The following is a 216,508-nucleotide window of genomic DNA, read 5'->3' on the forward strand; positions in this document are numbered from 1 at the left end:
CTCCACTCGATCTTAACAGCATTACAACAGAGGAACGCACTTGAATGACAAGCCGATATAAGCACTCAGAACCAGCACATCAGTGATATTCTTGCTGAATTTACAGCGCGTGTGCATTGACTGTCCTTGGTATTCCTGGCGTTTCAAACCTTTCACTGGCTCTGGATTCCTTCCAACACCATAATTCCCTGTTCCAAAGCTGTTGTTTTCCACTGCTGTATCCCCTCCTTCTATTTGTGCACAACCTTTTGAATCAGCCTGTACATAGGTACAAGGACATAAACAGTATTTAGAAGACAATACACAGAGATTCTTTACGTCATTCTCTGTGTGTTGTTCTATTTCTGTTCCCAAAAGAACGTCAGAAACTGTAGTTTCTCCTTCAAAAGAGCTGAATTCTGCGCTATAAAAATTATTTTTAATAAAAATCGTTTGACCTATTCATTATTTATGTACATTGTAGCCTTTTCCTTTATCCAGGTATTTTAAAGTGTAAATAATTTTTCTCTTTCACATATTTGGTCACTTTTATGTGAGGACACTCATAAGAAAAATATCCAAGACCTCATGCAACTTCCATAACATGTTAAGAAAATAAATTTTACGTATTAACCAGTTTATTGGACGTCAAGGGCCTAGGAGTTTCCATGCAGAAATCTTCACTGCAGCCGCAGAAGGATACTATCGACAAGCTCAACCATTTTATTAGGAGGTCTCTTCTTTCCGCTGGTGATTTAAGAGAAATTTTTAGGTATTGTATTTGACATGTGCTTCTGATCGCATACCTCATGTAATCGAGATACAAAGCAGCATTAACGCAATGAGACCTGCAGGTAGCAATCCGTGGGAAGCAGATGCATACAGTCTCTTAATCATGTACAAGGGCCTCGTTTGCTCATTGATTATGGACGTTTCTTTCACAACATCGTTAAATGCTCACTTCTAAAACTAGACATGCTAAAGTTCTGCTGCCTGCGAATTTGCCTTGGAGCTATGCGATCGACTCCTACTAACGTCTTACTTAGAGAAGTTGCTGAATCTCCACTATATGCTCGACGTCATACTTGCCGAGAAATTTATTTGCTACGAGACTCAGCAGCCTAACAAGAAACTGCGCAACCTTCTACGAGAAATGAGAGACAATTTTTCTCTCAGAAGCGCTACATTGGAAAAGAGAAACTTTTGCACTTACATAGTGGCAGTGTTAGACTCAGTGCGTAACCTTTGGATTCGAACAGAAAAACTTTGAAATTCATTATTGCAGTTTTATGGAAAATTGTTTTTGCACAATCAATTCGAGTTCCAGTGCTTACAAGAATTTTTCTTGTCTGCAGTTTGTTCATGCGTATACTGATGTCTCTCGATATCAAGAGACTTCAGCAGCAGGATGTGCGTTTCTTGCCGCAAAGCTGAGCTAGTACAGGCAGTTCCGTCTATCTCCATGCAGTTCAGTTTTCACCGCGGAGGAGACAACGATTTGAGAGGCTCCCAAACTTGGTCGTCATGGGTGCTGCAGAACCTACTAATGGCGTTAGACTGAAAAAGCGTTTTGCAGTTTATTGAAAACCTAGAATAGGACAGTAATATGAATGTTCAAATAGCGCAAATCGCACGAGAATCATTGCTAAATAGACGAAGAGGAATGAAAGTCTATCTGCTGACGTATGTTTGGTCTACAATGGCGAGGTCAACCAACTGGCAAAGGACACCAGTCTTTCTCTCCCTGTACTGCGCGCCGTTCTGTCAGCCTCCGATGTAACATATGGATGCAGAACTATCCCAGAAAGAACTGGGAGAGTATTGGCACCTTTCAGTCTACCGTATAGATCAATACTACGCTATTAGAAGGACGTCGTAGTTTCGAAGACCTAGAGTGAACAGGAAGCTGATACCTATCTTGGTATGAATGTGTACTTCTAATCCCAGAAATCCTTGTTGCAGAGTAGATGTATTTCGACTCCTCTATCAGCTCCTTAAAATCATGCGCGACCTTCTAAATCATCCTGTATATATTTTCTTGATCAAGCTCGAGCTGACGGTTTGAAGTGTTTGTACGACACTTTTTTCTCTTTCCGTTTCCAGCCGAAGGGAAAATTTAATGTACGACGTTCATCATGGATATTCGTTTTGCTTTGGCCACTAATTAACTCTGGTTCAACTCCTTTCCACTTACATCACAAAGCCTTCAAGGATAATTCTCCCTGCAACTATCAGGAGAAAGAAGAAGAAGATGTCAGCTACTCACCGTCTTCCTGTACTCTCTTTGAAGCACAGCAAAACTGGTTGATGCAAAATCTTTTGGAACTGAAGATGTCCCTTCCAACATGAGCTCCTATTTTATGACTTGACGATCCTTAAAGCCATTTTTTTATTTTCTACGAGACTGTAACGCGTATATATGGAATTTTTTTCTTCCTGTGGTTGCATAGACACTCCATGTGTACGATTCCCCGTCTTTGTTGAGTTCTTTTTGGTTCCTGTCGCATTTAATTAACTAGTCAAGTTTCCTGAGCTGTATGTATTGTACCTATGAGAACATTGTGCAATAATTTTAATTCATTGTGCCACATTGTACCAACTTTTTACGTTGTCTAACAGGTTGTCGGCTGTGTGGTTCAATAAGCCAAAAAAAACCGAATGAGAACGGTAAAGAATATGAAGACATAGAGTGAAATGCTGTGACATAAGTGAACGCAGAGAGATTAACCACACTTCCTATGTTAGCAGACGACACCAATGTCACCCTCCCAATGTCAGCGACAAGGTTTCCTTCCCGAGAATTCTTGGCGGTAGTGTTCTGTTCGATTGACGACCTGTGCGAATGCCGCCATCTGAAATTGATTGTGTAACGTTCCGACGTTCAGTTCTGTTCCGTAACGCTCGATGTTAATCGACGTCATTAAGAGGACAGTTTTATCGGTCTTGCCCATGCGAGTGATCTGCTATACCCGTCCGCCTTTGTGTGTGTGTGTGTGTGTGTGTGTGTGTGTGTGTGTGTGTGTGTGTGTGGGTGGGTGGGTGGGTGGGTGGATTAGTCTGCAGCAGGTTTCGTCTCTAATGTAATATCCATGACATATAGGCCTAATACCTCAATCGATATTGAGAACGGTATAAAAAATACGGGGGCATTACTTTTCAGCAAGGCTTCATAGTAATCTTGTGGAAGCAGGACAGAGATCCGAGCGAACAAAAGTCATACATACCAATTTGTTTATTGGATACGTCAGATACCGTTTTTGAAAAATTGCTCTGTGTCAAGCTGCGAAACCATCAGGAGTTGGCTGATATGTACGAGGGGCAGTTTGGGTTGCGACAGTGCAAGTCCGGAGAGGACCCTATTAACCTGACGGCCGAATCTGTTCACTCGTCTACTTGGACCTATACATTTTAGGAGTAATTCTGGACCTTCCTGGTCCCTTAGACGACCTGTAGCGACCTGTGCTGTTCTCTTGCTCTCGGGAGACACAGTCTCTTGAGCTGCTACACGGGTGTAAAAAAAGAGATTCTTGTATATGTTGGCACAGATGACGTCACACGACATAGTTCTTTACATACGTATCACCAAATGATGTTTGTGGCTCGCTTTTGTGACATGAGTACGGTGATACTGCTCCAGTCCCTGGAGGAGGAGGCGTCTGTGTCGGGAGACATCGCTTATGCCGATGACCTCTAGATCCTTACGCAAGGTAAGGGCCGTCTCCAATTCGAGAACAGATGTAGTACAGCATTAGAGACACTGCCGACCTGATTTAAAAGATCTAAATTGACAATAATCCCTAGTAATCAATATACGTTACATCACTACCGGCTGCCATTAAAATATTAATAAGCCGATAATGTTATCCCTTGAAAGGATTTTTAACTTTGTGTGTAATGGTGAGGTACTGAGCTAATTTTGTTGCCCTGAAGATTTCTATTGAAAGGAAGCAGTAGCAACACAAACAAGAATCGAACCAAGGTTCTATTACTAATTAAGTAAGCTGTAATTACCGAAAAAGAAACGGTTCAGAGCCTAATTAGGCAGAGTTCTACCCAGTACTAGCATGGTTCGTAAAGAAAGTTAACTATGTTATCGCACAATAGTGGTGAGAGTGTCACTGATATGATACGCGAGTTTGGGTGTCAGTCACTGAAACAAAGGCGGTTTTCTTTGCGGAGAGATCTATTTACGAAATTTCAATCACCATCTTTCTCTTTCGAATGCGAAAATATTTTGTTGACACCCACCTACGTAGGGAGAAATGATCATCATAATAAAATAAGAGAAATCAGAGCTCGAACGGAAAGATTTAGGTGTTCCTTTTTTCCATGCGCCATTCGAGAATGGAATGGTAGAGAAGTAGTACGAAAATGGTTCGATGAATTCTCTGCCGGGCACTTAAGTGTGAATTGCAGAGTAACCATGTAGACGTGAATGTAGATGTAGATGTGGGTTGACTTTACTTGATACTGAACTTCTGTTTTGCTGGAAATATACAATACAGTAGCACAATTTAGCAAGTAATTTGATTTTAACTACAGTGGAGGAGTATTAATGCGTTAGACAACAGCTGGCTCTCAATAACACTTACTGTCTGTACTTTACAGTAGGAGGATAATGATAATTATAGGGAAAATGCTTACAAATGCTTACTACTAACTTGGAGAAGGGGTTCTTTTGTTAGTTTAACTATAGGAAATTACTATTATTGAAATAGTGACGAAGTAATTGAATTATTTGTGCTGATTATTACTTGTATTCTGAAGAAACATTCACTTCCATATATTATTTAGCTCAAGTGGAACATGTGATACCTGGATATAGTATAGTTTGAATATTTGTAGCAAGCTGCTTATTCTTGATTGCTGTATTGTAAAATGACATTTAAATCCGTCTCTACTATTAACATGGGGACCCAGAAACAAATTTATCGGTAGATTCAGATCGTGACTGAACACTTTAGTCACAACATAATACGGGAAACACTGTTAACTACATAATAAATGAAATTGAAACACTATAGATTTCAATAAGAAAATTCTTTGAACTGAATATTTTAACCGTCCATTTATGAAAACAACGTTCAGTATTTCAAAACTTATGCTCACTAAATAATTATGTATTTTACAACTCCACAGATTTTATTAACTTTTGTTAAGGAAGATATCTGCTTTTCAGTTCAATAAAATAGGATGCTCTGCTTCATCGCAGCATTTGGTATAGGAAGCTATGTAGGTAAACGACTAAGAATAAAATACGGTGACTCAACACAAAATTTACAGAGCACAAACTTATTGTAAACGAAACCACATACCTGGTCCATGCACCTATACAGTACTCAACTGATAATTTGAGTTGAAGGCGACCGACGACACTGTCAGTCTCCTGTGCTATTCGTAAAAGGCGGAAAAACCATCCATGGCTCTTCCTGTATAACAAGCTCTGAAAATTCTCTTCTTAGCGTCGGATTTTCATAGTACAGAGCAAACAAAAGTATGCCATGAATGATAAGCCGAATTACTTGCGCATCCGAGGCTATGTTATATAATCTTGCAGTTCTTATCGCTTCCTTCAGTTCACTAGATCCTTTGCCTGCTAGCCACCAATTTACTCATGACACACAGGATTCTTACACTTCGACCGCCAGGTCCACCTTTTCTATTCCCGCCTAGCTAGTTCCGTTGCGGAGGGACTTCCCTCCAAGTTTTACGTGGTTACAAACCTACTTTCCCCATGCATGAGTCATTATTACAATTAAAGTCTTGATTTTCACATTCTTTCACAGCACATTACTTTTGAAATTACATGCATAGATTAATTAGAGTTACATAAATTATCATAAATTAATGAATAAAACATTTACATCTATGTTACATCAAAGATCATAGTTGTACAGTAATCACAGTAAGTAAGAACAGACAAAGAAGTTAGATAAGACCCTTAAAGGTAATATCGACAATACTGCCACAGAGTGCTACTGAAGAGGAAGTTAATGGGTGACTCATCAGTCAGAAATATGATGTAGTTATACACAGACAATTTGTAAATATCTGGGGGTGCATCTGGATCAGAATTGGAACTTCGGGTCCCTTATTGAGAAAGGTGGTACAAAGGTACATGCTGTGTTGCACAAGATGGTAAGCGTTGGGCAGTGCAGGTTTCATCCACCTCGCAGTACAAGAGTGCATCATGGAAGTTCATCCTCTCGATGGAGGGATACAGGTCGAGCGCGTGGGCCGAAGATTGTGTCTTGTGAGGCCTTCAGTGGTCTTGGGAAGGGTACAAAGAAATGTTCTAGCAAGGTCTACAATGGGCCTCTGTCCATTTACACAAGTCAACAAGGCGGAAAGCAGCGACTGAGGAAAGGCAACATGGATAAAATTAGGGACATAATGGGCAAATACCTAGCCAATAAGAAAGAAATATGAGATGAAGTACTGCACACATGGCAGCACCAGTGGGATCCCTCTGATACCGCAAGAAGACCCTGTGCAGTCTTCTATAATATCAGAGAAATGCTAAGATTGAAGCACCTGGAGCCTAGCAAAGGATTGGTGCATTTCGTCACTGAGCGTGGGTCACATACGATTTACCTGAACCGGAGTGGTAAAAAGGAATCAGAAGCGTGTGACTGTGACACTCGTCTGGGCACCCCAGAACATGTCCTATTCGAATCTGTCACTCTTACCGCAGTTGAGCCTGACGAAAGAGAAGCGCTGACAACTTATCGTATAAAGCAAATATAAGAAGACAGGGATCTTGCCAACAAAATATCCAATGTAATGCAACAACAGTTTGTTCAACAAGAAGAGCTCGAATGAATGTCTAGCACCATTAAGTTCACACCCAAGGTGACTAGAGGATGGAGTATGGAGGCGAAGACCTCGGTGCTTCCTCTCCTGTCTTGGCTGGAGAGTGGAGAGCAGGAACGGATTTCGGCGGGGTCGCCGTCCCGGATCGAGCTGGCTGCTGATCAGTTCGGACGCTATAGGCTGCCTTGCTCTGGCGAGCTGGACTGCATCATCGAGTAGATGGTGCTTCCCCACATCTGGCGAAAGGTCATATAGTTATAGTACTTTATTTTATTTATTTAGCATATGGCAATGCACATCATTTTACGCTTCTTGTCAATGTTTGAACAAAGACATACATAAAAACACAATAAAGTATACTATATATGAAGTATAAAGTAATACAATACAAACATCAAAATTATGTATAAAGACTTTTTCGGCGTCTGTTGCCATCAGAAAATCACTGAACTTGCCACTGTATACTCTTTTGTTGCACTCTTGGCCGATGTGGCCGATGATCTGCCTGTTGGCTCCGCAGTCGCAGTTGGGAGTTGGTGTTTTTCCTCACTTGTAATGAGTATCTGCACATCTTCCGTGATTTGTGTGTATTCTGTTAAGGGATGACCATATTTTACGCGGTAGTTCATATCCGGGCGGTCCCTCAATGATGCAGGGGAAGGCTTGACAATGCTCAGGGCACACCCTTCGCCATTGTCCACTCCAGGTCTTATTGCTTTAAAATTTATACTTTGCAATTCTTTGGCGGTTATCATTGTTGGATGTCTAGATCGAAATACGATTCTTTCCAGGTCAGGCATGTCTCAGTGTATAGGGAGCTGGGGGTTGTCGATTATCTTCTTATGTTCCCGGAGAAGAGCATTCTTCCGACGTAGGTCCACAGAAGGCATGTGGCTCAGAATTGAAGGCCAATGTGTTGCGGTTGATCTCATGGTTTCGCTGACAATTTGCATCGTGCTATTCAGCTGCAGGCCGATTTTTTTTTTTTTAACAATGTTCATCCAGACCGGAGCACAGTACTCCGGAGCCGAGTAGACGGCCGGCACGGTAGCTCAGCGTGTTCGGTCAGAGAGCTGGTTGGCGTCTGGAACAAAACAACTGAGTCGAAAGATCAAGAGACGAACTTGAACGGATGTCATGTGACGTCCGCAATGATCAAACACAACGATCAACAACGAACAAAATTGCAAGAAAAAGAAGAAAAGGTAGACCAGTCCAGGTGCCGACGTCTGTAGCGTGTCAACCGAGCAGCCCCAAGTAGTGCCGCACAGATTCTGGAGAATATTATTCCTCGTCTTTAGTTTGGCTGCAGTATCTTCAAGATGTCATTTATAAGTGAGCACTCTGTCCAAAGTGACTCCAAGGTACTTTGGATGCTCATTAGATCGGAGCCGTCAAGTTGTTTGCTTGCTAATTTATTTCTGAAACGGAAACATGTAGTTTCGGTTTTTGTAGGATTTGGCTGTAATCTCCATTTAAGAAATTATGTACCTAATGTCTCTAAGTCAGATGTCAAGGTTGTTTCCACGACCTCAAAGTTCTTGTATTGTGTTGCCAAGACCCAACATCTGCATACCAAAACTGCCTGGGAGATGTGGATGGCGTATCGGCAATATACAAGCTGAACGGTAGTGGAGCCGACACGGAGCCCTGTGGTAGGCCGTTGTTCAGGGTTCTTTGGACGATTATCTGTTCTCCTTTACTACTTGGAATGTTCTGGCAGCAAGCATGGCATCTGTAAGTCCGGTAGTTCTGAGGCAAGGGACTGTTTGCATGAATTTGTACGACTGACCATGTCTACAGACAGTGTCCAAGGCACCAGACAGATCTATGAAAACAGCTGGTGTTTTTAATTTCTTTTGGTACCCAGCCTCTATATACATAGTTAGTGACATAACCTGGTCTGTACAGCTGCATGCAGGGCGAAACTCGGCTTGCTCCACTGGAACTGAATACAGAATTTTGTTGGCACTGCTGTTATAGACAAGTCATTCCAGGAGTTTACAGACAGAGCTCAATAATGTGGTTGGACGGTAGCTCTTTGGGTTGTTACTCGGCTTCCTTGGCTTTAAGAGATCAACTATTTTTGATCGTTTCATTTACTGAGGGACTATGCCGTGTGTTATAATATCTGTACACAATTTGGCATCTCTTCGCATATTTTCCACAGTTCGGAAGAAACTCGGAATGGCCTCCATCAAATCCAGGTGCTTTTCCCGATTTTACGTCTTTGAGAGCGCTCGTTATGTCTTCTGCCGAGAATAGACGGGAAAATTCCGTTTGGTCGTAGCAGAGAGATTTTAATGTTGTGAGCCCATGCTTAACCCGGGTGGGGTGAGCTCTATCTCTCGGAGTTGTAGAGGTTGATACTATATGGGAGGCATTCTTGCTTGGATGTATCAGTGTTTCTTTGATGACGCTCTTATTGCCGGCATTTAGTTTTCTTAAAAAGGGGACCACGCTTTTCTACTAGACGTTTTTAAGTCTAGTTCTTGAACGGTTTCCATCCATCGTTCTCGTCGAGCCACATCACGATTGTGTCGTAGGTCGTCAGCAATTTCCTGGTCGTTGCTGTTGAGGAATGCCTGGTATTGAGGTTCACATTCTTTGTTCCATCCTGGGATATATTGTTTACGGTACATTCTAGGTATTGCCTTCTTTGCGGAGTTTATGACCGCTCCAACAAACCTCTTGTAGTTCTTTAGTTTGAAGGTATCCATCCCAACCACTAATCCAGGTTGTTAGAAAAAGTTTCTCAGTTTTCTTTCTGGAAATTCCACCGCGAGCGAGGGAAGAAAGTAACTAGGGGAATAGTTATTCCAATCTCTATCAGAGCAGGTCGATGTGACTGTGTGGGAAGTCCGGTAGGATATTACATCATATTCTCAGCGGTATATTTTCCTTGTCTGTGGTCAGGAAGCATAGATACAGGTTATATCCTCGTTTCCATGCTGCAGTATAGAAGGAATCTCTATCCTTCGCGTCAAATACGAGGTACATATTGTTTTCATCCGCCCAGTTTGCAAGTGCCTGACCATTGTCATGGTTCTCTTTGTATTTCCATTGGGTGTGATGACTGTTGTAGTCGCCTGCGTAGACAGATGGGTGTTGTAGTAGTGGTAGGACTTGTGGTGGCCATGAGACCGCAGGAGGTTTGTATGTGTTATTTATGGTGTACCCCCCCCCCCCCCCCCGATTATGTTGTTGTTGGTAGATGTTGAATGCAACTGAACATTTTCAATATTGGATCTCACATAAGTTGCCACATCATACGCCTGGTGGTATGTGGTACCAAGTAAGTCGTAGACGTATATTTTAGCTCTTTTTCTTAGTTGTTCCACGTTCTCCATGTGTGTTTCCTGAATGGAAACGACGTCAATGTCGTTATCGTTTAGAACCTTTTGCTGGGCATCACTCTTTGCCCTACTTATTCCTTCTATATTTAGCTGGTAAATCCTGAGGCAAGGTCCAAGTTTTCTTGTCAGCTGCACATGAAAACGACCAATGGATTTCGTCTGTGATATTTCGATTACAGTGTGCTATTAAATAGCCAGGAGATCAGAGTGACTGTCTGGCTGCCAGTTAGCGCTAGTTCATTTAGTTCACGTCTAGAATTAGACGCTATCCAGGGTGCACCTGTAACATTCTACTACGGACGCGAACTAGCCACTTATAGTAAAGCAGCACTCAATAGAATTGTAGAAGTAGTTAGTGTTGTTTAAGCGCTGCAACCGTAGAGTGCTTTTGTGACGAATAATATAGTTTCACGATAATAGCGGCCCAGGTCCACATCCCTACGGATGAAAACATGTCGAGCACAGCCCAGCAGGGCTAAGTAGGCCGAAGTACATGCATAAGGGGCAGTCAAATGAAAACAAAACACATGCAAAAAAATAAGTAAACTGTTTATTATTTCAAACGTAATCGCCATATCTGTTATTTCATCTATCCCACTATGGGACAAGATGGTCAACGCCGTCATGAAAAAATGTTTGCGGTTGCCTACGAAACGACAATGGAACCCAGGCGTGCATCTCCTCGTGGGAAGTAAATTGACGGCCACGAATATCTTCTTTCAGGGCACCAAAAATATGGAAATCAAATGGGGAGAGATCGGGACTGTATGGAGGTTATGTAAGAGTTTCCCAGGGAAACTTTTTCAGCGTAGTTGAAAAAACCTTGACAACATATAGACCTGCCCATTCATGTGCGTTTTGAGTAAGATGACTACCATACAGCATAAGGTTTTCAGCGTTCTGAGTTTGAAAGCCACGTTTCATCTTAGTGTAAAGGTGAACAGACACAACGACCGCATATGAAGTCTGCAAGATCAGCGTGAAAAATTGCATTACAAGAGAGACAAATCAAATCCAAGCGTGTTTAAGGCCTTATTGCCAGTGCCATTTAAGGGCCATTCTTCTTTGTGGTGTGAACTGTTACTGGAATAACATACCGGGATATGTTGGAAGAATGCCGGCCGTTATCGCTGAGCTGTTCTAGGCGCTTCAGTCTGGAACCGCGCGACTGCTACGGTCGCAGGTTCGAATCCTGCCTCGGGCATGGATGGGTGTGATGTCCTTAGGTTAGTTAGGTTTAAGTAGTTCTAAGTTCTATGGGACTGATGATCTCAGATGTTAAGTCCCATAGTGCTCAGAGCCATTTTAACCATTTGTTGGAAGAATGACTTTTTCCTCAACTTACCGTAGATTTACAAGGCTTCAATTTTCAAAAGATGACTTGATATCCGAGCGTATATGAATCAACCGCTGCCCCACTGATGGATAAGTCGCATGGGAAAAGTAGATCTTGCTATTAATTTCTCGCCTTCGAAACTTCCTGATCTCAATCAATGTGAATTTTTCTTCTGAGGCTTTGTAAGGGGTGCGGTCAACGTTAAACTTCCACCAACTGGAAGACCTACGAAAATATATCAGAGGTGCAGTGAACTCATTAAATGGCTGGTTCAAATGGCTCTGAGCACTATGAGACTTAACATCTGAGATCATCAGTCCCCTAGAACTTAGAACTACTTAAACCTAACTAACCTAAGGACATCACACACATCCATGCCAGAGGCAGGATTCGAACCTGCGACCGTAGCACTCGCGCGGTTCCGGACTGAAGCGCCTAGAACCGTGTGGCCACCGCGGCCGGCAGTGAACTCATTAAATCAAGAGATTGGTCTTCACGTGTGGGACGAGCTCGGCTGCCGTCCAGCTGTTTGCCGTGTACCGGGAGGCCGACACATTGATTATTTATAGCCCCTGTTTGTAATCTTTGAAATTTCTTGTTGCATCAGCGTATATAGATTATTCATATCCAATTCATACATCATGGAATAAAAGATTAAAGAAATTATATCCATCTTTCTGAATAATTCTGTCTTGTGTATATGCTCTGTAGAAGATTTTATGCGAATTGGGGAAAACCATCCCATCAGCTTCTGGTTGATAGGCGAAGCCAAACTGCAGACCCACAGAGATCGCGAACTCTGTTGACAACGGTTCTTGTGTCACTAACAGTCATGGTCATTTTTTCTATCAGGACAGACTCGAAAGACAATAAAAGTCATCCACATTAGTGGTAAAAGGAATCCGTTAAATTCCGGCTACAAGGCAAATCAATCAAATCCAAAGGCTGTAAATTCACTACATACCTAGTAATTACAATTACGAACAACTGAAATTGGCGGGAACAAATAGAAAATGTTGTGGGAAAGGCGAATCAAAGATTGCGTTTTATCAGCAGGACACTTAGAAGATGCAACATATCTACTAAAGAGACTGCCTACACTAAGCTTGTCCGTCCTCTTTTGGAGTACTGCTGGGCAGGGTGGGATCCTTACCATTCAGGATTATCGGAGCACATCGAGAGAGTTCAAAGAAAGGCAGCACTTTTTTGCTATAGAGACATAGAGGAGAGAGTGTCTCGGACATGATACTGGGTTTGAGGCGCACATCTTTAAAGCAAAGGCGTTTCTCGTTACGGCGGAATCTTCTCGCGAAATTTAGAACACCAACTTTCTCCTCCGAATGCGAAAATATTTTGTTTTCGCCGGAAAAGAGAGAAACGATCATTACAATAAAATAAGGGCAATCAGAACTCGCCCGGAAAGATACAGGTGTTCGTTCTTTTCCCCCCGTTTTTTCAGAAAGGAATAACAGACACCTATTGTGAAGGTAGTTCGATGAACCCTCTGCCAGGCACTTAAGTGTGATTTGCAGGGTAGACATGTAGGTGTAGATGCAGATGTAAAATTCCTTATGTTAATAAACCGAATTGGATAATTATTCCTCTGCGGCTTCCTCTCAAACAACTCGATAATTATATGTTACTACTTGATACAAGACGTTTCTAGGGGAACACAGGAACATGTGTGGACGACAGCATAGTCCTGAGCGGTCGTTTTTACTGGTGATAATCCATGTGACTTCAGGTCGTCTTTGAAGCACAGAACCGGTTGCACCAGCGTTACACAACAGTTGTTTTATTCAGATACACTCGGCCACGCGTGTGAACAGGCTGGATCGCGTGATCACAACGTAAACGCCATAGAGTGAGCATCCATATGCGCAGAAGAGAATTTCTGCAGCCAACATACATTCCCTCCAAAACCGCCGCTGTGGAAAGGTGTAAGGAATAACCATAAGCGCTCTGCAGATTTTGAATGTCGTTATATTGCTACTTTAATACAGATAGAGAGTGTTCAAAAGTAGCGTGGATTTTGTAAATGGGCATGTGAACAGTTTGCATTCGATATCTAGAATGAACCTGGACTAAAGCTTTGAAGAGATAAATGCCAGGACATTGCTTTTGTGCAGCTTGCATACGCAGTTTAGTAGGTATAGCGAATTTTTATTGCTACTTTTAAATTTTTTCTCGGTCAAATTTTCGTCTGGATATTGAAGTACAACTCGTTGTGGCCTGCCCCTCGCGCAGGGTCGCCGTATCAGTAGAAATTGTTCGTTCCCGAAAAATTCACTGAGCAACAAGCCCCTGCGAATGCTTTTGAACAGGCAGTGAGGAGCGTAGGAGAGAAATTACGTGTTGGCTACAGGTGCGGATGCAGGTGGGGTGTCTGTCTAAAACTGAACGCTCTCTCTGGTTCTGATTTTCATCTAGCTATGTCGTGAATCATCTCCTATCTTCGCTTATTTTTGCGTACTCTGTTCCCACACCAAAACCACAACTGTCCGTGACCGCATTGACTCGGTAATGGTCTCGCAATCCGACTGGAGCGCACCCAGTTGTATTCCACACGCAAGAGTATACAAAATGGTATTTAAATAATTACTTTTGTTAATTTAAATTTCCTTCAGATGGACGTCGTGCCCAGCACCCACTGTGCCTGTACCCTTTTTAGTTACAAGAAAAGCGTGATGTTGTACTGCAGTTGATCGCATTGACGAGCATTAAGCTAGTACCTCGTGGTCTCCGGGTTAGTGTTGCTGACTCTCGATTACGGACCCCAGAATGGTATCCCCCGGCCGGGTCTGGGATTTTCTCCGCTCGAAACTGAGTATGTATGTTGCCCCCACCGCCACCGACGCGCAAGTAACCAAAAAGACGTCAAATAACAATGTTTACACTAGGTAAGGGAACTGCCTACAAGGGGACTACTTGGTCAAATATGCCACACACACGGTTACTCTTTTGTTGTAATAAATTGTGTTCCAACGATATTCCAACATGGCTTCCTAGTGGCCCGAAGCAAAAGTCTCCCAAAATAACATCGAACTTGGAGCCGCAACATGCAGCTAATTAGCAATTTATCGCATACTAAAATAGTTTTTAGAACGACCTTCCACCGTTTTTGTATTCTGATGCTATATCTTTAACATTCGTTAATTTTTGGGGGACTAAATAATTATTCGTAAGTACTCATTCTCCATGACACAGGTGTTATTACCTACAGTTTTCTGTTGTGACTACTTTACAACTTTTGTGTGATCTGTCCGTATAACACTGTCATATATAGATCTTATTTACAGGTGAAAATTGCTCGAAATGCGTTTTCATTCAACGGAGTGACTTACAGCAGAGCCCACACTACCGAATTCCTACAAATATGTGGCCATATAGCCTCATAAATTAGTCGTTTAATGTGCTTATCATATTTTCATAACATAAAGCGCCTCTTTCTGGAATTATGACTGGAATTAGATCTTTTCGGTGCTTACCTATGAAAAACACGACGTTCCCTCCTTTCGATTTGCATTTGTATCAATAACGTTTATTCACCACTGCTCTTATTAATAAATAAATATCTAGAAACAGGCAAAATAAGAGTCATCTTAAAGTTTAGCTCTTAGCTTAAAATGTAAATAAACAGCGTTATACACAAAACATTTGGCAGTTCGTAGGGCAGCACGAATAGTCACAGGTTTGTTTGACCCATGGGAGAGTGTCACGAAGATGCTCAAAGAAATGAAGTTACGGTCCCTTGAAGATAGACGCACTCTATCTCTTGAAAGCCTACTAACGATGTTTCTAGAACAAACTTTAAGTGTTGAAGCTGCACATATACTATAAACCCTTAAGTTTAGCTTCCAAGAGATCGCGAAGACAAATTTACACCAGTTACAATGCTCACAGAGGAGTTGAAGCAATCATTCTTCGAGAGCTAGAATGGAATGAGAAAGCGCCCTAGTAACTGGTACAGCGGTAACTGCCCTCTGCCGCGCGCTTCACAGTGGTTTGCCGAGTACAGAGGTAGCTGTGGACGCAGATACAGATACTCGTTCGATACGAGTACGCCGATTACCGCAATAAGGTCAAATGAGCCGATGGTTTATGTGTGTTTAAGGCTTACATTGTATAAAGTAAGCCCCTGACACGTTTACCATCATCTCCCTGTCTAATCAACAGAAACATGCTGTCTCGTAACAAGCATCTGATATTTTTATCTACAGCAGTACGTAGGCGACCCACACTTTCAGCAACACACCACCACATTTCACAGCTCAAATGAGTAGGACTAGTTTCAGAACACTATGCGTTTGAGGGCACTTGTTGGTCCTGTCCGATCGCCTGACCTACATCTTGTTGAATGCATCTGGAACAGCATCAAGTTATGACGTCCATGTCTTCGACCAACGCCGACCAACTTCCGTGGCTATTGCCGGACATTGAGCGGTTATGAATCAAAGTGTCTCCTGGAACCCATTCCACGACGCATCTCCATCGTCATCAGGGCGTATTGAAGTACTATTGCTAGCAGATAGGAGGATGTAATTAAACTGCTCGTGGGTGTATATTCTTTTGTGGGTAGGTTTCGGTGTCTGCCCTCCTTTATTAATTGCGTAAAAAGTTTCAACAGTTACAACGTACCTTTCACTCTGCATTCGAGCGTGCACTGTTTTTAAAATTTCCTGGAAGATTAAAACTGAGTGTCAGACGGGTCTCTAGCCCGGATCCTTCACTTTGGCGAACAATGTTCTTACCGGCTGAGCTTCCGTCAGTACCTCTCTTCTACCTGCCAATCTCACAGAAATTGTCGTGCATAACATGCGGGACTAGTACTCCTGGAAGGAAGGAATCGACTCACGTGTTGATAATGGTTAAGCTTTGGCATCAAATTTTGTGCAGCGTTGTAGTTCTTACCGTTGCGACACAATAAAAGACTTCCAGTCGAAAAAAAAGATAGGTCACTAGATAGGAACGTTTCCGCTGAAAGGCAATTTTCCGGGATTCGAATCTCGTCGCGGAGTAGTTTCAACAACGCTAACATTTTCGTAGAAACAATTACTTGCTCGAGCATCCTCATTTATGGAATTTGATTAGTCAGTCCCTTCTTCACAGCTAATCAAATTTATAACGCAGGAAGGAACAGAAGTTGGACAAAGATGTTAATTACTCGATAGGTATTAGTAAAACAAGTTGGTTCATAATATTTTATTGCTTGAGCCTGCGTCATGCATAAGTTTTTTAACTTCTGTTTCCAGATACCCTCCTTCAACGCCGTACTTTTCCAGTACTACGTTTTGCGAAGCGAATCTTTGATTGCGTTTCTGAATATCTCTTTGTTCTAATTTTTACTTCTTTATTTTTCCCTTCGTCCTGTAATGAGAAGCTCCTGAAGTTGAATGCAGCTTTGTATACTCTGTTTATATCATGCAGATTGCCAGTTACGTGCTTATAATGCATTTCCGTGTTAATCTTGTGTGAATTGCGTTTTTATCGGCTAGGAAGCCTCAGATTAGCATATTGCACCGTGTGCATTTTTTTCCTTATTCGCCTTCTGGTATATGCTCCATCTTTTCTTTTTAGCCGTTTCTTCACACTTACTCTACTTTTAGTTGAGAAACGACAGAAAAAAAAATGGTTCAAATGGCTCTGAGCACTATGGGACTCAACTGCTGAGGTCATTAGTCCTCTAGAACATAGAACTAGTTAAACCTAACTAACCTAAGGACATCACAAACATCCATGCCCGAGGCAGGATTCGAACCTGCGACCGTAGCGGTCTTGCGGTTCCAGACTGCAGCGCCTGTAACCGCACGGCCACTTCGGCCGGCAACGGCAGAAAAATTACCCTCTAATTGGCTTTGTTTTTGTATACCAATCAGTTCAAAGTATGTCTCCATTTGCTTCGCTAAAGATGTTTTAAAAACTGAAGGTCGATAGAAATACCTGTTAATTACCAAACACCAAGTATTACAAGTTTTCTTTTGCTGTGCTTCTATACAGCCACTTATGAATGCTGTGTGAAATGTGAAGCACTGTTTTATTAGCCAGAGTCGGTTTCTGTAACAAAGAAGTGGGCGAATGATGGTATACATAAATACAGTAATTATATCTCTCCACATCATAACACCTGAATCACCAAAACGATCATGTTCGACAGTGTTCTTGGGTCCATTAGGTATTCTCATATGGCGAGAAGTGGGAACACCTAATGCACTCGAGATCATCGCCGAACATGATGGATTTGATGGTCTAGCTGTCATGACATGTGGGGGGCACAATGTTGCATGGACATACCGAGATCCGAAACATTAAACGCGGTTCACTCACCGATCATTAATGTTGTGACACCGTACTCTTTCCCAATAGGCATTTTTCAGTGGTGAATTCTGCCCTGTTTCCATTTTTATGGATGAGAATGCGTGACCGCATCAAACAGCACAGGTGGAGCAGTTCTTGGGACGAAAGAATATTTGGTGAATGGACTGACCTGCCCGTTGCCCCGTCTTAAACCCCATCGGGCAGGTGTGAGATGAGTTGTGGAGACGTACTGCTGCTCGTCCAAATGCACAAGAGACAATGCAGCAGTTGTCAACAGCGCTGCTTGGGATATGGAACGTTCTGCCTCAACAACTCTTACCTACCTTGTGGCCAGCATGGGATCACACACCATATTAAGAAACCTCTCCTGCCTTTTGTAATGTCCGGGCAACCATCATCAATGGCAATGACTTCAGTGTAATCATTGTCTTTGGATAAAGGTGTACTTATTTCAGTTATCTTTATACTACATCGGATGTTTCAAAATGATTATCGGGGTTTTAAGGCATTGTAGCATTTATTACATTTAGCTTATAACAATAAATAATACAACAAACGAAACAGCAAATAAAGCTTTTTTGTTTGCTTACTATGCACGGCTCTCTGTGCAAAGCGATGAGTGCGGGACGACTATGACTGAAGAACGTGTTGAATGAGAGTCTTCCTCTCGTAGGCCCGGGAAATCAGTTCGGAAGGTTGGTCGTGAATTGTCAATTTCTGTGATGTCTATGTGAAGACTTAAGGAGACGATTGCAATTACTTCCTTATCGTCTGCAGTTGTCACAAGCTCTAAAGCCTACAGAAAACGGTTTAATTGCCAACTTTTCTAACGAAATGTAGCTGCCTGAAATGAAGGTTTTCTGAATCTTGAGGTCTTCAGTGATGAATCGACATTTCACCTACATGGAAATGTGAAGACACATAATGTGCGCATCTGGCGGTTAGCGAATTCCCACGAGGTGGCACAGTTCTACATATACCGGGTGATCAAAAAGTCAGTATAAATTTGAAAACTGAATAAATCACGGAATAATGTAGATACAGAGGTACAAATTGACACACATGCTTGGAATGACATGGGGTTTTATTATAACCAAAAAAATAAAAGTTCAAAAAATGTCCGACAGATGGCGCTTCATGTGATCAGAATAGCAATAATTAGCATAACAAAGTAAGACAAAGCAAAGATGATGTTCTTTACAGGAAATTCTCAATATGTCCACCATCATTCCTCAACAATATCTGTAGTCGAGGAATAATGTTGTGAACAGCACTGTAAAGCATGTCCGGAGTTATGGTGAGGCATTGGCGTCGGATGTTGTCTTTCAGCATCCCTAGAGATGTCGGTCGATCACGATACACTTGCTACTTCAGGTAACCCCAAAGCCAATAATTGCACGGACTGAGGTGTGGGGACCTGGAAGGCCAAGCATGACGAAAGTGGCGGCTGCGCACACGATCATCACCAAATGACGCGCGCAAGAGATCTTTCACGCGTCTAGCAATATGGGGTGGAGCGCCATCCTTCTTAAACATCCTACGTTCCAGCAGGAGTTTATCAGCCAGGCTGAAGATGATGCGATTCTGTAACATCGGCGTACCTCTCACCCGTCACGGTAGCTGTCCAGCGCCATCTGTCGGACATTTTGTGAACGTTGTTTTTTTTTTTTTTTAATAAAACCCCATGTCATTCCAAGCATGTGTGTCAATTTTTACCTCTCTATCCACATTATTCCGTGGTTTATTAAGTTTACAAATTTATACTGACGTTTTGATCACCCTGTATACTCTACATCTACATACATACTCCGCTAGCAACCAAGTGGTGTGTGGCGGAGGGGCTTCCCTAAATAGAATGTCTTTTGTGCAACATCCCGGCGGAAAGTTTGTGGGCGTTTCCTTTCCGGTGAAGCAAATGAAACTGGTATTTATTATGTTGATGCGCTAGAAGTGTGGCTCTTTCCTGAAATGTGAGAAAGCTTAACAGCAGAACATTATTTGGCAATAAGATGGTGCGCTGTCTCACTTGCATAAATCAGTGCGCGATTGATTAAACGACGTTGTCAGACCGCTGAACTGGCCGGAAGGGGCCGGACGGCAGAGTTTGTTTGGCACGGACTTCACGTTCACCCGATCTGACGCCAAGCGGCTGTTTCCTTAGGACGTTCACGAGGGGTCTTGTAAACGAGCCTCCGTCACCAGCTGAGCTACGCGACTAAAGAAAAAGGATTGAAGCAGTTTTTGCAATAGTTGCTCCAGACACACCGACCAAGGTTTGGGAAGAGCTCGCCTATCGACTCGATGCGTGCCGTGACGAATGGTGCTCACCTTGAACACTTGTAAGCAAAACTGCCTGAGTTGCTCTTTCATCTAATATATTATCTGTGTCAAGTTGATGAACCTGGCATTGCGTGCGTATTCATTTTGCCAATTTTCTATTAGAAATAAAAACCGGAAAATTAACGTTGTTTATAGCATAATATCGACAAAGTTTCATTTCCATGCATTCGTGACAACACCTTTGAAATTATGAAACAGTTGTGCAAAGAAATAAACATAATTTACAAATATATTAGTACAGTAACCAAATTAAGAAACACAGAACGTAAAATACAAATTCTCTGTAATTTTTATTTAACTCAGAACTTGATTATGAACAACATTTCTAGTTATATGACCAGGAGCTACGATGGATAAATTCTTGAGTGAGCCACCCTTACGGGAGCAACATAAATTTATGCATGAGAAAAACATGGAAATGTCACATCCACTCTACAGTATATAATGGACTGCCCCTGTGACTTGTCAACTGTGATAAATGCAAATTTACAACGCGATTTTTGAACGTCTGTACCGCAACGCCCCTTCATATCTCCATACACGGCAATTGTTTCGGCCTACAGTCATTTGCACTTCGCACTTGAAAGCTGTCAAAAGCGCTGCCAGGTGTCAGGGATTTCCTTAAGGTGACTCATCTGTAGGAGTGTCTCAGTAGTAAATAACAAACGTATGAAAACTTCATCCATGATGCAGCATTTTTGGCGCATCTCATTGCTTATGACGTCGTATATTTTAACTATGTGTCGTACAATGATATAATTTTGTAGATACATTAAGCAGCACATTTGTATACTGTCTGCAAAATGAGTTACGAATAGATTCAGTAGCAAAGAGGTAATACATTTAAACGTCATGTGCAATGCGGTAATTTTTCACGCATCTCAGTGTTTATAACATCATATCTCTTGAACTGTGTGTGTGGTACCACGATATAATTTTGTTGATGGATGTAGAGGGATATGTTGATAGTGTCTGCGAAATTTATTGCGAATATAGTTAGTAGCTGGGAAGTAACAAATTTAAACATCATGCATAGTGCTGCAGTTTTTCACGCACCTCATTGTTTATGACGGCTTATCTTTTGAGCTATGATAGTCGGGTGGTTCTTAACACCACAGCGACTATTGCATGATAGTAAGGGATATGTATACGGAGCTTAGTTGAAATCAGGCCATTCGTTTAGGAGGAGATGTGGAACACACACACATACACAAATACATACATTCGTTTTTCTAACACGTATGGATTTGGATTGTAAGTTGATTGTAATAAATGCCACAAAACCTTAAGCCTCGATATTCATTTTGAAACATCCAGTATAGTAGCAATTCTTTATATGTACTGTACAAGTTTCATCAAACCATATTACTTGACAGTTACACATCATGCAGACGTTACTTTCATCCTTAACTCCAGCAGGTTAAAATCAGCCTTCGAATGTGTGCAACTATCATTTCATGTAGGGAATCCACTCCCATGAGCGGGCACAGCAATGCGATGACTATTTAGCTAGATGTTTTAATATCTAACGAGTGTTAACTATTAATGTACTAGCTGTTAACCTCCGGCTGCGCTCGCATATCAGTTACATCAGTTATTTCATTATGATGAGTGATCGTAAGTAAGTAAGCTATTACACGTGCAATAATATTAGCTGCTCTTACCTGACCTTTCCTGCCTGTTTGGATTACCGTGGCATACGTAAGCGATGCTTCTGAGGGGGCTTGAACATCATTAAATGACACAATTTGCACGTTATGTAGCAAATTTATTAATGTTTTACCTTGGTTTACTTTAAATGATATTGAAAAGATGTTCCATGCCGTACTTCACCCTGTTAAGGATCAATTCCTTTTTTTAAAAAAATAGCCTATTGTTTCCTCAGGATCCAAGCTATCTCTGTACCACATTAACATTACATTGAAATCGGTACAGCGATTTAATTTGGTTGTGAAACCGTAGCAGACAGAGTTAATTAGTTACTTTCGCATTTAATAACATTGATATGGAAGTATGGATTAAGCATTGTATTCTAGCTGTTGCCCGCGGCTGAAATGAAATGTGCTTATGGCTTTATTGGCTGGGAGACCTTGCTCGAATGTTCGGCCGCTTGGTGCACATCTCTTTATATGACGCCACTTCAGCTATTTGCGCGTTGATGATCATGAAATGATTATGATGTCAGCACACACCAGATCCCGAATGGAGGAAACCTGACCCGGCTGGGACTCGAACCCTGCACCCGTGGTCGAATGTCAGGAATGCTAACCACTTCTTTTTTTAATTACACTATATTCTTCAATGTGCTTGTTTCCTTTTCTCTGCTTCTTTTACGTTGTTTAATCTTAATTTTGGAAATTAAATCTCTTCATGAAACTTCCTGACAGATTAAAACTGTGTGCCGGACCGAGACTCAAACTCGAGACCTTTGCCTTTCGCGGGCAAGTGCTCTACCAAATGCTCAGTTGGTAGATCACTTGCCCGTGAAAGGCAAACGCCCCGAATCCGAGTCTCGGTCGGGCACACAGTTTTAATCTGCCAGGAAGTTTCATATCAGCGCACACTCCGCTGCAGAGTGAAAATTTCATTCTAAATCTCTTCATATTGAAAGAGGAAAACAAGTCCCTTCTTCTAGATTCTGGTAGTTGTTCTGTTCCGGTAAAATCCATGGAATTCCAAGAGCGTCGTCGGTCCTCATTGAACTCCGACTTGTATACTTCGTTCCTGCAAACAAAGATAGATGATTAAAAACTTTTAGGACCGCTCAACATATTTTCTGCTATACCTTGGTGGCATGATGCAATGTTGCTGTTGCGGATAAGATTGGTATTCTAGTGTGTCCGGAGTAACTATGGTAGTCGAATAATGAGTGAAATGAGCCAAATGCCCAGCTACGATCGGTGGGTTGACCTTGGCACATGCCCCAGTCCTGCTGTAAAGTGGCATTCAAGTTGACGGTGGTAGGGCTCGTTCTAGTAATTAAAGCCAATTACTTCCTTGTCCAAGACCAAAGTGCATGTTGACGTGAACAAATGAATCTGTGTGCGAAGATATTCTGTAGCTCATACTTTCCTCAGAGTGGATTTGGTGTTATACTGATGTTGAGCAACTTCGTTCTAGTTGAAACATCCCCATGTATTACATCCAACCTAGTGGATTTGACATCTGATGGTAGGATTTTTGATGAACATTTCGCCAAACTCTGCTCCAGTCTGTTGATGCGTAACTCCTCTACAGTGAGTCTACTGGTGGATGCTGAAACGCTTTTTGGTATAAAATGGCTATGAGTTCTTCCCCCATGTAACTTGCAAGAATGAAATATGACATAATGCGACATAATGAAATGGAGTCTCACTAAACGCTCCCCGCGTTCTACATCTACATCTACATCTACATTGATACTCCGCAAGCCACCCAACGGTGTGTGGCGGAGGGCACTTTACGTGCCACTGTCATTACCTCCCTTTCCTGTTCCAGTCGCGTATGGTTCGCGGGAAGAACGACTGTCTGAAAGCCTCCGTGCGCGCTCTAATCTCTCTAATTTTATATTCGTGATCTCCTCGGGAGGTATAAGTAGGGGGAAGCAATATATTCGATACCTCATCCAGAAACGCACCCTCTCGAAACCTGGCGAGCAAGCTACACCGCGATGCAGAGCGCCTCTCTTGCAGAGTCTGCCACTTGAGTTTATTAAACATCTCCGTAACGCTATCACGGTTACCAAATAACCCTGTGACGAAACGCGCCGCTCTTCTTTGGATCTTCTCTATCTCCTCCGTCAGGCCGATCTGGCACGGATCCCACACTGATGAGCAATAATCAAGTATAGGTCGAACGAGTGTTTTGTAAGCCACCTCCTTTGTTGATGGACTACATTTTCTAAGCACTCTCCCAATGAATCTCAACCTGGTACCCGCCTTACCAACAATTAATTTTATATGATCATTCCACTTCAAATCGTTCCGCACGCATACTCCTAGATATTTTACAGAAGTAACTGCTACCAGTGTTTGTTCCGCTATCATATAATCATACAATAAAGGATCCTTCTTTCTATGTATTCGCAATACATTACATTTGTCTATGTTAAGGGTCAATTGCCACTCCCTGCACCAAGTGCCTATCCGCTGCAGATCTTCCTGCATTTCGCTACAATTTTCTAATGCTGCAACTTCTCTGTATACTACAGCATCATCCGCGAAAAGCCGCATGGAACTTCCGACACTATCTACTAAGTCATTTATATATATTGTGAAAAGCAATGGTCCCATAACACTCCCCTGTGGCACGCCAGAGGTTACTTTAACGTCTGTAGACGTCTCTCCATTGATAACAACATGCTGTGTTCTGTTTGCTAAAAACTCTTCAATCCAGCCACACAGCTGGTCTGATATTCCGTAGGCTCTTACTTTGTTTATCAGGCGACAGTGCGGAACTGTATCGAACGCCTTCCGGAAGTCAAGAAAAATAGCATCTACCTGGGAGCCTGTATCTAATATTTTCTGGGTCTCATGAACAAATAAGGCGAGTTGGGTCTCACACGATCGCTGTTTCCGGAATCCATGTTGATTCCTACATAGTAGATTCTGGGTTTCCAGAAATGACATGATACGCGAGCAAAAAACATGTTCTAAAATTCTACAAGAGATCGACGTAAGAGATATAGGTCTATAGTTTTGCGCATCTGCTCGACGACCCTTCTTGAAGACTGGGACTATCTGTGCTCTTTTCCAATCACTTGGAACCCTCCGTTCCTCTAGAGACTTGCGGTACACGGCTGTTAGAAGGGGGGCAAGTTCTTTCGCGTACTCTGTGTAGAATCGAATTGGTATCCCGTCAGGTCCAGTGGACTTTCCTCTATTGAGTGATTCCAGTTGCTTTTCTATTCCTTGGACACTTATTTCGATGCCAGCCATTTTTTCGTTTGTGCGAGGATTTAGAGAAGGAACTGCAGTGCGGTCTTCCTCTGTGAAACAGCTTTGGAAAAAGGTGTTTAGTATTTCAGCTTTACGCGTGTCATCCTTTGTTTCAATGCCATCATCATCCCGTAGTGTCTGGATATGCTGTTTCGAGCCACTTACTGATTTAACGTAAGACCAGAACTTCCTAGGATTTTCTGTCAAGTCGGTACATAGAATTTTACTTTCGAATTCAATGAACGCTTCACGCATAGCCCTCCTTACGCTAACTTTGACATCGTTTAGCTTCTGTTTGTCTGAGAGGTTTTGGTTGCGTTTAAACTTGGAGTGGAGCTCTCTTTGCTTTCGCAGTAGTTTCCTAACTTTGTTGTTGTACCACGGTGGGTTTTTCCCGTCCCTCACAGTTTTACTCGGCACGTACCTGTCTAAAATGCATTTTACGATTGCCTTGAACTTTTTCCATAAACACTCAACATTGTCAGTGTCGGAACAGAAATTTTCGTTTTGATCTGTTAGGTAGTCTGAAATCTGCCTTCTATTACTCTTGCTAAACAGATAAACCTTCCTCCCTTTTTTTATATTCCTATTAACTTCCATATTCAGGGATGCTGCAACGGCCTTATGATCACTGATTCCCTGTTCTGTACATACAGAGACGAAAAGTTCGGGTCTGTTTGTTATCAGTAGGTCCAAGATGTTATCTCCACGAGTCGGTTCTCTGTTTAATTGCTCGAGGTAATTTTCGGATAGTGCACTCAGTATAATGTCACTCGATGCTCTGTCCCTACCACCCGTCCTAAACATCTGAGTGTCCCAGTCTATATCTGGTAAATTGAAATCTCCACCTAAGACTATAACATGCTGAGAAAATTTATGTGAAATGTATTCCAAATTTTCTCTCAGTTGTTCTGCCACTAATGCTGCTGAGTCGGGAGGTCGGTAAAAGGAGCCAATTATTAACCTAGTTCGGTTGTTTAGTGTAACCTCCACCCATAATAATTCACAGGAACTATCCACTTCTACTTCACTACAGGATAAACTACTACTAACAGCGACGAACACTCCACCACCGGTTGCATGCAATCTATCCTTTCTAAACACCGTCTGTACGTTTGTAAAAATTTCGGCAGAATTTATCTCTGGTTTAAGCCAGCTTTCTGTACCTATAACGATTTCAGCTTCGGTGCTTTCTATCAGCGCTTGAAGTTCCGGTACTTTACCAACGCAGCTTCGACAGTTGACAATTACAATACCGATTGCTGCTTGGTCCCCGCATGTCCTGACTTTGCCCCGCACCCGTTGAGGCTGTTGCCCTTTCTGTACTTGCTCAAGGCCATCTAACCTAAAAAACCGCCCAGCCCACGCCACACAACCCCTGCTACCCGTGTAGCCGCTTGTTGCGTGTAGTGGACTCCTGACCTATCCAGCGGAACCCGAAACCCCACCACCCTATGGCGCAAGTCGAGGAATCTGCAGCCCACACGGTCGCAGAACCGTCTCAGCCTCTGATTCAGACCCTCCACTCGGCTCTGTACCAAAGGTCCGCAGTCAGTCCTGTCGACGATGCTGCAGATGGTGAGCTCTGCTTTCATCCCGCTAGCGAGACTGGCAGTCTTCACCAAATCAGATAGCCGCCGGAAGCCAGAGAGGATTTCCTCCGATCCATAGCGACACACATCATTGGTGCCGACATGAGCGACCACCTGCAGATGGGTGCACCCTGTACCCTTCATGGCATCCGGAAGGACCCTTTCCACATCTGGAATGACTCCCCCCGGTATGCACACGGAGTGCACATTGGTTTTCTTCCCCTCTCTTGCTGCCACTTCCCTAAGGGGCCCCATTACGCGCCTGACGTTGGAGTTCCCAACTACCAGTAAGCCCACCCTCTGCAACTGCCCGGATCTTGCAGACTGAGGGGCAACCTCTGGAACAGGACAAGCAGCCATGTCAGGCCGAAGATCAGTATCAGCCTGAGACAGAGCCTGAAACCGGTTCGTCAGACAAACTGGAGAGGCTTTCCGTTCTGCCCTCCGGAATGTCTTTCGCCCCCTGCCACACCTTGAAACGACCTCCCACTCTACCACAGGTGAGGGATCAGCCTCAATGCGGGCAGTATCCCGGGCAACCACAGTCGTAGTCCGATCAGGGGATGCGTGGGACGAGCTGGCCGTCCCCGACATGTAAAGACACAACTCTCTGTTTATAGTATAGCGTTTAAATGACGCCGTCATTGTGAGTGTACAAGTCTTTCAGAAGCTATAAGAGACGTGTGACGGTCAGCGTCTAAAATGTGATGTGTTTGTAACTGATATTAGTAGGGAAGAGTGGATTAAACACGTTGGGGATTCTATTAGCATTGTACTCGTAAAGTCGAATCGTATTGTGTAGAATATTTTCACTAATGTACTTAACACTTCGTGAGGCATGCCCAAAAGGTAGAAGACGTTAAGCACGTGGACTACGGGAGTAGTCCAGTTTAAAAAATAAAATTTAAATTTTTGTCTTAGTTGTTTCTCATTTAATTTTTAAATAATATTAAATACATTCATTAGATCAAAATAAAGGTAACAAAAGAAAAGAAAATCTCATTTTAAAGGACAAGTGAATAAATAGCAAGTGATTTAAGAAATGACGTTTTTGAAAAAATAAATTCAAATAATCAAATAACACAGAATTTTGCATTTATTATTTCTAATTAGCTAGTGAAACTGAAGGTAGTAGCTGTTTCTCAAAAAATACATCAAAGAAATATTAATTAAGCATGCATAAATGGTGGCTGTGGTTGGGGACAGGGTGAGAGGTGGGAAATTATGTAGAACTTCGCGGGAATTTTTGTAATATTATGGGCACAGGTTCTCAAATTAGCAGTACAGGAATCTCTTCTCCATTTTGTTTCGTTTTCACCAAAATAATATTTATCTGAGTTACTACTATCTTCCTCAACACTAGCATTATCATTTGAATTTAACTGAGTTTCATCTGTATTCATTTCCTGTTCTGATTCTGTATTGTATTCACTTTCCTCATAAACGCCCTGTTGTCACTCATGTTCATCAGCGGTATAATCACACTCCGCAGGACTGTCGTCATCATCGGTGACACATTCTTTGAGCCATTACAGAACGATATTTGTGTCACTAGTATGTTCAACCCGCTGTTTTTTGGATTCTGATGTATCTCACTGACAATAAGAAATGCTTTAAATTTAGAAACCAAAAGCCTGATTTTTATAGCGACAAAAAGAAAATGAATGTACCTTTAAAAAGTGATGATACTGTAGATGCTTAGCTTGCAGACGAAGAACTCATTAATACATACTACAGCTCAATAATGAGAAATGTGACACAAAGTATTGAAAACTCATTAATCCAGCTAGAAGATGAAAAAATGTGCTCACCGAAGATGGTTACACCGTAAGGCGCGTGGACTTCAGTTACAGCGATTTTATTGCCAAATGGCACAAATTAATTTATCGAAGATCAGACTTACACTGGTCTAAACCTCGCCCCCCTACAGGAAGCTACTACGTCCGAGGCATGTTTGTGCCTGTCTACAGAGGGAAGGTAGTGATTAGTGTTTGTACTGGTAACACTCATAATCCGCGCGACTAACGGAGGATTCAAACGGTTCAAATGGCTCTAAGCACTATGGGACTTACCACCTGAGGTCATCAGTCGCCTAGACTTAGAACTACTTAAACCTAACTAACCTAAGGACCTCACACTCATTCATGCCCGAGGCAGGATTCGAACCTGCGACCGTAGCAGCAGCGCGGTTCCGGACTGAAGCGCCTGGAACCGCTCGGCCACAGCGGCCGGCTAACGGAGAGTTAAGTTGATAAATCAAAGAGTAAATGGTTTTTTCTAAGAGTAATTACGTCTCCAAATTTCACGTTAGACGCTTCAAATGAGTAAATACCTTGTACTAAGCAGCGTTCAAGCTATCTCCATACCGAAGTTCATCAAAACCGGTTCAGCGGTTTATCTGTGAAATCATAACAGTTACTTTCGCAATTGTGACATTAGTATGGATGAAGGTTCTTGTTTAATTTCATCCAATAAAAATATCTGTTACCCTCTTAAAAGGGCGCACTTAGTCGCTTCGGAGCACCGTGGAACTGGTACCAAGAGATCAAGTGACTCTTCAAAAGATAGTTCAAATGGCTCTGACCACTATGGGACTTAACTTCTGAGGTAATCAGTCCTCTAGAACTTAGAACTACTTAAACCTAACTAACCTGAGGACATCACACACATCCATGCCCGAGGCAGGATTCGAACCTGCGACCGTAGTGGTCACGCGGTTCCAGACTGTAGCGCTCGGCCACCCTGTCCGGCCAAGTGACTCTTCACCACAAACGTAAGTCACAGCAGTGAAGGGGAGCGTACGTGACGGTCTGCTGTGTGGAATAAGCACAGCGGGGCGGGAGGACGAGGAGACGCGACAGAAGAGCGGTCGTAAAGTTATCCTGACCGACAGCGACCGGAGACGAGAGTCACGCTTTGTCAGCGACGGTGGATTGCAAACCAGAGAGGAACCGCTGCTGCCAGCAGTGAAAGCAAGTCCATCTCAGCCAGCTTCCGAGGGAAAACTGCGAACGGAACTGTATGCAATGAACTTACAATGTCGCGTATCTCGAAAACGACCATTTCTCATACCGGTACACACACCTGCGCGCCTTTAGTAGGGTAGACAACATAGAGACAGGACATTAACTGACTGGAAGCGGTTTTTGTGGTCCGGCAGGCCGCAGTTTTGTCTCTAATCGAATGATGCAGGGCGTCGATGTATCGATGGCAAAGTAACAGGTTCAGCCCTGGTGTGTGGAGGATGTAGCTCGGGTCAAAGGCCACTCTGTGATGTTTCGGCGATGTTTTTCGTACCACGACCTGAGTGCCGTGAACATGAGTCATGACATTTGTTTCTGTGTTCTCTGCAACCAAGTGTTTCCCTAGACGGTGCTTAATTCCTATACTTTTACATGCGAGGACACACCTCTTCAACCACACAACCCCACTTCTCCACCATCACCCATTCCTAGCCATAAAATTCCCAAGTTTCGAGTTTTGGAAACTTGTGATAAAACTTACGTTGAGAAATCAGTTTCTTACTAAATACTGTCCTGAAAATTAAGTTTTTAAAACATAATTTCTTATAATCAAAACAATAAAAACCACAAGATTTAATGCAAACAACAGGTATTGACGTACCTGTGACACATTGCTCTCTAGTTCTGTTCAATACATATCGACACAAATCTGTACTCTTTTTAACTATGACGTCCTGTTCTCACCTGCTGCCAGCCAACAACAGTTGCAGAGTACCTTCTCGGTGAATGTGTGTCCAGTATTAATTACTAAAGCATTTAGCGATGAATGACGATGAACATATTCCTGGTCAGCCGGGACCATGTACAATTTCGACTTCCCGTTTTGCTGAAGAAAAATAATAAAAAAAATGGTTCAAATGGCTCTAAGCACTATGGGACTTAACTTCTGTGGTCATCAGTCCCCTAGAACTTAGAACTACTTAAACCTAACTAACCTAAGGACATCACGCACATCCATGCCCGAGGCAGGATTCGAACCTGCGACCGTAGCAGTCGCGCGGTTCCGGACTGAGCGCCTTAAGCGCGAGACCACCGCGGCCGGCAGAAAAATAATAGATATGACTTGAGACAAGGAGTTCCATGTTTACTAAAGACTTGAAACATTAATTATCCTCTACTGTTTGACTTGATTTAAGTTCCCGTCTAATACTGTATATAGGTAATCCAAGTTAAGTTGAGCGTCGACCTATGTTCTAACAAAGGTGTGAGTCCGGGAAAGAGGGAAAGATCTTGAGCGCCGGGGGCAGAAGGACGTAAGAGGAACGATGTTTACGTATCGGCTCGAAAGGCTGCCGACTTCTAGACACACGTGGGCCGTGTGCGCCGTTGCTTAGCAGCTAGGGCACACATTACGACAAGGAAGAAACAATATTTCGTGAAAGTTCATTACACAGACGCTCATGTTCAGACACTTCTTACATTATTTATTTCTCATTCACACACATAACGCAGGATGTCGCCATGCTACTAAATCGCTGAGGTTCATGTCCATCGTAGCCAAAAGGCTATATTACACTACTGCCCATTAAAATTGCTACACCAAGAAGAAATGCAGATAATAAATGGGTATTCATTGGACACTAGAACTGACATGTGATTACATTTTCACGCAATTAGGATGCAAAGATCCTGAGAAATCAGTACCCAGAACAATCACCTCTGGCCGTAATAACGGCCTTGATACGCCTGGGAACTGAGTCAAACAGAGCTTTGGATGGCGTGTACAGGTACAGCTGCCCATGCAGCTTCAACACGATACCACAGTTCATCATGAGTAGTGACTGGCGTATTGTGACGAGCCAGTTGCTCGGCCACCATTCACCAGACGTTTTCAATTGGTGACAGATCTGGAGAATGTGCTGGCCAGTGAGGCAGTCGACCATTTTCTGTATCCAGAAAGGCCCGTACAGGACCTGCAGCATGCGATCGTGTATTATCCTGCTGAAATGTAGGGTTTCGGAGGGATCGAATGAAGGGTAGAAGAACCACGGGTCGTAACACATCTGAAATGTAACGTCCAATGTTCAAAGTGCCGTCAATGAGAACAAGAGGTGACGGTGACGTGTAACGAATGGCACCCCATACCATCACGCCGGGTGATACGCCAGTATGGCGATGACGAATACACGCTTCCAATGTGCGTTCACCGCGATGTCGCCAAACGGGGATGCGACCATCATGATGCTGTAAAGAGAACCTGGATTCATCCGAAAAAATGACGTTTTGCCATTCGTGCATCCATATTCGTCGTTGAGTACACCATCGCAGGCACTCCTGTCTGTGATGCAGCGTCAACGGTAACCGCAGCCACGGTCTCCGAACTGATAATCCATGCTGCTGCAAACGTCGTCGAACTGTTCGTGCAGATGGTTGTTGTCTTGCAAACGTCCCCATCTGTTGACTCAGGGATCGAGACGTGGCTGCACGATCCGTTACAGCCATGCGGATCTCGACTGCTAATGATACAAGGTCGTTGGGATCCAGCACGGCGTTTCGTATAACCCTCCTGAACCCACCGATTCCATATTCTGCTAACAGTCATTGGATCTCGACCAACGCGAGCAGCAATTCGCGATACGATAAACCGGGATCGCGATAGGCTACAATCCGACCTTTATCAACGTCGGAAACGTGATAGTACGAATTTCTCCTCCTTACAGGAGGCATCACAACAACGTTTCATCAGGCAAAGCCGACCAACTGCTGTTTGTGTATGAGAAATCGGTTGGAAACTTTCCTCATGTCAGTACGTTGTAGGTGTCGCCACCGGCGCCAACCTTTTGTGAATGCTCTGATAAGCTAATCATTTGCATAGCACAGCATCTTCTTCCTGTCGGTTAAATTTCGCGTCTGTAGCACGTCATCTTCGTGGTGTAGCAATTTTAATGGCCAGTAGTGTATGTAAATGCGCGGTGACTATTCTCTCGGACGTTTCCGAAAGATCAGACATCAGCCATTCACATAACTGATTCGCCTCGATGGACAATGAATTTGTAACATTCAGTGCGGATGCGCATTTGCTTTTGACCCCCAGTGGGAATCTAAACTTAGCGAGCACGGAGGATGTGGACTGGTATTACCAATAAGTGGCGCTACATGGGAATGTGAGTCGGCTGGAGAGCGTGTTGTTTGGTTGGTTTAAAAGAGGGGGGAAGAGAGCACACTGCTATGTCATCTGTCCCTTGTTCCGAATAAAACAATGCCACAACACTGAAAATGAAACAAACGGGTCTTAAAACACAAAACAGAAAGAAAGAAAAAACCGGTAGAACCTAGAGCAACAAATACTTAAATGGACAAAAGGGGGCATGAAAACCACAGAGATGCAAGAAAGAGGTAGAAGAGATTAAAACGAGAAAGCAGATGATGATGGCTGGCCGACCACGTGAATAAAAAGGAGAAGTCAGCCACTCTGCAACACATTAAAACCTTCACCCTAAAAGTACTAAGGTGAAGGACACTGAAGGACAAAGGGCATGCGATAAAACAAATAATAAAACCCACCCTCACAAATAAAACGTAAAACTAAATAAGCCGATGAGGCGTTGTCAGATAAAATTAGCGGTAACGATCCGGTAACCGGAGATTTCGTCGCAGGACAGTCAAAGTGGGACAGTGCACCAGAACATAGGCCACTGTCAACCGGGCGCCGCACCGACACTGAGGCGGGTCTTCACGGCGCAGGAGGTAGCCGTGGGTCGCTCAAGTGTAGCCAATGCGGAGCCGACAGAGAACCACAGAGTCCCTGCGAGGGAGTCTCATCGAGGACTTCCACACATTTGTACTCTCTTTAATGGCTTGCAGTTTATTGTCCGTACTCAGATTATGCGCCGGCTGCTGTGGCCGAGCGGTTCTAGGCGCTTCAGTCTGGAACCGCGCGACTGCTACGGTCGCAGGTTCGAATCCTGCCTCGGGCATAGATGTGTGTGTTATCCTTAGGTTAGTTTGGTTTAAGTAGTTCTAAATTCTAGGGGACTGATGACCTCAGATGTTAAGTCCCATAGTGCTCAGAGCCATTTGAACCATTTTGAGATTATGCCATTTAGTCTCCCAAAGCTGCAAAACCTTGCGGCGTAATAACGAACACAGGTCAGGTACGGGGATGCCGATCTCAAGAAGCGGTTTCCACGTACCTGTTAGGTCAGCCTGTCAGCAAGTTCATTGCCTGGGATGCCGACGTGTCCTGGGCTCCACACAAACACCACGGAACGACTGGACCGTTCCAGGGCACAGCTGGACTCCTGGATGGTCGCTACCAAAGAATGGAGAGCGTGCCGAAATATTCCGCGCATTTGCGATAAACACTGTGTCCGGAAGGTTCAGAAATGGTAATGGCTCTGAGCACTATGGGACTTAGCATCTGAGGTCGCCAGTCCCCTAGAAATTAGAACTACTTAAACCTAACTAACCTAAGGGCATCACACACATCCATGCCCCAGGCAGGATTCGAACCTGCGACCAGGACGACGGTTCAATCCCGTCTCCAGCCATCCTGATTTAGGTTTTCCGTGATTTCCCTAAATCGCTTCAGGCAAATGCCGGGATGGTTCCTTTGAAAGGGCACGGCCGATTTCCTTCCCCATCCTTCCCTCACCCGAGCTTGCGCTCCGTCTCTAATGACCTCGTTGTCGACGGGACGTTAAACACTAATATCCTCCTCCTCGAACCTGCGGCCGTAGCAGTCGCGCGGTAACGGACTGAAGCGCCTAGAAGAGCTCGGCCACCGCGGCCGGCTGTCCGGAAGGTGCAGTGGTCAATGCAACTGCTAATTAGCACGAGATCTCGGGTTATAGTCCCCGTCCGGCACACGTTTTCACTCGTCGTCGCTGATTCCGCACGAAGTTCCGGTGCAGCCGATGTCATTAGCTCCTCCCCTTTCCTTTCTTCCCCCCCCCCCCTTTACATAATACGTAAAAACCCTATACAGAGTGAAGAAACATTCGCGCACTCTTACATCGCAGCTCGATTCCTCACAAACTAGCAATACATAAATATCTCTCACAAAATTTTGTTCTGCGCATATTTCCGGCAGTAAATGGACATTAAAGATTGGCAATCTGGCATGGCTGTAATCACATGTGCGGTACCTACACCTGTCAGGCGTTGGGAGTAGTGCTGTGCAGTTGGTGCAGTGCACAGTGTTGAATCCTGCCTAGTCGTCAAATGTGGGGTGTCTAGGAAACCTGCTTTCTCGGATCGCTAGACAATAATTCAAACAAATCGTATTATTGAGTTTTATTTCGAAAAGCACATGACAATACTTAACTTTGAGAATTACACAGATGTGTCGCAAGCAAAGCGTGACTCCGAACAAGCTTCTTCAGTACAACCATTGTAATGCGAGTGAAGACATACAGCTGACGCTTCTATCCTAGCCGGTAGTCTTGAAGGTGCTGTAGATCTGGCCGTGGCCAATCGGGCGCCGCGCTTATGTTCATATAGAGGCCGCTGCTGCCGTGTTGTCGTCCTGGAGAGCGGTCGGTCAGGGTGCGATAGGCTGACGTCTTCTTCATAGGCCTCTACGCTCTCGTTCCCTACTGGCGTGACGGCGCTGACCTTACGCCGCAACAGATAGCGTTTTGTGTTTAGCATGCAAGAGAACATGGGTTCGATTGTGGGTCGAGGTGTATTTGTTTTTGTTTGCTAAATGTTGTCCGCGTGGTATGGTATTTGGCGTCTTAATCGTCATACAATGATTACAGTGAGTCTTCTACAAAAACATTTTCCGTTACGAACACAGAAATGAAGGTACAATCATTTTCAATGGTCAGCATTTAAAGAAGCCTTTTGCACATCGTGAACGCGAGCTGTTTCGCACCACTGCATCTACTAGATTCCAAACCTGTTTTCTGTATTCCTTACCCCAATGGTTCAAATGGTTCAAATGGCTCTGAGCACTATGGGACTCAACTGCTGAGGTCATTAGTCCCCTAGAACTTAGAACTAGTTAAACCTAACTAACCTAAGGACATTGCAAACATCCATGCCCGAGGCAGGATTCGAACCTGCGACCGTAGCGGTCTTGCGGTTCCAGACTGCAGCGCCTTTAACCGCACGGCCACTTCGGCCGGCCCTTACCCCAATGGTCCCATCGATTATTGCCAACTATTATTCTGGTGACATTCAGGTCCACTATATTTTGTTAGCGCCTTATGCATTTTCTTCTTGTGTTATTCTAAAACAGTGTGGCAGATGTAATGGCATACACAAACGATGAATATGTGGATCTGTTCCTGGTAGTTGGTGCATCTGATAAACGGGCTGGTGTTGCCGCTCGTGAATGTGCGGCTAGATATCCTGGTCGATGTCATCTAGATAAAAATGTGTTTCATCGCCTGGAACTTCGCCGTCGGGAGACAGGTTCTCTCCTTCCAACATCGTGTGACAGAAGTCGTCTACGGTCTGCCGTACTCCAGCTACTAAGGAAGCCATTCTAGAGGTCATATGTCAACAACCCCAGAGAAGTAAGCGTAGCGCAACAAGGCAGCTGCCTGTCTCGCAACATACGGTCGCTGACGTGCTGCACGAGCATGGCATTCACTCCTATCATTGTTCTTTAACGCAACCCCTGCGTCCTGCAGTCTGCCGCCTGTGGATGCAATTCTGTGAGTGATTCCAACAACATCAGGAAGCCAACGAAGACTTCATAAACACTGTAACATGGCCGGATGAAGTAGCGTTCACTCTTGAGGGTGTCTTCAGTGTGCACAATGCCCACCATTGGTGTGAAGCTAACCGGCACGTCACCAGCGACTGTCGATATCAATTTCGCTTTGGCGTCAACGTCCGGGCCGGAATATTGGCAGATAGGAGTTTGAATCCCGACAGGTTGGCCGTATGAAGGTATCATGAACTCGTCTCAAACAATTTGCATGACATACTGGAAGATGTTCTGCCTCATGTTCGATAGACGTTATGGTTCCAACATGATGATGTACCTCCACACTTTGAAAATAATGTGCGACGATATTTAGACAGAACATATCCAGGGAAATAGTACTGACAGAGAGCTCCAGTAGCACGGCCTCCGCGTTCACCTGTTGTAAATGATTTGGTTTTTTTTCTATGGGGACATGTGAAGGAGCACGTGTATTCTATTCCGCCGACACATGTGGAAGAACTGATAGCGCGTGCTCATGCCGCTGTTGTATCTGTGGATGCAGCCACGTTGCGCAGAGTCCAGAGCTGTATGATCCAGCAGGTGGCGTACTGGCGGATGGCTTTGACCATCTGCTCTGAGGACAACGTGTTCGTCTGTATATGTCATGTGGTCATTAATATGTAAATTATTATGGTTGCTAATGTGTTACATCTGAACGAACGTATTGTGTGTAGTGTAAATAAGTAGTAGATGTTGAGTTACAGTCATCTTTAGCAGCTCGAAAATTATATTGTTTCTGATGTTATTCTGTCCTATGACAGGTCATATGTTACAACTGTCTATTTCTGAGTTGTCTGACTACGGCTATGTTCATCGTAACAAAATGCCATACTACGTAAACAACGGATATGTGAGGAATCGCTCTGCGAAGTCCGAGTGCTCGAATTTTTCTCCAGGGAGAGGTGGACTTCCAAAACCACGCATCAGTGATCCAAATGCCCATAACAGGAAGACATTTTGCCGAAGCCATAAAACCTGGGCTATAAGCAATAGAAGAACGTCACTTTGGCAGATGCCTCTTGCTGGACACAGTTTCCAACTCCTGACCGAGTTTACGTCTCAAGAGTGAAATATGGCGGAGTTTTGTGTTGATCTGGGCAACATTATCGCAGTGTTCCGTACACATGATCGTTACTCTACAAAGTCTCATTACCACCTCGGATTATATGACCGTTTTGGCTGATAAACGCCGTCCCACGGTACAGTGTTTTTCCTCTAATGGTGGTGCTGACTTCCAAGACAACAGGGCCCTTGCTCACACTGTTTGCATCTGTCCAGGACTATCTTTGCGAGCAGGAGAATGAATTGTCTCATCTACCCTGGGCACCATAGTCACCAGATCTCAGTAGTATAGGACCTTTGTGTTCTGCTTTGGCGAGAGGGGTGCATGATCGCTGTCCACCTCCATCATCATTACCTGAACTTCTTATTATTTTGCAGGATGGATGGTTCAAATGGTTCAAATGGCTCTGAGCACTATGGGACTCAACTGCTGTGGTCATCAGTCCCCTAGAACTTAGAACTACTTAAACCTAACTAACCTAAGGACATCACACACATCCATGCCCGAGGCAGGATTCGAACCTGCGACCGTAGCGGTCGTGCGGTTCCAGACTGTAGCGCCTTTAACCGCTCGGCCACTCCGACCGGCCAGGATGGATGAAAAACATGCAGGACTGGAAGTGTTTTGAATGCCAACGGTTTTCCTACACCATATTAGCCATGCCAATGTGTTGCGTTTTTCATGTTTCCTTATTTCTTCCACTACCTGAGTGTCTAGGAAATTTGGAAATTTGTGGTAAGGTCTTCTGGGACCAAACTACTTAGGTCATCACCCCCTAAGCCTACACACTACTTAATCTAACTTAAACTAACTTACGCTAAGGACAACACGCACACACACACCCACGCCAGAGGGAGGACTCGAACCTCCGACGGAGGGAACCGCGCGCCTGTGTGCCTATGCACGGCACATAATTCATGAGGCATAACACGACATAACAAACATTGAGATGCGTATGGAACTAATTTACACTACTCGCCATTAAAATTGCCATTAAAATTGCCAAGAAGAAATGCATATGATAAACGGGTATTCATTGGACAAATATACTATACTAGAACTGACATGTGATTTTCACGCAATTTGGGTGCATAGCTCCTGAGAAAGCAGTAGCCATAACAACACGTCTGGCCGTAATAACGGCCTCGATACGCCTGGGCATTGAGTCAAACAGAGCTTGGATGGCGTGTACAGGTACAGCTGCCCATGCAGCTTCAACACGATACCACAGTTCATCAAGAGTAGTGACTGGCGTATTGTGACGAGCCAGTTGCTCGGCCGCCATTAACCAGACGTTTTCAGTTGGTGAGAGATCTGGAGAATGTGCTAGCCAGGACAGCAGTCGAACATTTTCTGTATCCAGAAAGGACCGTACAGGACCTGTAACATGCGGCCGTGCATTATCCTGCTGAAATGTAGAGTTCGGTGGGATCGAATGAAGGGTAGAGCCAAGGGTCGTAACACATCTGAAATGTAACGTCCACTGTTCAAAGTGCCGTCAATGCGAACAAGAGGTGACCGAGACGTGTAACCAATGGCACTCCATTCCATCACGCCGGGTGATACGCCAGAATGGCGATGACGAATACACGCTTCCATTGTGCGTTCACCGCGATGTCACCTAACACGGATGCGACCGTCATGATGCTGTAAAGAGAACCTGGATTCATCCGAAAAAATGAAGTTTTGCCATTCGTGCACCCAGGTTCGTCGTTGAGTACAGCTTCGCAGGCACTCCTGTCTGTGATGCAGCTTCAAGGGTAACCGCAGCCATGGTCTCCGAGCTGATAGTCCATGTTGCTGCAAACGTCATCGAACTGTTCGTGCAGATGGTTGTTGTCTTTTAAACATCCCCATCTGTTAACTCAGGGATCGAGACGTGGCTGCACGATCCGTTACAACCATGCGGATAAGATGCCTGTCATCTCGACTGCTAGGGATACGAGGCCGTTGGGATCCAGCACGGCGTTCCGTATTACCCTCCTAAACCCACCGATTCCGTATTCTGCTAACAGTCATTGGATCTCGACCAACACGAGCAGCAGTGTCGTGATACGATAAACCGCAATCGCGATAGGCTACAGTCCGACCTTTATCAAAGTCGGAAACGAGATGGTTCGCATTCTCCTCGTTACACGAGGCATCACAACAACGTTTCACCAGGCAACGCCGGTCAACTGCTGTTTATTTACGAGAAATCGTTTCGAAACTTTCCTCATGTCAGTACGTTGTAGGTGTCGCCACCGGCGTCAACCTTGTGTGAATGTTCTGAAAAGCTAATCATTTGCATATCACAGCATCTTCTTCCTGTCAGTTAAATTTCGCGTCTGTAGCATGTCACCTTCGTGGTGTAGCAATTTTAATGGCGAGTAGTGTAACACATCTGTAATCAGACTTTTATATAACCGTCGTTTTGATATTTGTCGAGTAACACATTGTTCTCACATTGAATGCATAAAAATTTCAACTTTTCTATTTCCAGGAACGTTGGAAATGTTTTTCTATCTTTTGTAGTTTGGCAGCAATAAATGTTTGAAATCTTTTCTTTGTTTTTGAATAGCCCTGTAGAATTATAAGTAAACGAGACATATTCATGTTATCACTTACACTGCTTCCTAATTTAATAATAAGCGATATGGATAGATGAAAATATGAGCCCTACAGATTTTTCCCTATACCTTTAAGAAAATTGGCAATCACTTTATACAGAATCCAAAAGAGATGACGCTGATTAAGGGAAGAGCTAAAACATACTCATCAAAGCCTTCAGAAACTCTGATCGCCCATTGCCAAACCTGGAACACAAAAACAAGATACCGTCTACACCAGCTTCTGAAGTGGAATCACTCTCACATGCATGGGAATCGTAAATGTTGATTCTATAGAGATGTACAGGAAAGGAGGCATGGTCAAAGATGAGTCGAATGATTGTCGTAGATCAGTACAAATGCGTCCTCGTAAACCATGGCATTGTCGTAATTTGATGTTGTAATGCTGCATAATATCCACTTTTCGTTAGTTGGCACACATTACCCATCTCTTTCCATTGCCGTTTTCCGTGACTCTTGACTTCACGTAAGTGGTCTGTATACGGTAATCTCCAGTCGAGAGTAGTTCCTGTAAATACAGCCTACATCGTGTAGGGGTCAGGCGAGTATTCCGAAGTGCCGCAACAAGATGTGGCATGGACTCGACTGTCTGAAGTAGTGCTGGAGGGAAGTGACATTATGAATCCTGCAGTACTGTCCATAAATCCGTAAGAGTGCGAGGGGGTGCAGATCTCTTCTGAACAGCACGTTGCAAGGCATCCCAGATATGCTCAGTAATGTTCGTGTCTGAGGAGTTTGGTCGCCAGCAGAAGTGTTTAAACGCAGAAGAGTGTTGCTGGAGCCACTCCGCAGCAATCCTAGAGATATTACGTGTCGCATTGTCCTGTTGGAATTGCCGAAGTCCGTCGGAATGCACAATGGATATAAACGGATGCAACTGATCAGACAGGATGATTACGTACGCGTCACCTGTCGGAGTCGAATCGACACGTATCACGGGTCCCATATCACTCCTAACTTCACACGCCCCACACCATTACAGAGCCTCCACCAGCTTGAACAGTCCCCTGTTGACATGGTCCATGGGCTTATGAGGTTGTCTCCATACCCGTATACGTCCATCCGCTAGATACAGTTTGAAACGAGACTCGTTCGTCCAGGGAACATGTTTCCAGTCATCAATAGTCCAATGTCGGTGTTGACGGGCCCAGGCGAGGGGCAAAGTTTTGTGTCATGCAGTCATTAAGTGTACACGAGTGGGCCTTCGGCTGCGAAAGCCCATATCGATGATGTTTCTTTGAATAGTTCGCACTCTGACACTTATTGATGGCCCAGCATTGAAATCTGCAGCAATTCGCGGTAGGGTTGCACTTCTGTCACGTTGAACGATTCTCTTCAGTCGTCGTTGGTCCCGTTTCTGCAGGATGTTTCTCCGACCGCAGCAATGTCGGAGATTTGATGTTTTACCTGATTCCTGATATTCACAGTACACCCGTGAAATGGTCGTAAGGTAAAATCCCCACTTCATCGCTACCTCGGAGATGCTGTGTCCCACCTCTCGTGCGCCGACTATAGCACCACGTTCAAACTCAAATCGCTCGGAGCACTATGGGACTCAACTTCTGAGGTCATCAGTCCCCTAGAACTTAGAACTACATAAACCTACCTAACCTAAGGACATCACACACATCCATGCCCGAGGCAGGATTCGAACCTGCGACCGTAGCGGTCGCGAGGTTCCAGACTGTAGCGCCCAGAACCGCTCGGCCACCCCGGCCGGCCGTTCAAACTCACTTAAATCTTGATAACCTACCATTGTACCAGCAGTAGCCGATGTAAGAGCTGCGCCATACACTTGTGTTATATAGTCGTTGCCGACGGCAGTGCCAATTCTGCCTGTTTACACATTTCTATATTCCAATATGCATGCCTATACCAGTTTCCTTGGCGATTAAGTGTATTCCAATACCACATCCAAAACGTAACGGTTGGTGGTTTTAGCCGGGTCTAGTGAAGCAAGGGATACAACCCGTCGACTTTGACTAATGACGTCATACATTACTCATAGATAGTAATGTCTTCAATTCGAGCCATAGATAATAAAACAGCTCTGTGTTCAGGATAAGCGCTATAATTGAACATTAAAATAATTGAATGTGATTTTAAAAGAGATCTCTACATATTGCTGAAAATATTCTTTGTGTGCATTTATTAAATTAATTGGTTGTTTCTAATTTATTCGGCACTTAATAAGATTCTTAATGATATTGAGGCAATCTGGACTATTAGTTTCTTATTTTAGAACAATTTTAGTATCTCATTTTCGTTTTTAGGTATGGATTTATCTGTTCCGATTAACCTTCATGACCTTCATGGCTATGGGCGAAGACATATTGGCCACGATTTGTTTTTTGCAAATGTGTGGTCTCATTGCTGAGGATGTTCGATGTCGTGAGTGCGGCGAAGATATGCGCCTCACAAGTGTATATCGTCGCCGTATGTGATTTTTGTTGCTGTCTTTCTAGGCGAGCTTCTGTGCTTTTAGGAAGTTCTCGTCTGGTAAGTTCACTTTTCCATTTTCTTCTTTTACTGCATTTGACTATTTTGACGTATTTCGTTGTCGTATTATACCAATACGTATGTTTTCGTGTAGTCCAGTACGTAATAGAAATTTCGCAGCTGTCGTTCTTCTTTCGTTTCCCAGTATTAGTATCAGTGCGATTTTTTCGGATCTGTACTATCAATATTCACGGCGAAAAGGCCGACACAACTGACATTTGTATCCCGTCCTTCAGTTGACCTTTACACTGACACTACGTATTCGGAAAGAACGACATATGTAACATTGATGAGATTTACCAACATATGTCAAGTGGAGACCAGGGTACAAATGTTGTGTATAGCTATACAACTCAAGTACAGAATGGGATACTATTAGCATCGAAAGCGTAGTTCAACTGAGGTACAGGTTGCAAATGCAACGTACGTCCATTTCCACGTTTGCGTTAGCAGTGTACAAATGTATAGAGATCAACGGAAGTATGGGATACAAATATTGTGTACGTAGCTCGTTCTGCCATCGGTAGTACTAATATCTACGTAAGAACAGACTGTTAGTGACAGCGGAGGCGAAATAAACAACATATGCAAAATTTGTATCCCGTGCTTCATTTAGAGTTTAGTGATGCAGGGGATACATAGTTCATTTGAACAACAGGACACTAATGCTAGTGAAAACGAAGAAATCGACGTACGCCAGATTTGTATCCGGTACTGCACTTAAGCAATACAGTTCGAATGAGGTTCGAGATACAACTTAAATATATGTGACGTGATGTATTCTATGCTACCAATACTTTCCATCCATTTTTTCCCTTTCATTTTCCAGAGAAATAATACGACACAAACACGCGATATCCTTAACGTGAAAATACTACTGGCCTTTATATATGTCAACTATATTTTTCATTTCTCATATTCTTTTGTTTCTGAATATTCTTGTCAGCTCTTTCATCTGTGTAATAAACGCTCTCTGGCCATTTCTGACGTCACTGGACAAAGCCGACGGGTTGTACCCCCTGCTTCACTAGACCCTTTTAGTCTATCTTCGGTGCTAAATACTTTTAAGAACACCCTGGAAGTCGGAAACGATTAATGTACTGGGTGATCAAAAGTTGGCCTCCCGGGTCCCCAGACTTCAGTCCGTGCGATTATTGGCTTTGGGGTTACCTGAAGTCGCAAGTGTATCATGATCGACCGATATCTCCAGGGGAGCTGAAAGACAACATCCGATGCCAATGCCTCACCATAACTCCGGACATGCTTTACAGTGCTGTTCACAACATTATTCCTCGACTACAGCTATTGTTGAGGAATGATGGTGGACACATTGAGCGTTTGCTGTAAAGAACATCATCTTTGCTCTGTCTTACTTTGTTATGCTAATTATTGCTATTCTGATCAGATAAAGCGCCATCTGTCGGACATTTTTTGAACGTTTGTATTTTTTTGGTTCTAATAAAACCCCATGTCATTCGAAGCATGTGTGTCAATTTGTACCTCTCTATCTACATTATTCCGTGATTTATTCAGTTTTCAAACTTATACTGACTTTTGATCACCCGGTATATCGTATATACATTCTTTACATCAAATAGTTTTTTTTATTTGCGCTTCTGATACGAGAAAAGAATGAAGACGGGTACTGGTAGTTCATATATACAGACATTTATTTATAGGTCTAATTTGACAAGGATAGGTTCAATTATTATGTTCTATCTGCTGGAAGGTCCTGAATCACGTCACAAAACTGTTTTGATATTACATAAACTCGTATTTTATTCGCGAGGCAACAGTGCAGATCAATATGGATTTCACTGAATGCATCTCGGATTTCCCTTCTTACATTTACAGAAAAAAGCATGTCAAATTTACTGAAGCTCAAATAAAGGAGCCATTTTCAATGCGAGATGCTGTTAACAGCTTCCACAATGAAACTCTGTCTCAAAATTTGACAGAAAGTCGAAAGAGATTCTGGTGGCGTGTAAAGTACAGCAGCGGCAAGACACAATCAATACCTTCATTTCGCGATACCAATGGTAATATTACAGACTATAGCGTCACTAAAACGCAGTTGTTCTACTGAGATTTCCGAAATTCTTTTACCAAAGTAGAGCAAGCAAACATTCCAGAATTCTAATCGAGAACAGCATGAGTTACTTAGAGCTAGATTTTCGTTTTAGCGTAGCAGCTTCAATCACTCAATAAAGGCAAGCCTTTTGGTCCAGGTAGTTGAAGATACAAAATTGCTTCCAGAATTGCCACAATCTCATTGTAAAAACCGAAGCACTTTCAGGTAGTGTGTAGGCTTTACTGACTTGTATCTGAGGGCATAGATCACCCTGCATGGCGCCTGGCTGTGATAACAATGTGCCTCGAACGGCTTGCGGCCGTTGCCTAGCAACTGTCAGGCAGCGTGCAGGACGGCTTTTGCTGAGAGCTGCGGTGAGGGGCGCCGCTGAGAGATTGCCAGCGGCGGCGGCAGAGTTGCTGCGCGTGGCGCCTGCACTGCGCACGTCTTCCGCGTGGCGAGGGCAGCAGCGTCGAGCCGAAGGACGCCCGGAAAGCGGCGATGGCCCGAGGCCGCCTCTCCTCGCCTCGCCTCGACAGTCCCCCGGCTGCAGCTGCCACCGCCGCACCTGCACAGAGCCACCGCGACGCGGTAAGTCAACCAACTCGCTCTCCAGACAATTATTATACACTGCTACATCTGCTTAGCGTGCTGTCCAGTGTCGGATTTTCGGTAATTTCCAAGAATGATTGCCTATCGAAGTTGGAGGGCTCCAAACGATACATATCGAACGTGCGATGTTGTTGTTGTGGTCTTCAGTCCTGAGATTGGTTTGATGCAGCTCTCCATACTACTCTATCCTGTACAAGCTTCTTCATCTCCCAGTACTTACTGCAACCGACATCCCTCTGAATCTGCTTAGTGTATTCATCTCTTGGTCTCCCTCTACGATTTTTACCCTCCACACTGCCCTCCAATACTAAACTGGTGATCCCTTGATGCCTCAGAATATGTCCTACCAACCGATCCCTTCTTCTGGTCAAGTTGTGCCACAAACTCCTCTTCTCCCCTATTCTATTCAATACCTCCTCATTAGTTACGTGATCTACCCACCTAATCTTCAGCATTCTTCTGTAGCACCACATTTCGAAAGCTTCTATTCTCTTCTTGTCCGAACTATTTATCGTCCATGTTTCACTTCCATACATGGCTACACTCCATACAAATACTTTCAGAAACTACTTCCTTTCACTTAAATCTATACTCGATGTTAACAAATTTCTCTTCTTCCGAAACGCTTTCCTTGCCATTGCCAGTCTACCTTTTATATCCCCTCCACTTCGACCACCATCAGGTACTTTGCTCCCCAAATAGCAACACTCCTTTACTACTTTAAGTGTCTCATTTCCTAATCTAATTCCCTCAGCATCACCCGACTTAATTCGACTACATTCCATTATCCTCGTTTTGCTCTTGTTGATGTTCATCTTATATCCTCCTTTCAAGACACTGTCCATTCCGTTCAACTGATGTTCCAAGTCCTTTGCTGTCTCTGACATACTTACAATGTCATCGGCAAACCTCAAAGTTTTTATTTTTTCTCCATGGATTTTAATACCTACTCCGAATTTTTCTTTTGTTTCCTTCACTGCTTGCTCAATATACAGGTTGAATAACTTCGGGGAAAGGCTACAACCCTGTCTCACTCCCTTCCCAGCCACTGCTTCCCTTTCATGTCCCTCGACACTTATAACTGCCATCTGGTTTCTGTACAAATTGTAAATACCGTTTCGCTCCCTGTATTTTACTCCTACCTCCTTCATAATTTGGAAGAGAGTATTCCAATCAACATTGTCAAAAGCTTTCTCTAAGTCTACAAATGCTAGAAACGTAGGTTTGCCTTTCCTTAATCTAGCTTCTACGATAAGTCGTAGGGTCAGTATTGCCTCATGTGTTTCAATATCTCTACGGAATCCAAACTGACCTTCCCTGAGGTCGGCTTCTACTAGTTTTTCCATTCGCCTGTAAAGAATTCTTGTTAGTATTTTGCAGCCGTGACTTATTAAACTGATAGTTCGGTAATTTTCACATCTGTGTACACCTGCTTTCTTTGGGATTGGAATTATTATATTCTTCTTGAAGTCTGAGGTAATTTCGCCTGTCTCATACATCTTGCTCATCAGATGGTAGAGTTTTGTCAGAGCTGGCTCTCCCTAACGTGCGATAGTAAATCGATTATGGAAGTCTCGTGGCTCGCGTTACGAGTATGTTTCAAGTCGTCGTCGGTGTATCGTCTTGTGACAGTCCGCGTGATGTATAAGCTGCAGGGGCAATTCCTTTTTTCCCGTACCCAGGGTAAACTTTGCCAATATCGCGCAGGAATATCGCCAGAGTGTCGCATGCGTCGACTTTCCCCTGCAAACGCAAGTTGCGAAAGTATAGGTACTGGAAGAAATACAGTTCGTCCCTCTGTCCTGGACGCCCTTTTCTTTTTATGGTAGACTTGGCAGACTTCCACAGCCGTTCTATATTCTTGGTATGGACATTGGCGTCATCTGAAGAGACAAACTCCACGGAGTGGTTCACGAATTCGTCATCGAAACCTTCAGCTTTGAGAGTCTGGTACGACTGAAACCCGTCTGTGATGGTTCAAATGGCTCTGAGCACTATGGGACTAAACTGTTGTGGTCATCAGTCCCCTAGATCTTAGAACTACTTAAACCTACGAACCTAAGGACATCACACACATCCATGCCCGAGGCAGGATTCGAACCTGCGACCGTACTGGTCGCGCTGTTCCAGACTGTAGCGCCTAGAACCGCTCGGCTACTGCGGCCGACCGTCTGTGACGACTTTTGTTCCAGGGAGTATGAAATGTTTTATGGGACCCACTAAAGTCATCTTGTCTCGGGACAATACCCTCACAACGAAACACTTACGTGACTCCCTTTCTATCCCACCAAAAACCCAAATATGATCTACTTCAATTTTAGAAGGTCGTCCTCTCTGATTCTTTCGTCTAGCAATATGAGTTTCGTCTACTTCTACTATTTTATTCGGTCCACCAATTGGCACACTGTCATTTTTCACTATCTCGTAGCACACTTCTCGGCAAAACCCGAAGTAGTCACACACGGTATTTGCCAATAACTCAGTTTCGGATGCTGTGGCTTGCAACGTGTAATCTCGAATCCAGCACGATACCAGAATTACGCTCGTCTGCATCGATAATTTGGAGGACTCGAACCACGTATTTTTCCTGATGCTGGTTCGCTTTCCGCGAAGTCCACAATGAAATTGCAACGGAATCTCAGTGTCCACACTCCTTTTACAGAGTTTCACAGACTTCGCAGCACCACAGTCAAGACAGTCCCTCCTTTCCTCGTCCGGCAGAAGTCCATATTTCCGGAAAATTTCAAACATTTGTCTATGCTGGATATGCATGGAATTAGAGTTTTCCTTGTGAGGCAATCCGCAGAAGAAACTTGAGAAGCAGCACACATTACACTCGCTATCAAGAGAAACCGTGTAGAATTCCCAATGGAATCACAAACAATTACGGCGAGAATGTAATGTACACGAACTGAAGGAACAACGCAAAACTGATAAAAATGCCGATCACAAATAATTTATCATAACGCACGCCACGAGACTTCCATAATCGATATACTATCTCACGTTCGATATGTATCGTTTGGAGCCCTCCAATTTCGATAGGCAATCATTCTTGGAAATTACCGGATTTTCTGACAGGAGCGAGGTGTCAAGATGAGTTACTGGCAAATGAAAGCGTCGCATCTACGCCTACATTCCGTAAACAACCTTTCCATGTGTGGCGGAGGGCATTTCGAGTGCTACTGTTACTTCGCCCCTTTCCTTTTCCAGAGGCGAACGGTTCGCCGGAAAACGATAGTTGGTAAAACGTAAACGTGAATCCTTAGAGAGAGGACGACATGGTTCTCATGACATCCTGTTGGGCGAAATTAAGGAAATTGTATTCGAAAGGAGACTGTGCGATCATTTTGCTGCCACTAGTGCACATCTCGCGTATGGATCACAAAAAAAAGATAAGAGGTTAGAGCACGTACTGACGCGTATAGAAAGTAATTCTGCCTCGATCAATAGGCAAGTGGAATAGGTGACAACATCTATAATATTGCTGAGATTCTCCCTTCACTATGCACTGTACAACGTCTTATGGAAAGTAGATGTAGATGTTAACGTTGGTAAGCGTGAGTACGAGCTCCACTGTAATTTTACATTCACGCTCTTTTCGCGAACTGTAGATAGTCAGTTGCTATATTAATGTTGTGCTGCCTAGTGATAAGCCGACTTGTTGTTTCCAATATATGCACCAAATGGAAACAACAGTTTGTCTGAACATCATTACTACAAGGCGGGTTTTGGAAAATGGGGACCAACTGCAGGGAACGATTCCTGAGAGGAAATAGAGTAAAAAAGTTCGTACGGAAACGCGTTCCAAAGGAAGTACACACCCACTTGAAGGTGGAGTTAAGAAATCTTTCACAGTGACCCCTGTGTCTGGAGTAGGCAGGTAGCCCCCCAGAATGGGGTACGAGACAAACGGGTGGTTGATTATCCACGACAACTGACACTATCCGTATCACTCAAAACGCGTGCAGGGCTTATTACCTACGGCTTTGTCTCCGCGGGGACGCTTTTGTCACCGATTCATCGCAAACCACCACTGTGCTGGGATTTCTGTCATCTATCCTATTCACAGTTAAGGCTACCTTTACGTGGGGATTATTATCAGCCTTCACAGCACCCACATCTGGGCTACGGAGAATCCCCATGGCATGGTGCCAGTGAACCATCAGCACTGTACAGCCTCAGTGTGTCAGCAGGATCACCCGCGAGCGCCTCGTGACATCAGGCACCTTTCACAACGCCTGCAGGAGAGACATATCTGCACGTCTCGCGGGTCACCTTACCACCCCTGCTGGATCAAGTGTCTGTGGTGGTAAGAAGGGTAACGTGGCAAGTACATCATGGGGCTATAGCTCGCTGCCTTCCTGAAAATGGAGCTAAAACACTAGTACGGACTGAATATTCCCACTTACCTCTTGCGTTTTCATGTGTGCTTTCAAACACTGTGAAACATTTTTTACCTCTACCTTCAAGTGGATATATCTGACTTGGGACGCATTTCCATATATATGTCCATATGACCTTTTTTGCTTCTCATCCTCTCAGGGCATCATTTACTTCAATTTGCCCTCATTTTTAAAAAAAATGGTCCTCCTAGTACACGTGTCTCACGAAAAGAACTCGGGTGTAAAATAAGAGAGATTAGATTTCATACAGAGGTTTACCAACATCTACATCTACATATGTATTCCCGAACTCATTGTTCAGCCCGTGGCGACGAATGTATCACACCAGTGTTATCGATTTTGTCTCTTCCTCCAGACATGTTTCAGATCCTTGCTTCGTACCTTAAGTATTTCCAAGCTAGATATATAAACAATGTAACAGACGAATCTAAAGATTAATACACGTCCCAAATCGGGATGAAGTACCGGTGTTGTGTTATAGTAATGTAGACGTATAATAAGCCAATGGTAGAATCGGGTAAGGCAACGTAATGATTGGACTGAAATGTTATGATCCGTTCTTCAGTCTACTTGTAAATCCTTGATGTTAACTGTCGTGCCTCATAATAAACATTATATTTCGCGTCTTGATTATTGTTAACTATCGTACGTATTACGTAATACCTTTCACTTCGGGTTTGCTTGAAATGTGTCTGCTACCATCGGAATTCATTATCTAAGTCCGGGTAAGAACGCCGCGTGATTTGGATACTAGACTATATTCGTATTCGACACGCAACATCTCACTTGTGCACTGGGTGATATAGTATCACTTGCTTAGTTAAGCAGTTATCATTCACTCTTTTCCAATGTTTTTTTTTTATCTACATCTACAAACATATTACGCAAGCCACAGTATGGTGCATAGCGGAGGGTATCATTTACCACTACTACAAATTTCATTTCCTTTTTCTGTCGCAAGTAGAGCGACGAAAATACGACTGTTTATAAGTTTTCGTACGAGCCCTAATTTATGTTTGTGGTCATTACACAAATTGTACGTTGGAGGCAGTAAAATTGTTCCGCAGTCAACCTCAAATGTTAGTTCTCTAAATTACCGAAATAGTGACCCCTGGAAAAAAGAGTCGCCTGCCCTCCGTGGATTTCCACTTCAGTTCACGAATCGTCTACGTAATACTTGCGTTCTGATCGAATCTACCGGTAACAAACATAGGAGCACGCCTTTGAACAGTATCGATATCTTCCTATAATCCTATACTCCGACCTGGTAAGGATCCCAAACACTAGAGAAGTACTCAAAAATGGGTCGCGCCAGCGTTCTATAGCCCGTCTCCTTTATAGATGAGCTATACTTTCATAAAATTCTCCCAATAAAAAGAAGTCGACCATTCGCCTTCCGTACTACCAACCTGACGTGCTCAATTAATTTCATGTCGCTTTGCAACGTTACGCCTAGATATTTAATCGCTGTGACTGTGTCAAACATTACGCTAGTAGTGCTGCTTTCGAAGTTGCAGGTTTATTTTTCCTACTCATCTGCATTAACTTACATCTTTCTATATGTAGAGTAAGCCACCATTCATCACACCAATTAGAAATTCTGTCTAAGTCGTCCTGTATCTTCCTACAGCCATTCAATTTCTGTCCACATTGTAACATTTTATCACACAGGAAGTGAATGTTTCCGTCTTCTCACTGTTTATTCTTTTCTACGTTTAACAGATTGTAAGTTATCACTTCCTGCAAGATCTTCATTTCAGCTATCTGCGTACGAATGTTTTTGAGAAGTGACTCGGTTTTGACACCCATGCGTGTGTATATGCTTTGTCATAGCGTTACAGAATTTCAGCACTGTGTCGTTCCTGGTCTTATTTCCATCGTTCGGTACGCTATAAGATAGCACAATACAAGCTCTACGATTCATTTTTCATGTCGAAGTTCGGTGCTAATTCATGTGGTTACACAGTTGGTTAAAGCTTAGCGCCGTTCATTCTGATTCATATTCACTGTAAATCACTTCAGACGAGTGCCGAGATACTCCCTGGAAAAAACGCTTCGCTCTTTTTCTCCCCCAGCTCCCAACCACTCACCCTTGCCAGTTCTAACGTCTTCTATATCTACGGAACGTTAACCCACAATTTTTCTTCCATTTTACACAGAGTACCATATAAAAACACTCATTCTGTCTGGAATCAGTTATGTGTTCCTCTGTCCTGCCTGCCAGTCCGTATTGGTCGTCAGTTTGTTGGTAATAAAGGAAGGAAGATTCGAGGCTCAAAAGTAAACCCTAAAAGACGTCTTTAAGGCCGATGCAATTGCTCTTTCGTGGAAGAACGGGAGGAGGAAGTAGCCTTGTCGTGTTTCGGGAACAGTGTAGGTACTTGTATTAAATTATTTAGGTGAAGCGAAAAAATCCTAAATCAGAACAGCCAAATTGGATTTGATCTCCGCTACTATTGAATACCAAGCCACTGACTTAGCCATTCCGCCACCCTGGTTGGTCGCTTGGCGGCAACAAGGTTCTTACAGTCCGTCCTGTTCAATTATCCTGAATGTTCACGTAACCCTTTCTCACGGACTGGACTCTTCGTACTTCTTCCATTACACCGTCTTGATGAGATGTGACAGTATAGCAATGCTGAATAGAAGGAGGAGAACAACCAAGCTAGTAGTCTCGTTACTGACAAACTTAATCTCTCTCTCTTTCTCTCTCTCTCTCTCTCTCTCTCTCTCTGTGTGTGTATGCGCGTGTGTGTTTGTGTGTGTGTGTGTGTGTGTGTGTGTGTGTGTGTGTTTGTGTATGTGTGTCAAATAGATGATAGGCTACATTTCTTTCTAATTTGTGCAGTACCCGAATTCGGATGTTTTGAAACTTTCAAGTCCGTACAGACACTCTTACGCAACTGCGTTGTAATGCCTCACTTTTGTCTGTTCTGTCCAAGGATTTCTTGTTACACAAGATTACTATCTATCAACTAAAAAGATGTTACTAGTTCACTAAAGATTTACTAACACTCAGTTTATGATAAGTTAATTTGAATAGCTTCTCCTGCGTATTTAAATTTCTTTGCTGTGGTCTCATATGGCAGTCAACCCTCAAATGTATGAGAACGTTTTCGATAGGCATTCCGTATTTGTAACCTAGTTTCTGCTTGTCTTTCAATTTTCTTGAGGAACTATCTTATTATCCTTTGTTGTCTTTTCAAGCGATTTTCATAGCACAAGAAAGACTTCGCGTACCTGGGAACCTCTGAAATTGTATATTTTTCGGGTTTCTTCCTTTCTGATAATGTTGTTGACACATTTAATGACTATCAATAATCTTCTTGAATAACTGACAGTGGTAAATTTCTGCTTCGGCCAGAAGTTGCTTGTTAGCGTCAGTTAATAGCTAATTTACACCGCTAGCTTAATGAGTCGCCAACTACGGTAGGATTCATATTCTGTGATATTTTGTGACGCCGTTTGTGCTGCAAAACTCTAGTTCTTATAAAAAAAAGTACCATTACACAGACGTCTGTTTTTCTGTAGATGCACTGACTGCGACACATCGCTCCTATTGCATTTTATGCCTTTAGCCGTTTCGCTGCCTGTTTTCTCCCGCGCCTTCTAGATATTTTTACGCTGTTCATTTACATAACCCGGACTTTGTTACTCTAGGCATACATGGAGCCCAAGTCATATTTTGTCTCTTCGGACGTATGAGGCGTGCATATACGCACGAATTTACTATGGCTCAAATGGCTCTGAGCACTTTGGGACTTAACATCTGTGGTCATCAGTCCCCTAGAACTTAGAACTACTTAAACCTAACTAACCTAAGGACATCACACATCCATGCCCGAGGCAGGATTCGAACTTGCGACCGTAGCAGTTGCGCGGTTCCGGACTGAGCGCCTAGAACCGCTAGACCACCGCGGCCGGCGCACGAATTTACTGTTTTATTATTTCGCTTCCTGGATAGTGAAGTCGTTGACGTTGGTGCCGAAGTGCTGACCCGGTTCTGAATATGTCGGTGAAAGAAATATTCATCACTGTTTTTTCGCTGGCAAACGGAGTAAAATGACGGTAAATTGCTCATCAACAAAAAAATGGCTCTGAGCACTATGGGACTCAACTGCTGTGGTCATAAGTCCCCTAGAACTTAGAACTACTTAAACCTAACTAACCTAAGGACATCACACACATCCATGCCTGAGGCAGGATTCGAACCTGCGACCGTAGCGGTCGTGCGATTCCAGACTGTAGCGCCTTTAACCGCTCGGCCACTCCGGCCGGCGCTCATCAACAGATGTTATTCCCAAGTACAGGGTTGAAACGCTAGTTTCTCCACTACACCTTAACGTGTATGCAGATGTTGATGCTGAAAAGTCAGTCGGATTGCGAAGCTGTCTTGGAGATCCTGATCGTGCTGTTATAGAGGAGCAGAGTCTTTGACATTCTGAGTTCTCTCACTTCTGCTTTAATTACACAAAACACGACATTAAATTTTACATGTGCGCTCAATTCTCACTCATTTCAAACAGCAACGCTCTATGTACATGTATCGTTCTTATTTGGTACTGAATCAAAATTCTTTGACAGCCGTGACGCAGCATGTTGTGTAAGATTGAGTCATCTGCAAACACTAAAACAATATCTGATGATATACATTAATTACTGAGCGGGTAGCATTACACTGACGGAAAGAAATCGCAACACCAAAAGATAATTAATGTAGATTAATTAAACTTGGAGAATACATTTGTGATCAGGTTAATGTGAGCCCTTGATGAGACATTGCGAATGTGACTCCCTGGTACATTAAAAGCTGCTGTAACCGCCAGAATCTTGAATCCAAGCGTGCAAATATGCTTTCACTGTGTTGTGCAGGTGCATAACGTCAGTTTGTGGGATGGAGTTCCACTACTACAGCACTTGGTCGGTCAATACAGGGACGGATAATGCTAGTTCTCGATGACGCTGGAGTTGTCGTCCGATGACGTACCATATGTGCTCGATTGTAGACAGGTCTGGTGATCGAGGAGGCCAAGGTAACACGTCTACACTCTGTAGATCATGTTGGATTACAACAGCGGTATGTGGACGAGCGTTATCCTGTTAGAAACATGCCATGGAATACTGTTCATGAATGGCACCACAATAGGTCGAATTTCAGATTGTCGAATAAATTTGCAGTCACGGTGTGGGGGATAACCGCGAGACTGCTCCTGCTGTCATACAAAATAGCACCCAAGACCATAGTCATAGTGTGTCTACCACGAAGACAGATTAGTTGCAGGCCCTTACTGGCCTGCTTCTAGCCGCCACACGGTGATCACTGGCACCGATGCAGAACAATCTTTTATCAGAAAACTCAACAGACCTCCACCCTGCCCTCCAATGAAAACTCACTTGATCACTGAAGTCGCAAATGGCGGTGGTTTGGTGTCATCGGAATGCACGCTACAGGGAGTCTGGCTCGGAGCTGTCATTGAAGTAACCGATTTGTAACAGTTTGTTGTGTCACTGTGGTGCCAACTGCTGGTCATATTGCTGTTGCAGATCCAAAACGATGGGCTAGAGCCATACGCCGAACACTTTCCTCTCCCCTCTCGGTAGTCCATGTATCCGTCCGCGGTTGAAATGGTTCAAATGGCTCTGAACACTACGGGACTTAACTTCTGAGGTCATCAGTCTCCTGGAACTTAGAACTACTTAAACCTAACTAACCTAAGGACATCACACACATCCATGCCCGAGGCAGGATTCGAATCTGCGACCGTAGGGGTCGCGCGGCTCCAGAATGTAGCGCCTAGAATCACGCGGGCACAACGGCCGGCTCTGTGTAACAATAGCTCTCAAGACTGTTAACTAGGGGACTTCCGAAGAGACACCGTGCTTCTCACGACAACTTACTTACTAAGACTTATCCCGTAGATATGGTGCAGATAAAGTCTTACTACCCTCTCCATTTTCATGTTGCCTGTCGTTCTGAAGATGATGATGTTTGGTTTTTGGGGCGCTCAACTAAACGGTCATCAGCGCCTGTACGAAGTCCCAATGTTTTCAAGTCCATTTTCTTTTCACAATCCAATCTAGTTACTCTCACAAATGACGATGATGATGAAATGATGAGGACAACACAAACACCCAGTCCCTACTCAGAGAAAATCCCCAACCCAACCGAGAATCGAATACGGGACCCCGTGATCCAGAGGCAGCAACGCTAGCGCCAAGACCAACGCCACCTGCGAATCCCTGTCGTTCTTTAGAACAGAATGCAAAGTGCACTCCAGGTACTAACTAATATGAAAATGGACACTGTACTAGGATTAGGCTTATGTATAAATACAGTTTATCCTTTTGACGACAGTAACTCACGACGAATTCTTGTAATTGTATTTTTATTATTGACGCCACAATAGTGTTGATACCGTATAGAGTGACAGGACAACTTTTAAGTAAACTGATGGCGCTCAGGCAGATTGAAAATAGCTGCAAATAAAGATTTGCTTATTGGTAGTTCGTTGTGTAACATGATAATGATTCTCTTTAAATATGTAAGAACTGTGGGACACCTCTTGCACAAAATACAATTATAATTCTTTTCACTGTTTGAGAATCGTCCCGGTTAAGAATTATTTGTCTCCAGTTTTGGTAGATGCTACATTTGTCACTGATGACATAAATATGTTTAGGTGTCAGCGGATGTAATCGTTCCTACTTATGTTGCACATCCTTTAGCAATACTTTCAAATCTGACTTCATTGCGCATAATTGGTAAAGAACCAGTAAACCTCTTCGTATGTCGTATGGAAGTTATTGCACTAACAAAAAATGGCTCTGAGCACTATGGGACTTAACATCTGAGGTCATCAGTCCCCTAGAACTTAGAACTACTTAAACCTAACTAACCTAAGGACATCACACACACCCATGCCCGAGGCAGGATTCGAACCTGCGACCGTTGCGGTCGCGCGGTTCCAGACTGAAGCGCCTAGAACCGCTCGGCCACACGGACCGGCTATTGCACTAACATCGTACAAATCATTCCAGTAGCTGTACTAACGAAGGAAAGAGCTTCGTGTAGGTGCAGTGAAGGTGTTTGCATTAGAATAGTGACACAGGAAGTCGCCTGTTTGCAGCCTTCAGTACGCAGCCGTGACGTGAAGTGACGCAGCAGGTACTGCAAATTGTTTAAGGCAGGGAAGTCTACCGTTTGTTAATGCTGCTCATTCACCTCTGCGGAAAACGTTTGCAATACATCCTCCTGCAGTCTTATAATTAGAAAACAGTTTATCATTTCACGACCCCTGTGAACACTACTTAGTAACATATCAAAAGAAAGGCCACAGCGGACAGAGAACAGAAGTATAGTCATGGACGGAACAGGATAGACTACACAACCTGTGAGTTCCGCTCGTTTTTTACAAGACGAAGTTGTTGACCGCTCCTGATGCAAATCTGTCACAAACGAAAGGTGAGGAGTGCGGCTATCGTTTCACGCGGCCTTGGAATCTCATTTCCTCTCCGACGGGAATACGTTTGTAGGCACGGCAGCCTGACGTTCGCCTGTCTAATGAAGCACAAAGTGACCGACAAGCCGAAGCAAGCAAGGAGAATACAAATCAACATTTATGTCTCCATTCCTCAACATACCTTCTGGTACGTGGCGGAGAGTGCTTTGTGCACCACTGTTACTTCCCTCTCACATTTCCCGTTCCCAATCGCGAATGGCGCGCCGGAAAAAAAGAGTGTTGGTAACCCTCTTTGTGAGCTCGCGAGATATACGTAGGGGAAACCAATATTTTGGTTGACTTTCCCAGGAAGGTACGCTCTCGTAATTGTAACAGTAAACCACACTGCGATGTACAATGGCTCTCATACAACGTCTGCCAATGGAGTTTGGCGAACATCTGCGCGACGCTTGCAGTGTTAATAAAAGAACATGTGACGAAACGTGCAGCTCTTCTCTGGATCCCCTCTGCTTCATCTATCAGTCCTGTCTGGTACCTCATTTCATGCAGACTCTTTCAGTGCATACGATTTTCATACGATTTGCTTTGTGTGGTCGTTCCGCTTTAAATCGGTCCGTGCTAATAGTTGGGAGGGGGGGGGGGGGGGGTTGATTTGGGCGGAGGAGACCAAACTGCGAGGTCATCGGTCACATCGAATTAGGGAATTATGGGGAAGAAAGTTGGCCGTGTCCTTTCAAAGGAACCATCCCGGCATTTCCCTGAAACGATTTAGGGAAATCACGGAAATCCTAAATGAGGATGGCCGGGCGCGGGATTGAACCGTCGTCCTCCCGAATGCGAGTCCAGTGGGCTAACCACTGCGCCACCTCGCTCGGCACGTGCGCATAGTCCCAGACTTTCAAGTATGTGACTGCCTCCAGTGATTGTTTGTCACTCGTGTACCCACAATAACGGGTCTTGCCGGTTAGTTACTTGCAATACGTTATTTTCGTTAATTCGAATATCAGCTGCAAATCCCTGCACCAAGCGTTGATCTTCAGCAGATCTTCCTGCAATCCCCTACAACTTACTGACGTTGCGACTTCTTTGGATACGATTGCATCATTTTCGGGCAGCCTCATATGACTTCATCGTTATCAAACTGGTCATTTACATATATTGTGACAAGTAACTGTACTATAACACTTCGGTGTGGTACGCATGAAGTTACTTTTACGTCTGAAGATTTTCTCCGTTAAAAATGGCGTGACGTTTTCGAATCACTTCACGGAGATGTATGTGTGTAATTGCACCTCTGCTGCAGTTAGACAGACAACAGGCGTACGGGTATTAGGTGTCAGTAGGTCAGCTCGGACAACAGCTTTCTAAATAGCCACGGAGGCATCACCCGCCCTTAATAATTCACGATTCAGTCTTCCGGAACATGCGCATACAAGAACAGCTCCGACACTTTTCTCTACCTTTTCATGCGCCGTTTTCCACGAGAGCCTGTGGTTACGACTGGTGTGTAACTTTTCTGTTCTTTTTACAAATAGTGATTAACTACTGAAGCCATTACTCTCGCTTTGTTCAAAATGGCTCTGAGCACTATGGGACTTAACATCTGAGGTCATCAGTCCCCTAGAACTTAGAACTACTTAAACCTAACTAACCTAAGGACATCGCACACATCCATGCTCGAGGCAGGATTCAAACCTGCGACCGTATCGGTCGCGCGGTTCCAGACTGAAGGGCCTAGAACCGCTTGGCCATCCCGGCCGGCTGTCGCTTTGTGCTTCGGAAAATATTGTTCTACAAATGTTGATGAAAAGGCAAGGTAGCTTGGCTTCAGTGTCAAGGAGAACGACACAAAGGAAAGCCTCACCTAGCTGTACCGGATTACACGGAAAAATAAACAAAGGTTTTTCAAATGCCTTTTGAGTGGAGTAGAGGCTAACTGTCTCCTCGATAATGTGATTTCAGATGTTGATACGCGTTGTCAAAGGCTTTAATTTCTCTCATGACGTGTCTTTTGTGTTTTGTCAACACGAAAGAGTGGAAAATGTGATCAAGCAATAAGCGCTGCAAGGGTCTTTGGAATGAAAGTATGCTTTAATGCACAAATGGATTAGAAACGCCCCTCTGGTGGGACGCAGCATCATGTCCTGCAATTCGCCGTTACTTGCATTCCTCAAGAGACTGGCAGCCTTAGGGAGACATCAGTCACAGCCAGAAGTTAAAAAGGGAGGATACAATTTCTGAATTTCTTTCTTCCACAGGTAAATACATAAGATAATTTCGTCTATTGCAAAAATTACGCTTGCTGTGACTTGACTAAATGCTCCCGCAATCTTTTTTATGTTTTTAATGATGATGTGATGTTGTGATGCAATTACGTAATTAATACCTTGTACAACGTTAATGTTTTGTAGTATGACTTGAAAATGGCCGCTTGAAGGCTGTGGAACCCAGAAGAAAGAAATTAGGAGAGAAACGTGTTGAGGTGATGCAGCAGCCGGCAGTCGGGATTTGTCGCACAGCAGAATAACGTCTGGCGACAGAATGCCTTCTCATCAATGTCCCACAATACGCATTTATTGCGTCCGGGTAATGCAGTTGTGCTGCTCCGTCAAATAAGGAATCACAGTGCACCATAACGCCAATCAAGCGACGCTCTTTGTTTCAAAGGAAATAGGAAAGAAAATAGCGCTCCGTTTTTCGACATCTGTTTCCATCACCAGAGTTGGTATGTTGAAAAATAGGCAACATGTGTGTATACTCTAGTATTTGTACATAAACAGTATTGGTATTTGTACTTTACCGGATGTCGAAAAGGAAATATCTCTCGTAGCTATTAGTAAACAGCATCACAAATCTGACTGTCGGTACCCATACATATCCCATTTCCCAATGGAACCATCACATAAAGAGGTGCATTGCGCACCGGGACAGCCTTAAAACTGTCGATGTGCATGTTGAGAGCTGTAAGCTGATCAATGTGGCCCAGTAATTAACAGATTAAGACCACTTTCAGGGCCGCGCGGGTTTAGCCGAGCGGTCTCGGGCGCTGCAATCATGGACTGTGCGGTTGATCCCGGCGGAGGTCCGAGTCCTCTCTCGGGCATGGGTGTGTGTGTTTGTCCTTCGGATAATTTAGGTTAAGTAGTGTGTAAGCTTAGGGACTGATGACCTTAGCAGTTAAGTCCTATAAGATTTCACACATATTTGAACATTTTTGAACTACTTTCAGCCTTTTTCCAATTTTACTGAAATCTACTATACATTTTCTAAATGTAATGCTGATAGCGTGTACGCCAGTCTCTTAGATACACATGCCGAAAAGTTTCGAATTTTTTTTTTTTTTGAAGTCTAAGAGGTATAACACAATAGATAGAAAGGTACAAAGTCGTACAACTTATAAACAGGTTTTCTAAATTGTACAACTGGTATTATAAATTGTACGACAAAAAATTCTCAGCTTCAGCAAGAAATCGTAAATCTGAGAATGTGACCAATATTTATTTTAATTTTTATGACATTAGTAAACAAAATTGAACTCTTAATACATATTCATTAGCTAAAATATTAGGCTACTTCTGAAGTTACAATGAATAATTTCAACATTAGCTACTCGTTCATGTTTGCAGCTATCTCAATAAAATACTTATTTGTTAGCACATATTTTCTCACGGTGGGTATGGAGCCATACATAACATTTCAGGAGCTAAATCGTTTCTTCCTTCTCGTCAACTTCACAGATATTGCACAAACAGCTTGATGACGTATTATGAGACTCGGTTTCGTCAGTTCCAGTCTTTTCGGGCCTACTTTTGTTTTTCTCACATTCTTTGTTAAGTATGAGTGTCTTCTAAGGACTCCCAGTGACTTCGAAAGCAAATGGGGTTGCTCTGCTTCTTAGCCTTTTTCGTAGAGTTAAGATAGGGAATATATCTTGAGGGCCTACGCTCTCCTACTATAGTTTTCTTTTGTGGGAGTTGCAGGATGCAGAAGTACATAATTTCCATTCCGTTGTCTTGATTTTCCTGGGAGGTCTTGACTTGTCTGTTCACTCATTTTTTGTTCCTCATTTCTAGCTTCCGATTATGGATTGGTTTTAGTCGTCACGAAGTCCGATTCACGAAAAATGTGTGGATCCAATGGCCAGATTCTAGTTTGGATAAGTCACTGATAGCATCTTGTACGGTCGCAGCCTTGGTATATGAGTCTCCTAAAGGCTGAGCGATCGTAGCCTGGCTAATATTGCTGTCAGGGTTTGTACGAAGCCGCTTGTCAGCTGTTTGATTGTAATAAGATGCAAGTTGCTTAAAAACGCATCATACAGTGGCTTTAGCCTACGAGTGGTATGTGGAGACAGGTAAAGCTAGATTACGCCACTATCCCTAACTAATGTTACATCAGACAACGCAATTAGCAGTACATCTATAGATCAGTTTCTAGATCAAATCAGTTGCTGAAACGGATGGATATACCGAACAGTATCCTAAAATGTACCGGTAGAATATGCAAAAAATGTGGTGGTATAATTCCTAAGACGGCGCCATACTTCTTAAGCTTACTTTTTACTGCACTGAGGCAAAGGTGATATTAAATGTATCTACCCTACATTATCACTGAATAAGTAGACTTGCATGATACATAAATTTAAACAGGGTTTACATGTCTGGAAGAGTACAGATGCTTAGTTTCAGAAACAAATATTTACTTCCTCAGAACATAAAATAAACTTGAGCCACTGCAAACTAAAATTATCAACGGTGTGTCGAACCGGTCAAGTGCAACAGCTCGATACAAGCTGATACATATTCTGTCCAACATGTGGCATCATCGTTTGCTAGATATGTTAATGGTACAATATAAAAGGCAGTACAATTACGTCGTCTGCGTACAAAGTGACTTCAATCTCCCTCGATGGAAAATGAGGTTCCACATGTACTAACAATGAGCCAGGCTGCCAATGAGAATGTCGCAAGCTTTCCAATTGCTCTCTTCCAAAATCTTACGACACTGGTGTAACCTCCGAGTGGTAATCACTACAGCTCAGTCATAAAGTACCTTTAGTTGGGAGACTTTCACATCAGTTCATTGATTACTCATCCCTGCTTGTCAGTCTTGATGGTGAAGTCTCTATATCGTTACAGTTGTGACATTCAGGAAGGTGAGAAACATTGCCCCTTCGCAGCAGCTTCCGAACCAAACCTGACTCTAATTTGCTGTTTCGTAATACCGCAAGACCTTGGCACAGCTGCAACTCGACTAGGCTATAAACAGCACACAAGCGTTACGTCTATTTATTAGTAGCCTCCATGGACCAAAAGCAACTGGTAATTTTCCGAAGCTGCTGAGTGGGCGAAACGCCTCAGAGACTAAACAGATATCAAGGCAAAACGTGACAATCTGCTTACATCTCAACTTCATAAACGGATTTTAGCTGGCGATTTCGCAATAAAACTGTCTGTTGTCTCCAAGAATTCTATAAGGAAAAATTCTGATGGCTAGTTACTGAACTACGGTTTTTTAGGATCGAGACTACTCTTATAGGAATCACAAACTCTAAAGTTTTCTCATTTATGTAAATATGTACTTATTTTGTGTCACACGCAAGTGGTTACCTGTTTTCTAGCTCTGTGGATAATCGGGGCAACATATATGCGTCATCTGTGGCCAGAATATCAGTAATTCGGGTCTTCGACTCAGTGATGTGGTTCACAGGCATTGGATAGCTTGATCTTTGATAAAGCGAAATATAACAGTGCATAATGGTTGGAGGCCTAAGAATGTGAGGGACGAGAAATGGTTTCCGCGGTTGAAAAGTCGTGTTATAAAAAAATTGTGAAGTCTCGAGAGATTTGTAAGGTGTTTAAGAAATCAGTCTTCTTGTCGAAAAAAAGCTGAATTAACCTGTAGGTCACAATTTACAACTATATCTATACGATTACTCTGCAGTTCACACTTATGTCCCCCGCAGTGTGTTCTTCGAAGCGCCTTCAGATTATTTTCTCTACCGTTCCACTATCTAACAGCGCTTGGGAAAAATGAACACATAAATGTTTCTGTACGAGCTCTGATTTCTCTTATTTTATTACGACAGTCATTGCTCCCTCTGTAGCTTGGCGACCGTAGAATATTTTCACATTCAGAGGAGAAAGCTGATGATTGAAAGTTCTCGCCGCAACGAAAAATGGCTTTGTTTTAATGATTGCCACCTCAACTACCTAATCAAGTCCGACTCCCTCTGCCCTATGCCGTGGTTTTACACAACGAACTACCTTTATCTTTCTTTTTTACTTTTTCGGTGTGCCCCGTCAATGCTATCTGATAACCCTCCCATATCGCACCTATTTAATTTGTTCGCAAACGTAATTTCTATATATTTAGTTCAATTTTGTACATTTAGTACTCACATGGATGACCCCACACTTTTCATTACATAGGGTCAATTGCTACTTTTTGCACCAATTCACATACCTTGCGTAGGTGAGTTTGACATTAGTTTTGATCTTCTGATGACTTTACTGGCCCATAAATGACGGCATGAAAACCATCATCAAACAATCTAAGAAGGCCGCTTAGATTGTCTCCTAAATCTTTTATGTAGATTAGGAACAGCAGTGGACCTAATAACACCTTCTTGTGTAACACCATACATCGCTTCTGGTTTACTCGATGATTTTCCTTCCATTACTACGAACTATGACTGCCTGACAGGAAATCACAAATCCAACCGCAGAATTGAAGCGGTACTCCATACGCACGCAGTTTGATTAGAAGTTTCTCCTGAAGAAGGACGTATAAAGTCTTCGAGAAATCTAGAAATATGGAATAAATTTGGGACCTTTGTCGATAGTATTGCTTCGTGCGAATAAAGAATTAATTATGTTTCTCAAGAACAATATCTTCTAATCTGTACTACGTGTCAATAAACCGTTGTCTTCGTGGTAATTCATAATGTATAGACACAATTTATGTTTCACGATCCTACAACAAGTCGACGTCGGTAATACAGGTCTGTAATTCATCGGATTACTCATACTTCATTTCTTGAGTATTGGTATGAGCAGTCCAATAGTTCAGCCCTTTGGTACGGATCTTATGCCGAGCGAGCAATTGTATATGATTGCTGCGTATGGGGCTATTGTATCAGCATAATCTGAAAGTAACCTGATTGGTATACTATCTGGACTAAAAGGCCTGCCTTTATTGAGTGATTTAAGCTGCTACGCTAGAACGAAGATCTACTTGTAAGTAATTCATGCTATTCTCGATTAGAATTCTGGAATGTTTGCTTTCTCTACTTTGGTAAAAGAGTTTCGGAAATCTCAATAGAACAACTCCGCTTTAGTGACGCTATAGTCTGTAATATTGCCATTGGTATCGCGAAATGAAGGTACTGATTGTGTCTTGCCGCTGCAGTACTTTACACGCCACCAGAATCTCTTTGGATTTTCTGTCAAATTTCGAGACAAAATTTCATTGTGGAAGCTGTTAACAGCATCTCGCACTGAAAATGGCTCAAATATTTGAGCTTCAATAAAACATCGCCAATCTTGGAGATTTTGTGTTCTTTTAAATTTGGCACGCTTTTTTTTTTTTTTTTTTGTAAATGTAAGAAGGGAAATGCGAGATGCATTCAGTGAACTCCAAACTGATCTGCACTGCTGCCTCGCGAATAAAATAGGAGCTTAAGTAATATCAAATCAGTTTTGTGACATGATTCAGGACCTTCTAGCAGATAGAACGTAATACGTGAACTTATCCTTGTCAAATTAGACCTTTGAGTAAATTTCCGTATATGTGAATTACCAGTACCTGTCTTCGTTCTTTACTCGTGTCAGAAGTACCAATAAAAAGCTATTTAAAATAAGGAATGTATATAAAATATTTGGGGAGCAAAATAACTGATGATGGTCGAAGTAGAGAGGATATAAAATGTAGGCTGGCAATGACAAGGAAAGCGTTTCTGAAGAAGAAAAATTTGTTAACATCCAGTATTGATTTAAGTGTCAGGAAGTCATTTCTGAAAGTATTCGTATGGAGTGTAGCCATGTATGGAAGTGAAACATGGACGATAAATAGTTTAGACAAGAAGAGAATAGAAGCTTTCGAAATGTGGTGCTACAGAAGAATGCTGAAGATTAGATGGGTAGATCACATAACTAATGAGGAAGTATTGAATAGGATTGGGGAGAAGAGAAGTTTGTGGCACAACTTGACCAGAAGAAGGGATCGGTTGGTAGGACATGTTCTGAGGCATCAAGGGATCACAAATTTAGTATTGGAGGGCAGCGTGGAGGGTAAAAATCGTAGAGGGAGACCAAGAGATGAATACACTAAGCAGATTCAGAAGGATGTAGGTTGCAGTAGGTACTGGGAGATGAAAAAGCTTGCACAGGATAGAGTAGCATGGAGAGCTGCATCAAACCAGTCTCAGGACTGAAGACCACAACAACAACAACATATAAAATATACATGGACATATTAATCAACTGACAATTTACAAAAAAAATTAAAACAGAAGGATTTATAAGTACTACACAAAACAATAATGAACATAATCAAATATTTACACTTTATGCAATATACACTGAGGTGAAAAAACCATGAGATGCGTCCTAAAATCGTGTCGGACCTCATTTAGCCTGGCGTAGGGCAGGAACTCGACTTGACATGGACGCAACAAGGAATTGGGAGTCCCCTGCAGAAATACTGAGTCATGTTGCCCCTGTATATGTCCATAATTGCGGAAGTATTGCCGGTACAGGATTTTGTTCACGAATGAAATCTTTCAATTATGTCCCATAAATGTTCGATGGGATTCATGTTGGGCGACCTGGGTGGTCAAACCATTCGCTCGAATTGTCCAGAATGTTCTTTAAACCAATCGCGAACAGTTGTGACCCGATGACATGGCACATTGCCATCTAATAAAACATCCACCATTGTTTGGGAACATGAAGTCCATGAATGTCTGCAAATTATCTCCAAATATCCGAACAGAAAGCATTTACAGTCAACTATCGGTTCGGTTGGAAGAGAGGAGCAGGTTCATTCCAGATTAACACAGCCTACATCATTATGGAGCCACCATCAGCCTGCAAAGTGCCTTGTTGACAACTTGGGTCCATGACTTCGTGGGGTCTGCGCCACCCTCGAACCGTACTATCAGGTCTTACCAAGTGAAATCGGGACTCATCTCACCAGAGCACGGATTTTCTGTCGTCTAGGATCCAACCAATATCGCCACGAGCCCAGGAAAGGCGCTGCAGGCGATTTCGTGCTGTTAGCAAAGACACTCGCGTCGGTCGTCCGCTGCCATAATCCGTTTATCGCCGGATTTCGATGCACTATCCTAACGGATACGTACGGTGTACGTCCCACATTGATTTTTGCGGTTACTTCATGCGGTGTTGTTTTTCTGTTAGCACAGGCGACCTTACGCATACGTCGTTAAGTAAAGGCCGTCGCCTTCTGAGTTGTCCATGGTGAGAGGTAATGTCTGAAATTTGGTATTCTCGGCACACTCTTGGCACTGTGGATATTGCAATACTGCCGGCCGGAGTGGCCGTGCGGTTCTAGGTGCTACAGTCTGGAGCCGAGCGGCCGGTAAGGTCGCAAGTTCGAATCTTACCTCGGGCATGGATGTGTGTGCTGTCCTTAGGTTAGTTAGGTTTAATTAGTTCTAAGTTCTAGGCGACTGATGACCTCAGAAGTTAAGTCGCATAGTGCTCAGAGCCATTTTTTTTTTGTGCAATACTAAACTCCCTAGCGACTTTTGAAATGGAATGTCTCATGAGCCTTCCTCCTATTACCACACCGCGTTCAAAGTCTGTTACTTCCCGTCGAGCGAGCATAATCATGTCGCAAACAGTACAAATGACAGCTACACGAATGCACTGCTCTTTTATGGCTAGTATACGCGGTACTACTGCCATCTGTTTATGTGCATATCGCTATCTCATGGATTTCGTCACCTCAGTGGACTCGTATAGTATTTGGGTACACTGATAGCTTTGCGTTTAGCCAGTGCCAGTTCAAGACCTGTACACGAATCGGAACAGAGCTGCCGTTCCATGAGAATATTAGTAGTTCGTTCCTCATTAAACCGCACTATGAGTCTCCATCTTGCACTAGGCCTCTTTTCTTGAGGTAATCTTCAAGCGCCTATGCGCAATATGTTTAAGAACTTCCACTTATACCATCCTCTTCATGACCAGGTGGTGGCTCTTGAAATGTGTTTTTGATAAGTTTCGCATGACCAAGATACCTCATTTCAGATTGTTCAACCGTGGCTGTTCTTGGGTCTGGTTGAGGTGGAACAGAAAGACTGCGTCAAATACGAGACATGAATTACGTTTTTATCCTTTCAATTGTAACACCCCTACATGTCGAACAACGTTGTGAAAGTGATCCACAGCTGAATACTACTAGAACTACTGCTACTACTATTACTATTCTTAAACCGGAAAAAATCTACAGACGCGAACGTAAATCCGTACATAACACAAGAGAGTGTATAGGTTCATTACTCTTCACGATATACAGTTAAGTAAGGGCACTGCAGTAATAAGTAGCTGTCATTAATCTGCGCATAATCGTGCTAAATTTTTTCGTACTAAGATTAATATGAAATCTGGCACTTTGAAACACGCTACTACATCATTAAGCGGCTTCCCTTTGTCTCCCATTGTTAGCTTCATGTCTACATGACAACCCTGATATTTATCACTGAAAAAAATGTTATCTGCATGCTGTATGAACAGATTATTGCCGCCTCTTGCCATGCAAGCCGGCCGTTGTGGCCGAGCGGTTCTAGGCGCTTCAGTCCAGAACCGCGCTTCTGCTACGGTCGCAGGTTAGAATCCTGCCTCGGGCATGGATGTGTGTGATGTCCTCAGGTTAGTTAGGTTTAAGTAGTTCTAAGCCTAAGGGACTGATGACCTCAGATGTTAAGTCCCATAGTGCTCAGTGCCACTTGCACCATTTTCTTGTCATACAGCAAACAAGAACCTTCTCTCCTCGAATGTGTAAATTTTCTAGAATGATGATATTAAGAAATGTTTTAAATTTTCTTCCTTTATACCAGATGGAAACTTGTTGATGATCTTCGCAACCGAATATAGAACCCGTTCTAAATTCCATACAAAACAGAATGGTTCACTTTGAAGTATTTTTCTGTCCTGTGTTTTGTAAATTACAACTTAAAAGTTGCTAAGGGAAATGTCAACTCTGGATGTGAGCGTCGGAATTTCAGGATGCTTGAAGAAACTTCTTGAAGCCGTTCTGCACCTGGTTTACATAGTATCAAAGTATTCCCATTCTGCGCTATTGCTGAACGAATACTCGATTTACTTAGTCTGTATTGCCACATAAGATAATCTCACAAGACAACAGGGAGTGAAACTATTCAAAATAAGCCAGTATCATTGTTTTCAAGTCAAAACAGTGGCAGATGCCTCTGAGTTAAGAGCAATAGATGCCGAACTGAGCTTCTTGGTGAATTTGTGTGTTGACTCAATTTTGTCATAATGTGCAGCTGTATCCCAAAGAATTTAACTCACAAGGCTATACTGACTGTGGGACCATTCATGTCTATATGTCCCTTCCTCTTATTACACATTATACGTTCAAGTTGCCACGGAAATAGAAAACGCGAAAGGACATCTCCAAGAACGATTAATAAGTGGAAAAAAACATTGGTAGAAACACCTACCAGTCTTCATTCATTCTCTTCCGTGCCTTTTTTTTTTCACAAGCTAGCTTTTTATCTACTGCAAGCACATTGTGAGATGTTGTCATTTACAGAGAAGCTCAAACCACACTGCGGTTGAACACGTGCATTTGAGTGGATATTTACATGCGTTGGTGCATAATGGATATTTGCGGCGTCCCTCGTGGTTTTTAGTTATGATAAGTAATTCAGACTGTATATAATCAATTGCAACGGACTTCCTAAGAAAGTGAGGAAGCACCACAAATCTGAATATCTTTCTTTTTCGTATTAAAATGTAAGATAAATCGTACTAATAACTGTTATTCTTTTTTGTTTCTAGTTATTTGCCAACGTTCTGAAGGTTCTTTAAACCATTCAGTGTAGAAAACAGAAGACTATTGTAAGATTAATTACTCTCACTTCGTAAAAGTTCATAATTACAGCGTCATGGATTACTATCGTCAGTGATTATAATGTGAATTACAAGGAGGAAAAAGGGAAAGGAGATCGCGCAATAGACTTAAACCGTACGTTGTTTTGAAGCCGGAATGGGCGGAGACTGACGTCATTTTAAATAGCGCAAAACATACCAGGCTACTGTTTACGATTACTTGTTTTTCATTACTTCTATCGCGTACATGCAACACTAAACATTACAGTGCTTACATGAATAATATAGTATCACGACGGCAATTTCGAACGTTTTTCCGTTCTTGAACGCGTGTTTGCTATCGTAATTAGCACATTTTGCCTCGTTAATGTAACTTGCTTTTTCTTGATATATTTCAAATAACCAAAACGGGAAGGTTGTGATATGAAAAGGATGCTTTCCTAACCCAAGTAATTCCACTTTTACTGTAATTGTAACAATAGCTAATGAAGCTGAAATTCTAAAACTAATGCTGTTTGCTTACTGGTACTGCTTCTTGTTTGCACATTGCCATCTTCCAACTTGTATGCACAACATTTTTAATATCCACGATTTTTTTAGAAAAACGAACCCCCTAAACATGACGCGCAAGATGGTTGTCTCATCGGAGGACAGAGTGGCCGAGCGGTTCTAGGCGCTTCAGTCTGGAACCGCGCGACCGCTACGGTCGCAGGTTCGAATCCTACCTCGGGCATGGATGTTTGTGATGACCTTAGGTTAGTTAGGTTTAACTAGTTCTAAGTTCTAGGGGACTAATGACCTCAGCAGTTGAGTCCCATAGTGCTCAGAGCCTTTGAACCTTTGAACCTACCTCGGGCATGGATGTGTGTGATGTCCTTAGGTTAGTTAGGTTTAAGTAGTTCAAAGTTCTAGGGGACTCATGGCCTCAGATGTTAAGTCCCACAGTGATCAGAGCCATTTGTCTCATCCATTCCTGTTGTTGTTCAGTAGTAAGACTGTAGCGCGTGCAGTGAGGAAAGAAGCAATGTACGCTATCGTATCTTGCGCATCTCAACAAAGTGAACGATTACTGAAATGTCAAAGAAACAGAACCGCATGCAGAACACAGATTTTTATGAAAGAGCTACGTCTCCACACAGTCAAATCACCATATGTTGCTTGGTATGCAACCACGAAAGTTGACAGTTACTCCATGTTACGCCATGAACACGTGACAGTGACGTCACGAAGGAATATGACTGCTATTAACCATGGCGGTATGAATGCGGTGAACGTAATGTTTTTGGGCTACATAATATGGCGGAAGACGGCTTCAAACAGCTAACGTAATGACAGCTCCGTTCTTTTTTTACCTCCATGGTTCTCAGAATAATTGCAATGTTTTTCACTTTGATTAATTTCCAATAATTTCAAGCTCAGCAGTGTAAAAAAATAATTTCATTTCAAATGAAAATACTGATTTCTAAAATGTTTTGTTCTGTAATCTCTTTTGTACCACAGTTTATTGATTACATATAGAAATTACAATATATGGAGACCGTTCTCTGACTATGTACCAATATTGACAATTTCACACAGAGTTAACGGACTATATCCATCGTCAAACTGCCACCAATCATAACTGAACATTTATATTACGATAATTACAGAAGTCAATTAAACAACTTTTTTATTTCATTTATTTTATTATTGTAATAAAGTGTGACGACCTTCTCGACCGTGTATATCCCATATTCTCGTAGTCACTGTCCTCGTAGTGCATCGCTGTGTGATGTCCTTAGGTTAGTTAGGTTTAAGTAGTTCTAAGTTCTAGGGGACTTATGACCACAGCAGTTGAGACCCATAGTGCTCAGAGCCATTTGAACCATTTTTTGCATCGCTGTGAACGGCATCGCAGCGCTCCGCGTCAACAGGGAAGCATGATGCAGCGTTACCACAATACCGTGAACATGAAACAGAATAAGAGACAAATTTGTATGAATATAGTTAAATAAAGCTGTTGAAAGTACACTGTTTAATAAAATTACACTACTGGCCATTATAATTGCTACACCAAGAAGAAATGCAGATGATAAACGGGTATTCATTGGACAAATATATTATACTAGAACTGACATGTGATTACATTTTCACGCCGGCCGAAGTGGCCGTGCGGTTCAAGGCGCTGCAGTCTGGAACCGCAAGACCGCTACGGTCGCAGGTTCGAATCCTGCCTCGGGCATGGATGTTTGTGATGTCCTTAGGTTAGTTAGGTTTAAGTAGTTCTAAGTTCTAGGGGACTGATGACCTTAGCAGTTGAGTCCCATAGTACTCAGAGCCATTTTTACATTTTCACGCAATTTGGGTGCACAGATCATGAGAAATCAGTACCCAGAACAACAACCTCTGGCCGTAATAACGGCCTTGATACGCCTGGGCATTGAGCCAAACAGAGCTTGGATGGCGTGTACAAGTACCGCTGCCCATGCAGCTTCAACACGATACCACAGTTCATCAACAGTAGTGACTGGCGTATTGTGACGAGCCAGTTGCTCGGCCACCATTGACCAGACGTTTTCAGTTGGTGAGAGATCTGGAGAATGTGCTGGCCAGGGCAGCAGTCGAACATTTTCTGTATCCAGAAAGGCCCGTACAGCCCCTACAACATGCGGTCGTGCATTATCCTGCTGAAATGTACTGTTTCGCAGGGATCGAATGAAGGGTAGAGCCACGGGTCGTAACACATCTGAAATGTAACGTCGTCTGTTCAAAGTGCCGTCAATGCGAACAAGAGGTCACCGAGAGGTGTAACCAATGGCACCCCATACCATCACGCCGGGTGACACGCCAGTATGGCGATGGTACGCATTTCTCCTCCTTACACGAGGCATCACGACAACGTTTCAGCAGGCAACGCCGGTCAACTGCTGTTTGTGTATGAGAAATCGGTTGGAAACTTTCCTCATGTCGACATGTTGTAGGTGTCACCACTAGCGTCAACCTTGTGTGAATGCTCTGAAAAGCTAATCATTAGCATATCACAGCATCGTCTTCCTGTCGGTTAAATTTCGCGTCTGTAGCACGTCATCTTCGTGGTGTAGCAATTTTAATGGCCAGTAGTGTATATACGTTTACGTGAAATTGCGCGCCGGCCGCGGTGGTCATGCGGTTCTAGGCGCTCAGTCCGGAACCGCGCGACTGCTACGGTCGCAGGTTCGAATCCTGCCTCGGGCATGGATGTGTGTGATGTCCTTAGGTTAGTTAGGTTTAAGTAGTTCTAAGTTCTAGGGGACTGATGACCACAGATGTTAAGTCCCATAGTGCTCAGAGCCATTTGAACCATTTGAAATTGCGCAGGCAGGAAGACATCAGTGCTACAGTTATTATTTGTAATACTACATGTTATCAGAATGACTCATCGTTAGAGACCATGACGATACTTCACACAGTTTCTTATACGAGAGTGGAACTTAAATAGTGGCAACTATTGATTCACAACCGATACAAAAGATTTACATGTTTGCACCTGTCACAGTCCTTTAAAGTAGTCACCATCGTTGTGCGGAACCCGTTGCCAGCGATGTGGAAGGCGTAGTATACTGTTAGCAGAGTCTGTTACGTTGGTGGTGCGACTGGAGCGGTCTACTGCCTGTCGAATCTCTGGAACAGTTCTGAAGCGAATGCCGCGAAGTGGCTCCTTCATCTTCGGAATCATATCAAACTCACAAGGACTTAAGTCCGGGGAGTATGGTGGATGGTACAGTACTTCCCAGTCCCATCGACCGAACAGAGCAGCCACAGCTTGCGCTGTATGCGTCCGCACATCGTCGTGCAGAATGATGGGTGGGCTGCGCAGAAAGTGACGCCACTTCTTTCGCAAATTTGGTCGCAGGTGATACTCCAAAAACGAGCAGTAATACTGTTCATTGACGGTCTGCCGTGGAGGAACATAACACCCTCACTGTCGTACACGAGACTCACGGTAACTTTCACGATACTGGGGCTCTGACTCTTTTTCGACTTTCGCGGCGACCCGTAATGACGCCATTCGTTGGATTTGCGTTTCAATTTTGGTCGTACGATGTGGCCCATGTGTCATCCAGTGTTACGATACGGCCATTTCTGCATTTCCGTCAAGTCATGCGGAACCCACCGTGACGCAATTTTTCGCATGCCCAGGCGTTCCTTCAGGATGCGAAGCACAGTTGTATGCGCTAATCCGGTTTCGTGAGCGAGCTCACGAGTCGTATGGCGTCGATCACCGTTCACTAACGCGGCAACAGCATGCACTTCTTCTTCAGAGACGCTAGGACGACCTGCCCGATGCATGTCTGTCACAGTTTGCCGACCTTCGTTGAAGGCTTTTACCCAACGTGCCACTGTTCTGTACGGCAATGCCGATTCCACGCACGCCTCTTGAAGACCTTGATGACACTGTCGTACTGTATGACCTCTGGCACATTCAGTCTTGATCCAACTCCATTGTTCGTGTTTCGAAAACATAGTGACGCCCTTACGTTAGACGGCTCACTCACAAGTTAGTGCGTTTCCGTCGATTGTGCGCACGCCGGTGACGTGGAACAGGCGAGTCCATTTGCTCGACAGTAAGGTAGGTATGTCAACAACGTGTGCTATCAGCGACAATAGTAGATTCCATTGCACAGTATCTCCACAGCAGCGGTGCCACTATTTAAGTTCCAACCCTCGATTTACAACACCGGTTTAAACTGGGTGGCGAGCTTCGAGAAATAATGTTTATCTAAGTGTCACGACCTGATGGTGTGCCTTCTGCAAATTCAAAGCGAGCATTCCTGAAAACGAGTATTTTGATAGAAGAAATCGCAGTAGACTACTTTCCCTGTTGAGATTATCCGCAGTGTACGCTACAGTCTTACTACCGAACAATAACAGGAATGAATGAGACATAACCATCTTTCGCATCATGTTTCGTGAGACAACTACTAATCAGTGGTACTAAAACACTTTCTTTCCACATTTTTTGCAAGAAAAGACTCGTGTAGCACCATCAAGCACCAACAATTATTTTCTTATGGGGAACTGTTTTCACAATTCTATCAGTTTGCAATTATGCTTCCTACCGACAACAACGTCCGCCCTGGTAGCTGAGTGGTCAGCGTGACAGACTGTCAATCCTAAGGGCCCGGGTTCGATTCCCGGCTGGGTCGGAAATTTTCTCCGCTCAGGGACTGGGTGTTGTGTTGTCCTAATCATCATCATTTCATCCCCATCGACGCGCAGGTCGCCGAAGTGGCGTCAAATCGAAAGACCTGCACCAGGCGAACGGTCTACCCGACGGGAGGCCCTAGCCACACGACATTTCCATTTACCGACAACAACGACGATGTGCTTCACATCAATCTATTTACGGTGCGTCTGAACTTGTAATTGTTAAAGTTATCTACAAATTTCTTCTCATATACTACTGCGCTTTGTACAGTTCCATGACCATGTCCCATTGCCGCTTCCCCTGTATCTTTCAATTTACACTTATGCTTCTGTAGAGTATGTAACGAGATTCGTTGTACCGATTTTTTTAAAATATATAGTAAAGTGTATGAAGATGAAGTTAACGATATCTGCCAAACTACATACCGTCAATCACTTGTTTTTGTGTCTGGTGTTTCCCCGTTGTGCGCTGCATTTTCTGTGTGGTAGGAGCTTTTGTGGTTGTGGAGATATGAGTGTTTAAATTAGTGGTCACCGGGTCATCTTTCACATCATTGTATTTTTAAGAAAAAAAATTTGGAAATTGTTCTATAACGTTCCGGAGCTTTAACGAATGTTAACAAAGTATACAGTTCTAGCAATACTGGCCATGAACGTCTTCTTCTGTGCTGATGCACACATATTACCCGAACTCTTACGGAACTTGTTAAGAATGTCTTCCACGAGTAATGAGTGTGTTGGGTAGGCACACTACGAATGTAGTGTGTGGACATGGACATACACGGTGGCGCACAAAATGTTTTACCAATTGTTTCTTTCACAATTTACGACGCACATTAGGTATCCCGCTGGGATCTCTACAGCAGTACCAGCAGAGCTTGGAAAAACAAATGAGTTACGAAATGACGTGTAATTCACGATACTGCCGCTAGGAGACTAATAAGCAGCAATGGCTGACAATGGAAGACTGACGACACAGCAACGATCGGCAATTGTGTTACTTTTTCATGAAACTAAAAGCCTTGTTGTGACTCAGAGGCGTTTTCGACAACAGTTAATCACACGATGGGTCCCTTGCAAGAAGACCATCCACAAGTTGTACGAAAATTTGTACAGGAAGGAACAGTATTGGAAGCGAAGCGACCTCGGCTTAAGCCTGTTTGTTCGCCGGCGAATATTGAAGCGGTACGAGTTGCTGTACAGAGAAGTCCCGGGAAATTGTGTACAAAGGCAGCAAGTGCAACTGAGAATAACCGGACGCTCCGTTCAACGCATTCTTTAAAGTGACCTCCATATGTACCCATACAAGACGACCTGTGCACAGAAGCTCACTGAAGAACACAAGCAGCAGAGACTACTGTTTGCTCAGTGGGCGGAGGATAGGGAAGAAACTCTCAACAACGTTTGGTTTTCAGACGAGGCGGATTTTCATTTAGACGGTGTGGTTAACAAACAAAATGTACGCTTTTGGGCCACTGAAAACCCACAAGTGCTTCATGAACGACAACATTATGCTCCGAGGATTACAGCGTGGGCAGCAATTTCCAGCCACGGACTTATTGGACCCTTTTTCTTTGAAGAAACTGTGAACAGCGAGCGTTAGTTGAGCATGCTTCGCAATAGCTTCATTCCACAGCTTCTTGCTACTGCCTTGCCCTTCAACACGCAGTGGTTCATGCAAGATGGAGCAAGGCCACATACTGCAAACACTGTGTTGGAGTTTTTACACGAGCATTTCGACATGCGGATCATTTCACTCAGGTTTCCAGGTCGCTTCTATGACGGACAAAATTGGCCCCCCAATAGTCCAGACCTCAATCCATGTGACTTTTTTCTTTGGGAATACCTAAAGGAAAGAATTTCCCCGAAACGTCCACGTGATTTAATGGAGCTCAGAAGACTTATTCTTCAAGCTTGCAGTGAAATTACGGAAAAAATGTGCCGTAGGGTAATCACTAACTTTAGTGTTCGTTTGAAGGAAGTTAGGAAACGAAATGGTGAACATATTGAGCATGTGCTGTGTTAGAACAAATCTCCATGGACGGCTCTTCATTGTAGTATATGTTCCTTTCAGATTGTATTGACAATACAGTTTATATTCAAAAACAAAATGGTAACACATTTCGTGCGCCACCCAGTATAAGGTGAGAATGTGTGTCTCGCGGGAGGCGTGCGCGATATATCCCCTGCAGTCGCACTATCCTCTGTGCCCTAAGTGGCTCAGATGGATAGAGCGTCTTCCATGTAAGCAGCAGATCCCAGGGTCGAGTCCCGGTCGGGGCACACATTTTCACCTGTCCCCGTTGATATATATCAACGCCCGTCAGGTGAAGGTATTAATATATACTTCTAATAATGTCTTCGAACGTTCTAGAATATTTTCAAATGTTGCAGAATATAATATGCAGACAGCATATGTCGCGTTGATCTGCAGTACCGGCAGAGGGTCTTAAACGATGAATTGTGCAGAGTAGTAAAGACAGAGCTACAATTCACCGAAAATGTGTCTCCCGTTATAGAGAAAAACTACGTGAACAAAGAACGATTGCATCAGAGAAAAATTTTAGCAACAAAAAATGACGTGCCGTGGAGTATTAGCCGAGCGGTCTAGGGGCGCTGCAGTCATGGACTGTTCGGCTGGTCCTGGCGGAGGTTCGAGTCCTCCCTCGGGCATGGGTGTGTGTGTTTGTTCTTAGGATAATTTAGGTTAAGTAGTCTGTAAGCTTACGGACTGATGTCCTTAGCAGTTAAGTCCCATAAGATTTCACACACATTTGAACATTTTTTTTTGAAAAAATGACGCAGTTCAACAAATAAATCACCGATTAAAGAGCATGAGCGCTTGTGAAGAAAATGTGTTTAAATAGTCTGACACAATCGGATGACAATACGAAAGTGTTACTCTTCAACAGAATTCTCTCAATGTTCACGGAATGCCCTCGCAAAAACGCTTCTAAATAAGATAATAGAAACGGAAACAGTAACTGGAAAAGCAAAAGGCCAGTCTGTATTCATGCCATGCGTTGTGGTCATTACATCTAATCTACCATTCAGTTTTAAAAGGCTCAGATTTCCGGTAAGATTAGCGTATAATATGAATATGAATAAACCACAAGGGCAAATATACCAACGTCGCGGATTCAGTTTGGGAGAATCGTGTTTCTCGTATGGGAAACTACTTGTATAAGTAGCTACGTTGGCGTGTTGGACAACCACGAAACTTGTTCGCCTTTCTACCCGAAAGCAAAACACCAAATGTAGTTCACATCAACAGAATACTTCGAATAAGTTAGATACTGTACAAATGAGATGATCAATTACACAATTATTACCAGTTCGGGAAACAAATGAAAGGAATTGTAATCGAAACGTTCTTTGCATCTAGTAAACTTAGGGTAATGCTCGTTTCACAACGCTTTCCGCAAACGTGACGCCATTTTGACGTCGCGCGCAGTATAGACGACGGCATGATCGGCTATCGACTTTTTGGCAACGAAGGATATGAATATTATTGATCTACGATTCACTCGCAGCACCTTAAGCTGTCCTCTTAGGGTCTTGCCTAATCAAACATTCGGAAGTCGCTACATATTCGGAAATAAAGAGATAAATATTTGTCATAAGCAAGAATAAGCTGTCCTCTTAGCTTCCTGCCTAACCATATACTCGGAAGTCGCTAAATGTTTCTTTCATCCTCCTTTATCAGATCAGACTGAATATAAATAACATCCAGTATTGCAGAACATACTATTACACTCATAAGAAAGTAACAGAACGTGATAACAACGCTAACATGAAGAAAAGTATGTAACGGGATGCGAACCAACATTTTTCGACTCCAGAAACCCCGATGTTATTCACTACGTTAGCACTCAATCATGTGATGTTTAACTATGGTCTTGTTTGTCATGTCAGTTTATATACATAACTGTTACATGTAATGATAATGGTGATTTATTTGTCATAAATTTTTAGTCCTCTGTTATACTGAAACAACATAATGCAAATTATATAATAAGTTTGTTTCGTTTTTAATTTGTAAATTATTAACGATAATAACTCACTGCTAAGGGAGAAATCTTATATTAAAGCATTAAACGTCGCTAAATCATTACGTGGCATTTTATTACAACAATAATTATGATAAATCATTTCAAAAAGGACGTGTTTTTGTAAATCTCCGATACGCGCGAATGAAATCTTGTGAGGTGCCCGTATCGAATATTGACGGAAGTCAATAACCGATCATGCGATCGTCAATATTGTGTGTGCCGTTAAAGTGACGTTACGTTTGCCGGAATTGATGTGATTCGAGCGTTACCCGTAAATTTATGTACATAATTGTTTTGCTGATACTTTTTCCTTCTTTGTACAGCCCTTCTAAAGAAGGCCAGTGGCCGAAACGCGTAAGATCATTAACAAAATTTTGTGCTCCAAACAAAAATGCAAGTAAATTGTACAACATTTTCTTATAATAATACGTTTTGGCCTTTAATGACTCTGGAGAATCTGAGATGTCAACGAGCCTGCCTGGTTGTGATTGCTCCCGTGTGCTGGCCTCTTCATACGTCTCCTCGCCGCCTTCCTGAGACTCGTTCACCAGTGCGGCCACAGCGCATTCCTCGTGTAACGCTGTGCTTTGTTCTGTGGTGACCGCTGACATGGCGTCAGCTGTAGTCAGTGTCAGCGAGATCGCTGGTCAAACTATAGCACAGTGCAAACCGTTCCACCGAGGCCACGCAAATGTACAGACGCTGAATGATCACACGCGACATTTCCGTCGTGAATTTCGGACCTACGAAGTTACCACAATGTTTCTATCGAAGATCAGGCCAAGCCCTAGCTTTACTCTGAACCTTAAAAACTATACTTCTGTAGGACGCTAGGCGTAGATGGAACATGCGACAGGAATATAACAAGTCAACCAAAAATGGTAAAAGACCGCAAACACTGCAAAGGAAGAACTTCTACTGGTGTTCTAGAGCATTACTGTTTTTCGATCTTGAACTGCACCCTTCAGCTCAGACAAGTATCACTATTATCGACAACTCAGCGACAGTTAGCAAGCGGTTTATGCAGGGGTCGGACAAAGATTGGAAATACCGCAAGAAATGCATGCCACAACATAAATTTAAATTCTAACCAAGCCTGCTAGTTGTGTTGTTGTATTTGACCAGAAACGGCACCTTTACAATGCCCACAACACTGCTGCAAGTGTCAGTCGTGTTCAGAATACTGTTCTGTGTAGTTGTCACTGCACTGTTTCTGAAATAAATGCCTTCGAAAATGGGCAAATTTTTGCTGCTCGTATGTTAGGTGCTTCCATAACCTAGGTAGCCGAAGGATTCCCGTTTCGAGAGACAACATATGGAAAATTTATACACAGTGAAAGGGGAAAACGTCAACCGTTATGTCACAATCCGGACCAAAGTGTATCTTGAGTGATGGGCCGGCCCTGTGGCCGAGCGGTTCAAGGCGTTTCATTCCGGAACAGCGCTGCTGCTACGGTCGCAGGTTCGAATCCTGCCTCGGGCATGGATGTGTGTGATATCCTTAGGTTAGTTAGGTTTAACTAGTTCTAAGTTCTAGGAGACTGATTACCTCAGAAGTTAAGTCTCATAGTGCTCAGAGCCATTTTATTAACCGATTACAGAGCATGAGCGCATGTTAAGAAATTGTGTTTAAATAGTCTGACACAATCAGGTGACAATACGAAAGCGTTAACTTCTCAACAGAATTCTTAAATTCGCTCAATATTCACGGAATGCTCTCACAAAATGGTTCAAATGGCTCTAAGCACTATGGGACTTAACATCTGAGGTCATCAGTCCCCTAGACTTAAAACTACTGTTTGTGAATCATGTAACTGGGACGGGAGGTCGGTACCAGCCTGGCATTCGCCTAGTCGGATTTGGGAAATCGCCGTCAGGTGTGACCGAGCGGTTCTAGGCGCTTCAGTCGGGAACCTTACGCCTGCTACGGTCGCAGGTTCGAATCCTGCCTCGGGCGTGGATGTGTGTGATGCCCTTAGGTTAGTTAGGTTTAAGTAGTTCTAAGTTCTAGGGGACTGATGACCTCGGAAGTTAAGCCCCATAGTGCTCAGAGCCATTTTAGCCTAACCAAGTAACTGCTTCTTGCGTAAAGTTCATGACATTAAAATAAGAGAGACTGTGTCGAGTGTGGGGGCATACAGCCAGTCATTTTTCTCTCGCTCCACCATTGAAATACTAGTATAAAGAACGCTCCGGCTGGCACTGAGACGCAGACTCGCAGATATGGAAACAGTGGTCAGTAGTAGCAGTTTGACGAGGATACTGGAAATGTCAAGACGATACAGTTTAAGAACAAAAAACTTAATTCATTCAGACAGGCATTTAAATACTTGCAGGTCTGATTAAAGGCGGATGGCACATTGCAGACAATTGAGCCTAGATGACAGATACGGGTGTGTCATTCCATGTCGCTTCAAGTCTTTACCACGGTTCATCACTCACAGTAGCTGCCAACTAATGGCACGCCAGTGTCTCAGAAACCTGTCAAAAAAGATTAATTGCACTGCTGTAATCTAGAGCACACAAAATGTGTGAAAAAGATATATTTCGTGTTTCTCTATTAAATAGTCACTAACAAAACTATTATTTACAACTCTGTAGGAAACCTTAATTAATAAATTACAAATGCAGAGTATGTTCTAAGAAAGTCCACAGCAATCAGGCTTAACACGTCATAAATGGTTACACTTGTTCACTTCTGGCTATGAAAACCATAGTGCCCAATGGCGCTCCATACCATCAAGCCAGATCCTCGGCTCGTATAACCATAACGAATGCAACGCCGCTCGTCCGAGTCTATGCATCCGGATACGTCCATGCAGTACATAGATGCAGTACACAGAACCGGAACTTTTTTAAAGAGACGACATGGTGACAGTAATTTATCCAGAGTTGTCACTGGACGCATCACAACAATCGCGCCATATCAAGGGAGACAGAGAAATGTATCGCAGGACTGACGGTGCGCGGTGCTCCAGACGTTTTTACACTGTCTTTGTGAATAGTTTTCTTGCAGCAAAGAAGTCCATTTCTTGACTCAATGTGCATGACGTTGCTGTACGAGCCTGCGCAGCCAAGCGAACAATATGACTGTCCTCTCCGGCGCTATTCACGTGGGGCTAAAGTTGCGCTCTACCAGAACTACAGTTCGGTAGTTTTGGTACACTATGTAAATGACTTAGTAAATAATATGCAGGAGAGAAACCGGAAGCCAATGACATCTTGTTTTTCTGTTCGTTTAGTTCTTTGTTTTGCACAGAATTAGAATCGCACGTCATTCAGTGTTAGTCCATTGTGGAAAACTAGGAAATTTGTGGTAAGTTCCTTTGGAACCAAAGTGCTAAGGTCATCGGTCCCTAGGCTTACACACTACTTAATCTAACTTAAACTAACTTACGCTAAGGACAACACACACACCCATGTCCGAGGGAGGACTCGAATCACCGACTGGGGGAGCCGCGCGAATCGTGTCAAGGCGCCCCAGACCGCATGGCTACCCCGCGTGCTTCCATTGCGTATTTTATATCCTTACAGAATATGAATTGCGTTTTATAAGTAATACAAATTAGTTGATCGCTTAAGTAGTGCGCTTTTATGTAACCAAATTAGTTTTGATGCAAAAACAGTTTACACGAACTTTTTTTTTTTTCTTTATTGAGTTTCGATTCCCCCCAAAGGGGGCGGGCTGGCAGCAGCTTAGTACGCCGCTCTTCAGCCTACAGAATGTTTTAAAAAGATGAAAATAATAAATAATAAAAACAGGCGATAAAATCGGAGACTTAAATGGCAACATGGCGGAAAATCGTGGAAATTAAAACATAGAACAAAGGGATGATGATGCTAATAAAATACATATGAAGCAGACAGGTAAAATAATAGACAGACAATTAAAAAACACGGCGACAGTCTGGTTTCTGTTCGCAACACTTTGGAAAGACGAACAACACTGAATATTCACTTGAACACTGCACTAAAAAGTTGGCAAATATGACATACCACAGCCGAGGGCAGACGGGGGGAACCTGGACTGCTGATGGGAAAGAAAAAGGGGGGGGGAAGGAGAGGAAAAGCGAAGGGGGGAGGGGGGAAAGGAGCCGATAAAGGGATGAGGACCCATAAAAGGGGAGGGGGGGCTGGGCAGACGAGACGGCAACTGGGCAAAGGCAGAGGAGGGGAATACAAAAGGACAAAAGGACTTGGGGGAGGGGGGGGAGAAGGGAGGCAGGGAGTGGTTAGGTGGGGAGAAAACAGGATGCAAGGGGGGGGAGAGGAAGTCCAGGGAAAAGACAGAGGAAAGGAGGGAGGATGAGGATCAGAGTTGATACGAGAGTAAATGGAGGGAGAGAGGGAATCACCCAGGAGGGGGAGCTTTTACATGTACATGCCTAAAGAGTGTACATAATTATTGTTATTATTTTGTACTCACTAGAACGTTCTTCTTCATGATCAAAGGTAAGACTTTCCTGCTGTTATTGATAGATGTGAAAGTTGTTTATGAATAACGGAAACATGTTTTATAGAGGGTCAACACTAATAAAACCGACAAAACTATGGGGTTGGATTCCTGACTGGAAATGAAGGAAAAACGATCCCATGAACTTGTGTCCGGAAATGCATCGTTGCCACGGTAGATGGTGCTGACGAATGATGGTTCCTCTGACAATGTGCCGTGTGTTCCTTGTGTGTTTCAGGCTGTGTGATCGATGTAGCGTACCGAAAGCACAATGAACCGGTACTCATGTCTTTTTCCGGGTTGCAAACAAAAATTAGAAAAATTGAGCCACAAGTTCTGCATGTTTGCTGTTTGGCCTCTTCTTTGAACCTTGTGTCCCAATAGGCAACAAAATGAGACCATGTTGACAGGCTACGTTTTAAACGTGAAGTAAAGCACCAATTTTTCTTGCGGGTTCCCCAAGAGACTAGCAATATTTGAGTCTCTGCAAGCCGCCTAAATTGCTAGCTTTATTCATCCTGTAAGTCTTCGACCTTTTTGCCCTGTCAGGTGGTGCCGTAGAATAAGTTCACTGCAAAGTATTTTGTAGAATTACGAATAGTTAATTTCGTTCTTCGCGAAACTCGAGGTCGAAAAATCCGTTGCCTGCGATAAGCCTATTGGTTTCTTAAATTTTCTGCGTTCCTTTCAATTTATCTTTCTCAGTAGACTTCTTACTAAAATCTTAAAGTCAGTTGAAATTTTGAATGCTTTTCTGCAAAACAGCTCCAAAAACCCATTACTCGAGCTGGTGAAAATTTCTAACTGTATGGAGCTCTTGCTTGGAATTGCTAAAACATTTGATTTCTACGATCCGAAAGTTCCGAAAAATTCGAAAGATTTGTCGAAAACATGACTACGGCGCTCTACCCTATGCTTTTTCCAGGGCTATTAATAACGGAGAATTAATTTTGATCTTTTAGATATTGTGCTCACTGTTCCGAGAATCAGGTTTCTAAAGCTGCTATGACTGACTTCAGAAAAATAGAAACATTGCTTCTTTCGAAAACTACAGACGCAGTTACGTAAATGACTTTTATGACGATGACTTTGACCCTGGAAGTATAACTTTGCACAGAAATATGATGTTACACATATAAAAAAGTTTTTCATCACCGTGGTTCCGAGAGTTCCAGAACCTGTACAGAAAATTGCAATAGAGATCATCATAAAAATGATTTCCGCCCTTTAAATTGCTCATGAAAATCACACATTGCATGCTGTGCGACCATAAAGCGAGACCTTCAGAGGAGGTGGTCCAGATTGCTGTACACATCGGTACCTCTAATACCCAGTAGCATTGATCCACGCCTGTATTCGTCGTGGCACACCATCCACAGGTTCATCAAGGCACTGTTGGTCAAGATTGCCCCACTCCTCAACAGTGATTCGAAGTATATCCCTCAGAGTGGTTGGTAGGTCACGTCGTCCATAAACAGCCCTTTTCAATCTATCCCAGGCATGTTCGATATGGTTCATGTCTGGAGAACATGCTGGCCACTCTAGTCGAGCGATGTCGTTATCCTGAAGGAAGTCATTCACAAGATGTGCATGATGGTGGTGCGAATTGTCGTCCATGAAAACGAATGTCTCTCCAATATGCTGCGATATGGCTGCACTATCGGTCGGAGGATGGCATTCACGTATCGTACCGCGACACTCATCGGTGAAGAGAACTTGATGCCATTCCTGAGCCGTCCATTTGGCACGTTGTTGGGCCCATCTGTACCGCGCTGCATGGTGTCGTGGTTGAAAAGGTGGACCTCGCCATGGACGTCGAGAGTGAAGTTGAACTTCATGCAGCCTATTTCGCACAGTTTGAGTCGTCACACGTCGTCCTGTGGCTGCACCAAAAGCATTAGTCAACACGGTGGCGTTGCTGACAGGGTTCCTCCGAGCCATAATCCGTAGGTAGCGGTCATTCACTGCAGTAGTAGCCATTGGGCGGCCTGAGCGAGGCATGTCACCGACAGTTCCTGCCTGTCTCTCTGTATCTCCTCTATGCCCGAACAACATCGCTTTGCTTCAATCTGAGACGCCTGGACACTTCCCTTGTCGAGAGCCCACAAAGTAAAAATGCGGACGCGATAGAATCGTGGTATTGACCGTCTAGGCATGGTTGAACTACTGACAACACGAGCCGTGTACCTCCTTCCTGGTGGAATGACTGGAACTGATCGGCTGTCGGACCCCCTCCGGCTAATAGGCGCTGTTCATGCATGGTTGTTTACATCTGTGGGCCGGTTTGGTGACATCTCTGAACAGTGAAAGGGGCTGCGTCTGTGATACAATGTCCACAGTCTTCAGGAGTTTTGGGAACAGGGATGATGCAAAACTTTTTATGATGTGTGTATTTTTCTCAAAGTAGTGAAGACTTAGTGCGCTTCTGTTCCTCAAACATACACGTCGGCGAATTGATTCCTGAGGTTATAAAATCGATAAAGATCGCTTTAACTACATTAGTTTCTAAATCTACAGCAGAACATTCTTTCTCTGCACTTAGAAGATTAAAATCTTATCTGCACAAGCCCATATTCCGAGAGAAATTGAATTCGGATGCTATTGCGCATGTCCATAAAAAACTCGAACCTTGATATTGTGGTGAACATTTTCATCAAACGATTCACTATTCGTTCTAAAACGTTCATTGTGAGTGAAAATCAGACATTACACAAAGATTTCAAAAAAATGAAACAATTATATCTGGACTGTGAATTACTTTTGTATAAATTAATTAGTGAGGAAAAGTGACCTAATAAACGAGACTTCGTATAACTTTATCAAGTGCTGTTCTTTCAAAAGTACCTGCTACTGGATTTTAAGGAGTGTTAGTTTTCAACATTTGTGAACTGTGACTTACAGCACACACACGGGTTTTCAAAAGGCGACGCCGCTGAATGAGCTAATATGAATCAGGCGCGCCGTGTACCAGTTTTTGCTACAGCAGCTATGTTTCCCATCAGCTGTCCCTTACCATTGTTTACAGCCGAGGTCTTTTAAATCTACATCGATACTCTGCAAGCCACTGTACGTTGTGTGGCGGGGGGGTACCCTGTACCGCTACTAGTCATTTCCTTTCCTGTTCCACTCGCAAACAGAACCAGGGAAAAAGGACTGTCTATATGCCTCTGTATGAGCCTTAATTTTTCGAATCTTATCTTTGTGGTCCTTACGCGCAATGTATTTTGGCGGCGGTAGAATCGTGTGGCAGTCAGCTTCAAATGCCGGTTTTCTAAATTTTGTCAATAGTGTTTCTCGAAAAGAACATCGCCTTCTCTCCAGAGATTCCTATTTGAGTACCCGAAGCATCTCCGTAACACTTACGTGTTGCTCGAACCTACCGGTAACAAATCTAGCAGCCTGCCTCTGAATTGCTTCGCTGTCTTCCATCAGCCGACCTGACATGATTTATGGAAACCATTAAACACGTACATCAGGATCTCCGGGTGGGGCTTAGAGCCTCCATCCTGCCAAACAAGACATCTGTTAAAGCAGCGGAATATCGTCCACTGTTTCCGTAGCGGACAATACAATTTTTTGTTTCAGACATTCTTGCAAATCTGCACATAATACACAACCATGATCAGCTGAAGCGCAGTGCAGCTGTTTCACTTCTTAAAGCCGTGTTCAGCTCAAGTGCACTCGTGCCTGCGTGAAGTGGCCATAAAGTTTTATTTATTACGTCACAAACAGCAGTCTGCTTTTCGTGAGAAAAGGAGATTGCTTGGCACACAAACTTCCTTCAAACTACACGTCCTGATGCATCAGAATTGGTCAGTGGAGTTTGGCACCATACTATTATACAAGAACATAATCCAAAAATAATGAGAGGTTGTTACGTATTGAATGAAAACTATAGAGAATGCATTTTCTTTCCTGTATTTTAGTGAACTTTGTACACTTACAATTCTGTCGATTGATAGCCGGAGTCGACAATGAAGTTCACTTCCTTTTGCAAATAGAAGATGTTTCTATTCTTCACCTCCAATAAATTTGTATACATAAATGTTTGGCAACTCTTACACATACTTTACTCGGTTTTATCAATAAAATAGCAATTTTTGTTGAATGTAACAATACGTTCTGAGCGACGGTCTAGCAACACTTCCTCTTTCCGCAAGATACAGAGTAACAGTCCCCTTTTTTTTAATAAATCAAATATTTTTTGAGTCCATACTCAAAGATTCACAACTACTATCGTTGCGGGGATGGCGCGCTAAAGACATTCTTGCTGTCCAGCTACGCTTCAGTTCACTTCAAGTACTTTTTGAATCAAAGTTACATTTACGGTATTTACACACATTACTGAGCTTCTCAGAATAAAATCAAGCACAAATTAAGTTAAAAAAAGGGCAGTGAGACTCACGAAATATTATATCTCTTTACCGAGAGATGGTCTGCCTCTTCGTTCTTCATCATTAATATTTCTTTGACCACCCTGGAAGTGTCTACCGCGCATAATGACTCTGTCATACGATAGTGCATTGTTGCTATACATTTACATCAACTTAGCATGAATTGTCGCTCCTTTTCTCCGCTCTAAATGCAGGAAACAAATTACCGCTGCAGACTCCATCAACGGACTGTTCAATTTTGTTTTGGATCCTCTAGCGGCGTGCTATCGTACTGTGGCGCGGTGATTTCGATGTGTAGAGGTACCAAGGACATGCACCTGCGAACGAACAAGAGGTGATACTCAAAACATTACAATTACTCGTCGTATTTACCCCTTCGGCCGCTCGCCGCTGCAGCGGCTAGGTCAGGTGCCTCCCCTGGATGCGTGTCACGTGCACCTCTGTAGATCCCGCCGAACCGGTCCGGTATAAGTGGCCTCGCACCTGAGCATCCGAGCGCCGCCAGCTGATCCCACCAGCTGTCGTCTGGCTCTAATCGCGCGCTGTCTCATACCAGCGTAGGGAAGCATCTGAAAGAGCTAAAAATATAAAAGTCGCTAGGTCCGCGTGGAATCCCAGATCCGTTTTACAAAGAGTAATCTACCGCACTGGCTCCTTACTTAGCTTGCATCTATCACAAAGCGGGGAGTCCCAAACGACTGGAAAAAAACAGCAGGTGACTCCTGTATATAAGAATGGTAAAAGATGAACCTGCAAAATCACAGACAGCAGAGTTTGCAGCAGAGTTCTGGACATCTTCCACATTCCTAGATCTCCTAAAAGAGTTTGATACGTTGGCCCATTGTAGGATGTTAACGAAGGTACGATCACGGAGTAGGTTCCCACATAGGTGAGCGGCTCGAAGACTTTTTAAGCAACAGAACCTAGCATGTTGTCCTCGACGCGCGAGTGTGCATCTCAGACATGGGTATCGTCAAGAGTGCCCCAAGGAAATGTCGTAGGATCACTGCTGTCATCTATATACATAAATGATCTGACGGACAGATTGAGCAGTAACTTACGGCTGTTTGATGATGACGTTCTGTTATGCGGGAAGATGCCGTCGTCGAATTACTGTAGGAGGATACAACATGACTTATACAAAGTCTCTAGACCGTGTGATGAATGGCAGCTAGCTCTAAATGTAGAAAAATGTAAGTTAATCCAGATGAGTAGGAAAAACAAATGCTAGCCGCTGTGGCCGAGCGAGCGGTTCTAGGCGCTTCAGCCTGAAACCGCGCTGCTGCTACAATCGCAGGTTCGAATCCTGCCTTAGGCATGGATGTGTGTGATGTCCTTAGGTTAGTTAGGTTTAAGTAGTTCTAAGTCTAGGGAACTTATAACCTCAGATGTTAAGTCCCATAGTGCTTAGAACCATTTGAATCATTCTTTTTTTAAAAAAAAAAAAAAATACAATCCCGTAATGTTCGAATACAGCATTGGTAGTGTGCTGCGTGGCACAGTCTCGCCGATTAAATATCTAGGCCTAACGTTTCAAAGCGTTATGAAATGGAAAGAGTTCGTAAGGACAGTACTTACGTAAGTGAATGGTAAACTTCGGTGTATTGGGAGAATTCAGGGAAGTGTACCTCATCTGTAAAGGAGACCGCATAAAGAACACTAGAACAACCCATTCATGAGAACTGCTCGAGTGTTTGGGATCCCCACCAGGTCTAACTAAAGGAAGACATTGAAGCAAATCGGAGGCGGGCTGCTACATTTGTTACCGGTAGGTTCGATCAACACGCGAGGATTAGAGGGATGCTTCATGAACTCCAATGGCAATGCCTCGAGGCAAGACGAGGAACACTGTTCAGAAAATTTAAAGAATCGGCATTTGAAACTGACAGCAGAACGATCTACAGCCACGAATGTAACTTTCGCGTAAGGACCACCAAGAAAAGAAAAATTAGGGCTCATACGGATGCTTAGAGACAGTCGTTTTTCCTTTGGTTTAACTGTAGGTGGAACACGAGAGGAAATGACTAATAGTCTCCCTCATGCCCCATAACATGGCTTACCGATAAGCATGTGGATATAGATGTAGATCATTCGTATCATCATTTGTCACGTTTTCCGTAGCATTCTTCATGGACTTAACGGACTTCCGCATACATAATAGAGAATACTCCGTACGATCCTCATTCTAAATTACACTATACTACAACAAAAAAATTTATAAATCTGTTCCTAGTAATTTTTGAGAACATTTCCCGTGGAGAAACAGCGGTCTAGCTAGAAGTACTTGAAAAACTGACACAAACAATCTCGACTGCAAAAGCATTTATTTATATGGTAACCGGTTTAGATCAGTTTTTGACTGGTATGAGGGTCAGAGGATGGTCAAAAACTGACCGAAACCAGTTACGATCAATATAAACGTTTTTGTGGGGGAGACTGTGTCCATTCTAAAATCTGTTCCTACATTTCGTCATGCATATTTTAAACTACACTATAACCATAATGTGTGGGACTGGTCCGTTGTTGTGGACGTCTGACATTTATGCGGAGTTACAACATCATAACCGGCCACTGTTAGGATAGACTTAATTGTCCTGTCAGTGCATTTCAAAGCAGAATTTCAGTCGTGTTGTCTTGGATTATGATTATATCATTGTGTTGCTCTCTGTCGCGTTAAGCTCTTTATAAATCCTGATCTTTGGTTACCAAGTTCTCTCTTGCAGTGGAGAGACAACTGCTGAAACGAACACTGGGGCTTTTCACTTTACTGTTCCCACATTCCAGTACAATTTATTTCATACGTAACTAAGTATATGTTTGAATTGAAGATACAGAAGCTGTGATCCCGGTATCCCACTGAACTTTATTTCATAACTATCTAGAAATATGGTTGAATTGAGGATATAGAAGCTGTGACTTTGTTAAGAACCTCTCGCTTCCTTCATATGTTATTTAAGCTTATGCTGCACGGTAGATGTGGCCGAGCGGTTCTAGGCGCTTCGGTCTGGAACCGCGCGACCGCTACGATCGCAGGTTCGCATCATGCATTGGGCATAGATGTGTGTGATGTCCTTAGGTTAGTTAGGTTTAAGTAGTTCTTAGTTCTAGAGGACTGATGATCTCAGATGTTAAGTCCCACAGTGCTCAGAGCCATTTGAACCAAGCTGCGCGGTACAACACATCCAGAGATGTTATAACAATGATTTAAGAAAGTTAGCACGGCGTTTTCTGGACAGTGAATGAGGGGGCTGGCTCCCTGAACTAAATGGGAGAACATTCTGGGGGGAATTCTAGTTGAGCTTGAGTAGGAGACTCATTATGAACCAATGTATTAAAGAAATCGATATTAATTCTGCTTCGTGTTGCAGATATCCATTGTACAACAAATTGTAACGTAATGTCATACATTCTTTGTGGCCGACTGTCCTATAACGATTATCAATGACATTATTTGTGATTCTGAACTAATAATAATTGACAGAAAAATATATATATTCGCAACATGTGAAGTACGTTTAACTAATGTGTAGTACCTTTCCTTGACACCATATTTCGTACGTAACGACTTTTGTCAGCGTCAGTTACAGTGATGTGTGAAACATGCCGGGTTAGTCAAATCCTGCTCCATTATACTTGCAATTCTACGTGAGTCTATAACTGACGTAAATGCATATCATGGTAGAATTTACGCTGTGTGATCAAAAGTATCGGGACACCTGGCTAAAAATGACTTACAAGTTCGTGGCGCCCTCCAACCGTAATATTGGAATTTAGTATGGATTTAGCCCACCCTTAGCCTTGATGACAGCTTCCACTCTCGCAAGCACACGTTTATTCAGGTGCTGGAAGGTTTCTTGGGGGATGGCAGCCCATTCTTCACGGAGTGCTGCACTGAGCAGAGGTATAGATGTCGGTCGGTGAGGCCTGGCACGAAGTCGTCCTTCCAAAACATCCCAAAGGTGTTCTGTAGGATTCAGGTCAGGACTCTGTGCAGGCCAGTTCATTACAAGAATGTTATTGTCGTGTAACCACTCCATCACAGACCGTGCATTATGAACAGGTGCTCGATCGTGTTGAAAGATGCAATCGCCATCGCCGAGTTGCTTTTCGACAGCGAGAAGCAAGAAGGTGCTTAAAACATCAATGTAGCCCTGTGCTGTGATAGTGCCACGCAAAACAACAATGGGTATAAGCCCCCTCCATGAAAAACACGACCACACCATAACACAACCACCTCCGAATTTTACTGTTCGCACTCCGCACGCTGGCAGATGACGTTCACCGGGTATTGTGTATACCCACACCCTGACATCGGGTCGCCACATTGTGTACCGTGATTCGTCAAGTCACACAACGCTTTTCCACTGTTCAATCGTGCAATGTTTACGCTCCTTACCCCAAGCGAGGCATCGTTTGGCATTCACCGGCGTGATGTGTGGCTTATAAGCAGCCGCTCGACCATGAAATCCAAGTTTTTTCACCTCCCGCCTAACTGTCATATTACTTGCAGTGGATCATGGTGCAGTTTGGAATTCCTGTGTGATGGTCTGAATAGATGTCTGCCTATTGCACATTACGACCCTCTTCAATTGTCGGCGGTCTCTGTCAGCCAACAGATGAGGTCGGCCTGTGCGCTTTTATGGTGTGCGTGTCCCTTCACGTTTCCACTTCACTATCACGTCGGAAACAGTGGGCCTAGGGATGTTTAGGAGTGTTGAGATCTCGCGTACTGACGAATGACACAAGTGACACCCAGTCACCCGACCACGTTCGAAGTCCGTGAGCTCCACGGAGGGCCCCATTCTGCTCTCTCACGATGTCTGATGACAACTGAGGTCGGTGATATGGAGTACGTGGCAGGAGGTGGTAGTACAATGCAGCTAATATGAAAAACGTATGGTTTTGGGGTGTCCGGATACTTTTGTTCACATAGTGTATTTAAAAGTAACTCAACCTCCACATGTTCTCATTACTGGCATAGATATACGGACTCCTATTTCTTTATTAAGGCGCAGCAAACAAAATCCGAAATAATCGCTTCACTAACAAGTAATTTCATCCTTTACGCAGTGCAGACATGCAGTACTGGTGAACGCAGATGTCTCGAGGTACCTATATTCGATAAATATGGAATTTACAGAAAGAGGTTTAGTGGATATTCTTGATAGACAAATGACAGACTAAATTATTCACATTTACAATGCATTCTTACACGTTTGTTATTTTAATTCCTGTGTTTCATGTAGAGATATAGTATCACACGCATTAACGTATCTGGTTTGAAAAGTCATACTATTTTTGTCTTTTAAGGTTCCAAGATACGGAACATTATAAAACAGTATATAAAGTGAGACGTTAGGATGCGTCACACAGTGGCGTGTGGGACTCGATTATATTTCTGAAGGAGTAAAAAACGAATGGAAAACAATTAAAGTGTTTTATGGTCGTGCTTCACAAATAGACTGTGATCAAAGTATTTCTCAGGTACTACGAACAGTATATGGTAGTCGCAACTGTGGAACTTAACAGCGATAGAATTAAGGAATGCGAAAGAAAATACCAAAAGTTATCTTGTCAACTAGGTTCCAGAATAGACGAGTAGCTAAATTTGAACGGCAAGACATGCAAGACTGACTGTACTTTTACGACAGAATGAAACAGGAGTACAAAAGACCGATTTTTTATGTGGTACATGCATTCACAGATTATAGCTGAAGCAGAGCTGACAAAACGACAGTATAATGTTGCTGCCAAAGATCAGCGATAACCAACTTAAAATTGTTGTATTTTTCCCCGGGTGTCAAATACATAAGATTTTGCCTACACAATGTTATATCAGTGGCACATATTCAGAACATAGTCACGTTACCATTCACAGCTGATCCAGCAACAGGCATCATTTGGCCGTAGAAAACAGTAATATGGATAGTACAATGAAACGCTACACGGAGCAGCTAGAAGCTCCCTTGCATTCTTGTTTCGACTTTGCAAACATGTAAGTGTTTATTATTTGAAATAAAGATCAACTTTTAACAATGCCGGAGGATACTTTGTTTATACACCCATAGATGGCCATTGAGTGACCGTGGAAAATATTGGAAGACCAACACCGTCAGCAAGAGGCAGAAGCCGTAACAGGAAATATGTGGTAGTGAAAGAAGTAAGTGATTGAAAGCAACACGCACCCTCCATGAGAGTGTAAAACTAATGTAGTTTCAACCTTAGTACGAGGAAGCGTTTATAAATACAGTAGATCAATACGGTGGACGCACGCCCAAGCCACAGGCGACAGCTCCCAGCCTGTCACGTCACTGACAGTGGAGACGCGTGAGGCGTAAGTGACAACCCAGCAGGCCGAGAAGGATACGGCAAATATCTGTGAGTGTGATAGCTGCTGAACTTATACTAAACTGATATCTATCGTCGGTAAAGTGCTACTGAAACGCTTAAGGTGAAAAAGTAATTGTACCAGCATTTCCACAGTCAAGCCTTATGAGTTTTATAGTGCCGAGCAGTGATCGGACTCGTACTTTTCTTTCTTTTTTTCTGTTTTGAATAGATTTAGAGAGACTGTGGACGGACTGGGGGCAGCATGCATAGATAAGCCGAGCGAAGTGGGTACCTCGCGGTGAGAGCAACATTGTTTTTCGTGATATACTTTTCAGAAGAAGACTGTACAAGCTGCTACGAGGGTCAGTCAAATGAAGACCTTAAATATTTTTTTAACTATTATTTATTGTGCAGAAGTGGTACGAAGCTGTATCACTTAACAACATAATCTCCCCCACGCTCAATGCAAATCCTCCAGCGCTTACAAAGTGCATAAATTCCTTTAGCAAAAAATTCTTTTGGTAGTCCGCGCGACCACTCATGCACCGCGTGGCGTACCTCTTCATCAGAACGGAACTTCTTTTCTCCCATCGCGTCTTTGAGTGGTCGAAACATATGGAAATCACTTGGGGCAAGGTCTGGTGAGTATGGTGGATGAGGAAGACACTCAAAATGCAGGTCTGTGATAGTTGCAACTGTTGTACGGGCAGTGTGGGGCCTTGCATTGTCATGTTGCAAAAGGACACCTGCTGACAGCAATCCACGTCGCTTTGATTTGATTGCAGGCCGCAGATGATTTTTTTAGGAGATCTGTGTATGATGCACTGGTAACAGTGGTCCCTCTAGGCATGTAATGCTCCAAAATGACGCCTTTTTCGTCCCAAAAGAGTGTCAGCATAACCTTCCCTGCTGATGGTTCTGTTCGAAACTTCTTTGGTTTTGGTGATGAGGAATGGCGCCATTCCTTGCTCGCTCTCTTCGTTTCCGGTTGGTGGAAGTGAACCCAGGTTTCGTCCCTAGTAACGATTTTTGCAAGGAAGCCATCACCTTCTCGTTCAAAGCGCCGACGAAGTTCTTCACAAGCATCAACACGTCGTTCTTTCATTTCAGGAGTCAGCTGCTGTGGCACCCATCTTAAAGACACTTTGTGAAACTGGAGCACATCATGCACAATGTGGTGCGCTGACGCATGACTAATCTGTAAACATGCTGCGATGTCATTCAGTGTCACTCGGCAGTTTTCCTTCACTATGGCTTCAACTGCTGCAATGTTCTGTGGAGTCACAACTGGTTGTGCATGACCTGGACGAGGAGCATCTTCCACTGAAGTCACAAATGGTTCAAATGGCTCTGAGTACTATGGGACTTAACATCTGAGGGCATCAGTCCCCTAGAACTTAGAACTACTTAAACCTAACTAACCTAAGGACTTCACACACATCCATGTCCGAGGCAGAATTCGAACCTGCGACCATAGCGGTCGCGCGGTGCCAGACTGAAGCGCCTAGACCCGCTCGGCCACTTCGGCCGGCGCTGAAATCACACCTTTTGCGAACTTCCTACTCCATTCGTAGACTTGCTGCTGTGACAAACATGCATCGCCGTACTGAACCTTCATTCGTTGATGAATTTCAATAGGTTTCACACCTTCACTACGCAAAAACCGAGTAACAGAACGCTGTTCTTCCCTGGTGCAAGTCGCAAGTGAGGCGGCCATCTTTACACTGATACTGCGACGGTATGTGTGCAGCCGGACTATGCTGCCACCTACAAGCTATTCTGCACGCTGTTTGTAGAACGCTTACCAACTTACAGGATAACGGCGCGAAATTTCGATTTGTTATTACAAATTTAAGGTTTTCATTTGACTCACCCTTGTAATTAGTGTAAAAAATAGATAGATTTAATGATAACGTCGTATAACTCGTAATATTGTCGATTGCGGAGAGCCCTGTGTATACTGCACCTCAAACTGACCCATAATACACCACAATGCATCCATGCACAAATTTTGCTAGACAGTACAGTTTACTTCAACCATTGTTTATGCTGGCTGAAATGTCAGCTTTACCATCGGACAAAGGAAACTCTGGTAGCGGTTGGAGTTGCATTTAGCCTGAGAAAGAGATAAACAGGTTTGTAAGCCAGGTGTGCTCCGGTATTTGTTACAAAAAATGGTTCAAATGGCTCTGAGCACTATGGGACTCAACTGCTGAGGTCATTAGTCCCCTAGAACTTAGAACTAGTTAAACCTAACTAACCTAAGGACATCACAAACATCCATGTCCGAGGCAGGATTCGAACCTGCGACCGTAGCGGTCTTGCGGTTCCAGACTGCAGCGCCTTTAACCGCACGGCCACTTCGGCCGGCGTATTTGTTACAAATGGAGCGGTGTTAGTTGCCACTCAGGTAAAATGTCACACAAGTTGCTATTACAAGTAAAAAAAAAAATAGAACGTTCTTCATCCTGTCTACTACTCCTGACATAATGCTGGCTGTATCGACGCAACTACCTGCTGTGGCTATATTAACATGCCCTCAGCTGTGACCGTGGAAATGCCTTCTTCTCAATTCGGCCGCGAGTGATAATGGAGAATTCTCATTTAGGTGCAAGACTTCTGATTTAACGGTAGCTTAAATTTCATTGCTCGCATCCAGTAATCACCTACAATGATTTCTTACTTTTCACCTACAGTTGTCACAGCAGTACGATTTACCTCCTTTTTAACGAAATCTTGTAAGGGAAAGTCGTGGTATTACCGAAATTTAAATTTAGCGCTACAGGATTTCAATTGTTGAGATGCACTGGCTGTCGGAGAGCGTTATTAAAATTTTCTTGCTAAAATTTGTGTATTGAACGCAGAGCTGAAGGAAAAACAGTTAAACGCTGGGTAGCACAATTGTTTGACAGTAATATTGTCACGTAGAATAAGGCGTAACTAGATGAATGATGAACACTAACTTCACTTAACGAAGGTTTATTCAGCACTTGCACATACAAGAGCGCGGAGCGAACTGTCTGCGGCCGGAATACATACAGTATATATATAGTTACAGACAATTCCAGTACAATGATTCCTGACGTTTGTGGATACTTCTAGAATGTACTCGAACCGAATATAGAAATTAAAATTTTACAGTTCAGGTGAGTTTTGAACTCACGACCCTCCATTCAACAGTCTAGTATCATTACCACTACATCACATTTTTTTTTAAATTTCGTTTTGTTCGCTTTTGTTCGTTGCATCTGCTCGGGCCGGACGTCGTAAGACATCCGTTTAAGTTCGTTGTTGATCAGTTAACGCAGTTTTCTTAATACAGAGGGCAGATAACCCTCTGACCGAACACGTTTTTTATTTTTTTTTTTATTTTTCAGAAAGCTCATTTTGTTCCTTGCATCCGCTCGGGGCGGACGACGTCAGACACCAGTTTAAGTTCATTGTTGATCGATCAACTCAGTTTTTTCATTACAGAGGGCAGCTCTGACCGAGCTCGCCGAGCTACCGTGCCGGCAAACCGCGGCCTCCGTGATAGTAAGCTTCTTCTGTGACAATATTACATACCGTCGTAATGTTGGGTTGGGTTGTTTGTGGGAAGAGACCAAACTGCGAGGTCGTCGGTCTCGTCGGATCAGGGAAGGACGGGGAAGGAAGTCAGCCGTGCCCTTTCAGAGGAGCCATCCCGGCATTTGCCTGGAGTGTTTTAGGGAAATCACGGAAAACCTAAATCAGGATGGCCGGACGCGGGATTGAACCGTCGTCCTCCCGAATGCAAGTCCAGTGTGCTAATCACTGCGCCACCTCGCTCGGTTCCGTCGTAATGATTACAATTGCTTTATAACTACGCCTGTCGCATTCTATGGATATCCCAGAGAACTGTCTCTCTCTCGTATGGAAATAAGTCAAAGATGTACATTTAATTTAATGTAAGAGCAATATAATGAAACGAATTAACGTTATGTAAGAGTATGGTATTATAGTGATAACAACAAAATACCCTAAAACATTAATTCTAAGAATACTTGTTGAGATACCAGTTGCCCATTGAAAGTTCTCAGTTCTTAGCCCATAAGATATTTTTTTATGCTGGCACATTCTTTAACACATGCATATTCATGATTCATCGTGTCATGCGTGAAAACACGTTTTATACTGGTAGACCAATGCCAAACCCTTATGCTTCTGTTTGCTTTGAAAGTCCAGACTGGCCACTCCGTCCTCCCAGTGAACATGAGCACTCCTCTAATTCCGCACCTCTTAAAATGGCATTACAGTGGCGACATATGTCCGCCTGCTTAGCTGGGTGGTAACGTGCTCGCCTCCCATGCAAGCGGGGCCCGCGTTCGATTCCCTGCAGGGTTGGAGATTTTCTCCGCTCAGGGACTGGGTGTTGTGTTGTCCACATCATCATTTCATCCTCATCACCGGATCGCAAGTCGCCCAATGTAGCGTCGAATGAAATAAGACTTGCACTTGGTGGCCGAACTTCCCCGAATCGGGGCTTCCCGGCCAACGATGCCATACGATCATTTCATTTCAATGGCGAAATAAAATGTTTACATAGTACCATTACTTTTCTTAGAGTGTACGGCAAACATTGCATTATTCTTGTAATGCTGGCTGTTTTGAGAGGGCAGCAGCGTAGCGCATTTATACTGATCGTTTGTAGAATACAGTTATGTCTAGTTGAAAATACTCCACGTACTACGGATATTATTTATTAAAAAAACTAATAAACAGGTTAGAGAGCTATAACCTCTAGGGTGTTCATACTAATGAAAACTTAAATTGCAAAAACTGTATAAACGGCCTGCTTAGGTTCAGATATTTTTCGCATAAGAATAATTGTCGACTTTTCGGGACATAGAAATCAGTAAGTTAACATGCTTTGCACATATTTGTTCACTGATGTCCTGTAGGATAATATTCTGGGTCACACCTCTCTTATGCAAAAATAATTGTATGCACCAAAGAAAGTACGAGGCGCGCAACTGTTTAAACAATTGGAAATGTTAACCATAGCCCCACAGTACACTTACTCACTCGTAAGTCGTAACAATCTGTTGGAATTTGAGAGTAATAGAGGTATTCACCGACACAATATTAGAAAGAAAGATGATGTGCATTTCCCTCTAGTGAATTTAACTTTCGCACAGAAAGTCAGCTATAAACCGTTTGATTGCTTGCCCACTGACATAAAATATCAGACAGCAGAAGTTTTCTAAATGCAGATCTAAATTATTTCCCCTTAACAAATCCTTCTGTAACACGGAGTAATTCTTGAATAGACTAAATTAGTTAATTACAAATCTTTGAAAGGTCAATATATTTAATTGATGTTATTGTGGTCTTCAGTCCTGAGACTGGTTTGATGCAGCTCTCCATGCTACTCTATCCTGTGCAAGCTTCTTCATCTCCCAGTATTTACTGCAACCTACATCCTTCTGGATCTGCTTAGTGTTTTCATCTCTTGGTCTCCCTCTACGATTTTTACCCTCCAATGATAAATGTGTGATCCGTTGATGCCTCAGAACATGTCCTACCAACCGATCCCTTCTTCTAGTCAAGTTGTGCCACAAACTTCTCTTCTCCCCAATCCTATTCAATACATCCTCATTAGTTATGTGATCTACCCATCTAATCTTCAGCATTCTTCTGTAGCACCACATTTCGAAAGCTTCTATTCTCTTCTTGTCCAAACTATTTATCGTCCATGTTTCACTTCCATACATGGCTACATTCCATACAAATACTTTCAGAAACGACTTCCTGACACTTCAATCTATACTCGATGTTAACAAATTTCTCTTCTTCAGAAACGCTTTCCTTGCCATTGCCAGTCTGCATTTTATATCCTCTCTTCTTCGACCATCATCATTTAATAGTTTATTAAAATTAAAGTGCAGCTACTCAAGGAGGTACAGTGTAGGCTGTAGTTATTGTATGATGGTTCAAATGGCTCTGAGCACTATGGGATTTAACATCTATGGTCATCAGTCCCCTAGAACTTATAACTACTTAAACCTAACTAACCTAAGGACATCACACCACACCCAGTCATCACGAGGCAGAGAAAATCCCTGACCCCGCCGGGAATCGAACCCGGGAACCCGGGCGTGGGAAGCGAGAACGCTACCGCACGACCACGAGCTGCGGACAGTTATCGTATGACAGCGAAACTTAGTAGATATGCAAATGCGTTAATGCCGAACCGATTTACACTGGAAAAAATTTAGTTCGAATTTTGGCCGCCATGTGCAGATCCGACGCTGTACAGTATCACGTCGACGTCGCTGGTGCTCATATTAAACTTTGTAAGCGGCGGTTACCAATAAAGTCAACATTAAACCTTTCTCACTTGTTTGTCCTTTTCTGCTCACATACCTTTCCTAATCCACTACACAGTTTTAAACATGGCTGTTTCTCAGCAACTGTATACAATTTTTAAACACAAAAATTATACAGTCAATCGGTGGCAGATAACCGTTTGGTACAATTTACCTAGCTAGGCATACGTGACAACGCTGAAACGTATTTTATTTTATTTCTGACTTGACCGTAGCTGCTCTAAATACTAACCATTGCTTTCTCGCACCGTAATTTTACGGTAAATCAAAATTTCATTCTGATGAAGACACCCTTAGTAGGGTGGAAACCTAGGTCAATTGTACCAAACAGTTATCTGCAACCGGTTGGCTATATAAATCCTACGTTTGAATAATCCATTACTTATGGAAAAATCTCTATACGTCTTTCTTGCATTCACAGCGCTAGATTTGCGCCTAGTGGCCGAAATTGAAATTAAATTTTTCCATCGATTTCGCATTAATTCATTAATCTACCAAGTTTCGCTGTCATATTATACTTACAGCCCACACTGGAACTGTTTGAGTAGCTGCACTTCAATTATATCCACACTTTTAAGAGAATAAGAAAAAGGAATTGTACTGCTGAACCATTCATCACCATGAGGTTTACCGTTAACATGGAACTAACTAATGCCAGGTTGTTTCCTTCGTCTGGACAAGAAAATGACATGTCGCTCTGCACCTATACTTATTTTACAAAAGTTTTCTTGCAGAAATTTTGCTCAGTGTGTATTATACCACAGTTCCAAAAGTTCAATGTTCAGTCCTCGAACCACCTCAGGAATTCGTTTTATGCCCTTTATCGCTACTTTAACGTCTCACAATGTTTTTTATGTAAAAAAAAGGCAAATATACACGTCGGTTCTGAGCCCCCGTTAATCTGTAGGTCCACCCGTAACTGGCTGTGTAATCAGTTCAAAGTTCAAAGGAAGCCAAGACCACACCACCTTCAATAGAACCATGCCTTCAACTGCGATGTTTACATCAGTATCCGGTCTGATGACAGCTTTACCTCATAACCGTGTAGTATCATGTATGCACAGCCGATCACATTTTCAACATGACTCTTTCCTCTCTTCTTTTGGTCACCAAATAATTTCACCGCAATAAAGACAACCTGTCGCCATTATTATTCAAACGCATTCTCTGTCATCGCTTGCTGCGAAGAAACAGCAAGCACTGCTTCACGCTAGAGAACGTTGTCACGTCTCTGAGATTATTTAATGGTATAATCGATACTGCCCTTAGCTTTCTCGTATTATATATAGCGAAGAACTATAAGAAACACAGGAGGAAAAGGGCTGTCCTTATATAACTGTTCTATACTGGAAATGCCAATACACGAAAACAAAAGTGCCAACAGAGGATATTAAAGAACTAACCTCTCCGATACTGGCTCACACCAGTATTCGTCATCTCTTCAGCTTGTTAATTGTGTAGCTCAATATTTATACAGATAACATCCTTTCACAGTGGCTGTACCATCCCACTGCGATAAATAAGCGCCAACACAAATAGTTAATAAATAATTAGGAACAGCTTTTTCCATCTTCATATGGCTACACTTGTGTTTCTAAGATGATACACGGCGTTATCGGTACGTATTCTGGTGGTGTGCTGCATGGCGACATTCGGTGCGATCAAAGCAAGAGATTAAAATGATATAAAAGTGAATGAATATGTCGTACATGTGTCAATCATTTGAACACAGAAAACGAATAGAAAATGTTGTTCTGTGTGTGCTCTCGTATCCTTTCTTAATGCCCTTAATTCTGTTGTTTACAAAAACCTATCACAACAATTTTTTGTGAAGCAGCTCTCTGTCACTTAAGAAACGTTTACGTGAAAAAGAGTTCAAAAAATGTTAAAATGTGTGTGAAATCTTATGGGACTTAACTGCTAAAGTCATCAGTCCCTAAGCTTACACACTACTTAACCTAAATTATCCTAAGGACAAACACATACACCCGTGCCCGAGGGAGGACTCGAACCTCCGCCGGGACCAGCCGCACAGTCCATGACTGCAGCGCCCAAGACCGCTCGGCTAATCCCGCGCGGCGAAAAAGAGTTAATGTGTGAAAAAGTAGCAAATACTCGTTGCTTTTAGGACTGGCATGTGATCTGTTCGAAATTCGTATTACTGTATGAAAAGCAAAGATTCGAAATTATAATTAGATTACAGTTGAAAGTACTGCCGTAGTGGGATGCTAATGACCGCAGACAGTGTTCTCTTGCATCACAGAATAACGCCTGTCGTCGAGACGTGACTCAGTGACCTTCTAGCAGTCTATTAGCAGCAGTCTCTACTTAGCTAGACCGAACCAAAAGCCACACACGTGGCTGCTCTTGGTTAACTAGTACAACTTGTGAGCCCCCTTATGTTTATTGTTTAATATCAAGTTTTCCGAGCACCCATGAATGTAAATAGGGCTAGACAAATCGACAAAGCATATTCACGTTATCTCTTCTCGAACCAGGTCCACAACTTCTGGTCTGGTTTTGGGATTGTTGTCATTAGTTTGGACAATAGTAAAATAAATCTGTAACCTAGTGTAATACATTTGTTTCTTTGTCACATCTATAAAAAAAAACGCGTTAACGAAAGCACTGGGTGAAAATTAACACGTGATGGCTTGGTGTTGTGTGCTGTCCTTAGGTTAGTTAGGTTTAAGTAGTTCTAAGTTCTAGGGGACTGATGACCATAGATGTTAAGTCCCATAGTGCTCAGAGCCATTTGAACCATTTTGAAAATTAACACGGATTATATCAGTGTTGCCAACATAAAGTCAGACAGACACGCTAATAGCTAGACAAATAACAAGTGTGGCACATGTCGTGTCTTCATCAGCAACTGTCCCATACTTCACCCCATCAGCTGATAGGGAAAGGTCGCAGAATTTGGTGCATCTAAGGGAATTTTATTATTAACCAGAACGTTGTGTTCTTAAAATCTTGAAATTTGTTCCTAAACCTTCATCCATGTGTCCACAATTCAATGCTAATACGGTATACTACACCATACCTATCTTAATTTTTAAATGCCTAATTTTACCCGAACGTGGTGCGAAAAATGACCCAGTAAGTGAGGTTAAATAACGCATTGTAAGATGTTTAATTTATGCTTTGTGTAGTTCCTTTTACAAATTAATTTGATTTTAGCGTGCTAACTGATTCAGATTAAACTTATTTAAAAATAAAACATATCAATATAAACTGCAGAAATAAAGCATTACGTCGATTCCTGAATAAAATCAGGCAAAACTTGAAAAATTCGCTGTTTGCGTCAACGTAGATCTATTCAAATAAATCATTGTGTGTTCTGTCCCATCTCAGTATTCTAAACGGCTCCAATATGAGGGGAATATGCATCTGTACCAATCTTCTCCGTCTTTTTCAAATTCATCATACACTAAACAAACTTCTTGTTTCGAATCAGCATCCACATCATTTAGCTCATCGTTGTTACGCAAGTTGTTGAAGTCTACTCCTGATTCGATTCAGATGGTCAAGATTCATTTCCTCTTACAATTTGTACGTTTTGTCTTACCAGGACCTGCTTTCTTCTTCGTAATTTTTACTTGCCTTCCGACCCGTCACACTTTCTTTGGTCTTCTGTCTAGTTGTCAACGCCTCTTCGTGTGGCGCAACCGTCGAAATTGTGGAGAGTTGCTTTTCTCTGTTTGCGTTTCTTCGTTTGTTAGCATATTTCCAACCGTATAACTGCAGTAACAAATAAACATATAATGGGGTGTGGTTGTGTGATATGTCTAGTCACTGTGTGTGACATTACCCCTTCGGGCATTGGCTGACTAAATGCGCTACAAATAAGTATCAGTTAAACACTCTATCTCTGGATGTACAAACATATGATGATTATTCCTATTATACACGCATTTAAGAAAGCGTTACATAGTTGGTCTTATCTCTAAAATTTCACTGTAGGAAAATTACAATAAACGATAGCAAAACGTATCATGTCACTGCACTAACTCAACGACAACTGATGGCTTCATCGTCCTGCCGAAACGTAAATAAAACGTTAATGTATGTACACGATTGTTTTTATGTATAAGGGGTTTTTACTTTGTATAATACAATGACGGGAAAAATACAGTAACGCCAAAAAATAATACATATAGAGTAATGAAATTTTGAGAATACATTTATCTAGGTAACAGAAGAGCTTCTGTGAAATTTCGAAGGTAGGAGGCGAGGTACTGGCGGAAGTAAAGCTGTGAGGACGGCACGTGAGTCGTGCTTGGGTAGCTCAGTTGGTAGAGCACTTGCCCGCGAAAGGCAATGGTCCTGAGTTCGAGTCTTGGTCCGGCACACAGTTTTAATCTGCAAGGAAGTTTCAACATATTTAAGTGATTAACACTGGAAAACCACACAGTAATGTAAGTGCCAATAAGCCATTACAAATAGGAAATACTGGTACATTAATAACTAATGTAACAGACAGAATGTTGAACGAAAGCATGCAGATCTGCATACATTGTGTTGTACAGGTGCCGGATGTCAGGCTGTGGAATGGAGTTCCATGCCTGTTGTAATGTTCGGTCAATACAGGGACGGCTAATACTGTTTTTGGATGATGCTGGAATTGTCGTCCGATGATGTCCCATATGTTGCTTGATTGGAGACAGTTCTAGTGAACCAGAAGGCCAAGGCAACATGTCAACATTAAGTAGAGCACGTTGGATTACAGCAGCGGTATGTGGACGAGCGTTATCCTGTTGGAAAATACCCTCTGGAATGCTGCTCGTGAATGGAGGCACAACAGGTCGAATTACCAGACTGACGTACAAATTTGCGGTCGGGGTGCGTGAGATAACCACGAAAGATGGTCCTGCTGTCACACGAAATCGCACCCCAGATCAAAACTCCAGGCGTAGGTCCAGTGTGTAGAGCAAGCAGACAGTTGATTGCAGGCCCCCAGTTGGCCTCCTAACCAACACACGGCAATCACTGGCACTAAGGCAGAACACGCTTTCATCAGAAAACAGAACAGACCTCAGTTCCGTCCTTCAATGAGCTCTTATTTGACACCACTGATGCAAATGGCCGTGGTTTTGGTCGGTGGAATGGACGGTACAGGGCGTCTGGCTCGGAGCTGTACTTGAAGTAACCTTTTGTAACAGTTCGTTTTGTCACTGTCGCCCCAACTGCTGCTAAAGTTGTTGCTGCAGACGCAGTACGATGCGCCAGAGCCACTCGCCGAACACGATGGTCTTTCCTCTCGGTAGTACTACGTGGCTGTCGGAAGCACGATCTTCTTGCGACCGTACGTTCTCTAGACCATAGCTGCCATGTACAGTGGCTACATTCCTGTCAAGGCTTTCTGCAGTATCGCAGAAGGAACATCCAGCTTCTCGTACCCCTATTACACTACCATGTTCAAACTAAGTGATATGTTGATAAAGGCGCCGGCCGAAGTGGCCGTGCGGTTAAAGGCACTGCAGTCTGGAACCGCGCGACCGCTACGGTCGCAGGTTCGAATCCTGCCTCAGGCATGGATGTGTGTGATGTCCTTAGGTTAGTTAGGTTTAAGTAGTTCTAAGTTCTAGGGGAGTGATGACCTTAGATGTTGAGTCCCATAGTGCTCAGAGCCATTTGAACCATTTTTGAAACCTGATTTGCATCATCATAGGGGCGCTGCTAGCGCCACTTTTATCGACTGGCGCAAAATTTGAATAAACGTCATCTTTCAGAATTAGAAACACACATACCAACTTTCGTTTACGTAGCACAACTTCTTTTTACTGTTGCTATTTTTTCCCGTCAGCGCGCATTTAAGAATTGTTGCTCTGAAGAGCTTAGAACTACTTAAACCTAACTAACCTAAGGACATCACACCCATCCATGCCCGAGACAGGATTCGAACCTGCGACCGTAGCAGTCGCACGGTTACGGACTGCGCGCCTAGAACCGCGAGACCACCGCGGCCGGCACTTGTGGAAAAGAAAGCAAAAGCTCCGTTATTGTGAAGCGACGGTTTTCACGAATTGTTTCATCAACTTTAGCGACAAGATCGTCAGTCACAATGCTCGAGCATCTACTCTTCTCTTCATCATGAACGTTGGATCGCCCATTTTTAAATCGAATGCACCATTTCTGGAAGGAACATTCACTCATAACGTTGTTTTTGGCAACAAAACTCGTATCACAGACCGCACCTCACAACTGCGGGATTTTCAATTGCAGTGTAAATTTCAAATTCGAACATCGAAAAAACCAGACGCGCAGAGACGTCCCCACTGTCACAGATGGATGCCGACTGAGCTGCAGAGCACGCACATACCAAAATATACGCGAACGGCATGCCCCTAGCGGCGTCAGACGGAAACGTTCCCTACTTTCTGAATAGCCCTCGTACTTCCAAGACAACGATGGGTCATAAGCAACAGTTATCAGGTAACGTGGCATCTATTAGCGGCACTGGTGTGCCACTTATTAGCTCTGTAAACGCGAATGGAGAGTTTCACGGAGTGTTTCGCACTGTAAACGTTAATTACATTTACAATACCCCAAGACAGTCACGAATAAAACTAAAATGACTCGCAGTAATTTTACGCTTGCTTGGCACCCTTCACAGTTCCTGCCTTATTCCTAGCACGTTTATCCACATCTGTTAGCGACTATTGTAGTGTTCAACTAGCGGAAGTTGCAACAAGCAGGCAGTTGAGTGAATCACGTATTACGTTTCACAAATAGTATCATAGCAGAGAACCTCAAAGGACTGTCAACGCACACGCCTATATTAACAAATATTATAAAGGTCAGAGACTACTAATGATTTAAATAATCAAAAATTGCACCAATTACTTCATGCTTAGCACAATGTGTTTTAAGAATTTGTTCCCATTTTCACGTGCGTTTTTTACATAAATATATTTGTGACGTTTGCATGTGTGGCTTTCTGCCTCTCTTGCTTTTTAATTGTCTTTTTGTAGTTCCAATCGGAAAATGAGACAATGAATCTTGGAATTTTTTATATGCTGTTGTTAGAGATGGTATCTTTGTATGTCAACTTACAGGTACTGTGCTCATCGATTACACAGGCAAATTGTAGCTTACACTCTTTGTTTTTGCAATCAAAATATGAGACAGAGATATTACGACATATGGTTTCACAAAGAGTTTGTACAGTCAGAGACGTTACATTTTCCGTGTAATGCAGGAGGCGTAATACTTGTAAGTAGACAAACAAAAATACCATTTCTAACATTAGCATATAAAAACATTCCAAGATTCTTTTTGTCTGATTTTCTAATTGTCGTGTAGCCCCAAAAAGACAACTACAGTGCAAGAGAGGCAGAAAACCGCACATGCAAACGTCACAAAAATATTTATGTATACAAACGCACTTGAAAATGAGAATAAATTCACGAAACGTGTTGCGTAGGTATGAAAATATAAGTAACTAGTGCAGATTTTTATTATTTAAATTAAATAATGAATGACACAGTCGAAGGCTTTCCAAAAACATAGAGTATGATGAACGAATTTAAGCTATTTATTAGGCTGCACCAACAATTAATTGCCATTAATTTCCCATACTCTATGTTCTCTTATAATATAATCGAGCCTATGCAGATATCAATGAGCAGAAAATAAAAACTCTTCTCCTTTCTCAGTGTCACGCATAACGGCTGTTCATGTATCACAGCTCATTTATTAATCTACATTGGTGCCGTGATTATTATCAGAAAATAATGTTTATCTGCATGCTGTAGGAATGAAGTCAATGTATAATGAGTGATACTACGGTTTTTCTGCCGTTTATCGCTTCTTTCACGTCTGTAAATGAGTGATATATGTACTAAAGCCGGTTGGAGTGGCCGAGCGGTTCTAGGCGCTACAGTCCGGAACCGCGCCACCGCTACGGTTGCAGGTTCGAATCCTGCCTCGGTAATGGCTGTGTGTGTTGTCCTTAGGTTAGTTAGGTTTAAGTAGTTCTAAGTTCTAGGGGATTGATGACCTCAGCAGTTAAGTCCCATAGTGTTCAGAGCCATTTGAACCATTTTATGTATAAAATACCAAGTTGCATCATGGTTCCTAGCTCATGTTAAACTGCAATTGGCTGGGTAAGTCACTTCAAAGGAGGAAGGACGGCAAGGGCATACCGTCCCCAACAGGATCACGCCTAGTAGAGAATTATTGTGCTCCAACTTCAGTGTTGACAACAAAGTCTTACATAGCTACCTATCATGCTACTAACGGGTTTCACCATACGTAACCAGATTTTTTATAGCCAACGGTCTAGCCTCGTTGAGAATACCGTTTCCATTCGGATCAGCAGGTCTAATCAATTGAAGACTTAGTCTGAATATGAGTCCGTGATCATATTTTGGCACTTTCTTTGACAGGTCCCTCTTGATCACACCAATTTTTACACTACACTACACTACAAACATGTAAATACATAGTAAGTACTTACTGTGTCACTTACGCCGGGCGTGGTCAGTACTTGAATGGGTAATCACCAAGGTACGCCACGCATTATTGGCAACTTTATCTTTGCCTTTACAGCAAAGAGAAAGGGGAGAGGTGACGTAGAGTTTCTGTTTATCAGACTTTGCGTCAACGTACTGGGTTAAACTTCAAACCTCTTCGCAGTGTCTCATGAAGTGAGGACGTAGTAGTCCGGCCGTCGGACAGGGGCGCTAAGCTCGAGACTCACACTTCACGAAGCGAAGGTGTCAGTGTGCGCGATGCAAATGTAAAATCTTTCCAATTAGGCGGCTGAACATGCCCTTCGGGGTCTTCCAGCCAGCAATGCCATACGACTTCAGATGATTATTTTGTAGAAGTAGTTAATAAGATACATTTTTAATTCACCTTTGAATGTTCAGGAATTCCAGTGTTCCTGTTTCATATTTATAGCTAGCTTGTTGCAGAGCTTTTCGGGCACCAGCGTACGGAACGCAGCCAGATCTTGAGAAGATATCATCCCGGTTTAATTACTGGCAGCCGACGCTAAATAGAGGTTACAGACTGCGCTAAAATTACAATAGGCCGTGACTAGTATCATTCAAGTCATAGAAATACCTACAAAAGATAATTTACATCGGTGTGAACTGGAATGATGAATGGTGTCTTTCGAATCGCAGATGTTAGAAGTAGGAATCTGGAAAACTAGAGTCTGTACAGGGAAAATATCTCACAGCTATATGTTGCGAACGTCAGGCACGTACAAAAGACAGCGCAAGTGATAGCCAGTTCATTCAATAAGCGAAAGAATGTCACAAATATTTTAAAAAGTCAAAATTAGCTTAAGTACGAAGGAAGACACCTGTAATTGTAATTCGTTATTTTGTAGATCACGGGCTAGTTTACTCACCATCTACCTTACAAAGATATGCCATCGGTACTATTGACAGATGAAAAGGGCACCAAAGCTGGACGCCTAGCTCGGAAAGGGCTTAAATTCACAAACTTTGGGAAAAAAATTAGCATTGGGAATATCTCTATAGTGCCAATTTAAAACCTTATTTTTACCCTAGAATATGTTACAGCCGCTTATAAACATCTTCCGTTACAAAGCAAAGTATGTAAAATAATTTCTTTTTGTAACCTAATTTTTAGAAGTGCTTGATAAAAACACTACGCCCTAAATGCAATTTTTTGTACACTAAACAGTTTGTCTGATTCGTGTCTAGTTTAAACTAGTCTGATGACCATGTTTCTAAAAGGTAGTAACCAATATTTTAGGAGCCCGTCTTCCTGAAAGAATGGTTCACTGCTAAAAATTGCTTGCACGATTTTTTTACGTCGCTCTGAGTGTTATAAGCGTAATTGGTTAACTCACAAAATGAATGTTACAAAAACTGCGCAGTGACATATGGTGTGCGTAATTCCCCTGGGAAGAAAGGACAATTTAGATGAACTGGAATAAACCTGCGAGTAAAAGTTTTTGCTTCTATGCGCTCATTGCATGCTATAAGAATAATTTACAGTATGTAGTCCTTCTTTGTTGGTATTTAAAGACGCAGTGTGTCGCCCTACGTTTTCTGAATTGATCCCAAATCTGACTCTAAGGAGATGGAAGCAAGAACAAAAACGTTTTCCTGTGAGACTAAAAGACTTACGTTCCAAAGCCAGCATCGCGATTCTCTTAGACTCTTAACCCAAATCTACGAGTACATCAGCTATGAGACTAGAAGCTACATTTGGACAGTGCGTGTCTCTATCATCGCATAGCACGAAGAAAGAAGATAATAAATAATCAGAAGAGAGCAATATCTCGTTACAAGCTGTCACAGAAAGGCGAAAAACACGTTTTCCATTGTTGAACAGTATTGTAACTGCAGAAATACAGGTAACACTCCAACAAGTCAAGTGTGCAGACGTGACGACAAAGAAATGAAGAGCTTACTATGTAAATAAGCGAAGTTGTTGACTGCATTAGCCGTAAGAACAATGACACGGCGTGTTACGGAAGTGACTGTTGTCTTTTAAAAGTAGACGACGCAAGGCGAAGCGATTTTCTTTAGCAATTGCGCAGTTGCACAAGACAGAAGCATTGTGCAAGGGAAAATCTTGTAGCTCAATGGTCGGGAAGCAGAGGAAAAGCACTGGTGCAGTTGGTCAAGAATGGGAAGGAGATTGGTTGTGTCCTTATCGAAAGAAATAATTTTAATAAATGCATCAGTTTCGATTTTCAAAGATTGACAGCAGGTATACGATCGAAAACTGTTGATTGCTTCAGTTTGATTTTTTTTTGGTTCTCTAACTTAAATTTACATTTATTGAATGTTGGTTCCGATGTAAAAGCGTTTGATTGAAGTTTCAAGTTTTGGTTTCATGTTCAGAAACTATGCTTCATGCTGTTAACATTTATCTACTGTCACTGTCACCTTTCACTCAAAATGAGATAAAAGGCGCTGTGGCGGACAGCGTCCATGAAATAATACAACTAAACCCATCATACAAGATTCTGGCAATGCTTGATTTTAGAAACTTCTGGAAACAGTTTTTTAAGTAACTGACTTATCCATGTGGAGGTAGAACTTCAAAAGACGTACCGTGATCCGACTCTTTCCGACAAAAAACTACGTTTTAGTTAATATCGGTTAATTAAACAGTGTCCATAGACATATTCACACAAGTTTTGTACAGTGACATTAATTTTCTTTTTTATTTTGGTAATATTATTGTCTATTTTGTTTTTCGACGTATCACCCTTACGTCAAATCTGTTCAACTCCTGTCTCATATAAATGATTTACATGCATACTCCGTTGGGGGAACCGGCTGCCATATTTTTCCGTGTTTCTCGCTGTTGTGGTGTGAGATTTTTGGGGGACCATTTCTGCACAAATCTTTCTCCTACCAAGATCTTCAATTATTATTAGACGAACCGTTTCTCGATTGATGTTCAGTTCTTCTGCAATCATTTTCATGGATAGTCTTCGATCAGATCGTACGAGTTCACACACCCTGGCCAAGTTGACATCCGTCCGTGAGGTTGATCGTCATCCACTGCGGCCTTCAACATTCGTTTTGCCTTCACTAAACATTTTATGCCAAGAAAAACTTGAGCTCTTGACATAACCTCATCTCCAAAAGCCTTCTGAGCTTACCGTAAATTGTCATCGTGTTTTCACCCAATTTAACGCAAAAAGAAATGGCATACCGTCGCGCAATATTATACGGTTCCATTTCCGTGACGAGAGACACAAACACATGTTAACTTACTACAGCACAACACACGATTGAGCATTTGCATCGATGTGCTGCGTGGACTAGTAGCAGCTTATAGACCAAGGTCAAAGATATTGTGCCCACGCAAACCTGCAGGGTTACCACATCTTGCAAAGAAAATCAGTCTCATTACTTTATTGTCGCACCTCCTAAATTTATGAAGTCGTGTTTGAAGCTCGTTGGTAGCACACTCTTTTCCTTTTATTGAATTTCCACATTTATTAACAAATGCAAATGTTAACAAACGAATATTGAACGAAAAGTTTATCATCAAAAGTACCATATACCATATTTCTATTTTTAATTACTAATAATAAATAATAATAAATAATTTCGTGTGACTCAATGACGTTGTGCAAGTCATGTAAAAATTTGCCTGGTATCAGCTGAAGGAATCATACGCGAGTTCCAAAGTGCTACCAGCAGTCCATCTAGCACAATGAGTTGCGAGTTAATGAGAATGGACTGCAATGGTCGCGCAGCTCCTCAGAAACCACACACTTCTTTCGTCAAAGCTAAGCGACCTTGAGATTGTGTAAAGAGCGATGCCACTGGAGAGTGGATGAATGGAAAGAGTGATCAGGAGTGGCGAATCACCCTACACCCTGTGGAAATCCGATGGAAGTATTTGGTTTGGCGAATAACTGGAGAATGTCACCTGCCATCATTTGTAGTGCCAACAGTGGAGTATAGAGGAGGCGGTGTTATGGTGTGGGGGTGTTCTTCGTGGTTAGGTTGCAGTCCCCTTAATGCGCTTAAGAAAACGTTCAATAACGAAGAATATGGACACATTTCACATAATTGTGTATAGCGTAAAGTAGAGGAACAGTTCGGAAACGATGGTTGTTTGTATAAGCATGACAATGCGCCGTGTCATAATGCAGTAACTGGGAGGCAATGGCATGTGGACAATAACATTCTTGAAATGAAGTGACCTGTCCAGAGACCTGGCCTGAACCCTATGGAACAGCTACGAGTTAGAATGTCGATTTCGCGCCAGACCTCTGTGTCTGACATCACTATCTCCTCTGGTTTCGGCTCATGCGGAAGAATAGGCTCCACAGAAATTCAGACACCTCACTGAAAAAATTCCCAGCAGAATTCAACCTGTCATAAAGGCAAAGGGCGGACGCAACACAATACATTTTAATTGCCACTAATAGGTGCCTACTTTTGAGCAGATAGCGTCAACGTTATTCAAAGTATTAACAAAACGCTTGGGCGTTGCTGATATGACTCGAAACGTTATCTCTGTCTTCACCTATATTAAACTAAGTACTGTCTGTAAGCCCAAGAAAAATTTATTTATACGCGGTGCGCCTTTTGTGCTACTGGCTGAACACGATAGTGTCGTGGTACATGCCAAATGGCTCTGAGCACTATGCGACTTAACTTCTGAGGTCATCAGTCGCCTAGAACTTAGAACTAATTAAACGTAACTAACCTAAGGACATCACACACATCCATGCCCGAGGCAGGATTCGAACCTGCGACCTTAGCGGTCGCTCGGCTACAGACTGTAGCGCCTAGAACCGCACGGTCACTCCGGCCGACGTGGTACATACCCCAATGAGCTATTCGAGCACCACAAAATATCTTTTAAACTGTGGAAGATGTATTCAAGAGCGCTTACATGAAGTGTCGTGAAGGAAAAAGGGATCACCGCAAGCATATTTCCTGCAGACGGAAGACATAAAGTTGCTTGTAACTATTAAACACTAGAGTTTTAGTTAATATCTGAGACTGCATTCACACTTCTCCACCAAGTCCTATGTACGAGGGCTATTCGTTTATTAACGTCCGATCATTAACAAAATAGAAACAACAGTGAAAATCAAAATCGGTTTAACTCCAATAGTTAGCTAAACTTTCCAGCTATTTCCCAATGCACTAACCGCTGCGATTCACGCATTTGTCATACCGTTGCACCAACGTTCCAAAACCCCTTCATCATATAAGGCTGCCGCCTATGCTTTACCGCCAACTGTCTACAATGGGCTGCATCTCGTTGTCTGTGCCAAAATACTACAATATGTGATCAAAAGTATCCGGACACCTCCAAAAACATACGTTTTCCATATAATGTGCATTGTGCTGCCACCTGCTGCCAGGTACTCCATCTCAGAGACCTCAGCAGCCATCAGACATCGTGAAAGAGCAGAATGGGGCACTCATCGGAACTCACAGACTTCGAACGTGGTCGGGTGACTGGATGTCACTTGTGTCATACGTCTGTCCGCGAGATTTCCACATTACTAAGAATCCCTAGCTCCACTGTATCAGATGTGATAGTGAAGTGGAAACGTGAAGGGACACGTACAGCTCAAAAGCGTACTGGCCGATCTCGTCTGCTGACTGATAGAGACGGCCGATATTTGAACCGGATCGTAATGTGTAATAGGCAGACATCTACCCAGACCGTCACATAGGAATTCCAAAATGCACCATGATCCACTGCAAGTACTATGACTGTTAGACGGGAGGGTAGAAAACTTTGATTTCATGGTAGAGAGGCAGCTCATAAGCCTCACATCACGTCGGTAAATGCCAAACAACGCCTCGCTTGGTGTAAGGAGCGTAAACATTGGACGATTGAACAGTGGAAAAACGTTGTGTCAAGTGACCAATCACGGTACACGATGTGGCGATCCGATGGCAGGGTGTGGGTAAAGCGAATGCCCGGTGAACGTCATCTGCCAGCGTGTGTAGTGCCAACAGTAAAATTCGGAGGCGGTGGTGTTATGTTGTGGCCGTGTTTTTCATGGAGGGGGCTTGCACCCTTGTTGTTTTGCGAGTCACTATCACAGCACAGGCCTATATTGATGTTTTAAGCATCTTCTTCCTTTCCACTGCTGAAGTGCAATTCGGGGATGGCGATTGCATCTTTCAACACGATCGAGCACCTGTTCATAGTCTGCCGGAGTGGCCGAGCGGTTCTAGTCGCTACAGTCTGGAACCGCGCGACCGCTACGGTCGCAGGTTCGAATCCTGCCTCGGGCATGGATGTGTGTGATGTCCTTAGGTTAGTTAGGTTTAAGTAGTTCTAGGGGACTGATGACCTCAGAAGTTAAGTCCCATAGTGCTCAGAGCCATTTGAACCAACCTGTTCATAATGCACGGCCTGTGGCGGAGTGGTTATACGACAATAACATCCCTGCAATGGACTGGCCTGCACAGAGTCCTGACCTGTACCCTATAGGACAATTTTGGGATGCAGAATGAGACTTTCACTCTGCAGCGGAGTGTGCGCTGATATGAAACTTCCTGGCAGATTAAAATTGTGTGCCCGACCGAGACTCGGACTCGGGACCTTTGCCTTTCGCGGACAAGTGCTCTACCAACTGAGTTACCCAAGCACGACTCACGCCCCGTCCTCACAGCTGTGTGCCCGCGAAAGGCAAAGATCACGAGTTCGAGTCTCGGTCCGGCACCCAGTTTTAATCTGCCAGGAAGTTTCATATCAGCGCACACTCCGCTGCAGAGTGAAAATCTCATTCTGGAAACCTCCCCCCAGGCTGAGGCTAAGTCATGTCTCCGCAATATCATTTCTTTCAGGAGTGCTAGTTCTGCAAGTTTCGCAGGAGAGCTTCTGTACAGTAGTTTGGAAGTTAGGAGGCGAGGTACTAGCAGAAGTAAAGCTGTGAGGACGGGACGTGAGTCATGCTTGGGTAGCTCAGTTGGTAGAACACATGCCCGCGAAAGGCAAAGGTCCCAAGTTCGAGTCTCGGTCCGGCATACAGTTTTAATCTGCCAGGAAGTTTCAACTTTGGGATGTTTTGGAACGCCGACTTCGTGCCAGGCCTCACTGACCGACATCGATACCTCTCCTCAGTGCAGCACTCCGTGAAGAATGGGCTGTCACTCCCCAAGAAACCTTCCAGCACCTGATTTGAACGTATGCCTGCGAGAGTGGAAGCTGTCATCAAGGCTAAGTGTGAGCCAACACCATGTTGAATTCCAGCGTTACTGATAGAGGGCGCCTCGAACTTGCGAGTCATTTTCAGCCAAGTGTTGGGATACTTTTTGAAGTGTTGGCAGAAGAGCCAACACCGTGTTGCTAGAGGAGGCCGAAATGCACGCTTTTAAGCTCACGCAGTCTGGCGTGAGGTCTGGAACAGGTCAGAGAAATAAGACTAGCAAAACAGGAGGTAACTGGTAGAATACTTAACTTTAATCCATAAGTGGTGTACATCGGTCTAACGGTACATAATTATACTCTCAATATAAACTGGTAATGGCGCCTTGCTAGGTCGTAGCAAATGACGTAGCTGAAGGCTATGCTAACTATCGTCTCGGCAAATGAGAGCGTAATTGTCAGTGTAGCATCGCTAGCAAAGTCGGCTGTACAACTGGGGCGAGTGCTAGTAAGTTTGTTTAGACGTGCCGTGTGGTGGCGCTCGGTCTGCAATCACTGACAGTGGCGACACGCGTGTCCGGCGTATACTAATGGACCGCGGCCGATTTAAAGGCTACCACCTAGCAAGTGTGGTGTCTGGCGGTGACACCACACTTTTGATCACAGAGTGTATCTTCAGAGGCAGACTTTCATGTGAGCAGAGATGAAACTCAGGGAGAGCAAAGTCCATGTTGTAAGGTAGGTCATCCAATACTTCCCACAGAAAACGCTGCAGGAGCGTCCTCTTTGCCCCCTGTAGTGTACAGCCGAGAACTGTAACGAAGAAGGAAATGTATGACAGTTACATTATGTGGGCTGCATGATATCAGGCGAAATCTCTCAGCAGGCAGTCATACTTCGCGAGAGACAATACTTTCTAGGCATCTTTACGTGCTTACTGTGCGCTTAGAACTGAAAAGAGAGACGTGACACGATCGACGAACGTACCAGAGACACTGCGCAACGCATATGTGCATAGCTTCATCGGGTGTCCACTGTAGTCGTAGTTCCCATTTCGTGACCTATCTGACCTTAATAAACGAACAGCTCTCGTAGATGATAAATGATATTGTCGACGGCCATTATTCCGTCGCCGTGGCATGACATGCCTCACCTGCCCACATCTGTTACTCGAGCACATTGGGATTTGTCATTTTTTGAGTTCCATATCCATTTGTAATAGCCAAACCGGAACCAATGCAGAGATCCGCCATAAAGTCGCCCACGCAGTCCATGTGCACGTCTTATACGAAGGTCGCAGGAAGGCAACAGCAGACATTCTGCACGTGGACCCTACCACGAGCGGTGTATGCTTGTCCCTGGTAGGGTATCACCACACAGCCGGTGCATGTGTACACGAATGGCTAACACGTACCACAAACACGCCAGGTTTCTTCGGGCGACGGCAAATGTGTCCACCCGAGGTTTCAACGTACATTAACAGTGTTTGACAAGCCGTTACCTGACTTCACGGGTTGTATAATTTACTGGCCAGTGTATACTCCTTGTGAGGCCATACGTGTGCCGTGAAGTGGAGATCGAGGTTTACCTACGGCGTCTTAAAGCACAAGAAGACAGTTTCTAAGAAAAACACCACGGTAGCGGACTTCAGGAGAAATGTCGAATGAGGAAGGTCTTTGCTTCTCCATAAGCCTGGCGTAACGCGGACAAAAAAACCAAAGACTTTAACATAATTCTCTTCAAATCATCGCTCATTTAAAGGTCGATACCAAAGCTTCTGTCGATATCTGGTCTATTATCTAACGCTGAAAGCTTTTTCTTCCTTCGAGCCAAATTTACACAAATTAAAATTCGTTCCTGGTATAACGTAGCACATTTCCGGCTACTGTATACAGGAAGAGGCATTTAAATCTGTTTTTGGTAATATTTGGAAAGCTACAAGCCGGATAAAAAAAGGGTTGTGGTAAAGCTGTTCGCCTCGAAGGGAGATATTCAATGACACCAAACTCGACACCCCTGCCCACCCTAAGGGAGCAGAACAGGGTCAACCTCGAAATTTTAAGTAGGAACTTCCATTCTTTATTGCGTATCCTGGAAAAAATACGTAACTTTTCTGTGTAACAACTTTTTCGATGCATGACCGGCCGATCAAAATCAAAATGGCTTAAAATCAGTCACAAGTGATAACCAGATGTTCTAAATGATGATCATTTTCTGCGATACTTTTTTTACCATTCAAATATGAAGCACGGACTGCGATTATGCGTCTCACTCCGTGAACAGATTCTCGTTGTAGGTGTAACTGTTCGCACTGCAAGGAAGTAGTTCCATTGTTTGGCGCGCGGCTGTGAATGTGACGCTAACAGTAGTTTTTAATTCAGTGATAAGCAAACCACTGAGGTGTTCCAGTTGCTTTGCATTTCAAAAGTCACACCAAGAACGTGGACAGAGTAAGCAATATGTTCTGGAATATCAAATTTTTTGGTGTAAAATCTAGTTTCTCACTGAAGAGTTGAGAGTAACAGCGTTCCGTTCCTCCTGGGATCCTAATCTCATGTGTATTTCTTGAGATATAACTACTTGTCAACGATTCTTAACCAACTTTGATTTTTGTCGATTCAGGTGCTGTCTATGACGCAAAAAGATCTTAAATACAAAAGTTACGTACTTTTTCCCTCTGAATCCAAATCAGTTATAAAATTGGGGGTAGAAATGTACGAGTAAGACTTCAGTTTTGACACCCTTCCTCGCTCTGGCGGTGGGGTATGGCTGTCCAGTTTGGTCTCGTTGGATGTCTCCCTTCCAGATGAACGGCTTTTATTACAAACTTTTTTTATCCGATTTGTGGTTTTCCAGATGTTTCAAAATACAATTTAAATTACACTACCATATAATTGCTTGAAATTTGGCAATTAGCATAACACAACAATTACACCAACATATGTAAGAAGAAGAGGACGAATGAAAAGAAGGGAGGGCCGAAGGGCGCCAGAATTGTCTAGAGGCCGTAACAACAGGGGGCGTCCTGAAAAACAAGGAGACTGGAAAACTTCAGGGTACCCGGAGTCTTAGGAATTCTTTTTAGACAGATGTAGATCCAAGGGGTGGAACAAATATGACATGCTTTGAAAGCAAAGAATGATGCCATAGCGAGAAAGAAGGCAGACAGGTGTTCTTAATGAAACTTGTAAAATGGACTTTGATTCGTTCACTAAAATTATTTTGGTAACCACTGAAACGTCCCCTTTAAACAATTATACATGACTGTGCTTAAACTGACACACAATATTTTGTTAGCGCAACGCAATCTGACCTTTAAAATTCCCTACAAAAGAATGGCCCTGACTAACATTAAACTATACCTTTCACAAATCACTTACCTCACAAAAATCTTCGCTGCTCAAGCTACTGCAATACAGCGAGCGCCACTACTGCCAGCTAAATAAAAGATTCAAACTATGGAAGGCACTAACTACTGATAGGGATAGTTAGCAAATCAAAGATATTAATAGAGAACAAACAATGTATTTACCTTGATATCATCATATATAAATATAGCAGTTCATGACAAATTTCAAAACTCCGCCATCTCTCTCTCCACATCCACCACTGCTGGCGGCTCACCTCCAACTGCGCAACGCTACGCGCTGTTCACAGCCAGCTGCCTAACACTACAATGGAGAGTATTACAACAATGCAAAGCAGCCACAGACTGCACACAGCACAGCCAGTGATTTTCATATTGAGCGCTACGTAACGTTGCCAATAAGAAAACATAAACAGCCTACTTACATAGAGAAAACATAAACAGCCTACTTACATAGCCCCCATGCTCCCCACAAAAAATTTTACAAATTTTTTTTGGGCAGTGTCCAATAATGATTTGATAAAATTTTTCATAATTACAATAACAAAGAAATCAAATGCACACACTTATTGATACAATGTTGGTCAAAAGCTAACATTTTCTCACAGTCCATAAAGACAGTCCTCATCATTCGTCACAGTAAAATTGCAGTGTTTTTCTCAGAGTCTGAGCAGTAAAAGAAAATGCACACAGAAGTAGTGGATTTCCATGCTGTCTTAAAGAAGTAGTGTTGTCCTTCCAATGGAAAGACAGTGCTGACTCTTGACATGCAGACAGGTAATGCGCCACAACAGAGCAAACCCACAGCAGAGTCAGTCGAAGTTTTGAAGAATATTGGTAGGTAGGTCATCGCAGAGCAGACCCACTGTAGTCCTGGTAGAGATAATGGTATTGGTGGGTCATCAAAGATGCAGACCCATTGTAGTCCTTGTAGAGACAGCCAGCAGCCATCTGTTGCAAATGTGCAGGTGCACAATCACCATCGAAGAGTCTTGCGGACAATATAGCAAGTCCATAAACCACCACTTGTGCACTCACAAAGTTTCTGGAATTGTCCTTAGATCCAGCAATGCTGTTATCCAGTCCCTTGCTGAATCATTAACACACATGCAAACACTATCAGTCCCTACTTCTCACATATTGTCCATATACTATGACCAACGGAAATGTGTGCAGTGAAATGAATGCTTACAAGTTACTTAGTTTGTTAAACTGGTGTCAATTACAATTTTATAACATGAGAATACAATAACAAAGGTACAGAATACATCATTAAAGAACATAACAATACAGATAACATTTGTAGTAAAACAGGCTTTACAAAAGAATAGAAATAGACATACACATCAATGTTACAGGAATTATGACATAAGTAAATACATAAAAGATCAGAATAACTTTTGAAACATCAACCTCAAACATGAGCATTAAATCAAAACAGAATAAATAATGTCTAAACATGTTTACAAAGAAAATAACATATTATAAATGCAAATTATGTTTGAGGATAACAGTATTCCTCATCATAGTGAATGTAGCTTAGTATTAGAAAAATTCTACAACATAAGTCTTATCAGATAAACATATAAATACAGGAAAAACATAAATACCCAAGGGTACACAAACATATAGCGGAATAATACAAGGAAAGGACAGGGTTTGTTTTACTGCAGTGTTTTGTGAACAAAACTTTCTTTACTTCTTGGTTCTTCATTATTTCCAAAAGTCCTTTCTATACCTGCTTTCTGTACTTTTCTCGTATAGCCTCTCAGTGCATTTCTTCAAATTCATCGCAACTCATTCTCTTATAGGCTACTCCCTCTTAAGCTAACTTAAATCTACTGAGCTCAGATGCTGAACTAAGGGACGAGGCAATGCAGCAGCACAAAACAATTAATATAAACAGCAATAAAAAAATGGAAAATCGCAAAGCAAGCTACAGTAAATCTAAATTATCAAGCAATTCAACATTACAACTAATATGAGGCAATGCGCAGAAAACAAAAAAATAAATCTGGCTTAGCAGAGTAACACAAATTAAAGTTCAGTAGCACTATGCCTGGCAAACAGCAGCTTATATCTAAACATGACATAGCTCAAGCAGAAAAAATAGTACACTAAAGATAACAATGCAGATAAGGGAAATGTATAATCACATCTTAATGTCTAAGTAATTAAAGTGGTGCACCACAACAACTTATTGTAAAAGAAATATTACCTTGTACTTGAAAAGAAAATTATGTGTTACTGTTACTAGTTCCTTCTTATTGTTCTTTCCTTTCCAAGTGCTCCTTTTTTATAGAATGTGGATCATAAAATAATTATTTAATAGATCTGTTGACAGAAAGTGTTCACATTAGCAAATGCATTTCATTTTATAAAAGCAATGCTGCAACACAGCTGGAAACCAGATATCAAATGAAATAAGCAACTATGAAAAGCAAAGCATCAAAATATCATTCAGTAGTCATGTGACATTTCATAAGTTAGTAGAAATTCTCTCAACTCTCATAGAAAGACGCTTGTCATTATCAGGTTTGCAGATGTAAGAATATTTCCCATCAATCCATAAGCATTTCAGTAAATATCATAAATTACGAGCTCCACAGTATGCTTTCGACAAGGAAATGTCAATAGCGAGTATAATGGCCCCCCCTTTTTTTTTTACCTGTGCCGCTGAAAGGCTAATGGCTTTTTTTCGGGCGGCTGTCGCCCAGGTGGGTGCCCGCGACGCATTACGTGCTGGTGGTCACTTAACTTTCTTACGGAAATATTTACGACAGCAGTTTCCGCTACAGTGACAGTCTCACATAAAAATATTTCACAGGTCAAGAATTAGCGTTGCAAATGTGTAGAAACAAAATCCTATGAATATAACAGTGTCCAAAAAAATTTTCAGTGGCATTGTGATACATTCACACGATTCACACATGTACACACATTTCATAATTCTTAAAGTACGATTCTTGGTTTCCAACATACTTCTTATTCCTCATATGCGGTAGCATCATCTTATTGATCATAAACATATCTCAACAGCATAGTACACATCGTCATCGTAATAATAACATCATAACACCTCAGTCAAATCTCAAAAACGTCGTAGCTTTCTGCAATAATTTCAAAACCTAAAAAAAATTCTCTGCTCATTTCAATAGTGTCATCTACCTCAAACGTACTTTAAAAATCATGATCCCATACCAAATACGACATTCAAAGCTCTCATAGTATCACAATGGTTCCGAAAAAATATGAACATTTCACAAAGTACTGACAAAATACAATTTCATAAGTGTGAAGTTATCCAACTGTGTAATCACTTAAACATCTGTCACTGATGTAGTAAAAAAAGTTTCTTTCTCTGTTAAATGATCAGATAGCTGTGTAATTTGTGTGTTAGAGAAATATGGTACCGATGTGTAAAGTTGTATAAGCAAATACCATATTAGCTAGGGCTCCTTGTGGTTGCCACACACATGGTACACAAAGTAAGCGTGTACTCCCCTGAGGATTAATGTAATTATACCCTCAGGTGTTACAGATTACAGCAACGGAATGAAATGTATCACAGAAAACTTTCTTTGTAATTCAAAAATCTTTAAAAATAAATGTTTTAAGTACAAAATTAATCACTCAAATACGTGTACTGTAGCGCTAAATGTGCGTCTTGTTGCAACATAATCTCTGTGGAAGTGTCGTAGTTGTCGTCCTCCGAAAGCGAAGTTCTGCAGAAGTCAATGTACTTACCTCATAATACACAAAAGTGAAATGCTTTGCGTATAAATGTCTTAGTTATTACGCTTATTGCCGTGATGAGGAAAGTACTGTGCTGTAACGTATTGTTGTGCTATGGAAAAGGCAGTCTCATTGTAGCTATACCACAAAAGTTACTACTAAAACCTGTTTTACTTTCCAGAATAAAACAGAAAACTGTGCAGATATAAAACAGAAACACTGCAAAAGCAACATTGTAAATTGTCACTCATTAGTAGCGTCGTGATATAGTCGTGTAGCTGTCAAATAAACTAACCACTGTGCCATCTGGTATCTCACTGAAAGTACTTTAAATCCAGAATGTATTTTCAAGTAAACCAAAAGTTGCATTAAAATCTCATTAGCAGTACCAGTATGTGTCCTAAGTATGTAAGCCTGATAGTCATTACGTAATCGTGCAACTAACAAGTAAGAATGTACACACACAATAACACTGTGACGTCTGTTCACTATAACAATGCATTCGTCATTTCTGTTTCAATAAGTTCTCTTGGTTCTTGACTGGAAATTTAATTTCAAACATTGTTGCATGTTAACAGATTCTAAGTCTGACAAGCATACTAGTAATGTGAAGTGAAAAGTTATATGGCAAAGACAAAGTTAAAAATCAGATTATCTTTCGATAAACGGTTTTACATTTGAAATGTGGTACAATCGTTTACTCTTCATAGTACTCAGAGTTTCAACATCAACCCAGTTATCGTGCGGTATACGTCGGTAAAGAATACTGGAATATTTCTCAAGGTTAGCGTCTTATGTTATTTTTCTCGGAGCCAGCGGGCGCACGCGGCTGCCTGCTGTGCGAGTCATTGTCTGTTCCTTTGTTGGCGCGCGTCGTTATTGGGATTTGGAGACCTAACTTCTACAAATTCACCGTGACGAGAGGGCCCTGCTCTGTTTGAATCCCGCCAGTTCTGATGCAATTCAGGTCTGTCGTTACGATCATATCGTCTGTCGTCATGTCGGTAGATTCCATAGTTTCTTTCTTGTCGGTCATGTGGTGGAGAATTTCTTCCTGAATCGTAACTGCGCGCTGAACTGTTGCGTCTGAAAGTATTCTGTCTCCCTTGATAAAAATAGTTCTGGTTACCATATTGTCTGTTTCTATGGTTATCTCTGTCATATTCATTTCTACGGAAATGCGATCTTTCTCTGTAACTATTATTCTGCCAGCGGTTGTCATACGGGTGGTGTCTGTTTTGGTCACGATTTGCGTTGTGAGAATAGCCTTGTCGTGTCCAGTTATTATTTCTTTCATCGCGGAATTGCGACGGATGTGACCTGTAATTGTTGTGTTCCTGGTTTCGCGTTCCGCGATTGTCAGTGTCAATTTCTAATTCTTGTAAGAGTCCCTGATATGCTTCAATGTCGTCTTTGCAACGTCCTGCCAAAATAATATGTCGTAAATGTTCAGGCAGTTTAAGCAAATGCGGATGAGTTCTGAGGGGCTGTATGGGTTTGAAAGATACTGATTCTTATGCAACATGTCTTCAAAATATTTCATAAGACTGGAAAATTCAGATTGTTCGAAACGTTTCATCATTATGATGCTATGTTTTACTCGGTCTTGTGTGGCTTGAAACCAATATGCTGAGAGGAAGGCATGGTAAAACTCTCCTTCACTATGGCAATCGTGAATTACCGATCACGTTCTTACAGCTGGTTCATTCTCCAAGTAGCCACACATAAATTCTAATCTGTGTTCTAACGACCAGTTGGGAGGAAAACAATGCGAGAATTGATGGAGCCATGCTTGTGGATGAATGTCGTTGCCAGAATTCTTAAATGTTTTGAATTTACGTGTAGTAATGAATAGCTTATAGCCAAAATCATCATGTCGGCGAGTCGCATATCGGTCATTGTTAGGTCGTGTCGGCCGTTCCATCTCAAAATTCGGTGCACATTGCCAATTTCTTTCATAACTTCCGAAATGCGCTGTGTTATTATTTTGTGGCTGTTCCGTATTTCTATGTCCCTCTTCCCGTATTGGGGCGCGAGTGTCCTCTGAAATACGTAATTCTTGTACTACTTGTGCCAACTGATCTTGCACTTCCCGGATTTCTCTTTTGTACTGTGTATTGATTTGATTTTGATTTTGTTTGAATTTTCTAATTTGTTCATACTCTTCTGTGTCAGTGAAGGCTACGGGTCTTGTGTCATTCAGATCATCATCTACCTTTGTAGATAAGTTAGTGACCTGATCCGAAAGTTCGGCTACTTTCTCCGATAGTGTACTTATTTCCTCCATGTGTCTTTCTGAACCAATTTTCAGGGTATCTACTGTGTCCTTTAAGTTTTCCTGAGTTTTTGCAAGTTGCGTAACCGAATCGGTAGATGCAACTGAGTCAATTTTAGCCCACAAGGTCTCATGATTTTCATGAACAATGGTTTGCAGTTCTTTTATGGCTGCTTCGTGATTCTGTAATGCATTTTCATGCCGCAAAAAAATAGGTTGAAAATGCTCACAAATTTGTGTTTTTACGTCATTACAAACTTTTTGACATTTCGATTCAATGTTATGTAACTCAGTAGTTAAATCTTCGGGTGTTTGCTCATGTGTGGTGTCTAACTTTTAAAGATTTGGTTCCATTGCGTCTAACTGTTGCTGTGTTTGCCTCTGGTGTTGTTCCATTGTGTCTAACTTTTTAAGATTTTGTTCCACTGTGTCTAACTTTTTAAGATTTTGTTCCACTGTGTCTAACTTTTTAAGATTTTCTCCCATTTGTCTCTGATTTTGTTCCATTTGTTGCATTAATTGCAATAATAATGTATTAGTGTCTGGAATCTGTTTCTCTACGCTTTTCGGCAGTGCATTTGCACCGGCAACATTCACATGTGTCTTGACTTATTTGAGAAAACGGTGATGACCCAAAACCTGAATCTACAGTATTTGCGAAATTGTGTCCTGTCATTTCGGATTCCTGAGGCGAGCAGTTGCCGACCGATCGATCGATAATGCTTCTCTGTTCACTACCTGTTTCAATGTCTACACCATTGTTTGCAGCCCGCTCCATTTCCCTATGCACAATTACCAAATTACTACTTTGAACATCAGTTAATTCATTACTCGGTGGCGCTAACACACTGCTTTCATTTTCACTGTCATTTCTCAGTTTACTTTGGAGCCTAGTATTACGTTTTTCACACGCCATTATTGTCACAGTATTTCACACGACAACACAGAAAAACACAATTTGAAGATCAAAAATAAGAGAACACATTAACATAGCACTGAAAATAATATCTAGTTAATTGCAGCTGCGAAATACTTGGTGTAAATCTACATGCATGCCACAACTGTTTTACTGTACAACAATGAAAGACTGCAACTACAAAGGAGATTTTCTCTACAATTACGCGCTAGCAATAAACAAAATCTACACTAATTACACAAACTACAAGAAAAAATCAGAAGATTCCAGTGAGGTATCCTAGGCTAAGGGTCGACATATGAAACGTCCCCTTTAAACAATTATACATGACTGTGCTTAAACTGACACACAATATTTTGTTAGCGCAACGCAATCTGACCTTTAAAATTCCCTACAAAAGAATGGCCCTGACTAACATTAAACTATACCTTTCACAAATCACTTACCTCACAAAAATCTTCGCTGCTCAAGCTACTGCAATACAGCGAGCGCCACTACTGCCAGCTAAATAAAAGATTCAAACTATGGAAGGCACTAACTACTGATAGGGATAGTTAGCAAATCAAAGATATTAATAGAGAACAAACAATGTATTTACCTTGATATCATCATATATAAATATAGCAGTTCATGACAAATTTCAAAACTCCGCCATCTCTCTCTCCACATCCACCACTGCTGGCGGCTCACCTCCAACTGCGCAACGCTACGCGCTGTTCACAGCCAGCTGCCTAACACTACAATGGAGAGTATTACAACAATGCAAAGCAGCCACAGACTGCACACAGCACAGCCAGTGATTATCATATTGAGCGCTACGTAACGTTGCCAATAAGAAAACATAAACAGCCTACTTACATAGAGAAAACATAAACAGCCTACTTACACCACAGAAAGGGCTTGCATGTATGTTCACGGCTTTCCTGTCACTAGGTAGTACGGAAAGTCACGCTTTTGGCGGGAAAGAACTCCAAATTTCACCAAGATATTAAAAGGAGATAGCAGCGGCACTGGACAGGAGCTATGTTGGCCGACTACTGTTGCACGTTGAAGAGGGACAGTCATCATATTACAAGGATCTGCAAGGAAGTCAAAGAAGAGAAACTTTAAAAATTTATGGAACATCGCTGACTTTTTGTTTTTATACGAGGTTGTCAAGGAACAAAGTAGGAGAGTTTTGAGGAGTATTTCTTAAAATTTATTTTATTTTTTAAATGTGTTGATTAAAAACTCACCTTGTGTGAAATGGTGTTAGAATATATTTGCGGGCTCAGAAGCGAAAATCGTCAAAATATTGCTTCTTATTTTGTGTTAAAACCTGACGTGATAAACAAAACCCGTAGTTATTTCTAGAATCAGCATAAAAAATTTATTCAAGATCACCTACTTTCAACAAATCATCTGACGCAGATTAGTGTAGTCAGTTATAGGTCTTAAAAGCATCATGGGGAACGCTAACTCTCCAACCATAATCTCACACATAAGAGAGTGTGCCAACCACTGCGCCACCTTCCTGGATGAATGGCGTGAAAATAAATTCAGATCTGTCCATACATTGGCAGGAACTTCTTCCTAGTTTTAGTAGCAGGGAGAACATCTACTGTTAGTATAAACAATGTCTTCTATCACCGATATAGTCCCCCAAATCAGTGGCGTTTCCGCGTTGTTTCTGCAGCTGGGTATGATTCTGGATAGTTTACAAAATACTTGTTTTGCAAAGTAAGTGAACCCGCTATGTAACTCGTTACTACGGGGAAAGCTACTGTTCAGTATTCAGGTGGTCGTCCAGGTGCCACCCTTTAGTCGTCTGTAGCTGTTGACACTTCAACAGACCGCGATGGTGGCCGTAGGAGAGCTTCACGACGGTTTGACTGACGCAGTCGTGCTGTGCTTTCAGCCTTCCTGCTTTGCTGCAAGAGGCACTTCACAAATTGCACCGTCACTTACGCTTTCACTTTCACTGGCTCTTAAATTGTCTGTGCTGCGTGGACGGAGCCTAATTTCCTTGACTCCTACAGAAGTATTCACTGTGTAACTAATAGGACATGGCACCTGCAATGCTGTTGACAGTTTCCAGAGCCCTTATTTTTTAACTGCAGCATGCTTTCGATTGTTAAGGGGAAATGGAACTCAACACTTAACAAATAATCGTAAAACAAGGCTACCCAAAATACGTTTTACCGAAAATTTGTAGAATGCATGATAAAAAAGTGAAGCGCCAGAAGAGAAGGAGGAAGGGAAATTAAACTCCACGATTTGAGACGATATGTAATGTTAGTCCGGTGATTATAATATCGAGTCAGATTTGCGAAATACCAGGCTGTATGAGTCCACTTATCAGTACGACGTTGCACACACTCTGGCCAGGGTGCATGCAGCGATTCGTTTCCGAAGGGTGTCATAAAGTCGTTACATCCCCTCCTGAGACAATCCGGTACGAACTGTTGTACCTGTATATGAAAATAGTAACTGTTCTCTAAAGAACAGATACCACTGATGACTGTACAGCTTCTCTATAATAAATGATAATTAATTGAAACCCTCAGTTGCCGACAGGTGTTGTTGATATACCTCGATGGAGACAGCTGAATAAGTGTGCCCCTACCGTGACTCGAACCCGGGATCTTCTGCGTACATGGCAGACGCACTATCCATCTGAGCCACCAAGGACACACATGACTAGAGCGACTGGAGTGACTCATCCCTTGCACGCTTCCCGTGAGACCCACATTCCCAACTGTCCACAATCTACATACGTAATGTACCTAATAGATATTTGCCCATCCACTCATTACTCGCGCACACTAAGGTGACGATTCCCGTAAGAGTTCGGGTAACCTGTGCGCATTCGCACAGACGAAGGTCAATAGCTGGGTAGCCTTTAACTATATATATGAAGATAGTAATTGTTCTCGAAAGAACAGATACCACTGATTACCGTGCAGCTGTCCCAATCGACTCTGCCTCGTGATGACTGGGTGTTGTGTGATGTCCTTAGGTTAGTTAGGTTTAAGTAGTTCTAAGTTCTAGGGGACTGATTACCATAGATGTTAAGTCCCATAGTGCTCAGAGCCATTTGAACCTTTTTTTGTCCCCATCGAGGTGTATCAACAACACCTGTCGACAGCTGATTGTTTCAATTAATTATCATTTATTCTAGAGAAACTGCACCGTCATCGATGGTATCTGTTCTTTCGAGAACAGATACAGGGTTATTACAAATGATTGAAGCGATTTCACAGCTCTACAATAACTTTATTATTTGAGATTTTTCACAATGCTTTGCACACACATGCAAAAACTCAAAAAGTTTTTTTGGGCATTCACAAATGTTCGATATGTGCCCCTTTAGTGATTCGGCAGACATCAAGCCGATAATCAGGTTCCTCCCACACTCGGCGCAGCATGTCCCCATCAATGAATTCGAAAGCATCGTTGACGCGAGCTCACAGTTCTGGCACGTTTCTTGGTAGAGGAGGTTTAAACACTGAATCTTTCACATAACCCCACAGAAAGAAATCGCATGGGGTTAAGTCGGGAGAGCATGGAGGCCATGACATGAATTGCTGATCATGATCTCCACCACGACCGATCCATCGGTTTTCCCCTTACAGAGGCATCCAGAAGCTTTAAACTGCGCATACCATCGCCGAATGGAGTTAGCAGCTGGTGGATCTTTGTTGAACTTCGTCCTGAAGTGTCGTTGCACTGTTATGACTGACTGATGTGAGTGCATTTCGAGCACGACATACGCTTTCTCGGTTCCTGTCGCCATTTTGTCTCACTGCGCTCTCGAGCGCTCTGGCGGCAGAAACCTGAAGTGTGGCTTCAGCCGAACAAAACTTTATGAGTTTTTCTACGTATCTGTAGTGTGTCGTGACCATATGTCAATGAATGGAGCTACAGTGAATTTATGAAATCGCTTCAATCATTTGTAATAGCCCTGTACTATGTGCATATATATATATATATATATATATATATAGTTAAAGGCTACCCAGCCACTGACCTTCGTCTGTGCGAATGCGCACAGGTTGCCCGAACTCTTACGGGAATCGCCACCTTTGTGCCGGCACGGTAGCTCAGTGTGTTCGGTTAGAGGGCTACGTGCTCTCTGTAATAATAATAATAATAATAATACAAACTGAGTCAAGGAATCAACGAACAGCTTGAACGGATGTCTTGTGATGTCCGCCCAGACCAAACGCAACGAACTATATCGAAATAAATGGAAGAAAAGGAAAAAAAAAGATGGATAGAGTGTCTGCCATGTAAACAGGAGATTACGGGTTCGAGTCCCGGTCGGGGCACACATTTTCAGCCGTCCCCATCGAGGTATATCAATAACACCTGTCGGCATCTGAGGGTTTCAATTAATTATCATTTGTTGTACCTGTCCTTGATGTCCTGCATACTGCCACTGGGACGTGGTTGACGTTCGAGCTACTCCCATAGACGTTCTATCGGGAGGAGATCTGTGGCTCTTGCTGGCTACAGAAGTACTTCAACGTCACGCAAACAATAGTTTGCTTCCAGGTGTTCTGCTGAGTTTTTGTTTCCCTTTTCTGCACAATATTTCAAGACAGTCTCAGCCGTCTTCTTCAGGGGCTGCGAATTTTGCTATTAAGGCTCAAATGGCTCTGAGCACTATGGGACTTAACTTCTGAGGTCATCAGTCCCCTAGAACTTAGAACTACTTAAACCGAACTAACCTGAGGACATCACACACATCCATTCCCGAGGCAGGATTCGGACCTGCAACCGTAGCGATCGCGCGGCTCCAGACTGTAGCGCCTAGAACCGCTCGGCCACTTCGGTCGGCTGCTATTAAGGGTACTCGCTGAATGGACTCCAATCAGCTCACATCATGCAGGCAGTTCATAGAGGCACATGACACGTGTCATCGAGCACTGTCCTCTTGAAAAATGGTATCACGACACTGTCACATGAGGGATTACACATGAAGACGTACCGTTGTACCGTCACAGTTCCCCCAGTCATTTCTAGCCGTCACCTGATGTCATACCGATGGCTGCCCACGACATGACGTCAGTAGCAACACCGCTCTCTCTCTCTCCAAATCATTGGAAGAATAGAGACTCTCCCCAGGTCGCCGCCAAATTTGCTGACGATAGTCATCCGAGATAGTGCAGAACCGTGATTCGTCACTAACACAATGCGACGCTGTTCATCAGCAGACCATGATTCACATTAGCGGCACCACACCAAACGCGGCCGCTTGTGTTGTGGCTTTAAAGGCTGCTTGCACTTGGCACCTAGTCCGGCTGTTGATGACACAGATTGTTGCAGGGATCTATCACTTGTTCTCGGATGGAAACAGAAGGGTTTGCGATTTGTGTGCTTCTGGACACAGCGATCCTCTCTTGTGCTGCTCACACGTGATAGACCAGAACACAGACCGCGAGTGTGCCTGTTCTTTAGTTCCCATGAAGTCCACCGTCGGACCACTGTCATATCCGAATGTCCGAGAAACCCGGATATTGCACGATTCGACCAGCCAGCGAAATGAAGAAACACAATGCAGCACCTTTCAAACTCTGTCATGTGCTGATAACGCTGCCTGACACTAGTGTACGGCATCTTTCTGTCATTTACAGTGATCGCTCAACATCTGACTCTGTTCACCCTCCTTGTATACACTACCAGGCCTTTCAGCAACACTAAAAACGAACAACACTAATTCACTTTGGTGGCCATCCTACCTGCAGAGAATTGCAACTCCAATCATTTACACAGCCGCCGATGGTGTGCACGTGTGCGAAGTTGGGTTGACATCCGGCTATGTCTTCTGGGTGCTCCACTTTTCTGTCAGTCTCTCTTCTCACTGTGTTTACAAAACTGCTACATATTGACAAAAAAAGGTTCAAATGGCTCTGAGCACTATGGGACTTAACTACTTTGGTCATCAGTCCCTTAGAACTTAGAACTACTTAAACCTAACTAACCTAAAGACATCACACACATCCATGCCCGAGGCAGGATTCGAACCTGCGACCGTAGCGGTCCGCGGTTCCAGACTGTAGCGCCTAGAACAGCTCGGCCACACCGGCCAGCACATATTGACAACCCCCCCGCGTTACTTACGCATTGCTTGTGACAAACTAACAACGTATTTGCAAAAAATACACTTAAAACACACTGTATTTCCTATCACCTGCTTGTAGTTTACTTTCGGAACTTCAGCATTTTTTTGATTGTGGTTTTCACTCAATTATTTTTCTGACGACGGTTCTCATACTTCTGAGAAACAAAACAGTGCTATAGTCCAACGAGTTTTGCCCTAGATATTCTAATAATGAATCAAAAAGTTTCGTTGCCTCACTGTGTGTGATATCATGTTCTTAGATCGTCTCGCCAGCCGGTGTGGCCGAGCGGTTCTAGGCGCTACAGTTCCCTGGAACCGCGCGACCGCTAAGGTTGCAGGTTCGAATCCTGCCTCGGGCATGGGTGTGTATTCTGTCCTTAGGTTGGTTAGGTTTAAGTAGTTCTAAGTTCTAGGGGACTGGTGACCTCAGAAGTTAAGTCCCATAGTGCTCAGAGCCATTTGAACCATTTTTTTGATCGTCTGGTCTTCGCTCTGCTTTCCCCTGCGGAACGTATTTTATTCATTCTTTTCCTTGGCGTGGGAAACGTTCTAAGTGACATTTTTTCACAAAACACGCTTTGAGTATTATTTTGTTATCAGCACATTGTTGTATGTCCGTAGACCTGATCCCGGGGCCGAACCATGGAGAAAGTGCTTCCAACGTATGTTATTAAATGGTGCGTCGTCTTTGTGCCACACTATGTTTTGCTCTGGACGTCCAAAATTTAAAAGATATTGAGAAGTGGTTTTTGTTGATTACAGTCCTACTAGTTAAAAACGTAAAGTTGCATAAAACTTAGTAGCTCATTATTAATGAAATTTAGAGCAAATACTTCCTCCCTGTTAGTTAGTCGAAAACCAACATATTTTAGAATGTGACTGTGCAAAACGCAAACTGATTCTTACAGATAAGAAAACGGCAAGCAGCCCCTGTTAATTATGCTATTTATTTACAGAATTAGCATTGTAACTGGTTTCGAATCGACAGATTAAACTTCTGACGACTCTTGACGTTTGTATTAGATTTGTTGTTGTTGTTTATATAAGCTGTTGGACCAATAACAGTCAACAATTAATTGTAAACACTAAAAAATGTAATATATAAGAGAACAGACGTCTGAAGATGAAGCTGTCCGTTCGAAACCGGTTACGGGGCTATTTCTGTAAATAAAAAGCATTATTAAGAGTGGCTGGCTGCTATTTTCGTCATTGCAAGAATGAACTTGTGAAACTTTCTTATTAGCGCTTAGAAGTCAATGTCTTTCTGCTGGTTTAGAACGTTCTTAATAAAGTATTAATTTTCTGATTTGTCCCATTATTTCTTGCGCTGATGCAGTGAGCGGCATAACTCTGTAGTATCAGAATACTTTCTCAGTTTTTTGGATACAAATCAGTTATGTACAAACAGAGATACTTTTTTCCCATTCTCTTCGCAAATGTCACGTTTGGCACTTGGAACCTTCTCATTTCCATTCGTCATCTAACCACTCACAGGTTTCTTCATCCAAGTCTTCACAACCAAAAATCTGTATTCTAATCTAAAATATTCGCTCTAATTACAACTCAGTACTTCCGGCTTGGATATTTATTTTCTTTCTTTTTAATTTCAGCTAACTAAACAATGATAATACGCAAACCGGATCCGGATAATCCAGTGATCTGGGGAACCAACCATTCAGCAGTCACATACTCTCTGTCGGCGCTGGAGTGGATGAAACGTGGTTAGCTAGGGATGTTGCTCCCTGAGACAAAAAGCCATTCACTCTATAAACACTCTGCTAACATGCTGTAGAGCTAAGTGCTGAAGAAACATTCGATAGCCGCTCTGGAATTAGAAGTTCGGATGTTGAGCACTCGTTCCTGCAGAGTGAAGCTGTGATGGTTTTGGTACTGGATACGGACCGGAGACATTAGATTTTTCAGGCAGTTGTCTTCGAAGGCTGATCTGGAATTTTCTGGGTAGAATTAGATTCAAAAATAGCTCTAATCGTTCGTGCAGGTGCAACGGTTTATTGAAAATTTCTCGAGTGAAAGCGACGATGATGATCCTTATTTAACATTTCAGTGCCAATAGTACCGTAGTTGCGGAGACGGATTCAGGTAAACCAGTGAGCCAGAATGCAATTTTTTTTCTGTAAACGTTTCTAGGACAAGGACCTGACGTCCATGTCGAAACCCAGTTAAGAAGATACGACCTTGTGAAGCGGTTTCATTCGATACTAATGAAAGACTCACAGCTGAGATCTAAGGAGGATCTTTCACAGAAGCGTCAGTTAAAACTTCACGACGTTCGCGATGGTAATATAGAGATCCTTTCAAGTAATAATACACACATCAAAAAAGTTTTGCCTCATCTCGGTTCTGAGAGTTGCGGGACCTGCACAGAAAATTGGAATAGAGATCAACATAAACATCATTTCCGCCATTTTTGTTGCTGATGAAAATCTCTCGTTGCATGTTGTATCACCATACATCGAGACCTTCAGAGGTGGTGGTCCAGTTTGTTGTACATACCGGTATATCTAATACCCAATACGACGTCTTCTTGCATTGATGCATGCCTGTATTCGTCATGGCATACTATCAAAATGGTTCAAATGGCTCTGAGCACTATGGGACTTAACTTCTGAGGTCATCAGTACCCTAGAACTTAGAACTACTTAAACCTAACTAACCTAAGGACATCACACACATCCATGCCCGAGGCAGGATCCGAACCTACGACCGTAGCGGTCGCGCGGTTCCGCATCGCATACTACCCACAAGTTAATCAAGGTACTGTTGGTCCAGATTGTCTCACTCCTCAACGGCTATTCGGCGTAGATTCCTCAGATTGGTGGGTCACATCGTCCATAAAAAGCCCTTTTCAATCTATCCCAGGCATGTGCGACAGGGTTCATGTCTGGAGAACATGCTGGCCACTCTAGTCGAGCGGTATCGTTATCCTGAAGGAAGTCATTCACAAGATGTGCACGATGGGAGCGCGAATTGTCGTCCATGAAAAAGAATGGCTCGCCAATATGCTGCCGATATGGTTGCACTGTCGGTCTGAGGATGGCAATCACGTATCATACAGCCGTTACGGCTCTTCCATGACCACCAGCGGCGTACATCGGCCTCACATAATGCCATGCCAAATCAGCAGGGAGCCTCCACCTTGCTGCACTCGCTGGACGGTGTGTCTAAGGCGTTCAGCCTGACGGAGTTGTCTCCAAACACGTCTCCGACGACTGTCTGGTTGAAGGCATATGCAACGCTCATCGGTGAAGAGAACGTGATGCCAATCCTGAGCGGTCCATTCGCCATGCTGTTGGGTCCATCTGTACCGCGCAGCATGGTGTCGTGGTTGGAAAGATGGACCCCGCCATTGACGTCGGGAGTGAAGTTGCGCATCATGCAGCCTATTGCGCACAGATTGAGTCGTAACACGACGTCCTGTGGCTGCATGAAAAGCATTGTTCAACGTGGTGGCGTTGCTGTCAGGGTTCCTCCGAGCCATAATCCGTAGGTAGCGGTTATCCACTGTAGTAGTTGCCCTTGGGCGGCCTGAGCGAGGCATGTCGTCGACAGTTCCTCTCTCTGTATTTCCTCCATGTCCGAATAACATCTCTTTGGTTCACTCCGAGACGCCTGGACACTTCCGTTGTTGAGAGCCCTTTCTGGCACAAAGTAACAATGCGGATGCGATCGAACCGCGGTATTGCTCGTCTAGGCGTGGTTGAACGACAGACAGCACGAGCACCTTCTCCCTGGTGGAATGATGGAACTGATCGGCTGTTGGCCCTCCTCCGTCTAACAGGCGCAGCTCATGCAAGGTTGTTTACATCTTTGCCGGGTTTAGTGATTTCTCTGAACAGTCAAAGGGACTGTGTCTGTGATACAATATCCACAGTCAACGTCTGCCTTCAGGAGTTCTGGGAACCGGGGTGATGCAAAACTTTTTTTTTTTGTTTTGTGTAGAATGTTATTCTGTTGATCCAGGTGGCCGCCATGGTAGCTCAGCGTGTCCGGTCAGAGGGTTATCAGCTCCCTGTAATAAAAAAAAGCTTAGTTAATGGATCAACGATGAACTTGAATGAGTGTCATTGAACGTCCGCCTCGATGAAACGCGACGAGCAATAACTAACACAATGAGGTAAAAAAAGGGATAGCGTCTTTCATTAGTAATGAAAAAAGTCATCGGTTCCGGGTTGGAAATCCGCCATCGCTTATAATTTGATTAATAATCGGCATTGGCGGCCGAAGATTTCCGGCATAAGAAGTCTCCCTTATTCTGCCAACGGCCTTGTCAAAGGGGGCTGAGGAGCGGACAGAGGTTCAGTGTACTCTCTTGTCCTTGGAGTGGGATACTGCCCCTAAAGGCGGAAGTATCAACAATTATCAAGGCATGAGAATGCAGAAGGCAGTGGGAACCACTACATTAAAGACACATAACGTGTATCCACAGAACATGTGGCCTGTAATTGAAAAAGTGTCATGATGGTCTCCCCATTAGCAAAAGATTCCGAAACTGTCCCCCATTCGGAACTCCGGGAGGGGACTGCCAAGGTGGAAGTGACCACCAGGAAAAGCGTGAATAACCAGCAAAAGGATGACGTTCTACGAGTCGGGCCATAGGATGTCAAAAGCTTGAACATGGTAGGGAAGCTAGCATATCAGAAAATGGAACAGCATAGGCTCAGTCTAGATATAGTGGGGGTCAGTGAAGCAAAATGGAAATAAGGCAATGATTTCTGGTCAGATGAGTGTATCAACAGCAGTGGAAAATTGTATAACGGGAGTAGGATTCGTTATGAATAGGAGGGTAGGACAGAGTGTGAGTTACTGTGAACAGTTCAGTGACAGGGTTGTTCTTATCAGAATCGACAGCAAACCAACACCGACAACGATAGTTCAGGTATACATGCCGACTCGCAAGGTGAAGATGAAGAGATAGAGGAAGTATATGAAGATACTGAAGGAGTAATACAGTATGTAAAGGGAGATGAAAATCTAATTGTTATAAAGGACTGGAGTGCAGTTGTAGTGAAGGAGCAGGAGAAGTGGTTACAGGAGAATTTGGGCTTGGAACAAGGAAGGAGAGAGGAGAAAGATTAATTAAGTTCTGTAATAAATTTCAGCTAGTAATAGCAAATACTCTGTTCAAGAACCACAAAGGAAGGAGGTATACTTGGGAAACGCCGGGTGATACGAGAAGATTTCAGTTGGATTACTTCATAGTCAGACAAAGATTCGAAATCAGGTACTGGACTGTAAGGTGTATAAAGGAATAGCTCAGCAGGCAGTACAGTTGAAGAGGAATGGACATCTCCAGAAAGGGCAATGACGGAATTCGGAAAGAAAAATATAGGTACAAAGAAAGTAACTGCGACAAACCATGGGTAAGAGAAGAAATATTCAGCTGATCGATGACAGAAGGACATACAAAAATGCTCAGGGGCATTCAGGAATACAGAAATACAAATCGCTGAGGAATGAAATAAATAGGAAGTGCAGGGAAGCTAAGACGAAATGGTTGCAAGAAATATGTGAAGAAATTGAAAAAAAAATGACTGTCGGAAGGACTGGCTCAGCGTAAAGGAAAGTCAAAAGAACCTTCGGTGAAATCAAAAGCATGAATGGTAACATAAAAGATCGTAACGGGAATTCCACTGCTAAATGGTTCAGGAGTGGGATTAAAATTCAAGGTGAAAAGATATCAATGATACGATTCGCTGATGACATTTCTATCCTTAGTGAAAGTGAAGAGGAGTTACATGATCTGCTGAACGGAATGGACAGTCTAATGAGTACAGAATAATATGGACTGAGAGAAAAGCGAAGAAAGACGAAAGTAATTAGAAGTAGCAGAAATGGGAACAGGAAGCAACTGAACATCAGGATTGATGGTCACCAAGTAGATAAAGTTAAGGAATTCTGCTACCTAGGCAGCAAAATAACCAGTGACAGACAGAGCAAGGGGGCATCAAAAGCGGACTACCACTGGCAAAAAGGGCATTCCTGGCCAAGAGAAGTCTACCAGTATCAAACTTAGACCTTAATGTGAGGTAGAAATTTCTGAGAATGAGCGTTTGAAGCACGGCATTGTATGGTAGTGAAACATGGACTGTGGGAAAATCGTAACAGAACAGAATCGAACCATTTGAGATGTGGTGCTACAGACGAATGATGAAAATAGATGGACTGATAAGGTAAGGAATGAGGAGGTTCTGCGCAGATCGGAGATGAAAAAATCCGTGGAAAACACTGACAAGGAGAATGGATAGGATCATAGGACCACTGCTAAGACACCAGGGAATGACTTCAGTGGTACTAGAGGGAGCTGTAGAGGGCTAAAACTGTAGAGGAAGACAGAGATTGGAATACATCCACAAATAATTGAGGACGTAGGTAGCTAGTGCCACTCTGAGATGAAGAGGTTGGCACAGGAGAGGAATTCGTGGCGGGCCGCGTCAAAACAGTCAGAAGGCTGATGACTCAAAGAAAGAAAGAAAGTTTACACTGGTGGCGCATACAGCAGGTCCCGCGCAGTCGCCACAAATGACCTCCTCTTACTTATGACCTTTACGCCGTAATGGTAGGTTCATGAATCTTGGACGGAAGGTCAAGACAGGTGCGGTGAAAGCGGACTCAATAGAAGGTACATCCTTGGCTTATGTGGCTTGTGTTTCTAAACTGTCGTGTCTTCCACGTATGAAATACAAACACAGTTGAGACATTTACATAGCTTATGTTCGCCGGCGCGGTTATTTGCCGCAAGCACACGACTGTGTTGTGCAAAAAGGCAACCAACAGAAAAATCTATCTGCGAAATTCTGAAGCAAATGAAATGCTCTAGGATTTCTTATAACATTGGTTTATAGGGACAAATAAAGTCATTTTATTGCTATAAACAAATCGTTTCTTCGTACCCAAGTGGGAAGTATAAAATGACTGAATTTCATTAATTCGTGGTGATACGTTCATGCAGATGCTATTCTCACAAGCAATTTATTGCAATTTCTCGTAGTTTCTTTGAAAATAATTTCCAGGCATATTCTCTCACTCGTATCTAGTATATAAAAAAAATTGGCCAGGTACGAGTAGGACTCGCGTATTGAGGATTCAGTACAAATATAATTACGTATACAGACAGTTCATCCATTCCAGGAATCGAGAATCTCAACGATTTTTACTTGTTATCGCCATTGATAATGGCAAGATACCGGTCCCACGGATTCCAAACACTCGAGAATATGTCGACGGATAACAAATGACAAAAGAAATATTTTTCCGTGTGATATAGTTGTAGATTCATAATGTTCTGACTTTGTCCTGAATTTGTACTGTGGAACGTTGCTCCTTGCCAAATTTCATGCTTCTAAGTCAACGGAAAATACCCTATAGGTTTTGATGAGTTAGTTCTCGAATATTAAAATACGTGATATAAAAAGCGTATCTTTAGACTACATTGACTTAGCAGCTAACGTTTATTACATCGCCAAGGGATCATAGACCTTAGTATGTGACATAAAGTTCAAATTAATACGTATACTCGTTCCTGAGAAAAAGTGGTCTTAAACGGACGGATAGAAAGACAGTCTGATTACAAATGACAAAAAATTTCTTTCGTTTGTTATACCTGAAAATTGACCATTTCAGATTTTTTTCCTTTTGTTTTATTATGAAATCTTGCTTCTTGCCAAGTTTCACGATTCTAAGTCAACAGGACGTGCCGTATAGGTTTCGATGAGTGAGACTGCGAATATGTGACATTTATGGCCGTCTCTCTTGATTGCACTGTCTTAGAAGCTAAAATTTTTTACACCAACATTTTTCAGGGTGCACTGAGCCTCTTGATGCCAATTGAGGAGCTACTCGACCGAACAGTAGTGGCTTCAGTCAAGAATACCATCATATCGACCGGGAGAGCGGTGTGCCGACCCCAACAGGATAACACTTGCACATGTACCGCTCTTGTAACCCAAAATGTTCTATAGAGTGTCGACATGTGCCTTGGCCTGCCCGATCACCAGATCTGTCTCCAGTCGAGTGCATAAGGGACATCATCGAACGACAACTCCCCCGTCATCCATAAACAACATTAACCATCCCTGTATTGTCTGGCCAAGTGTACGGACATGGAACTCCATCCCACAAACTGACTCCGTGCACCTATACAGCACAATTCATGCATGTTTGCATGCTTACATTCAACACTCTGGCGGTTACACCGGTTACGCATGTATCAGCATTGCTCATCGCCAATGGCTTTTCTCTCGCTCACGTTAACCTGTGATCTCGCGATGTTCATCACTTAAATACGCTACATAGACACATATGTTCCCAAAAGTTCATTACTCTACGTCAATTATTTTTTGTTATTGCGCTTTTTCGTATATCGTTTGCCCCCGCTTTGTATATGTTTATCTACTTAGAAAGAAAGAACGGCCGGCCGGTGTGGCCGTGCGGTTCTAAGCGCGTCAATTTGGAACCGCGTGACCGCCACGGTCGCAGGTTCGAATCCTGCCTCGGGCATTGATGTGTGTGATGTCCTTAGGTTAGTTAGGTTTAAGTAGTTCTAAGTTCTAGGGGACTGATGACCTCAGTAGTTAGGTCCCATAGTGCTCAGAGCCATTTGAGCCAAAGAAAGAACGCACTGCAGTACATGCCGTGGACAGCCAGTATTCTTAAAAATTTTGAACTAAGTACGAATAATGAAAAACGTACTGCTAGATAGAGCTTTCACCTGCAGGAAAGTTTCTGTCAGCTGTTGTCGCCAAGCAGACTGATCATCTCCCGGGGACATCAGAGAGCGGGTTCTCATTAAAACACAAACGACGCAGATTAACGGCAGCCAACACGTGCGGGCGTCTCGGAGGAAAACCGGAGATAAACAGGCAAACCGCAGCCAGTACTAACCATTGAGGAGTTTCGTTTCGCCAGAAAGCTACCCAGCACCGGTAGAAGTGGATTCATGTTCTCAGAGAATCTATGACAGGACCGGCTCCCCGTGTGAAAATTTCAAGCCCACACCCCCTCTCCTCCTCCGTCCTTCCATTTTCAGACGTAGTCAACAATTTTCATGAGGTCATTCGACCGTGACGTCTTATTTTCACATACCAAACTTACTCATACGTCTCTGTGACGTGAATACGTCTCTGAGATCAGAGCCATGTATGGGCCATTAGCCAGTGAAACAGAAGTTAAACTTTAATGGTACATATTTTACTTATTCTTTATTTATTTATTACAAAGTGTTGTCAGTGATATCACTTTATATATTACGAGGGCCTACTGAAAAGTAATGTCTCCGAATTTTTTATGTAAATACTGTCGAAGCTTTTTAAATACACTACTGGCCATTAAAATTGCTACACCATGAAGATGACGTGCTACAGACGCGAAATTTAACCGACAGGAAGAAGATGCTGTGATATGCAAATGATTAGCTTTTCAGAGCATTCACACAAGGTTGGCGCCGGTGGCGACACCTACAACGTGCTAACATGAGGAAAGTTTCCAACCAATTTCTCATACACAAACAGCAGTTGACCCGCGTTGCCTGGTGAAACGTTGTTGTGATGCCTCGTGTAAGGAGGAGAAATGCCTACCATCACGTTTCCGACTTTGATAAAGATCGGATTGTAGCTTATCGCGATTGCGGTTTATCGTATCGCGACATTGCTGCTCGCGTTGGTCGAGATGCAATGACTGTTAGCAGTATATGGAATCGGTGGGTTCAGGAGGGTAATACGGAACGCCGTGCGGGATCCCAACGGCCTCGTATCACTAGCAGTCGAGATGACAGGCACCTTATTCGCATGACTGTAACGGATCTTGCAGCAACGTCTCGATCCCTGAGTCAACAGATGGGGACGTTTGCAAGAGAACAACCATCCACACGAACAGTTCGACGGTGTTTGCAGCAGCATGGGCTATCAGCTCGGAGAGCACGGCTGCGGTTACCCTTGACGCTGCAACACAGACATGAGCGCCTGCGATGGTGTACTCAACGACGAACCTGGGTGCACGAATGGTAAAACGTCATTTTTTCGGATGAATCCAGGTTCTGTTTACAGCATCATGATAGTAGCATCCGTGTTTGGCGACATCGCGGTGAGCGCACATTGGAAGCGTGTATTCGTCATCGCCATACTGGCGTATCACCCGGCGTGATGGTATGGTGTGCCATTGGTTACACGTCTCGGTCACCTCTTGTTCGCATTGACGATACTTTCAACAGTGGACGTTACATTTCAGATGTGTTACGACCCGTGGCTCTACCCTTCATTCGATCCCTGCGAAACCCTACATTTCAGCAGGATAATGCACGACCGCATGTTGCAGGTCCTGTACGGGCCTTTCTGGATACAGAGAATGTTCGACTGCTGCCATGGCAAGCACATTCTCCAGATCTCTCACCAATTGAAAACGTCTGGTCAAAGGTAGCCGAGCAACTGGCTCGTCACAATACGCCAGTCACTACTCTTGATGAACTGTTGTATCGTGTTAAAGCTGCATGGGCAGCTGTAATTGTACACCTTATCCAAGCTCTGTTTGACTCAATGGCCAGGCGTATCAAGGCCGTTATTATGGCCAGAGGTGGTTGTTCTGGGTACTGATTTCTCAGGATCTATGCACCCAAATTACGCGAAAATGTAGTCACATGTCAGTTCTGGTGTAATATATTTGTCCAATGAATACCCGTTTATCATCTGTATTTCTTCTTGGTGTAGCAATTAATGGCTAGTAGTGTACTTTCGATGAGTTGTGCGAATGTCTGTAGAGAAACAACACCTCATTTTTCGTCAAGAGCCGAAACCAGACATGGTAGTGATGTTGTACGCTAGTGTCTGGAGCGAAGTCGATATCCTCAGTCATCCCAGAGGTGTTCCATTGGATTCAGGTCGCCACCGCGTGTAGGCCAGTCCATTTCGGGAACGGTATTGCCCACATCCACTGCCTCGTGGATGTTGCTTCTCTGACACGGTGCATCGTCACGTTGATACCAACAATCATCGTCTCCGAACTATTGTTCTACTGTACACAATGCCCAGTGCTGTAAAATGTGTTCATACATCCCCGCATTTAGCGTCTTCTTACGCTGAATATTGGGGGCACGTCTCAACAACGAGAAACGCCCTTATACCGTAACACCACCTCGTCTGTACTTCACTGTTGGCACTACACATGACGACAGGTAACGTCCTCCAGGCATTCGACAGACTCAAACCCTCCATCGGATTGCCGGGTTCATCACTCCAAATCACTCTTCTCCAACCATATAATATCGAATGACGTCGCACTTTACACCACCTCAAGCGTCACTTGTCAGTAACTGTAAAATGTGTGGCTTATAAGAGGCTGTGCGACCATTGTAACCCACTCTCCGTAACTCCCTATGCACAGTCATTGTGCTATCTTCACTGCGCGTAGCACTTTGGAACTCACGAGTGGCTTTTTCCTCTGATTTCATGCGATATTTTACTTCCGCCCCCCCCCCCCCCCCCAATGCTCGACTGTCTCTGTCGGTCGTTAGTTGACGTCTGGCTGGCGTTAGTTTAACTCCGGTTTTTTTCTTCGCGTTTCCACTTCACAGTTACGTCACCAACATTCGACTTGGGCAGCATTAGAAGGGTAGAAATGTCGTTGATGAATTTGTTACCCAGGTGACTCCAGTAACCAGTCCGTGTTCGAAGTCACTGAGTTATCCTGAACGATCCGCTCTGCCTTACTGTTTTTTCTCCTGCCAGTACACTATCCCCAGCCTCCTTTCATACTACTGCGACTGCCTATCGTAACATCTAGTGGTCAATTCCGCATTACGTAGGGGCAGCCGTCTATTTTTGATTAGACAATATACATCCTTGATGTACAGTTAGAAACTCAACTTTTCTCCAGCAGAAGTCTATATTCAGGCCGACCTTGCTTTACACACTGTGCGTCGTAAATTTAGCTGTGGGAAGTGGCTCCTACATGGGAACCGTTCCCAGCAGACCAGCGCTGTGTAAAGAACTGTGTGCGTAACAATTCTTACGCTCCAACGAGCAATTAACGGGAGGTATAGTTGATCTATGCCGGTAGTGACTCCCAGGAGTCAAAGGAAAGTTTGTGTTTAAGGTCTCGTCGATTTGGTGGTCATCGGAGATGAAAGAGCTTATTTGGCCAAAGATAGAGGAAGAGATCAACCATGAAATCATCTTCCCGATGTGGGATCCTAATAGAGTAATCCGAACTTCTTCGCCTTTGTGAACTACACAAACCTAAAAGCAAAGTTCGCAAAACAACCTTACCTTCAATTTCCAAATAAACGTATAAAGCAATTAGTTGTATGGTTTTACACACCACACACACACACACACACACACACACACACACACACACACACCAGTATATTAATTGTGGCAACGGGGTTGGACAAAATTATACATATATACATCGCGAGAAATGCATGCTTGAACGAAAGTCCAGATACCAGCCACGCCAGCAGGTTGCGCTGTTGTATTTGACCATGAATAGCACCTACTCAATGTCCTCAGTATGTTTCAAGTGTCATTCGAGCTTAGAACAGTGTTCTGTGTAACGGTAAATGAGTTATATCGGAGCTAAGTGACTTCGAAAATTAATTAGTGGTGCTCGCATGGTGGGTCGTTCCGTAACCAAAGGTGCCGAAGTGTTTTCCGTTTCAAGAGGCGCCATGTCTAGACTAACCTAGCCTCCGCGGCTTCTCTGTCGTAGTCTGTACCGTGTGTGCAGATTTTCTTGTTCGTTGACGTCTCCACGCCCTAATATACGTTTTCTATACACGTAAAAAACGCTCATTCGTTAAGGCGCTCCTGTTCTCTCTGAGACCAGAAAACAACTTTACTGATCACAGAGGACCATTCACTCCCGACTTCACACACGCAACGGTATTGATACCTCATCCCCACCTCTTAGAGGTTCCGTGACTCCCGGCCGAGATGGCTACCAGCTGATTCTTGAATTCGCGAACTACAAAATCGCTCTACGAAATTATTTAAACATCCACACCTTTCAGACATCCAGCCCCCAGATCACGAAAGCGGGCATTTGCCACACTAGAGGCCACGCAAGCTACGGTGTTCGGTGCGCAGTGACCAGTTTTCGTACAAAGCGCTGCGCTTAGTTCATTCATTTGTTCGGAAGGGGAGGGATCGCCAATGCCCGCTTTCGGCCGCTTAGCAATGCACTGCGATGCCAGCATCGAGGCGCACGCCATGAAATCTTTCTCAAACGATTTTACAGAAACTATTCGATAAAAAAAAACATTTTTGTGTTACGTACAGCTTTATATGTCAGCTTAATGATGACCTGCCTATGATTTTGTTAATGGTCATAGTTCTTATGATGTTTACATTTGAGTAATACAGTGCCCAAAATTCGCAAAAGTGTGCAGTGAAAAATGGAGCTACCTGTGATTTTGCGTTTGGTGCATGTTACATGATACACTACTGGCCATTAAAATTGTTACACCACGAAGATGACGTGCTGCAAACGCGAAATTTAACCGACAGGAAGAAGATGCTATTATATGCAAATGATTAGCTTATCAGAGCATTCACACAAGGTTGGCGCCGGTGGCGACACCTACAGCGTGCAGACATGTGGAAAGTTTCCAACCGATTTCTTATACACAAACAGCAGTTGACCGGCGTTGCCTCGTGAAACGTTGTTGTGATACCTCGTATAAGGAGGAGAAATGCCTACCATCACGTTTCCGACTTTGATAAAGGTCGCCTATCGCGATTGCGGTTTATCTAATCGCGACACTGCTGCTCGCGTTGGTCGAGATGCAATGACTGTTAGCAGAATATGGAATCGGTGGGTTCAAGAGGGTAATACGGAACGCCGTGCGGGATCCCAACGGCCTCGTATCACTAGCAGTCGAGATGACAGGCATCTTATCTGCATGGCTGTAACGGATCGTGCAGCCACGTGTCGATCGCTGAGTCAACAGATGGAGACATTTGCAAGACAACAACTATCCGCACGAACAGTTCGACGACGTTTGCAGCAGCATGGACTATCACCTCGGAGGCCATGGCTTTGGTTACCCTTGTCGCTGCATCACAGACAGTAGCGCCTGCGATGGTGTACTTAACAACGTACCTGGGTGCACGAATGGCAAAACGTCATTTTTGCGGATGAATCCAGGTTCTGTTTAGAGCACCATGATGGTCGCATCCGTGTTTGGCGACATCGCGGTGAGCACACATTGGAAGCGTGTATTCGTCATCGCCATACTGGCGTATCACTCGGCGTGATGGTATGGGGTGCCATTCGTTAAACGTCTCGGTCACCTCTTGTTCGCATTGACGACACTTTGAACAGTGGACGTTACATTTCAGATGTGTTACGACCCGTGGCTCTACCCTTCATTCGATCCCTGCGAAACCCTACATTTCAGTAGGATAATGCACGAGCGCATGTTGCAGGTCCTGTACGGACCTTTCTGGATACAGAAAATGTTCGACTGCTGCCCTGACCATCACGTACTCCAGATCTCTCACCAACTGAAAACGTCTGGTCAATGGTGCCCGAGCAACTGGCTCGTCACAATACGCCAGTCACTACTCTTGATGAACTGTGGTATCGTGCTGAAGCTACACGGGCAGCTGTACCTGTACAGGCCATCCAAGCTCTGTTTGACTCAATGCCCAGGCGTATCAAGGCCGTTATTACGGCCAGAGGTGGTTGTTCAGGGTACTGATTTCTCAGTGCACCCAAAGTGCGTGAAAATGTAATCACATGTCACTTCTAGTATAATATATTTGTTTAATGAATACCCGTTTATCATCTGCATTTCTTCCTGGTGTAGCAATTTTAATGGCCAGTAGTGTATGTTGGTGCGTATGTACTTTAGCTAACATACTGAATTTTTCTTTAGACTTGGGTGGAGGTCTCTATATGTCACCAATACTGAGAAAGTTGATCTTAAGTAGCTGACACGCTTGCAAACGCGAGCAACCAGCGATAAATCTCTAAGGAAATATTCACAACATACCTCCTATTTTATAAACATCTTGAGATATCAAAATGATATTTTTGCAAATGATAGCACGCAAAGAGGAGAGTTTTTTTCCAAATGGTTATTATGAAAAACTTCATTATCTACCATGTCATTCCACTAACTACAGACATTTTCGAGACTAGAATGTAATTTTTAAGGATCATTGGTAGCTGGTGAAATGAGAAAGGCTTTGGGTCTTGGAACATCAGAAGTGAAGATATTACACATTTATTTTTGTACAAGGATGTGCTTTTTTATAAGCTATTGACCTTACTTTTTCTCAGGTCCTCACTTAATAAACCCGTTTCAGAATTCTCCTGCAGTTGTGTCTGCACAACATGCTACTGTGGTCACATTGTGTAAACTCCACTGTGTTTTTGGCAAAAGAAGCAAATTTTAACATGACAACAAGAGAAATTTAGGTTCTACTCAAAAATCGCCACTAATGACGCTTATCTAAAAGTTACAAGTGATTAACAAGCCAGGCGAAAATAAAATGTTGCTTTTGCTGCATTTTCAGGGCAATTCTTTTCAGACACTAATCAAAGAAGGGGTGACAGTAGATATTTTTGAATATTTAAAAAAAATGTGAGTGTGGACTTTAATTTAGAACGGCACTTTGCCTTCAGGGCTCGGTATTTCCCCTACAGCGCCGGCCCACAACCCCCACCACTAACACACCTCGCATGCCCTGCCGATTGCACATTTATCGGCCGCGTTATTCTGCGTGTACTCTACTTGCTGCTTCCTGCCATCCCTCATAAGTTTCTTGTCCAGAAAGTGTCAGAAAACACTGACCTCTCTGTGGAAATCAGTTGCATTTAAACACAGCACGGTCGGTCCAGAGCGCACACCTTTAGCTGGATTAAAAGAAGGCCACCCGTTTTCTCCGTCCCTCTCCCCCGGAAGCTGAAAACCAGGGATGACGTTCACAATAGCGACCACTTCTAGCCAAAGCGCGGAACTTGGAAGTGATATGTTACAACTCTAGATGAAATATGGTGCCATCATTACAAACTGAAGCCCAAACTGCAGTCAAAATATTGTGCTGCCCATGATGGCAGTGTACCAATTTTTTTTTTTTTTTTTTTTTTTTTTTTTTTTTTTTTTTTTTTTTTTTTTGAGGATTCTCATCGGCCGCTGCTACGAGAGAATCGCGCGAATTGTGAAAACAACTTCTCGTCGACCCTGTTTGTTTCTGCGCTTTTTCGCCTATCAAAAGAATTTTTATGGATCAAATTGGTCGTCGAATCAACGAACAATCTTGAAACTTGTTCTTTTGTGCTCTTATTGTAATCTAGGCAGTGTCATTGCCGTACACCTATACAAGAACCAGATTACCCAGAAAATTATAGGGCGCCGACTTTACCACGTCGGTTCCAAACGAAAGTGAAATTTTGGTTATTAGTGCTACAGACGAGTATTGTGGGTAGTTAGAAATATATTATTTTCTTCAGTAAATAAAATATTTGCAGCCTCACATGATTGAAAGCGTTCTTCTCGACATCATAGTGAAAATTTTTTGCTACACTATGTTTGTCTTTTGTCAAACTTACCACTGCATATCCACACGCCAGGTAGTGCGCGTCATTTACACTGAGGAACTGCGCAATATTTCAGCAGCCTAGTGTGACGTCACCGTCGCCTTCGTCTAAAACCACCGGACGTCCTTCCTGACGGATCTATTACGCAACGCACCCACATTCCACTTGCGCAAAGTGCCTGGCGCCGAGATGAAAATGCGCGACTCATTGTCAAGTGCCGACCAGTTCTGAGTGCTTAGCGCTCGGGAAAATTCCGTTGGCTGTGTCTCTGGCATTGTAGAACGAGACATTCCCGGCCTTTCAATGCTCTACTCTTTTTCGCCAAGCTGCATGTAATGGCGGTATCCACAGACATAGTCGCATTGCGAGCCAAGGGCAGTTGCACGGCACAGTAATTGCGAGCCTAATGAAAGCTCTCATTTATTAAAAGAGAAATTACTGTGGTCTGACTTTTTTTTGTTTTTACTTGCTTTATCTTACGGCAAAAATATTACTGTCACTGAAAAAGTTTGAAAACTGCTCGAGTGTTTCTTATGTTGATTCCTTGAGTTTAGAAAAATATATGAGTCATGTTTAGGATGGCTTTGCATAAATTCCCGCACTGTCGTTTAGCGAAAAAAAAAAAGCTAACATAAGTATCGGAGCAGACTTTTGACTGGTTGCAGGGCTTCCTTGCAGAAAGAACTCAACATGTGTTTCTTAACGGAACAAAACCGACGGATGCAAAGGTGATTTCAGGAAAACACAAAGTGAATGTGAGAGACCATTACTGACTGGAATATTAATGATCTAGTGGATAACGCTGGAGGCTCTTAGACAATTCGCAGACCTTGCTGTTGTCTATAGGCAGTTTACAACGCCAGAAGACTGGGTGCAATACTTAGTAAACACAGCTGCCATCCCTCATTACATGCTGCTTCAGTTGTATGCCATAGTTAACGAATCGGAGTAACTGGCGAGAGGTGGCGTGATTAGTCCTTCGGCAAACGATGACAATATTCTTTCACTGGGTGAGAGTGCTCGAGATCGTCCTAGCCGGGGCAAAAGTCGTGCACGCTCCGTATCCAGGTATCCAGGTAGTTCACGACAGCACTAGCAACATGCCTCACCTTGTTGATAAATACGTCACGGAGACCTGGAAGACGGAGTACAGCAATACCCGTCAGAAATGTAACGGCTCCTGCCCAACTAACCAGCTACGTGAGCCAATGGGGATAGAAACTGTGTATCCAATAGTACCGACAACGTCCCAGCTGTTGAGTTTGAATGACAATCACGAATACGATCTGGCAACGTTAGTTCACATGCAGATACGTCCATTATGGGGCTGTACATAGAAAATGGAGTCGTTTGGTGCAGTGTTGTCGTTCGGCGCTCAGTTGTTGGCGCGTCTCTCTGCTGCAGCGTGAATGGAAACCACAGCAATGGTCTCCGTGTTGACGATCCTCGGTGCTCCAGACGTCGTCGCACTGCCCATGACGAGACTTGCTTGTAAACAAACCCGCTTCCTGGCTCGAGTTATGAAACGTGGCTTTAGAATGTTGCACGGCACAGCTAACAATATATCTATCCTTTCAGGCTCTAGTCATGTGGGACCGTTGAGACCCAGCATGGCGATGAGTATGGCTCTCCTGAACCCATTAGTCCCACAGTCAGAGGAATGTAGTAAGGATCCTGACAAATGCAAGCAGCAATATCGCGAAACTATGAACAGGTCGCGACCCTGACACTGTCTATTTGGTAGGCGTTTGTCCACTTTACATGAGGCATAAAACGATCTTCTGGGAAATAGCCAACATTGAAATGCGATTTGTGAACGAGAAACCTGCTGCATAATCTTTCCTTATACACCGAACGCACAAGTAAACAAATGGTTCAAATGGCTCTAAACACTATGGGACTTAACCTCTGCAGTCATCAATCCCCTAGACTTAGAACTACTTAAACCTAACTAAACTAAGGACATCACACAGATCCATGTCTGAGGCAGGAGTCGAACTTACGACCGCAGCAGCAGCGCAGGTCCGGACTGAAGGGCCTAGAACCGCTCGGCCACAGCGGCCAGCACAAGTAGACACCCGTTTGGATAGCCGTACATGATGGGGTGGTGCGCTGGCCTCGGATCGAATCCTCCCACCGGATTATTGACAAAAATATGTGTGGTGGTCGGCCTGGATGTGGTTATTAGCCAATTTCCCACTCCCACTAGGTGAATACTGGACTGGTAACGGAGTCCCACCTCACTTACACTATTCACGAACATTTCGAAAACTTTCACTCACTTCCACATATTCCATCTCGGGAGGATGATGTGATGGCAATAGGGATGACATTCGGCCACTCTTTCAAATTACATGTTAACAACCACGTCGACCTAGCACTGGTACGGAAAGAAGGCACAAGAAAAAGAAGAAGAAAGTGTGAATAAGCAGTAGTAAAATATAAGCTGAACGTTTTTTACACTGCCTCACAAAAGAAAGTGATACACCCAGAAAGGGAGAGGAAATGAAATGAAACTGAAGTGGTTGAGAGGGTTTCTGACGTCATTTCAGTCATCACAATATCAAGTCAAATATACAAAGAACTTGGCAGTAAGAGCTCACTTATCAGTACTATTTTGCATCTCCTGTGGCCTGGCTGCATACACTAATATGGTTGGCAACGGTGTCATACAGTCATTGCATCCTCTCCTGAGGGATGTTGGCCCATTTTCCAAGATATTTCCACTGAGGCAGAGTTGAAATCTGAGCTGGTCCCACACATGTTCTATCAGAAACTGGTCTGCAGATCTTAATGGCCATAAAAGTACCTCAACATCACACAGATTGTTCATGGAGACATGTGCAAAACAATGCTTGTCCTCTTGAAAAATGGGACCACAATACTGCTGCAAGAGAGCTAACAAGCGAAGAAGCAGGACATCCATCACATATAGTTCTGCTGTCAGAATTCCCTCAATCACTATCAACCATGTCCTGTTGTTGAACACAATGGTTTCCCATGCCATGATACCAAAGTAACACCACTGTGCCTCTCCAAGCCATAGGAAGAATGAGACTTTTTCCCAGGTCACTGCCATGCATGCTAATGATGGTCAAGTAGTGTTATGCAGAACTGTGATTCATTGCTTAACACAGTGTGGTGACATTCATCAGCAGGAAAGCTTCCTGGTTATGGCACCATTTCAAAAGCAGTTATTTTTGTTATGGGATTAGTAGTATCCTAGATAGGGGATGGTAATTCCCTAGTCCAGCTGCTCCTAGTCCACCAGTGGTGCAAGTTAACACAGGAAGTTGCAGAAAGTTTGTTACTTGTTCTCAGATGGCAGGCACAAGATGTGAATGAGTTAGAATATGCTTGATATAAAATACAGCAATCATTCCTTGTAGTGGTCAGATGGGGTTGACTGTAACCCTTGACAGTGATCATGCTTCCATACCATTTTACACAAAGGAACACAGGCTTACATTAACATCTAGGGCCAGCCACAGATATAACTCCAGAAGATAGCAAACAATACACCAGGCCCTAATAGAACTCCTATAAGATTTTACATTGGATACATGGCAGAATTAGCACCTTGCCATATTTGTATTTATATGTCTTGCACAGTGAACAGTCACACATGAATTCTGTTTGCTAGGTTGGTGAAAGAGTGGATAAGCCTACACGAAATTACAGACCAAAACCAATATTGCTATGATTCATTTGTTGCAGGATCCCAGAGCATATTCTAAGTTTCAGCATTAAGAACAGAACTTTCAAAGTGTTAACATGGGCTCAAGTGAAACTACGTATGTGAAACACAGTCAAATACATCTTGCAAATAGTAGAAACAGCTGACCTGAAAAGTGCTGACCACTGCACTACATTATCAATTGTTTACCTTGGTACAGTTATGTGGAGTATTTACTCAAATATGTGATTGGTATGAAAAATGATTGCTTAATGTAGTACAACACAGTCCACTAAATGGAATTGTAAACATTCAGCAGAAATACAGTAGCTTTGAATGTCTCCAAAGAAAATGTAATAGGATTTTGATATTCTCTATGTACATTGAAAATTTTGTTACAAACTGTCATTAGCACTATCTGATTGTTTACTGACTTTTTTCGGGAAACAAAAGTTCCTGGATTGTTGTAAGAAAATTAAAAAGGACTTCAACAGTCTTTTTTCTACTTTGTATATAAAAAAAATGGTCAGCTCTCTCTTTACAAACAGATAAAAGACCAAAAGTATCTAATTGCTAGACTACTGATAAACTTCAGAAGCTTGTCAAATCTACAGGAGTAATGTTACAAAGTAATATGGGATGGGCAGAACACTTGAAGTCAGTACTCCAGAAGAGAAATTGAAGACTTATATTGGTGCGAGGATTTGTGGAAAATGAAGTGCATCTGTAAAGTAAACCACTTACAATAAAGTATGATATATTACAAGGTATTGCTCAGGCATTTAAAGCTTTGATTGGTTAGGCACAACAGTACACATCAATCAAATACAGACATAACAGCTGTTCTAAGTGGTCAGTATAACTCAGATAATAGTGTATGGGAACTTAAAATTGGAACCTCAGGAAGGAAGATAATGTTACTCTGTTGGATAAATTTAGAGAACAAGCATTCAAGAAGAACTTTGTGATAATTCTGTTGACTCCATTTTGTATCCAGCATGGGCATTATGATAGCAATATAAGAAAGATTGGGGTATGCAACAAGACATATAGACAGACATTTATATTTTACTCTGAATGTGAATGTAACAGGACAAAATTACTATTATTGTCATAAGTACACTCCACCAGGCACTGTACAATGGTTGCAGAGTATAAATGTAGCTGTGAAATATAAATTAATTTTTTATTTTAGAAGTTTTTTTCAGTTTTCTGTTATGACATGAAATAGAATGTTGTTTATCCAATTGGAAACGTATAAAAACTCTTCTATCAATATAATTAAAATTGTCTTCTAGTCATAGTAAAAGTGTAATATGAGTTCTGTTAATTTGAGGTAGAACTATCAACACAATATATAAGGTAACATCACAATACGCAATCTCTAATTCACTCAATAAAACTTCCATCAAGCATACTGTGATGGTGCAACTCATTAGTGAGAACACTGGATGTGTCTGAAACTAAATTTCCTGTGATCACCTTCAGTAGTGATTGTTTATAATGTAGTGAATATTGATATATGTACAGCTATTGATGTAACAAATTTTTTGTTCAACACATTCACTGAGGTGGTGAATTTTTTTCTTTGCTTTGAACAGTGTCACATAACCAGAAATTATAGCTCTGCCATTTGTCACAAACAGCATCAAAGAATAAATACACATAAATAAACATTCCAAGATTTTTTTCACTAGTTTCTCCTAGAAGTTATTTGTATCTGCCATATGTAAAAACTGGAAGTATGGGTTAATGTATGTGTTGGTAGTATATAAGAATATCAGATGATTTCGTGCCATAAATTTAGATTTGTCAAGCACTTGATTTTTTTTTGTCACAGTCATTTTTGTGCCTGTTTTGCACCACTGATCAAGGTTACTATGTTTTAGTGTGACAAGTATGTTTCATCTAATATGCATTTATGAACAATAAGATCCATAAAATCCTTTATTTTACTTGAACAGATGAGGTATGTGGCCATTTAATAGCAACATATGAAATGTTTTTTAATTTATGTTGTATTACTCTTTTTTCTCAACACTTTCTTCCTTGCTCTATAAAAACTGTTATTTTATACAGACATTACTGATATGCCTTCATGCAGCATTCATTTGTGTGATGTATTTTAATTTTGTGTTAATGTATTTTATTGTTTTTCATAGGCTGTGTTTCACAGAGAAGAGCTGAATGGTATGCTAGAAAAATAAATGAAGGAAGTTCTCAACAGGGCTACTGCTTTCAGAAATAAACCACTGAATGCCTTAGTGCCAATCAATTGTTAGAGAGTGCACATTAGCTGTGACACTGATGCAGCATTTATTATTGATGACTTGTGTGCTGTAAACAATAACAGGATTGATAAGACTTCTATGAACATCAGGTACAGGTACCAGCTATATTGTTTGGAACATTGTTCTACATTTTTAATATTGATTCACAAATAAGTTTTCAAGTCCGCCAGACTTCAAGCTTAATAAATACTTTTTTAAGTTCAGTGGGTTATATACAACCCACATTTACTGTCTGCAACAATTTATGTGGCAAAGCTGATGTCACTTTGTCATACTTAAGATTTATGTGCATGTCCCTGGAAATATGGCTGTTAGTGCTGTAATTATTATTCAGTGTTAGAGAGTTCACAGCTGTATGTAATGAAGTCCTTATGAATTGTGATATATTAGTTGGGATTATAGCTGAATGTATCAACTTCTGGATATGAGCTCTGTAGCTTGATTTCTTAATTTCTTGTGTACCTCATAGTAACTGACAGTGCAATATGTCTGGTGTTTTCCCAACTACACTGCAAAACTGTGAACTGCAGTAGCTAAATTGCATACAGAAATCATAAGTTATGGAGCTCAGCCCTCAGTCAGTCCTGGTAGTATATTCTGTCATGTATTGCTTCCATCACCTATGGCAATAACTTTTCAATTAGAATGTCAAGGTGAACCATGGTTTGGAGTCTGTGCTAAACTACCAGAACCTAGGCCCATCCCCTCCATAACTGCTAGGTAAGTCAGATCAAAGGTCAGAGGAAATCAAAGGTTTATTACCAATGACTTGTAAAGCACTGTGGTGTTAAACCAACTTTCTGGTTGACAGCAGCTTCATACTTTTTTTTTTTTTTTTTTTTTTTTTTTTTTTTTTTTTTTTTTTTTTTTTTTTTTTTTTTTTTTTGCATGCTAGATTGGAGTGCTGCACCACACATTAACAAAGTTCTGTCATACTTCAGAAGGAACTGTAACAAATTTAGTGGATGAGAAGTTAATGCACAACACAATTCTTAACTCTTATTAATTGCAGACTCATTGTTTTTAATAGACATGAGTGGGTGTTGGGAGACTTTGGGCCACATAATGTTTTTAACATTTAATTCATCTATACTGAAATCACTCAGAACAAAATTATTCATATTTCATTTATACTCAAGCTTAAACTGAGTCACTTCACTAAATCGATTAGGATCTCCAGATATGAATAGAATGGGTATCAAGATTAATGACTTCAGATCGCCCAAGCTTCTGAAGTCTTGTCTGTGCATTTTTGTCACAATGAAATTTTTCAGACCAGCAGATTTGACTACTTCTGCCCATTCATCTGGTGTGTATACTACTTGATGTCTGTTTCTTACATAAATTTCAATGCATCCAAAATCACGATTGCAAGGAAGTATAGTATGACCTACAACAGGGAAATAATGCTGCACAGATTCAAATTTTTTTTTGTGGCAATGAGAGTCCTTTCAAGGGCAATAAGAGACCAATTCTTTGCCTAGTCCTTATAGTTATCTGTGATTATGTGGAGATTTTTGGCTTGAGTGTTAGTTATCTTCAAGAATTTTAATAAACAGCTCCCGGCTTCATCTGAACCCCTTCCTCCATCCTTCTCACTCCACAGAAACATGTATCCCTTATTTGACCCACAATTGTGGATGCTGTACTTATAGATACATATTTTTCTCTGGTAGAATGCTGGGCCAACTGTTAGTTTTGGTGTGGGAACCGTTTGTTGCATGTGCATTGCTATTACATGGTAGACTTTCACATTCTCTTTAGACAGAGAAGTTAAAGACACTGTCATATTTTACCCACTTATTTTCGGCCTGAGATCTTCTGCTGCTGACATTTATGATTACCCACATTTTGAATTAACAAGAGTGCAAGAGACAAGCTACAGTTAGATTATGAAATTGTGATTTGTGGTTTATTGTCTCATAGCATAAATAATCTAAATCATTTGATTCAGGTACAGGAGACACGTCAAATGAATGTTGTATGAAATAGTAGAGGCCTGCTGCAAGCAGAATGTGTGAATATAGCTTGGTAATACATATTTTTAATTAAATAAAACCTTGGAAACTTTAGTTCTGTTTGTTAGCCTTTAGAATCACTATGAACTGATTTAATTACATAAATTAATTTTGAGAAAAAGTCAAATCATACTAAAAATTTGTATTTGTAATTGTGTTTGTTTTAAGAAAATGTCAGAAGACAAGATACTTTCAATTGAAGAAGTAAAGGATGATCTACAGTCCTTGAGGAAATGGATATCTGGAGAGAAGTATGCACCAAATAAAGTTGATGGTATGTAAATGCAAGACTTGTTATTCAGTCTCAAATTTTCATATTTTCTATGTATCTAGGAATCAAACTGTTTTTTGTAATACATGTATTCATCACTCTTATTGCACAAGTACACATATATGCTAAGGAAATGATTAAAAGCCATTTATTTCATAACATTATGTAATCATGTTGTTTTGTTACTCTGGTGTATGTATATGTAAAGGAAATGAAAAAGTTGTTTTAAATGAAACTGGGCTGGAAATTCATGGTTTTGACAAAGATTAGATTAGATTAATACTAGTTCCATGGATCATGAATACGATATTTCGTAATGATGTGGAACGAGTCTAATTTTCCAATACATGACATAATTAAGTTAATTTAACAACATAATTAAGTTAATATAACAACTTTTTTTATATTTTTGTTTTTTTATTTTTTATAATTTTTTTGTTTTTTTTTTCTTTTTTTTCTTAATTTATATCTAAAAATTCCTCTATGGAGTAGAAGGAGTTGTCATTCAGAAATTCTTTTAATTTCTTCTTAAATACTTGTTGGTTATCCGTCAGACTTTTGATACTATTTGGTAAGTGACCTCACTCCTTTCTGTGCCAAAGTTAGATTTAATCTTGAATAGTGAAGATCATCCTTTCGCCTAGTATTGTAGTTATGCACACTGCTATTACTTTTGAACTGGATTTGGTTGTTAATAACAAATTTCATAAGAGAGTATATATACTGAAAAGCTACTGTGAATATCCCTAGATCCTTAAATAAATGTCTGCAGGATGATCTTGGGTGGACTCCAGCTATTATTCTGATTACACGTTCTTGTGCAATAAATTCTTTATTCCTCAGTGATGAATTACCCCAAAATATGATGTCATATGCAAGCAATGAGTGAAAATAGGCGTAGTAAGCTAATTTACTAAGATGTTTATCACCAAAATTTGCAGTGACCCTTATTGCATAAGTAGCTGAACTCAAACGTTTCAGCAGATCATCAATGTGTTTCTTCAAATTTAATCTCTCATCTAAAATTTTGAATATTCTACCTTAGCTATATGCTTCTGATTAATGTCTATATTTATTAATGGCATCATACCATTTACTGTACGGAACTGTATGTACTGTGTCTTATCAAAATTCAGTGAGAGTCCATTTACAAGACACCACTTAGTAATTTTCTGAAAGACATTATTGACAATTTCATCAGTTAATTCTTGTTTGTCAGGTGTGATTACTATATTTGTATCATCAGCAAAGAGAACTAACTTTGCCTCTTCATGAATATAGAATGGCAAGTCATTAATATATATTAAGAACAACAAAGGACACAAGACCGACCCTTGTGGAACCCCATTCTTGCTAGTTCACCAGTTTGAGGAATGTGCTGATCTTTGCATATTATGAGAACTGCTTATTTCAACTTTCTGCACTCTTCCATTTAGGTACAAATTAAACCATTTGTGCACTGTCCCACTCATGCCACAATACTTTAGCTTGTCTAGCAGAATTTCATGATTTACACAATCAAAAGCCTTTGAGAATCACAAAAAATTCCAATGGGTAGTGTTCGGTTATTCAGATCATTCAAAATTTGATAGGTGAAAGCATATATGGCATTTTCTGTTGAAAAACCTTTCTGGAAACCAAACTGACATTTTGTTAGTACTTCATTTTTACAGATACGTGAAGCTACTCTTTAATACATTACTTTCTCAAAAATTTTGGATAAAGCTGTTAGAAGGGAGATTGGACGGTAATTGTTGACATCAGATCTATCCCCTTTTTTATGCAAAGGTATAACAATAGCATATTTCAGTCTATCAGGGAAAATGCCCTGTTCCAGAGAGCTATTACACAGGTGGCTGAGAATCTTACTTATCTGTTGAGAACAAGCTTTTAGTATTTTGCTGGAAATGCCATCAATTCCATGTGAGTTTTTGCTTTTAAGCAAGTTTATTATTTTCCTAATTTCAGAGGGAGAAGTGGGTGAAATTTCAATTGTATCAAATTGCCTAGGTATGGCCTCTTCCATTAACAGCCTAGCATCTTCTAATGAACACCTGGATCCTACTGTATCCACAACATTTAGAAAATGATTATTAAAAATATTTTCAACTTCTGACTTTTTGTTCGTAAAGTTTTCATTCAATTTGATGGTAATATTGTCTTCCTGTGCTCTTGGTTGACCTGTTTCTCTTTTAATAATATTCCAAATTGTTTTAATTTTATTATCAGAGGTGCTGATTTCAGACATGATACACATACTTCTGGATTTTTTAATAACTTTTCCTAATATAGCACAGTAGTTTTTATAATGTTTGATAGTTTCTGGGTCACTACTCTTTCTTGCTGTCAGATACATTTCCCTATTCTGGTTACAAGATATTTTTATACCCTTAATAAGCCATGGTTTGTTACATGGTTTCTTACGAGTATATTTAACTATTTTCTTGGGGAAGCAGTTTTCAAATGCATTTACAAAAGCGTCATGAAATAAATTATATTTTAAATTGGCATCAGGTTCATGGTACACCTCATCCCAGTCTAACTGCTGTAAGCTTTCCCTGAAATTTGCAATTGTTAAATCGTTGATTGAATGTACTACTCTGGAGGACTGTTTAGTACCGCTGAATGGAGCTATGTCATATATTGTAACTAGCTGTGCACCATGATCAGAAAGACCATTCTCAACAGGCTAAGCATTTATCTGGTTAAACTTATCTTGGTCTATAAAGAAGTTATCTATCAGTGAGCTGCTATCCTTTACCACCCGAGTAGGAAAATCAATAACGGGTGTCAAATTGAAAGAACCGAGTAATACTTCAAGGTCATTTTTCCTATTACCCTCTTTCAGAGAATCTACATTGAAGTCCCCACAAATAATAATTTGCTTCCCCCTGTCTGACAGGAGTCCAAATTTTTCAGAAATAGATGAAAATTTCCGGATGGGGACCTATACACAGTTACAATTATAAATGTGCCTTTATTTAATTTAAGCTCACAGGCACATGCTTCTATATGTTTCTCTACACAAAACTTTTTTGTTTCTATACTTTTTGCACAATGATAACTTTTGACATATATGGCAACTCCTCCTTTCTCCATATTTTCTCTAATTACATGTGCAGAGAGCTTATAACCACTTACATTTACCTTATCCATATCAATAACAATGTGATGCTCAGACAGGCATAGTATATCTATTTCATCCTCAGCTTCTAAATCTTCTAAACAAACCAGAAGCTCATCTATCTTATTCTTTAAACTCCCAATATTTTGATGAAATATACTTACATTATTTTTAATTATACTTTTATGAGAACCTTTCCTTATTCTAACATTTGCAGTACTCTCCTGTCTGAGTTTCTCATTCTGCTTAGGCCTAGTTCCTATACCAGTGGTCACATGGTGTTCAGAGAGGCAGATTATGTCAACTGGGTTGGATGACTTTAATTCATCAACGCAATTACCTAGGACTGAGATACAAGTTGGTGGAGATAAAATTTCTGGTGATTGGTGAAAATTTATAATTGACAGCTGTGATTGGTGATCCAACGTGCTGGAATTCTGCTGTTTAATTTCTTTCCTAAACTGAAGATTTGTTTCAATCCTGACCTCTCGTAGAACTTGACATCTTTCTGTCTTACCTATCCTAAAAGAGGTGCTGCTCCAACACCTGTAACCACTGGTATTTTACTATTCATGGCAGTGCCTCCCCCCCTTAAAGTTCCTTAGTCTTAATGTTTTATTAGCAAGTTCTTATTTATGCACATTTGTTCAAAACTGAATTATCTACAAATTTAAGAGAAGAAACAAGAAAAGATGTTTAGGTAAAAAACAGACAGTCCTTCATGCTACATCTCTTCCTGTTATAAGATTAAGTTAAATGTCTTACAGGATATGTCAACAATTTCAGATGTAGATTCAGCAGAATGCAGTCACTGGAAACAATAACTGAAGCACTTTATTGGTTTAGACTGTGATACATTTCTGTAAATTTTATGAAATATAATCTGAAATTTGTATTATCTAAACAAGGTCTTTTTACAGCGATACTTTGGTAACAGTCAATAATCTGTTTTGAATCAGTATTCATATTTCAGTGTTGCACTCATATTTTGTAGAGAAACTAGAGTAATGTTACCATTAGTTAACAAAAATGGATGGAGATTAGTGTTTAACATCCCATCAGTGAATAATTAATTCACAATTTTCTGATGCCTTGCCACTAAGTATATGTAATAATCACATAAAATAACTTCTGGTAGACTTTTCACAATGTTAATTGGGTTATATCCCACAATTTGGAAGTTTTAGTTCTTATACAAATTTAAATAGACCAAAATGTAATGTCTATAAAACAAAAAAGAAGATAAGTCAAAATATGTCTATTTCCCTTCAAATACTTTCTGTTTTCCAGAAATACACTGTTGGCAACGAACATAAAACTCTTGAAACTGAGAGTGAAGTCTCTCAGAGACATATAGCTAACTATTTCTGTGACCCAGTTTTGGATTGATTTATTCATCCTTTGATTGTTTAGAGCAATCCTGGATATATCAGTACACATTTACAATTACAGCAACAGGATAAATTACAAACCAAGCACAAATAATATCAATTTACAATCACACAAATGTGTAAAATAATTAATGGAAAGATAGGCAAAACAAAAACTTTAATATTAATTTAGTTTACTACATATAGGAAACCAGTTTCAATTTATGCTGTAATGGATGAGACATAAGAAACTTTCCAACTTTAGTTTTCATTGACACAGTGTATGTAGCAGTATTCTCAGCATATTGCTTTAGTGTAGCAAATTCTTTCGAATTCTTTTGGATTCATCTCAAAATATTCCTTAACAGTGTACAAATATGCTGTTTTTAAGTGCTTTCTTAGTTGTGTTTTGAATACTGGTAGAGTTTTTATATTTCTTGAACTGTTTGGTAAACTGTTGTAAAATAAGCACTTTGCTTAATTATCCAGTTGTATTTGAGTACCATTGATGTGATAGTCATACTTTACTTTTGTACTGTGATTGTGTAGTTCCCTGTTGCTGCACAATTTAATTTGTGATACATGAGAGTTTTAAATATATACATAGAGGACATGGTCATAGTTTTATACTCTTTGAATTTGCTTTTACAGGGTTCTCGTGGTGATTTCCTTCCAATGCATCCGATTACTTTTCTCTCATATTATTATACAGTATGATAAATGTGGATGAATTAGTCAATAGTGCAAAATGATGTATCTACATCAACTATATGGGACACATTCTTTCTTAAAAGTACATTGCTACTTGTTTCTGAGCTGGTCTTTTCTATACGATTTTCCCTAGTCATAAGTCTGTTGTCAATCCCAGGAACTTGCAGCTGTCAACTTCTGTTAGCAATGTGTCCCTAAGTCTCTTATTTAGTTTCTCTTCACTCGTTATTCTCTTTGCAAGGCAAAGTGTGATTTTAACAGATAAGCACTGTGACTGTGATGGTTGTCATCTGTACTAGTTATTGAACCCCTGTGATTATTGTTTACAGGAAAAAAAGTTTTCAGTCACACATGTTAATGTCAAGTCCAGCAGTTTTCAACCATGTTATCTTCTACTAATAAACCAGTTTTTGACATGCCTATTAAGAACAGTTTCACTTGTGATTATGACCATAATATTGGTCCTTGCTCATTCTTCATTCTTTGTGTATCAGTCCTAGATATTTTCATTGATTTGTTTCCAGCATCTGTCACACATGCATCATTTGCCTTATTGCTACATTTATTGATGATCAGCTCAAGCATAAAACATCACCAAGTACTTTCTTTCTAAATCAAAAGTGATAAACACATGTATTTTCATGGCTTCTTTCCCATAAATTTTAACCAATATTGCAGGTCACCATATTATGTACTGAGTTTTCATGCTCATCATGTTTGACTGTCTGCAGCACACACATCTGCACCTCATTAGTACATTTGATGCTATGTAGTGCTTTATTTTTGTGAATGTGTACGGTCTTTGACTCACACTGCCATTTAATTATGAGTCCATTCAATAGACCTTTGGATAGACCTTCTGTGTTGCTGGACACAGTTATTTTCTTTCCCTGCATTTCAGACTGGAAGTTACTAAATAAAACATCAACCTTTTTAGGAATGGAGGAGATGTACGTGTAACACTTTCAAGAGACATATTATTGTAGGGAATAAAGTTATCTGTTAAACAGTCTAAGGTAACATTTGCCACATTGCTGAGGCAAACATTAAACAACAGTGGTCCTATCATCATAACTCGTGAAATAATCAGCATCATCTCTCTCTGTCAACTACAAAGGGGCTATATCTTTCCTCATAATAAATTTTGGTAGAGAAACAAATATTTTGAATTACAGTGGAATTTCTTGAGCCAGTAACTAAATCAATAAAAAGAAACCAGCTAATCTGTATTTGACTTTGTATTTCATATACAGTCCATTTAACAACATTCTTCCATGTACTGTAGTAATTCAAAGAGAGCCCATATTCTTTCTTTTTTTTCAGCAAAAATATTTGTGTGGTATTAAAATACATCTGTAAACTTTTTTCTTTAATGTGATAACCAGTGGAATGTGTGAAATGTGGAGCCATCAAACTCCACCCAGTATGTATGAATTGTTTGACTGCTGTAGGTACAAGCAAAAGGTGTGAGTAAAGGATGATGAAACAAGCAAATAACCACAATAAACATATGTTCTGGAAACCAAAGGTTTCACCAATACAAAGTATGCACAAATGCAGAAAAGCTAATGTTAGGACTACAGCACTGTTAATGTCTAAGACTACATTTTTGCTACAGCTTCGCTGAAGGCTCATCACTATCTCTTAGTTCAGGACATTACTGTCGCTGGTTGGAAGCAAAGAGTGACATTGTGATGTACTTTCACTCATGATGTGTGCAATTTCATAGATTGCCCATCCATGCAGTTCCCAGCCCGCTTATAGAGACCACCTGGGTCAGCCCCCTGGCACACACTGGTGAGCTGCCAAAGACATAGTATTATTTAAGCAACCACAAATGAGTGCTTGGCTTGTTCGGTAACCTGCTACGTGCAACCTGTACTTCACTGTATCTTTACGTTGGCTCTATAAAGTCCTATGTTCCATTAATTGTGTTTGTTCCTTCTCAAACAAACATGGCGACAGGTGAGTGTTACATTTCCTCCATGTGTTAGTGTCAGCATGAAGTCACACAACAAACATCTCGATGAAAGAAATACTTCAACGTACCTTTATCCAGCAGCAATCTTTCACAGAACAACAGCAGGCTCTCAACACCACTCTCAATAAAGTAGCATCTGCATCTTTGCAGCAGGTTATCAACAGGGCAACAATTGCACTTCCTGACATCTGATGAATCGGCTGAAGACTGGGAATCCTATGAGACATAGTTACACCAACATTTCCAGGTTTTTTGCATAGGCAATGTAAAATTGTTGTAAAGCTCTCTGTCTTTCCTGACTTTTGTGCATGCATCAGTTGTGCCAACTTGTGTCTTTGCAAGAACCAGCCAGTTTATCATTTGATGAAAAGTGTAAGCTTCTCTGAGCTTATTACTGTGACAGAACTCATGACACTGTGATGTGTTTAGAGTTTTACCATTGTCAGAAATGCCCAAGCCAATCTTACAAAGCCTGGGCTGCAGAACTATGCAGGTTGAACCATCATCATAAATTTGTCACTAATACCCATCATGAACCCTATTCTGATCACTTGTTGTCTGATGTTATTATTCATTTGGCATCAGACTGGAGAGTCCATAAAAAAGCACTTCAGTGTGAAAATCCAACACTTACGTATGTGCCCAATGTGGCACAGTCCTTTGAAGTCTCATGAGCTGCAGGCAATCAGATTGCTGCATGGGAGGAGATATGGGAAGTTGCTCAGTCAACACCTGTTAGGCATGCTGCAAGTGTTCAGGATGACAAGGAAGCTGCTGCAGTAGTACAATTGTTGACTGAGCATCACTTGGGGCAACTTCAGTTACAGCCATGGCTGCAACAGGCTGCATCACTCCCCTTCTGTCTTGCCTGTACTGCTTCATCCAACACGAGTGTACTGTGTGCACTAAGCTTCGGGATGCTTGCAACAAGTCTTGAAATAAAGGCCATATTGCGTCAGTATGTAACTCCTCTTTAGAAGTGGCAGACACAGTAGTACCAAGTGGCATAAACTGTATCTCTACAATGACTGTCTCCCAGAACAAACTGTTTATTGACTTGCGTGTGTTTAAAAAACTAGGTACAGGAGCTACAGCAACTTTAGTAGATGCACAAAAATACGTGGACTTGTGCTCCACTACCCCCACACAGGTTTCACAGAAGTTGGTTAAACAGCGGATTCTGATCATAGGTCAGTTGTCTACTCCTGGATCCTAAAAATCTGTTGTTCGCCCTCTCACCTCCATTGTTGTGGATTATTCCCATACTGCAGACTTGTTTGGGTTAAATGCATTCAATGCTTTTGGCTTCTCCATTGCTGATGAGGTAAATTTAGTGTCAGATCAAGCTCCATATGCAACTGGAGTCCCTCTGCTCTGTTTTCATTGCTGTTTTCCCCTGGACTTGGTTGTGCTACTGGTTTTGTCTCGTATTAGTGTGAAAGAGGCCATTGTTTCCAGGTGCGGCAGCTGCCCATCACATTGCATGATTGTCAAGGCCAAATTAGACCATTTGATGTTGCTCAATGTCATTCAGATTATTAGTTTCAGCAAATGGGCTACACCACTTGTCACCATTAAGAAGCCAACAGGCAAGCTTCATCTCTGTGGCAACTTCAGTGTCATGATTAATCCACAGTCCATAATAGATACATACCCTTTGCCCCACCCTGACAAGTTGCTTGCAGAATTATAAGATGGCCACTACTTTTCCAAGATTTATTTGTCAGAAGTGTACCTCCGGCTCCCCTTGGATGAGACCTTCTCATTGTCAATACACCTTTCGGCCTATACCAATATCAATGCTTGGCTTTTGGTGTCGCTAGGGTGCCCACAATTTTTCAGTGTTCTTTTAGAACAGCTAATAGCCTAAAGGCACAGCTGCATCATTTACCTTAATTACATCATTGTTTCAGGTTCTTCCAGCAAAGACCACTACAGCAATCTGCAATCATTGTTTTCTCTTTTGCAGTCCGTGGGTCTCAGGTGCGATCTTTCCAAATCTCAATTTTTCCAGCCATCAGTTGATACCTAGGTTGCATCAGTGTGGTGATGGAATTGCCGCTTTGCCACAGCCGACCTCCATTAAGGAACTGCAGACGTTTCTAGGAAAAGTTGTGTACCATCAAAAGTTTTTACCAGATGCACCCATTGTTGCTCAGCCCCTGCACACACTTTTGCATAAAAATGTGTGTTTTTTTCTGGTCCCTAGATTGTGACCAATCATTTGCTTTCTGTAAATCTAAGTTTCAATATTCCCCATGTCTGGCCACTTCTCAGCTAGGTCATCACCTCATGTTGGCTGCATTTCCTCTCAGCATGGTCTTAGCAAGATGTTCATGCACAAATACATGGGCATCTCTGAATGACTCTTTGCATGTGCTTCTAAGGCTTTAACTCCCACTCAGCATTGGTATTCTCAGATTAAAAAAGATGCTTTAGCAATTGTGTTTGCCCTCAAGAAATTTCATGTCTTCTTTTATGGTTCTAAGTTCCATTTATTCACAAATCACAAGCCATTGGTTGCTCTTTTTAACCCTTCTGGTTCCGTGCCAGACGAGGTAGCGCATCATTTGCAGCAGCGGGTTCTTTTCCTCTCCTGTTATCAATATCAGATCCATTACCGGCCAACAGTGTGACACACAAACACCGATGCCCTTTGTTGCCCTCTGATCAGGCCAGACCCAGCATTTGATAAGGATAAGTTGCTTTTTTCTATTTAGATAATGGGAACAAGAGGGTGGTCATGGTTTTCCCATCACTTGTGCCAAGGTAGCATCCGCCGTTGCCACAGATCCTGTATTTAAGCAGGTCCTCTCTTTTGTGGAGCATGGTTGACCAGAGAAACCCCTGGACTGTGCCTCAGACCCCTTGTATAATTACTTCTCCCTCCAGCACCACCTTTCTGTTTGATGGGATTCTTTTGCTAGAGGACACTGCTCCCTGGGTTGTGATTCCCACTTCCTTACACTGTAATGTACTGTGGCTTCTACATGTCGGTCAGTGTGGGACCTCTCACACCAAAGCTTTGGCCTGCCACATGTGTATTGACTGGGGTAGATGTGGACATTAAGCAGCTTATTGCCAATTGCACTCACGGTGTTCAGCAGCAAGTGGCCCCACAGGCTTCTTTTTCCCCTTGCCAGTGCCACAGACCTGTGGGAACATCTATATATTGATTTTGCTGGGTCCTTCTAAATCCATATTGGTTCATTGTAGTAGATACCTATCCCAAGTTTCCCTGTGTGGTGTGTTGTCTGTCCATATCCACAGCAGCTACTACTCCGGCCCTGCCTAAGATTCCTGTACTAGAGGGACTTCCGTATCCTGTGGTTATCGATAATGGTTTCGAGTTTGCTTTTCAAGAATTTACATATTTTTGTCAGGCTAGTGGTGTTCACCATCTCACAGCTCCCATGTTTCGTCCTCAATCTGATGGCAAGGCCAAACGTATGGTTTGGACATTTAAAACTCAGAAGTGGAAGTACGTATCCGGCAAGTCCCCTGAAGCTGCCTTAGACCATTATTGAGTTTGTACCATTTAACTCAGGTGAGGAACAAGAGCTCGGCGCAGCTGCAACATGAATATCAACCACAGACTCTCTTTCACTTGCTGCATCTGTTTATGCATCTGCCATGTCACTGCTTCCGTGTGCCTGTCTGGGCTCATTGTTTCAGCTGCAGGCCAAACTGGGTTCCTGCCATCATCAAGCCTTGCCAGGACTGGTGGCTGTACATTGGCCACACTCCTGTCAGGTGGACATCCCATCACTTCGACCAGTTATGGCTGCGCACAATGCAGTCTGTTCTCCCCAGAGGCCACACTGCCTCCCCCATCCTCGCGACTGCTGATGCCTGTTCCTGTGCCTCAGATGATCCAATTAGCACCACAGGAGGGAGGGGGAGGGGGCAGGTTGCTTCCTGTTGGATCCATGTCTGGATCTCTGCCCCTGCCCCGTGCCCCCACTGCTTGACTGCTGTTGCCAGTGCAAACCCCATTGCACTTTATGCCACAGCCAATTCTGCCTGAATTGCAGTGTCGCGTGCAGCTATAATCTCTGACAGCCCCGTTGATGCCTCCTGAATGGACTACAAACCTCAACGAGAACATTGCTATTGAAATGCCATCCCTGGTCCTGCCCTAGGGCTTCTTGCAATAGGTGGAATGACACACCAAACTGCTCCCTCACCACTTCCACCCCTACTCACTGGTGCCTGCCCACCACATGCTGCAGCAACTGCCATTGTTGAGGGATGAAATGGACATCAGCGATATCATTGGTGTTTTCCATGATTTGTAATCTCAGTGCCCTGTGAGATCAGTGCTTTATTTTTTTCCGGGCACCAGTGTTCTTTTTTGGTACGAATGCTCTTTTTCAGTACCAGCACTTATTCAGTACCAGTACTTTTTTTCTGTACCAGTGTTTTTTTTCTGTAACATGCATTTTTTTTCTGTACCGTGTATTTTTCTGTGTCTAGCATTCTTATAGAGGCTAACTGGACTGACCCTATGGTGTGCTCTGGTGAGCCACTAAAGGAACAGTATTATTTAAGCAATTGCAAATGAGTGCTCGGTCTATTCTTTAACCTGAGTTACTGTTGTCCATTCAATGTGTTCAGTGCTACATACAACCTGTACTTTATTGTACCTTATGTTGGCTCTATAAAGCACTCTGTTCCATAAATCATGTTTGTTCTTGCTATAACACACTGCAGCAACCAATCGCAACTCAAGTTCCAGGCCATACCAGCGATAAGCAAACAATGAAGCTGCAGCATAGACATAGCCTCACATTCCAGATACCGATTCCCATTATGAACAGCGAATACAGTTTTCACATGTAGCATTTGAAGTGGTTGCAATGGCTCCACACATATTTTCAAATGTAGAAATGGCTGACATCCACTTCATGCATGGATATGTTTTGTCAGTGCATAGGAGGCAGCATGATTGTATCATCAAGCATGTCCTCGGAGAAGACAGCCAAACACTAGAGTGGTCATGAGTTCCAATCAGTGACTGCGAAAGACTGGTTCATTGGAACCCAACATGCAATGTGCAGATCGACCAAGAACAGTGTCCACACCATGAATGGAGGAGAAGGGTATTACAACAAGTGCTAGCAATGCTGCAGATGAACATTTTTTGGCCTCCACCATGGGGAAGGTGTTAGATGAGGGACAGTTTTACCTATCACATACTTTTGAGACCAGGTTGCCATCTGTAATTGACACTTACACAGTGTGGGAATAATCACAGTTCTTTACATATGTGTTATTTACAAATGAAGTGTGTTTTACTCAAGATGGTGTTGTGGACATCTGCAACACACACACATTTGTGCTTATGAGAACATACATGCTATGACTGTCACGGCATGTGTGTGTGTGTGTGTGTGTGTGTGTGTGTGTGTGTGTGTGTGTGTGTGTGTGTGTAGGTATTTAAAAGCTTTGGTGTATTGAAGCCCTGTTGATAGTGTCAATGACTAAGATTTTTAAACATGTACATGCACTGATGAGGAGACGTGGTGAACCCTGTCTTCAGATGAATGCTGGCTATGTGAAACACTTGTTGTAGTGTGTTTGTCCTCAAGTGTATGTCTGTAGTTTGAATCCTAGTGGACTCTGTTGTAAGTTGTTCACAAACTCAATCATAGTAGACCATACCAGGGAAGTCATTGCTTTTTGAGCCTATGTTTCTTAGGATTATTTACTTGTTTTGTTGACCTCTAAAAAAAATGGCTCTGAGCACTATGGGACTTAACATCTGAGGTCATCAGTCCCTTAGAACTTAGAACTACTTAAACTTAACTAACCTAAGGACATCACACACATCCATGCCCGAGGCAGGATTCGAACCTGCGACTGTAGCGGTCGCGTGGTTCCAGACTGAAGCGCCTAGAACCGCTCGGCCACACTGGCCAGCTTGTTGACCTCTACTCACCCATTTGATTTGCATGAATAATAATCAAACACCCTCTATATGTAGTCTTAGGAGTAATGCAGAGTTGACAAACTCTGCTTACCTCAAACAGTGCTACCGAGCAAGGTGGCGCAGTGGTTAGCACACTGGACTCGCATTCGGGAGGACGACGGTTCAATCCCGTCTCCAGCCATCCTGATTTAGGTTTTCCGTGATTTCCCTAAATCGCTTCAGGCACATGCTGGGATGGTTCTTTTGAAAGGGCACGGCCGATTTCCTTCCCCATCCTTCCCTCACCTGAGCTTGCGCTCCATCTCTACTGACCTCGTTGTCGACGGGACGTTAAACACTAATCTCCTCCTCCTCTCTCAAACAGTGCTGCCAATCTATATGAGCCTTGCACTGTGAAAAAATAGAAGTGACAAAAAAAATAATGAACATTTTAATGATTTAATTAATCACAATTTAAAGCAGCTTATTTAAATGTTAAACAATAATATTTATTGCAGTAAATTAGTTATCAATTCTGAAAAACATGGCATTCACTAATGGTTACCCCAGTGCTACTGCAAATAGTGTTGTTCAGGCAGTAAGGTTGGCAGTGTATGGACACAAACAGCTTCTATGAATGCAGAACTAGGGAGCTGAATGACAAAGACATTGATTGATAAACACTTGTGGTCTGTGACTAGAATTATAGTGAAAAACTCTATTGCACCTTAAGTTGTAACTCATGAGTCAAGAAAAAGATTACAAATTCTTCTTCTGTGAGATGTTATTGTATATTAATCACTAATATATTTTGTACTGCTTATTTTCAGATAAAATACTGTACCTTATACATCATAGCTGCTATTATGATTTAGATAAAACAAAAGATACAATCAAAGTGTACTTCTCAATGCGAAACAAGATTCCAGAGTTCTTTGCTGATAGAGATGTTAACAGGAAGAATCTTCAAACAGCATTAGAATCTGTGTGAGTATTATATTCACTTCAAGATTTTACTCTACATCTGTTTTAAATCTTACATTTTTCTGCAGGATCAAAGCATATTTATTATGTAACAAGATTATCATCCTCCATGGTTAACTGTCATCATTCACATTTTTATTCACACACAAATGTTAGGTAATTTTTTGACTCTGGATGTTTTAGATTCTTCCAATAGGCGTAGACAAAATGGTTAAGGCAAAACATTTCTGAAAAACAAAAATACACTATGACAGGTGAATTAGCTCTGCACCTACATCTGCATCTATACTCTGCAAACCACCTTGAGGTGTGTGGCAGAGGGTACACCCCATTGCACCAGTGATTAGGATTTCTTCATGTTCCATTCCCATATGGAGTGCACATAGAATGATTGTCTGAATGTCTCAGTGTGTGCAGTAATGATTCTAATCTTACCCTTTTGATCGCTATGTGAGTACTACATAAGTAGTTGTAGTATATTCCTGGAATCATCATTTAAAGCTGGTTCCTGAAAGTTTGTTAATAGACTTTCTCCAGATAGTTTACACCTAGTTTCAAGAGTCTTAAGGTTCAGTTCCTTCAGTATCTCTGTGACACTCTCCCACGGATTAAACAAACTTGTGACCATTTGTGCTGCCCTTCTCTGTATACGTTCAATGTCCCCTATTAGTCCTGCCTGGCACAGGTCCCACACGCTTGAGCAATATTCTAGAACTGGTGGCATGAGTGGTTTGTAAGCAATCTCCTTTCTAGACTGATTGCACTTTCCCAGTATTCTATCAATAAACTGAAGTCCACCATATGGTTTACTCACAACTGAACCTCTGTGATCATTCCATTTCTTAACCCTACGAAGTGTTACACACAAGTATTTGTATGAGTTGGCTGATTCCAACAATGACTCATTGACATTATAGTCATATGATACTATATTTTTTTCGTTTTGTGAAGTGCAAAATTTTACATTTCTGAACATTTAGAGCAAGTTGCCTATCTCTGCATCACATTGAAATCTGATTAAGGTCTGGTTGAATATTTATGCAGCTTCTTTCAGATAGTACTTCATTATAGGTAACTGGATCATCTGCAAAAACCTGATTTTACTATTAATACTGTCTGCAAGTTTATTAATATACAACGTGAATAGCAAAGGTCCCAACACAGTTCCCTGTACTTCCTCATCTGATCATGATTCTCCATCCGAGATAACATGCTGTGTCCCTCCTACCAAAAGGTCCTAAATCCAGTCACAAATTTCACTTGATAACCCATATGATTGTACTTTTAACAGTAAGTGTAGGTGTGGTATTGAGTCAAATGCTTTCCAAAAATCAAGAGATACTGCATCTACCTGATGACCTAGATCCAAAGCTTTCAGTATGTCATGTGAGAAAAGTGCGAGTTGGGTTTCACATGATCAATGTTTTTGAAATGCATGCTGGTTGGCATTGAGGAGCCCATTCTGTTCAAGATACCTCATTATGTTTGAGCTAAGAATATCTTGTAAGATTTTATAACAAATTGATGTCAAGGATATTGGGCAGTAGTTTTGTGGACCTATGTTTTTTCCAAGAACTGGGCATTGTTTCTTGTTTGAGGAATCCATGATAGTTAGAAGAGGGGCTAACTCAGCCAAAAATTCAGTATACAATCTGACAGGAACTCCATCTAGGCCTGGAGCATTGTTCAGTTGTAATGATTTCAGCTGTTTCTCAACACCACTGACACTAATACCTATTTCATTCATCATTCCTGTGGTAAGAGGATTAAATTGGGGCAATTGTCCTGCATTTTCCTTTGTAAAGGAACATTTGGAAATGGAGTTAAGCATTTCAGCTTTTGTTATGCTATACTCAATTTCATTTCCTGTCTCATTCGCTAGGGACTGGACACTAACTTTGGTATCACCACTAATAGCCTCTACATACGACCAGAATTTCTTTTGGTTCTGTGAAAGACCACTTGGCAATATTCTGCTATGTTAGTCATAGAAGGCATCACACATTGCTCTCTTAATGGCCAAATGCATTTCATTCAGCATCTCTCTATAGTCCTATCCTATGTCTTACCACTATTATGCAGTAATCTCTGTTTCTTTAGAAGTTTCTTTAGATTGACTGTGCCAGAGTTCCTCTATATTCTTCTGCCCTGTTCTCAAATTTTCAAGTTCCTCATTGAGATATGACACTATGGATTTTTATCTGGTTTACTGGACATATATGTATTTCTTCTTAATTTAGTGGTCATTTGCACTTTGGTAGTCATTGCTACCACAACTGTGTTATGGTCACTGATACCAGTTATGATGTGGACATCATTGAAGAGGTCAGGTCTATTTTTTGCCATTAGATCAAATACATTTCCATCATGTGTGGGGTTCCTAACTATCTGTTCTAGGTGTTTTCAGATGTTTCACAGGATGTCTTATCATGCCCACATCTAATAAAACTAATTTTCCCAGTTGATAGTTGGATGATTAAAGTCTCCACCAATGATTACAGTATGATTGGGGAACTTACATACAAGTGAACTGAGGTTTTCTCTAAAATTTTCAGTTACATCAGGGAATGAGTTTTGTGGGTGATATAAGGATCCAATTATCAATTTATGCCCACCCTTGATGCTGATTCTTACCCAATCTCATGTGCAGCTGCAATTTCTATCTTGATGTATTCGAGTTTCTTCTCTACTGTGACAAATGCACCACCTCCATTTCCCATTTGCCTATCCTTTTGATATACACTAAAATTTGCCCCAAAAATTTCACTGGTATCAATTTCAGCTTTGTGTACATAGTATTATGTGAACTTCATTGCTCCTCATGAGCACTTCAAGCTCTGACATTCTGAATGCTTCGGCAGTTTATCATTAGTATTTTAATACTCTCACCTGTGGGAGGCATTTCTTTCGATGTTACAGCGATACTTGTGTATTTCCTACAGCTTTCATCTTCTGAATTGGATGGAGAGTTGCCTAATCTAAAAAACCCTTATGTGCATCACACACAGACAGCTACTTGAATAACAGCCTTTGATGTGTAATGCACACCTGACCTATTTAGGGAGACCCAACACCTGTCATCCCTATGTTGCAAGTCCAGGAAGTCACAGCCTAGCCTGTCACATAACCTTTGAAGTCTCTAGTTCAGTCCTTCTGCTCAACTCAGAACCAGAGGACGACAATCAGTTCTGGGGACAATGCTGCAAATTGTGAGCTTTGTTGAAACTCCACATGCAATGCTGTTCTTTAAATCTTCTGTGCCAGTCACTGGCAGTTAAATTGTTGGGGAGATTGGAGGAAACTAATTTAGATATTGATTTTACAAACGGATGTAGAAAAAGTTTGGAAACAATTGATAGGCAACATTAGGCAACTAACAAGTATAAAAGTGTGTCACTCAGGAAATACAAAAATTAAACAGAACATTTTTCATGTAAATATTGAAGAGTGTAAGACACTACTCATCCCATTTAAAGAGCACTGGCTTTTTTTCCATTGTGACAAAACTAATTTGTTGCAAAGATTCTAACAGAAATTATGTAATATATGTGGGAGCAAGATATTCACAACAGAATAAGAAAAAATTTCACATTAAAGTAAAGATAGTGCTGTCTTATTTTTAAGGATTTATTCACCATGGACATGGTCTTAATTGTTCATTTTTAGGGGTGCTTAAGCTCATTATTTATGTACTGTGTCTCAGGAGGAAATATCATTATTTCAAGAGATGATAGAAATGAACATTTGAAATAAAAAACCCATGCAGACATTTGTTTTTCACCGGATTGTTTCAAAGCCAGGACATATTTAAAATACTTCAGTTTTTTCCAAAGGTTGTGTTGTTTTGGAGGAGCAACTGGAGGATATTCTGTCAGTCATATGGAATGCTATGTACTTCCAGTATGATGGAGAACACCATAAAAGTTTTGTTTCTGGAGCTGGATGAAGATATAAGTGTACAGAAGAAAATCAGAAATGAGATGATCTGCAAAGTCATATCAGGGGCATTCCTGGTGCCATAAAGAAACATACAGTTGCTGAAGAACAATCAAAATGAATTGTTCTTTTCAAAGCACAAACGTGCATTGAAGTTGAAAATTTACTGCAAACTGCATAAAATTGGTTTTAAATTGTTGTCAGTTTATTTTGGACTACTGAAAAATATTATGAATCATATTAAGTTTACTGTCAACTGTTGGAAATGTATTATGAAAGTCTCTGTCCTGAGAAGTATAATTATAATAACAACTGACATATAGAAGTACATAACAAAAGAAAATCATATCAATGTGATGGGTAAGATATGCAAGCAATTGTTGTTAGAACCATCCTTTTGCTTCTAATAACCATTTCTGCCACTTCATCAAATGCTGAACTATGTTTAAGGAATTGGCTGTGTATATACACTACTACCACATACTAAGCTTCTGTGGTGTTATTTGTGTATAACATGTTTTGAGTTTTTTTGCCCTATCAAATTTAGATATATCTTAATTGTGGTTACTTCCATAGCTCCCTTCAGGAGCAATGTACTGTCAAAAAATATTGGATTTCTTGTTTTACACCCCAGAAGTAACTTGGTCTTGACATTAAAAAATGGTATGAAACTTGCATTGAAGGAGAATGAGCAGAACATGGAATGAGTGCAGTAAATAAACAGACAGAAATAGTTGCCTGTACACTCTCTTGACAGCATCTGTCAGTAATGCAGTATATTGTATTTGATGTTAGACGGGTTATAAAGGAATGCAGTGCAGTTAACATAAAAGCTACTACTATGAAATAAGTTGCTACAGCTTCAATATTAGGCAACTGCTTGCTTAATATTTACATGAATGCCCAGTAATTTTCCAAAGGGGAATCATTATTTACTAGCTGCCAGCAGAATGGAAACCTGTTTACAAAGGCTATTCTTATTTGCCATGTTACATTATTGGCTTTTAATCCTGGAAAATCAGGTAATTGACAGTAGGATGCATTGCTGTCCCTGTGAAGAGAGAGTATGACTATGCTTGCAATGCAGAGGATTATGAACATTTATGGTAGGTTAAAAATTGTGAGCCTTCGTGCATGCCTCCCAGGGCTGTCTCAAGAGTTTCAGTTTATCACTTCTTTCCCTCCATAGCTCAAGATATTCTTAAGTGAGACTGCTGGTTTGAATGTTCAATACATCAAAAGCTGCTGCAATTGGACACATAAATCTACAGGCCAATTTTTTAACACACTGCTGAGAAAAGAGCTGGTTACACTCTAAAACGTAGATCAGAGACAGTCATTGATAATCACACTGGCTCTGAAATAATGAAAAGAAAAGAAAGCAGTGCAGCCATTCAGCCAACAGTGTGATGAGCAATATTGAGAAAAACAGATTGAATTCCAGGCAGACTAGCGATTCAGTTTTTTAACTGTTGGGCAACATTAAGAAATGTTGTGGCTTGTAAATGATAGGACTGATCCAGAATACCAGACACTTACAGATTTTCTGTGGGGCTGCTGGTAGCTAATGGGTCAAATCATTCATTGAGGGGCAGGATTCTGTGCAGAATAGGAATGCCAGTGAAATATGTAACACTGGAAAAATTGATGGTAATGAAGCACAGCTTAAAAAGGATACGGATGTCTATATTTGAACATATAAAAATTCTGTATGAATTATTCAAACTTAAACATTATAAGCCAACAAAATTATAGCATTTAGCTACAGTAATTATGGACCTTACCAAGGTGGCTTGTGTTCCTCACTGACATAGACCACTAACAGAGGGATGGAGGTGGGGGGTATTTGTGGAGTGGCCAGGCTAATGTATGGTTCCTGAAGAGAGGCAGCAACCTGAAACACTCTTTCCCCAATAGTGCATAACTCATGATGCACTATTCTGGCTGACTAACTGCTAATTCAGTGCAACTAAGATGCATGCATTCCTGCAAGAAATGGATCAGTGAGACAAAAATATGCTCACCTAAAGCGTCAAAGTGTTGTTTGTTGCTTTGGAGGTCTGCCAGGCTGATTTTTCAGAGAAGGATACTCATTGATGTGTATGAATCTTTTTTTTTTCTTTGCTTCTTGCCATACTGTCATTAGATGCATAATTTCACATTATTCTGAAAAAATTTTATCTCACAGTCAGAAGGTCATGTTCAAAAGGTCTGAACATTTTTCCACCAAACAGTATCTAACAGTCACGTGTGTTATATATCTGAACTGATATGAGAGTGTTGTTGCAAGAAAGTATTGACTCACATCCACTTTCCTTAGAGCCAGAGATGTACAGACTGCTTGCAAAGATGATAATGTTAACTGAAAACTGTACTGTTTGTAGATAAAATAGGAACTTGTATCCCTGTGGAATGCAAATTACAAACTGAACTTCTATCATTCATAACATAGTATTTGTTATTACTGGAAATTTTAAATAATGGAAACTTACATTATTTTTTAAAATAATTCCTGTTTTAAATTATGTTCCTTTATATTTTTGTCAATTTCTGACGTGATATTGTCAAGATGGTTCTGTGATTACATGTTTTCAACTTTTAATATACAAAAAACTCTTGCTGACTTGAAACAGATAATGAACTGGTAATAGCTGCAAAGTCTTTTATTGTTTCAAGTTCCTCTGCAAAAATGATGTATCACATGTTTGTAAACTAACATGGGATAAAAAATAATTTTGTTCAGTAAGCTCAAGTCTCAGTACATTGTAAGCCATTTCAGTAGTTGCAGGACCAACAGTCTGGGTGATTGACCGATCTGTCGTTGTAACATTAGTCAACATGACCTTGCTATGTTGTTGGCCTCATTGAAGCATAAAAGTCTGCAGAAATTTCAGATAAGTAGACTAGCACTGTGAACAAAGTGATGATGGTGAAAATAACCTCATGTTAAAAATAAGTGACATAATTATTCACCAGTACTTTTCTTCAGGAAATGCAAAATGTAGTGCTGCTAATAGAGCTATTTGAAAGTGCATACCAGTATCCTGCCAAAATTACAGAAAGAGAATAAACATTTCAGAGACCAGATGGACAGTTCATAATGTTGTGAAAAAAATAAATTAAATAAAATAAAATAAATGGCATGTGAAAGTTTTGAACACGGCTTGTTTGCTTCATAGTCCAATCTTGTGACCACTTAACCATGATGCTGCAGCTGATAATGATTGCTGAATATTGCACGTGTTAAGCTTGGACCATTCTCTGTTTCTATTTTGCTATTTTTCATAGTTCAGTCCACCTTCCTTGCTGTTTTCATGCTTGATCTGTTTTCAGTGTTTGACGGGCTGTCCATTGGGCCATCTTAGCACTAGATCTGAGGGCATGTGATGGGGAGTTTTCCCTCTTAAGTGCAGTACTTGTCAGCTGTCTGTCTCATAATTTTATAGTTTCCTTAACTGAATTTCTGTTTTGATAAAAGGGTCATTTAAAAGTTCTGCATACTGTAAGATAGAACTGAATAAGACAATTTGTATTACAAAATACCTTTATAGACCTACAATATAATCTCCACTCTTGCTTATGACAGCTTTCCACTATTTTGACAACATCTGTATTCTGGATAGGACACCTATACTGTTGTGCTGTCTAGTTACTAGGGTCATCTCACTGGACACTTCATTGGTTGTGTCAACATCTTTTCCATGGAGTTGTTTCTTCAATTTGGAAAACAAATAAAAATGTGATTGGCTCATACTAGAACTGGGGAATTATGTGTGGGGAAGTATTTCCCATCCATATTTGTCAAAGGCTTCTTTCACTGGTAGGGCAATATATGGTCTCCCATTATCATGAAAAATGAAGGCAAGAGCTGCAGATATGTCAGGTCTTCTTTGATGAATATTCAGATGCAAAGTATTTTGCAGGAGCAGCTTGTAGTCTGAACCTGCTACAGATGTCCCTGGGGCACTTGATTTGTAGCTATGACTCATTCATGTCACACACCAAGATCACCTTCAGTTTCATCTTTGATTGTTGGAGGTGAAACGTTTTTGGCCATTGAGGGTCAGAACTTCTGTATTGTGATGACTGAGACTTCAGTTCTGGCTCAAAATCTCATTTCAGGGTTCATCAAGTGGAAAAATTCTTTTGAGAAACTGTTCTCCTTCCGTTTGATTATTTTGAACTAATTCTTGCACAATTCTTTTGCGACCTGCTTTCTGCTCTTCACTCAGATCATATGGAACTCATCTGCCAGGAACTTTTCTCACTTTAACTTTTCAGTTTTGATTCTGTAAAATAACCCTTGAATACATACTGTGAAATCATACTGAGGTTCATAATGCAGCATGAAAGAAAAATTTACTTCAGTTTTTTGCTGCCTGTTGCTTTTTTTTCCCGTCACAGATGCAGTTGTTAAAATTCATCACTACATACATAAGTGTCAATCAACATTAACAGCCAAACTGGTTTAAAATGTTCATATCTGCATCACTGCGTGATCTGATTCATTCTTCCATTGATACGTGCATATTTTTAAGTACCATATGATGATTTTGAATGGTTTTACTGATTTCTCCTATATGGTGGTGTCTCTCTGAGTAACTATTACTTTTTCTGGGGACTGGTAATCACTGCATATTGCATTATCAGTTTCTGTGGCATTTCAACACCTATTGTCTTCAGCCCATTGCTTCAGTACCCAGTGCCCATTGTTTTCAATTTTAGTAATTTATTTACCAGTGATACCCTTCAAAGTCATTAAGAATATGAAATACAAATACTGTTATAATTCAGTGCCATTTTTGAAGCAGCAAAATTTACTGCCATGAATTAGTAGTTATATTAAAAGTACTATGCAGGTCACAACACACCACTGAATAATGAAATTGGATAATGAGTAATGAAGTTGGATAACCTACTACTTCAGCGACAAAACCGTCTGCGCCCGGCAGCTGAGAGGTCAGCACGACAGAATGTCAATCCTAAGGGCCCAGGTTAGATTCACGGCTGGGTCAGAGATTTTTTCTGCTCAGGGACTGGGTGTTGTGTCATCCTAATCATCATCATTTCATCCCCATCGAAACACAAGTCGCCAAAGTGGCGTCAAATCGAAAGACATGCACTTGGCAAATGGTCTACCCAACGGGAGGCCCTAGTCACATGACATTTACATTTTAGTGACAAAAGTATGAAACCCCATACATAAATCACTAAAACAAGAAACCTTTGCACATGTCAGTTCTTTATTTCTTGTACAGAGGTTGACACAATACACTGTAACATTTTAACCATTCTCAAAACACTTATATAAAATCAGATATAGAAGACATTCCATAAACAAAAATTGGATAACTGGAATCAAACCTCAATGTCTGTGATGTCACTGGACCAGCTGGCCTTCAAGTGGGACAACAAATGTCAAATTCCTTATGCTCATTTCATACTCTGTTCCATGCAAAGCTGATTCTTTTAAAGATTTCTGTCTGTGCCCAGGTGATACCACTGGATAATGATGAAAAAGGAGAAGAAGAAGAATAAAGAGAAAGAGAAATGTGGAGGGGTGGCGGGTGGAGGGGGAGGGGGGGGGGGAGGGGAGGAGGAAGAAAAAGAAAAATAACTTGTAAACTTAATCAGTACAGAAAAAGTGTGAGGAAATGTGATTCATTAAAAGATATTTACTTGTATTAATTTAAAAAGTCACTAATTATATTAATGTACCTTTAATTTTTCATCAAGAGTAATATTTATTTTATGCTTCATTCTTTCATTTTTCAGGTATGTAAATACATTTCCTGCAAGAGACCCACATGGTTATCGGATACTGTTCCACAGTCTTCGACTCTATGAGCCCTCTAAGTACTTCTTTTCTGATTCTGTCAAACTCATATACATGACGATTGATGCTTGTAATCACCTAGATGGTGCCCTCCCCGGATACATCATTATGTTTGACATGGTAGGAGTGAAACTTGGACATATCGCACGAGTGAACCTGTTACTACTTCACAAGTTTTTCCAGTATGTTCAGGTAAGGTAGATAAGATTTCAGAACATGTCTGAAGTTACATATGTCATATTGCTGAATCACAAATTATTTGTCTAAGACTCAGAATTTCTCTTATATTTCAGGAAGGTCTGCCTGTCAGATTAAAAGCAATACATATTGTGAATGTGATACCAGTTATTGATAAAATAATGCTCCTTATTAAGCCCTTCATGAAGAAGGAATTATATAGTATGGTAAGTGGTTATATAATGCTCCATTTTCTCTTTCTCAGTGATGCATTCAGATTACCTTTAACATTACCTATGGACTTATTAACTCATATTTGTAGGCTTTCAATTCATATCATCACATTACTTGTATCCTCTTGGACCTACATTTATAGGTAAATTAAAACTTTTTAAATGTGAGAAGTAGATATTCAGGAAAAATTCAGTTTCTTTACATCTGTCAAAATATACCACTCACATTTCTGTAATGCCACGTATACCTTTGTTTAAGAGATTCTCTCCCACAGTCAGATTCAGAAGAACATAAGAAGTTGAGTTCTCTTGTTCATTCATTCAGACATTATATTCTGTAAATGCTATTATGAACGAGAATTTTCAGGGCCATGGAATGCATCAAGTTACGCATTACCAGGTGGAAGCAGCCACTGCAAGCTACTTGTGTAAATTATAACAATGTTCAGTTACACCTAATGCTACTCTATTCACATTGATGATCATGAGATTTACTTCACATTTACCTTTATAATTATCATTACTAAGCATTTGACAGCTGTTGCTACATGAAGACCTCATCTTTGCTTTCCCATGCTTTATAACTTTCATCTACAGAAATCCACATTGCTCCATCATGTTTTCTAATATCGTCAGTATCATCCACTCACCTACTATTAGATCATCATCATGGTCTTTCTTCATTTATGAGATTCCAGGAAGGCATTTCCTTAATCCTTCTACTATCCATTCACTGTGATATACATCCTGCCCACCTCCCCTTCACTTTAATTACCGTCTTAAATCTATGGCTTAATACAAGAACAATCAATGTCAGTTTTTCATGAATTTGTGATACATTGTGTAACTGGCTAAGAAAGTACCCATGTTTTATTTATTTATTTATTTAGATCCCATAACTCCAATACAGTGAGACATTTACCTGAATATAGGACATGTCAGTTTATTACAATTATACAAAAGGTATACACAAAAAAAACATCTCGCAAGAGGAGATATAGGTATAAGACAAAATACACATTAACAGATATAGACAAAATTACACATAAAAAAATTCAAATAAAAGTAGATCTTAATAGCTTCATAAAGACATAGTAATGTTAACTATGATTCCAACTATTGTAATGCATAAGAGAACATCAGATTTAATTAAAAGGAAAATGAATTGGAGTTAACACAGTTGACATATTCTTCAACTAAATAAAATGAATTATCTATTAAATAGTGTTTTAACTGTTGTTTAAATTTCGGAAGCTCATGGACAAGTGATTTCAGTGATGGTGGGAGAGCATTGAACACCTCGCATCTCATGTAATTGTCTCCTTTTTTCATAATACTAAATTTTTTTATTCATTATGGAAGTCCATCTTCCTCCTGGTATTGCGGGTATGGTGTGAATCATTAGTTCTGTACAGTTGCTCATTTTTACCATTGAAACATAACAGGAGTAGATATATTTACATGAAGGTGTCAGTATTCCTAACTTTACAAAATGGTTTCTACAAGAATGTCTAGGCTGGACTCCACTCATTAGCTCATTATCCTAATAACTCTCTTTTTGGCAATGAATGTTTTGTAAAGTGGCAGAGTACACCAGAAAACTATGCTGTACAACAATAATGCATGGAAGTAACTAAAATAAGCATTTTTGTGATGTCTTGGTCACAGATAGAGGATATAATATGAACAGCGAATGTTGATTAGTTTTTGAGAAATTGTAAAATATGTTCAGACCATTTTAGATTCCTGTCAATATGTACACCCAGGAACTTGGAAGACTCAACTTGTAGTAACTCAATACGATTACATTTAATACTTAATTGATCATCCACTTTCTTACTTACTTGGAAATTAACAAATTGAGTCTCATTAACATTTGGTGAAAACCCATTATCTTCAGACCACTTAAGTACTGCATTAAAGAAAATATATGCTGATTCTTCAAAATTTGGTTGGGAGTTTTGTTGATGAGGATGGAGGTGTCACCAGCAAAAAAAGTAAAATGAGTTTTAAAGCTACGTCACAAGGGAAGATCATTGAAGAAGATGAGGAAGAGAAGGGGGACAAGTACAGAGCCCTGAGGAGCACCACAGCTAATATGTTTAATCTATGAGCCAGCTGAGTCACTTATACCATAATATTTAGCCTTTGCTAAGAGAATTTTATGGTTAACTCTATCATAGGCCTTACAAAGGTCACAGAAAATTACATCCGGATAAAATTTATTATTAGAAGACTCTTACGATTTGATGGGTGAAGAAGAAAATAGCTTGTTCTGTTGATACACCCTGTTGAAATCCAAACCGGCTACTGTTTAATACTTTATAATGAATGAGGTGGTCAATACATCTTTTGTGAACCAATTTGTCAAGAATTTTAGATATGGTTGTTAAAACAGAGATGGGCTGATAGTTGGTAATGTCTGTTTATCAGCTTTTTTAAGGAGAGGGTTGACAATAACATACTCTCAGGAACTCTATCACACTGTGTAGAGTCATTGCATATATGGTACAGTACTTTGCTGATTGGCTTATAGCATTCCTTAAATAATCTTGAAGAGATACCATCAATGCCAACAGAATTCTTGGTTTTCATCCATCTAATTATATTCTCAATTTCATGTACTGTGACAGGAGAATTTTAAGCTGCCCTTTTTTTTTTTTTTTTTTTTTTTTTTTTGATCGCTTTTTGCAGGGATAACATGGCTTCACTGACAAAACAAGTTTTATTTGTAGTGCTGATGCCAAAAAGTGGTTGTCAGTAATTATTTCAACATTTTCATGAATGGTATCATTTGTTTTAATTTTTACAGTGTTTTCTGCAGCAGGGATTTTATCTGTTTCACTTTATATTATATCCCACATGGTTTTAATTTTATTATTAGAGACATCATTTCCTGATTTTATAGAAATACTCTTTGCCCTTCTTATAACTTTTTAAAGGATAGAGCAGTATAGTTTGTAATGTTTTTCCTTTTCTAGAATATAACTGGATTTGAGTGAGGCATAAAGATCCTTTTCATTCTATAAAAGGTTTTGATGCCCAAAGTTAACCACTTTTTACTAGAATAGGTTTCATGTCTGAATCAGGCAGTCTTTTAGGGAAAGGTTGCTTTGAATAGGCAGATAATTTCATGTAGAAAAGCATTATACTTGTCACTAACATTATTAAATTACAACATAAGAGTAATAACAGATAAAATAAAATGTTTATGAATCCAAAAAAAGTCAAACCATAAGTTTAAGTAAACACAATTTCTCTTCATATCAAAATACAGGGATCAGAGTGAAATGAAAAAAATGAGCAAATTTTAGTTACACAGGTATCTGATTTTATTTTATTGTCTTAAGGCATATTTCATAATTAATAAATGTCATAAAAACAACCAATGTCAGCAAAATTATAATTAAGAAAAGTGCTAGAGAACTTTTAAATAGCACAAATATTAGTATTTATAGTCATATTTAATATAATCATAATCATACTTATTAGTACAAAATATGAAACTGCAGAATAAATATTAACAGTAATAATGGCATTGTAGCTTTCCTCGAAATTACAATGCCTAATTCTCCAAGTTAGATTTTTTGACATTGGTTATTCTTGCGTTAAGCCACAGAATTATGATTTCTACTCCACTTTATTCCCTGAATCATTTATTTATTTTCCTGTCTGTACTAGTAATTTCAACCACCCACTGATCATTGAACAACTCTCATTGTTTGAATGGTTTCAACCTCGAAAGTCCATGTCTCAGTGCCATAAAACAAAACTGTTAACAGGTTCTTCAAGAAAATTTTGTTTCACACACAGAGGACACTCAATTTTGAACACCCTCTTCTGTGTATTTTTTTTTTCCCACTGCCTACCCAGTAGCTGTCTTCAGCTAGATACAGACTCGTCACCCAATTTTCTGACTTCATCATTAATTTGCACTATTTTCTCAATACCATACCCCAGTTTAGTCATACTGTAATCAATTTAAGCTTCCTTTCAAACTTGCTCTGTATTAAGTTCCTCCATTTGTTGTTTAAAGTTACCTACAGCAAATGCAAACAGCACAGTGCCATCACCGAAATCAAGTTGCTACAGGTATGTTCCATTAACACATATTCCATCTTTGTTGTGTCAGCTTAAAGTTCTGAGAACCTCCTGTTAGAGTATTTCTGGTGATATTTAGTCTCCTCCCTCCTCTTTCTGTTCTAAATTTCTTGTGGAAACTGAAGCATTAACATATGTATGAGTGTTTTTTGGTACCTTTAGTTATGCTTAATCAGCATCTTGTTTCTCCAAGGCAAGTACACAAATCATGGAAATCAAGCTGGTTCAGGTATTTTTCCACAATCTGTTAATATTAGACAAAATGGTGATTTATTCTTGTGACTCCATTGCATGTGTGTGAGCACATGCGTGTGTGTGCCCTATTAGCTCTGAAAAACTATTTGTCTGAAAGCTTAGCATCTTGTTTGTATGCCTACAGACTACTCAGTGTCTCAACTATATGGTGAGTTGTTACCTTTACTCCTTCCATCATTTATTAACATTAGTCTTCTGTAAGAACCATTCTGAGGTTAATGTTTATGGTGACTCATTGTCACACTGTTGTTGTTCTTCACTGCTTGCTTTTCAATATACTAACCATGAAAGTAGCACCAACTGTGAATTTTGGATACATTGTCACAGTAACTATCCCTATTGTCTTTATGACATAAGCTAGTGATGACATGTGGTGCCCTTATAATTCCTTAGTTAGAAATTTCTGCGATACTTCCATCAATTTTTTCCTAATACTTGGTTTGAGAAAATTTGATACTCAAATTGTTATGTACATGTAAAATGTAATTTGAGTACATTAATACAGTTTATATTATGTAAAGTGTCCATGAAAATGTGAGTGGATCCAGCTCACTAACTTGTACTTTTATTAAAGGGTAGTAGAAAAAATCATTCAACCTTTCCCATTATACATACAGGGTGTTACAAAAAGGTACGGCCAAACTTTCAGGAAACATTCCTCACACACAAAGAAAGAAAATATGTTATGTGGACATGTGTTCAGAAATGCTTACTTTCCATGTTAGAGCTCATTTTATTACTTCTCTTCAAATCACATTAATCGTGGAATGGAAACACACAGCAACAGAATGTGCCAGTGTGACTTCAAACACTTTGTTACAGGAAATGTTCAAAATGTCCTCCGTTACCGAGGATACATGCATCCACCCTCTGTCGCATGGAATCCCTGATGCGCTGATGCAGCCCTGGAGAATGGTGTATTGTATCACAGCCATCCACAATACGAGCACGAAGAGTCTTTACATTTGGTACCGGGGTTGCGTAGACAAGAGCTTTCAAATGCCCCCATAAATGAAAGTCAAGAGGGTTGAGGCGAGGAGAGCGTGGAGACCATGGAATTGGTCCACCTCTACCAATCCATCGGTCACCGAATCTGTTGTTGAGAAGCGTACAAACACTTCAACTGAAATGTGCAGGAGCTCCATCGTGCATGAACCACATGTTGTGTCGTACTTGTAAAGGCACATGTTCTAGCAGCACAGGTAGAGTATCCCATATGAAATCATGATAACGTGCTCCATTGAGCGTAGGTGGAAGAACATGGGGCCCAATCAAGACATCACCAACAATGCCTGCCCAAACGTTCACAGAAAATCTGTGTTGATGATGTGATTGCAGAATTGTGTGTGGATTCTCGTCAGCCCACACAGGTTGATTGTGAAAATTTACGATTTGATCACGTTGGAGTGAAGCCTCATCTGTAAAGAGAACATTTGCACTGAAATGAGGATTGACACATTGTTGGATGAACCATTTGCAGAAGTGTACCCGTGGAGGCCAATCAGCTGCTCATAGTGCTTGCACACACTGTACATGGTACGGAAACAACCGGTTCTCCCATAACACTCTCCATACAGTGACGTGGTCAACGTTACCTTGTACAGCAGCAACTTCTCTGACGCTGACATTAGGGTTATCGTCAACTGTAACAAGAATTGCCTCGTCCATTGCAGGTGTCCTCATCATTCTAGGTCTTCCCCGGTCACGAGTCATTGGCTGGAATGTTCCGTGCTCCCTAATATGCTGATCAATTGCTTCGAACGTCTTCCTGTCAGGACACCTTCATTCTGGAAATTTGTCTCAATACATGCCCCATGCTAATCCATACATCAAATGGGCATCTCCCAACTCTGCATTTGTAAACATTGCACTGACTGCAAAACCACGTTCATGATTAACACTAACCTGTTGATGCTACGTACTGATGTGTTTGATGCTAGTACTGTAGAGCAATGAGTCACATGTCAACACAAGCACCGAAGTCAACAGTACCTTCCTTCAATTGGGCCAACTGGCAGTGAATCGAGGAAGTACAATACATACTGACGAAACTAAAATGAGCTCTAACATGGAAATTAAGCATTTCCGGACACATGTCCGCATAACATCTTTTCTTTATTTGTGTGTGAGGAATGTTTCCTGAAAGTTTGGCCGTACCTTCTTGTAACACCCTGTATATTCAACATAATGAAATAGGCCTATGTTTTTTATTTGCGTCATTGTGCCTGCCATTTAACAGTTTCTGAGCTCTATCCATGTGCATGCATTTAGTTAGAAGTGTATTTGTTTTATTGTTTGTCTTTTGCCATTTATTATATGAGTGGTTATTTTTATTACATTTCTGCTTCTTCAGGAATGTTGTTTGTATAAATAGTAACAACATATTCAAGAATGGAGGGCATCATTTGTCCCACTCTTGAGTGTCTCTAATAATGAGAGCTCCAAATCACAGAGTTAAGTTTTCTGCATGCTTGAAGCTCAAAGTACCAAATAAGACCGAATTTCATAATATCTGTTGTGTATATCTTAAGTTAACATTTCTTTCTCCAAAAATGGCCACAATGAATATTTCTGCTTATGTCAATATCTCTCTAAGAAAATTGAAAGATATCCCCTAAATGAAAGAATGCTACTCTGCCTGGTTCTAATAACATAATGTGTTATTGTTTCTGTTGTTAGATCCATTTTCATAAAACAGCAGACAATTATGATGCACTGTATGAACACTTGCCACGAGAATGCCTTCCTTCTGATTTTGGAGGGCAACTGGCTAGTTTAAATGAGTTACAGGGTGAGTACAAAAATAATCATTACATACTACTGAGGAATAAAAGGATGGAGCAGGAAGACAAAAAAGTAAAAACTGAATTATTGCAGAAATAAAGCAAGTGTATGTAATTACTGTAAAATGATAAGAGGTATCTTTTAACATTACTTGAAACACTGAACATTCAGAAAGAAAGGAAATGACAGCTCTGAGCAAATAAATTTGTATAGTTATTTTAAAAACAAAGAAGATGTGACTTACCAAACGAAAGCCCTGGCAGGTTGATAGACACACAAACGAACACAAACATACACACAAAATTCTAGCTTTCGCAACCAATGGTTGCTTCATCAGGAAAGAGGGAAGGAGAGGGAAAGACGAAAGTATGTGGGTTTTAAGGGAGAGGGTAAGGAGTCATTCCAATCCCGGGAGCGGAAAGACTTACCTTAGGGGGAAAAAAGGACAGGTATACACTCGCATACACACACATATCCATATGCGAGTGTATTACCTGTCCTTTTTCCCCCCTAAGGTAAGTCTTTCTGCTCCCGGGATTGGAATGACTCCTTACCCTCTCCCTTAAAACCCACATCCTTTCATCTTTCACTCTCCTTCCCTCTTTTCTGATGAAGCAACCATTGGTTGCGAAAGCTAGAATTTTGTGTGTATGTTTGTGTTCGTTTGTGTGTCTATCAACCTGCCAGCGCTTTCGTCTGGTAAGTCACATTTGCTTTGTTTTTAGATATATTTTTCCCATGTGGAATGTTTCCCTCTATTGTATAGTTACTTTACTTGTTTCCACAAGTGATTAACATTCACAGTGACATCGTGGAAGACAAAGTAGTTCCTGTTGTACTTATAATGACTAATCTCCTTTCTGCTACTTACCCCCTCCCCTCTTTGCATCTTCTCTCCTATCCTCTGCCTAAACAGCAACACTTCACTGTTTGCCACTCTCACCATACTATCCCTCCTCCTCCCTACCCCAGCCACCTCTGCACCCCCACCAAGTCGCCACTCCCATCATGCACTGGTGTTGCTGCTCGCAGTGTAGTTTCAGCGCTCTGAGACTGCAGATGTGCGTGCAATTTGCGCTTGCGTGAGTGTGTGTGTGTGCATGTGCGTATGTGTGTCTACTGCTGACAAAGGCCTTAATGGCCGAAAGCTATGATTGTGTGAATCTTTTTATTGTGCCTATTGCGGCTCAGCATCTGTGCTATATGGTGAGTAGCAACTTTCCTTCTCTCGTATTGTTACAAAGACTGAAAATCTGATTCACATGTAAAAGTAAAGTGTAATAGTAGTTAATGCTACTTCAGTTATTATTAGAGTTGTTATTTGTTTTCTATAAATTTGCATTAATTTCTCTTAAAGTTTTACTGCAGGAATTGTTCTTACTAAGAGAGCTAACACTTTCAATTGAAAGTAGTTGACCATCATGGTTTGAGAGCCCATTTAATATATATTTTACAGTTGTGTTTAGATTTCTGCTTCGGTTTAAGAAGATGTTGTCAATTTCACTCGTGGAATTTGATGTGACTCCAGTCGATATGAAAGATTAACCAAACTGTATATTTAATGGGAACAACACAACATGGCTTTCAGAAATCTGATATCATATCATAGACATGGAAGTACTTCATGTGGCAATAACCAATATTTAGATTGGTGGAGGATCTTCCATGGTTCCCACAGGCAGAACAGCTGGTGTCAGTAATGAGGAAGGCAAAACTAAAATAGAAGAAGAAAAGGAAGTTCATTTCAATTTAGCAGAATCTAGCTATGAGCAGGAGAAGATCCACAAAGAGTAAAAACCCAAGGAAAGGTGTTAATCCACCGATGGAGAAAAGTGATAAAGAATTATTAATTCAGTTTTCATTTTTGTATATCTTGTATATACAAAATTATTATTAAAGATTATTATTAGAACTGCACATATCCATGGCATTTAAAAGTGAGAGTGATGACATGTTATATTTGTGGGAAGGAGGGAGTGGAGGAAGGGAAGACATAGACAGTAACAAACTGTGACCTCCCCACACCAGAACTAAATGCTGAAGCCATGCCTGTAGAACAGAGGTAATAGAAATATTTGATTTATAAACAATATGATGACATGTTCACATACCCAAAATGCATGATTGAAAGTAATGAAATAGTAGGGAACTGATTATGGATTGGGGGGGAAGGGAAGACACCAGGGCTAGGGGCAAGATCTGAAGTGAAGTGAATGTGCAACAGAGGAGAAGATTCATGTAATGTGGATTACCATCAATAAAACTCAGAGTGGAGACCCAGATGGTAAGGCTTGTGATGCAAATATTGAAGTTGAGTGTGTTTTGTTCAGTTGCATGATCTCCCATCGACCAGTGAACTTTGATCTTGGCCATTGTTTGAAGTCAGCCATTCATTCCAGTGGATGATTACATGATGGTCACACTCATAACTAGATTTGCAGAAGCTACTGTGTAGTCTGTATTGATATGACTGTGTTCTGAGTGGCCCTTTCTCACAGGATGTAAGATACACCAGTGGTTTGATTAGTCATGATCTGCTGGGTCTGTTTATATGACTAGTATTGCATGTGGGGTGATTAGCTTTACATGTGATATGCTGAAACTTCTGAATGGTCTAATATATTTCACCAACATTGATTTTATCTATAATTGTGACAGTTTTCAACTGAGCTGGCATAGGAAATTTGAAAACTGATTTGTTAATTGATAAAAAATATTGCAAAATATATAAATGATTTATTTTTCTTTATAGTTATTTTAATCAATTTGATGACTTTTGCATTTATTATTCAGTTCATTTTTGTATCTAATTAATTTTCATTCCCTTATCTAATTATTTTTGTAATATCCTTGCAATGTTTAATTTTCTTAGTAAATTAGTAGTAAGCTTAAGCCTTATGACACCATAACAGTGGTCTTATTCATTCTCAACTAATAATTTTTTTGTCTTCCAGAACAAAACATTGAGAGACTGCGGGCCCTAGTTCCTTTTTTCAAAGAAGATGAAAGCATGAGGTTAAATAAATCCAAAGCTATGGATGAACCACCAGAACCTGTTACACTGGATGCACTGGAACTGGACTGACCACAACTAGATTACTGTACATCTCTGAACTTAACATTTTATCAACAGTCATCTGTGATCTTACCTGCTATACTTAAGGAAACAAACCTGTAGGAATGTGTTGAAAATGATACTGTTTTATACTATGTGCAATTTGCTTTAAGAATGCTGTTCAGAAAGTGAGGAAAATGTAGAAGCAGATACTTGTCAGAAGTACTGGGGGTTCCATATTCAAATAAAAAGATCAAAGGAATATTTAGTGCGCCCCTGATCTACGTTTAGCAGTAAATTTTGTTGCATACTTCGCATTAATTTTTCTCAGATGATCAGCAGGGGTGGTATGATATTTTCAGGTTATGTAAGATGTTTGTTAGTTATAGCTCAAATTAAAGGATTCTGTTTGAGTTTAGGCAATCTGATAACATTCAAAATTCTGGATACATATAATGGAACATGTTAAGAGTTCCCAACTCTCACTACCTACACTAAGGAGAACAGTTTTTGTCTTACTTAAATAACAGTGATAACGGTAGCTATTATCGTCCAATAAAATCATGTACTGTACATTGTATCAGTATTTTATGAACCAACTGTTCCATTTTGTAATAACCATATTGTGAAGGAGTAGTTAAACCTAATCTTCATTGTTAACCTACCTGTAACTAGAACGTCATGAGAAGCAGATAAGAGTGTTATACTGACAAATGTTTAGCATTAGTGTATTCAGCAGCTGCATTTTGTTCTACTATATGCCATAATAGAAAGACAACTTGATGTGCATTTGTATCACATTACTCTTCATACCTGTCTCATGGTTACCTGTACTGAACAATATTCAGCCTCCTCATATTACATAGAAAAATGCCTTGAAGAATATTGAATACTCTCTCCCCATCCACCAGAAAATAGATGAAAATACTTCAGTGAAACTAAGATCTCATAAATCTGCTTAGAATAAAACCTAAGAATAAGATAACCAGTCTTTTTGTATCTGACAAAGTGCAGAGACACTTGGCTTTATTAACATCCATGATTACTTATGCAGAACTGGCTGACTTCAATCTCTCTCACACCACCCGGATAAAATTTAACAGGACATACTGTACTGTAGGAAGATGATATGATGCTCTTTACCAATGGAGCCTGTTGAGCCTTACTTGCCATTGGAGTGGTGGGGTGCTAACTACCAGACATACAGTAAAGGACTACCCTTAGTGGAACAGTTAAATCATGTACTCCTATCCCTCATGAGAACCATTGGCCTTGAAGAATTGGACACTCACCTGTGAGAGACTGAAACAGATCCTGAAGCCCTTTTCCATTACTGTAGCTGATTTTCTACTTTGTAAATGTATAGGTGTCTAAAACCTTCAGTGGAATCAGTTATTCGTGTAGCATCACATGCTAAACAAAATAAAATCATAATTATTCATATGGCATCATACTCTAAACAAAATAAAACTAATTTTCTTTACATAATAATATGCATTTAACATACTTAAGGAAATGACAAAAAAACCATTTTGATGTGAATGTATTATTGATTGGTGTTCCTGTAGGACACAGATGATGAAGTTTCCAGTTGACCATATTTGATACATTTCTAGTTGTCCATTGGAGTTGTTAAAAGACAGTCAAGCAGAAAAGTTGTATTTGCTATGTTACAGTTTACCACTACAGGTAACATGTAGGTTGACAGTGTGCCATTGAGAAAACTGCTTCTCGATTGTGATGAATAAGAATATGATGTCAGCCTCTACAGGTTTCCTAAGGTGATAACTTGTTGAGAGCAGTTATAATTCACAGCTTTCGAAGTACACTGATGATATCTCATGGTGCCTCATGCCATCTCCTATCAATTAATGCAGTATCCTACTTTACATTATAGACACTGAAGAGTTCTGGAAACTATTGTTGTTTGATACTGGAGCTCAACAAGTGGATTATCAGCAGACTGTGGTCCCACAAGGGCAAAAAAATGAAAAAACAACGGCTCTGAAACCATGATTTACACTATTACATTTGTATGGAACACTAGAGGTAACTATTGAATGATTCAAAGTCCATCCTGTGGACAGGTTAATAAATATAGAATGGGCATAGAAATTCTGTGTCACAACAGTTGTATGCAGCTTGCCTAAGGAACAGTGTGGTCTGAGTGTCACACTGGATTAATAAAATTTGTACAACTGTCAAGACAGCACTGACAAACATAATTTGTGCAGTCAGTCACATTTTAGGAAGATGGTAGAGAAGCCTGTGGCAGTGTAGATGGTCCTTTTGAAGAACTGCTCAGCATATTGGACATAAGTTGAGAGATGTGCATCATTGATGGTGTCAGTTGTTTAAGAAACATACACATGCTTGTCATTCTGATTGGTACCTGGGGTATAAGGCCAGTCATGAGGACCCTAGGGCAATACATATTGTGGGTCCCCTTGCTCCTCCTTGTTGCCTTCCCCCATTCTACTCCACTACACTCTCAGCCACCTCATCCCTCGCTGATGCATGTCTCTCTCTCTCTCTCTCTCTCTCTCTCTCTCTCTCTCTCTCTCTCTCTCTCAGCTTCTGGGTCATGGGGTCCCAAGTTTGATTCCCAGCTGGGTTGGGGGTTTTCTCTGCAGGACTGGGTGTTTTTGTTGTCTTCATCATTTCATCATCATCATCACTCATGACAGTGGCTAAATTGGATTGTATAAGAAATTGAGTACATATACCACACTGCTCTCACTAGATTACATAATTACCTAGGCCGTTATCAAAGGTGAGCCAAAAAGTGAGGTAAGTAAGAATAAATTTGAAAAATTCTCTTTTATTTTAAATAGTTTGATCAACTGGAACACAATTTTAACTTTTTTTCACATTTACCCATACTTCAAATAGCTATCCTTTCCTGCATCGTTGCACATAACAAATACTGTTTGCTGCCCAAAGTACATTTAAGGGAGGATGTAATGGATTTTGGGCCAAAAAAATTATTTTTTTAAAACTATTAATTTCCTGATCTACACAGTTTAATTTATATAGTGAGTCAATTTTATCATAATAGCAGCTTTGGAAATTCCTTTAAATTGTTAAGTAGATTAACTCTGCACTGACAGCCATTCCCACCTTTTCTGACATCTGGGAAACTGCTTTCTTCAGCGAAATTTTTGTTAGTGTGAAGGCCATTTTCTTTCAATATCTTTTGCTGACATATGTATCTCTGGCTGACATCTATATATCAGCCTGACAACTTTTTTGCATGTGGTTTATTTACGTTTTGACAATACTAACACATATTAGTAGGTGGAAGGTTGAATATGCAAACCTTTATGTGGAAGACAAGATTGATGCATAATGAATGGTTGGTAGAAAAACTGAGTTTGGGAAATGGAGGTTTTGACGGAAATCAGTTTACCAACAAAAAAGAGGAAGCAGCTCAAAATGAAGAACATAAAGCTGTCAGCTTCAGAACTGAAACTTGGGAAATGAGAATTGTACAGGTGTGTGAATGATGTTGATATGAATTCCACTAGATTCAGACTTATTGGTTTAGAGCTCATGTGCCAGGCCATAAAGTTTTCATGTTCATGTGTTACCTGTAAAATTACAGAATGCATGATTGTTGTTGAAGAAAGAAGAGTGGGAATAGCTTGAGTTTTTAAATTAATTTGTAAATCATGTGGCTATGAATTTTCATATTCCTCCTCCAAAAAAAAACAGACACTGGTACCTATCAAAGCAATTTTATGTTAGCATATGCTCTGATATGCCTTGGACAGGGCAAGGGATGAGGTAATTTACTGTATGATTTTCTGAACATGGCCTCCAAATTGTGCAAGGTTTGAAAAAATGAATAAAGAAATGTCTGATGCTATATGGGTTACTGCCAAAGTTTCTATGAAGAAAGCAGTGGAGGAATTGGTGGCAATAAGCCAAAAAGAAATAGATCCTGTGGTAGATATTCATGACAGTGAATCTTCTACAAATATTACTGATCTGTGTGTGTTGGTAGATGGGGACTTGGATGAAAACGGGTCATACATCTCTGTATGGAGTTTTATCTGTTATTGCTATTGGCTCAGGTAAAGTTTTGGATGTAGAAATTATGTCTAAATACTGCCACCAATGTGCAACAACAAAAATGTCCAACAATGAAGACAGTGAGAAACTGTGGCAAGAAAACCATGCTGTAGCATGTTCAAAAAATTTTAGTTGCTCAAGTTGGGGCATCAAAACTGCTGCAGTTGTAAGGATGTTCACAGATCTGAGGACCAATATGGTGTTTTTTTTTTTTTTTTTTTTTTTTTTTTTTTTTTTTTTTTTTGGTCATCAGTCTACTGATTGGTTTGATGCAGCCCGCCATGGATTCGTTTCCTGTGCTAACCTCTTCATCTCAGAGTAGCACTTGCAACCTACGTCCTCAATTATTTGCTTGACGTATTCCAATCTCTGTCTTCCTCTACAGTTTTTGCCCTCTACAGCACCCTCTAGTACCATGGAAGTCATTCCCTCATGTCTCAGCAGATGTCCTATCATTCTGTCCCTTCTCCTTATCAGTGTTTTCCACATATTCCTTTCCTCTCCGATTCTGCGTAGAACCTCCTCATTCCTTACCTTATCAGTCCACCTAATTTTCAACATTCGTCTATAGCACCACATCTCAAATGCTTTGATTCTCTTCTGTTCCGGTTTTCCCACAGTCCATGTTTCACTACCATACAATGCTGTACTCCTGACATACATCTTCAGAAATTTCTTCCTCAAATTAAGGCCGGTATTTGATATTAGTAGACTTCTCTTGGCCAGAAATGCCTTTTTTGCCATAGCGAGTCTGCTTTTGATGTCCTCCTTGCTCCGTCCGTCATTGGTTATTTTACTGCCTAGGTAGCAGAATTCCTTGACTTCATTGACTTCGTGACAATCAATCCTGATGTTAAGTTTCTCGCTGATCTCATTTCTACTACTTCTCATTACCTTCGTCTTTCTCCGATTTACTCTCAAACCATACTGTGTACTCATTAGATTGTTCATTCTGTTCAGCAGATCATTTAATTCTTCACTCAGGATAGCAATGTCATCAGTGAATCGTATCATTGATATCCTTTCACCTTGTATTTTAATTCCACTCCTGAAACTTTCTTTTATTTCCATCATTGCTTCCTCGATGTACAGATTGAAGAGTAGGGGCGAAAGGCTACAGCTTTGTCTTACACCCTTCTTAATATGAGCACTTCATTCTTGATCGTCCACTCTTATTATTCTCTCTCGGTTGTTGTACATATTGTATATGACCCGTCTCTCCCTATAGCTCATCCCTACTTTTTTCAGAATCTCGAACAGCTTGCACCATTTTATATTGTCGAACACTTTTTCCAGGTCGACAAATCCTATGAAAGTGTCTTGATTTTTCTTTAGCCTTGCTTCCATTATTAGCCGTAACATCAGAATTGCCTCTCTCGTCCCTTTACTTTTCCTAAAGCCAAACTGATCGTCACCTAGCGCATTCTAAATTTTCTTTTCCATTCTTCTGTATATTATTCTTGTAAGCAGCTTCAATGCATGAGCTGTTAAGCTGATTGTGCGATAATTCTCACACTTGTCAGCTCTTGCCGTCTTCGGAATTGTGTGGATGATGCTTTTCCGAAAGTCAGATGGTATATCGCCAGACTCATATATTCTACACACCAACGTGAATAGTCGTTTTGTTGCCACTTCCCCCAATGATTTTAGAAATTCTGATGGAATGTTATCTGTCCCTTCTGCCTTATTTGACCGTAAGTCCTCCAAAGCTCTTTTAAATTCCGATTCTAATACTGGATCCCCTATCTCTTCTAAATCGACTCCTGTTTCTTCTTCTATCACATCAGACAAATCTTCACCCTCATAGAGGCTTTCAATGCATTCTTTCCACCTATCTGCTCTCTTCTCTGCATTTAACAGTGGAATTCCCATTGCACTCTTAATGTAACCACCGTAGCTTTTAATGTCACCAAAGGTTGTTTTGACTTTCCTGTATGCTGAGTCTGTCCTTCCGACAATCATATCTTTTTCGATGTCTTCACATTTTTCCTGCAGCCATTTCGCCTTAGCTTCCCTGCACTTTCTATTTATTTCATTCCTCAGCGACTTGTATTTCTGTATTCCTGATTTTCCCGGAACATGTTTGTACTACCTCCTTTCATCAGTCAACTGAAGTATTTCTTCTGTTACCCGTGGTTTCTTCGCAGCTACCTTCTTTGTACCTATGTTTTCCTTCCCAACTTCTGTGATGGCCCTTTTTAGAGATGTCCATTCCTCTTCAACTGTACTGCCTACTGCGCTATTCCTTATTGCTGTATCTAGAGCATTAGAGAACTTCAAACGTATCTCGTCATTCCTTAGTACTTCCGTATCCCACTTCTTTGCGTATTGATTCTTCCTGACTGATGTCTTGAACTTCAGCCTACTCTTCATCACTACTATATTGTGATCTGAGTCTATATCTGCTCCTGGGTATGCCTTACAATCCAGTATCTGATTTCGGAATCTCTGTCTGACCATGATGTAATCTAATTGAAATCTTCCCGTATCTCCCGGCCTTTTCCAAGTATACCTCCTCCTCTTGTGATTCTTGAACAGGGTATTCACTATTACTAGCTGAAACTTGTTACAGAACTCAATTAGTCTTTCTCCTCTTTCATTCCTTGTCCCAAGCCCATATTCTCCTGTAACCTTTTCTTCTACTCCTTCCCCTACAACTGCATTCCAGTCGCCCATGACTATTAGATTTTCGTCCCCCTTTACATACTGCATTACCCTTTCAATATCCTCATACACTTTCTCTATCTGTTCATCTTCAGCTTGCGACGTCGGCATGTATACCTGAACTATCGTTGTCTGTGTTGGTCTCCTGTCGATTCTGATTAGAACAACCCAGTCACTGAACTGTTCATAGTAACACACTCTCTGCCCTACCTTCCTATTCATAACTAATCCTACACCTGTTGTACCATTTTCTGCTGCTGTTGATATTACCCAATACTCATCTGACCAGAAATCCTTGTCTTCCTTCCACTTCACTTCACTGACCCCTACTATCTCTAGATTGAGCCTTTGCTTTTCCCTTTTCAGATTTTCTAGTTTCCCTACCACGTTCAAGCTTCTGACATTCCACGCCCCGACTCGTAGAACATTATCCTTTCGTTGATTATTCAATCTTTTTCTCATGGTAACCTCCCCCTTGGCAGTCCCCTCCAGGAGATCCGAATGGGGAACTATTCCGGAATCTTTTGCCAATGGATAGATCATCATGACACTTCTTCAATTACAGGCCACATGTCCTGTGGATACACGTTATGTGTCTCTACTGCAGTGGTTTCCATTGCCTTCTGCATCCTCATGTCGCTGATCATTGCTGAATCTTCCGCCTTTAGGGGCAATTTCTCACCCCTAGGACAAGAGAGTGCCCTGAACCTCTATCCGCTCCTCCGCCCTCTTTGACAAGGCCGTTGGCAGAATGAGGCTGACTTCTTATGCCGGAAGTCTTTGGCCGCCAATGCTGATTATTTATCAAAATTTAGGCAGTGGCGGGGATCGAACCCGGGACCGAAGACGTTTTGATTATAAATCAAAGACGCTACCCCTAGACCACGGGTGTTAGAAATACTAAATACCTTGGTGATGCGGACTCCTGTTTGTTCAAAGCTGTAGCAGATTAACAAGTCATACAATACAACAATAGAAAAGTTGGAATGTGTTGACCACATCTAAAAGAGGCTGGTGGTAGGCATCGTTGTTTGCTGAAAGACAATAAAGGTGAAGTACTTGAGGATGGAAAACCACTAGGAGGAAAAGGCAGGCTTACTCTGAAAAAAAGTTTTGAACCTCATTTTCTGTTTTACATTTTTTACATTGAAACATTGACTTTGCCGTTGGTGGGGAGGCTTGCGTGCCTGAGCAATACAGATAGCCGTACCGTAGGTGCAACCACAACGGAGGGGTATCTGTTGAGAGGCCAGACAAACGTGTGGTTCCTGAAGAGGGGCAGCAGCCTTTTCAGTAGTTGCAGGGGCAACAGTCTGGATGATTGAATGATCTGGCCTTGTAACACTAACCAAAACAGCCTTGCTGTGCTGGTACTGTGAATGGCTGAAAGCAAGGGGAAACTACAGCCGTAATTTTTCCTGAGGGCATGCAGCTCTACTGTATGGTTAAATGATGATGGTGTTCTCTTGGGTAAAATATTCTGGAGGTAAAATAGTCCCCCATTCATATCTCTGGGCGGGGACTACTCAGGAGGACATCATTATCAGGAGAAAGAAAACTGGCGTTCTACGGATCAGAGCATGGAATATCAGATCCCTTAATCGGGCAGGTAGGTTAGAAAATTTAAAGAGGGAAATGGATAGGTTAAAGTTAGATACAGTGGGAATTAGTGAAGTTCGGTGGCAGGAGGAACAAGACTTCTGGTCAGGTGAATACAGATTTATAAATACAAAATCAAATAGTGGTAATGCTGGAGTAGGTTTAATAATAAATAAAAAAATTGGAGTGTGGGTAAGCTACTACAAACAGCATAGTGAATGCATTTTTGTGGCCAAGATAAACATGAAGCCCATGCCTACCACAGTAGTACAGGTTTATATGCCAACTAGCTCTGCAAATGATGAACAGACTGATGAAATGTATGATGAGACAAAAGAAATTATTTATATAGTGAAGGGAGATGAAAATTTAATAGTTATGGGTAACTGGAATTCGATAGAAGAAAAGGAAGAGAAGGAAACATAGTTGGTGAATATGGGATGGGGGTAAGAAATGAAAGAGGAACCCACCTTGTAGAATTTTGCACAGAGCATAACTGTATCATAGCTAACACTTGGTTCAAGAATCATGAAAGAAGGTTGTATACATGGAAGAGGCCTGGATGGTAAGACAGAGATTTAGGAACCAGGTTTTAAATTGTAAGACATTTGCAGGGGCAGATGTTGACTCTGACCACAATCTATTGGTTATGAACTGTAGATTAAAACTGAAGAAACTGCAAAAAGGTGGGAATTTAAGGAGATGGGACCTGGATAAATTCACAGAAACAGAGGTTTTAGAGAGTTTCAGGGAGACCATAAGAGAACGATTGACAGGACTGGGGGAAAGAAATATTAGTAGAAGAAGAATGGGTAGCTTTGAGGGATGAAATAGTGAAGGCAGCAGAGGATCAAGTAGGCAAAAAGATGAGGGCTAATAGAAGTCCTTAGGTAACAGAATTTAATTGACGAAAAGAGAAAATATAAAAATAGAGTAAATGAAGCAGGCAAAAAGGAATACAAAGTCTGAAAAATTAGATCAACAGGAAGTGCAAAATGGCTAAGCAGGAATGGCTAGAGGACAAATGTAAGTATGTAGAGGCATATCTCTCTAGGGGAAAGATAGATACTGCCTACACGAAAATTAAAGAGACCTTTGGAGAAAAGAGAACCACTTGTATGAATATTGAGAGCTCAGATGAAAACCCAGTTCTAAGCAAGGAGTGGAAAGCAGAAAGGTGGAAGGAGTATATAGATGGTCCATACAAAGACGAGGTACTTGAGGACAATATTATGGAAATAAAAGAGAGTGTAGATGAAGATGAAATGGGAGATATGATACTGCAAGAAGAGTTTGACAGACCACTGAAATAACTAAGTCAAAACAAGGCCCCATGAGTAGACAACATTCCATTAGAACTACTGATTGCCTTGGGAGAGCCAGCCCTGACTAAACTCTACCATCTGGTGAGCAAGATGTATGAGACAGGGTGTGGATTCTGGTCTTTGGCCTACGATTTTAAACTGAGTTTTTAATGTGTCCTCGGTGGTTGGCTTTTCCTTTTTTTTCCTCTATGGTTGGCCAACCACCGTCACACTCAGTGTGATTTTAATTTGTTTTGTCTGATCTCTGTCCTAGTATTTCTTGTCCTGTGTCATCTACCGTCTTTTCTGTTGTTTGTTTTTTATTCTCTGTGGGTGGTTTTAGTTTTTTGGAAAAAGGGGCCATGACCATAGCAGTCTGGTCCCTTTAATCCCACAAACCAACCAACCAACCTATGAGACAGGCAAAATACCCTCAGACTTCAAGAAGAATATAATAATTCCAATCCCAAAGAAAGCAGGTGTTGACTGATGTGAAAATTACTGAACTACCAGTTTAATAAGTCACAGCTGCAATGCGAATTCTTTACAGACAAATGTAAAAACTGGTAGAAGCCAACATCAGGGAATATCAGTTTGGATTCTGTAGAAATAATGGAACACCCTACGACTTATCATAGGAGATAGATTAAGGAAAGTTAAACCTACGTTTCTAGCATTTGTTGACTTAGAGAAAGCTTTTGACAATGTTGACTGGAATACTCTCTTTCAAATTCTGAAAGTGGAAGGGGTAAAATTCAGGGAGTGATAGGCTATTTACAATTTGTACAGAAACCAACATAGTGAAAGAACTGGAAGCGAGGTGTAGCAAAGCTAATGCAGTGAGCGCTCAGCTACGATCTACTCTCTTCTGCAAGAAGGAAGTCAGTACCAAGACTAAGTTATCTGTGCACCATTCAATCTTTCGATCAACTTTGTTGTATAGGAGCGAAAGCTGGGTAGATTCAGGTTACCTTATCAACAAGGTTGAGGTTACGGATATGAAAGTAGCTAGGATGATTGCAGGTACTAGTAGATGGGAACAATGGCAGGAGGGTGTCCACAATGAGGAAATCAAAGAAAAACTGGGACTGAACTCTATAGATGTAACAGTCAGGGTGAACAGGCTTAGATGGTGGGGTCATGTTACACGCATGGGAGAAGCAAGGTTACCCAAGAGACTCATGGGTTCAGCAGTAGAGGGTAGGAGGAGTCGGGGCAGACCAAGGAGAAGGTACCTGGATTCGGTTAAGTTTGATTTTGAAGTAATAGGCTTAACATCAGAAGAAGCACCAATGTTAGCACTGAATAGGGGATCGTGGAGGAATTTTAGAAGGGGGCTATGCTCCAGACTGAACGCTGAAATGCATAATCAGTCTTAAATGATGATGATGATGATGATGATGATGATGATGATGATGATGATGACCAGATGGCAGTTATAAGAGTCGAGGAGCATGAAAGGGAAGCAGTGGTTGGAAAGGGAGTGAGACAGGGTTGTAGCCTATCCCCGATGTTATTCAATCTGTATATTGAGCAATCAGTAAAGGAAACAAAAGAAAAATTTGGAGTAGGTATTAAAATCCATGGAGAAGAAACAAAAACTTTAAGGTTTGCTGATGACATCGTAATTCTGTCAGAGAGAGCAAAGGACTTGGAAGAGCAGTTGAACGGAATGGACAGTGTCTTGAAAGGAGGATATAAGATGAACATCAACAAAAGCAAAATGAGGATAATGGAATGTAGTCGAATTAAGTCAGGTGATGCTGAGCTAATTAGATTAGGAAATGAGATGCTTAAAGTAGTAAATGATGTTTGCTATTTGGGGAGCAAAGTAACTGATGATGGTCGAAGTAGAGAGGATATAAAATGTAGACTGGCAATGGCAAGGAAAGCATTTCTGAAGAAAAGAAATTTGTTAACATCGAGTAAAGAGTTAAGTGTCAGGAAGTCGTTTCTGGAAGTATTTGTATGAAGTGTAGCCATGTATGGAAGTGAAACATACATGATAAATAGTTTGGACAAGAAGGGAATAGAAGCTTTCGAAATGTGGTGCTGCAGAAGAATGCTGACGATTAGATGGGTAGATCACATAACTAATCAGGAGGTATTGAACAGAATTGAGAAGAAGAGAAATTTGTGGCACAACTTGACTAGAAGAAGGGATCGGTTGGTAGGACATGTTCTGAGGCATCAAGGTATCATCAATTTAGTATTGGAGGGCAGCGTGGAGGGTAAAAATCATAGATGGAGATCAAGAAATGAATACACTAAGCAGATTCAGAAGGATGTAGGTTGAAGTAGGTACTGGGAGATGAATAACCTTACACAGATAGAGTAGCATGGAGAGCTGGGCCAAACCAGTCACTGGACTGAAGACCATAACAACAACATTATTAGAAGCCTTTTCTCAAAAATTATATGCATTAATGCTACAAAACAATAAGGAACTGTTTGCAATATGTTGCTGTCTACCTGTAACTAAAAAATACGAGATCCTGCAAATACATTCTGATTTTTAGATGACTGTACGTAGAAAAATGTTAATTTTGGATGTGCAAAATTAAAAACTCTGTTAATGATATAGTTTGTATCATAAATTAATAACTGTATTCAAATGGTCTTATGACCTTCTCAGGACACAGCAATAAAATTTTCTGATCAATTGCATGATTAGAATTTGAGTTATGGCTTTTTTTATAAAAAGACAATAAAAAATCAAATTTCTGGGAAAATATGAATCCTGTATTTTTTATTATATTTTTTCTGATAAAACACAGCTCTTTTGCCTGACATATGGAAAATTTTTGATTTGGACATTAATGAATATGGCTGTAATTATTTTTGGAATAAATGTTGACATTTTCCATTACATCCCCTCCTTAAGTACATAACAAAACCAAACTGCCTCTTATGAAAATCTTTATTTCTTATGTTTAGAATATAAAAATAAAAAACTAATCAACAAAAAATTAATAATGACACAAAAACTGAAATGATATACTACACTGCAAGACAAAAAAGAATGTATAGATAATTTCAAAGAAGTACATAATTCTGAATCCTCAAGCCAAACTGTAAAATATTAATTCTTGTCTTGCTTAAATGAACTTTTCTTCATTCTTGTATGTGAAAAAAAGTCCATTATTTTAGGGAAATAAATGTTTCACACTCTTCAAGTTTCTACATAATCTACACATCTAAATCTTCATTTGTACCCTGTGAATTACTCAAAAGTGCATAGCAGAGGATACTTTTTACTGAATCACACAGTAAAGGTGTTCATCTCCCATTTACGAATGAAGTGTGGAATGAACAAATGCTTCTGCGATTACATGTGCACTGTTCTTTCCATAATTGTATCTGCACAATCTCTACAGGATAGGCATGTAAGAGGTCAGTGCTTCAGTTTTCTAAGCGTGTTCTTGAGAAAAGTACATCATATTGCTTTGAATTCTGATATTCCTCAACATTTCTGCACACTTTCTCACTAGCCAAGCAAGCCTGTAGCCATTCACATCAGCTTTCTCGTCTTGGTAGTATTTCCAAACTGGATGACCATTCCTCGCTCACTGTAAAATGTAAGCATTTCTTTAAAATATTTTAGCCTATAAAGGAACACTCCACTTTTTCCACTGCTGAGTGTCCTGTTAAATACCTCAGAATACCTTTAAATAAAGTTCTTACTATCAACACCTGTGTTGTAAACCGAAATGTCATGAGAAAATGTCACTGAAAAATTTATGTGCGTCGTTTTAAGGTCTAGTGCTACACGTGTTAGCTACAGCTCTTTATGTTTGCTGGAGCCTTAAGAACATCAATGAATCATTAATTACAGGTATGATTTACTATCTGTCAGCTTAACACATTGTGTTTTGTGTCCTTAAAATTACCTTGGAAGTACTCATGAAGCAAGTTATAAATCCTACAACTGTGATCAAGAAATTTTGCAGATGTCCTCACCTGTTTCTTGATTAGCGTCTTAGCCTCTACAGAACATTTAAAGGCTTAAATTGAAATGTGATTCTCTTTTTCACACCATCGTATATGCCGCTCACAATGAATGCCCCACCGTAGCCTTGGTGGAAACACTCGCTCACACCTAGTCCCTTTTGTTTGATATATTCACTTAACTGGTGGTTGTATACAAAGGCAGATTTACTCAAGTTCCATGCCAAGTGATCTGGGATTGTTCATAGAAATATTGTCCAACAAGTTGAATGTGTTACCATGATGGCTTGAAAACAAATCATTAAAGATTGCTGCAATTCACACTGCTAAGATGTTGATTCTTTTTGCTGCCAGCTTTTGTGATTCATTTAATTATGTGTGTTTAATGCTGCATTTCATTTCAATGGTAAGTAATTTGTAGCAGTGAGTATCATTTACACTTGGCCTCTTTCACCATCTTGTTACCTGTAATCTGACACTAAAAGCATTAATTGTTCACTCTGAGAAGACTCTCAGAAGTATTTGTTTCAATTAAAGAAAAAAATCTATTTGATTTTGGACTGATAACTACTTGCATCCAGGTAATAGCACTTGTAACTTTCAGTATTGTGTGCAAAGAGTCTCTTCATTAAGGTATCAATAAATGTATATCATTTCAAATTCAGTTATAACATTTCTGTGATCTTTAACTCTTCATGTTATATCTGTTTTCATCCATGAGTACACGGGCACAGCAGGTGAAGAAATGGGTGCCTTATATTCAACAAATTAACTGCTGTAAACAGCATTAGGTCAGTCTGTGACAAAAATTTATGTAAAAGAAATATCCAATCATAATCTGTTGGAGAGCACCAATACCCATCTGTGAACACTTTTCATAAACTAGTAGGCTGCATGGCAGCAAAGACGCTAAAGGTTCCCATCTCTGCACCCACCACCACTGTACTCCAGAGCGACAAGTTCTGCCGCTCGTTGCTCGCCGCCACCTGCTGGCTGTCCGTCCATCTGTCCATCCATCCGTCGCCGTCCGTCATGAACGTTCCCACCTCCATTGCCATCTACACCTCCCCCTCCCCCACTTCCACTGTCACTTTGTGGAGTGCCAACCCTGGCCTCCCTCCTTACACCTCACCTCCCCTCCCCCCACTCACCAATTCTCCATCCCCTCCCCTGCTGTTTACCCCCACATCTAAACCCTTCCCCCAGCCTCCACAACCGCAACAGCTCCCACTCTGCTCTGCCCGCCGTATACACAATGCCTCTGGTACCACCTATCTCATGTGCATCTTTTCAGAGTCTACCCACTCCATCAACCACCTCCTCACCCAGGGTGCCCTGATTTTCCACTGCCACCACGCTGTTGAATCCTCCAAATCACCTCCCCAATCCTACCACTTCCAGTGCTGCCTCATGCACAATGATTACCTTACCCCCAATTGTAACCCCCCCCCCCCCCCCAGATTTCCCCATTGCAAGGCCTCCCATTTACTCAAACACTGTCCCAACCTCACCACCCCTCCTTCCTGTAACACTTGTAAGGGTCCCCATCCCCATCCCACCTACTCCCACAAATGTAAAGCTAAACCCCCTCGTGCCACCCCTGAGTTTATTGTCCGCGCCCATTCTATCAATCCCCCTGTCCACCCCAGCAACTCCCTCCATCCACCCCCCATTGCTGAAGACATCATCCGTTTCCTCACCATAGTCCCCCAAAACATTCACCCTTTCCAACGCCCCCACACCCTCCAACAGATCTCCGTAGCCACCTGCTCCATTTTTCGCCTCAACACCTTCACCATTTACTCCCACAACCAAGCCCACTTCACCCTCACCCGCCTCGAGACCCTAGTTTAAGCCTCTTCCCTCCCCTCTTTTAACCCCCCCCCCCCTCTCTCTCTTCCTGTCATGGAGCAGCAAGAGTGTCACATTCTATTCCGGAATGTCTGCTCCTTCCGCACCAACAAATACCTATTCATGGACACCCTCTCCCACCACCGGGTCGGCACCTTCCTCCTGAACAAAACCATTCTCCAGCCCCACTGTACTGTCCACACCTCTCCCTGTGTCCTCCGCCGAACTGATGCTCCTGGTCCCTGAGCACAGGATGGAGTTGCCCATGCCCACCTTAAGCACATCCTCATCTGGCCACAGCCCCTCCTCAATGACCCCACCAAACACCTTATCCTCAGTGTCTTCTTCCCCTCCATCACTGTCACCTGCGCTACCATCTATGTCCACTCCACTGCTTCTATTCCCTATGACTTCATCTCCAACATTGACCGCACCTTCTCCACCAATGTGATTGCCACCGACATCAACATCCATAGCCTCTCCCATGCCGCCCTTCGGCAGTGGCATCAGTTGCTCCCCATGATCCAAGGTGATCTAGTTCCCTTTCCCCAGCACAACCACCCTGAAAATGACACCATCTCTGATGTTGTCCTTGCCTCTGCCAACTTCCTTCGGTGTATTGCCATCAAGATCCTTGACTCTACAGATAGCCACCACCTCCCCATCCTTCTCACCTTAACATCCGATCACTGCCCGCCTCCAGCTCCCCATCCTGCAGCCCCTTCCAAGGTAGTTCATGACTATCATTGTGCCAAATGGGATGCCTACCAGGAATCCCTCGCCACCGAGGACAAAAGCCACCACCTTACCTATCACCATCCTGACGATATTGTCCACTCTTCGTCATTCCTTCAGAAGGCCATTACTGACATTGTGGAGGCCGATGTTCAAAACCATACCCCCCCATCATCCTACTCTCCCTCCGTAGGCTGTCCTCCTCCTCCTCCTCCATGAATCCTGCTGCCTCTATCGCTCCTTCCTGCGCACTCATGACAGGGATACACTCTGATGCCACCGGCAAATACAGAGACTTGTATGGAACTTTACTACAGCAAAGAAATGCCGGGGCTGGTGCCAGACCTGTACATGACTCAACGCCACCCTCCCTATAAACTCCTCCAAGTACTGGTCAGCCTTCCATTGACTTACTGGTTCCCATTCTGTTCCCCATATCCCCCTTCTCCATAACGACTGCCCCCTTTCTGACAACCTCAGTAAGACCAACCACTTCGCTTCCCTCCTTTTTGAGGTCTTCTCCATCCCTGATGATCCCACTTTGTTTAATCCCTTTTCCCCACCATCAAGAGGAACTTGCTGATACCTCAATCACTCCACTTGCTCCCAGTTTCTAGTACTTGGGGCAGTTGCCCCCCCCCCCCCACCCCCCTCTCCAACAACAACACTCCAATCAGAGTACATGACATTACACTTATCCTCCGGTCAAAATGCAACACAGCTCATGGCCACGAGTGTGTCACCTATCGCCACCTCAGAGAATGCCTCTTCTCCTTCCTGACTGTCCCTGCCAATCTCTACAAAGTCATCTTCTCTACAGGCTTCTAACTCAACCTGTGAAAGACTTACCACATCCTCTTATTCCTCCAACCCAACAAACCCCTTTCTGTCGCCTCTTTCTATCATCCCATTTGAGTATCTGACTCACCTCCATCTTCAGTAAGGTCTTCAAATCCATCTTCTTCCATTGTACCCATCACCACAACAATCAACACCACCTCCTCCCCCTTACCCAGTGTGGCTTCTAACCCTCCTCCTCCGCCAAAGATCAACTCCTTAACCTCATCTACCTTCTTTCCCTCCAACTTAACTCCTTTTGCTCCACATCTTTTTTCCCTCGTTCTCCAAAATGCCTACGACCACCTATGGCATCCTGGTCTCCTCTTTAAACTCCAAACCTACGACCTGCCTATCAGTTTTGTCCTTCTGGTCGCTTCGTTCCTCTCACACCGTCCTTCCTATGTCACCCTCCACGACACCAACTGCCGTATATTTTATCCCACTGCTGGCGTTTCCCAGGGCCCTGTGTTATCCCCCCTCCTCTATCTCTTGTACACCACAGATATTCCCAAGCCACCACAACCTGTCCCCCCCCCCCCCCCCCTCAAATATGCTGATGACACCACATTCCTGGCTGTCTATCCTACCCTTAAACATTCCCAATGCACCCTCCAAACCCACCTTGACCAGTTCACCACTTGGTGTAACCAGTGGTTCCTTCGTATCAACCCCTCCGAAACCCAGGCAATCATCATAGGCCACACAATCCACTCCTTCCATCTCCATGATTTCTACCTAACCACTTATGGTCGTCCCATCCAGCTCACCCCCACCCTGAGATACCTTGATCCATCATCGATTGTCACCGCACCTGGACCCCTCATCTCCTGACCATCCAGCAGAAAGCATATTCCCGCCTCCACCTCCTGAAACACCTGTCTGGCCTGGCCAGACATGAGGATTGCATCCTTCCATCGTCCCTCACACCTAAAAATCCCTCATCTGTTCTATCCTCTGTTATGCCAGAATTGCCTGGATCTCTGCCCCCCCCCCCTCCACTTTTACAAAGCCCTTCAAATTCTAGAATGCCACGCACTCCACCTTGCCTTCTGTATCCACCTTCCTTCCCTCACACGACTCCTATATGGCCTCACCCCCTTCCCCCACCACCTCCTTTTCCTCCAGCATCTCCGCATCCTTTACAGTGTCTACAGGCTTCATCCCCCCACCCCCTGATTTCCTCTTTCCTCTCCACTGCCCACCCATTGCCGTGTCTCTATTGCTGTATCCATCCCTCTCTCCACCTCCACACCCTCCATCTCCTTCATTAGGGTAATTTTCACCACCTACCCCTCCCGGATGTTGAACTTCGCCATGACATCTACCCTTCCTACCAACTGTAGCCTGACCTTGTTCACCCCCCTCCCCAGGGCCACCCTTTTCCGATCCCCTCCTTCTCCCAGAGCAGATTTCCCTCCTTCCTCCTGCGTGCCTGCGCCCCCTCCTTGGCTTTTTTCCTCTGTCCCTAGCCCTCCTTCGGCGCGCCCCCCACCTCATCCTCTCCTTCTCGCCTCCTTTTCCCTTCTGCCCTGCCCCCCCCTCCACCCCGCCCCACGTCAGATCTTCCCATTATGCAGTGTTATCTAGTGATGTGGTCTTAATTGTGTGCTCAACTTGTATACAGACCAGGATTTTTCATGTACTTTTTATACTGTGACCGACTTTGAACTTGTTTTTTCCCCTCCAGTGTTTTTTAAGTGTGCTTCAAATTGCCAGCTGTGATTTTTAACTTTATGTCGACCCTTTAACTGCCCCCCCCCCCCCCAGTGCATGTCCCCGTATTAATGTGTATTTTAACTCCCATGATCTCCATTTACAGTGTTTTTTATGTCCCCATTTTCATTCCCCTTTTATGTAAGCGTTGGCCTTTCTGTATTTTTTTATAAAGCCCTTTGGCTGAAGAGCCGTGGACTGTGCTGCTGCAAGCCCTCTCCTGCCCATGTGGGGCAGGGGAATGAAATTACAATAAAGAAAAAAAAGCACTATGCAAAACTGACCCTGAGGCATGTTTGGTGCTGCATGGGTCATAGATGACAGTGAATGACGGCTGACGGCTGCGGAGATGTGTACAGACAAATAGACGTGCACCTATTGGGTAACTAACCACCTGGTGAATCGAGGGGCCACTCAGCGGAAGTCGCTGCGAACGGGCCTCTGCATCAGGTGCATTGTTCATGCACTCACGGTAACTGCTGTTCATTGGTTACATAGACTGGGATTTTCATGCCAGTACCACAACTGATCGGCCACTAAGTGCCAGCAGGTGGTCTTTTCAGATGAATCACGTTTTATACTCCATCGGACAGATGGTCGTTAGATTTTACGGCGTTAAACGTCTGAAACCAAACGTCCTGCAAGTATCATCGGGTTGGAAAGTTTTCGTGGCATCCCCTGGGTGATATCTCCATTCTGGAAGGAACAATGGATCAAGATAAATATACAATTATCCTTGGGAGCCATATCCACCCCTATATGCAGTTTGTTTTTCGCCAGTACAATGGCGTCTACCAGCAGACCAATACCAATGTAACGTGTCACACCGCTGACACTGCACTTGCGTGCTTCGGAGAGTCTCAGGATGAGTTTAGCACACTCCTTTGGCCAACAACTTCCCAGAATCATGCTCCATCGACAAACTAGGTGACCACCTTGACTGGGCAGTTCACACCGTGGATCTTCAACCGAGAAACCGACCACAGCTGAACACAGCACTGCCGGCCGGTGTGGCCGTGCAGTTCTAGGCGCTTCAGTCTGGAACTGCGTGACCGCTACGGTCGCAGGTTCGAATCCTGCCTCGGGCATGGATGTGTGTGATGTCCTTAGGTTAGTTAGGTTTCAGTAGTTCTAAGTTTTAGGGGACTGATGACCGCAGATGTTAAGTCCCATAGTGCTCAGAGCAATTTGAACCATTTTTGAACACAGTACTGGAGTCGGCATGGCTTCACATCCCTGTTGGTATGTTCCACAAGCTCATTGACTCTCGTAGCGGTCCAAAGCTGCAAAAGGTGGTTATTCAGGCTCTTAACAGGTGGTCGCATTAATGAGACTGGAAAGTATATATAGCCTAATGTGTGTTCGTTACCCCACTGGTAAAATTGCCAACATAGTACCGGAACCTCTCAAGTGGAGACTGCGCTATGCAGTTATCAATGTATGTGTGTGTCATGGATAAATCGATGTGGCCTACATCAGAAGGATATTAGCCATTTATCAGGAAGAAAACGAATCGACTATCGAAAAAAGCACTAAAGCTGCAATGGAAGGCATTGAAAAGAAATGCAACTGAAAATATGCACCAAGAAGTGAAGACACAGCAGCCATTATGACCCAGGGAGTAGCCGACTGATATTGCAAATTCCTCTTCATCCTTCATTGCTTTTCACTGGACCACTTCTTGACTTCGGAACCGAAATCTTTCGCTTCAAAGTCAACGTTTCTGCGTTAGTGATAATGATGGGTCTTCATCGAATCGAATTTCCAGGGCCTCGTATGATGGTAGTCACTGTGGAGCAAACTGTACTACAGATAGCGAGACTTCTGCAGTACGTGACATTTCTAGTGATCATCGTCTATGGCGGAACCGTGTTCCTAATAGTCGCCATCGAACATGGCGACGGTTAAGACAGACAGAGATTGAAACTTTATTAGTACAATTAGGTTGTCATTAAGAGTCAATGACGATGTTGCCACATAAGTAGTTGAATTATGCCAGACTCTTTACATGGGAAGTTCCCTTCAGCAGGTTTTCATGATTCCATGTCTCACAGAAAATGTGGATGGCGACTTCTGTAGTACGGTTACAGCCGTTGCTAGGTGACATATTGTACGCCAAACTAAACAACTGTCATCGACAGTAGTGGCATTAATTCTGGACACTCCGTTGAAATGTTCATTAGTTTTAACATCACGAGATGTAAGTAAGTTTTGGTACACTAAAGTAATAAATTATACTTTTATTTTATGTTTATCATATGTCCTACTGAATGTTTATAGTTTTAGAGAATGTAATGTTATATTTTTTGATAAAAATGAATAAATACTCTTAACTGATAACGAAAAAACTTCACTGTATTACCTACTTGTAAAGCTGATTTTAATTTGTTCTGTTCCTACAAATCAGTCATCGTATCATTGCTTTATCTGGCGAGAACAAGCGTTCCGTCCACTGCTGTAACTCCAGTAGTGCCAACACACTGTTGCTGTCGAATTGTAAAGTTTCTTTAGTGTGAGACTGTGAGATGAGTTGGGACGGATGACGGATTGAAAACGATGTCTGCTGTACGGAAACGTGCTGATTGGTCACCAAGTACAGGGAGTAAGGCAGTAACACTCCTTGAAGAAGGTTATACGCATGCAGAAATAGCAAAAAGGTGGCGGCGCTACAAAGTCTGGTGGGAAGTACGTTGGCATCCGGTATGGAGAAACTGGGTCAATCAAAACTGCTTCAAGAACCTGCAGGAAAACAATATTGACTGATCAGAACTGTCGTAGAATCTGCCGTCTTTCTCTTCAAGATCATCGGCGTACCGCAAAAGACATATATGCCATCTTCAAGATGTCAGAGGTTGAAGTTTCTGATCGAACCGTTAGACAGAAACTTTGCGAAAATGGTTTGCGACCGAATACTCCAAGGAACAAGCATCATCTGAAAATAATGGAGAGGCAGTAACATGTGCAGTGGGCATTATCACACAAGAAATGGACGCAAGCAGACTGGGCTAGTCATTTGGTATGGAGAGACTAAGACCAGTATCCTTGGAAGTGACGTAGCTAAGTTCGTCGTAGACCAGGCGAATACTTATTGCCTTAGCGACCGCCTCCACTATGAAGCATACCATCAATGTCATGGTGTGGGATAGTATGATGGCCTAAGTCATGGCATTGGATGTCTGGTAGTGTTACAGGCAGCATTATTGCAAAAAAGTACCAAGTAGAAGTCGTGTGTTGAAACTGCTGCGCGCTGTTTGAAACTAGCAGCTACCAGTTCATCTTTCAGCAAGAATGTGCGTCATGTTATACTGCGGAAATCGATAAGAAATTGTTCGATGACCAAATTAGTGTGCTGCCATGGCCTATCAACAGCTCCGTCCTCAACCCAATTGAGAACTTGTGGTCAAGGCTTGCAATCATGGTTTCATGATGGAATCCCAGTAACAACAGGGAACTCCTTGAGGCCTTAGTCAGAGTGGTCAGCCAGAAGATCTTCGACATTTGATGGACTTGATGTCGTGCAGAGCCGAGACAGTGATTAAATCAAAAGCATATCCCAAACAATACTAAGAAATACTGCAATAGCTTTTGTGCCAAGTAATTTGTAATTTTCTGAAATTGTTGGGCTGTGAGTAATTTTCAGAATGAGATTTTCACTCTGCAGCGGAGTGTGCGCTGATATGAAACTTCCTGGCAGATTAAAACTGTGTGTCCGACCGAGACTCGAACGCGGGACCATCGCCTTTCGCGGGCAAGTGCTCTACCATCTGAGCTACCGAAGCACAACTCACGCCTGGTCCTCACAGCTTTACTTCTGCCAGTATCTCGTCTCCTACCTAGGAATATAAACTCCTGAATGCAATATTCAACGTATCTCTAAAAGTGTCCAGAATTAATGCCACAACTGAAGTTATTTTTGCGCACTGTTTCATTTTTCAGAACTGTAATGAGACACCACAATACCTACTTAGGAGACGAGATACTGGTAGAAGTAAAGCTGTGAGGAGCGGGCGTGAGTCGTGCTTCGGTACCTCAGATGGTAGAGCACTTGCCCGCGAAAAGCAAAGGTCCCGAGTTCGAGTCTCGGTCGGGCACACAGTTTTAATGTGAGTAATTTGTTTGATTTTTAAAAATTTTAATTAAATATTTATATCTGAACGTTAACTTATAAACAGTGGACATTACCCCATCTTTCCTGAAAATTTGTAGTGAGTTAAATTGTATGTTTCAACTAGTATAAACTCCTGAATGCAATATTCAACGTATCTCTACAGAGTGTCCAGAATTAATGCCACAACTGAAGTTATTATTGCGCACTGTTTCATTTTTCAGAACCGTAATGAGACACCACAGAAAATGTTATCGAACAAAAGGCCTGATGCTTATGAGCCCACTTTCGTGATTGTCTTGAAGACTTTCTGGCAAAAATAAAACAGAAAACCTCTCTTAACAGAAACAAAATTTCAGGCGTGAGTTTAGCTTCAGGCGTCGCAATGTGAGTGCTGTAGGTCCACGCTGTTTACATTGTACGCTGACTGCTCAATGTGAGACCAAAGCTGCTGATGGCATCGCGGGTAGGTGGCCTGGTAAGGAAAGTACAAGTATATGGCTCTGAGCACTAAGGGACTTAACTTCTGAGGTTTCCAGTCCCCTAGAACTTAGAACTACTTAAACCTAACTAACCTGAGGACATCACACACATCCATGCCCGAGGCAGGACTCGAACCTGCGACCGCAGCGGTCACGCGGTTCCAGACTGTAGCGCCTAGAACCGCTCGGCCACCTCGGCCGGCTACAAGTATAAAAGCGGAACAGAGACGACTGGGATATTTCTCGCTACGATACAGGCCACGGGGAAATACACTCAGATAAGCGACGCCAAAGCTAGTTGGCTGTTCAAGGCCACTGTCGTGAGCAGCTATGGAAAATATACTCCAAAATAAAAGAAGATGGGCAACGCACCACGAAGGAATTATCTGATTGGGACGGAAATCAGTAGATCTGATGTACAGAGAAATATACGGTTACAGTTTAAGAGAAACAGCGTCACAAATTGAGCAAGACAATAACAAGTTGGCCCACTCCTGGCCACTGTGCAAATAAGCAGTTATTCGGTTTGGCACTGATTGATTGGATTCTTTTATGTTCACCTGCGGTATATCGTGCTAAATTTTGTCCAATTGGCACCGCAGATCGTCAAAGCCCTGAAATAGTTGGAGGGCCCTGTCAAAATGCTCCAAACGTTCTGAATTGTGGTGAGATCCGGCGACCGTGCTGGCCAAGGTAGGGTTTGGCAAGCACGAACACAAACAGTAGAAACTCTCGCCTTGTGCGGGAGGGAGGAGGGGGGGCGGGGGGGAAGGCCATCATCTTGCTGAAATGTAAGCCCAGAATGGCTTATCATGAAGGACAACAAAACGGGGCGCAGAATATTGTCAACATACCGCTAAGCTCTAAGGGCGCCGTGGATGACAAAGAAAGCAATCCTGGTATGAAAATAATGACTCCCCAAACCATCATTCTTGGTTGTCGGGCCGTATGGTGCGTGACGATCAGGTTGTTGTCCCATCGCTGTCAGAGACGTCTAAAGTGGTCGTTAGGGATCAGTACAAAGTGGGACTCATCACTGAAAACAATTCTGCTCCACTCAATAAGATTCCTGGTCGAATGTATCCAACACCACTGCAGGCGTGCTTGTTGGTGCACGGATGTCAATGACAGTTGGTGCAAGGGGCGCTGTGAGCTCAGCCCCCTTTCCGTGAGCCACTTATTAATGGTCTGTTGGTCACTGAAGCACCAGATGATAACGATAAATTGGGGGCTCCCAGTGCCTCCCTGATGATTGCTCAGCCCTAAAGTTCTGTCGTCTCTCTAGATCACCCGCTTCCTTCTTGACGCTAAGTTCGGCCATTGCTCACCCAGACCGTAGACGTGTCTGGAGACATCCCAGACAACAATGGGGTACCAGTCTGATCGTCGCCTCCCCATATGACCCAATAACCAGGAGTGATGGTCTGGAGTGCCATTCCTTTTCATAGCAGGACGCCTTTGGTTATCATCCGTGGCCCTGTTACATCACAGTGGTACATCGATGATATTCTATGACCAGTTTTCTTGTCCTTCATCTTAAGTCATCCTGGGCTTACATTTCAGCAAGATAATACCCGTCTGTACACTCCTACTGCTTGTTGGGTTGGGTTGGGGTTTGGTTGTTTGGGGAAGGAGACCAGACAGCGAGGTTATCGGCCTCATCGGATTAGGAAAGGATGGGGAAGGAAGTCGGCCGTGCTCTTTGAAGGGAACCATCCCGGCATTTCCCTGGAGCGATTTAGGGAAATAACGGAAAAGTTAAATCAGGAAGGTCGGACGCGGGTTTGAACCGTCATCCTCCCGAATGCGAGTCCAGTGTCTAGCCCTACTGCTTGTCTTCGAGTTACCACATCCTACGTTGGCCAGAAAGGTCGCCGGATCTCTCGACAATTCAGAAAGTTTGGAGCATTATTAACAGGGCATTCAGACTATCTCAGGGTTTTGACTATCCAACGCCCCAATTGGGCAGAATTTCGCACGATATCGCACAGGAGGACATCCAAAAACTCCATAAATCGATGCCAAGGTGAATAAATACTTGCATGAAGGC

General features: G+C 41.9%; 1 protein-coding gene across 2 annotated transcripts; it reads left to right on the forward strand.

Moving 5' to 3' along the window:
• Positions 1–45,061: 45,061 nt before the first annotated feature.
• LOC124711467 (alpha-tocopherol transfer protein-like) lies at positions 45,062–191,716 on the forward strand. Of its 2 annotated transcripts, none has more exons than XM_047241563.1 (8): positions 45,062–45,164; positions 154,268–154,491; positions 156,583–156,688; positions 170,613–170,769; positions 180,478–180,730; positions 180,832–180,942; positions 187,984–188,095; positions 191,043–191,716. In XM_047241563.1, the coding sequence occupies exons 3-8, from the start codon at positions 156,586–156,588 to the stop codon at positions 191,171–191,173; spliced, it is 867 nt and encodes a 288-aa protein (XP_047097519.1). In that variant the 5' UTR covers positions 45,062–45,164; positions 154,268–154,491; positions 156,583–156,585; the 3' UTR covers positions 191,174–191,716. The 2 variants fall into 2 exon arrangements, with proteins under 2 accessions (XP_047097519.1, XP_047097518.1); XM_047241562.1 differs by having other exon boundaries at positions 154,268–154,485.
• The last annotated feature ends 24,792 nt before the right edge of the window (positions 191,717–216,508 follow it).

The sequence above is a fragment of the Schistocerca piceifrons genome, chromosome 8 (genome assembly GCF_021461385.2).
Source record: "Schistocerca piceifrons isolate TAMUIC-IGC-003096 chromosome 8, iqSchPice1.1, whole genome shotgun sequence".
Classification (NCBI taxonomy): Eukaryota; Metazoa; Arthropoda; class Insecta; order Orthoptera; family Acrididae; genus Schistocerca; species Schistocerca piceifrons.

Coding starts and splice junctions, on each gene's coding strand:
- LOC124711467 (XM_047241563.1), top strand. CDS start 156,586: ATGTCAGAAGACAAGATACTTTCAATTGAAGAAGTAAAGGATGATCTA. Junction 180,943..187,983: donor AGAAGGAATTATATAGTATG/GTAAGTGGTTAT, acceptor TTCTGTTGTTAG/ATCCATTTTCATAAAACAGC. Junction 188,096..191,042: donor TAGTTTAAATGAGTTACAGG/GTGAGTACAAAA, acceptor TTTGTCTTCCAG/AACAAAACATTGAGAGACTG.